Genomic DNA, 288,358 nt, shown 5'->3' on the forward strand with positions numbered 1-288,358 from the left:
TGTTTTGTTTGTTTTTTCTTTTTTCTTTGGGGGATGGTTTAAGATAAAACAACCCAGAAATTTGAGTCAATGTAACCCAAAAATTGGGTTGCCCCGCCCCAACATAATTAGGGTATATTTAACCCAAGAGTTTTTAGAGTGAAAAACAGTTGGGCCAAAAATAACTCAATCATTGGTCGTATATCAATATTTAGGTCAATTTGACTCCCTTTTCTGGTTTTGTATATAACCCAATTTTGAGATTAATCATCGGTCAGTAAAGGACTGACAATATTTAAGTCATATTGACTCAATTTTCTAGTTTGTACAGTATATAACCCAGTTTTGAGGAGTTATGGAGTTATTTTTGACCCAATGGTTTCTAACAATGGAATCACTTTGACACGATACATATTTGAGTAGTCAAAAACAACAACAAAAAAACGTATTGTGTGAAATGTTTAACTCGTTATTTGTGTTATTTTGTTAGTTATTCTTTTGGCCTGTCTTCTTGTCTTAAAAAAAAATAACCCAAAATGTTGTCAGATTGGGTCCCTTTTTGACCCATAACTGAGATATATTTGACTCCACCCCTTTTGGAATGACACCTTGCTGTGTTCACCGCTGATGACGTCGAGGCATCATGAGTCTCCATCTAGACGATTGGCAGTTTATGCACAGTGTTTTTTTTCAAGGATGTTTCCCCGGCAACAGATTGTATGCAATGCCAAACTGTCACTGCGGGTAATGATGAGCTGTTCTTGCCCCGCACGGTGACACACATAAACACACAGATTTATTTATCCTGTGATATTGTTTGTATTGAATAATTCAATGATTTTATCATGCGCAACCACAACAAATGACTTAATTATGCTAATATGAGCCGGAAACGCCAAGGGAGAGCGAGTGTGTATGTGTGTGTGTGTATGTGTGTGTCAGCAGGATTGACAGGGGCCTACGGGCTTCAGCACTGAAACGCTGATCTGGAATTTCACATCCTTATCCCCAAAGCCTCAGGACCCACACACGTGCATGAAGGTTTCTAGACTAACACACACACACACACACCTTAGACTGACTTGTGTTGATTTCCTGGAGACACTAAAACTCTAATGAAATGTACATAACTCTGATGTAATAATTTAAAGTCATGTGTTATGCATTACTGGTCATAATAGTTTAGAAATTGATATGCATACATTTTCAAAGACCTTTTCAGCATGTTTTTTCTAAGTTTATAAAAGCGAATGGTGAGCAAATTTACCAGTTAGCATCAAATTAACTGTTAATTTACAGATTGATTCAGAAAGTAGCTTATTTTAAAAGCAATTATTACATTGAGTAGATGGCAACAACCCTGCTTGATGTCTTTAGGAGTGAATGAGTTTCAGATAATTGCATTTTCAGGCTATAAAACAAGTGAACGAAGAAACTTCCAAAATGATCCATTGCATTTTAAAACGGCCACGTGTAAGATGCACTTAAAACGAGTACTATTAGTCTATACATATTAATACGCAATGATCCCAAAGAGCCTCTGTTTAACATACAAACTTTCCATAAAGTATTTGATTATAAAGTCAGGTTGGAACACACATCAGTGGGTTACACACAAAACCATCCAAATATTTACTGAGAAAACAGTTGCTCAAATGTCACTAGCACCCAATTTGTTTTCAACATAAGAGATTCTCGTTAGTAAGGCAGCGAATGCTAAGAGTTCTGGCAACTGCAAAAGTTCAGTTTTTCAAACTCTGACTAAACTTTTAATGAGACAACCAGCCAGCCCAAATTTGAACTTAACAAGCCAAAATATTTTTTTTGACAAAACAAACCCACCTATTAAATACCAGAGAACTTCTCTCTGTGTGATAAGTTTTGTTTACAAGTTAAACTTTGACGAGGATGAGCAGTACTGGTTGGGCAATCCGTTTGAAAAGTCTACTGGATACATTATTAGAATAGCAACTTGGGAAGTGAAGGCAGGGCAAAGTAAAAGTGTTTAAAAAAAAAAAAAACTTGATCACCCCGCTGACATATGAAACACTTTTTTTTCCCTCCTTCCTCCCTTCTTCCCTCTCCTGTTGTGCCAACTAACGAGGCTAAAAAGCAGCGAGTCAAAATCCACGGTCAGATGCTGAAAGTCTCCAAAGTTCATTCCAAAAAGTAGCATTGGGATGAGCCTCTCAAATATTAAAAAATGGTTTCGGCAGCTCTCTGTAACTGGAATCAAATTTCAGGTTTTGGGGGGGCAAATTTCGGAAACTCAACTTTCAAACTTCATGAGGTGAGGCAAGATGCAGACTGTGAGGCTACCACGGCATGCTAGCTTGTTAGCGCTAAGCCGCTAGCAAGTGCACTAAATTTAAATTTGTTTATACCTTGACGTTTAACATTTATGGTTACAGAAATTTTTACGCTTACCTTAAACATTTTATGGTCCTAACAGAACATTTTTGTGGTTAACTTGAATTATTTCATTAAAATGATCCATGAATCAAACACCTTAAAAGTAAGCGATGTAGACTGGGAGACTAGCTTGGTGTGCTAGCGCTAAGTATAATAGCTAGCGGCATCACGCAAGGTCACAAAGCGTAAATTGGTGTTCAGTCCTCAACATTTATGGTTAGCATACTTTTTATACTTGTATTAAATAGTTTTATTTTTTAAATGCTGCTTGAAACGACCACTTTAAAGGTGAGAGACGATGTAGCCTGTGAGGCCAACTTGGCATGCTAGTGCTAAGTATCTAGCGAGGTCAACTGATGTTTAGAATACTTTTTACATTTATATCATTGTTTTATGGTTCTAACATTACATTGATGTGGTTCACTGGAATATGTTCATTAAAATTCTGCTTGAAGATGCTGTAAAGATATCGAAGGGATTTATTTCAGTAAAAATGTGCTAACTAGTTAGCAAGTTAGTAATAATTTGGCTCTTTATATCACCACTGCAGGCAGCTTGTTCTAAGTAAAGCTAAATAAGTGAAATTTTATGGCGAGTAAGTAATTTTAAAAGTGACTAAATAAACAAAAAAAGTCAACCAACATCAGACTTTGCAAGTTCCCCTTTACTGTGCACACTTTAAATTTCTGTAATAAAACGTGGTACCTTTAAAATAAAACTCATATTTGCCGTCATCAGATAATGATTCAATTCCAAGTTCTGTTTAGCTCATAAAATGGATTATAGGGGAAAAAAAGCCACCCCGTGTTGATTAAAACACTCCCTGTCTGTTTGTATTGTTCCCTCGGTGCCCTCATTAGTATTTACAGAGTATACACCACCAGCAAAGCCCAGACAGACACTCTATTTGATGGAGGCCATGAACATTTTTATGGAAAACAGCTGTATTGAATCTGTTCCAGGCCTTTTTTCTACCTCATGAATGCAATTTCCCATGCTGCACCGCTCCAGGCTCCTGGCACATCTTGGAGCTAGCACGCTCCCTTTCTCTCTTTGTGTCTTTCTTTATTGCCTTCACACACCTTATTGCCATTCGCCAATTACCGACACACATTTTGGCAACAAACGCACCATTAATTGAAACATTTAATTAGCATTAAAACCAGCAGTAATTAACAGCCTTTCTGCTGTGCTCTCTGAGCCGGGGCTCAAATTCTATTAGGCGGCTCCCGACTTTGTCCGCTTAACACAGAATTTTCGCAGAATCCACAGATGTGAGTGTGGTTTTTTTTTGTGTGTGTTCATGCACACTCAAGGCCTCAGGTAAGGAGCCTCCGTGAGGAGTCAAGCACCAAGGCCAGGCCTGCTGGGTGCCCAGGGGAGAAGAAGAAAGACGTTTGAGAGATGTGAAGATGCGGGAGGGGGAGGAGGGGGGGGGGGGCTTGAAAGTGGGAGAATAAGGTGGGAGGCAAAGGATGGCCGAGAAGGGAGGAAAGAAAGTGACAGAAGGATTAAAAGCAAATGCAAAAGAAGAGGTGGTGCGCGTCAATGAAGACACACACACAGCTTGACAATGAACAGCGGTATATCCAGTGTGTGTTTGCGCAAGCTCGTAACGTGTGTGTGTGTGTATGATTGTGTGAGGCCTACTTGGAGCAGAAGCAGGGGCCTGGATTAGCGGCGTTTGCCAGGGCTGGGGGGCAGGATTAGCAGGCTGAGCTGCTGTCTGATGCCGCTCTGCCACCACTAATGGCATTATTAATAGGCAGCTAAAAAATTCATTAAAAAATCCATTAAAAATAAATGTGTTTTACATAAGACTTTGCCCCAGGTACAAGAGAGGAGGGGGTGAGGCAGGAGAGAGAGAAAAAGGGGACAGTAGACGTGGAAGGGGGAGATTGTTAGCTTTGAGGTCAGCCGAATATCAGATATGACGGATGCTGTAAATACACAAACACTGGTCTTGCGAACTTTGCTGTCTTGGTGAGACAAAATGGACACGAATAAATATTACAACACAATAATAAACAAAATACACATGTATTCAGGGGTGTTCAGTACTTTTTTTTTTGGCAAATACCAATAATCAAGTACACTTTTGATACACACATTTTCCCTTAAAAGGAATAATGTGTAATTTTTCGCATGTGCCTGTGGGAGATTTAGGGGCATTACGGTAAATGCAGCACCTCCTGCTGTATGTAGCTATAACAGACGTGGCAACCCTCGGAGGGGTGGCACCCCCCCATGAAATAAAATTTGATGACAACTAGACCCACGATTATGTTTAAAGCATACTGTTGGTCATCAAGAACACATTTATTCGCAAGTTTTTTAAATTTATAATTCAAATTATTCCTTTTTAATGAAAAAGGGTCTAAATCTTACACATTGTCATTTTAAAAAAGATAATTTTATAGAGAGACCTACCCATTGGAAAGTAGCCTTTTCTTTAAAAAAATATTTTTATAATAATTTGTAATTTCTCACCTCAAAAAATTGAGGCAAGTACCACAGTAGGTAACAGATTAAATTACAGTTTACCTACCTTCTCTTTCTTCTTCTCTGTATTTGAAAGGAAATCTGAATGCCTTATGGTCCCACGCTGCCCCTCACAGGTCAGTCTTGGTACTATGACAGACATCGTAGAGTTTACTTCATTACGGATGGGGTTTCTCAAAGATCTGGAGTCAAAGGTAGGATAAAAGGTACAGGTGTGCATGATGTGCAAAACGATCAAGTCAAAAATCTGCCTCCAAACTTGAGCCGTGTAAAATGAGAAGCCAAACATTGGATTTTCATGACAGCACATTTGAATTGAATTTGAACTTCTCGTGTTATCATTCACCATGGAGTGCTTGTTAAGCGGGTGCGGAGGACTAACAATGTCAGCAATTGGAATCTGAATCCACGCTGGGGAAAAAAAATAAGTTATTTGTCAGATTTTGGGGGTGGGGTGGCGTGTTCGGGAAAAGGTGGGAAAAAGCAGCGCCCGCTGCGCAGAGAGACAGAACCACAAGTCAGCAACATTCACGCTCAATGCAAACATCAAACATCAGCCAAGGAGACACTTTGATCTCACCGGGCTCCGCAGGAAGCCAGCATCTTTGGAAAATCCTCCAAATGTAAATTAATTTACGCGAGAAAGAGCCCCCAAAGCGCTGGTGTGCATCCTAACAGCACGGAGGGTTGAACCCAAACTCTGCATCTTAGCCTACGGTGACACTTCAACCCTGGTAAGTCAATCTAAACTTAGCGTGCCATGCCCCATGTTCCCATACTTTCACTTTACTCCTGAGCGGATGAGCAAAAGCTCCTGCGTACTCAGCACTTCATCATTACTTGCAACTCTTTCAACTCACAGGCCACTTGGACGATGTCGGCATGGAATAAAATCCAGCGGAGGGGTTTGCGTGTACCAATAATCCTAGGTGCTAAATTGTCTGAGGCTTTATGCCCTCGGCAGGGTCACCTACGGCAAACGGGTCCTGAATGAGGGGCCAGACAAAGCACAGACCCTTAATGATGAATAGGAATTTTGGAGCTTGTGTTCTCTTGCCCGGAAGCAGGTCCCAGGAGCCCCCCTTCTGGAGTCAGGCCTGGGGGCGGGGCTCATTGGCGAGCACCTTGCGGCCTGCACATGTACAAACATTCAAGCCCATGAACCTATTTTTTAAAGTATTTTTAAAATGTTAGGCTAAAGAAGGGTCTAAAAAATGGAAGATACTCAATTAAGTATTTGATTACTTTAGGTAATTAATTGATAACATAAAGTAATCTAACTAAAGTAACTGATTCATTTATGTTCTATAATAATAAGTTTCTTCAGGTTTAGTTAATTTCATCACAAAAATGCTTAAAGTAATCAATTACTATAGGTTTTGAAGTACTAAAATAATTGGGTTGCACATAAAGTAATTGATTACTCAAGGAATTAAGGACAAAAGTAATTAATTCATTGCCAGACACTGGCAATAACAGTTTAATAATGATCCCCCCCCCCCAAAAAAAAAAAAAAAAAAAGACATGTTCTATGTACAAAACAGCTTTGTCTTGCAAGATGGCTAATTCGTGTATAATCCATCAAAAAGAAAAGCCCAAAGAGGAAGCCAAAATGAAATCAAGTTGTCCTAAAATATTGATAATTATTTTACAAAAAACATCTAAGGTCATTTGAAATTTGTAAATAAGCAATTAAAACCCAAAAGAGAAACTATAGTATGCTCAAACAAATCCAAACAAACAAAGTTATGTTGTCCGTAATAATGTAAAAAAAGAAAAAGTTTATCTCCAAAAGAACACCATACCTTGATTCAAAAATGATGGTTGTGGCATCATGATTTTTCTTCGCCTGGACCAGGGGCTAAAGAAATACGAGCTATTCCAAAAAAATGTCAGTGCTAACGCAAAACAGTCAAGTTAGCCAAGAAAGCAAACAAATGTCTAGAGAAGATCATTGTTATCACACTAAATGGTGGCAGGTGTGCAGCAACTTCTATTTAACTTGAATGTGATTGGTTGGTTCTGAACATAACCACACCCCCAGTTAGGGTCAGGTGTGCACAAGTATAATTCTGCAATAGCTCACTTGTTTGTGTTTTTTTCATTTCTAATGGTTTTCAAGAAAATATTTAACCTCACTTAAAGAGGGTGCAAATTAAAAAGTTTTCTTTATCATAATTTGCTCTATGTGCACCCCCAGTCTAAACATGACATTCTGATTAATATTGTGCAAGTAAAATATGATATAATCATCAAAATCCACCTTTTTCATCGATCTCAAGGGGCGGCCATTTTGCAACTTGTGCGCCACTGAAAATGACATCACAGTTTGGGTAACAACAATAGCTCACCTTTTTTCTTAGCTTTGTCATGTGACATTTGCAAGCTGAGCTGTAATTGGTTGTTTTGACGTCTATAGCCGTCATTGGCCGTAAATTAATTTGATGTTCTTCCACGGAATGACAGAATAAGTCACTTATGTACCGTAAGTGACGCATTTTTATTTTTCAGTGCATTTTAAATGAAATAGTCACAAGTAGAATTAACTCATTCACTGCCAGCCCAGTAAAAATGGATCTTTGACGTCTATAGCCGTCATTGGCAGTGAATGAATTAAATGTTCTTCCAGGAAATGTCAAAATAAGTCAATTATGTATGTACTGCAAATATTGCATTTTTACTCTCCGATTTATTTTCAGCGATGTCTAGCGACAAGTATAATTAACTCATTCACTGCCAGCCCAGTAAAAACGGATCTTTGACGTCTATAGCCATCATTGGCGGTGAATGAATTAAATGTTCTTCCAGGAAATGTCAAAATAAGTCAATTATTTACTGCAAATATTGTATTTTTACTCTCTGATATATTTTCAGCGATGTCTAGCGACAAATAGAACGAATTCATTCACTTCCAGCACAATAAAATTATATTTTTGACGTCCATAGCCGTCATTGGCAGTAAAAGAATTAAATGTTCTTCCACCATATGTCTGGCTAAGTCAGTTATGTACTACAAGTAATGCATTTTTATGTCCTGCGATATTTGTATTGACATATAGTCACAAGTAGTATGAACTCATTCACCGCCAGCCCAGCAGAAATGGCTATTTGACGTCTATAGCCGTCAATGGCAGCGAATGAGTTAAGGTAGTCATAAGAAAGTTTCTCATAATAGCGATCGTCCCCAAACCCCATGATGCAAACTGTAGTTTCGCTAACACTGCGAGGTAAAGTGCCGGAAAGACAACCTCGGGTCACATGACATACGGCAGCGGTTTCAAAACATCCTTGGGGTTACATCCCGCCACGTGCGCGTCCTCGGCCCGGTGACATGCTTGTCTTTGCCCTGTCAGCGTGGACCGCGAGGAATATATGAGAGCACCTCCCGTTCACGCGGCGAGACACGACGCGTCCGGCCCTCGAGGTCCTATAATCTTTTTACAATGTGTTGAAACAGAGCAATAAATCTGTTAGCTTACAATCTAATTTCCCTGGCCTTTTGCAGGAATCCTCATAAACTTTTGGCGCCCCCATTAACAGCCCTATTGAATCAGAGTGCTTAATCTGCTTCCAGGTGAGGGGTCAGAAAATGAATGCTTTGAGATCCATCAGAGTGACGGGAGCAGAGAAAACTGGGTGAGGGAGAGCGCCGCCGAAAAGGGCAGCGTCTCTTCCCCATAGGTCAATCGCAGCCAAGAGAGTCAGTCATCCACTTTTTTCCTCAGCGCGCCTCTCATTTTCCATTTAATATGGACATCCAATTAATGTGACCGCGTCTCAGGCAGCCCACATTCCCATGAATTATTGCCCATCATATGCTCCGTTATAGCCGGGTGGGGGGGGGTGAGGATGGGATGGAAGAAGGTGAAAATCGAAGGGTGTGCATGAATTTCGCAAGTTTCCAGTTCTCTTTTGGAAAACAAACATTAACGCAGACGATTACCATTTTTAAGTACAAAGAAAATAATGAAGTTGACTTTTTTCCTAACATGAATCTGTGGAGAGACCAACCCTGGTTGACCAATAATACGCACACATATAAATTTTATTCCATTGTGATTTTTGGGGACCGGGATGGGATTCAGAATGGCTTTTCGATTTAAAACGATTTTTGATTGAAAAGATTCGATGAAATTAAAAATGATTCAAATGACAGCTGCAAAAAAATCAGACGACTTCGGTCTGCTTTGCAAGACGGAATAACAAAATTGAAAGTCTTTTTTTGGTTAAGTTATGATTTGTAAGGAACTTGCCTTTATTCTTTGAAGCTAGCTGTGATTTGTAGCCTTTATATCATAAGATCAAACAGAAAATAAAGTACATCTACGTGTATAATAAAAAAGGTAGAACAAGATACATTGTCATTTCACAGGGAATGTGAAAAACTGTTTACTTTTCTCAGTACGTTTATGACAAACAAGATAAGAAAATCAACTTTTTCAAATGACGAGTTAAATGACGCATGAAACATGTGCCAGGTTGTCAGGTTGGCTTTCATGTGCTGCCTTTTAATAGCTGTGATTTTTATGCTATATTCACATGGCTGCAGCATTCTTCGACCCTTTGAAATTTTCCACAGGTGAACGAGTGGGAAAGTCCCACAAACAACCAGTGGGGTAAATTCATACAAGAGTCGTTTTTTAATCATTTGCAAAGCACTCGGGGGCGGAGCTAAGTATGTAGTGGCCAGGGGTGGACATGATCATCTCGATCACAAATTATGATGTCTGTAATTTTATTCTTAGACCCCTTGATACAAGTTTATCTTAGGTGCATGGTTAAAATAGAGCTTCTTAAATGCAATTACGATTATCCCTGAGGGTACATAAAGGCACATCATGGAGTATGTGATATAAACCCACAATAAAATTCAAATAAGTGAAAATCAATGTTCTTTTGCGTCAAATTCAAAATCTTTACGTTCCCTTTGCTCCTCTACAGATAGCGCTAAATCCTACACATTGCCTTATTAATGCTTTTTAATGCAGGGGCAAGAGCTTTTCAAATCAAGAGCAAATCAATTGGAACATGTAACATATTGCTAAATTCTGTTAGAGTGACTCGTGTTATGTCTTTATTTTTGTGCGCTGTTATTACTGACGGAATTTTCTGCTGTCTTGGTCCCACAGACACTTATAAACAAACATGCACAGCCAAAGAGTGGACACAATTACAGATTTGCATTTGAACTACAAAATTGCCAATTGCTGCCCGATTACATTTTTGGAGTAATACAACACCTGCGTGTTCCATGTCTTCTTGATATTGGAACACAAATATGTTCCCATTATTGTCTCATCTCCATCGGGACAGGAGACACCGTATTTGAAATAATTACATTTGAGGACAAATGCTTACCATGAGGTCACATGCCTGCTGTGCGCACTGTACGTTCATCCCTCCAAACTGTATTACGTTATGGCGGATATTAAAGCTGGACGGCAGCACCTTATTGTGGTCACAGCACTAGGGATTTGTCATTGTCATTTGTACCTCATTATCCAATTAACACCGTGTGGGCCCACAGCCAAACACACACACACACACACCCAATGGACCGATCCTGTGTGTGTTTGTGCATGTAGGATAAGCATTTTTACAGTCGGTTAGGTGCTGAGAGGTTTTGCTGGTGGCGACTTGCTTTCTCTCGCTCTGCAAGGAAGACGGATGTTTGAAGCGCTGTTTGATTGGGTGTTAAAAGGTACGTGTTAAAAGCAGACAAATAAACACGAGAACGCCCATTCGCCAAAATCAATTTAGGGGAAGATTATTGGATTTAAAAAAATGGTGCAGGGATTGCTTACATGTGAGACATTGACAAGTAAATATGACTACCATGCGTCCGCTTCATTTCAATAGGAATTAAATCCATTTATGAGGAAATTTAAAGGGAAGAAAAACATTGCCAATGATAGCAATTTTTTTAAAAAAGCTTGTATTAATCAGTTATATACACAGATAGAGTCCTAATATTCTGATAGAAAAGACTCTTGCAAAAAGGAAATAAAGTCATTAAAGTGAAACGTCAACCCAAAAGTTTTCTTTTCAATAAGTTCAATGCTTGCCCTCTAGTCTAAACATTCCTTCGATTAATATTGTGTTTGTGGAATATGACTTTGAAAAATCCACTAGTTTTTTTTCTTCTCAATCAAGGGAAGGCCATTTTGTCATATGGTGTCGCCTGAATATGACATCATAGCTCAAATAACGACCAATTACGGCTCACCTGTTTTCTGAGTCAGGTCATGTGATTTCATTGGTTGCTACCTGAGCTCTAAGTAACTGTGAACAGGGCGGCCATTTTGCCAACAGCAGGTGAGAAAATGGCCGCTCGATTCATAGTGACAACCAATCTTGGGTCATCTCGTGTACGTCACATGACCAAACTCAGAAAAAAAGTGAGCTATGATAGGTCAATACCTGAGTTTTGAACACCTATGATGTCAGAGGCAAAATAGACACACGTGAGAAATTAAAAGGGTGGATTTTGTTAATTTAATTATATTCCAATATTAATCAAATCAATGTTTGGACTAGTGCGAGTAAATAGAATATATTATTCCAAAAAAAATATTTGGATTGACGTCTCTTTTAAGTAATGAAATGGGGAAAGATTTGTCTCAAAATTATTCACACAAATTTATCTGTGATTGTCATGCATTTTGAGATCCACAAGTATATTCAGTTTTTAAGATTCACGGATACGTTTGAGATTTTTATTATGTACAAATTCATCATGACTTACCATTAGTAAATATTTAATTCGACCTATGAGTTCTAGAATTATTATTGCTGGATCTCAAAAAAATGTGAAAATCAGAAACATGCTTGTGAATAATTCTGAGATATTTTTTTTTTTAAAAATCCACGGTTATTTCACAGAAAAGCACAGGCTGGCAGCTCTGTAAAAGGGAGGGCTGCGGCGCCGTGGGTGTGGCCAGAGCCCTCTTCATCACTGCGCAATCACACGGAATCCAACTAGAAAATACATTTCGGATTAAAACGCGACAAAATGCGCAAAAATCCAAGGACGATTGAGACTTCATTTCTCACAAGGTCACGCCGGTCGCCTGCGCGTTTATTGTTGCAGCCGGACGACCTGTCTTTGTTGTGTAGCCACTGATCCTCAATAGATCCTTTTGTTGAAGGGGAATCGCTCGCGGACGTGCGGGTACTGAACTCTGCACCTGCGTCACGCAGCGTTCCACTCCACGGGTCACACTCAGCCCCGGGCTGGCTCTCTCTCTCTCTCTCGCTCTCTCTTTCTGCTCCAACCGGCGCGTCACGTGCTCTCTCATCATTAGTACATTGCGAGATAGCCACCGCGGGAGAAGATAGCCAACACAGAAGAAGGCCCCCAAGGCACAATTCCTTTCCCCCCTCGCGCACGTGCGAATGAGAGGCCTCTAGAACGCAGCCAATTATCTCGCTCGTATCCATCCTGCTGTGTGCGGCCCACATGCATGATGAAATAACGCTATCTGCCTTATTATTACCAGGATTGCTATTGTTTTGCTTAAAAGTGATATTGTTTGCAAAGAACACTTGAACGGCCCGTAATAACCTGTTTGCTCTCTGTTCTAACGTGGTAATGCAAGTCTTTACAAATAAAATATTAGTATTAAATCAGCACAATCGGCGATGAAGCGATTCCTCCTTGAGGTGTCAGAGATGTTTTTTTTTTCCTTCTTCTGTACTAACTATACTTTATAAAACTAACTATATTATGGTAGTGGTAGTCTCAAATGGGGGTTTGTGAAGTCGCTTCAGGTGATAGGAGAGATTTTAACAGGGTTTCTGCAGGTTTCTTGTCAAACTGGAAAAATACCATTTTCTTTTCAAATTAAGAGCAAATCAATTGGCATATTAACTTATTAATAAATGGGGTTATACTCAAAAAATGCTTTGCACTAGTTGGGGAAGAACTAGCCCGAAAAATAGCTTAGAGTTTAGATTACATTGTTTAAAAAATGTTGACAATTGAAAAGAAATAAATCATTTACATATTCAATGAGTGCATCCTCGGGTCAAGTGATGTCACATATGCATCAAGGAACATTTTCAGCACGTTACCTATAAATACATTTTGTATTTAATAGTTAAATATAGCCGGTAAAAAACGTATTATAACATGTATATAGGTAGATATTTATAAATACAGGCACAGGTCTACCATTTATGTTCAGTGAAATCCAAAACGATAATAATGGTGGCTTGTGTGTGTGTGTGTGTATTTTTATTTTTTTTTTAGATCTAATTTTAAATAAACATTTGGTCTTTTTTTTTTTATTTTATTTATTTACTGGCCCAGAAACAGGCGTTCAGAACATTCTACCATCTTATTAAGAATGATTCCATTATAAATCCCCCTCATTGAGTCAAAGCTCATTCTGTACCATTATGAATATTGTAATTTGCTTTCTATGTTTGCAGTGGCTCTCAAACGGGGGTACGAGTATCCCTGGGGGTAGGTGAAGACATTTTACGGGGCTACATGAGAGGGTTTCCGCAGGTATCAGCAAATCTAATTTAATGCTTTTTGATGCCCTGTATTTTGTTAAGTTTCATAAGGCTGGACATAGAAATTAGTGACGCAATTTGAAGACGCTTTCAGGGGTACGGGAGATTTTCTGCAGGTATCAGCAAATTTAGTTTAATGTATTTCCATGCCATGACCGAAACGGTACATTACTCTTTTCAAATTAAGAGCACATTAATTGCGACATGAAGCAGTTTGTGGCTAAAATGTGTTCAGTTGACTCATTTTGACAACATTGTGTGTTTATGTTGTTAGGTTTTATAAGGATGGACGTTATGAGTTATGCAATTTCAAGATATTTCAGGGATACAAGAGATTTTAGCGGGTTTTCTGCAGCTTTAATGTATTTTTATGCAATGACCGGAAGAGACTATTCTTTTTAAAATAAAAGCGACTTAATTGTGACGTCATGCAACTTGTGGATAAACATAATAATGACATTTGAAAAACATTGTGTACCTTTCTTTTTTTAGATTTTATACGGATGCACGTGGTAATTCGTGATGCAATTTTGAGACACTAAGGAGATTTTAACAGGTTTTCTGCAGCTATTAGAAAATTTAAAGTAATTTCATGCCATGGCAGGAAGAGTAAATTATTCTTTTCAAATTAAGAGCAACTGAACTCTTTTAGTGCGAAGCGTTATCGGAAATGGACATCGCTAGAAGGCCGACAAATTTAGCATTTTCACTCATCTTTCAAGACCGAAAGATTGTGTGCTATGTCTATGTAAATATGGGTGGGACCATATGAAAGATTGACTTCCATTCCTTAGTTGGAATTGCATGTCGGTAATATCTGTGTTGTATGTGTAGAAACGCTGCCATCCAATGGTCACAGTTATCACTACAGTTAAGCATTAGTCAAGGGTGTCTGCTACCCTCCATAACAAAACGTATTTGATGAGAATTACATTATTTATTACTGTTATTACTATTTTAAAAACGTGGGATTGAAATAGTTAATGGTAAGATGGAGCAACTTTTGGTTATAATGACTCATTTTAAAACAGTGTGCTCTTATTTTGTTAAGTTTTATTTTCATTAGTGCCAGCAAACGTTAGATGAACTATCTTCTAGTGTCGGATAAAATACACCTAGAAATACCACTACAAATGTCGTCCCAAAGTTGAAAAAGTGCCGTCGTTTTTTTTTTGTTTTTCATCCAAAAATGCTTAGCGATGGTTAGCGGGTACTTTCTGGAAAAAAAGATGATCCATGATTGAAAAGAGGTCGAGAAGCAGTGGTATATAAGGATACCTTTACGAGCGCGGCGTTTTCTCAGAGGAAGTGTGCCTGCAGCGTACCTCTTGTAATAAAACACATGTTTTATTATCAATGTGATAGAAATGAAAGCACAGGACAATTGAAAGCAAGTCTACCCATCATCAGCACCATGACAACAGCTGGAGAACAGAAAAACACTGGATGAGTCCTTACTTCCCCACCTACAAAGATCAAATCACAGATAAATAGGCCTACTCCAAAATAGCTGGCACCTATTTACAAAATCAACCATTTAAATTAATATAAATAATTATGTACACACATAAATTACCCCTCCCCCTCCCCCCAGTTAGCAGACAAATCTGTTTCACAGATAGCTCATCGCCCCTTTTCATACTCACACTGTTTTGTTGCGTGAAGACAAACACAAGCGCACACACAAAGTCCGTGTCAAAATGGATGGAACGTGGCGAGCGGCGTGTCCTCGGGGGCGTGAAAAAAAAGGTACCTCAGATGACTCTCAACTCCTTCCTCCCTTTTCCTTCCATCCGTCGGTCTCGATGGCGTAAAGTCACAACGTCTGCTTCATTTCCTCTGCTTTTCCTCTTTCTCGCCGCTTTTGTTGTCCCCGTGCCGGTTGGGGGGGTTGTTGAGGAACATCTTGTCCAGTCCTTTGAGGGCCTCGGTGAGGTAGTTTTGGAGGGCCGTGAGCGCGGCGCAGATGGCGGGAGATCCGAAGCCGTGCGTGATGAAGGAAAAGTGAGAGAGGCAGCTCTGGATGCCGGGTTCCAGGATTGGGGTGGGCCTGGAGTTCCCCAGGGGAGTCCTGTCCTGGGCCAGCAGGTCCGTGAACTCCTTGCACAGCTGTCTGGGGGGGGGGAGGAGCAAGAGCGTTACTCGGCATCGGTCCCACCTGGTGATGTTGGCGCCGACTACTGCAGAGTGCATCACCTTAGCATTTTAGCACCGCGCATTTTTTCTTAGCTCTGGAACGATTACAAAAAAAAAGGGACCGAGAAGAGAGGGGAAAAGGGGAGGAGGCAGAGGTGGAGCGGAGGAGCTGCCGAAGACGTTGCGTAGATGCGAATTTCCACAGATTAGATTTGATAGATGTGATAGTATTTCTCAAAACTTCTCAGATGCAAAGTAAACATGTATGCTAGCCAATAGATGTTAAGTCTTCTGGGTGTCAAACGTGTAAAGTATGATATAAACTGCATCACGAATTCCTGTTTATTTTAAGAGTAAAAACTTGATGTTTTCACATAAACCAAAAAACATAAAGGAGCCAGTGTTTTGAACGTCACTTTTTAGTGAACATTTCTTGAATGAACTTTAACTCTTGTGCACAAACTTTGCACACTATACACACTGCATTTTTTTCTTAATTTTGTAAATGCTTTTAAAGCTATTCACGAATATTTTTTTCCTTCTACCACCTAAATTGTTCAGTGGCATCAGTTCTATCCAGACATACGTAGGTTCAATTTATTAATACCCACATCCATACATAGATTTTTTTTTTCATCCAAAAGGCCCACCCATAGTCTAAAAATTCATCAGAGACAATAGCAACCAAACATACAAGAAAGGTTCATGAAATAATTTACATTTAATTTAACGTAGATTTAATAGCATAACAAGGATTCTAAAGATGATTTCCGCCCAAAAAGGGATTCATATCACAAAGTGAAGGGAATTTTTAAAAAGGCACTTTGTGAATTTCTAAAAGCCAGCAGATGATTTAAAAAATTTTAAAAAAAAGTGTAATCTGCCTTATTTGCACAGCTACATTATAGAATTTTCAACACTAATAACTGACATTATGGCAGGAATAGTTCACATTTATTTTTTCAATTTTAAGATGACACTGATTTGTTTAACAAAAACAAGACATGCTGAGCTTTCTTTCTCTCGTGCTGTTTTGTTAAAGTGACATGGAATATGCTTTTTTTTTCATGTGTAAATTTCGCAGTCGGCTTTGTACTTGAAGACATTTTGCAGATTCGCGTTTCCCGTTTTATCTGGTGAAATATTTCTCCTGAGAGCTTTTCAATTATAATCCAAGCACAGAAAAAGATTCTGTTCGAAACCTTGTGGGTTAGCTTTCATCTAAAAAAAAAAAAAAAAAAAAAGCAATGTTGTTTCAGTCATATTGAATGACAGCGGTGGTAGACATTGTTTATGAATGATCATTTTGTGTTTGAGTAATTAGGTCCTGTTATTGTAACGAACACTTGTCAGTTTTCACTTTTTATGTAAAGCGCATAATAGACATTGCACTTTTTTTATCACGTTAAAAATGTTTGTATAAATAGCTGATACAGAACAAAATTCTTATTTCTTGCTTCCATTTGTTTGCTTTTTTTTTTAAGAGCATTAAAAATGTAATCTGATTTTACTTAGGGGAGCTAAATTGTGTAGGTGATTGACTTGGTAAATTATCAATTAGAGGATGCCTGGTGGGATATAGTGTGACCAGGTCCAAAAAAGAATAATCATAAATGTTTAATTAATGCTAAGCATTTGATTGTTTCAATCATATACTAATTGCAGCGCATTTGTATATGAAATCAAATTTATTTAATTGGCTACTATATAGGTTCTTGGTGCAATGTCCCTAAATATCCAATTATAAAACAAATTCCAACAAATTACATCACAGTTTAACATTTGTGCACACTTTGCAAACTAAACACATTGCATTTTTTCCCTAATTTTGTAGATGCATTTAAAGGCGTAATAACGTTATTTATGATTTTTTTTTCATTCAACCATTCTGTTCAGTGGCATCTTCTATCCATGGATATGCAGGTTAAATTTATTAATACCCATAAAAAATGAAAAATGATATGGTCTGTCTTTGTAGCCTGTGAAGTGATGATGACACTTAACTGGTCTCTACTGCCATCTAGTGTCTTGAGGTGAAACACGAGTCAAATCATTTTTTGTTTGCTAACATAGTTTGACCACCGCTCAACGGAATGTTGCAAAAATCGCAGGGAAATCAGTCATAAAACCTATTAAAAAGCATCTCAAAAACTGCAATTAGAATGGTTTTATATGGTCCAAAATTTGGACAATGTTTATTTTTGTACAAAAAATCTTGCATGTCCAGGCTGCAATCACATAGAAATGTCAGAATTGCTGCATTTTGAAATGTTATATGTTTTAATCATCTGCTGCTATTTTACACTATACATATAACAATAAATCTCTTGAATTTTGAATTTGCAATCTTTTTTTAAATGCCTTAATATGATTTTGGACACCCTGATAAATTTAAACATTTCTTTTTATTAAGTTTTAGACCCAATTTATATTCTCTGTAGACCCCCCCTCACACACACTCACTCACTCACACACACACACACACACACACACACACACACACACACTATGGAGGCCTAAGGGCAGATCTGCAGCAAATGAGTGACAGGCGGTGCAGGCCGAGCCCAGCTGGGGTTAGTTGAGTAGAGAGAAGAAGTCTCCACCCCGGGCTACACTTTAGGCCCCTCGCTGTTGTTTTCTGATGACTTGAAACACTTCACTGATAAATAATGAATTTCCAAGAGGCACCACCGACACACTACACTGGAGCAGGTTCGCGTCTGAGCATCAAACATGCACCGGCGAACACGTACTCAGCACCAAGCGGACTAAATATTGCCGTGCAATTAGACCACAACCTGCTATTATTGTTTATTATTCATATTTTTTCATTACATTTTTGACCTTTTAGACGTTTAAAAGTCTGGAGGTTGACGAGTGTTGCAACCATTAATTACTAAATTAAATCATTCAATCCTAAAGACATTCATCAAATGAATGTGATCATCCTGAAGACATAATTTTATTTATTTTTATAAATCAATTTATTTAATCCCAGGTACTTAAGTAGGTATTTAAGTAATTGATTACTTTCAGGAACACTTGACAATTTATTTTATATATTGAATTGATTACTTTAGATACTAAATTGGTTATAAGTGCCTAAAGTAATTAAATACTTCAGTGCCTTAGTACAGATTATATATATATATATATATATAACATAAAATATGCCTTTGCTTTGGGACTGAATGAGTTCATTTTGAATTATTTTTCATATTTGATTAATCATGCTTTTAATTTGGAAAACAATGGTCAACATTTTTGCCAAATTCCAGACATTATGGACCAAACCACCAACCAAAACATTTAAAAAAAAAGTTTTCTACAATAACAATTTCAAAAAATGTTGTTTTTAATGTGATCTAACTGAAACACCATCCATTATCAGCCCTTATGTTCCACACATTTGCACTCAGTTCTATTGTAAAATAAACACAGTGTCTATCTATCTTTATTTTATACTTTTTTTTTTTTTCTTCCAGCAACACTATTAATATGTCTGATGCTAGTCCTGCTTATTTTCCCATGGCCATTACTCCTCAAATGCTTCAGGTACTAATACCCTAAATCCAGTTCCACTGTAAAACAGCCACACATTTGATTATTATAAGTAATTTAACATGGAAATGGATTTCATTTAAGATAAGAAGCAGGGGTCAAACTCTGAGTTATATTTTCAAATGTCAGTGAGCTCTCCTGGTCTCATCAAATCGTTCAATATCAAATAGCTGAAAGGTTTTGTGCAAATTAAACTTTTAAATACACTCAAATATATGTGTATAATTTCTCAGGCTGGCATTTGCCTCAAATAAAGTAGGTTAATTTTATAGCTGTATTCAAGTCGCCAATATGAGATTAAATGTTGAATCCCTGCATTAGCTGGTGATATTTTCTAACATCAAACATTATATTTTATTCCAGGTTAAAACCATATCAAACTATGAATAAAATCTCATATCCAAATGTCATTGCCATGCTCAGTGCGCCAGAATGGGCCAGGCGGGCAAATATATAGTGGAGCACAGCAGGCTTTGCTCCCTCAGGCCATCCTTTAAGAGGAGGACCAAAGAGGGCCCTGCAAAATGAAGGGAGGATTTAATTTCTCGCTAATTCCTTCAACCAGAATTTCACCCCCATTTGGAGGTGATGAATGCACCATTTTTCACCCCGATGTGTGCAGTTATGTCATGCAAATTAAACGGCAACAATATGCTTTCCCGAGCGAGAGGTACAAGTATATTTGCGTTAATTAGCGATTGCCTCGAAAAGAACAATAAATAAAAAATAAAAAAGAGAGAGAATCGAAGTTTGAAATTTGACAGGGTGAGAATGTGGCGCTATGTCCAAGGAAAACAGCAGCGGCCATCAAAGACAACGAGGGAGAATCTAATCAAATGCTCCATGAAACTCACTTGGTGGCCAGCAGCATGTTTTTCCGCGTGTGTAGCTCGTTGGGGTCGGCGTGCTGCCGGTTGAGGTACTCGCTCACGGCTTTGGTTGGGAATTCCGTCTCGCAGATGTAGCCGAAGTCTCGGGCGAGGTGTACGGCCTCGCCTGCACACAAAAGCGCCGGTCAACGTGGATGTGCACAGCGACAAACACACTGCCAACATTCAAATGCGGAAACGGGAAGCCGACTTCCGTGTTTGCTTCGCGTTTTCATAAATTGCGATCATTTCCAACGACGTGTGGACCGTTTACGTAGAAAATATATTAGCACAATTAATAACTATGATATTGTGCTTTTGTTTGTGGCAGGATTTGAATGAAAAAAAGATTATTTTTGGCTAGGTTGCAATAGGATGAAAAATTATACTTTTATGGTCATTTGATGTGCAAGCATGGATAGTAGTAACGATCAAAGCTAAAAATAAATACAAGTTGTCGTAAAAAATGTAATTACTAATATCATTTTATTGTTATTATTTTAAATAGTATTGTCAGTTTTATTAATTTTATCATCATTATTACTCTCAATGCCAACTTTATATTAAGCAACTTAAACCACGCCCATACACACACACATTTTATATATATATATATATATATATATATATATATATATATATATATATATATATATATACACACACATACACAGGTTTACATTTAAATGTTTCTAATAAACACCTTCAACTAGTGACGTCAGTAACGTGACATTTGCAGCCTTGCGTCTCCCAGCAGGTAAATTCAGTCCAATCTTCTCTAGTTTTTCCCTCAGGCATTTCCCACCGTTTTTGGACTTTGCTCTGTCAAAAACGGAGAGAAAGAAAAAAAATGTAAACATTAGGATAGCATGCGGTGGATTTCTTTTCGAGCATGCCACAAGGGGCGCTTAAAGTGATTTGTGAGCGTGTTACAAAGTGTCTCGAGAGATTTGCATAAAGGTGCAGAGGTGTGTGCGCGTAGTGTGCGCGTACCTTCGCAACACGCCCCCCAATAAGGATGCGTTGAGGCACTCGGGCGGGGAAAGTCTCCTTTGCACCTCCCCGACGGTCACTTTGTATTTGGAGGTGGAGCTGAGCAGGGACAGCCGACCCGGTACCGAACAGAACAGCTCGTTGATGTTGACGCTAACTCCACCGATCAGTCCGTCCTTGCCCAGCATCAACGAACCGATGTTCTTGGGTGGCATGGGTACTATAAAGGATGGAGATTTTTTGTATTATTATTATTATGATTATTATGATTATTATCAGTATAATCATTTTGGCATTAATGAAAGAAATATTTTCATAAATGACAGCGCTATGTTACATTTTGATAGTATACAATATAAAACGTCAATTTCTTTCATTTGATTTTGTTGGTGTGACAAAAAGTAGGTTCTTTGTGTGATTTTTTTGTCGAGTAAACAATACTTGATATTAATTGAACAAAATAATGACAAACGATAGAAAAAATACTCCCTCCTTATGATATATTGTAATTACTGCAAATAAGCCACGCACTGGAGGCGGCGATCAAATTTGAGCTTTGTCAATGCAAAATTTACCACCATATTTAAGTGAAATATATATTTACAGTAATTCTGTGACCATTGAGTGTATTCATTTTTTCGGCGCATGTTTGAAATTACTGTTAATATTTTCTCCATCCAACCAGGCGCGAAGCTCTACAGTTTCCCTTTTGTCGATTATTGATCCAATCGCAAAATCCCATGTTTTGCACGGCCATTTTAACTCCTATTAGGCGCTCTCTCATCTTGTTTGCACTCACGTTAACGCTCACACAAGGCGTTGAAAACGCCGTTGCAGCCAAGCAGGCGCAAGCGAGCATGCATGCATGTACAAGGCCAGTGTGATTATTTTTTTTGATAGCTCCACGGGGGATAATACAGCAGATTAGCTCTAAACGAGCTCACGAGATCTCCGTGAGCGGTGCCATTTATTACATCAGCGGCTTAAATGCCCCGCGGGGAGCTCAGTCACTCCACATCCCGCGACTGAATCATTGCACATCATCAGCGGCTCGCCTGTCAGCGGTGCTCTGCTGCAGGGGGGAGGAGGAGGAGGGGGGGTCGTTATCCCGCTTTACAGCCCCCCCATTCTGGAGCTACTGAGCAGGAACAACTGCTAGGTTTTACCACTGGAACTCCTATTTAATGCTATTGCCTGAATGAGTTTACCAATAATGAGGAAAAACGCAGCGCTCACATCATTAGGAACACTTGAAGCACAGTTACGGCTAGACGAAGTATTTATTTTAAAATTATAGCATTGCAAAGCTAATTATAGTCTATTAGAAATGCTAGAGGTGTTTTATAAGCTATATTATGCGTAAAAGAAAAAAAAAATCTGTGCAATTATGATCAAGTTCGATATTTGTTTTAAAATGGTGCAATTGTGCCGATATTATGCCCAGTGACTCAGACTTCTTGAAATAGATACACATTTTAAAAAGGCTATCCATCATTTCAATTATAATCGACATGCAGTTTACCTTTCTTAATAACAGATTGATCCAGTATGTTGGTTCCGTTGGTGTCGTCAATAGTCTGTGCAGTACCAAGACAGATTCAAACCATCGTTACTGACAGTTCACACGCCAACACTTAATCGTCACACGTAATTAAGCCTTGGGTGTTTGAAATTCAATTACGGTTATCACATCATGAACAAAAACAAAATGACTAATGTTTCCATGGCAATAAATTATAGATTAGCAATGAACATCCTCAAAGTGAAAATCGCTTCCTAAAAAAAATGGGAAAAATGAAAATGTTTCCACTAATTTATTCCTAATTGAAAGTAAATGCAATTCCCGAAAAGACTTTTTTAAACAAATCACCATTTAGATTGTGATCCGTTTTAGAGAGAACGGGTTTAAATAAAGAGCTAGTGGTTTATTTGAGACTCTGGCATGCCGTGGCCCCCGTTTTCAGCCCGAGGCCTTTTTGGGTCAGACCACAGCTGCATTATTTGAGGTCAAGCCTGAGGGGGCACCTCATTCACTGACCCCTTGCTCCCGCTCATAAATGAACAATTAATACAATACAGATTTCTTTTTCGGGGTTGATTTTTTTTTCTTGAAAAACAAAATGCGCTTCGGGGGGGGGAAAAAAAGCCCAGCGACTGACCTGCACGTCCTCCATGCCGTGCAGTCCGTGCAAGAGTCCGTCGCCCATGCCGGGCTCCAGTCCCGGGTGCGCGGCGTGCAGGAGCACGTCGGGCCGCCTCACCCCACCGTAGTCCCGCCGCGGGTCCAGCCCCGGCAGCTGCGGCAGCGACGCCCGGGGCTGGGCCAGCAAAGACGAGCCGTCCATGCGCTCCCCGGCGGCGTCCTGCCGCTGCCGCGCGCCCCACGCGCCCTGCTGGCTCTGGTGCAGAGAGTTCAGGGAATACGGGTCGCTGACGTGCGAATACGGGTCCTGGCTCTGGTAGTGGGCCAGCGGCTGGTAGGGCGGCGGAAAGTAGGGAGGCTGGAAGTCCGACGAGGGCGCGTGGGAGAGAGGCGGCGCGCTCGAGTAGGGCCCCGCGTGGGATACCGAACCCAGCTGGGACAGCCGCGAGCCGTGACTCGAGACGCCGTCATGGCGGTCCTGGAGGGAGTACGGAACATCAGAAAGAAAGAAAGGAAGCCCGGAGACATGGATTCGGCGCAAAACAGGAGCAGCGACTCACCGCGGTGCAGTAAGAATGAACTAGCATCTGGAGAACCGCTGTCAGCCTCACTACGACAACAAAACCGGCCGAACCACCAACTTTTTAGTCCAGAGGAGCCCGGGCATATGCTGCTCCAAACACCTCCAGGGGCTGACTTCTCTCTCTTTCTCTCTCTCTCATTCTCTTTCTCTCCCTCTCTCTCTCTCTCTTCAAGTGTGTGAGTTTCACGCCCCCCTCCCTCCCCTCCTCCGTGTAATTGTTATTCATGACTGAGATTTACACGAATACTGTATTAATGCGCGCCATTGGCGGCACATGGCCACGAGTCAAATATCTTGCGCCACCACGAGCAAGTATAGCCAAAATGTTCCGTTTTGGGGAATATAGAAAACCTCGTTGCTCGCGTAGGAACCCAAAATGAGAAAAAAATCGCGATGAAGAGAACGTTTCAAAACACTTACATACAAAAGCATTTTCTCTCGAAATATAAATCAATAAATCATATATATATATATATATATATATATATATATATATATATATATATATATATATATATATACAAAACGTTTTATATAATGCAATTAAGTAGGTGAATTGCAGCATATTTTACGCTTAAAAATGACCATATTTGGTCCCTGCCTAAACGGACTAATAAAAGTAAAAATGTATATTTGGAAGTGAGTGAGAGCGAATCCGCCCGTAAATTAACTGTATTATGTTTATATTTTTAGTCTTTTGTTTTTTACTCCTGTAGAACACATTTTTCTCTCAAAAAATAATAATTTGGTCTTAGTCTAAACGCTTAAAGTAAAATTTACACTCAGAAGAAAGCAGTAAGTAATACTGTAGTGCATCCACTAGTAAATTAATTTTCCTAATGTTTTGATTATTTTGTCGTTTCTGCTTTACAGTCACCCTTGTAGAGTACATTTTACAAAAACACACACACACGCACACACACTCTCACACACACAAAACTATTTGGTACGAGTCTAAACGAAGTAAACTCTAAAGTCAAAATGTACACTTTGAAGAGAGCAGCTATATTCCGAGTAAATCCCCGTGTAAATTCTAATCTGTACTGGGATGAACTAGTTTTTTTTTATAGTAAAATGTACTTTATAATTTTATGTATATAGGTGCTGTGATATTCCTATAGGTGGCAGTAATGCCTATATGGACCTCCTTCGTCCGCATACTTTCCGAATCGTATCCATGAGTTTTTATCTTTTCCTATACAAGCTACATAATATATATATATATATATATATATATATATATATATATATATATATATATATATATATATATATATATATATATATATATACATATTTACCATCAGCCAATCAAAGGTGTAGAGAAGGAAAATCCATCTAAAATGTAAATGTTGATTTATTTATTTTTTACACAATGACGTCTATTTAACATCAATTTTATGTTTTGTTTTGACTGTTAGCGAACGCCGAACCGCGATAAAGCGGGCTTTACAGAAAAGTGGAGTCGAATATACCAAAATAGACAGTTTTGTGTGACCCCCCACCACCACAAAAAAAAAGCTCACCAGATGAACACGAACCCCCCGTGATAAATTCCACAAACGAAGTCAGCCCAATCCAAAAGAAACTATCAATCCCTCCTCGGCGTGTGGGGGGCTCGTGTGAACCTTGTCACGAGTCAAAAGGCGCATTCAAGTTTACAATGCCCTCCGCGAGGGTTTGTTTAATGACATTAGGCGCTCCCTTAAACTCCGATGGCCGTGGGAGAGAGGCCATGTGCGGCACGAGACAAGGCTCTCCCACTGGGCTCGGCCGAGGGGTTCTTGCACCACCCCCCTTCCCAGTCTGCAGCAATTCAGCTATTTTCTTCCATTATAGTCCTTGGATGGAAGCCAAGATGATTTCCATACATCTCACGCCTGAACTAGCTTTTATGGTAACTTTTCACGTTGTATCAACTACATAATTGCCTTTGAATTGAAAATACAATGTTTGAAATGAATAACATTCCATGAGCGCCTTATTAATTGTGAAAAGTGTCTTTCCCATAAACATTCCTGATACCCCCCCTCCCCATTTCTCTTCCCATATGTTCCAAATAAATGATAAAACATGCATCTAATCCACAAGCATTACATCCAAAATAACAATTATCACCCTAGGAGGCTCCCATTCATGTTCACAACACAATTAGGGCCTATAAAGATTTGAGGCACCTGGAAAACACCTGGCGGACTAAGAACACAAGGATCCATTTTTAAAGCGCGCCTAATAATCCCACTTCAGACAAAATAGCAAGAAAGGCAACGTTACCTCATAAATATCTTCATACTTGACATTCTCAACTAGTTTCCACAGCATGGTCGCTGCTTCTTCGCTGTCTGCAAACTGAATGCCAGGGAGGAAGAGATGTCACATCCCTCAGACTCTTTCTCTCTCCTCCTCCCTCTCTCCCCTCTGCTCCCTCCTTCTCCTTATCTCACCCCCTTCCTTTTTCATAAAGACTGACTTTATGAACAGGGAAGCCCCGAAAAGACTCTAAATGGCCATTGCCGCAATGCAAAAACTATATATAGGTCCACAATAAAGATCAACTTTGCGCACACACACACACACATATACACACACATATATATATATATATATATATATATATATATATATATACACATATATATATATATATATATATATATATATATATAAATAAACAGCTTGTGTACATCTCTTATAAAAGACAATGTGACAGATAGGGTGTGATATGATTTGATTATAATATTTGATCATTTTTCTACCAGTAGTTGGCAATAGCGTTTCATATTGAACATTGGACTTTTCAAACTAAGAGTAAATTAATTACAACATGAAGCAGCTGTTTTCATTGCAAATTGAAAGTCCCCAGTATCCATAAATATAGAGTGTGTATTATTTTTTGTATTTTAGAACTACATTATTGTGACTCTTTAACACAATGTTTATTTTTATTTGTTAAGTTTTCTACTGATGCATATCATCATGAATGAGGTGGCAATGCTTCACAGACCAGTAGAGACTTGAATGGTAATTCTAATTTATACATTGGCTTCATTATATATTATATATAAATTATATCAAATACAATAAGGACATCTGCCGCATCATGATCAAAATTAGAAGAACAAAAACCCCTAGAGTTTATGGGAACGTATCACCTCTAACCACAAGCTCACAGGCGCTGCATCTGCATTCATCATTGCTGACGATCATTCATGCTCTGTGACTTCATTTTTCTAAAGATGTCCCCTTGTTGTCCCCTTGTAGGGACGTTATTATTGACATCACTGTGGCTGATTAACAGCTCACTATTTACCTCAAGGATAGTAACGTCCAAGTAGATTGATTCTTGAGATTTTGTTCGTTTAGTTTTCTTTCTTTTTTTTTTTTTAAGAGGAAACAAATGGCGCTTTTGTCTTTCTATCACAGATGGAGGCAGATGTCCTTGTCCACTTGAGGAATTACATCTTCCTGAGATCCACTCTATTCATTTCGTTTTTGGACTGTCTTTTAATACTCTTACGAACTACGCTACTAAGTCCTTGTGTGCTTTGTAGAGGACATCCTGACCTTTCCAATGATGTCTTTTGTTTTGCTGGGACACAATTCCCAAAATGGACACAACGGTGGACACAAAAGAACAGGCAGTGTCTCAGCAGGATGAGAAAATATTTGATCATGGCAAAATCACTTTATAATAAGTATTTGGTATCTTTCCTCACAGTCCAACGCTCGCCCATAGGATGTGTTAAGCACGTATAAAGTGCGCCATCTAGTGGCACAACAGTCGTCAGTGACAGGATAAAGTGATAATCTTTTTGTCCTTTAACCTTTGTTCAGTCCAGAGTTTATATCGTTTATTTTCCAGACTATTTTCAATATTTATATGTATTTTTTCATCATGGATGGTAAATTTATTTTTAATCTATTTTTAATTTCTAGAAATGAATTCCATTCATTTATTCAACCGTTAGCGATATTGTTTAACATGAATTACTTTAAAATTTTTGTCACGTTTCACGCGTTGTTTTTAATCATATCTACAAATGCTACGATCCACAAAACATTCAAAACAGTGAAACAATTAAACATGAAACTAAACAGAAAGGGAGAAAATATTAAAAAAATAATAATAAATACCATACCACGAATGTCTATTTTGAGATTTCACAAGACTAGATTAAATTGAAAACCCACGTGTTCACTGTTCAATTTGCAAATTATATTTGATCACAATTTTACTTACCAACTTCTCTGTCCGGTATTTGTAGATGTGTTTATTTTGCATACGCTTTGGGTGACACATGAGACGGTAAATGTCCTTTTTTTCTTGTTGATGTTTGCTTCTTGAGTTTAGTTCCACCTGCATCGTCTTTTTAAAAGTTCAGGTAGCAGCTGTGCGGAATTTGTACTTCCGGTTTGACGCTTCAGCCATTTTTGTAGTTCTTTTGACATGACTTCTTAAACAGCAGTTTGGTTTCGCAAAAAAAAAAAAAAAGTTACGCTATTAAACCACAACGTCACAAACATTTGGAGGTGAACTGATTAACTTTACTGCCATCTAGTGGAGCATTAAATACACTTCGATATTCTTTATGTTTATGCGGTTTCTTTAAATGTTCAGCTGTTTGGCTCAGGTCACAAATTAGCTTTTGATATTGCATCGCAGAAAAAAAAAGAAGAGGGCATGAATGTTTTAGAAGCACGGCTGTTGCCATCGTCTCGGAAGTGCCAAAGGTTCATCCATCTTTGGATGTCTTTCTATCAGGCTTACACACAAAGGATGGGCGTAGTGTATGACTGTTAGCAATGACAGATGTCCTGACAGTCTGGAGGTCTGGAGGCATGTTTGTGGTGCTACCCTGAAGGGCTTTGACACACGATCCAACAGCATACATTACATCACACATGTCACGAAAACGCAACTTGGGACTTTTTGTTGCAGTCATACCCATTCGCCACATTTTTTTTTACCCTCAACTGGAAATAAGTTAGGTAGCTTTAGTTTGCACCTATTCTTGTCTTTTGCTTTTTAACCGTATGTAATTTTGATCGTTTTCAAACCGCCGTTCGATAAAGTGCAGCTGAAGCGGGTCTCATGCAGTTCATCATTTGGCCGTTAGGTGGCAATAGAACACCGCGTGAGACAACCGCTCGGAGGGCTCTCGATAATAGTGCATTGGTTTGCCTGAGTTATCATTGTATATTATGTCTTAAACAACAATAACAAACGATAGGAGTAAAACAAAAACGGCGTCACGTCCTAAATTGCCGCAATCCATATCATACATTTATTTATACCGATGTAAAACATTCAATAAAACTTTTTTCTTAAGAGTGTCTATTTGCGGAATTTCAGAGAGAATGCTTTTGATTTGTGCCCTCATTTGAGCTCATTTTGATAAGCTTTTTATGAATCTAATGCCAGCTGGCAAAATTTACTCTTCGAAGATTGCTTGTGGTTCACACACAATAGCAACAAACATCTTTTTACTTAGTGTATTGCATGCAGCATTTGTTTGTATGCGTGTGTAAATGTGTGTGTGTGTGTGTGTGTGTGGGGGGGGGGGGGGGGGGGTATACTGTCCGCATCTTATTATTTGTGTTTTAAAGTATTTTTTCTTCTCTCTTGTGGACCGCCACCGTTGCTTTACTTTATATGCTGTCACTCCATGCCAATACAGCTTATCTTGAGACTGAAACTGTGCCTGTTTATTGTGGTATTGTAACACAAACGGTGCAGCAACACCACTAGACATGCACTATAACAATACTGGGTATAATGTAGATTCTTTATCTTCTGCAATTTTATACCAATAACACGGTGCTGAGAATCACAAACTCCCTATCAGCATATTCATATTTTTTTTTCATGAAGTCCACAGGTGGCATACATGCCAGAATGAGAACTGTTTTGTTTTTTTCCCAGTAAATTCCCGTAAATTACGTTGTTGCAACTGTAGCCATATTATTCCTACATTTTACCATGAAAGGCTGTGAAAAAAATACACATTTTGACTGGCTGGGCAAGGAGCACTGCATTAAAAGACGTTTTTTTTTTTTTTTCAAAAGAATATACCGTGAACAAGGTGATCTAATGAGGAAAACCCCCGCAAGCTATGAAGAAGAGTTCTTCTGTTCCTCCCTGTTAACGCCAAACAACAACAAAGAAAACAAACAGAAAGGTGAACAAACATGTGCTCATTACTGAGTCTACAACAAGATGATTGAATGCTAAACATGCTTGCATTTTTAAAAATCTTTTTCATCAAATATTTACTTCATCATCTTGTCAGAAATGTCAATGAAATGTTAACTTGGCTCTATATACACATTTATACATGCCGTAAGTTTCGGGATACAAGCCGTTACTTTTTTCTCATGCTTTGAACCCTGCAGTTGATAGTCCAGTGCAGCATATCTGCAGTTTTTTTTACTAGCCACTAGGGGCAATCTCCACCGGATTATGTGAAAGTAGCCATTAAGAATACAAACTCAATTCTAGCTGTGATTTCTGAAGGCAGAAAAAATAAATCAATAAATGCACACACTGGACATCAGCGTGAACCGATCAGGCGTGTTACTGTTGTGTTGGTGCAGTCTTCTGGCAATCCTCGTGCGTCGATATTATGTTAAAGTCCTATTGAAAATATATCGGTGCTGCTTATAATTCTAAAAATGCAGGCATGTGTTGAAGTCATGACGTCATTTGGAAAATCTGATATTCCAATATATATGTATATTAGGGTATTATCAATTGTATATTGATATTTCTGTAGAATTCTACTTATTGCTTAAAAGTGAGTTGTTGTTTTCCATATAATCCTTCCTGCCACATCTATACAAGTGTGAAATCTAACAATAGCGGCAAACCTGTAGAATATGTCAATCGTACACCCACGGCACACCTTTCCTTCACATATCACTGTCTTCGCCGATAGATCACTTTCCCACCCGAAGCTTCCCGATATTGAGTGAATGTGACAAAGCGGTGCAGGTGCCTCGGCGAACGTGACGGATTTTGTATTTTAATGCCACATAGTGAGCGTGACCTCCTTTTTAAATGACTGGAATATTAACAAGTATACACAATCTACAGAAGCGGGATCCAGATGCCAGCAGGCATCTGCACCGCTCTCCGTTTTATCACCTGTTTTTTCTTTATATTCATTTAAGCAGTTAAGTTGACAAAAGTCACTCAGGCTGAAAGCAAACAAAAAAGCTTTTTGAACGTAGGTAGCGCCTCGCTTCACATCTTTGAGAAGAAAGCTTTTAGATTGTAATGTTAGCATTGTCAATTAGCATGAATGAGTTGAACTTGTTTACTTTGAACTTTGGTCTTTAATTTATATATCCACGGTGCTTGTTAGTGTGTATGCGTTTGAATGTAACACACATTGAGGCCCGAGTAAATAATAGAACACATAGCAACTTGTATTTATTGAACACCAGCATTTTTAAAATGTAGCGGTTTAACATATATGTAGTCCAAATCCTACAAGAAAAGTCATTTAAATATTTATATATATCTTTACAAATGTTCATGAGCTTGTGTCGGCTAAACCTGTGATTTTTGGAGTGTACAAAGATAGACACGGACATGCACAGGAAATAGTACTTGCTGAGTCACTGTTACAAAATGGCTGACTTGGACCCGTTGTGATTTTACCACCCTAACCCCAGCCGAATCCCGATTCGTAAAACAGTCATTTTCACACACGCGTCTCGAATGATGGGCCGTTCACATGGTAAACACATAAAGTTGCTGTGGCACTGATTGTGAAATTCAGACGTATCAAATTCTGACGGCTTTGTGGGGTGGCGGCGTCGCAAAACAAACAAACATAAAATCAAGGAGGCTCACTTGTGCTTTTAGAAAAGGTTGGGATAGTTTTTTTTCAAAGAGTTGATTCATATTGCAATATTTTAGATCAGGGGTCACCAAAATGGCGCTCTGCAGTATTGTTCGATGCGTGTATACAAATATATACCAAATACAATATGGAATCTTTTCAAATTGATCTTTTAAACTGTCAACACCGGCTGGGGTTTATAGAAAGAAATTCTGGTATAATATATTTATTTGATTAAAATAGAGGCAGTAACTAAGGATTATTTTCATAACAGATTTTTTTTTGTGGTTGATTATTTGGTTTCAGAGAATCAGATTAAAAAAAAAGTCATTTCCATCCTTTCATTCAGAAACAGGACATGACTTCAAACTGACTGTGCTATAATGTTGATTTTTCTCCAGATTAAAAGCAATTGTTTGCAAATATGTCATGGATTCAAGACCAAGATAATTTGTTTACATGAAGAACTTGCAAATTGGAGAATATTCACTGGCGAGAACCTAAAATTCAGAGTATTAATCGCAAAACAAAGATAATCATCAATTAATTTGATACTTGTTTAGTTATAATACCCGATTAATTTAGTGGTGTTCAAACCCCGCCCCCAAGGGCCGTTATCCTGCTTGTTTTAGATGTTTCCGTTCTCCAACACACCCGATTCAAATGCTCAGCTCATCAGCAGAAGCCCGATAATGATCCTGATCAATTGAAATCGTCAAAAAAAAACTCAGACCTCGAGGGGCTTTTATAAATGTTATAAGTATTTTCTTCACATAGATGACTGTCATTAATTATTAATAATAAAATGAGCAACATGAGGATGTTTGTTATTTTCAAAGTGTTCACCCAACTGGTAGCCCTTTACAATCATCAACAAAGGTTGGTGACCCCCGTAATTCGCCAACCGGCGCAAAATAAATCCGATTTTTGTGGTTTTCTATTGTTTCAGCACATTCAAACGGCCTGAAAGCCTTGCTTGCCTTTGCCCATGGCACAATGACGGTGGAATGTCCAATTTCATAAATAAATAAATAATTAAATAAATAGATAAATACACACACACACATACACACACATACACGCAGCTCCAAGGCACAAGCGAGCAGGCGGGTGGGGACTACTCAGTCTTTTCGGTTTTTCCGTCTTTGCTCTGCGGCTCGGCTGCTTTGCGGAGCTGCGACTTTTCCGAGCTGCCGTTAATCTGTTGGTCGGCCGCTCCGCTGGTTTTGCCGCTCGAGTTTTTGTCCAGGTAGTTGAGCATCTCGCTCAGGACCGTTTGGAAAGTGCTGAGAGCCGCGCAAACGGCCGGCGTGCCGAAACCGTGAGTGATTAGGCTGTTGGAAAGAAGGGAACACAAACTTCAAAATGCTTTCCGGGTCCTTTGTCATGTTAGCTAACGGAGTTTTGATAAAACTATGTCTTGAGGGTGACGTGACATCACTCGTGACCTTTCTTCTAACAGGCCGACGGGCTCCCTCCTCCTTTACTTTAGTTCAGTGGTTCTCAAATAGGGGTACAGGGGGTACTTGAAGGCACTTTGAGGGGGGAGGGGGGGAGATTTGAACAGGCTTTCTGCAGGCATACAGTTTTTTTTCATCCATATTGTTTTCAATACAACTTTTAACATGTAACGGCAACAGTACATTTCTTTTTTCAAATTAAGAGCAAATTAATTGGAAACTGAAGCAAAATCAGCAACATCAGCACATATTTCCCTAAAAAAAAGTACATATATATATATATATATATATATATATATATATATATATATATATATATATATATATATATATATATATATATATATATATATATATATATATATATATAAATTATTTGTTGTCAGACATGTTGGTTACCTGAAATGTGTAAGGTGTCTCTGGATGTCCAGGTCTAAAATGGGTGTCGGTCTCGAGGAGCCCAAAGGAGAACGATCTTGACTCAACAAGTCCTGGAACTCCTTGCAGATTTGCCTGATGGAAATGAATGAAATAGCTTAAATGTTAGCATCCCAAAAGATGTGATTGCATTTTTTTAAGTGATCACAATGTGTTTTATTGAGGAAAGCGTTATTTATAGTATAGGAGTGCAATACTATCTAGAGGACAATGTCGATTATTTTTTTGTTTCTCGGGGCAAAAGTGTATTTTTTAAACAAATAAAGACAAAGTTGCAATCCAATCAGTGGTTCAGATTTATGATCAGATTGGAACTGCGCACCACTAGTATAATAATAATCCAAAATGATCATAGAAAATTGCCATTGCCAGGAAAACCTTTAAAATGACTCCCAAAGTCCCAATAGTATCGGTCTTTGGTATCGGTATCAGTGACTACTAAAGGGCTGATTACTCATACTGGTATTGGTCTGAAAAAATCGAAGCGCACAACCGAGCATTGAGTTGATTCCTGTTCCAAATCCTTTGCTCTTAATTTGAAAACTTCCGTCGCGGGATTAAAAGTTTGAGTGACTGTTTTTGTATGCGCGTATCGTGCGCGCTTCTCACTTTGTAGCCAGAACCATTTTCTTTCGCGCGCTGGTCTCTTTTGACTCGTTGTGCTGGCGGGCCAAATGTTCTCCCACCGCCTTGCTGGGAAATTCTGTCTCACAGGTGTAGCCAAAGTCTCTTGCCAGGTGGAGCGCTTCTCCTGCATGCACACATCAGAGACTGATGAGAGGGATGCGGAGCAAAAAAGGGAAGGGAAAAAAAAAAAGGCATTTCTAAAATGAAAACATCAAAAGCAACTCACCCTCCACCAGGGAGGTGAGCAGTGTGACATTGGCAGCTTTCCTCCGTCCCGCCGGCAGGTTGAGGCCGAGACGGTCCAATTTCTCCCGAAGACACCGGCCGCCGTTCTTTGACTTGGCTCTGCGGAAGTCAGCAAATTTCACGTCACGTCTTGCATATTTTTAGCGGGTTTGGAGCTTCTGTTTCTTGGGAATTGTTCCAAAATACGCGCGGTATCGACAAAGGGATATATAGACGAGATTTCATTCTATTATTATGACAACGCCATTATAGGAAATGAAAGTCGGAATAAATTAAAACGTGTCACCTTGCGTGTAACCGTCACTTCTTTAATCAAACGCATTTGCATATTTAATGCGCTTTCAGGGTGTAATTCCCCTCGAGTTTCTTTGCGGCTGTCGTTTATCTTTGGTTGAATACATGCTATTTTAGATCCCTGTCATTTTCATTTTACGTCCGATTCGGAAACGTGACAATATACGTTGCCGACGTCTCGTTCGACTTATGTTGAGACGCAACTCGGTGAGCGTTTGGGGTTTTATTGAGTTTCATCAAACTGTGCTAATTTGCAAACAAAGCTTTGTCTTATATAATGACACATGCAAGCCAAAAAAAAAAAAAAAAAAAGGATAATTATCTGCTTTTGAGATACAGCCTATTCAATTGTGTCCACTGTAGTGGACATTTGTTTTTTGTCTTTATCTTTCGCTCATTTAATCTACCAATAATGTCTCAAATGTTTAGGATGGAATTAACTGTCTTTCTGAGACAAAATGGACACAAATCAATAGGCCGTAGGAAAAAGAAAAGTTGCACCCTTTTAAACATTAATAACAACAAAAAAAGCAAGATAAATAAACTTTCAAGATATGTTAACTTTTAATAGGGGGGCCCGCTCCACTATTTGAGACGGGCTGCTTGTAAATGAACAAATCTTGTGATTTCTTGTTATCTCCCCCTGAAAAACAGCATTGATATTCCTGGGTCATTTTGATCTGAGTTGTTGTTATTTATCAAAAAAAAAAAGTTTCAAAATATGATTTTCCAAGCAATCCAAAAAATGACATTCCACATAGTCAAGGTAGAAAAGTGCTTTATAAGTGAAAGTCCATTTACTATTTTACAATTTCCTGCCTCTTCTAACCATTTCACTACTGATTTTTTTTTTTTTTTTTGGGGGGGGGGGGTTTATGGCATATATTACTTGTTTATAAATCTAAGAAAATTTGCTAAAAAAATATTCCACTTCCATAGATAAGGTTCCAGGCCTTGGGATTTATTGTCCCAACCATGTTTTATAATAATACTACTACTACTAATAATAATAATAATCATCATCATCATCATAATAATAAAGCATTTTTTAATCAATTAACAGCCACAATATCATTTTCGGTCATTTCAAACCGAATTTATTCCAACTCAACGCCATTTCACACTGGTAAATAATATATTAGACTGAGAAAAGCAGAGGCTTTTGCCTTGGAAACATGCGGGAAACATTACCCCCTGGTGGTAGGATGACAAAGTGCTTGATTTGACTTGTGCTTGCCTTTTTCATTGTTAATATCACCAAGGATGACCTTAATTAATTATGGCATACTTACGTATCATACCTACACTATACTATACTATACTATACTATACTATACTATACTATACTATACTATACTATACTATACTATACTATGAATTTACTGTATGTTTAATACCCTTGTTGTGGTTTTTCTTTCGGGTGCATCAGTCACCTCATTTGACCACGTTTCTAAGTCCTTCTCCCCAGCCCATCAATAATACAGCCAACCCTCTGGTTCCTCTAATCCTTGCCTGGTTTGGCTCCGGCTCACCAATAGCTACTCTAGCAGCATATCCTCCCTTTTATCTGAGCTCTACAAAGAATCATGTAGCGGCTCTTCAATGTTCATTAGATAGATTAACGTTTAAAAAGTGCTCTGCCATCTCCAGCGATTACTGCCGCCCCTCCAACGCAAGATCACTGAAGTAGACGGCCAATCGATGCGTGACCTTCTTCAAAACGATTTCATATGGGATCGTCAGCGCAGGCGTACCTAAGCGGCGTCTCGAGTCCCCTCCACCCGAAAAGTCATCTGGGCTGTCACATTTGTGTCATTCTTGCACGAACCTGCGCAGTATTCCACCCAGTAGAGAGGCGTTGAGGCACTCCGGCGGTGACAGTCTTCTTTTCACCTCCGCGATGGTGACTTTGTACTTAGAGGTGGAGCTGAGTAGTGACAGTCGACCTGGTACCGAGCAGAATAGATCTGTCGGATTCACCACGCAAGTTCCCCCTGCGCGGAAATCAGAGATGATTTTGTTACAACAAAAATACCACAACAACAACTTTTTTTTTTTTTTTTTTTGGGGGGGGGACTGTGACACAAGTTGTGATAGAGCAAATCTAGTCTACTTATCCAAAACCAAGTATGGCGAGAACATTTGAGTAATGATAATAATGCAATTAATTCAATTAGTGCAGAATTATAATATACTCTAAGTCAATTTGCCCTAAAAAGTAAGATACTGGGCTTTGGTAAAGTGACAAATAGAATTGCAAATGAAATATTCAAAAATCAAAATTAAATGAAAAGAAAGCATGCAATGTTGTTATCTTTTTGGTTACACCTAAAAATAAATATATGCAACCATATATGAAATGTTTAAAATGTTTATATATTGAATAGTTTCTGAACCAAACTTCTAATCCAGTTATATCCCATTTATTTATTGATGTATTTGTTTATGTTTTGGTTTTTTGTTTGTCTTTTTTTTTTAATATTATGACAGACACTATTGCCTCAAAATATTTGTTTGATTGCCCTTGAGACTCTAAGAACAGCTTGGTCAAAAAAAAACCCAAATGGGTAAAATAAAAAATACAAAACACATTTTAGAGATTATTTATGTTTTTTTTAAACCCGACTTGGATTATTTTTGACCCAACTATTTCTGGAGTAAGGCCCTTCATTTGACCCTTTTTCAAAGATTGCATTTATAACCTTGAGATTCAACTCAAAACGAGGTTATTTTTAATTCTTCACTTTTTAGAGTATATTGCAAATATCCTTCCTTATCCCATGCAGTCCATGGCTAACTTTTCACAACGTAAATATATGTAGATGTAGTTGTATGTGCGGGCGTGCTTGGAAGTAATATTTGTACTTGGGATCTGTCTGCTTCAATCCAAACAAAAGCCTTATTTTATCCACCACCGAGTTGACTAAGTTGTGCTCGCTAAAACGTGAATAAATCATCGGAGCGAAGGCTCTTACGCATTATTAACTGCATCTGAATGAGTCTCGCCGCTTTCCTCCTGGATAATATTGACTGCTCTCGCTGAGGAGCCCTATTATTAATCAACTTTCACTTAAACTAACGTGCCAAGCAGCTGAAACGCAAGGTTGCCGCTGTCTGATGTACTGTGGGCTATATTCTATTATTCATCCGCCTCATTATCAAATCTAACAGCGGGGTGTGTCGCTTTGTTATCAGGCCACGATGTGATGGAAATGGAGGAACGGATGCCATTTAGGCCAAGGCTGCAGGCGGAGGAGCCCACGCCAGTCTTTTTTTTGTGGGGGGTGCAACCGTGGACATATTTGGCCACCAACTAAGGCTTTCTAACCTACATTTTGGCTCTCGGAATGTATTATTTACCATGAGCACAAATGGAGCGGCCTGTTTTCCTTTCCTGGCCACGGGGAGTCAGCTGAACATACAAGAAGCTTTAGCGGCATTTGATTTCAGAACCTGGACAGCGACCCGGCGGACAGAGCACCCAGATTGGCACTGCGCATGCGCGGGTCCGGTTCCGTACCAATATGTGACCTGTCTGTCAGATTCGCGCGCCCTGACAGGGGGGCGCGCGCGCCTCTGCAAGTTCACATCGTATTAATTCCCCTAAAAATGTTTTGATACAAAGTAGTTTGTATTTTATGTTGCCAAGGGCAATCGAAACGAGCTATTGCTGCTAGTGCAGCGAGTGGAGCGTGCGGGCCCAGAGGCGATAACGGTATTTAAGCAACGGAGAGTAGCCTCGGGCTGCGGCGCGAGCGGCGGGCGGGATCACACGCGGAATCAAGCGCCTGTTTTAAAACCAGTTTGCCGAAAATTAAAGAAAAAGAACACGGGCCAAATGTCATTCTTCTCATAGTCGAACAACAATGTTTACAGCTTCTTACAAGCGCGCGCGATTTGCTCGCAGTCAGCGCGTGCACGCGGTGACGTAACGCTCCAAACCGGAAGTGAGGCGATTAAAAGCGCAGACGGCTATTAAGTATAGCGAGCGCGTTTCTTGACTGATTTTCTTCTGATGGGGGTGAAAAAAAACGTGAATATTCATGCCTGCAAAGCCGCAGTCAGAAAGAACAACATTAATATGATCTCGGCTGAATCCGGGGCCCCGCTCCTCATTAGCATATCAAAGCGTGCGCCCGAGGCGAGAGAAGCTATCGATACGGGAGTGCGAGCTAAAGCAAAGATTATTGGTTGTGATGGTTGCGGCGGCTGAGCTCAGGGCCAAATACTGCGCACCATTAACCGAATGTGATAGCGGAGGGATTCCCGCGTCAATCCGAGAGAAAAGCCCCAACACCGAAGAAGGCCGGATGAAAAATTAAACTGGAGACACGCGGCTTTACACTCCGTATGGAAAAGCATAACGGGATGACTATTTCCCCAACAAATACACACAAGCGCGCGCACGCACGCTTGGAAAAAAAAAGACAAACCGGAGTCTTCATTTTTAAACAACGTTTCTACAACAAATGCGAGTCCTCTTAAAATAAAACTCGACCTACGGTGTATTTTCTTCGGATTAAACAAGAACAACCAAACTAGATTGGCTCGTATTGTATTCTGATCAAATACAGTTACATCAAATTGAATCCAAGCGTTGGGAAATTCTGTTTTTAACAAAATATCAGGGTGAAATTAATTAATCATATTTTTTCAAAACATACACAAAATATATCGCATGCAATCACACACGCTGAAACGAATTAAAACCTGATACAAATGTAGGTTAGGCAATTCAAAATGTTTAACATTTTGCTCACGTGTTGTTCCAACTTAAATTACTGTTTGATTTGAACCACCCCCAAAATATGTTGTTGTGCTGCATTTTTAAATAACCCCAATTAAAATGAATATTACTGTTGTTGAAAAATGTGACATTTTTGTTTCTTATTAGATTAAAAATTATTATGCAGATGGCCAGAATACTGTGGATACATGGTATTTTTATCTGCATTCTAAAATAGTTTTAATTGCACCACAACTTTTAAATATCACCAGTAACATTCGTTTACATATAAAGAAAGACGTGTGTGACAACCTGCGAATGCATTCAAATTAGCATGCTACAAAAAACAAACAAACAAACAAAAACTCATCTCAACGTGTCTGTTAAATATTTTCAGACCGGAAATAGGAAGCAAGTGACGTGTGTAACATGCTGTCAGCACACGAGTGGGGTGTTCCGGCGTGTTTGTCTGGTTGCTCTTTGTCTTGTTTTATCATGTCAGATCGAGAGTGTTCACGGCCTGGGGTATATACAATAACGCAAGGCATCAGACGAGAGGAGAAGCGGAAGTGGTTCTTACCTCTCCGGATGACGCCCCCTTGGCCGTTGAGCACCAGCCCACACTGCGCTTCCATGGAGCCCTGTGGAGACACGCGCTCGTTATAGCAACGGATCAAAATGGTTGTTGATAGGTGGAGACAACAGGTGGAGCGCATCTGCACTTTGCAAATAAAATATATGTATCGCGTGTCCGTAAAAGAAGTGAATCTTCTAACGGTTAGCCAAATGTTTTCATGCATAATATCGCAATGACTTGTCAAAGAAATAAAATATTAAAGAGTAGCCTATAACATTGCAAATGTTGCCGGATGTTTGTATGTTTTTACTTTATGCAAGGGCCTAAATTTGATAGCGTTAAATTAGTACAGAAAATTGAACTATTATTGGGTAGTTTACACTCAAGCTAATGTATCACAGCCAATCATTCTCAAGAGGAAATTACTCGAAAACCAGGTTCTAAAAAACGTGATATTTTAATAGGGCTTCTGGAGGCATCAACAAACCAGAATGCTTTTAATGCCCTGAAAGGAACAGTAATTTTCTTTACAAATTAAGAGCAAATTAATTAGAACATAAGGCGACATATAAATTCTGTTATGACTTCTTTGCAAAAAATGTTGATGGCCTTTTTTTTTTTGAAAATTTAGCTTTTCATGATATGAAAGAAATAAAACAGATAATGTTACACGGTTTATCTATGGACTTGCAAAATGAAATACAGTCAAAAAAATGCTGTTCTAAAGTTCAATAAATCAGATATGGATGGCACAGCACAGTTTTGTCTTTTTTGAATATTGAGAACCACTGCTATCAAGTAAAACATGCATCAAATAAATGATGAAAAATGATTACTAATTGCTATTTTGTGAGTATTTTGTATGTGTTACACTGCATCATTAAAATAGCATAATCATACAATATAAAATTGCACAGCAGTTTATGATAGCAATATTAATGCAAAATATTATTTTCATTATACACAATAAACAATCAACCATTTTAAAAGTGGACAAGGAAGGTTAAGAAGCCATGTCAGTTTATAAGTAAAAATATGTAGACTACACACATCCAACCTGTTGTGGATTTACTGGCCTATGTGCAAATGTTGAGAGCGCCGCCATTTTGGTCCAGATCAGCACTATCAACAATGTCATCAAGAAAGAAGAACAAGCTCTTTTCATTCAGAAACACTTAATCCCCCGTGCGAGCCTCGAGGCCTGCACCCACGCAGAAACCCCCCGATTATATTCACGTGGGGAAAAGCGAGCTTGTTGTAGTTCGTCTTTTGGGGTGGCTATGCAGGCTATACATAAAAACCAGCTCCGCTTCTGTTTCTTTTTATTCCATTGCGAAGCTAAAGTGATTATAAAATCAATATACAAAACGCAGAGGTCTTGCATGAATTAGCTTAGTGACGGGGGAAAGGTGTGGCAGTTGCTTTTGTTCGGCATGAAAATCTCTTTAAGGCGCTCAAAAGATGACAGTGGGCTCCACGGAACCATAGGCGCATCTGTTCCGTTCACGCCTTGTGCCAGCTCAGGTTCACGGATCCTTTGCTTTCTTTCTTTCTTTCTTTCTTTTGCCCCGATAAAGGCCTGAAACTGTGCTGCACGTTTAAGATTTCCCTTAATGTAAATTATATATATATATATATATATATATATATATATATATATATATATATATATATATATATATATATATATATATATATATATATATATATATATATATATATATATATATATATATAAACACACAAACACACACACACACACACACACACACACACAATTTCCTATGGTACATTGCATTAATGAAGCAAAGGTCCTTGGTTAACGCGGCCGAAACGATTTGGCGTCGTGTTTAACTGGAAGCTTGTTTAAATGAGCTCAGATGTCGCCGCATAAGTAACAAAGTTGATTGACGTTAAGTCGGTAATTGGATAAACTACGGTGCTTTATGGTGCTCGAGCAGGCTATTGTGTCCTCGAGGCCGATCCGTTAATCCGCCCTTGACCGCAAGAATAGAGAAACTCGCCGCTTTTCTTTGCCGAACACACGCGCGCACGCGCGCGCGCACGCAGGCGGAGTTTTCATCTCGACTACTTCTTTACATCCTAAAGAATTATGTAAAAATCCGGGTCACGTGTTCGCGTGGAAAAAGAAAGGGCGGATTTGACGAGGATTGTATAGACTGCCAGTCAATTAACCTTTAGAAAAAAGACGGCTGGTTTTCAGAGGCGCGGCCCCGTGCAGACTTGACATTTACTCGTTGTACGGTCACGTTGGTTTGGGCTTCCCCTCCTTACTTGCTGGCAAGCAAATGATCTCGAGATGATATGCAGCGTTCGACCTCCTCGCAATAGCAGGGCCCAGCGCAGTCAGCAGACTGGCAGACATCTGGCGCTCGCCTTCCCACTCATATTTTTGGAATTATGGTTGTGTATGTGTGTGTGTGTGGGGGGGGGGGGGGGGGGGGGGGTCAATAGTAGGCCAGTGGGACATGGGATCTGGAGGGGGCGGTCACCATTCTAGACTGCACTGCAGACAAGACTAGTCTACACTAATTGATTATAGTGACAGTAGGAGTATATTTCCAGACCAATTGGACCAATTTAACTGGTCTTTTTAATTGGGCTATATCAAGTAAATTAGTAAACATACCTTATAAGGTGGTTCTCAAATGGGGGTATGTGATTTTTTTTAAAAATTATTTCTGCAGGTGTCAGCAATTGTAATTGAATGCTTTTTAAGGGTGTGACAGGAACAGTACAATTTTATTTTCAAATTAAGAGCAAATGAATTGAAACATAAAGCAAATTATTGATAAATTGTGTTGAAGTGACTCTTTTGTGAAACATAGCATTCCTTTATGTTGTTAAATTTTAAAGTTAGACATTACCATTTGTGATGTAATTTTCCGGCAGAAATAAAGCAGATGATGTTACGCAATCTGTATTCTAAAGTTGATGAATAAAATACACCTGCCCTAAAAAATGTAAAGTTTGATATATATAAGACATGGACAACACGTCACAGTTTTTTTTTTCTTCATCCCAAATTATTTTGCACTGGTTGGGGGTACTTGACTGAAAAAAAATATTTAACTGGGGGTACATCATTGAAAATGACTATTAAATGCCATTTAATAACAGTCGATATACCACGCTGCAATACAGAACCACATCATACAAAGACTATGCTAAATAGCACTTATTAGACTTCAACACATTAAATTATCAATGACACTGGAGTGCATTTGACGATATGTAAAATAAGACAAGATTGTACAATATTGTACTGTGCTTACAAGTATAGACTCTATGCTACACGTCGTGACTGAAAGTTTTAAAACGTGTTATTGTAATTTTTACGTATTCAAACAGCACCACTGTCGACTATAGTATTCCTGTCTTTATAATGTCTTTAATTGAAAAAGAGGGTTTGAATTCAGGCGGTTGTTAGACGATATTGATGTTAAAGGTCGCGAAGAGAATTTCGTTGATCTTTTGGTTTTTACAATTACATCGCAAGGAATGTATGTTGCTCCATTTATGGGCATGCATTGCGATTATTTGATTTTCGAAAGCAGTAAGCCTGGAAAACCGCGGAAGACTAGACGATCGCGTATCATTTTGCTGTAAAAGTGAATTTTCTTGGTTATGCACAAAGTGGGAGGCGCGCCGGTACCTGCAGGTCGTCGGCGGCCGCCGGGAGGCCCAAGCCGGCAGCAGGTAGCAATCTCTGGTCCGGATGGTGCATCCCGACGCCGTAGGCCTGCGAGCCGTGTGACGTCATGAGCGACAGGTCGTGTCGCCGGTACGCGTCGAGGCAGCCCAGCTCTCGCCGTTGCTGCTCGTCTAGACACGACGACTTGAGCGCCGAGCGCGCGTTGTGCAGGTTGATGAAGTCCGCCGGTTCGCCGTGATGGATCTGCTGGTAGTACTGACCCGAGTGCAGCGAATTGAGCCCGTAGGCCTCCGGGGCCACGGCCGGGTGCGAGTGCTGGAACTCATAGTGGAAGGACTGATGGTGCAGGGGAGTGTACTGATGGTTGGCCGAGAAATAAGGAGACGCGAACTCCGTGCCCGCCGGCGCCGGGTAGGTGAGCGGGGACGAGGAGGAGTAGGCGACCGAGGAGTTGGCCACGGATTCTAGGCAACCGAGCTGCATGAGCCGGTAGCTGTTTGATCCGTCGTGACGTATCTGCGGGATAAGAAAGACAAGCTGGCTGCATGTGGGAACCGTGTCATTTAGCATCAGCCGCTGGCTCCTCGCGAAAAAAAAAAAAAAAAAAAACATTCCGAAAAAACAAAACTCACACTCTCCCCCCTCGCTTTTAAACCACCTGAAGGAGATGTCACCTCCAAACGCCCGGGAGGGAAACTCCGCAACAGGAGCATTATTTTCTTTTTCTTCTTTCTTTTTTTTTTGCCGTAAAATAGGCACGCTTTTCTATTGTTATTTATCATTATTTCATGCTGCACCCATTGCTCACAATGTGTAGTAATCACATCGCCCTCTACATACTAATAAAAAACCTCACCACACTATTTTTCTGCCTCGTTAATTTCCGTTAAATGCCGCAATGCAAATTCACAAATTTAAAGATCGAAATATCGCAACGACAACAAAAAAACCCGGCACGTTTAGTTCCATTTTAAAACACACAAACAAGCGTTTACCTCTGCGTCGTGGACAAGTCCAGGGAAGGTCGCTGACATTGTGTTTTTCTCCCAAAGTAACCCGTTGTTTTTCTCTCCTCTCCGAAAAAAATATGCGTTAAAATCCCCAAAATGTGCGATAAATAGAAAAGTCTCCCTTCGCGAGCGGTGTGTGGGAAATAAGGGCTGGAAAAGGCTGGTGCAAGGCGAGCGTCTCCCCTCTGCACGGACGGGGCTGGCTCACGGATTTTGTACTTGCAGGGTATTTCTCGGCTGATGTCGTAGGTCCCTTGGTAATATAGAAGTTTGGAAAATTAAGCATCAGCACTGAGGAATGGGAGGACAATAGACGGAGCGGGGCATCCCAGGAGACCAGGAATAAATATTGTATCTTCGTCTTGATAAGGAAGCACGTGCTGCTTTCAACATTTTTCCTCGTTTTTTTTTTTTTTTTTTTGCGGACATTTTCCTTTTTGACCCGTTCGTGCGTGGTCCTCTGCTCGCGTTCACCGCGCGATTAATCTTTTTTTTCTTTACTAACTAAGCCTTTTTTCATTTTTATTTTTACACACGCGTGCGGATTTTCGACCGAAAATGTAAGTTTACTTTCGAGTATTATGACGAATATTTCTGGAGGAAATAAAAACGAATTCTGATTGTTAAAACAATAGAAGTCTATCTGCTTGGATGGAACATTTCAAAGGAGGAGGATTTTATATTGTTTTTGCATGTGAAGCAATATATTTTTGGTGTTTTCTTCCAAACAAAACGATTTGCTTTTTATGCAACTTTCGTTGATTTTACGCAAAAACAATCGATTGGAAAAGCACTTTCGACATTTTTTTCTATGCTACGGTTAATGTTTTTATTTTCAACATTGCACCACTGTCTTCTTTTAAATTTATATTTGAAGCAAGCAGCATTTTAACTGCATGCACTGCTCGAATCAATAATTTTTTTCTTTAAATATTGTTTGTTTTAGTGGCTTTGGAAAATCGACTGTGTTTTTGTAATCGAGAAAAACAAGACCAATGCCCCCCAGCCCTCAAAACATTTCAGTTGAAAGAAATTCTTGTTTTCTGAGTGAATATTTTTGTTTTCTTTTTTCGACAAATTCTGGGACCCTTTATTGTCCTCGTGATTTTACTCACCTGTGCACACGCCCGTAAGCTTGCCGTGCGGCTCTTGCAAGGATATGATGCTGTTTTTTCTTCTCTTTGCATTCGTTTCATTGATTTTTATCTTGTAAATTAAGATTTGTTTTTTTTATCTTGTGTATACTTGAATGAAGGGGATACGTTACCGATGCAACCGTGTGATATCTGCAGCCTGTTTAAGGAGAAGAAAGAGCACCTATAGCTATAGTCGTTGCCCTTGGGCAGCCTAGGAAGAAACAGCAATACAAAACGTGAAGGCGAGAAGCTAAAGCTCGCGGCCACAGCCTGGAGAGGAGCAAAAGCAACTGTGGAGGAGATGGGAGGGGAGAAACGTGCACCGTCTGACTAACTGTCACATTCTTTCCCATTCAGCTAATGGACAGTGAGCAGAGTGGAGATAAGCCCCAATCAGTCTGGTTTGGTTTTGTTTTCATTGCTCGTCAGCTGTAACCAAAGCCACTCTTCGTGTGATACTATTAAAAGTGCAGACTGCTGACGCCCAGACGCCACCATTGACTCTGCACTTTAATTAAGCAACTATTTAACCCTCCCATCTGTTCCTGCATACACGCCTGTCCTCACCGTTGTCATAATAACAACAATAATATTAATGGCTTAACGTGCATTCAATCTCGGTTTTTTTCATTTCTTTGTACTGTTGTAAAATGTCCTGTTACGTCACTACACTGGACCCTATTCTTCGTCTGAATCAGCAAGACTTTCACATAACACGCCTCCAATAGCCCCATTACAAATATACATTTTTAAGTTCTCAAGGATAGTTCTCTTGAATATTGAAATGAATCATTCGAGGTTGTTTTTTGTTTTTTTTATGTGCCCTCCAGGCTCAGCGTCAAAACCTCAGCTCCACGAAGGCCGGTTGTCGCATTCCGGCCAGGTAAGGAGTTGGAGGGGGCAAGATGAGGATGAATGAAAAACAGAGGTGGGGAGGGGGCAGACAAAATGCGCTGATCATTCTGTCGGATCGTTGCTTTCCTAATTTTATTGGCTGTGCAGAAATGAAACTTGAACGTATCAGTTAAGATTTAATTTGACAGCGAAAATGTGTTTAATGAAATCTTTTCAATTCCAAAATGAAGCTATGCAACAGTTGCACGATCGACTATCTGGGTCCTAACTGGGCTTTATAGTGGCCCTGCTGTATGTACCGGGGGCTGGAAGCTGCACTTGCAGCAGATGCGCACTGATCTCCGGACATGGAGCCAGTCCATCTGCCGCCTGACGAGGCAAGGAAAGGCCCAAAACGCGGTGAAAGCCCACGGGCGAGAATTTTGATCAGCCCATTGCTTTTCTGCAGGGAGCTTCGGGGTTCGTTGGTATATTTTTAGAGCAAGTCAGAAAACAATACAGAGAGGATTACATGCATGTTAATGTGTGAATTTGCAGTGTATATGGTGATTTGACAATCAAAGCAACAAACAGCAGGAACTTTGACTGAAAATGAATTTTTAAAATCGATATTGCTAATAGTCATCAGGAAGAGAGCAAATTTAACTTCCTTTAATAGTTGCTTTTATGATTTATGACTATTTTATGACAGAATTGATGACAATAACGAAATTGTGTATATTTTATGAAACATCTTATCAGAGACTTTGAATTGTTTTTGATGAGCCTGTAATCACAACTCATTTCTTTATCCTACTTCCTCCTACATACGAACTGCAGAAATAGACTTACCCGAACGAAGAAAATAACGCTCAGATTTGCTTAAAAATTAGATATTGATTTAGGTTTACGATGAGTTATATGGCATCGTTTCAAAATACTAAACACATGATGCAATACGGACATCCCTGTGGAAAACAAAATAAAATAAGTTGAGCAATTAATCTAAACTATTTTAAGTTTTGCTGATGTTAAAACTGGCGCTTCAACATTTTTAATACAGAAATCAACATTTTCTTTGTCCCAAACTGTTTAGGAGCAAACAACAATCTAGCTTTGCTGTGCTATTGCCGATATAACGGTTTCAACGAGTAATTTTAGCCCCCCCTAAAATGTTTTTACAGTCGACTCAAATATATATTGAAACTAACGCTCAAACACTTTTGTGCAAATGAAAAAAAAGAAGTGTTGTGTTAATTTATGAATGCTAGAATTAATAAAGAGCAAATTGGAGTTGTCTATTCTCTCTGTGCGCATGCGTGGGACTTGTTTTCGAGTCTGTTTTCAATTTAATCACTCAACCAAGGGCGTCCGTTATGTCGGTCCTGCAAGAGTTGTGTGCATGCGGTTCCAACTTATTCAGGCAAATAACGACTGCAAGGCGTGCATCATAAACAAACGGCCCAGAAAATGTTTGTCCTTAAAAAAAAAGTAATTAAGAAAACTGGTGTCTGACCCAGATAAAGGATGCGCCACCGACGGGAAGGGCAGGTTAATATGCTAATATGGATCTGCTAATTGTGGGGATTTACTTGTCAGTTTGCTGGGGGGAGGGGGAGGGGGCGAGGGGAGTAATGTGGCCGGGCGTCAGCGCCTTGTTTTTGCAGCAAATTAATTTCTGCCCATGCATGCAGTGCGTGAGGTGAGGAAACAGGAAACAGGTGGTCGCTGACAAATGGACAGTCAGGGAGAAACAGATTGACTAATAGACAGACAATAAATCTTTATTGACCCTTTTTAAAACTTCAATTTTCTCCCCGTTTGTATTGAAAAAGACTGGCGAGTAAAATTGACATCAATTTTAGCCACAGGCTAACTTCATGGATCGCTACTTAAAGAAAAAAAAACGTTAAAAACAAAACAACGAGGAATTCAACAAGACATGGGCGTTGGGGTATCATTGCTGGTTTGTGTTGCCAATTAGTGCGTTTAATTGTTGTTCTTTGTGTGCGTAATTAGTTCTGAAAGTCAATTGAGATGTTCATTGAGGGCAGACACGTGTCAGCTGCTGCTCAAATAGTCCAGTAAAGGCCAATCTGCCACTAACGGACAGCCGCTCACCACTCAACTTATTGGGGATACATAATCCTTTATAATAATAATAATAATAATAATAATAATAATAATAATAATAATATTGCCACCCCCCCCCCCCCCCCAAATGTCCCCATCCAAGCAATTAATCAACGCGGTCACTGATGATTTTTTTTTTTTTTTAATAAAAGTCCACAGCCACCAAGCAGCAAGCGATGCTATAAAATTGATCTTAAAACTTAACTTCAGCAGCTGTTGGCTCAGTGGGCCTGGTGCGCGTGCGTCTGTTCATGCGTGTTTGCGCGTGGATCGATGCTCATTAACTTCTATTTGGCATGAGTTCTCGCAAGCGTTGCCCAAGATCACACGGAAGCCAAAGGTCTCATCTCCTTTTATTTTGAAATGAACCGCAAAGAAAGCACTATCGTTTTCATTTGATTTTTCTCCTCAAATGTAATTCATTTGTAAAATGTATAAAATCTAATCAGGCATGAACTCAAACTAGGAATTCAAATGTTACACTGCTTTGATGAGGCAATTCACTATTTTTAAATGACAAACATGAGTAATACCTTACCCAAATTGCGCATGATTTCTCTTAAACATTTGTTTTGAGTTTTTCATTGCCAATAAAGTGCGTGACCACTCTTTCCCTTTTTTCAGCTGTTCATGTCCCAGCCAGCAGAGTGCGCCACTTTGGCACTGCAGCCTGGGGGGAGATTAACCCGCCGCGCTCTCCAAGCAGAAGACAAAACCCTCACCCACAAACACACACAGAAACACACACTAATTTTACACAGCAAGTGTGCTCTGAGCAGGTTCAAGAGATTCAATTGCGTAATTCCTGTGTAATCTCTATAATCTTTTAACGCAGAGCTGTTTGCATGTTGTACATTGTGTGCTTTGAAGACTAATCATTTAAATAGAACGGATAATATAAATGTATATATTGCTACAATTATAGAAACATGATTATAGGTAACATGCACTGATAACACCCAAGTATTAACATAATCTTAAATACTGTGCTTTTGTACCTTTTATAATGAAATAGACACTAAATGAGCTAAAATTTCACTGCTGTCAACAAGAATGGAAAAATGTACATCATATTTTATCCAAAGTATACTGTATATCAAAAGTTGCCTCAAAACTTCTGGTCCAACGGTTGTCATGTGTGATATCATGTTAGACGTTGTCTTACTTCACCTCACTACAGCTCCCTTCAAAGCATCAAAGCATTACCGTTGCATGTGTTGCTACCTTCTTGGCTTTTTTTTTGTTGCAACACTTGGATCAGGGATGTTGGTGTTCAAAGAAGTAAATGAGAAGAGGAAGCCCAGAAAATATATTACTCAAACCTATAAAAAAATCAAATGAAACATTGGGAAAAAATACTTGGCACATGAGGAAAAGAGATTTTGGATCATAAAGGACACAGAAGTAGAACGTCTTCATGAGCGAAATTCCAACGTTGCCACAGCGAGAATTGTAAACTAGACTCGGAAACTAGACTTAGAGAACTAGACCTGAAACGTCAATGATGGTTTAACATGACAACTTGAGCGTTTGTAATCTTGAGGTTCTGACATGTCATTGAAAACCGAGTTACGGTCAGACATGAATCATATTTGACATAATAAAGCAAATTGAAAAAAAAAAATCAACCAGTAATCGCATAGCAACTGATACACAGAACAAACCAGTCATATCCGTAAATACTGAATCGCAGGTAAACACATAAAAATGACCAAAGCAACAAACACGACTATTATGACAACGTTTGCAAAGTAACCGAAGTCACCGCATAGCAACTGATTTCACAACCATGACAACGTAAAACTAACAATTCAAACAAAGTTTAAACAAAATCAAAACTAATAAAACATCCATAAATATTCTGTAGAGGATTCACCTGCCACCAACTGTGAGAAACTGAAAACTAAAACACACACTTTTCTGGTTATTAGTCATGCATAACAATCCATTAACAACCTTTGGGCTGAATCTAACTTTCGACCATATAAAATGCTGCAGTGCTTGTTAAAGTGGACTCTAAGGACTCCTAGGAGGTCCTTAAGTGGCCTCAGTGGGTACGTTCAGCTCAGTAGAGCTTAACTAAAAAGGTGCAAGCCCAAAAAGAATCAGGCCGCCAAGTTCCTTTAAATGTAAACCCCAATTTCAGGGGTTACTCATTTATTAACCCATATTGATAGTTTTAGAGAAAAAAAAGACAACTATTTAGGTTCACCTAACACAATTTTTAAGGTGAAATGAATAACCCAAAAGTTTGGGTCAATTAGACCCAACCTTTTGACTCATTATTAGGTCATTATTGTCATTTTCTGTTTTTTTGCATTTAACAGAAGTGTTAGGCCAAATGAATATCAAACTCTCTGAAAACCCAACACGGTTAAAAAATAAACCAACGATGGGTCAAAAAAGGATCGGACGCCCAAATAACCCAAAATGTTGGGTCAAATGATTCTTTGTTTTGTACAAAAAATATTTTAGGTTGTTTTAGGGGTTATTAATTTCATGTGAAATTTAAGCAGAAATTAATAACCCAGACAGTCGGGTCATGTTGAGCTAAATAACATATGGTGCTTTTTAGGTGATTTATTGTTATTATTGTCCCATCATTTTTGACTGTAGACTATTTGATGACCCAGCATTGTCCATAAGTAAATATGTGAGTCCACTTGAATACCGCCCCCCCCCCCCCCCCCCCCCCCCAAAAAAACAAAAAAAACAGAGAAAATGTTTTTTACAAACACATTTAAATCAATTAACAGTCAAAAATGCATTTTCGGTCATTTCAAACCGAATTTACTTACTGATTCATTAGGAATCAGGTGAGAAGCTCAATGCCATTTCACATGGGTAAATAATCCATTAAGGTGATAAAAGCAGAGGCTTTTGTCATGCAAACATGTGGGAAACACTGCCACCTGGTGGTAGGATGACAAAGTGCTTGATTTGACATGTAGTGTAGATGTTACTATCACCGAAAATCAGCTTCATTAATTGTAGCAGCCAATATCATGATTAAAATTTGATTAATTATGCAGCCCTAGGTCAAACTGACCCAAAAATTGTGTCGTCCCTTTTTTTTTTACCCATTGTCAGGTTATTTTTAACTCAACTGTTTTTATAGTGTGGAAAAGCTCTAAAAGGCGTACCATTTTTTTTTCTAACCCAAATTATATCCAACCCCCCCCCCATTTTTTTATTCATATGACCCAACTCCATGCTCCTGTTCAATTTTGTCGCTGCCGTTTTGATTTATTTGCTTTGCCGAAGCCATACCGCCGTCAAATAAACCTGTTTACAAGCTCAGCGGATACCTAGCTAGCGCGTGCACAGGCTCACCCGAGATCACACATCTGCTGCTTCATGGCAAGACAAACAGCCACATTACAACCCGACACGCCACAATACAAGGCAACACGCGTGTGAGAAGGTGGCTGTTTAGCGGAGAAACTCTTCATTGTTGTGTGTGCACTTTACTTGCCGGTTCCCGTGTAATTACCTGGGAAGTCTCCTCATGTGGAACCTTTGTCGTTCTCACAATGAACCCATTTACTGCTGCAAACCATCAAACACCTGCCAAACACACACTGACGGTTTGCATACAGGATTGAGTACACACACATACACACACACACACACACACACACACACACTAGCACAGGCCTGGAGTTAGTATACCCACACATACACACAAACCATTTCAAACGGATGCAGGGAAATAAACAGAGACGAGAGCACACAACCCCTTCAACCCGCTGGGAATTTTACTATTCTGCGCTTCTCTCATCCCCCTTCACACTCACACACTCGCACACACTCTTTTTCTCTCTCTCTTCATCTCTTCCTCTGCTCCTTTGTCTCCCTGATTATGCAGTCGATCCCGGGGTGCCCTACTCACTGAGATCATCCACCTGTCAATCTAAAGCACACATTCCACACACATCTACTTTTTTTTTTTTTTTTTTGCACACGTTCTTCCAACCACTGATATTGATACAGAGGAAATATTAATGACTTCACTCACCTGCAATACACTGTTGTGTCTTGCATTTCCAAACAGAGCTATATGCAATTCATCAAGGCGCTGTTGGAGAAAAAAAAAGAAATCAACCTGGTGAAATAACGGCGAATGTTATGATATGTCAAAGGGCGTCACATCAAGTGATAGGAATACAAGATGGCGGGGAAATTTGGCACATTTTTACGAGGTGTTTTGCTGATTTATTTTTTTTTAAGCGGCCTACCGTGCGTATGTTGCAATTCCATATTTGATTTTTTCAACACATGAGAAGCCACGGCAACCGAGATAGAAAAGGATACAGCTATGCACAGTGTATAAATATATAAAGCTCTCCTTGGTCATAGCTTTTGATATGCATGCATATTGGATAATACATGCATAATTAAATCAATGTATATTTTAACATGTCTTTGCTTAAACTACAGAAAGCAACAGCATGTTGGCCTACATATGTCAAAAAATTGATACGTTAAAAAAAAAAAAAACACACATTTTAGCAGAATTGCTGTGTTTGCATTATAAAACGAGCTTAAATGACCTGCAAATGGACTTTATTGCTCGGTTAAATCTGTATAAATTGACAGGTTGTTTTCTTTTGAACTGGTAAGATGATAATATTCACTACAAAACGCAACCACAGGAGTTGTGCAAGCCATGAAAGAAATTCATTCAACTATAATATTGTGTACGTACATGACAGCACATCATAAAAAAAAGAGCACGAAAGGCATGATGTCATTATTGTGGAGGACAACATTTCTGAAATAGCAAGTGGCTTGCAAGTGTCGATAAGTTTCTAGTTTACCTTCAAAGTGAATCAAAAAGATGAATAAAAGAACTGAATATAGAGCAGGGGGGTCCAAATGTTTTAGTTTGAGAAGAATTTTTTCAAGATTTATTTTTGAATTACTAATAGTAGTGGTAACTATTTTTCAACTTATCATTCTGCCCACCCCCAACTTGGGCTGAATTTCAAAGTCATAACATCGTCAAATATAAATATATATTTTGACTTTCAACCCCTCAAAATGTTCAGCGGCATCAGTCCTATCTATACATATGTATATTTCATATATATATTCCACGGCTGTTTCGTTTTGGAGAATTTTCATTTTGTGAGGAATATAAAAGTTAACAGCTTGTAAATGCTGCATATTTTGCAGACAGTAATATGCAGCTAATTTATGCGTTGCATGAAATAAAACACTTCATTCAGCAAAGTAAAAGCTTACATTTAGTTCTTTGATCGAAGCCTTTTGTCTACAAGTCCCACAATGCATAGAAAGAACTTTGCATTATGGGAGTCAGGCTAAGCCACTCAATGAAGTCATTGAAAGGCTCGCAAATGTCATAAGTTGTCAACTAGAGTCCCCTTAGTGGTTTTGGGGTGTCAACACAAATATTTTTACAGCGCCAAGTTAGCGAGTTGCCATCGAAAGGATTAATGCAAAAATCGGGGAAAAGGCATGAAAAACAATGGGTTTTTAACATGTCCAAAGATTGACAATATTCCCAATTTTGAATGGCAGTAAATGAGCCCAACATGGGCCAAATTTGACATCTGCAGGGTGTAACTCGAGACCTGCCATTTGTAAACATTTAGAAGGGTCGGTAAGACGGCATTTTGAAAGTCAACATAATTTTTAAAATCTATGCAATATTTTAGCCTCCTCGTGTTTTTTTTGTATGCTTTTCCTTTGATATCACACATCAAAAACATCAAGGTCAAAATTTGCCCCAGGGGTTAATGTAGCAGTGGAGACAGATTAAAATGTCAATTTTAGTAGTTTTGTCACCGGCAAAAAATGCATAACTGAAAGAAAGACACAGCTTTGTAAAGACAGTGTGAGTTGCACAATTTACATGTACTAATAATACAAGTGCATTCACTAATTAAAGTCGATTACGAAATATATACATGACAGGTGGGTTGATTTTTTTTTTTTTTTCCCCTTAATGACTGATGGATGGAACTGAAATGGAGCTCATTTCATTTCTCATGCGGCCTCACTCCATCACTCTCCGAGATCACTGGCCTGAGCCTCATGCGCTCTGATGGTAGAGGTTACCATGGCAACGGTGCGGTCTTGTGGCCCTGGATGTGCCCGCACACACAAGCTCTTCCCCTCTCCCTCGATCTCTTCCCGCCGCTTCATGCATACATATTCGGAGCTACAGGTGCCCCCAAAAGTATCCTCTCCGAGTTTGATTGACACGCTCAAGGGGCAGCGGATCACAATTAGTGATGTGGCTAATTTCCCACAATGCCCTGCAGCCACTGGGCAACCGCTGCGCCCAGTGCCAGCTCATCAATATTTATGAGCGATTTGATGAATATTCAGAGAATAAAGTGGCTGTATGCAGGTGAAGAAGGAGGATCCAATCAGAGGTTGCCGTACGTCCACGGTGGGAGGGGCAGTAGAAGTCCACTTTATTCATATAACTAGTGTAGCTTATTATTATTAGCACGTCCTTATTCAAATCAAAAGTAGCATCACAGCATGCTACCTAGCATGTTGTCCTGTGTGGTCGTTTTTATTTTTTTCCTGGCTTCTTATGTGAAGTTTGGATACGCTCCATGAAAGTCCATCGCATTTTGAAACAAATAGATCCTCCGTAGATCAGTTTTTTTTTTATTTGTGTCCATTGTAGTGGACATTTGTTTTTGGTGACTATCTATTAGAGCGGCGCTACTAAGTCCTAGTGTGCTCATTCAAGGAAATAAGAACCCTTCCAGTCATGTCTCGTGTTTGGGTAGGTTGTGATTTTATTTGCTGTTGGCTGAGACAAATTGGACACAACAGTGGACAGAAATTTTAGGCTTGATCTCAAAAGGACACCCAGGATCTTTGTTTAAAATTATTCGTCTTTTTGGGGGAACTTTTGTGCATCAGAAGTACTGCACGTATGGGTTCTTGGTATCGGTGATCAGAATGGTATAGATCTGAAAAAAGTAGTATCGAACGCCACATTTTAACGTCTTGTTTGTCGAAATCAACCAGCGTCTCAATGTTGTGAATTGCCCGACAACAGCCTGTGTTTTGTTATTACACTTTCACATGAAAGTCAACTTTGTTGTGTATATGTAATCACGTATGCGCACACACACACGAATACACGCACGCACACACACACACACATTGGGAGCTGGGAGGAAAAACCAAAGCGGACAGATCAGAGCAGAGATATAATCAAGCCTGAGTTCTGAGGGAAAAGCATTTCGCTCCTTCCTTCCAATTCTTCTCACCTCCTCTCATCTCCATAGCATCTCACCAGCGCACCCCCACTTTCACAACTCGTGCGCCAATGTGTGTGCGTGGAACCCGGCGTCTGGCGGCACCGGTACAAACGGTCCGGGCTTGACGGAGACAAACCGACAGCCGGTGCTGTGGGTCCGGCGCTCGGACTCACACGGCGGTCGCGCTGCAGTGCAGAGTTCAGCGAAAACCAGAAGGTTTACTGCTAGGTGTGTGTGTGTGTGTTTGTGTGCGTGTAGGTGTGTGTGTAGAGGTGTTATTGAGAAGCGCAGCTTTCCCTAGAGAGATTCTCCATTAATTGTGAAGTGAAGGAGCCTGAGGGCGACACCAGGGACCTCCATTAAACACAGACAGCCAACTGACAACCTCACTCTCTCGCCCTCTCTCCCCACTTTCTTTCCCCCTCCCCTCATTTATCCTCTAAAATTCAAATTCACATTCAAATTTAAACAAGGTTCATTGGCATGAAAGGAGCAAGCTAATAATGGCAAAGTAAACGCGCCGCACACAAAAGAAAAGAAGTTGTGTTGATTCTGGAAGGCTGCAAACAAAGAAAGAAAGAGGCTCCTAAATGCAGCGCGCTTTCAGATCTGAACGCGACTGTTTAAACATCTTTGGTGCGAATTCAAGTTTGGCACTTTTGACTTTTTTTTACATTTCTTCCGCCGAACACACCGAAGACTTTGCAACTTCCCCAATTAGGCTTTAGAAACATCTCACGACACCCCGTCTTCCTTTTTATCGCTCACATTTGTTTCACACTGTGAATGATGAGCCTCATTATATATACACTTGAGCTCCAATGAGGCAAGTTGGGACTTACTAATGGTGTCACTCGTGTCCTTGGAGGCGAACGAGCGGTATAGGTTTTGCTGCAATTATCACACCAGGTTGATTCAGATTGTGCCTCTGGATGCTTCATTCCCAACAGAAGGCTCTGCATAATCTCGTAGCCAGATTATCAACCAGGGATCTGGCCCTTACTGTGTAAATTGCATGTTCATATTCGCAGTGCGGCGTTATCATGGAACTAAATTAATTACTGTTCCGTCATTAGCGCTTTCATATTTAGATTATGCATCTGCTGTTTGCTCAAACACTACCGGAAAGAATTTACAGTAGAAAGCCCTTTACAATCAAATCATGTTTGCAGCCAGAGATTTTTACACAGCAGGGGACTTTTCGCTATAGCAAATCTATGTTTTGGACAAAAAGTCGATGTTTCGGAGAAAAAAAGTGTTGTATGATCTACAATCTAACTGCAGTTGGAGACCACTGAGAACTACCGTGACCTAAATACAGTAAACAACTCCTAGCGCGAACCAAGTTGGAGGGAGATTAGGAGTTAAAAAAAAACGCTTGGAAGAATTTAGATCGTTTGAATCTACTGAGATTCTCTACCTCTGTTTTACAGTCGTGTTGTTTGTATGCTGTAGCGTTCATTTACTGCCACCCAGCCTATGGGAGAATATCATCTGACTATAAAGTAGAGGAGTTTTACTGTATATTAGAGATGCAGCAAATTTTTGAAAATAATAAAATAAGGCATTTTTGTCTTTCCGATGAAGGCAATTAAAACCAAAACAAAACGTCCGAAAAAAGGGGGTTAAATAACCCGCGTGTCGTTCTTGAATTTCACATACTCACACAGGGACGGTAGGAAGAGCGTCACTTGGTAGGCAAATACAGTAAAGCATTACAACGGGTTTAGAAAAGAGAGCACCACTCAACTTCTTTCCTGGGAAAAAAAAATATAAACTGACCAAGTTCTCACACACACCAACTTTAACATAAAAAACAGCAATGACGACAATGCGTTAGCACAAGCACACTTGTACTTGTTGCAACCCAACAACAAAAGTTTTCAAAACCATTTCAAAACATATTTTCTTCACACAAATTTGAACAAACGTGAGAAGAAATATTATAATATTTGTGCTGTGATTATGAGCTACGTTGGATTTGTTATATAAATAAAGAGAAATTAGTTGTCTTATTTGAGCCTGATGTTTATTAGATGTTGCACAGACCAACGAATACAACTGTAAATGCATAGAGTACACATGTTATTACTATTATTATTATTATATGGATTACATTACAGTTATTAAGTTTCATGCATTTATTTTTGTTTAGCATGTGTGTATGTCTAAAAGTGGATTGTAAACGATTATAAAGACTTTGGAAGAGACCCCAGGAAGACTAGTTCCCGAGCTGGATCAGTACCAAGTGATGTTCTCAATAAACCAAACTAAATGTGTGTATGTACACGTGCTACGCTGTATGAGAACGTGAATGAGCGAAAGTAATGATCCCCGGCCGCTAGAGGGAGCACTAGTAGTATGGTCGGCTCATTCAGTCCTCAATTAAGTCTGCCTCAACACCGCACCCCAACACACACACACACACACACACACACACACACACACACACACACACACACACACACACACACGCAGTACAGTGTATAGCAGACTACTACCAGTGAACTTAATAGAGTCCACCTTAACTGATTATCAATGAGTTTGCAGTGAGAAAGCCAGACACACACACACACACACACACATTCACACACATCCTTACACATACGCTATAGCAGATGTTAAGGATTAGTGTGTGTGTATGTGTGTATGGATGTGTGTGTGCCTAGCCTCGGGCAATGTTCAACAATGCATTATTCCTGAGTGCACCAGTTAAGAGGGGCACTCCATCGCCATGGTAACCACCCGAGCTCGGATGTAAACATGGGGGTAGTTAAATCAGCGGCCACTATAAAGTGTTACCCCTCATAAGATCACATGGATAAGAATGTGTGTGAATTGGATGCATGTGTAGGCCGAAGGTTAAGAAGACACGTCCAAATATCGCTTTATTGATTAGTCGACGGATCGGCCTTCTTAGCTTGACGTCTGTAGTCGTCACTGGCAGTGAACGAGTTCTTTAAAACTTTATTCTCCGGCGAAGGTCACAAATTACACAAGCAAAAACAAGCTAACTAAGGAGTTGAATAGGCAGAGATGAATCTGCATGGGCCGACCTTCACGCCTGACCAGATCCTTCTGCACCATTTCAGCAATCATTTTTACTCCATCTAACCTGACTCCTGTTTCCATTTATTGTCTCGAAAAAAAGAAAAAAAATCTCAAGGTGAGATAACGCGACATCACTTGATGACTGGGACCAACCAATAAAGTGTTTTGAATTTGTGAAATATAATGAAACCGATCATATTTGAACATATGAGTAACAATATGTAGGGTTATGTAAATGTCCAGTTTCATTTAAGTGATCCAAAAAAAAATCATTATTTTTTACAATGTATATTAATTTTCTATTAATGGCAAAGACTGCGACAAATTATTGCTGTTCTATTGGATGGAAATTAACTCATTTTTTATGACTTTTTTTTATCTTTTAATATTATATTGTTTTTTTTTGTTTAAATAAAAAAAGTCCATAAACTGTTTTGAAATCAATAAATGTTTTAAGTTTTTTGGTCGCAATTCCATGAAAAAAACAAACAAAAAAATGAGTATATATTTTATTGAACCATAATTATGCTCTTTAAAACTCTTGATTCGTCTTGGCGTCGATTTAAACAGCCTTTTAACGTAATCGAGAGTTTTTTTCCATTCTTCAGATAGTACTTTCCACATATTAAATTTATTCTTAATTTCCGATTGTCTGTTATTAAGTTTGACTGACATATCTGCTTGTTTTGTTGGCATTCCCTTTAGCGCAGCTCCATCTAGTGGATGCACAACACAACCCCAGCCACTACTGTAGCTTCTATTCTATGCTCCTCATAATGTGTTGTGAATTATATATGAAAACGGTTTTAAAATAGGCCATTTTTTGAAGGTGCGCCTTATAACCATGTAGTGCGGAAAATATGCAGTATCCACTTTTTTCAAACCCTCCCTTCTCTATTTGTTTTTTCACTAACCTATTCATTTTTAATTCAGGCCGCTGAAAACTGGAGGGTAGGCCACAAACAGCCCCCGGGCCGTAGTTTGGATATCCCTGCCCTATACTATGTCGCGTCAGCTGCCATATGAGGTTCGAATACATTGCGCTTTCAATAAATCAAGTTTTAATTGTCTTTATTAAGTGAAACCGAAAGCACTGTAAAAAGTTAAGCAACAGCCACATGTCATGTCCACCACTTCATCCAGGCAGAGGAATTACTGTCTGCGAGCCACACAAGCAGAAAAGTAAGGGCGACGGGGGTTATAATGCTCATGAGTGTGTTTAGAAGTGAGCGTGTGTGTGCGTGTGTGTGTGTGTGGATCCTAAACTCTCTCACCATTGGAATGGGTTCTTGTGTGTTTGACAGCTCAGATGAGGACTGGCTGCAGGCAGCTGCTTTGCTCGAGGCCACATTCAGTTCCGTCGCGCTGCATTAGTCCCCAACCAACCTGTCACCCCTAGCAAGAGAGTGATAGCACGCGGCGCGCGCTCACACACACACACACACACACACACACTCTCGACACGTTTACGCACCTTCATTACCTCTACCTCGCGTACGCGCCGCCACAAAGCAACAGACATGTCGAGCGAGACGAGCGCTTGACGCCGTCTGATGTTGTCACTCTCCCGTCCACACCAAAGCGCGCGCGTGTGTGTTTATCGGCCGAGAGGCTTGTTTAATCACGCTTGTATTTGCGGAAACGTGTGTATTTGCGCAATCCGTCAGTGTTGATATGCTAGCGAGAGGGACTAACCGGAGTTGAGTGGAGTCTTTTGTAGCGCAGGCGAGGCCCTCAGGCACAGCCCCAGACCTAGACCCCCCTCCCCAAACACTCACACACACAACACATGCATATGCTCTCGGCCGCCGCGCCGTAGATGTGATGTGACAAGTACGGCGGGGCGGACTTTCCCACGTCGCCCTGCGCCGGAACGGGATTTGCCCGTGATTTAGTTGAGCCTTTTCGTAATGAAGCGTGGACAGCTGGGACAGATGTTGAGATTGCCACATGGAAATGGCAGTTCATTAGGAAGAGTAGATTTCTCGTCTCCATCGCCATCGCCGCCTTCCGCTCCGCTTCTGCCCCCGCCATGATTTCCGATGCCCCCAGCCAGCGACAAAGGCTCTGGTTGCGGCGGTGCATCTCTGATTAACTTTTAATGACTTGGCTATCACCGCCAGTCATAAAGAGACCGATGCAGGCGGGAGGTTCACGCTAGTGAGGGAATGAATTAACCTTGGCGGTCAGGAATAATCCTGTTTTGGGTTCTCCGGGGCTCCCCCTACAGTCCCGAGGAGTAATTTACTCCTGACTGTGCGGTAATTTATTTCGCTACATGTCCTGAAGTCAACTCGGATCATATTGGGCTCATTATGTTCAATTTCTATGAATTGTATTGTATTTGTGTTCGGTGACTAGACTGGAACCAATTCAAAGATCGCAGCGGGGAAAAGTGCTGTAAAAGAGTGGTTTGAAACTTTTTTTTTTTTTCAATGACGTACCCCCAATAACATATTCTTTTCAGCCACATACAACCTAACCACCGCAAAGCATTTTCGATTAAAAATAAGATTCAGCATGCAATGCTGACATTTGTTTTTATTTTAGGTGCTCTGATGTATTTCAAATGATTGTTTTTCTCTTTTAGGCTAACTTTTAACCGGTAAAAAGCAAAGTTATCAATTGTTGACCATTGGTTAGGCTTTGGGCTAGTTATACATTTTCTATTGATGGTGAGTGGGGACATAAACTGTTTTCTCTTTCCTGGAGGGGCTTTGCAAATTATAATTGGGAAGCATTGTGATAGTTCAAGCTAATCAATTGGGAAAAAGAAGGGTGACTCAGGTCACATATCTAAGCCAGTGGTTCTAAATTTTCCTAACTTTTCTCATGGTGTTTTATTCAAAAAACCCAGAAAACAGATTGTGTAATGTCCTCTGGTTTGTTTCTGGCTCGTCTGCTGGAAAATATTGGAACTAATAACTATGCATCTGTAAAACACTTAACAAAATAAAAAAAAAAAAAACATTTGCCAAACACAGTCACGATAAACACAGCTTAGCATTACGTTGCTGAGTGTTTCAATTGATTTGCTCTCAATTTGAAAAGAAAAATTACCATCTCCTGTCACGACACTATGCCTTTATTTTTAATCGTGTAAATAAATAGATAAAACATGATCTAAAAACGTCTTACATTTGTTTTGGGGACAATAATGGGTTTAAATAGCACAAATTAAAACGAGCAGTAAGTGTAGACTAGGAGCGCATAAGGCAAATGTGGTGGGACAGCAGACAGGAGTGAGAATGGGGGGGTGGGGATGGTTTTGCTACATCACCACAAAACCTGCCAAGTGCTTCAGCAAACTGACAAATGGATGTCGAAAACCAACCACTTGTGGTTCACAGTGACCCACTTCCTGCCCGCTCGTTTAGAGACACTTTTCTCACTGTTCGCGTTGTGCCCAAGTTTAAATCATGTTTTATTTATCAATGTATGATTCATACATTTAAAAGGTACTGTGTTTTCAGAGAAGGAAGAGTCATTAATTCTCCAAAGACAAATTTGTTGTTTCAGCACAAATCCCCGAAATACGATTTCGGAGCAGATATTCAGCATTTTGAACAATATTGGCGTTAAACTTTAAAAAAAAAAAAATCTGAGGGCCAGTTAAAGATCCGTTTAAAACTTTGTTATTTTGTTAGCATTTTAGTTATTTTAAAATGTTGGAAAAAATTACTTACTGTACAATACAGTCGAACCTCTATATAGTGAACCTCTACAAAGTGAATCTCTCTTCATAGTGAACGAATCTTTACGGTCCCTTGCAAAACAGCTATATTTGACGTGTATGTAAAACCTCCTCATAGTGAAACTCCACATAGTGAATAATCTCTTCATAGTGATGCTATTAGTCAGTCCCTTGACAGCATCTACCTCTATATTGTGAATATCTGAACTTATCGAAAATTGTGAAGTTGTAAAATTGGGCGCACTGTCGGGATTTCCTCCCTGCCTAGCCACTCTCGCGCGCCGCGACTTTCTCTTGCATTTTCACTTCGTCCGCCGTCCACTGCGCACGCGTTTCTCCGCTGGTCATCCCTCCGAAAATTCTAAGATGTAGGAATCTGCCGTGAAAAGTATGGATGCTAGATCTAGAAGTCGGAAGCGAAAGCCTTTGTCGTTGGAGGAGAAGTGCGACATAATTCGGAAGTGTGCGAGTGGAGGCATACCGTGCAACCTCGTATTGACAGTTACTTTCTCCGCGCTGATGACATGCACTGATCATGTTTTATTATGATCATATACTGTATTCATTAACTATTGTTGAATAATAATAAAGAGTTTTGTTCAATGTAAAATGTTTTTACATTAGTTTTACCGCATTAGATTTTAGTGTTTAAACAACTTAAGTTGTTTAATGTACATTTATTTACATATTTATTTTTAAAAAAACGTATATAAAATTATTTACATATTTATTAAAAAATTATTCACATATTTCATCAATGAATTCTGAACATTTTAGGAAAACCTCTATAAAGTGAATCTCTCTTCATAGTGAACTTCTCTCCTCGGACCCTTGAAGTTCACTATGTAGAGGTTCGACTGTATTTGTTTAATTTCACCCCTATCGTTCTACTTGATATTTTTGTGCATCCGTTTTCGGAATCATTGTTTCAGTTTTCTCTTTGACCAAATACCAAATATGCATTTTTTCTGTGCAATCCCCTGCATTAATAGGAGGACGATGTTCCAGATACCTGATACATAGCTGACAACTTTTAACTTTAAACTGACTTTTTTTTAACTGCTCTATCAGCACTTTATTTGTCCTTGGACACAAAAACCACAAAGCATTCAAAAGGCTTTGACGTGAAGGAACATATTGCACAGCACGCTTTTCTCTAAACAAGTCAAATACGTCAATGCTTGCTCTTGTTATTAGCAAAGATGATCATGTGTAACCGCGCGCACACATACGCACACACTCAAGCAGTCTGCCTCCTTCAAGGCCAACCCAAACACACCGCTTGCGTGTCCTTGCATTAGCATTTGCCACGGTGAAAACCGCTGCGATGACATCTTTTTTTAATGACTTTATCTGAAAAATAGTTAAGTGTAGTGTGACAGTTTGGCAGCCTACTTCAAGGACCGCCGTCTTGTGATTATTAGTCGGAATAAAAACACGAGAGAAAAAAAAAGTACAACTATCGAGGGATGATTTTTTTTTGTTTGTTTTTGAAGGCTGAAACTACGGCGCAGAAGAATCAAATTGTTTGGTCGAGGCGAAAAGCCCAAGCTTTCAAAGCACGGAACATAACTTACTTTGTATTCATGTGGGGTGTCCGCAGCCTTGTGTTGTGTCCGAGTGTGTGTGTGTGTGTGTGTGTATGGTTGAGTGCAATGCGATGTTGCATCTTCCCTGGGTGGAGATGGAAGGCGACATGGCGGCCTGCTCTCTGTCAAAGGGAGGCTGAGTGTTAATATTTAACAGAGGAAGGCTCTATTTAGAGCCTGCCGCCTCTCCTTCTCCCCCGTGGGCCTCACAACGCTGATCCCGCCCGGCGCCGTTATGGAGGAAAGCTGTAGAAAGCAGCCGCACGTCACTAAGTCTCCCTGACAGAATCAGTTTGCAGATGAGCTTTAAAACGCGCTGTGTTGTTTGCCGCGCGCGCGTGTGTGAGACTCCTGCCTGACAATCTCTAATTTAACTTTCTCCTCGGAGAGACTTCCTCGGCATCCCAACATGCTTTGCATCTTAATTCACAGACACTGTAGGCCGTATGGGTGCAGCGGTGCTGAAGGAAAGCACGAGTTTCATCGGAACAGAAGATTTCCTCATTTCCGACCGAATGAAATTTCAACTTTTTTCAACGTGACTGATAAAAACAGACGCTTTTTCCGATCCAGTAATTAAAGTTTTGTGGGATAAAAATTAATACCCTCCAAATGTTGACGTGACAAAAACAACAAAATTGTGGTTGTGATGGTCCTAAAAAACATAGCAACCTCCAAAAGGCTGTAAAAATAATATTGCCCCCCCCCCCCCCCCCCCCACACACAACACACTCGACACACGGACTATAAATATGCTTATTATCTATTATTTTATAAATATACCTAAAACTCTATCCTTTGACATTAACAAAAGGAAAAAGCAATATAAATCAACTTTCAGCAACTGCTAATTATTTTTACAGCATTTATACGCTTTAAAGCTTAGTCTAACAAAGACAAAAATAACAAAGCGCATCAAAGTACCTGAAACAAAAAAAAAACAAAACAAATGATGAACATTTCTAATTTTATTTCAATTACACTTCATATTACAGAAACAAAGTCTTTTCCTTGGGGTCATCCGCGTAATAAATCAATAAATAAAGTAAATAAATAAAGTAATAAATGAATTGAGTACTTTAAGTACTAAAGTTATCAATTACTTTTAACGCCTTTAGCACTTCAGTACCTATGTTAAGTAATTACTTTCGGACTGAAGCTTTAGATTATGATAGTTACCTAATAATTGAATACATTAGTACCTTAGATGATCGAGAAAAAATATGGGAAACAATATGGGAAAAAATTATTTTAATGTCTGTAATCGATTACTTTTTTAGTGCCTAAAGTAATCGATTATTTTGTACTTCAGTAATGCAATAATGTAGTGCTTAAGTACATAAAGTAAACCATTTAGTTAACTAATTAAATTAAATGATACTTTAGAACTTGTTCATTTTGTATCATCACTTTCAAAATCTTAAGATAATCAATTGGTTCAAACAGAACATTAATTCCTATCTTACCCTTGTAACACGTTTCATATTGTAAACCTTCTGCTTTATTATTTATTTATTTAAAGCACATAAGGTAAAGCATTTAGTTGCTTAATTAAATTAAATGCTACTTTAGAACTTGTTCATTTCGTATCATCACTTTCAAAATCTTAAGATAAGATAATCAATTGGTTCAAACAGAACATCTTACCCTTGTAACACGTTTCATATTGTAAACCTTCTGCTTTATTGATGTCCCGGACCAATAATTCAACAGGAATGTGGTCAAACTGGGACAATGGGTGAAGATAGGAAGTGACCTCTATTAACCTTTCACCTTGAGGGTGAGGCTTTTTGTTAAGAAACCATTCAAAAGCAGGGAACCCCAGTAATGACGTCGGAAGGGTGCATTGCCCTTCGCACCCCGTTATTCTTCATGTCACCCATTTTGCCAATATTAAAAACGTCTCCAAAAGCAAGCAACGAATTAGTCATAAGCCCTGCTGAAATTCTCTACTATTGAAATCTATTTTAGCAAATCTAATGTGGGCATCCAAATAAAATACCTCAATGCACGTATGCGTGTGTGCGAGGGGGAAATCAATAGTCATTTGGCAGGCCGAGTTGGCAGCTGCTGAGAGAAGGAAACAGGTGCGCACATGGCAACTTGACGTACACCGCCACTGACTTGACATCAAACCACTTGACCCCCTGAAGAAGCAATTATTGACATGAAATAGTGAAAATTAAAACAGTTCAACCGCGGCACGGCGGTCAGGAATCCGAGGCAACTCTCTCGAAAAATATTTCCGCATCCGGATCGAGGATACTTGGAAAATTTGTTTCCCACTTCCATAGATTGGGTTACAGGCCCTGGGATTTTTTGGTCACAATGGTATGTTATATTAATAATATAAATGTGCCAGAGAAGTGTAAGGTTCTAGAATCTGTAAATAGGTGTGTAATGAATTGTCGGGACGCCATTTCACGTCATTGCTACGATTCCTATACGATATATGCAATTTTTTGAAAAACTGTGGGATGCACTGTCCAAACGGATGAAAGGGTTAAAAATGATAATAAAATAGCATATTTTTTCATAGCAACACAATCCAACAGATGTCAATTATATGCTTATTTTATACGCTTATTGCTTAATTTCTTGCACTATGGATTTTATTATTATTATTTTAAACAAACTGACATTGTTTTTGGTCAACGTATGATTCAATTGGTTGGGCCCTATTATTATTACTACTTTAGAGAAAAAAAAAGGATTTTTCTATGGAGCATTCGGAATTCAATTGATGGATTTGTAGTTATGTCACATAACTTAAAGTGCTTTTCATTAGAAAAAAGAAAGAAAAAAGTGGCAATTCACAATGTCAATCAGCTGCTAGCGTCTTGAGGAGGGGTTAAAGAGTTTAAGGTGCAGGTATCAGGTGGCTCCCTATTTCCGAGCGCCGAGCTCAAACGTGGAAAGCTGCCCTAATTGAGTGCCCCTCCCACGGCCAGCGTGGTCCTGGTGTCCCTCTCTGGAGGCCCGTGTGCTCGTCTGGGGGGGGTGTGACCCCAAAACCCTGCCTTAGGCACTGACTGCCACCAGCCTGAACCCTCAGCGACCCCCCCGCAACTGGTGCTGTCCCCTCTCGGCTGGTTTTCTCTGATGCTCTGGACCTCTCTGCCCAGTTGTCTCAGAGCTACAGACTTCTTTTGTCTGTCCTCATTAGAATACTGATCCCACACACGCACGCACACACACACACACACACACACACGCACACACACACAGTAATTGCAGTATCATTAGTCCATCCATCGCAATCCAGATGGTAAAACAAAAGAGAATGAAAATTAAACCAACATGGTGCTATCAAGACAATAAACAATTTGCTTGCATGCACGCTGCTTATATATATATATATATATATATATATATATATATATATATATATATATATATATATATATATACACACACGTGTGTGTGTGTACTAAATAGCAAGAAAATCCACAAAATACCGAGGTAAATAATAACTTATTTATTACCTTTGTCAAAGTGTCGTGCATTTCCTGGTTGTAATCAGTTTATTTGATGTATCTATTTCCATGTCATTTCTTTGGTTGCTATTATGTCGTATATAATTGATGTTTGACAGCGTTTAAGCTCTATTTAAGATCTTCTCAATGATCCATTGCCTGATCATCAATCCAAGACAAGCTGTCATGTCAAACTCTCTTTGAGTCTAGTTTCCGAGTCTAGTTTTCTAGTCTTAAAGTTAAAAATGTGTAAGTTGTTGCACTTGTGAATCAAGGTGCCACCCTATCTCATACGAGAAGTAAAAACTGTGTCTCTCACACACACACACACACATTGTGCAAACATGCTGCATCAGTCACTCTCTTCAAAACGCTCTCCTCCATCCAGTATCCACCTGCAGCTGTCCGTCATTTTGACTGACAGCTCAGAAGAGGACTCTGATGGCTGATGAGAGCGAGGAGCCGACGCGTGCCTCAGAGGCAACAGCGGCAGTCCTGTGTTCTCCTGCCCACCTCCTTCCGCTCCCCTGCCCGCCTCCCGTCATGGCCTCCTGCTGGCCCTCCCCTCTTCCGGGCCCGCAGCCAATTAAGAGTGTCCAAAGTCTCTTCAAGGACATGTAAAGGGGACAAACCGGTGGTCTGTTTGCTGTATGGAGGCACAAGAAAGCCCGTCGTACATAAACATGCCACGGAGGACCAAGCATTTAGGAGCTTCTCCGTGACGTCTGCGGAGTTCAGACGAACTTCACCATCCAAGCTTGCTTCTTTCTTCAACTCCGCAACAGCATCTCAATCTCAAGGACAACCTTTATCTTTTTGTTCCAGACCCTCACCTCGCTCTTCAACCCAACGTGCTCCGCGGGACCACCTTGGGCTTCTTTCGTGACCCCCCCCCGGGTCAGCCGGACGGACGCGTTGCCACGCTCGGCTTCGTCCGAAACCTAGAACATTCTTTCCACAAACGCCCCCTCGTTCTTAAGAATCCCCGTGACCAGTGGGCGGACTGGCTGCCCCTGCAGGCCACGCTTGCCTCCTCAGGCCCTTGCCGGTCTCCAGGCTTTTCATGCCCACAGCTATGCTTGTTTGATGTTGGTCTCCTGACAGGCAACACAGGGCTTGTTGGATGCGATGAGCTGAAAGAGTCTCTTTGGTGTGTGAGTGTGTGTCTTCATATAGGTGTGTGAATGTGGTCTGTTCTCATTCGCGCGCGCGCCGCAAAAAAAAAAAAAAAGGTAGACTTGAAAAAGACTGAATGATGAACGACTGACAGCAGCTCCAGTAGTTCAGCCTGGAAATGGCCACAAGTGGGCGGGCCTTAGATTGATGACTGACACGTGTCCCTAGCAACACAATTGAGTCGAATTAAAAGGTATCAAATTGTAGGTCCACCTCAAGATGTGGTGACATGGATAAATGGATAATTAATATTGCGCAATACTGTACATGGATATGGGTCACTAGAATGGGACCACTTGGTGAAGTGTCGTCTTTTTTTTTTTAGCTCCAGGGCCACAAGGAGGAAAATCTATTCTCAAGTGGGCTGAACAGCCAAAATCATGGTATATAACTTTAATATAATTGGAGTCAATTATATGTACATTTTTATTATGCACGGAGGCCTATTCCCAATTCCCTGCAAATAGTGGAGGTCAACACTAAATATATTGTTGAAAATTAAAAAAAATATAGAATTAAAAAAATAAAAAACTTCTTTTCGCGTCTCCTGAAATTCCAATTTTATGTTCCTTAAATTGCATTATATCAATGTTTAAAAAAAAAATTCTTTTTTTCCATTTGTTCATAAAATACATATGTTGCATAGAACGCAAAATAACATACACTAAAGAATAAAAATGTAATTAATACAATGAAACACAATGAAAGGATGGACTCTGACGTTGATACAGTCTGCTCGCTTCTTAAACAGATTGATTTTTCAGGGCAGATAGTGAAGGATGTTGATAACCGATATTTACTGATGGCATGTTTTCAGTTTTTTTGTTTTAAACACAAAATTGTTTTGCACTGGTTAAGGGGTACTTGGCTGAAAACATATTTCACAGGGGGCGCTTCACTCAAAAAATGTTGAAAACCACTTATATTAAAATGCACATTTGTGCACCAAAACTTGGCTTATGTGGCCGATGAATGAATGGTGTCGAATAAAAAAAAAAGCTGCCATTCATAGGACGCACCCTTACTTTTGGCCTTCATTTTGGGGAAAAAAAACAAAAACGTCTTATATTCGGGGAATTACGGTAACAGAATATACTCGACTGTCTTTCTAGCCACGCGCTAGTCGACTGTGACCTTAATTAAAGAGGTGTCAATGTCAATTGTGTTATTTACTTCTTCAAAGAGTTTAAACGGGAACAATTACGTGTCGCGCCTCTGGTGTCTTGTGAGAGACACATCAATACTTTAAAGAAACATTTTTGCTCCAGTTACAGTTACTTAGCGCAAAGTCTATTTTTTTTTCTGACTAGAACTATAGAAATCGCTCACCTGTCCCTCAAGGGGTACGACTTAAATGTCATTTTCGTCAAGCGGATGGTGACAAACTTTTGACTCCTTATTAAAGACGACTTGTCACAGCCCATCAGAATTGTTGTGGGGAGCGGCATTAGAGGCGCTGTAGTGATTACATGCGGTTTTGATTTGAAAGGAGGCACCATCAAAGCGGGATTCTCGTACTTTAGCTGCGGGTTGTAGATGGATGTACGGCCTATGGCTGGCAGGCTGCTGCTAGCGCTCTGCCAGGCAGATGAGAGCCGGGTTAATGTTGGGATTTGTTCCCTAAAGCTCCCGCACAAAAGAAATACTGATCAGCTTTGCCGTCAGCCTCGGGACCCGCTAATCGCTAATCAGCGCTTACGCTGCTTCCGTCTCGCTGGCGCGCACGAGCTGAGCTATGACACCGCGCGCATCACTCTGCTTCATAGCGCGGCTTCAACTTTTTAAGTGCGTACTTTCTTAGCTTGGGCGTTTTGTCTTTTGTGTCGTCAACAAATATGACACTTGGAAAAAAAAATCTGAGCACGTCAAACTACACTCATAAATGCAAAAATAATATGAATTTGCAGACACTACAAACAAGGGTAAATTGGACTATAATTGAGAGACTTTACTATTACTTGGACTAGATAAGGGCGACAGGTCCTAACCTTTATTTGTCTTTTGTAAAATAATACATTAATGGCAAAACAGATGGTATAACATAAGGAAAATAAGAACAAAATAATAAAACAGAAAAAAATAAACAGTGTTCCAAGTCTACTTTCCGAGTCTACTTTTCCTGGTTTGGTTTTCATTCAATTTTGAATATGGACTGGAGAATGAGAAATTCTTAAAGCACATTTAAAATCAATCTGATGAAGTGACTAAAGTTGAATTAAAGTCAAAATGTTTCCTATCATTAGTGCTTTTTAATCCTTTGTGTGTCTATTGTGAAGTTTTTCTCTTAATCTCTGTTGTAAATCTAATGTTCTGAGTCTAGTTTTCTTGGTTTAGTTTTTCTTCAATTTCTTACAGTATATGAGCTACTGAGTTCCAGCTCCAACTCCAAGAAGAGATCATGCCACTCGGACAACCTTTTTTTTTCAACCCGCAAGGGATTGCAGATAGAAAGGAGGCAAGTTTGTTCATACATTAAATTACGAATGAAATGCTGACACTTCCTGTGTTTATGTTGAATTTTTGTGAATAAAACTTCCAATTTTTTCACTAATATCCTCTGCTTCTGCTTCTAGTTTCATAATCTACCGTATTCTGTTCCTTTTGTGAAATTAAAATAGTAAACATGTTCTAAAAAATTCAAGTTTAAAATCTGAACGACAAGGTACACAAATACTGAATTTAAAGTTTTAAGTTAACAATTTTCAAATACATCAGAATTATAGTCAACTTTATCAATTTTTTAGCAGTAAGAAGTTAATGTGTATTTGTTTACTTTGATTCAGAAAACGAGATCAGCTGCTGAAGGCTCAGGTAATGACCAACCTCAGCTCAGATGGGAAAGTCACATGACCCAACAGGTGATCTGCGATTGGTCCTTGGCCGAGGCGTTGAGAACAGGCGGTGTGAAAACTGTTTTTAAAAGTATTAATTGTGCTTAAAAACAAATAAAATTGATTATATACATGTTTTTACTGCTAAAAATGGCACCACCACCAGCACAGAATAATCGGCCACATTTCACATTCATAATGAACATTTGCTCGCATTCATGCGTACTTGTTGAATTACTTCCTAATTATATGAGGCTTGAAAACGTGGAACTGACTCAATCCGAAGAAAAAAAAAAACCCTCGAATCTTCCACATGGGGAAATGTCAGGCTTCAAACTGCCATTTATGACAAAAAAAAGAAATCAATCTATGCCGCCAACTTCACGCCATTATCCCAACACCTCCCCCTCGGCCACTTAGCATAGCGGTACCCGATACCTCCGCCTTAGCCTAAATTTCACCCAAATGCCCAAAAAAGGGAGCGCTGGCATTGTTCGGGGCTGGGCCGGCCTCTCTGCAGGAATGCCGGATTCCGTTTGAAGTCGGAATCCAGCACGGCCGACTCACCTGCAAGATCAATACGCCCGGTTCAAAGTGGCCGGCTTCACAGAGAACACACTCTTATTAATTTATAGAAACTTCGAGAAACTTTGTCTGAAGGGGAAAAACCTCCAACTCTGCGCGGCGGAGAGACAGGGGGAATTTTTAATATACCTGCGGAGAACGCCGGAGTCGGCCATCTTCTAACACCTCATATGAATATTTAAATGATCTGGCGTTTGATGCCGGTTGATCATACAAAAGCCGGCGTTGCTGCGTTGCGTGTGTCGGCGCCAGGCAGACGGATAAGGAAGTTGCTTAAAAGACTCTCCAGATCAAGCGCATGTGTAAGCGCGTGGGCGTGAGCGCGCCTACGCCTGTGTGTTTAACTCATTAAGGCAGTCCATTTGAGTTTTCCTTTGTTGTCAGATTTGATGATTTGGGGGAAATTTCCAGCCCAGGATTCAAAGCATTCCCGTTTGGCGCTCCGGGCCCGTGGCGTCGGGAATGAAACGCTCTGCATCTATATTTCATGATATCAATTTATCAACAGGAACAATCTCAGGATGTTGGCTCAGATACCAGACCATGTTCCTCTGTTTTACCTGAGGGACACACGCGCGCATTTTCTTATCTTTTCCTCTCACGTTTACGCCACGATATTCACGCTTTGGTGCTCCACACGCTTGCCTTTTAAGGATTTTTTTATGAGATGATGCAAAATAAAACAATGGCATTCGATATCAAGGGCGTTCCAAAAACGACAGGGCGCCTCCAAACGTGCGGCTTTATTAAACAGAAACACCACAAGTGGTTTACTCCGCTGGCTTGCGTCTAATCAGCGTGGGTTCGATTCCCACTCTGGGACAGTGGGAATGGATTTCTGTTTTCTTTCCTGTTTTAATTTGACTAAAGTTTTACATGCGAAGCAAAGCTTGAAAACTCGACTGCATACGCAAGCAGATGTGGAAGTTGATTTATTAACTGGTGCATCGGCGATTTTGCCTGTCAGAGGCGTAAAATTAGCTGTGCATTAAATTTGAGAGATGTGTACATGAATTCTTAGGCTTTTTTCAATGATTATTTTTTTCAGTTTTTTTTTTTTTTTAATTCTACAAATCCAGAAGATAGTGTAAATTCACGGCTTATTTTTTTGCTCGTATAAAGAAAAATTGTGTCACAATGGCAATGCACACCCATATAAAAAGAGAAAAAATATAAAAAGAGGAACAATATTTCGAAAAGTAGAGTAACATAATTTAGCTTAGTTGTTTCATGTTCCTATTCCTTTGCTCTCAATTTGAAAAGAAAAATGTACTGTTCCTGTTAATTAAAAACTTTAAATTAAGATTTAATGATACTTCTAGAAAGTTTGTTAAAATCTCAAGTGTCTTTACATTCCTCCAAATGAGAATCTTTCTGCAAAAGCAATCAAAACTTTTGGAAACACCTACTAATTATGTTAATCGAATGTTAGACAGCTAATGAACTATATATTATAAATGATTGATTCATGTGGGTACCTTTGCAAAAAAAAAAAAAAAAAAGTTAATGAAAACAGAATGTTTCTTCAAAATAGGCCTCCTTCGTCCTGGTAACAGCTTTGCACGTTTTTAAGTCAGCTTTATGATGTGGCTAATGCTTTATGACCTGGAATGCCTTTCACTTCACAGCTCTTCACTTTCGAGTGCTAATAGCTTGAATTTTTGGACTTTTTAATATGTTTGAAATTATTTGAATTCGAAGGTGTTTTTCAAACTTTTGACTGGTACTGTATATGCAAATATTTAGATTAAGCACGCAAAATGTGATTTCTAAACATCTGATTGAATGATGTGTCCGAAAAGCAAGTGTAATATTAAATAGTGTATTGCTCCTCTGAAGCTAATCCAAAAATATTTGTGAGCAATATACTCTCACAGATAATATATTGTGTCTGCGTGTGTGTAAGCCACGTGTTCAAGTTTGTCACCGTGAACTTCATAAAATCTAATCTACAGCCAGTTCATAGAGAGTAAGGGAATATCTGTTTTTTTTGTTGTTTTTTTTTAAGAGTAAAGTAGAGCTCTACTGGACACCACATACACAAACACACAAACACGTGTATGCAGTGTCAATAAAAAAAAAGCCCATGTTCACACAGCGATGTACTAAACACACACATCGGAAGTGGCACATTCACACAAAGTACAACGACAGAAGTGGACACCAAATCATGCACATGGGATATGCTCCACTCTTTGCACATGTGCAAAGAGTCTCACAGACTTTCTCCCGCACGCGTTCTCTTGTGTGTGTCTCAGTAGTTCCTCAGTGTTTCATCTGACAGCTTATTCCCGGTGCGGCTCCACTCTGTATTCACCCCGGTAACCCCACAGCACAGACACCTTGTGAACGCCGTCCCAGGTGGATGTACTCTATGAGTGTGTGTTGACTGCATTCTAGAACCCAAATCACCCTTGATGACACTGTCTTCAAGTTCCAATCCCAGAAGAGCCCGACCATGAGAATGTACGGTGTCTTTTAGAGCCTGCACACAATTTCCAGCCACTTTATTAGGTATATATGTACAATCTAACAAGATACTGTACAGAGAGAGAAATAAAATGATAGCTATAGCTATACATTGGAATTAATCCGTAATCGGTTTTGATCAGCTATTAGTCCTAAAAGTGTCCAAATCCGCAGAATTTGAGCCTTGACAGTTTCAGATTTCTTTAATCCTTCATGAAACAGACCAATATTTCATAATGAAATATTTATTTATGTATTTATGAAACAATGATCTAGCATTTATGCCCGTTTTATGACATATTAAAAAGATAAGTCATTGCCTTGTTAAAAAAAGATTTCAGCACAAAATCTGCATTCTGCAACAAACAATTTATACTGTTTGTCCTTATTGGGGTCAAAGTTGAGCTGAAACCAACAAACTGTTTGCCTGCCATTAATAAGTCACATAGACAAACTCCCAAAAACTTTATGTACCGTATTTTCCGCACTATAAGGCGCACCTAAAAGTCTTTTTTTTTTTTTTTTTTTTAAACTGATGGTACGCCTTATAATCAGGTGTGCCTTATATGTGGATGAATATTGAGTTGGGATTTGTAGATGGGGAATGAACTCATAAAGTAAGCTTTACCTGTTTCTTTTGTGTGTTTACAGTTGAACAAGGTTGCTCATATTGACATTGAATTAATATGATATTAAGAGATATTATTGTTATTACTTTGAGTATTACTGTATTGTGATTGAGGGTGTGCCTTATAATCCGGTGCGCCTTATACATGGAAAAAAGTTTTAAAATATGTAATTAATTGAAGGTGTGCCTTATAATGTGGTACTCCTTATAGTGCGGGAAATACGGCAATTAAAAATATTTTTAGAAAACAGAGAACCACTCTGCAAAAATACGGCAAGTAGACTACTAATGTGTTGGCATTGCGATAATAGTGGACAACTCGACACTTAGTGCTCAAAAAAGAGAAAATATCTGGTATTTAAAATCTCTGTTGTCTCAGCACTAACGATTCAATCTGTGCATGCGTAGGTTTCCCCTGCAGCACTTTCCAAAGAAATCCAGCGTCAGGCAAACCGCCGTTTGCATCCTTGGAGAATGGGTGACACTCACAACCTGTATGAGTGTATACACACATACCACACACAATATGAATGTGTGCATGATCGTGTATGCATGAGAGTGAGCGCTGTGGCTAGCCCTAAACCATTAGCCTAGCGGCACTACAGTAATAACCACACGACGGAGCCACTACCACGGGCATTTGGGAATGTGCTTGTGTATGCCCGCTTGCTGTGTTTTCTACCAAAACTGACATTGATTGATATGAATATAACACTACAGTCGCATTAGCTACAATATAGGGATTATAATTTTCTCAGGATGATAAAAAAAAAAGTGGTTTCTCTCTCCTGCCATCTTTCTGGCTTTCTCGCTTCTCTCTCCACTGGCTGCAGGCTTGATTGGAGGTTTTGTCACGCCTGCTTTGACAGGCCGGGCAGAGCTCAGGTCCCAATGGTTTGGCAATTATCCTCTAACCCAGCAAGCCTACCGCTGCACCAACTCCAGCTCCCGCACACGTACACACACCTACAGGATATCCATGGCATGCATGTCAATACGTCAGCGATGGAGTATGGGGGGCTGTCTGTGTTTTCCGTCTTCTTCCCTTCTCTCGCTCACTCATTAGGCAGGTGCGCGTTAGAGGGGAGCAAGGTACGAAACTGCATTCTACTTTAATACACGGGCAGTATTAAGGAAGCCAGGGCTTGAACTTGCACACACGTGCACACCTATACTGTAATCCCGGGAGATCAGGCGGGCTCGTCTTTCTCTTGATAAGTAGCGTTGGACTCGCTGACAGACTCACTAACTTCCAGTGTGGAGCAGCTTGTCAAGTACAGGAAGTAGTTTGAATTGAACTTGAACAGGTATACTGTTAGGCCTGCCGGGGAATTTGGAACCACCATCCGAACCAGACGTTCATTGAGGGAAACCGATAAAGTGCAAATCTCATGTCTCCAACATGTCCAACATGTCCAACATGTCCGTGCGAAATCAGGTCCAATAGGTGCAGCGCAAGTGCAGTAGATGTGACATTAACGTCAGTGGACAATTCAGTCTCCATTTATGGCAAAAATAAACACTATTTAAAAAGGGGGCCAGGAGTATGAGGATCGGGGCTAATTTTGTCTCAATTAAAACCAACATAGATACTTTTCAGTGAGTGGACATGGTAGACAATCCTAAACATGCAAAATCATGTCCAATAGATGCAGCGCAAGTGCAGTAGATGTGACATTAACGTCTATGGACAATTCAGTCTCCATTTATGGCAAAAATAAACACTTTTTAAAAAAGGGGCCAAGAGTATGAGGAACGGGGCTAATTTTGTCGCAATTAAAACCAACATGGATACTTTTCGGTGAGTGGACTTTTGGATTCGCTCCTAATTTTAATTTCATCAGTCGACTCATTCTAGCTCTCTCTCTCTATTTTACAACATGTGCATCATCATCTGTGTTTTTGCTGAGTGCCCTGGGCGGCATAATCGTCAAATCCATCAACACACACACACTCGGCATCAGATCAGCACGGCGCTCTTTGAAGGCGATGGACGTCGTGGCTTTATCAAACAGACAAAGCAAAGATCGCTTCCGGCGTCAAACAACTACTTTCAGTCCCCCTTTCAGCAGCGCAAGTAGCTGGAGTAACACTAGTAGATGGATGTAATTGTATGTGTGTGTGTTGTGAGTATGCATGTGTGTGTGTAAGCGGACCTTGCCTCAAGCTAAAGTCATTGAACAGTTAAGGAGTTCCTGCTACACTCCAGGCAAAAGCTGAAAGGCAACCACCAGGCCATGCGTGAAATTACCAGCCCTTTTCATGAGTCCGCAAACACACTTGTCTTCTCGCTCGCAAAATCCTAATTGGACATTTCTATGCACAACATGTTGGTATGCTGCGATAGACGCACGTTGCAGAATGTCCTGTCTGATTTATTTATTTTTTTGAGGTAGCATGTAAAATAGAGTTGCGACTAATTATTATTTCAATAATAGATCTTGTTTTAGTATTTTGTCAATGGAATTTTAAAACATGTTTTAATTTCCATTCTATTTGTTCAAAAACATCATATTTTAAATTGACAAATGAATTATGATTCAGTTAGTGGTTTGGTCTGTAGCGTCAGAGTTGTAGTTGTTTTCGTTTTTTGTGTGCTTTGATGGAGGACTACAGAAATTGGGTCACATTTACTGTTGAGAAGTTGAAAATCTGAGCATTTGGACAATTTAAAGTAGAAAAAGCAAACTATTGTCAGAAATAATAATTTGTTGTCGATTAATTGTGTTTTGCTTTTTATTTAGCCGCTGTGCAACAAAGATGTAAATGTGACAGATGTAGTGCTTCAACTATCGATTCTCTTAATAAATCAAGAGATTAACTGAAAAATTGGAATTCGAAAAGCATGTTTTCATTTTTGTCGCTTAATTAAATCAACAGGACAGGTCCTACAAATTACCATTCAAATGTTTTTTAATATATTTAACCAGGATGGTCCCTAACTTTTTAGAAAAGAGGCTAAAATATAGAATTTTTTTTTTAAGTAAAATGTTATCAATCAACAATCACACTACTTTCATACAGGACTAAATAAATCAGACAATATTTAGACCAAAAACTCAAATTCAGAGGATTTGGACAATTTAAGGCCTCTAAACCATAAATCGGTGATCAAAAACAATTTTTGATTAATTGATTAGCACCTAGTTGTCAGATAATCAATCAGTCGTACACCTTCTACCAGATATCCCAAACTTGATGAAGCTGTCCATCATTTTGTTGCTTTTACGTAGCTCATCACACCTAGAGCCGGTGAGCATAACCTCTAAGTTGTCTATAGGATTTCAATTAGATCCGATGCAAACTGATTTGGAGCGTTCAATAACACTCAAGACTGTCAAGCGACGCTAAAAACAGCTCTGCTTGCTTGGGCTGAAAACTCGATTACACTCGAGCTCCCCTCGCGCGAACTGTTTATCTGTCAATCAATCTATTAATGTGGGTGAGGTGTCACTCGCTCGCTGTCACATACACATGTGCGTGCACACACACACACACACTTTCGTAGCAACGGAGTGTCAGTTGATAGTGGGGTAACACCGACGCAAGCTTTTCAGAAGGCACTGTGTCACAGCACATTAGAGCGATTTTACATCACAGGAAGAGTCATTTAGACACACACACACACACACACACAGTATATGCTGCTTATACACACACATGCACTGAGACATCTCTTCACTCGTCAGCTAGATTTGGTTCTTTTGAAGCAGAGCAGAATTGTGGTAATGTCACAGCCTTGGGCGACAGGCACCCGTATTACCCCCCCCCCCCCCCCTTCGCTTCCCCTCCAGCTCATGCCGGCCCGCCCCTTAACGGCCGAGGCACACACTAACCACAAGAGCGCCCTCGCATTTTACAGCTCATGAAGACTGTCATTCAATATTTTGCCCCATACTTTTAGATCACCTCAAATAATGTCACAGGTAAATGATCCTCTTCTACTTTTTATGTTAGAAAAGGCCTCACTCCTGAACAAGATACTTTAATTGTGGCAGGATCTCATCTAGGACCCGGAGAAGGCACTCTACTCTTTCCTCTTTTTCTGCAGATCTCAATCGACATAGTCAGAGATGTTTAAAAATAATCATCAGTTGCAGCCTTACTCGTATCTTAAGGCATTTAATCATCTGTCCTGAGACTAGCAGCAATTCCAGTTGCTGAAAGGGATTTCACAATCAAATATACTCACGGAGGTCTGGACATGACAACTCAACATCTCAACTCAATATTTCATCGCTTCCAATGACCCTGCCCAGTTCATTTTCCTCACTTCCCACTCAGTGTTCACACCTGGGAAACGAACGACGCGGGAAAACGTTTGGGATGAATACGAAAGCTTGCGTGTGTTTTCACCTGTGTCGGGGTTCCTTTTTATTGCGTGTGGCCAGCTGAAGTGTGTGTTGCCGCTTCCGACTTTTGTGTGATAGAATCCTGCGTGTGTGTGCGCGCGTGTGTGAGAGAGACAGACCATGGCCCGAGGTCATATCTGCGTCAAGCGGCTGCTAGAGCTCAGTGGCGGAGCATGATCCCCTACGCTTTTAATTAGACACATTAACATACACACAGACACACACTTTAACCACACACAGACACACTTTTCAGTTTCACTTTATCCTCTCTCTCTCTTTCCCTCCCACAATAGGCCTGTTGCATGACCCGAGGCTATGTCGGCCGTACCACATTAAAACCTGGACTTATCAGCCTCACGCTCTCATGGACACACACTCACACAAGAAGCCCACCCGCAAGTCACACACAAAAGCTCGGTAATAATTATCCAAACAAAATCACCCCCCGCCTCCCAAAAAAAAAAAGGTGATTTTGTGATGCTTACATAAACCGTCAGTAAATAAAAACAGGACTGACTTCTCTTGGGAATAATGATAATGATGGAGGAGGTTTCCTTAAAGATTTTCAAATTTGCATTGCAGCGTTGCTGAGGAAAATATATCCGTCTTTTCGCCTGTAGTCAAACGGACTCACCCGCTGAGTAAATGTATAATCGTGGACTTATAAGAAGTCCACATCAATCAAATGAGAATTTTTTTTTTTTTCATATCGAAGTAAATCAGGAAAAAAAAGATCATGTTTTCGCAGTGTCAACTGAAAAAAGTACTGTTTGGAATAAAGGAATGGAAATCGAAACTATTATTCAAAATAAAGTTCATCGATTAAAAGACAAGCAACTAAAAAAAAAAAACTTATGTGCAGCCCTAAATGATACAGAAATGTGTATATATATATATATAAAACTGTGTCAATAACAACACAGAAGAAAGACTAAGGATAACACAAAGTCAAGAGGGTGCCACAAAAGGGATTATAAATTCTTGATAAACTTACACTTTACAAGGATGAGCTTGTGTTCTGTTTTCAGATAAGAACAGTAACTGAGTTTAACTTTTGTATCTTGACTATTTTGGGGTCATTTTTTTCAATATCATTCTCGCAGAATTTAGCCAAGTGAAGGACCTCTGCTGGTAACTAGGTGGTTTGTCACCATCTGGGTGAAATTTCAGCTCCCTACTGTCTTCTTTCAATGCTTTTCTTTTGATGGAAAGATCAAAGGATAGGACAAAAAGTGTTGAGCAAAATGTTGCGCAAACATTACACAGCTTAATGCAGAATTTGGTTCTTCCAAGCATGCTGACCCCATTTGGATACACATGCATTACATGTCCATTATTGTATTTATTTTGTGTTTTTTGTTGCTTTGTAATAAATTGAGCCTAACTGTATCATTTCTGACTGTGCATCTCTTTGACTTACCTTTCACTCTTTCATGAGGTTATCAGTACCATGTGACTCTTGGCAAATAAAGAAACAATCAGTAGCCTGCGGAGTCCTTTATCAAATAAGCACTCTTTGTTGCAAATCAGTAGCTTTCCAGCGGCTAGTTTACTGAGGTTTGGACGTAACAGTAGCCTCGGGGTGCGGAGCCAGGGAGCCTTCAGGCTGCCACGAGGAAGTATTGTGAGTAATAGAGGCATGCGCGGGCCGCTAACCTGCTGTTAAATACCACCCAGATGCATGTGCACTATGCGGAGCAAGCTCACTGTTGAAAGCAATCTGACAACAGTATATTGACGAAATTGTTCATCCACATCACACCTCTCCATCAAATCAAATTAGATAATGTGGCAATGAAGATGTCATGCACTTTGTATGTAATCTTGATGGGAACTTCATCGTTTGCCTCAATCAAGCTATTATGACTAAAGTCTGAAAGATAGACTCAGAAACTAAACTCTGGAAGAAAGTAGGATGTCAGCTTGACATGACAGTTTGAGGACATGACATTCTGAATATGTGGCAGTGAGAACCCAGGGCCTAGAATTTCTCGATACACACAAATCCAACATAACCACAGTTAGGATTGGATACTAGACCTGGAAATCCGCTCGGAAAATAGACTCAGAAACTAGACTCAGAAAGAAATAGACAGCTTGAATGCTGATGTGTAAGCTAGAGCTTAAAAACTGTTACACACCAATCCGATATGGCAAAACAAAGCAAAGGTCAGAAGCAACTGCATTGTAACGTATAAATACCTAAAAATGACAAAAGTTGAGAAATGCATCAGCATTATGACAAAGGTAACAAACACATGGCCATAGCAACCGCTAGGACAATAGTTTGCGTAAAACCAGAAATAAAGCGACAAGAGGACTTGTAGCCCCTTGTATAAATAAATAGACAGCACGGGCATAAAAGCGCACGGATGAAATGATCGGCGGAGCCATGGGCAATCGGACATGAGGGGCAGAAAAAGCTCAATGCTTTACGCTCTGAGCACCTCTCACCTGGAAAACTAATGATTATTGACTTCCCTCCAGCGAGCATTGGGGACGCTCGCCTCAGGCCCTCAATGCACACCTAACACACACGCGCGCATATGCACACGGCAGCTACAAAACTACAGTTGACACCAGACACATGCAGCCTCAGAGGCAGAAAGCTTCAGCCATTTAGCATCTTTCTGACAGAAGCCATGCACACGCGTTTAACACTGACGGGGCGGGGTTTGCCAGGAAAGGTGCGTGGGGGTGGAGTGGGGGACTCAAAGAGTGGTGATGGCTGAGGGGGGGGATAGTCTACATTTTTTTTTTTAAACCCCAGTAACTGCATTTTAGCCCGAGGGGCTTCAGATCTGCCACTCCCATCCAGAGTAGAGGCCCTGTCACAATGTGTCTATGTCACGGTGTGTGGATGTGCGTTACCGTCCCCGTGTGTTTTTGTGCATTTGGCCAGCGTACGCGTGCAATTGCGTCCGCTTTTCCATCCCTGCGTCGGTGTGTAAAAGTGTGTGTCAGCCCGGCTCTGTGTCAGATGCTTAAAGCTGCCAGGCCGCATTGTGTCCTCTCGCTCTGCAGCAGGTTTCCGCTCTCCCTCGCTTGGCTCCGATTGGCCAGTTCTGCCGTTTCCACTGGCGACTGAGGCATGAATAAACTGAGAAGGAAGCGAAGGCTGCCGCCGAGCAATTAGATGACTTACTTTTTTGCTACTTTTAAGTACGTTTCATCGGCGGTGCTGATCTGCTGGCATCAAAAAAATGTTCGGATATTAAAATACAAGCAAGGCAATGAGATTGACCAGCAGTTTGTCAAAATACCATAAGAAAACTTCCATCTAAAACACTGGAGATTCCATTCTAGAGTGACTCTTAACCATCCATTCATTTTCTATGGTGCATCTCCTCATTTGGGATGAGCTGCAGCCAATCCCGACTAACTTTGAGTAAGAGGCGATGTATGGCCACAGCCTAAAAATATTTGAGCTAAAAATAAGGTCAAAAAAGGAAGGGCCCAATATTTGGGTTAGTTTGATCCATAAAAAACAAATTCTTTTGTGCAAAACAAACCAGATATGACCAAAGTATGAGGTTGTTCAATTTTTAACCCATATTTGCACTATTTTTAACCCAAATAATATTAGGGTGGAAGACCAACCAATCACATTCTATTCACTCATTTACAGTGCTGCAGCAATTATTCGATAAGTTAATTAAAACTCTACATACAAGCAAATTAAATATTAATCCATATGTTTTTATTCAGGGCTTTGATCAGATTTTTGAGTCAGAAGGAAAGTATTGGCCTAAAAATTAAATTATTTTGTCATATCCTGTCAACTGAACATGACATTGCACTTACTCAGGGTGAAGGTAATGACCAATCACGGCTCACCTGTTATTTATTTATTTATTATTATTTTTTTTAGGTTTTGGTCACTTTACATTCGCAAGCTGACCAAATGCTGGGAACATATTAATGTAACGAAATTCCTAAAACCATGCAGTAATCAACTATGTTGTAAATTCCAGTAAATTCCACATCATCAGAGTGACAGATACTGGCCTGTTTTCATCATTACAATCAAGCGCCATTTGACTGATGTGAGGTTGCGCTTATGCGTCTGCAGCCGTCAGTCTCGGATGTCTGACTGGATTCCGAAACATGCGACGGGCACGGGGAGGTTTCCCGCAACTGACAGATGAGTAACAGGCGAATGGACCCCCGAAACCCGGCCTTGTCAACCTTCAGCGCGCCACTGTCAGATTCCCGGTGACGAATTTTACAGGTGAAATGTTTCTTTTGAGGAAAAAAAAAAATGCTTTCTTAATCATTCAAATGTTTGGCTGTCATTTGGATATTGCACAAAACTTTTGTTCTTTGACAGAATAACAATCAATGGACTTCAAATAGATGAATTTCATCAGCAGGGCGAAATAGTAGGACATCTGTTGTCTGACAATTCTGAGGTTCGAAGGTTTAAATCCTTGTTCGGGACTAGCAGTTGCTATGCTTCAAGTAGTATTCACATTCCTTATATAGAGTCCTGTAATTTGTTCCTCGATGAAGGTATTAATTAATATTTCAAGGTATGACTACTCATAACAGTAGCAGATACTCTCTTGTGGCCGTTTTATGATTGGGAATTAAAATTATACATGTCTGGCAGATGCCCATTAAGCTGTATTTTCTGTAAATATATCTATATAAAGAAAAAAACTAGAAAATGGTAAAAGAAAATGCTAAAATTAGATATATATCATTTGGTATCAGTAATTGCACGCTAAAAAAATGGTGGGTTGAAAATACACCCAATGATTGGGTCAAAAAAAAAAAGGACCAACCCAATATTTGGGTCTATTTGCAGAAAACAACCAGAAAAATGCATAGTTTTGTACAAAACAATATAAAAATTTAGTTGTTGAATATAATAATGCATTTAATATTTAGAAAAGGGTGAGTATATGTTTCATTAAAAACGATTCATGCTTTTCTCATGTTAGTTATTGATTCAGATATTGACTGCACAGCTTGCGACCGGAATTGTCCTTGGGTGTGAATTTGTGTGCCCTGCGACTTATTTTTAACCATCCCCGCCTCTTACACCAAACACAAAGCACACTTCCAAAGAAGATAAGTACAAGTACATGCTATAAAATAAACGTTGTGATTTCCATCCCATTTGGCATACTGAAAAGCATAGATGTGTGAAATGTAAGCTTATGTGGAGTAAAAAGTCTCACTTTTAACCCTTTTAATTCTGCTGGAAGAATCTGGTTTACCCTTAAGTGTTTCACCCCAAGGGCATATATGAAAACTTAATCAGCGCCACTTGGGACAGACCACTCTATTACAATGGCGACTGCTCTGTGTCTGTACATGTGCGCATGTGTGAGTATGAGTGCACGCGTACGCAATGAGCAAAAAGTCATGGTCACTGAGGTGTGCGATGTTATGTCTAATTGATGAATGGCTTGCAGTGAGTGGGCGGAGTTTAAATTGTGGTAGAAGCATCCCAAAAAAGAAGAGTGAAAATATGCAAGAAAATCAACCAAGGTCCATATGGACACATTCAGATGGTTAGCATGCCTGAGGGCATGAAAGCTTTAATCTCAATGTGACAATTTCGAACTGCCAATGCGGCGCTAAACGAACAAAATTCATTCTGGGTGCTTAGTCTTTCATATGTACAGCATGTTGGTAACTTTCAGCATAGGCATTTGTATTTTGAAAAACACTTGGCAGTGTTTCTTTTAGGATTTTTGTCATTAACATTAACATTAACATGATTTTCGTCAATCTCGGCGACAATAGCCGGGAAAACAGTGAGAAGTCCAGCTTCAAAACAAACGTTACTTTATCAAATATTATGGATACGAATGGCTTGATCGCTTTAATGTCGATGTTTCCTGCAGCGTGTCGTGGTGTAACAACTTGAAAGGCTTTCTATTACAACTTTCTCCCAACTTCCCATTCAAAAAAAGCACCACATTGTTCTGAAATCATGTTCCATGGTAATTCAGGCCGCAAACAAATGATCTAATTACACTGACATACAGCATCTGTTGCCAGTATTTAGTGGCTCAAGCTCCATTAGCTGCGTCTATCATAAATTATCCGCTAACTAGCAATGATCAAGTGCTCCATATAGGCTGGCATGATCGACGTAAATGATTGTGCAGACTTTGATGCTCGCAACCTTATAGTTACCATTCCTACTGATCACCCTCGTAAGCCTGCCGCCCTAGTAAAGAACATGCGGCTACATTAAATGAATGGATGGATAAAGTGTCTTGGTGAGACAGTGAATTAGGGGGGCAACTAATTAGTCAACCTTAAAATCTACATGAAAGGAGATTTAGACAGCAATACTACTCCAATTTCACACAGTTTCAGTATTTCAAGTGGGGTCAATTGTCAATAATGTAGGTGTGATGGCTGTGATAAAGCAGTGCTAGAATACATTATTAAAAGAAATAAGTGTGTGTGTGTATGCGTGTGTATGTTTCATCAGCACATTTGCTTGTCAATGAAAATCGACGTATTCTGTGTCCAGCACTGGGCTACTCATCGACAGCATTGATCATCCCGTACAGTATGTATTGTGTATGGTAATTCTAGGAAGCTAATGAGGGACGCACACACATGCAGTTCAACCCACCTGAGAGGTAGTTGCTTTCCCTTGCAAAGAGGCACCAGAACAAAACATTCATTTATTATTCAGACTTATTTTATTCATCTATTCAATTAGCTGCTTTGCTCCCTCAGCAAACCAAACCAATCAATGTGGCCGGTAGATGTAAAATGCATAGTCGCTCGTCTCCGGCACGCACACATCCCAACATGCAGTCAGTCATCTGAAACACAAACACTCACTCAAACACACACACACACACACACGCATACACACACACACGCACACACACACACACACACGCACACACGCGCACACACACACACACACACACACCGTGGCCAAAATTTGTTCCACATTCTCACCGATGTCAGAATTTAACACTATAAAGACTAATAGCTCTATAACATGCTAAAAGCAGTTGGGTTAAACGTAACCGTTTTGGTTAACAAAAAAAAAATCTGAATATTTTAGTTGATATGACCTAACTTTGAGTTGTTTTGCACAAAAAAAAAACACGTCATTTGTGGAAGTCAACTTCATAAATTTTGTTGTTTAGTACAAAACAACCCCAGAAAGTTGGTTCAAATTGACCCATAGAGTTATTTTTGCTCAACTATCTATAAAAGTGAACGAAGCTAGAGTCTATAATGTGTCATTAAAATGCAACAGTTGATTTGATGAGAACCAAAAGATTACGCCCATCAATGTAGAAAATAATGTTCTTTTCAGCTTAGAAAACTACAAATCAACAAAATATTGTGTAACATTGAACACAAATAAACCACCTCTGTGCTATTAAAAAATAAAAGGTAGAGCTGTAACTAATGAATATTTAAATAACTGACGAAAGCCGCTTTTATTTTTTCGATTACTCGATTAATTTAAAAAATATATTTCGTTGACATTCCTGTCATCAAAACAGGACGTTCCGTCCAACAGACAAGACAGAAAATACACAAACAAATTAATCATCAAATCAGTTGATGGTTTGGTCTGTAACGCCAGAAAAAAAAAGGCATAAAATCGATTATTTTCCACAGTAAGACTAAATTATATTTTGAATGACAGAATAGCAAGAGATTGTAATATACAGTATTTGATTTCGAAACGCTATGATTCATATATTGATAGACTACCCCGGCACTTACACAATTAAAACAAAAAACTTTTGATAGAGACGTAGAGGCATTTTTGCGTCCCTCCTTGGAGGGGTTGATTATCTTTTGCATATTCATATATGCAAAGATGACATGAATAATTTCCCTCCCCTTCTTCCCCATCCACTCTCCAAAGGTTAGCTCATTAATTACGGCCCCACAATTAGCAGGAAATATTTTTATAATGAATTTCTTTGTTAGCAGCATGTGTGCATAACTTGCAGCAGGGTCACAGCCCAGGACAGCTGTTGAAAGTGTCTACGGCGAACGTTGTGCTCATGCTAATTTAGTGTGTGTGTATTTACTGTGTGTGTTAAGTGAGGGAATGGATATTTAAAAAAAAAAACGGATTGGTTTATGCATCATCAAGGCGGAAATCACCGCACGTCAAGATAAAAAATATGCTCATATACGCAGACCAAACACCCTTGTCCAATTTCTCTCTCACACACCGACAGACACACACACACGCGCACACCCAAACACACAGGGATGTGTTGCTTGTTGCCTGTGGGCCTACAGTCTTTGAACTGCCTTGCAGACTCCAGTCTGTCCAAATTCACTATGAGAGATCCACCTCTGCCTGCCTAAACTACTACAATTCACACACACAGACACACACATACACAAAACACCGACACAAGACATACACACTCGAACAAGCATACTTTTGCACACCTTCTCGCATCCACACACACACAAGCTGCATTTCACTGCACTGTCACGTCTTAAAAAGTTCACAAAAAGTCTTTTTTGTTTCCTATATAGTCTTATACACTAAAAAATGAATACACGCTCTACCTGAAATCCTTGGTGAGGAAAGCATTTGATCAATAATGTGGTAGATTTAGCATTTGCCTTTGCTGTTTGAAAGATGTTGCATCATTCACTTTGTCTTTTATTAAAATAGTAGAGCAGTATATTATGGCAAAGAAATCTTCAAGACATTTTTTACGTTTTTCAAGAGTCCAGATTCAAACCCAGATACTTCTTTATACTGTGCGATTTTTTTTTCCAAATGTTTAGCTCAAGGAGTGTCAAAAAATGTATGAAATGCCATAAGCACTAAAGTAATCTAATACTTAAAGTGCCTAATTTTCTGCATTATAAAGCGCACCCTAAGGCTTCCATTTTCTCAAAAATTGACAGTGCGCCTTAAAATCCGGTGCACGTTTTACAGTGCATATACCGCAAGTTTAAAAAAAAAAAAAAAACTCAATCGCCATGTATCAGAAGAGTTATATGAATCTCTGTCCAAATTTCAAACCCCTTTTGTCATTGCCTGTGTTTGGTCCACGATAGTACATTCTACAATAAAGTAACGAAGAAATTGTATTTCCTTGCGAGCTAGAAGTTAGTATCGCATGCAAATATATAATCACAGAGTTACTTATTTTCAACTCCACCTGATGCAACAAGTTACTGTTATTTCCATTAACGCTGTATTGAATCAACAAGTGATAAAAGCTGCATTATTTCCCCACGCGGCTTTTAATGCAAAGTGAGCAACGCACCAAGATTATTTATAACAAATTCCTTTGGTCAACAATACCAAAGGCTGCGTGCCTTTACTGTCACAATATTACGCACCAAACTACTTCTTTTCTTTTGTGCTAAGGGATGACATTTTTGTCTTGAATGCAGTTTTCAGTGCAAAGACCTCGCTCTGTGTAAGTTCTTCCTTTTAAGATGGATGTTTCAGCACCCCGCAATCTGTCCTACTCGTTTCTCCTGAAGACTAATTTAACCCGCGACGCCTCTCATGTAGGTGCCACTCTTCCGCCGCAGCAAAACAGTTGTTGACTTCAACAGAGGCAGGTTGCGCTCATCAGTTCGCACGTACGCGCAAAGGCGAGAAATAGAGACGAAGATGACACGCGGCTGTTTGAAGAGTGAAAGGAAACATTCTCCGCTCTCTCCTCCCATTTAATATATTTGTACATTTCATCGCCAATAAAAATAGCAAATCAATCTCATCCAGGACTCTTCAGAGAGCCCTTTGATGCCTTCTTAGTAAACGACCTCCCACTTTCTCCATCAACCTCAACCTCACGCTAAAATAAAAAATAAAAGACTGGTGCAATATTTATCTCACTTCACAAAAAAAATGTCTTTCCTTTTTTTTGGGGGGAAAAAAAAAATCCTTGAAATTTTCATCAAAAGCACTTTAATCAGGCACTTCTCAGGTCAGCTAATGAGCTAGCAGAAGTGGGGCCCTCGCTGGGCTAGTCTCTTCAAAGAGCTAGCTCATTAGCGTTAGCAGCTCTGATTATGATACTTTCACATGCTCCCCTGCATGCACTTATTCGCTGGTTGTCTGACACCGTGTCTTTCCCTCCCTCTCTCTCTCTCTCTCTCTCACACACACACACACCTACACTGAAACACACACGGAGAGGGAACGCTGTCATTAGACCAACTAGCATCATTAGCGAATAGTAGCCAAGGTCAGCGTTTGAAGGCGCAATCCCGCTTAAACTAAACTCTTACAGTGTCACTTTTAGCTTCTTCGACAGCCACTAAGTTAAAACAGAGACAGAGGACATGTAGAGGGGAGGAAACCAAAGACAGGCAAAGACAAAACGTGACGACGTAGCATAAAGAAATTCATATTTACAATGTGCCCTTCGATTCTTTGTAGGATTCCTTTGAATCAACTTTGCTATGTTTCTTTTCCATTGAGAGGAGGAAAGTTACATGTGATTTGAGACAATTGGAAATGAATTTTCCCCAGGATTATTTATATTCACCCCCGTCAGAACGTCACATCGCGTAAGTGTTGTTCATGTTTACTGACATCATCTGTTAAACCTTAATTAATGAGATATATTTTCAGCTTCTATTACGTTCATATAAAATAGCACAGGTTCGTTAAGATGGGTCCTTATAAATAAGCCTGCTCAAATAAGCTAGCAGTTAGCCTAGCTTGCATAGAATCTTTTTTTGTCTTAATGTATTTTCCGCAAAATAAGGTGCACCGTATTATTAGGCGTAGTCTTGATTATGGGGTCTATTTCCATACTTAACCCACAGGGCCCACCATATTAAAAGGCGCATGCTTGTGTGATAGTACCTCAATCGGATGCGAAGGGTAGAGCTCACAACGTGGTGACCGTTATGAAATGCAATCACGTCTCTGAATGATTGTGCACCGTGTGAGAGAATACTTCAAGTCATATGGGACACACCTGAGGAAGACACAAGATATACGTTGAAACATGAAATGTCAACGACAACTAATTAGTCAAAATCATTTAACCCATATTGCAAAATATGACCTAGTAGAAAAAAAACTTCCAACCAACAATTTTTATTACATAACTCAGAAAAGTGCCATTTGAATCGTTCGACACAATACCCAGGTGGTTACCCAAAATTCAAAACAGTCATTTGTGTTCACACCCATTACGGCGCAACACAAATTCACCCAGACCTTGCTTTACACTAGCCTTACACAGTGCAAAAAAATTTAGCTCAGAGTGCTTTGTTTTTGCTATAGCTTGAATGTAGCCGTAGTCAAAACACATTTGATTTCCTGTTTATGAAACACTCAAATATTTCCTAGAATTTCTTTGTACAGTCTAATAATGTCATATTATGGTGACTGATGCTTCAACAATTTGTTTTTTGGCATTATTTACGACCAAAAACGTTTGAAAATGGAATACACGATTTTACAATTAGAAATGTGTTTACCAATTCTGATCATAGATAAAGCTGTGCTAAACTATCGATGTTCAAAAAGGTAATTCATCCATTCATATCATTTGTGGTGCATTCATTGCACATAATCATGACTGACTTTGAATGTCTGTTGTAAAAACTTTGCAAGCTGCAATTGTGTTCACTCCATGTGCGTGCGTGTACTTCCGTGGAGAACCTATTGAAAAAAATAAATAAAAAACTATCCAGTCCGATTAGCTCCATTAGTGGATTAGCCGGATTAGCGAGTTAATTGCTGTCTGTTGCTGCGTTGGTTCAAGCAGGCTAATGATGGCTAACGCTAGTTAATCTCACAACACAGCCGCGTAAGCCAGCTACTGTCACGTCTGGCAACATGGCGCGCACATCGAGAAGCTTCCCATGAGGATTAGGAGCAAGAGTTGTTTGCCGCACACATCGGGAGCTAATCTCGGATTAATCATCGCGGGTTTATCTTTCTTTTATTGACCGCTGTGGCGTGTGAATTTTGTTTGACACGACATGTTTTTACCTTGTTTTATTGTCTCTCCCAATAAAAGGTCCATGTCCAAACTAATGTGAGTTTACTTTCTAAAACAGATAATACTTTATTCTAACACACACACACACTTGACTTGCTTGCTAAAAAGATAATAAAGGTAAACAACATTTTGCAAAGAAAGAGTCTCTATCATTCAAATGATCAATAAATTGCTTCCTGTTCCAATCAATATGCTCTTAATCTGAAAAGAAAAAGATTTTCTTCCTGTCACAGCGTTAAAAGTATTAAAATTGCTTGTCCAATTAATATGGCCCATTTAAAAATACACCTTTCTTCTTTCTCTTGTAACTGTGATTGGTTGTTACCTGAACTTTCAGCATGTGATGTCATTTTCTGTGAAAAAATGTGTTTTAAAAAGTACTTTGTACATATAATTTAGTTATTAAGTGATTAAATCCCCAAAACATAATTTTATATTTTTACGAGACCAGATATCAAATCCCAGGTACTTATTTACATTTCTTTTTCAAATATTTTCAACTGTTAGGCTAAAGAAATGTCTAAACAAAAGGCAGGTAATAAAAGCGTTATAGACAAATTATTAACTTTTTACAGCTGAAAATGGGCTATCCCTTTAAATGCCACAATTCAGTAGTTTAGTACCTTATTGTAAACCACCCAACCAACTTTGTGCCACTCTTGCAAAATCCCAATGGCACAATTTAGGTTTTCAAATATTAGATTTTTCAAAAGATGAATGAATTGAATTAATTTGATTAACTGTCCAGCCCTGACTTCTATTTGGCCCCCAACCTGACTTTTTCTTTCACTTCTTGATGACGCTAACCAAAACAAGCTAGCCCCCAACCGCCACAGTAAAAATGAACATTTCCCAAAAAATAAATAAACAAACACTGGAAGCCTTGAAAAATGATATGCTGGCGGTAGGTTGTGGTATTGGAAGGTGAGCGAGAGCGCAATTTTTGACGCGCTAGCCAAATGAGGTCTGACATATGGCTTCAGGACAGGAAACGCCAGGGGTTATGGGTAAAACGGGTGTTAGCGAGAAAACCAAAAGCGTGCCCAACCTTATGCATGCCGTTTGCACGCCACAATATTTGTAGACACCGGGTGGGCAGCTTGGACGGACAAACACACACATACACACACAAGTATAGTGTGTGGGCACCTCAAGCTCATTAAGGGGATGTGAAGGGCTCCCTGCTCATCTTTTAAAGATAAAACAAAGTGCTGTGATGTCATACCTCATCAGCCTTGGCCAAGTAGACGAGAAGCACTTTAGCAGAAAGAGCATAGTGTGTGATCGCCTGAACGCGCAGACCTCCCTCTGACTCTCTGTTGTGCTATTTCACTCGCTCTCACACACATACGCAGACAGACACACAATCGTTGCGGCGGTGGATGGTGGATGAGGGATGCATGTTGGTTTGGGGCTAAACATGATATCTCCTTTCCCCAGGGCCAGCCAATCAGAACAGCCTGCCAGGGAAAAACAGCAAAAGCACTCAAGACAAGGACAGGAGAAAAACACACACACACACACGTAAACACAAGACACATCACTAACAGGCACGTAAAGCTGCCAAACACACTTTCCCCAAACTTCGCCGAGCAGCAAAAGTCCCTCCGAGCAAACGATCCGTCATAGCAAAGAAATGCTTGAAAATACCAGTTGAATGATTCTACATATTACGCAACTTCTTCATCATCATTATTTGCGCTCATCAAATGTGGAAATCGGAACACACATACATGGGGAAATACATGTGAACAAGCGAGTACAAAGCCAAGTCTCGTCCTTGCACCAGTGCCTCCAGGGCTGTGCTAGCTTAAGGTGAGTGCTGACGGGTGTGGGGCACAGGAAGTGAGTACCTGGGGGGCAACAGTGAAGGGAAGTGCCTAGAGGTCCAGAGTCACCGCTGTGGGCTCTGTTTAAGGGGGAACAATCGGGGCAAAGTGTTTCAAGAGGAAGCGAAATAGTGGCAAAACAGACGGCTTTAAAGATGGAACCATCAACATCAAGTCGGTGCTGAGATGAAGAAAATAAATCAGTCGATTCAAAAATGAGGAAACAACTTGGCCAGGGGAGGTTTCTGTGTTGGATTAGCATCATTAAAATACCAAAGAAATTCAAGTGAAATGCTTTGCACTTCCTGTTTTAATCATCAGTGACATTTTTAGATAGAAAGTTTGGAAAGTGTAGCACAGAAGACCCACAAACAAAGAAAACGACATATATGTGTTTATTAGTGCTGCCAAGCACTTGAAAATATTTCACTGATTTAATCACAACATTTTCCGGGACTAAGTGCCAATAATCGCATTTTTAAACAAATATTTTTTATGAAGCTTCTAACAAATACACGACTTTAATAGACTTGACTTCAGCTTTGAGTTTAGCTGCTACAGGAAGTAAATAGGGCACACAAACTGGAATAACGATAACGAATACAAATGCTTTTCCTACTGATGTGTTGATTAATTTTGTAATAAAAGTTTATGTTATTTTTTGGTGTGTATGATTTGAGCTTTGCAACTCGGAGCAGCATGTTTGTTTTTGTTCTTATTTTTAAAATTGCCTCTTCATATTGTGTTGGAACAGAAATGATTTTTTTTTTGTGCGTTTGAGCCTTTCGTTCTGCTAGAATCAAATGCGCCTGGTTTCCGACTCTAATTAATAGGAGTTAAGACGAAATTTTCTTGATTGACAAGTAAAACATTTTGTATTTACTTTTTCTTTTCAGTAGATGCCAATAAGCGCTGACAAGTGCTCATGCTCAAGTTGGTGAAAAATCGAATTTAAAAGGAATGAAGCGTTAACCGTTTGCTTGATTTATTGCATCATTCAGTTATTTTTCTACATGTTCAAGTTTTGCATCTATACCAGAATACCAATTACGGTGGTGATGTTTTTCAAAATAAGCACAGTCGTAAGAACATCAAGCACTATCTGGTCTTTTAACATTTCTTTTGTTTCTTTCTGTTCTGCATTTGGTATGATTACCTTTGATGCAACCGATGTATTATAACTCATCAGCATTACCGCAGTCGAAACTTAAATTGTGCTAGTGTATGTACCATGAAACAAAAATACTATTTTTTAGCTTTAGCTGAGCTCACTTTGCCTTCCTTAATCACATTGAAATACCAAAACAGCAGTGGCCCAAGACATCATGGCGGGTGAGGAATAAAGTGAAACTGTGTTTGTCGATGGTGGGGTCATTATGTGTTGTAGAAGCGCGTGGATGAAGGGGCATTGGGGCAGGGGGGGAGGGGGGGTGGACATGGAAGGCAATGGTTGAGGGGATTTGCACGGGGTGAAGGTGGGTAGGGGCTTGGGGGGGTGGGGGGGGGGGGTGAGCAGCGGGGGTGAGGGAGGACGGTTGGCGCTGGTGGTGGTGGTGGGTTGGGGTGGGGTATCAGTGGGGAATGGTGTCAGCTGCGGAGGCAGCAGGGAAAGCCGACATCTTAATAAAACAGCCTCGGGCTAAATCCCATTAAAGGCCTCAGAGCCTGTTACCACTGCTGGCCAGGTAGCGCACACACACACACACACACGTAACACACATAACGCATTCCTCACATACACACACATCGGATTTGGGCCCGCGCGTGCACACACACGAATATATTATATATGGACCCATGTGTCCGTCTCTCTGTCTGTTCCAGTCTGTCCATGTGTGTGGGTGTGGGGGTGATTTTTCTTTGTGTTCATTTTTATATGAATACGTGCGGTTTCGCCATCTGACCGTCACGCTAGCCTCCAAACGCACATGCTCTCGCCTTTTATTGTTTCGAGGTCAACGGTCAGGTGATTTGACTCTTGACGCGTGCGCGAGTTCAAATGCTGAAGAGGGAAATGACCAAAAATGCGAGTGATACTTTTGGTTTGAATGATAAGGGGAGGTAATGCAAGCTTATGTGCAGAAAAGTTGACTGTATCAATCCATATTGGAAAGTAAACTTCCTCAAATTGATCCATATTTTCATCCATTGTCAATTTGGCCCAAAGTGTCCCAATACTTTTGTTCCATTAAGCACCTTGTCCTGACATTGAACAACAGTTAGTTTGGCATTGATTTGAATAGGTTCTCGATTGCCTTATACTAAATAGGGTTGAATATATGAAATAAAAAGTTGAATTTAAATGACAAAGTATATTCAGTACTAGGTCTGTGTAATATTTGACAGATCAAAAGGTCTTTCAGAGATTTGTTTCCATTGTTCCTGTCTCCGAGTGAAATTTCAAAAACAGTTGCTCAAAGTTAACCTCATTGGGTCAAAAAAGGTGGAGAAAAAGGACAAACTGCCACATGAGGTCAATTTGACGCAAGTATTAGAATTATTGACCCCTTCCACAATAAAATGCGAAAGCCCAAAGTTTTAATCAATTTGCCCCAACGTGTCATCTGTCTCTTTTTGACCTTTAATTGGGTTATTTTATTCTAAAACCGTTTGGTTTTTATGCCTTTTATTCTTGAACCTTCTCCGCAGTCCAATGCCCTGAAAAAAAATAAATAAATAAAAAGTGCCAAATTGGAGAAGAGTCAAGCGGTGTGAGGGATTATGGAAAGCATCCTGAAAACTGCCTACTTTTAAGGTCTCACTTAATAATTTCTTGATTTGACCATGCCCCTCCTACCTGCACTACAACCCCCCCTAGTGGGCTCAGGCAAACATGTCTATGAGGACAGGGTTAGTGTTAGTGCCTGGAATTGAATGTCTGGAATATGTAAAATACCTAAAAATATGGAATATGGTTTAAGATTCAGTCACAGCTATTTTCAGTCCCTTCTTTACATTATTATTAAAAAAAATAAGCAAATACATACATAAATATTGTAAATAAGTACATGAGATTGAATTTCTAGACTATATATAAGTGTTTCAATATGTTTTTGGGATGAATGGAATTTAAGATTCAAGGTCAGTTATTGTCAGAACGTTCTTTACTCCAATATCGAATGTCTGGACTATGTAAAAACGTAAAAATACGTCTTTGGCATTTCTCGGATCCACGTTGAAAAGGTAAACGCTGTGCACCAGCAACTTTACCTGTACCTTGTCAGCTATTCTGTGTTAAAGGCCTCGACGGTACGATTCAGAGGGGGGATACCGTATAGGGAAGACGCGACTATTTATTGCCTTTATATACGGTTCACAAGGGCAAGCGGAAGCAAGTCACCAGCCGGCGTCTGACTTCTACACACAGCTATCCCCATCCTCTCATGAGCCATATTTCTAAAAGAAGCGCTTTCTTTCATGCACACAGAAGTGCGACTGTGCGCCCGAGCAGCTCAGGAAGCGATTTTTGTCAGCCATAGCAATTTCTCCGCGGAGTACTACAGAGGTTCTTATGCTGAGCAGCATCTAAACTGTCCTCGGAGTTTTTATGCACACATACATTCTGAGATTGTCGCCCCGGAACGTCTCTCTCAATCTATGCGTCCACGTGTATGGGGTGCAACATGCGCTCACGGTTTGCAAAGTCGGAGCGGGGGGGAAGGGTGGAAGGAGGAGATCAATTTGCAAAGCGATTTCTATACATCCCAAAGTTGAAGTTGAGCCTCGGTGTGACAGAACACACAAGTTCCTGTTGTAGTAAACTATTGTTTTGACAGGATGTCACTTCAGTTCTGCCGAGTGTGTGTGAGAGCGCCGAGCGTCGCGCGCCTCCTCTTTATCTCAGGCCTAAGGCTACTGTCACTGAGCCGGGGGGAGAGTGGGAGACCGAGGCAGACAGACTGAGGGGAAGCGAGAGAGAGAGAGAGAGAGGGAGAGAGAGAGAGAGGGAGGGAAAAGAGAGGAAAATGGGGGAGATAATTTACTTGTCAGCTGCCTGATGAAATGCCGTTTTAACTGAAGCTGCTAATGGGAGCATTACAGGGGTTCAGTAAAGCCACAGACAACTTGCTGAGTGTGTGTGTGTTGTGCTTGTGCAAGAGTGTAAGACCAATAACTTTTTCCAGTGCTAATTTGCGACCAAATTCGATCAAAAATAGGACTGGTCTAATAACGCCAATTTGACCTTACTTTTTTAATGTTAAAGCAGTCTGAAAAATGTGGTCACAATTAGGCACAAAACCATGCATTAAATATATGTTGTGTTTATTTGCAGTGTATTTGACGCTCTAAACACAGTTAGGTAAAAAGTAAATGAACCTCACTTAGGTCAATTTGATTGGTGTGTTCATTTAAGATAAAAAGTGAGGTGAAATGAATACAAAAGAACCCAACTATATCAATTGTTTTATAGTCTATTCATTTTAGACAACTTTTTGGGAGGAATATATAACCCAGCGGTTATTGGGGAGATGGATAACCCAGAAAGTTGACTCAAATGAACCAGTCCAGTTCTGATGCATAATTGGGTCATTTTGGCCCACAATGTTTTTTCGAGTGCGATCGAAAAATCATCCACCTTTTGGAAAAATTATCCAACTGTAAAAATAATCCAGAAAGTAGGGCCAGTCCATTTTTTTATCTATAATTAGCTTACCTTTAACCCAAAATGTTCATAGCGAGGGAAGGGTATAAATAAATAAATAATCGTTTTAATAAATATAACTGTCTAAACCTTTTGTCATATTTAGGCATCAAACAGTGTAAAACAACCCAGAAAATGTGGTAAAATTGGCCTAGGTAGTAAACCAGTCCTTTCTCGATCCAGATTGGGTTATTTTTGACATAACTGTTTTTGGAGTGTGTATAAAGTCAAATCATTTAAGATGGTACAACTTGATATAAATGACAACAATATTAGGCAACACATTTGCGCCAAAATAATTCCATGAGTTCTTTTTATTTATGTATTGTAGTTGGGGGTCAAAGATAATTATATTTTTTAACTTATTTGTTGAAGAAAATGTGAGAAGGCGAATTTATATTATATTTTAATGAATATTTTGTAAATATTTTGTTGAATTTGCCCAAGTTAGAAACTTTATAAGGGTTTGTTGTCTTAAAATTTGGAGTTCACCTAACTTTTTTTGTGTAGTTGCATTTCACACAAATTTTTAATTCAGCTTGTCAAGGGATTTCTCTGACAAACTTCCCCAAAAAGTCATAATGTAAAATACTGTAAAAATGTTGAATTTCCAGTAACTTCACAATTTCCTATGAATTATTATTTTTAGGATTTAAGTATCGCTTTTAAAAAATTACACTAGGTTATTTCAAGCTTTTTTTTTCTTTGTTTCCATTGTGCTCATGTGAAGATGTTCCCAAAATCTCTATGTTAGATTAAAACTTTAGAGGGATAACTGCAAAAACACTTCTCATCGTGGTATACTTAAACATCTCTGCAACACGCCTAAAAATAATAATTATAGCTCATTTGTAGGAGTACCAAATGAAAGATTTGTTAAAAGTAAATATTATTTTAGTCCAGATTCGGCTTTGGATTTCCCGCGGATACATAACTGGCTGATATGCAGCATCATCACAGTAAATACTAGCAGTGTCCACCATCATTAGTGTTTTAAAAGTAACATCTAAGAGACACACAAACTCACTCACACAGAGGAAGGGTTAAGAGAGCCCTGAGGCCAAGTGATTTACGCAAGAATGGGCTGAATACTCGCTGTCGCCTTCTGCATGGGTGTGTGTGTGTGCGTGCGCGCGCGCATGTGTAGCCAAAGGCTGCAATACACATTTCCATACATTTATATAATAGATTCAAATCTTTTACTCATATATTTTTAATTGACCACTTTTATCTAGATGAATGTAAAGTACAACGCACAAACATAGGTATTATCATCGGTTTGAACGTATTTGAAAGGGAATGCAAATTTTTCACGAGCCAACTTTCAATCATTAATAAACTAAACAATAATATAAACCACTGTCAAAAATAGTTAGCCTATCCACGTCACTTTAGTTTCCATAAAATGTTTATTAAACTACGACACTCTCTACCACAGTGGGTGGTATTTTTTTTAATATTATTTATATTTATCTCAATTTGTGATAAGCGAATTCACACAACTTAACGATCGTGTACATAAAACTCATTTGCTTTTTGCTGAGTCTGAATGCCATCTAGTGGCTAAAACTAGACTCCTTCGCCATTAAACTTGTGGCAGCATTCATGACCAAAGGTCACGTCTGGAGCTACTTCCATGTACACAGCACCCCCTGCAGGCCAAATCTTGAATTGATGATTCAGGTCTCCATTCTGTACTAATACGAGCATTGTTAATAGATGGTTGAGTTGGCTGAAGTATTTATATTAAATATATATTTTCGTGAAAACATAAGAAAAAAAAACACCTTAATGGTCTCTTTAAAAAAGAAAAATAGTGCTTGCTTATGTAAGTTAGGGAGATTTGGGGAGAATTTGAAGAATAGTACCAAGCTATAAACTATCACGGCTTCACCAAAAAAGTCACAAAATAAAGTAGAATATAAAGTTTTGCAAGGAAGTCGCGGCAACAGAATAAAACAAGAAAGATTAAACAGCAATTTACTACAATTCATAGTTAATGTAAAATGTTGCAAATTGATGATATAAAAACTAAAAAAAAAAAAAAAAGGAATTTAATTGCACAATACATCACAAGTCACCAGAGTTAGGGCAAGCTGCTAACTACGTGGTGCATTCAAATGTGGTCGAACATTTCCCGAAAATTTCAATGGAATCGTTAGATTCCCACGACAGACAGACAGACAGACAGACAGACAGACAGATTTCTTGCAGGTACTTGTGACTATTTATCTTTACGATAAACAAAATAGTCGGGAGCACGTGCTTCCTGCTGAAATCAATTTTCTCTTAATTTGAAAAGAAAACAACAATGTTCTTGTCTCAAATATTGAACAAATGCATATGCACTTAGATGTGGGCATTAAATTTAATTTTAATCAGTATTAAACACAGCATAAACCTTTGTGTAGTATTTTGTCCAATGCTTTGATCTTTACATCAAAGGCATTTCACCTTGAAGGTAAAACAATAAAAGGAGACACCAGGAGCTGAAATTTCACCCAGATGATGATAACATGTCACCATCAACATGGCACAACAATTTTTAACACACTACCATGACTGTGCCATCCAAAAATGGTCAAAATAGCACACAAGGGTTAAATTTTCTTTTGCCAGCAGAAACCTTGTTAAAAATCTCATGTACCCCTGAAGTGTCTTCACATAAGCTCATTTGAGAACCGATGACTTATAACGCTCATTTTACCCATAGGGGTTCATGTACATATACATAGAAATATTCATTTTGTGCCGCTTTATAAAAAGGTTGGCTTCATCGAAAAAAGATTTAATAAATTATTTCAATTAAAGGTACTGTGACTGCAGTAGCATCCTCCTCCCCCCTCCCTTTTCAATCAATACGTACAATATACAGTGCAGGGTGAATAAAGAAAATTGCTGGACTGCAATGCTGCAGTACCTCCAACCATATTCATGTCCCAGCGGCCATCAGTATTCAGCTAGTGAAGAGAAAACAGTGACACCGGATGGGCTCCTGAGTGCGGAGGAGTAGAGGCCTATGGAGATAGACATAATATGCGCACACACACACCTGCGTGCACCCTGTGTGGCACCTAGATCTCCTAATTTAGCCTCTAGAGAGCCGAGACGTCGGGATGTCAATCTCACAGTGCAGCTCTTTTCCCCACTTAACTTTTTAACAGAGTTTTCTCCTCATCACTACCCTCTGTATTTATAGCTGCCAAGCCTGGAGCAGCCACGGATTTCTCCCACTGTATGCGTGTGTGTGTGTGTGTGTATTTAGAAACTGTTTATTCTTTTTGCTGCGTGTGTAGAGCCGCACAGCTGTTGATATTGTGGGGTTACGGGGTTTGGTATTTCAGTCAATTTCCACCGAGACGAAGATGAAGCGGCAGGCAAGAGACAGAAGAGGAAGAGTGTGAATCGCTGGAGGAGAGAAAAATGAGAGGGCTGAGGAAGAAAGAGATGGCGGGTAAAGGGATGGGGGGGGGGGGGGGGGGGGGGGGTTGATGGAGGGGTTTTGAAAGGGGATAGAGGGATGGACGGAGGGATGAGGCAGACTTCTGACCGAGCGAGCTGCTCTGAGACTAATTAAGGTGAGGGCAGTGGCAGGGAGGAGGTAATGATGAAGAAAAGGATTTACTCTTTCCATCCCTGCATCTAAAACGCACACCACCACCTCTCTAGACATCACTCGGCACCCCCTTCGTCCAGCCCCCCCCCCCCCCCCCCCCCCCCCCACATCACCTGCTTTCGCCCTTCATCCCCACTTCTTCTGGTTTTCGACTTAGCCTTCCTTCGATACTCATTTTGTTCTTCCAAACAGCATTTTATACAACAACAGAGGCTTGTAGTTAGTGTTAAGGGGCGACAAAAAGTGCAACTAAGCACTGTTTACAACAGCTTGTGAAGTAAGTCGAGCAGAGGAATTTTCAAACTTTTGGAGTCAAGGTAGCACTTACAGTAAAATGTAGGGGTAATTTTTTATTTCATAAGCATAAATTTTCAAGCTGCAACTTATTATTTTAAGCTTATTTTAATGTCTGGAATGAATCTGCTGAAAGTTCAGCAGATATAAACTTTCCTGACTTTTTGCGTCATTTTCAAAACACATTCATTTTACTTTTTAGGTCAATTTCAATTTGTTTTTTATTTTTTTACCTTGTCCTTTCTGCAGCAAGCATTCTTGAAGGAGGCAACATTCCAGAGAATATCCACTGATCAGATCCTGATTCAGCAATCCTTAAAAACGTGCATCACTGCAACAGACATTTGAATTTTTATTCTTCTTATTCTTTTATTCTTCTAATCAACAGATCAAATTTAACAGTAGCAAAAACTGTTTATAACATCCTTCCACTAATTTCCAAAACTGTTTGAGCTGGAAGTTGATGGAACAACTCGAATTCTCACAAATAAACAATTTACAACCATATGTTGTTTGGAGGATGTTTTTTGTGTGTGTGTGGGGGGGGAGCCACTTAACTCATGTACCGTCAATAAATAACCTCATATCAATACATCATTGATACCCACTGTCATGCATAATCATTTCAAAATGTATAATTGATCCCAAACATCAATATGCAAAACTTATTTCAAAATGCATAATTGATGTTAAAGACACGTTCAACTCACTTCTAATGCAAAAGCATGAGTCGTTTTAGCAAACACGGCTTTTTTGTGAACGATTTGGACATCTGCAGTACTTTTGAATGGAAAATAATAAAATTCTAAAAATGATTGGAAACATACTTACTGAGTTGCAAGTGCTTAAACGAGCACCTGAAAGCGTTTTCGAGATCATTTACAATTAGCCGTGTAGCAAAAAAAAAAAAAAAAAAAAAAAAAAGACGTAAAAAATCCAGCTGCTTCCGGGTGGTCGATCAGAGGCCATTGTTTTTAGTTTTTAGTGTTGTTTGTTTGTTTGTTTTTAACCGCGTAATTTTTTTTAACAGTGGCATTATACTTATCATAACTGTAACGAATTTTTAGTAGCGATGCAAAATTCCAATGTAAATAAAAATGCTACTCACGAAATGCGGGCCCAATGTCGCTTAATGTGACGTCACGTGGCCATAAATGCGTTCTTTCAAATCAGAATAAATACTAAAATATTCAAAAACAATATTGATCTTTATTTTGAGTCTCTTAAATTTGTAAATAACAGGTAAAAGAAAATGATTCCGGACATATACTCTTATATGTTTAAAGGAAGTCATTTTTTTTCTTTCATTCCCTATAGGCTGAGAAACCACTTTATCACCAAGCCATGCAGCCCCATTTTAATATATTTTCAGTGCACCAGCTTTTGTTTTTGAACCAAGAGCATCATCTAGAGGAGCAAAAAAAATGTCACAAGCGGCTCATGAGGCTTCGTTTTCCCATTAATAGCTAGGTACAGACATATATGCAGTATATATAATACAAACCATTGATTTGATTTTCACCAAATCTTGAGAAGTGTAACCTTTGACCCTTTTAGTGTTCAGCTCTCACAATGTGGGGCGTAAAGCACATTGAATGTCCTCATTGGACATGGGACATTTTGACCTTGTGGGAGCGTGCTGTAGCAGGGAGCAGGTGAGAGGCAGCAGGATGACCTGTGTGTGTGTGTGCGTATGTGTGTGTGTGTGTGTGTGCATGCACGTGAAATCATATAGTAAAGTAGCAGCATGTCAGTGTGTGCTGTGTCAAGAGTGCTGTCAGTCACTCATCCATCCAGCTGGCTAATTGGCTCCTTACCCTCTCTCTCTCTCTTCCTCTCTCTCATCCTCCCTCTCTCTCTATTTTACTCTCGACCTCCCTCTCTCACTCCCTCCATCAGCCATTGCTCCTAACTGCGCGCCGGAGGCCAAAATGCAGATGAGGACTGCCTCGCGTCAGGGGGAGCTTCTCCTGCTTAATTATCCAAGCGCGCGTGTGTGTGAATGTGTGTGAGCAAGACGGCGCTAGCTTATCGGTTTAGTGGCCCACACACACACGCACACGGGCAGAGTTTTCATGGCTGCTGTTGCTTCTATGCTAAACAGCAAAGCATCCTGGGAATTGCAGTGACAGCTCATTTTGGTTTCCTTGCAGTCGAGGAATGAAAGCTAGAGAGAGACAACCTGTCCCTTACCCCTTGCCCCCCCTCATATAACACACACCGCACACCTTCACATACACACACACATACTTCTCTCTCTGCAGTGCTCATGGGAACAGGTCCGGGGCCTGTCACCAACCTCCCCCACTTTCCTCCCCCTCCCTCCCCCCTCGCCACCACGGCGGTGACAGGGCTTGTTGACAAACGCCAGCAGTCATCAGGGCACCATGGGAAATCTTCTGCCACCATTTTGTCAGCAGAATGACAGAAGTTGTTAATGTCTTGCCTCTCGCCCTGACACGAGACGCGGCGGCTGACAGACTCTGACACATGCCATACACACAACACAAACAACGCACAAACATTAACGCGCACACACCGTCGTGCGCGGCCAGCTCCGACGCCGCACGTGCAACGTACAAAACCAATATGCCGCACAAACACCCTTTATGACCCCTTATCCTTCTCGCATTGTGTTAGCAAAGTGGCTGCCAAACTAGTGTGATATTTAGTGTGAGTGTATGAGAAGGGACGCTTAATGGGGAGGTGTGTATGTCTCCTAATGACTGGAGTGTGTGCGCGAGCAGTGGCTCCAGCCAACACAGATCAATAACATTTACAATCCCGACAGGGAATCGGGCCCGGCCAACAAGCCTAACTGCCCGTTATGAGAACATGATGAACTCCAGACACTGGCAACACATACACACACACACATGGACACCACTGGACAGCTTCTCTGGACAGCCAATTACCGGTCCTCATAAGCTGGAGGTTCTAGCTCCACTCCGAGCTGCAGAATGCACTTGTCGACAATATGCTTAACATTCTACCAACTAATGCAAGAGTGTATTTGTGTGTTTGATGCAGAGAATAACCAAAGTCCCAGGAAAAAGCTACAAAGTTAGGAAGGTTGATTGCCAGTTTTGTGTCTTCAGACTTTAGGGAGACCTATATGCTGAGGATGTGTGGAGGTATACTTCAAAGCGTGCATTATGATCCACTCGAAGTATTTTAGGGCCCAGAAAATAAAAAAAAAAAAACATGAATGGGACCTTCTTGCCAAAGGTAGTACTGCAGTCAGTGCAGAAGAGGAAGCCTCGAAAGGACAATGTGGACTCAATTACACAAGCGCGTGAAAAAAATGGGGGTAATATTTACTCTCACTCAGCTATACAGGGATATTTAGGGAAAATGTACTTATTAAAATGGAAAATAAAAAGTTTGTGTTATTTTTTTTAAATGTGATTTGAATGAATGAATCACATGCACGTAGTTGAGCAAAGAAGTCTGGGGTGAGGTTCCGCAGGCAAGTAGGTGACGGAATTCAAGCAACCGATGGACATTTCAGTGACAATTTCACTCTGAGTGGCTCTTATCCAGGACATGCAAGATAGAAGTTTTAACATTTTTCCTCAAAAGGGCATTATATAGAAATCAAGCTCAGCAAAACCCTGATATTTACTTGTGACAGATGATATGTGCTCACATGTAAAGTTTGTTTTGAGAAAACGTTTCTGTAAATAGCCTGCGAAAGAATGACTCCAGAGGTTGAAAGCGGTCCAAAATACAAAGCCCTCTGGTGGATGTAGTTGCTTATTGCAGTCTAGTGCTAGGTGAACACATTGGTGTGTGGATTTAGTGTGTTTTGTCGTGAGCTTGTCTACCTTATTAGAATGATTGAGGCATAGCAAAGATTCTTGCAAGTGTCTTCATTTTGCTTTATCTTCTAAACATGCCTGGGATTATTCATTTATCCATCCATTATCTTCCGCTTATCCTGGGTCGGGTCGCAGGGGAAGTGGCCTCAGCAGGGAAGCCTGGACTTCCCTCTCCCCTGCAACTTGGTCCAGCTTCTCATTTAATGTTTTGATTAAAAGGTCTCGCAAAAGTCCAACCAAAGTGGAGATTTGCCAAATTCTCCAGAGCGGCGTTTGCATGTAGCAATCATAAACCGGAGTTTTACTCATCACTCTACTCCATTTCCCGGCAAAGGAAAAAAAAAAAAGGTAAACAACCCAGCACAAAAATGTAAAACGCCCACTTCTGCTAAACACAATTTGCGGACAGCGAGAAACTATTTTCCGCCCCGGCCTATGCTTTTATGCGCGTGCTTGAGGCAGTGTCACGCTCAGAGCAGGTGTGCACGTTATTACCCTTCACACGAGCAGGTGTGCGCGTGCGCCGGAGAGGAAAACATGAAAGCGCCCCCCCTCACGTCCCACTCGTCGACGCGCGTCCCGCAACAGCCCCGCATCCTCCCGGAGCTCGACGCGTAGATTTGTAGTGACAGCAGCGGGTGCCTCCGCCAGTCATCCCCCATAAAAGGTTGCGGGTGATCAAAGCCCCACTGAGGCATGGAGGCGGCCCGCCATGTCGACGCGTGTCTGCGTGTCTTCGGCGTCTCGCAGGGTTGAGGCACTTTTTTTTTTTTTTGAAGCTTTAAAAACACAAAATCCTCGCCTGTCTCCCCGCTATTTACATTTGAGCGGCGTTTTGCCTTGGCGGTAAAACATTGCTGCGGATGGTGACAGCCCCGGCTGCATAATCGACTCTCGAGCGGGGCTTCAACTGCTAGAATTAAATCTTTAAATACATTTTAAACGGCGGTGTCTGACTGAAGTTATGTTAACAAGGCTCCTCCGATCCAAGGCTCCCTGGCGGGTGGGGTAAAAAGACAGGAAATGTTGATATAAATGCAGCCATCCGAGGTGAATTAGACAAACATTCGAAGCTCCGTTTCCCCACCCAAATATATATGTAAAGTCAACTTTTTAAGTCACCTGCCATTCATATCCTCGGCTTTCCATATTCATGTTGTTTAAACATCAGCAAAAAGGCGCATCTATTTCCCCCCGCCTCATTAACATCAGTCATGTAGTCAAGAGGCAGACAGCAATATCACTATCAATTAATTTTGCCTTCCTGACATATCTTGGCGCAGGGGCCTGCATGCAAATGCCCCCCCAAAAAGAGGCCGATGCATATTCCGGATTCTGACTATGAATAAACACCCCCAAATTATGTTTGCTCCCTTATGTTGATTTTCTTTCATTTGCTATAGTTTTGTGATGAATAAAACATGACCGTCATCATTAGCTGGAAGAAGATGAAATGAGAAGCATGTATGTGTGCTCAATATTGCAGTTAGAAAATTGGCATTATCCATTTTTGATCATTAAGAATGTACTTAACCGCACGTTCCAGCCAAATGAAAAATGGATCATTTTTAGGTCGATAGCTGCCTAATCAGCTTGCTGGGTTGATTGAAATAAAGCAAACAAGAAAGTGAAATTTGTCAATCGAATGAGGAAAAAAAAAAAACATTCAAATTGTTTGAGTCAGACCAGTCAAAAATATATACAAATTTAATTCATTAAAAAAACAAAAACAAAAAATCAATCTCTACTACAGCGTTGTCCAAAGAATGCAAGGAGCACCTTGAAATTGTTTGAATTTACGTTAAAATAAAGCAATCCATTTATTGTTTACATTTTGAATGAGGAAACAAAACAACAAAACAAACAAAAAAAATTCCTACCAAGAATCAGTCCAAAGATTATTTTGTTCCAATCGGCTTTTATTTTTGAATGCAACTATTCATTTCAACTTTTATATTCCTTTTTTTTTTTGCTCAGACAAAACAATAAGTAGGATTGTTAGAAAATGTAAAAAATGCCTCAAGGATTTTAAGAAACATTTTCATCTTGTTATGCTAATTATGTGGTTATTGCAACTCTGTCCTTAACATACAGAAGAGTTGCCCACATTTCTGAACATTTCTCCGCATCGATGATTTTAAAATCATTGTACAGCAAAAGCGCAGCAAAAAAACGAATACGGATTCTGTCATCACCTCCTTTAATTCCAACACTTAATAAGAAAACACCAATAACATCCTACCAAGTATAAACATCATAATCTTATCTCTTCCGAAGGCTTTGTAATGATACGCCAAAGTGCTGACATGATCCTCTGCCATTCCCTAAAACCAAAAGGCGACATTCCTCGACATATTACTGCGATAAATTAACAGCCATTTTACACAATGGCACCAACTCCTGTCTATCAAGGCAAAGTGGTGCGAATATATACATTTGGGCTGCAAATAATATGTGGATGAGTGTGTGTTGTTTTTTGTAACGATGTTTGTTAGTGATGGTCATTTACATTTTACTGGGGGTAGGCTTCGATCACCATGCCGTGGCCCTGAAAAATATATCGCGTGTCAGTCGCAAAAGGATAGAAACGCGAAGTTGAGGAAATGGTCGCGAGGCGGTCCACTCACTTGTCCTCCTGCGGCACATGCTGCCACAAGTCCATATTGTCCTCCTTCTTTCTGCAGTCGGTGTGCGACCGTGGTGACCAGTCTGCAACCGGTGGCACCGAATGGATGACCCAAGGACAGAGAGCCTCCCCAGTTATTGAATTTCTCCATGGGGGGAGTACCGACCTTTACGGAATGTTATGTAGGTTGTAAGTAACAGAATGAAGATTGACAGATATTAAAAAAAACAAAAAAAAAACAGGGTGGTTACCTTTGATTTTCTACCCATGTATGTCTGGGCAAACCAATCAGAGTCCATAGCCTTCAGGTTTGCCATTATCTGACCCTGAAAAATAGAGGTAGAGATTATGAATGATGCAATATCATTGGTGTCACATTATAAATGCATTGAGACCTGTGGTTAGAATTCTACATGTATGCGGCAAGTGTTAACGTTTCAGTCACAAAGGCCCTGACAGAAACTACAATATGGCCCACGGTAAAAATGGGTTCGATACCCTTGTCTTAAACTGTAGGGTGGTCGTATTATTTATTTATTGCTAAGATCTTGAAACATGCTAACCAATGCATTTTTTTTATACTTTCACCCCACAAAATGTTCGGTTCTTATTTATGGATATGTTCTTATCCATAAATCCATAAATGGGTCAGTCCAGAATTGGAGGACAAATTACATCCTACCCATCACATTTTAAACAATCCACATACAACATACTAAAAAAAATGCTGTTTGAGTAAATTTACCTTTTCTAGAACCAATCTAAAAAAACTAAGAGAAAAAAAAGCTTAAAAATAGCTTTAAAAATAAAAAAATAAGTCGAGAGTACTCCTTAAATTATTATTTATTGTCCCACGCCCTGTGATAACCAAATTGAATGTCAAATGAAACAGTTGAAATAGAATTCAAATTCTATATTTTGGTATTATTTGTTTAAGTGCTCTCCCTTGCAACTTGTTTGAATAACCATAACATTTCAAAAACAGTTTTTATTAAGCTATGTAAGCTCAACTAATCAAAACTTATGAATGTTGATTACCAATTATTGATGAATATAGCATAAAATTAGAAAAATGAAGATTTATTTATAACAATTTTGAAGCCCAAAAGTCCTCCAATTCCGTGAAGACCCATGAAATTATTTCTCCTCCCCACGGCAGTAAAAGTTAAAAAAATGTACAAATACCGCAAATGGGTTTGAAGTTGATGCAAAGTAGGCAAATGCCTTTCAGTTATATTTTACGGCGTGGCAAACATAATAGACAGGCCACAAAACTCTCACATAACTTTTCCCCAAAGTTTCGCGATAACTTACTGCGAATGCCTCGTGGAACTCGAACACATCAATATCATTCATGGTCAAGCCAGCACGTTCCAAGACTTTGGGTGTGGCGTACGTTGGCCTGAAAAGGTCAGATAAAATAATTGCCATCTGAAATCATTAATAACCATCAGCAGTGCAAAAACCAGGTGAGACTCACCCCAGGAGCAGCTGATCTTTTGGGTCTTGAGACACAAAGACAAAGTCTCTGTCATGAGGAATAGGGAGGAAAAAAAATGTTATTTGGGGTGAAATTGAGGAACTAAACAAACAGGAGGCGCTGTTACCTCAAGTAGGCTTTCGGCTTGTAGCCCATTGCCAGAGCTTTCTCTTCAGACATGATGAGCACAGCAGAGGCACCATCAGTCTGAAAGGATGAGCAAGTAACATGATCAAGTAGAAAATTGGAAAAGTAAACAGTTTCTAGTGCGCTTTACTAGCTGTGCACGCCTTACCAAAAAGGAGGAGTTGGCGGCGGTGACGGTGCCGTGAGGTTTGACAAAGGCTGGTTTCAGTTTGGCCATTTGCTCCTTGGAGGACGGACGGATGCCGTTGTCCTTGGAAACAATATCACGGCCTAAAAAGACAAAAATGAATCATCATGTGGGGTACGGGAAGGCACTTCAGGGGGTATGTGAGATTTTAACAGGGTTGCTGCCAATATCATCAAATCTAATTTAATATATTTGAATGCCGTGAGAGGAATGCTATAGTTTCCAAATTAAGAGCAAAATAATTGGAACATGAAGTAACTTAGCCCTAAGATACATTTTAGTGACGTTTTTGTAAAATGTTGCATGCCTTTATTTCATTATGATTTAGAGAGTTGTTACAAAAAGGGAGCTATTTTTTGGGATTACATACTCATAGTTTGACACCCAAGGACTCATTGCAAATTTTTTCACCCCATTATTTTTAAAAAGGTATTTTTTTTGTTTTTCCTCAGGTTTTTTTTGAAGTGGTGGTTGTCAAAAATTTCCACGGAAAATGTATATTACTGTATTCAATATTTTTTTTGGGTGTGTTTTGAAAAAAATAGTTTGGCCTCAAGGAAATTACTGACAACATAATGGAAGTCGTGAAGCAATGTATTGTGACCCACTTGATATAATATACAGTAATACTTCTTTGATCCTGCCACTTATCTCCGATTGGTCAGGGCTTTTACTGCCCTCTTGTGGCTTCTTAGGGTGTTACAACCAGCACACAAACTATGTGAATAGGTTAGTTTTTCAGCTGAGGTTTGATTCCAAATGGGGAAAAAAAAGTGAATTTGTGAAAAAACTGCAAATGCATTGTTCACTGTATATCAATCTTTCATAACAGGTGAGGTTCACTAAATAATACTGTACATAAATAATGAAATATTCACCTGGCACTTTAAAAGAGATGACATCCTGCAGTAAACCTGCATCCTGGGCTTTTTTGGCAAAAGTGTGTGATCGCAGAGCAAACTCATCCTGCTCCACTCTGGAAACTCCAAACGCGGCGGCCAGGCGGTCAGCACTGTGGCCCATTGTTTCCGCCGTGGAGAACTCGGCAACAGCGGGCAGCTTCGGGCACATAAAAGTTGCTGCGTTATAAAACGGACGGTGGTTCAGCCCGTTCGCTTTTTTTTATTGGAAATAATGCCAAAACAACCCCAGCTAACACGAGCTGCTGTTAGTCTCTGCAATTCCATCATATGTGACTTATATCCAAGTAAGAAAAAGGCTTGGGGTTGAGTTGAAAAACAAGTCCATTGTCCACATGAACTTTTATGACCCCCAAAAAACTATATATGAATTACAGAATGTACATAGCCTTCAAAAAAAATGCAGAAAATTACCGTATTTTCTGCACTATAAGGCGCACTTAAAAGCCTTATTTTTTTTTAAAAAAAAAGCTGATGGTGCGCCTTATAATCTGGTGCGCCTTATATATGGATCAATATTGAGATTGGACTGATAAAGTAAGCTTTACCCGTTTCTTTTGTGTGTTTACAGTTGAACAAGGTTACTCATATTGACATTGAGTTATTATGCCATTGAGAGTTTAGAGTTATTATTTGAGCTATTATTGTTAATACTTTGAGCATTACTATATTGTGATTGAAAAGGTTTAAAAATATGTCATTAATTAAGGGTGCGCCTTATAATCCGGTGCGCCTAATAGTGTGGAAAATACGGTAATTTTTTTTTTTTTAAAGTCTTTAGAGAGTCTTTCAGTACTGGTTTTCACATTTTCAGTTTGTCGCAACATTTGAGCGCATCCCTATTGACAAAAAATAGTGTGACCACATACCTCTGGTGATAAGTGAGACAGACGGATGCTGCCAATCAAACTGAGCCTCTGGCCGAGGGTCTTTGCCTTGTTGAGCGACAGCATCATCTTCCTCATCTTGCGGCTGTGACGGATGGGAACGTCGGACATGAACTCCACTCCACCTGCCACTACCGTATCACACTGCCCGGCTGCAATTAAGCCAACAGCTATAAAAAAGGGGAAAAGAAACAAAAAGAAGTCAGGCAATCAACCGAAAGCAAAAGTGTTTGTTTGTCAATGACGGCTGGTTGCTAATGGAAACATGGTACCTGAGGTCATGGCCTGGTTGGAGGAGATGCATGCCATTGTGACAGTATGAGCGGGGATCTTGTCGGAGAAGCCAGCACCCAACGCTGCCTGAGAACACAGCCGAGCATGATGCTCCTCACCAATCCATGCGCATCCCATGATACATATTTCTATGTAATGTGTGTTTTAATACCTCTCTTGCAACATTGCTCGTCTTGACCTCCTGAATGACTGTTCCATAAATTATGTAGTCCACAGCATCTTTGGGCAGGCCTGTTTTGTGCAGAAGACCCCTACAAAAAAAAAAAAAAAAAAACAACATATATACTGTATATATATTTTAAAATACTTTATATTGTAACAAATAGCAGCTATCATAATGGACTTACTGTAGAGCTGCTCTTGCCAAGTCGTGAGGCATCAGGTCAGCATAGCTATAAACAAAGCAGAGCTACTGAGGTTATTTGGTTTAAACATGGTTCTGGCAGAGCTTTGAGACGGGTATTTTTAGTCCAGCTATTTTTAAAGGTAAACCTGACTTGGTCGACTTTTTTCCCAAATCTAGTGTACAGATAAACAGGAATGTCAACAAATAAAAGACTTACGTAGTTCCAGACATTAGGAAGGGGGTTCGTACTCCTTCGACTAGTACTATGTTCTTCACGCCAGGACGAGCCAGGGTCTTCTTGCTTTTTGTCTGAGCTGGGAAACAAACAACTACAAGTAAGCACACTGATAGTCATTAGCCTCTTCTGGTGTTAATGGAAAGAGTGGGAATTTGAACCTTGAGCCTGTAGCTGACTCGTCGTGCTAAGGGACCTTGCGGCTGAAACACAAAGACATTCCTCATAATCAGCAGTTATCAATGAAACATTTTGAGTCAAAAGGTTTTCGGCAAAACAGCAAATTGGGTGTCAACCCGTGTTGTATTGGGACATTTTAAGCATTTATGTGACTTGGTGATGGCTTACCATACTGCAAAGCCCAAGATGGGCTTACAGGGGAGCTCCGCATTGACTTGAAGAGCATGGAAGCCATGACGTTCTGGAAAGGAAAATACCGGAAAAGGTAAAGCAAAGGGTAGCACATCTTGAAAAAAATAATAAGGTACATTTGATAGTTTAGAACTATTACACTGGGTGCAATGAACATATAGTTTGGTGTACATATCCTTTAGCGATAAAGCCTATTCATTTGTGTCCACTGTTGTGTCCATTTTGTCACAGAATGACTGCAAAGTTAATTGCATTCCACCCAAACACATGACAAATCATTGGAAAAGCCACACTGTCCTCTACTGGGTGTAGTAGAATTTAGGAGAGTTGCTCAAATTAATAAAAAGCTATAGACTAAACTAATATCAACAACATTAGACAGAAATTAATAAGATGGGTCTCAGTAGGATATACTGTAATAAAGTTAAATCAGTAACAGGTTAGTCTGGAGCCCAGAGGGTGTTTTACTTGTACTTTAGCATTAAATGGCACAATGTTTGTTAAAGTTGTAACTTACTAGGAGAAAATGGATCTTAGTTACTGAAAATAAAATATAATGATAGTGCATAGTTTCAAAACTAAAGCATAGCTTCCTACTCCGAATACATGAACGATCTGTGATATCATCTTTGAAAAATAGTGGTTGGGGAACTAACTCAGGTGACGTGCAGGTGACAACATTGAGTCATTCCTCAGTCCGTTATACCCGTGGAAATTGAGCAAGTGATGAATCGAATATATTTTAACGTGGACATTTGCAATATGACAATCTTTATGTATGTTAAGATGACATTTCATTGACGGTCACCCAGTTAGCCCAACTCGCCTCACCCCGTCTATGACCCTTCACCTAGATTTGCGATCTTGAGAACGTCAAGACCAAAAACGGGGTCAAAACTATTTCGAGCTTAATTGTGCATTTACCAGTATTTATACGAGAAGCAATGCGAATGTCTTCTGAATAAACATTTGAAAAAATACAATTTGCAATACAGTGTAGTGTTGAGAAGGAATTGTTAGCTTGTTGGCAGCGCTGCGTTCTTTCATTGCCAAGTTTCCTACACATTTTTCAACGTAATTTTAGGGGGAAATTATAGCATACTTTAAATAAATTATAAATTCTATAACTGCAACTATGATATGGCTGATTTTTTACCTGTACAGTACTTCAAATAGGTGTTCGATTCCCAGTGAAAGGCTTGGCCGTGCACAGCGCAGACGAACTACAAGCCCGCTATCGGTCTCTAGGACCCAAGCCTGTATGAGCTGACTAAAAATATGCCAGAACATGGCACTTCTTTGTAATTAGAAAGATAATCTAATATTTCTTATTTTCGGAATCTACGATGAGTAAAAAAACATTATATTTTCAAAACAACGTTATTTCTCTAGCATATATATGAAGTTTTTTGATTGAATAATATTTATGTTATGGCGTATTTTGGGGTACTCTTGGTCCTTATGTTAACGCGACTCTCCTAAATCTCTTGCGCCCTCTTCAGTTCGAATGTCAGTCTCCACTTTCAGTTAGTCATGGCTGCTACACTTTTTGCCAGCTGTCTGTCTAGGTTTCCTACCAGAAAATATCTTCTCTTGTCAGGTACGTGACACAAACACGCATAGTAATTTTGTGATTTAAAACGCAGACATCCCCGAATTTCCCGGAATGCTTTGAATCACAGTTTCATTGAAAGAGCCGAGGTGAACCTTCACCTAGATCAGAGCAACAATAATTTAAGGTTACGCATGATGGTGCTATAGTGACTAAAATCTATCGTTTGTATGTGCTTTGATTTGACGATTTGTTTCCCACTGAAAAAGTGTTAAAAATTAAAAGCAGGGAAACATGACTAGAGTCAGTTTGCGCTGTCAGATGAACTCATTTGTGCAAAAGTATAAGAACAGGATTTGCCAATGTCTGAATGAAGATAGTTCATAATTTTTCCTCTTGCTTCATAGGCCATGCAAGACGGTGCTTTTCTGTGTCCTCATCGCTGGCAGGTACCAATCCAGTTGATGGTCCAACACGGACATTTTGTACTTCTTTTGTTCCAAAAATAGACATAATTCAGAACATTTGTGATGCTTGCATTCTCGTGGGACGGGTTTTAAAGTTGGAGATAGTAACAAATGCAAATTGCATCGCCAAATGTCTGAAAATTTCCTTTTTTACTGTTTCTCCATCAAGCACGGACACATGTCAGCTACGAGCTCAAGGATGATGTTGCCGTTATCAGACTCAATGATCCAGCATCCAAGGTGATGCCATGTTTATGAATGAGACACACCGCAGGGATGTTGACAGTATTGTTTTCCCCAACTTAGTCTCTCAGTGACACACCGTATATCACATGATCATTCATGTGTTTGTGCAGGTGAACACACTATCTGTGCAAATGCAGTCTGAGCTGACGGAAGTAATGAGTGAGATCTGGTCCAACGGAGCTGTGAAAAGTGCTGTCCTTATTTCCAGCAAGCCTGGCTGCTTTATTGCCGGGGCGGACATTAAGTAAGATACACATGCTAATTACTAGATGTGTGCCAAAAAATTGAGTCCCGTAAGAATCGGGATTCTCATTTATTACGATTTAGATTGATATAAAATGTCACTATATCGATATTGAAATGAAAATCGAATCACTTCCTGTCCACTTCTGTACTTTTCCACTCTCCCCTTTATTTTCTTCTTAGTATGATTCAGGCGTGTAAGAGTAGCGAGGAAGTTACCCGTCTCTCTCAGGAAGGTCAGAAGATGTTTGAGAAAATTGAGAAATCTCCAATTCCCATAGTTGCGGCCATCAATGGCTCGTGTTTAGGTGGAGGACTTGAGGTGCGCGCATCTAAAATAGCCCAAATAATCTGTTTAGGGTGAACCCGCTGATTTGAATCCACCTTTTTGTGTAGTTTGCCATATCCTGCCAATATCGGATTGCTACCAAAAGTCGGAAAACAATACTGGGCACACCGGAGGTCATGCTGGGACTCCTGCCTGGAGCGGGTGGCACCCAGAGACTACCACAAATGGTATAAAAACACTCATGCTACATTGTTGGGCTGGTGCTGATTTGTTTACACTCGGGTATTTTAAGGTCAAGCTTCTCAAGGGGCACATTAGTTGACAATATATAAAATGTGTGTGTTTGTGTTGGAGGTGGGTCTCCCTGGAGCATTTGACATGATGCTGACAGGCAGGAATATCCGTGCTGGTAAAGCTAAGAAGATGGGCCTAGTGCACCAGCTTGTGGACCCTCTGGGTATGTGCTCCGCATGATATTTTTAAACTTGTACATTTAATTGGAAATGGTGCTTGCATTAATAATATCATAAATCTCAACCAGATCTGTGAAAGCTTGTATTTCCATCAAGATTATTTATGGGTCTCTCTTATTCTATTCATAATGTACCCCTGTGAAATATCTTTTCTGCCAAGTACCCCTTAACCACTGCAAAGGGTTTTGGGCTAAAAAAAAAAAAGACCTAAAATATGCCATCAATGTCGATTTGTTAAACTTTAGACCCTTTCAAAATTCATTTGTATTGGTCCACAAAAAAATAATCAACCTAAAGTGTCCTCTTTAGGCTCATAGGAGAAATCTGTTGTCAAAAAGAAATAACTTAATTGTTAATCAATATTTTTCCACAAAAAATAATCAATTTGAAGACCTTTTCCAAAAAAACAACAACAAAAAAATCATGGATTAATATTTGTCCACAGAAAAATATTGAACCTAAAACGTCCTGTTTTGGGGTTACAGTAGAGATCTGTTCGCGAAAATAAATCATTAACTTAATTATTAATAAATATTTGTCCACAAAAATAATCCGCATTAAATTCAGACCTGTTCTCAAAAGGAAATAATAATAATAATATTCGTCCACTGAAATATATTCAACATAAAGCGTCCTGTTTTGGGATTACAGTAGAAATGATCTCTTCACGAAAATAAATATTAACTTAATGATTAATAAATATTTTTCCCCCAAAATAATCAACATAAAGTGTCAGGCAGTATTTCTGTTTGTCTTGTTTTGTGTTTTTGTTGTTGTTTTTTTTTCTTCATCGTATTGATGTAATGACTCTGGTGTTTCCAACCCCTCCAGGTCCTGGTTTGAAGCCACCAGAGGAAAGAACGATCGACTACTTGGAAGAAGTGGCGGTACGCGTGGCCAAAGGTATCGCCAATAAGACTGTTCCCCTTTCAAAGAAGAAAAGTGTCATGCAGAGTAAGCAAATATATGATGATGATCCAAATGTCTCAAAAAGTTATTTAGCTAGCTAGTTACGAACGAAGAATTCATATGGATATCCATCCTCACAAGTATAAACGTGTGTGTAGAGCTACAGGACACAGTGATGAATCTTGGCCCTGTGAAGAATAAAATCTACAAGACTGTCAGCGAGAAGGTTCAGAAACAAACTAAAGGACTCTACCCCGCTCCTGTCAAAATCATAGAGGTAATCAATGCTCAATACGGCAGCAGTGTAAATAAAACACAGGATGCAACGACTGTACGTGTGTGTGTGTGTGTTTACATACGAGTAGTCAGTCAAGACCGGAGTGGAGCAGGGAAGAAAAGCAGGCTATCTGGCTGAAGCTGAGGTATGTTTATTTTCATTATTATTTCACAAATTAAAATTCGGGATACAGTAATGACGTTAGATATAACGTGAAATAATATAGCACATACCTGCAATATTCGGAGAGCAGAAGAAAAAGTCAAATAGTAGGGATAAGAAAAGTTGTATTGTTGAAGTATGTCTAAAAGGCATGGATGGAAAGAAAGGAGCTTATTGCGTCATGGGACATCCCTGAGCAGTCTAGGCCCATAACAGTCAGTCCTAAATATAAATGTATCAAAAAGGCAAGTCCTCTTAAATATAAAGTGAGTGTCTGCCTCCCTCGGGAGAGAGATTCACAATGTTTCCACTGGAGAGAAGCCAAGTTTCTGAAAACACACCATAAAGAGCTTGAGAACCTCTTCAGATTGTATTCTTAACTCCTACTCATGTCTACCTTTGGCTCTTGCGCAGAACTTCGGTAAACTGGCCATGACATCCGAGTCCAAAGCTTTGATTGGCCTTTACCACGGTCAAGTGGCTTGTAAGAAGAACCCATATGGAAACCCAGTAAAGGAAGTCAAGTAAGAAACCTCCATTATGCTCACCACCTCATTCAAATATTTTGCCTTGACCAGTGGTTCTCAATTTTTATCTATTATTTTCCCTCCTGATCTAAAACAATTTTTTCAACCAGGTTCCCTCTACTAGCGCAAAGCATTTTTGTATTGAAAATTCGCAGAATATGTAACAGCTATTTTACTTAATTTGCTTAAAAATAATCGATTTATAGTGTGTTGGATTTCATGAGATTTTCTTTGCTTTTTGATGCACTAAAACAGTACTGCTACCAATTTGCTCTGTCCGTCAGGACTCTTGCAATTCTGGGTGCAGGACTCATGGGTGCAGGTATTGCTCAGGTATCCATAGACAAACGACTGAAAACCATACTGAAGGATACCACAGTTGAGGGCATCACCAGAGGAGAAGATCAGATCTACCAAGGGTAATAATTGCACACATTTGACATTTTTGAACTAATCTACAGCAAAGGACCGAATCATCTGAGTATGATTTTATTGGTAGTCTCAACACGAAGGTGAAGAAGAAAGCACTGTCCTCTTTCGAGCGCGACGCTACGCTTTCCCACCTATCAGCCCAGCTAGACTTCACTGGCTTCTCGTCTACCGATATGGTGATTGAGGCCGTGTTTGAGGATATCAACGTTAAGCATAAAGTGCTCAAGGAGATAGAAGCAGTAAGTAGATTCCGCACACCCCAAAATTCTTCGATATTCGTCCCTGTTGATTTATCACATCTGTGCGTAGGTGATCCCTCCTCACTGCGTATTTGCCTCCAACACTTCAGCACTTCCCATCAAGGATATTGCTGCTGCAAGCAAACGGCCTGAAAAGGTAAGAATACGAAGGGTGTCAGATTAATAGTTTCACTGCGTTCAATTGCAGTCATAATTAAATCATGATCTTTTTTTAATCATGTGAATCTAAGTCTTTGATAATGTATTCTTTATAAAGATGAGCTTGCTTAGCACAAAAGCGGTTCCAGTTTAGCTTACCACATCAATGCAAAGCACCCGGCTGCGACCGAAGCCTGAGCTAGCAACAAAGATGCTGGCGCGGCGAGCCGCTCTTTGCCAAACAGAATGATCTTAATAAAAAACTGCTAATGTTGCACAGGTGGTTGGCATGCACTACTTCTCACCAGTAGACAAGATGCAACTATTGGAGATCATCACCACTGATAAAACGTCCAAAGACACGCTGGCCTCAGCTGTGAGCGTAGGCCTCAAACAGGGCAAAATTGTCATTGTCGTCGGGGTAAGAGCCGCTCTTTTCCAAACCAGAATACTCGTGTTTCCACTGTGTGGTTCAAGAATGTAAATAGCAATTTTCAAACTTTGAGTTTAATTGTGTTTGTGTGTGTGACTTGGAATCCAGGATGGTCCTGGTTTTTACACCACTCGCTGCTTGGCTCCCATGCTGGCTGAAGCTGTTAGAGTGCTTCAGGTGATTCCAGATTTTCTTCACATCGGGGAACCACAAAAATAACATGCACAAACAACGCTTTTTCTCTTTATATAGTAAACTAGCCAGTTGTCAGAGATGTTTTTTGTATTAAATACAGGAGGGTGTAGGTCCAAAGACGCTTGACAACTTGACAACCAGCTTTGGCTTCCCCGTTGGCGCAGCAACGCTTGCTGATGAAGTTGGCATTGACGTGGCAGCCCATGTGGCCGAGGTAACAGCATCTGTCATGATTTTAATCTCGTGGAAATCCACATTTACTAACATTCAGAATATTGGTATTATATTGTAAAATTGTGTGTATATAGCATGTATTTGATTGTAGGATCTTGGCAAAGCTTTTGGTTCTCGCTTCGGTGGTGGAAATGTGGAGGTTCTTAAGACCATGGTCGAGAGAGGCTTTAAAGGTGACATTTTCATCCATACATTTTTGCCTTTATCCTCAATAGGGAAAAAAAAATCGCTAATCCTGAGTTGCATTATTATAATGCGTATCAGCTTCCACAGCAAGTACTGATAAGTACTTGAAAAGAAGGTGAAGCATAGGCCGGATATCAATTTTTGATATCAGTACTTGCCTTTTAACGTGAATGAGTTCAAATGAAGGCTTAAAAAACAGACAATATGACAATGCAATGCGTTATCGCTACATTTTTTTGTGCTTACAGTGTATTGACCTTCTTTCATAGGTCGCAAATCAGGAAAAGGCTGTTTCATCTACGGCAAAGGAAAAAAAGATAAGCGTGTAAATTCTGAGGCTGAAGCAATTCTCAAGCAGTATAAACTCACCGCCCCTCCCACCGTGTAAGAAGGCAACCTGTGGTTTGTTTTGACTATGCAGTCGCTCTCTAGGCTAAAAATCCCTAAAAGTCACCTTTTTGCCGCAGTTCGTCAGATTCGGACATCCAGTACCGGCTTGTGTCTCGCTTTGTGAACGAGGCCGTGTTGTGCCTTCAGGAGGGAATCCTGAAGAATCCAGTAGAGGGAGACATTGGAGCTGTTTTTGGACTTGGCTTTCCTCCCTGTCTAGGTGGTAAGTCTTCCAAACGCACTTTGATTTCATTACCCAGAGGAATTCATTTGTATGATCTGTTAGAATGTTTAATACTAGGAGATTGGGGCAGCTCCTCTACACGTGACCAGATTGCTAATGTTTTTTTTCTTCTTGTGCGCGTTGAAGGTCCCTTCAGATTCGTGGACTCATTCGGCGCCGAACGTCTCGTCAACACCATGAGGCGTTTCGAGGAAGCGTACGGAAATCAGTTCACACCGTGCCAGCTTTTATTGGACCACGCTAAAGACGTCAGCAAGAAGTTTCACAAATGATACCGCCATTCTTCATGAATGTGGGTAAGGGTCAATTAGCATTTCTTGGATTTGAATCCACGTAATTGGTGTAAGATAGAAATTAACGGTAACTTAAAGCTAGGTTTTTCCTCATTTTTCCTAAATAACAATTGATTTTGTTGCAAAATTCACAATTCTACCCTGAACACAAAACATTGTTGGGAGAGTTCTGTTGTGTATCATTCATCCAGTTTGATAATTAACATTTTGCCAAGTCAGACTGGGACGACTATGCTCCCAAAAGACTTTTTAAAGGTCACTGCGCAATTATTATTCTTTTTTAATTTAATTTTGGTCTATGTCTTGGAAACACAACCATTTAAAATGCAATTTTAATGCTTTTTTTTTTTTTTTATATTGTCGACCACTTTTTGATAAATGAGCAAATTCCGGGTCAAAATGACCCATGAATATTATTTCTGTTTCTGAGGGGGGAAAAGGAATCACAAGATTTGTTAATTAGTAGGATTACACACAAAAAAGATTCTGAAACTTTTGGATAATTACACGCGACCCCGGGTCAAATTGATCCAGGCTATTACTATTACTAGGAACAAACATAACACACAGGTATAAATTAGGTATTGCCTTTGTTACGTTGTGAGTAGGTTTATAATTAAAAAAATAAATAAAATCGTTTTTGACACTTTTGGATTAATACGCACTCCTCTGGGTCATAATGACCCGGATATATTATTGCTGTTCTTGACATAAGTCATTGGTTAAAACAAAAATATTGCATTTGCATTTTTACACTTTTCTGACTAAGTTTGGTTGACTATATACGACCCGGGTCAATCTGACCCAGGGACATTAATGCTATTCCTTGCAAACAAACATGAGGATTAAGAAAGTCTTAGGAACAATTTTGACATTGAACGAATACAGAAATATCCCTGACGTGAATGCATTCATTTCATTTAAAAAAAAAAAAAAAATTCAGTTTAATTAGTTTCAAACTTATTCCACTCACCTGAAAACACTTTGATATTTTGCCCCTCTCATGTAGGTCATCAATTTTTGTGTAAATGTCTATGAACATTATAAAAAACAGAAATGTTCAGAGCAATTGTATTGCGTTACATTCTGTGCAAGGTCATTTAAATGCTGCAACTTTTTTTCCTGCCCCAATTATTAACTAGCTTCCTTTGCAGTTTTGTAACAGAACTGCATAACCACTCAAATGTGAAACTGAATGTGATTATAATGGAGTGATTTTTTTTTCTTCTGTGTACTTATTTAAATGTATCCAACTCAATAATGAGATTTTGGGTATCCATCCGCATATTTTGTGGAGCTCTCGTCCTCATCCGGGTGTGAAATGGAACTTGGACGTGAAGAAATTCCCATGCATATATAAGCCACCGCCTTTGGACATATGACTTCAATTTTGAAGTCAGCGTTGTCTCGATGTAAAAATATTCTGATCAAAGATAAAGGTTGAATAACTTTGAATTATGTATGGGCATATTTGAGATGTCTGCTTTGTTTTTTAGTACAAATGATTGAATTATCCATTTAACAGGACATAGCCCAAATAGAAGAGATTTTTTTTGAAAATCATGCTTTTATAACGGGTCATCATCATGTATTATGTTATTGGTTAGTAGTTTGTACTGAAATAACAAAAACAGGTACTAAAATAAATAACTTGGTCAATTGTTTCTTCTTGTACATGCAGTATTTGTACACTCTTCCCATTGAAAATGAGCCGTGACTTTAATTAGTTTAAAAAAGATGGAAGAATTGTATTTAAAACCGTAAACACAAAAATCAACTGCATTACTACCACACAATTCTCAATAATCTTAAAGCAACATGTATTCAATGCCAAAAACATTGTTCAAAATTTCATTGCATTCACTGAAGAAATGAAACCAGAATGTGAACATGTAGTAAAATCGAGCCTAATTGAACTGAATTATTTAAGCTTGGCCTAAAAATTAAGCAATTCAGTCGACTGAGGTACATTTTAAAACTACATTTTTGAGGCAGTCAGCGTTCATGCGGCTACAAATTGGCGGGGAAAAAGCCATCCAAATAGGGAATGTTTAAAAAAACAAAAAAAGCAATTGTTGTCTCCCATAAAAAAAAATATTACTCATGACACTTGTGCAAATTGATTTATGATTACAAATGCCTCCAAATTATATTTCAGTGGAAAGTTTGTTGTGGAGGTTTGAGGTTTCTAATTGCGAGGTTGTAAATTGCGCTTTGCCTCTTAAATCATCGTAATCCTCTAATGTGGTCAAAATACTTCCATTTGTTACCAGCATTATATCCTCCATGGACCTAGCACATATATAATACGTACATTGGAAGCACCCGATATGTTGTGTAGCATAAAATATTCTTTTGCGCAAATCCTGTGGCCGCTTTGCATATCTAAACGAAAACTGTGCCAGAGACACAATGCATGTCGTGCTGTTTGTTAGTAAACCAGTTCCAGTCTCGAGATTCGCTCGTGACAGCGGATGACGTGTCTGATGCAGATCGGCGGGATGGGTTTCGTTCAAGGCACGTTTAGGATGGCGAAAAAGTCACACACTCGCTCTGCTCCCAGCAAGTCATAGTTTGGTTCAGGTTGATATGCAATTTGCGTGGAAAAACAAAGACGTTTGTCAAAGTGCGCGTTAGATCTTGGGCCTCCATCCTTGTATGAACTGCGTGATCTTGGTGACGTGGAGTCGGCTCAGGTGAAAGTCATGTGACAGGATGTCCTCGGTCAGCTGAACCAAGAGGCTGCCGTCGATTCGCTCCCTCTGGAACACGGACACGGCGGCCTCCGACAGGCCGATGAAGCGCAGGCAGGCCGACACTTCCTCCAGCGACAGGGCGGACAAGTCGGCGGGGGGGCGCCAGGCGGAGTCGGCGGGCGCCGCCGAGCCTTCGGCCGCCCCTGCGCTCGTCCCGCCTCCCTCCGCCCCGTGAGAGAATTCGGGACTCTCCGCCGGTTCGGGGGACGGGCAAGGGGACTGGCGGTTGAAAGGGTTCAAAGCACCGAAAGGCGCAAATCGGCTTTGCGTGGGCGGGGCTCTAAGTCGAGGCCCCGCCGTGAAGCAGTCCGCCCACGGTTCGGCCCAGGTGGCTTGTGCCGTCTGAGGGTTGGCCGCGGTGTCGGACGCCGCGGTCGAGACCGCCTCAGGATTGCCGGGGTTGGGGGCTTGACAGTCTGCCCAGGAACATGGATAGCAGTAGAGGGAAGTATCTGGAGAGGGCGAGCAGCTGGAATCCATCACACAAACAGAACATCTATTTTATTTTGGGCTTTTTTGGCCCTTATCCCCATATATATTGCTTCAAAATTGGAGCATATATAGCATATCAAATTTTCAAACAGGGTGTTAAAAAAAAAAAAAGTAAACTAAAATGCAGAGGTAAATTTACATGGCGATTGTTATTTTTTTCGTCCCCCCCAAAATGATAACTCACGATCTATGCGATGTATAAGGCACACCGGATTATAAGGCGCAGCTTTTGAGAAAATTTGAGACTTTTAGGTGCACCTTACAGTGCAGAAAATATGGTAATTGCTTCCAAAAAGCTTATTTTCCTCTGCATTTTTTTTTTAATCAGAAACATGGCTGGCTGTACCTGTCTTGCAGTCCTGAGGAGTAGAAAGAAAGATTAGGCCTGGGCGAGGTGGAGGCCTTAGCGAAGCGAGGGGGGACAGGAGGGCTGGGGGCCGGGCTGGAGATGGAGCCCAGTTTAGAGCCGCGAGGAGGCACTGGCGGAGCAATCAAGTAGCGGCACTCCTCTCTCACCTACAAGCACAGAAAAATGAGAAGCCTGGAAGGCTTAGTGTGTGTGTGTGTGTGTGTGTGTGTACTGTTGCCTTGTGTCCCGGTTTGTAAATGTCAAACTTGGCTGACCTTTACACTTCCGGCAAATTTCTTAACAACTATGCTCTTTCCACACACACACAAAGTTTGGCAGGCTAAATCTCAGGGAATGAGTCAGGCTATGCCATTTGAAAGTATGCAATATAATTTAAAACAAAACAAAACTGCAATTTAGTTAGTAAGTGGTGTGCGTTACAGTTATAGTAAACTGCTTTTAAAAAGTAACAAACTACAAATCTAACTATTGATCTTAAAAGTAACTGTAAAGCAAAAATGACTTTACATTTATCTTTTATTTTAACAAATCTCACACTCGAAGCACTCCATTTATTAAAACAAGGAAAACTAATACTAAAAGTAAACTACAAAATATGAAAAAATACAAATTAATAAATGTAAGTGACTTGCTAGTTGATAACCAATGGTGATTTTAATATCAATCAATCCGTCAATATTTCGTCAATTAATCTGATTTTAAAAACACGGAGGACTAAATTAATTGGAAAATATGTACTGTTGCGATACTGAAATTCTGAGAATGTGGACCATTTTTGTTACATGATAGATTAATCGATTATTACAAATAATAGAATTAATTCATCATTATTAATTTGATGATCAACTGTTTGTCAATCAATTAGTTGTTGGCCGTCTGTTAAAAACTAAACAAAACAAGCTGTATAAAAAAAAAAAATCACAAAATGAAATAAAACTAATGAAAAATACAAAGCTATTAAAAACCAGTATGCATAAAGAAACAGCATGTATTTCTAGTTGTGCTCATAAATGTGCTTATGGTTGTAAACATTTATGAGCACAACTGTATTTACCCTATGGTTATGTACAATTATGAGCATAACTATATATCTTCCAATTGGTAGTGAATGGTGATATACACAATTGTGTTACCATACTGCTAAGGTTTGTAAACTTATGAGCACAACTGTATCAGCAAGTGGATACTGCCTTTTAAAAGGCACCACGTGTTTGCGGGGTTAGGGGACTCACAGCATCAGATTTCGGAGGTACGGGTGGCGGCGCGGTCACCGTCGTCAGCACGGTGCCCAGTGATCCATCCAATGAAGAGGACGAATGGAAGGAAATGAGGTTCGGTTCCTTTCCTAGGCCGTCCGTATTCTGATTGGTCCAAAGCTCCTCATAAGGTATCTCCTCAGCGGTCCTCGTTTCCGCCTCGGTCCACTCAGGCGTCACATATTCCCTTTCCTCGGCCGGTCCCTCCCCGAGCTGGACCCCGAGAGAGTCCCTGCAGCGCTGCGATAGGCTGTCCGAGACCACGCCCCCGTAGCTGCAAATGGACAGCTGTTGCAGGGCCGGCGCTAGCGAGTCCTGCGCCGGCACGCAGACGCGGGAGCGTCGCGGGCTCGCGCAATCCTCCGTCATACACTCCAACTCGGGCCGCGTTTCCCTCACAGCTCGGGAGTAGGCGTCGGGGTCGAAGGCGTATCGCAAAAGAAGGCTCTCCAGGGCCGCCGCGTGCACCGACGCGTCGGCCACGTTGAACCGTGGCATGCAGCGTAGCAACAGGAAGTGGGAGGGCGACACTTCCTGTCGGCGAAGCACCATGCAGAGTACCACCGTCTTGCTGACGATGTTGAGCAGCTTGAAGCGGTGGCCTTCTCGTACCGCGTGGCGGTCGTAAGGGTTTCGCGGCGGGCGCGACGGCACCGACACGTTGACGGGGAGGCGGACCCTCTCGATGATGCTTCTCACCGTGTGCTCTCCTCCCAGCATGCCTTGCTCCAAAGGGGAGCGTGTGCAAAAATGTCCACGGCAGGCAAAAGGCAAGCTGACGCTCTGATTGGTGCGATGGTTCATACACACCAGGCAGGGTGTTTTACCTAGACAATGAAAAAAAAAACAAAACAGATGCAATCTGCAACATTAACTTTAGAATCCAAACACCCCAACGGCATTTCTGAGAAAGCTCATATGCCTTGTTTGGAAAGAGTTTGCTTTCCGCAGAAATTGCTCAACTTTAGCTTACCGCATCAATGCAAAGCACTCAGCTGTGACTACAGCCACAGCTAATGATGGCAAGAAAGAAGCTAAGATGTTTTGTAACAATCAACTCTCTAAAATTCTGATTCCTGGAGAGGGAAAGCTATTGAAAACATTTCTAAGTCTTACATCAACGCACGCAGTCTTGTGTGACTTACTTCTGGGAGTCTTTCCCAGGCGTCTCAACAGCGCACTGAGGCCCGTCTTTTCCTTGGTTGGCGTGGCGCATAGAAGCTCGGCCTTTCCCATGAGTGACAGCTCATCTCCAGCCTGCAGAGTGAAGCTGTAGGGCTCACTATCCTCACTGAACTCTCCTGAAACCACCTGCGCAACACACACATGCATGACATATGTAATATGTAAAAATAATCCAATTATGGTCAAAAATATTTGGATCAATTTGACCCAATGTTCTAGGTTGTTTGACAAAAAACAACCATTTTTTTGTTTTTTAGGTTGTCCCTTATTGAAGGACACGTTTATTGGGGTTCTTTTGTGCAAAGCAACTTTAGAAGGTTGGGTCAAATTCACCCAATTATTGGGTGTCATTTTAGACCCATAATTGCAGTAAAATTTGGAGCTGCTGTTGAGAGAACAGTTGCTGTGCAGTTTGCTATGGTCCTTTGCTCATTTCTGTCATATAGGATTGATGTCTGACAATTTCAACTCACTATGCAGTGGTTACAGTCCTGTTTTTGCTAACTTTTTATGTATTTATCACCTTTCCTAAATAGGGAGCTGTATTTATTGTGTGACCGATGCATTCTTTGACATATCAGTTGTTATGCAGTTGCCAGTTTGCTCTATCGTAACATATGTGACTGATGTCTGAAAGAATTTCAGATCGAGGTTCTCAGTGATGCATTGTCAAAACATCAAGCTTCCATTCACAGCTTCTTTTTTTCAGCTTCTAGTTCTCCAGGTGTTTTTTTCTCTTTAATTTGGTGTCTAAAGACTTTTAGCGCTCCACTTCTGTGTACCGACTTCGTCCGGGTCCAAATTTGACTCCTCATGTGACGGCTGATCCAGTTTATAATTGCTCACTTTGGCAGAGGTTTGCGCTCCACTGAACGCCATTCTAACGAAGCCAAAACATTTAACAGCTCTGTGAGCATGCGTACCAAATGTTTTGGTCGGTGACTGTACATAATGCCCAAAGTGTCTGCACATTCCTAAAGAGAAGCAACGGGGCATGAACCTTGACGCTGAAAGCGATTGTTTCCATGACAAAGACTCGGTCGGGGAAGACTCCAGCAACCTCTTCCACGCTGGAGAAATACTGGACGGGATCCCTGATGTCTCTGTCTTCATCCAACAACTTGAACTTTCCTGTGAAGGGACATAAGAGGGGGAAAGGGCGTTGAGACGATTTCCGTGCAGGTACTATTGACATACAAGATTGAAGATATAAAAGGTACGATAGAGTTGGATTTAAAAAGAAGGTGAGAAGTGTTTTGCGTCCCCTTTGACTGCCAACATGATTCTTCTTTCAAAAACACATCTGCTGCACAGTTTTGGATGACAGCAGCACAAAGACACCTCGCCGACCTCTGACCTGGCACCAGCTCTCAAGCCAATCGACAGTCGACGGGGTCGTCATAGCAACTGGTAAAGGACCCCCATTCTCACGCAGAGCAGACACACATCACCATGGAGACGCTTACACACAGGCACCCACCTACACACACAAACACACACCCTCTGCCTTTCTTTCACTTCCTCATCCCCTCCTTGCTCTGCAAATTTTTCTCACTCGGTGATGGGAAGCGGGGCAGCGTTGCAGACTAGTCCCGCTGTTTGTTTTTGTTTGATCGCTGCTACTTTTTGAGTTCACTTCAAGTGGCCACAATTGATCCACAAAGAACATTTGAAGATGCTGTTGCCTTTTCACTCGTTCCCGTTGGGGTTAATCTGAATGCTGTGCGGATGTTGTACTGAATCCAGTGAACCCCCGAAGGTTCTTCTTCTTTCTCGTGTGAGTGAGAGATACGATTTTTTTTTTTGTCTGAGAGGCAGAGCAGAATACCAAACTTCAGCATCTTATTTACCAGCAAGGCCCTCCTTCGTTCTTCCCCCAAACTCGCCCGCTTTCATACCGAACAGCTCCCAGGACAAGACAAGACAACAATGCCAGAAAATGGCGCTTCCCAACACCCCCACACTGGATGAAAAGTAAAGGACTGACTGAACATGTGGTCCGAGCGACAACAGGGAATTCCGCAAGTCCAAAAAACGTTACAAGAAGGAAAACTGTAAATTGTACAAGACAACCTCAAATATTGGTTTGTATAAAACAATCCAAAAAACAACATCAAATTGACGCAAATATTTGGTCAGTCCTCTTTTGATTCATAATAGGGTCAATTTTGACCATTGGGAGTGTGTGTATTTCAGCCTCTCGTCAGTAAATCTTCTCCTAATTCTCTAGTCCTCCATGTAGGAATGCTTGCTGCCTTTGTGTTGAATCAAAATAAACACAAGCAAATATTTACTTTTACTTTGGGAAACATTGACGTTTCTGTCCTTTTTTCCTGACATTTAGGACTAAACAAGTAACCGAATCTTGACATCACAAGACATATTGTCTTATAGCTGTTATAACTGTTACATGCTAGCTAGTATTCTGCTAATACTAACAGCAAATATGGTAAATATTGCATTTGAGTGCTTGCTATGAACAACATGAACCGATGCACATTATACATAATGTAAGATTTGTTCTGTAATTGCTCCAGTCCTGCGAATCCATTTTTTTCAACCGCAAAAAGCATTAAGGACACGAATGACTCAGGCGCCACTTACGCTCAAAGACCCATTCATGACATGGGATCATTCAGCTTTTCTGTCCTCCTCACCTCAGTCATCATTTGAGTAGGAAGGCAAAGAGAGAGAGAGAGAAAGAGAGAGGGGGGGGAAGCATCCTGTTGAGTATCCCCAACGGGGAACCTATATTGCTCTCCTCCACAGCATATTTGGACTTCCTGAATGAAGTCATCACATAGACATGAGCTCATTACTGCCAGTGGCTCGTGATTCAGGCCGCTTTTTACCTGCCATATTTGGAAGTTAGTTCAAATCACAATGCGAAATTGCACATTGTGACAAAATACTGTAGTTATATATTGACCAAGATGCGGATGGCAGGTGGCAAAACAATCTGAAAAAGGTAAAAGCAAGTGCCTACAGAAAGACGCTATTTTTGCCAACAATTTCAGTGTTCCGAAGTTAACGTCTCATATGAAGAGACAGACATAAAATGACAGAATTAGATGAGCATTTCCAAAGGAAAAAAACAGTTTCAAGTTGGTGGTTCTCAAACAGTTGAGCAAGAAGGCAATTTGGGCAGTACGTGAGATTTTAACAGGGTTTCTGCAGGTCTCCTAAAATCGAGTTTAATGCTTTTCAATGCCGTAACAGGATCAGGACATCTTTTCAAATTAAGAGCAAAATAATTGGAAAATGAAGCAACTTCTTTCTAAATCCTGTTAAAGTGGAGTTGCTGAATTAAACACACTTGGAAATGTCACAGCAATTGTAGTTCCAAAGTTTTATGAATCAGATGCGGATGGCACAGCTTACTCAGGGGCGGAACTACGTGGTGGCTGTGTGATTTCTTTTTTCTATCTTTGAATTTCTGCCATTTTTGCATGTATGCAGCATTATTAAACAAATAGGACGCCTGGCAGGTATAATGTATATGAACCTGGTATTTACATTTAGCTTTATGTGATAAGATAAAATGAATTAGCACATTAATTATTGGTATGCCCCCAAGCTCACCGTTTTGTCTTTGTGTTTTCATCTAAAAATGCCTTGCGCTGGTTAGGGAGTCCTCCATTTTATTTCAATTTGGTCTCATTGGTTTTACGGGAAAAAAAAAACATCTTAGAAACAAGGAAATCTCAATTGCGCAACACTGTTTTCTAGGCTTGTCCATTTATCGGTCACTAAACCTAATCATGTGCTTATCTCAGAGTACGACTATCTTCCTTCACTTGACCTCAAATGTTCTCCCAATCTTGCAAAAAGGAGCCGGGGAGGCGGGAGTAGACCGTGTGACATCAGCGCTCCATCAGTAGAGGAAACAATGAAGAGGAGGCATAAAGCTCCAGTTACACAGTGAATAATACGACTGGTCCTGCAGTGAGAAGAATGAGGATTGTGGGCATGAGCTCCGGTGAGGTCATACTGAGCAGACACATCAAGCATTGCAGTCAATGAACTGGAGTGAGGGAACTACCGGTCTTGATTTGTCAATCATTAAAGTCAAAACCGCTAGCAACAAACGCCCCAAAGTGAAAGCGCGTAATGGTTGTGTGGAGTTAGCCTTTTTTTCCTCCCTGGTGTCATGTGACTCATTAGTGGAATGGAAGTTCAAAATGGTCACAACTTACTGCATAAACAGTTTGGATAATAGATGGAGCCATCCATTTCGTGGCTCAATTTAATCCACTTTTTCTGTTGTTTTGTACAAAGCAACCGGATTTTGGATTTATCTCATTCAAAACAAACAAAATTTCAGGGATATTTTGTACAAAAATTAGCTAGAAAGTCCATTTTGGACACATACTCGAGCCAAAATAACCCAATTATGGATAAAAAATAAATAAATAAATAACTGACCCAATATTTGAGTTTGACACAACTTTCTGGGTTGTTAAACAACAAAACACCCCAATTTAGGTGGTTTTGTACAAAACAAACCAATTTTGTGCAAAACAAACCAAAATGTTGGGTCAAAGGGATCAAAATGCTGGGTTATTCCTTTTTGACAAACATTTAGGTACCCACATAGCAAGCCTGTCCTTTTTGGACTCAGATTATGTTATTCATTTGACCCAACTTTTTGCAATAAATATAGTACCCAAAAGTCGTTTGATCCCCTTTTCACCCCATTGATCATGATCCAGTCAAAAATAACCCAATTGTGTCAAAATTGACCAACTTTTGGCTCGTATATATTTAACCCCAATTTTCTTTTGTGGGCATGTGCGTGTACAATATTTTTTCACCTTGGTATTGTAGAGGGATGTCGATCTTGGGCCCGATGACGTAATGGCCTTCTTCTAAGCTATGTGCGGTCACAGTGGTCCACTGACGACAGGAGTGGAGCAGAACCACATCCTCCTCAGACAGGCCCTCAACACATTCACCTGAGAAACAGATGCATGTTTTCATAAAAAAAAAAAAAAAAAACAGATCTGGAATCATTAATGGATTAGCCACAAAAAAAGTGTTGCCTCCAGGCTAAATCCATTTTTGAAGCCTCAATAGGTTGTTAAGCAATATAAAATACTCTAAAGCCATCGGAGAATCATTTGACCTCCAAATGTTGAAAACACGTGCAGCTGTTCCAATGTTTTGGCAATTTATGTATTTTCTAACAGGGAGGTAATTGTATATTATACAATAGTCACAGTAGGTGTTTGATCCATTAAAATGGTGCTTTACTTATTTAGCCATTTCAGCTGTTATTATTCTAATTAATTTGATAGCTAAATTTAGTGAACAATAAAACCTTTAAAAAAATTTTTTTATATTTTTCCCACTAGCTGCTGACTGAAATCAAAAGCGCTCAAGGCTCAGATAACGACCAATCATTGCTCACCTGTTTTCTGGGTTTGGTCATGTGACCTTCACAAGCTGCGCTGATTGGTTGTTACCTGAGCCTTGCTTCAGGTGATGTCATGTTTTAGTGGACAGCGAGTAGCGAAATGTGTTGTTAAATTGCACGTGAATATAACGTTGTTATCAAAGATAAATATTAACGATAAAATGGATGCTAAGTTAAGTAACCAGAGATCTCTGTGAGGTTAACCGAAGTATCGCGAGAGCACGCACAGCAACTGCAAGGTGCTTAGTGGTACATTTCAACTGAGCGTGACTCACTTTTCTCGGCGGCGCAAAGCAGGATGGAGACTTTCCCCTCGCGGTCCTTTTAGTATTCAGCGCATCCACCGACACGTTGCATCATTAACATATGAAAAGAATGGAGCAGCACAACAGACACTTTGTGGCTTTTCCGGGCAGCTCTGGACCAGAACAACTTGGACAGAACACCCACTCCGCTCGTTCCCAAAGTCAAGCCCCCCGATGTGCAGGCGATATATTGATTTTGAAAACGAGAGACATAATCACGAGAAAGTTACAGGCGACTTTTACATTTCTCAACAAGTTGCTCGTTTAAGATCAACTCGGAGAAGCAAAGAACTCTTTGTCACCGCGTCAACGTCGCAAAAGTGAATGATGCGAAAAAGCCATCCTTTTACCATACGTATTTACATGGATCTTACATAAAGTATTAAATCCTATAACAAAACACAATAAGAGAAATTTAAACTACCGCGCTATACAAATATACGTGGAATAATATTTTATTTTGTAGATCTTTACCGGAAACCTGAAACATGTTCGCTCGCTGTCTTAATTAAAAATCCTATAATTAAAACTTTAAACCTAACCTGTGTAATTTTTCAAAGTCGTCATCACATTTAGACAATTTTATCGTTTACTTTTCGAGTCTTGTTTGATTTTCCAAACTTATTTAGTTACTTTCTGACACCCGAGCGTCGAGCTGGGTCAGCCAACTGTCAAAAAGACGCAACTGAGAACGTAAAAGTGATGTTGAGCAGCTGCGTCCAACGACGACGCACCTGCGAGGCGATGAGCTTCTTCTTACCGTGGGCCAGGCGGACCAGAGTGGGCAGACGGAACTTGCTGACCACCGCGTCCAACGGCAGCGCGAGCGGGCTCCATGAGATCTCCGACAGGCTCGCCGACAACTTGTCCATCCTCCCGGGTCATCACTGTGCCGGAGATGTGGAGGAGGGTGAAGATGGCGGCGGTTGTTTGGATGAAGGTGAGGAGGATGGAGGTGAAGCTGGCGGAGTGCTCGTAAAGACTTTCGCCATGTTTGAATGTGGGAGTAAAAGGAGCTGCGGATAAATGAGTGGGAGCTGAGGGAGGGCGCAAGAGACCTTTTACCACCCCCACCCCCCCTCAACGTCTTTTCGGTAGAAAACCTTCATTTCAAAATCAAGAGAAATTTTGAAAAGCTTCCACTCTGAGTGGGGCAAATTCATTTCCACAAAACGCCAGAAGTAGATGAAATCCTAAAACATAACTGACAAATGTGTAGCAGAGTTTAAAAAAAAAAGTACTGCTCGAACTGTACCTAAAGGGGAAGTCAAGTCAAATTATTTTACCATTATCTGTCCACTGAAAATGAGTTTAAACGACCAATCATGGCTCAGTTTGCAAATGTCTTACGGCGGGTGAACTGTGATTGGTTGTTCTCTGCCCTGAGCATCTGTGATGTCATTTTCAATCGACGGCAAAGGATAAAAACAGGTGGATTTGCTGCGCTTTTCATCTAAGTAATGAATGGGGAATATCTTGCATCTCCAAATTTGCATCATCATAACTGATGAATATGTTGAATCGTTGAATACCAACGATACATATTTACGTCATCCCCCGACATTCTGCTGGGTACTTACTGATACATATATTTTTTTAAGTGAATGGCTTAAAGTGGGTCCAAAAATTGGGTTACCAAATGAATTAAGTACTAAATGATTGGTAAATCAATTTTCAAGTAATTGATTACTTTTTGGTGTTTTAATGTAATATTGTTGTAATAATCACTGTTGGCACTTGAGTACTAAAGCAATTGGCACAAAATAAAACAACTAAAAGTAAATGGTTAAATACTTATCACCATTGTTGATTTTATTGATTTTAGTATCTCAAGCAAGAGTGTACCAACCCAATTCAGGAGTGCTGCTATCATGCATGTTTTTGATGTTTCGTTCCACTATCTTGAACAAATCATGCTTATAAAAAAAAGCGTAAAGAGCGGTTTTAAGTCCAAGGGATCCTGTCAAACGTGTTTCACATGGGATCTATTTAGTACAATGAAACTCATGGTTTCTCAGCTTCAAATTGGACATGGTGGCACCCCCATAAAAGACATTAGTAAAGTATCCAACGTAAAAATTGCTTGATGAAGATTATACATTTAGTGTGACTGCTTACAACACCTTAATGTAGTTAATGGCCCCATTAGAATAATAGCCATCAGCAGAGGGGAAAATATCACTCATGGAAACAAAAACCTTTGTTGGTTCACTGATAATTTTATTGGTTCCATATAAACAAGATGTCTAATGTGAATGGGAGCAATTTTACAGCAGGAGGGGTTGGCCAGAAGGTTCTCAAAAACTTAATGAGATGGCTCTGCAAAAAGAAAAAAAAAAACATGTAGGACAACTTTATTTAGGAAACAAAAGAACACCAGAAACTTAAGATACACTAGCTTTTGTGACAGTGACATCTAGAGGTGAATAGATGTAATTGCATACTAATTGACATGGTAGGTAAAATATTCCATTGTCTTTTTATAAAACTAATATTAAAATAATTTTACAAGTGTGGATTAGACCCACAGGACAAAAGCTGAAATAAACAACAACAATAATTTATAAGTATGAAATTGCAAGTCAGCATACTCACTGTCCTTCACTGCTTTCTTGCCTAAAAAGAAAGTGAGGAAAAAATACATGACTGACTCACACTATATGCAACATGATCAGATACTTCTGTTTGAAAATTATCTATGTGATGATTGTATGGCACATTTAGATATATATTACATTTCTGCTCTCCCTCTGAGTATTATTTAAAAAATATTTTCCAGCCCTTAAATATAGTGCAAGTACAATTGCATTTAGGATGCACGGTCAGCTACATTCTTCCAAGCCGAGTTTGAAATAATAATTCGTCCCCAACAACATAACTTTAACTTACCTCCATATGAGACTTTGTAGTAGAGATACGTCATGATTCCAACACCCACCCACATCTCTTGATAGGCTTTAGTGTAGTATGGGCTCATTTTGGCCCACCAATTTGCAAACATGCGTCCAGCCATCTGCAGGAGAGAGCATCAACGCAACCATGAATGCAATATTTACACACTTTTATACCAGCTTTTCATTGTGTCCTAGCGTGAAAATTAAAGAGGTAAATGCCAAACACTTTCTCAAAATGTATTAACTGTTGTGTGTAGAAGTTTGATATCTTTTGTCGTTTTTTCCTGCCATTCTAGTGACGGCGTTTTGCTGCAAGATTATGACACGGCAAGCAGCTCTTGTAAAGATAATTTTACATACTTTATCTCAAAACAACGTTTCACAAACTGATCTGTTCTCTGCACTATGGCTAAAGCTAAGCTAGCCAAACTAGCTTCAGGCTAACAAGGCAAGCTAACTGAGCACGCAAACGAATGTAACATGCATTGTATCATACGACTTTTACTTCATAGTGATTATTAAGCTCAAGCGAAATGAATTATTTTCGAGTAAAACTGTACAGGCATTACCCTTCTGTTTGTCACGGGACTGAAGGAAGGTCAAGCTAACCAGTGGACTGACGTCAAAGTCGTGGTGGTAAGGCTTCTTCTACTCTAAATTACAAAGGTTACCGCTTGGGTTTGCATGCGGCGCGCCATCTACTGGACAAATCACAAATGACGCATCTGTCGTATCAAGACTTTAGAACCCGTCTATCCACGAATTATGTTTTTCTAAAATAGGCGTAATTTCTTTATAATTAAAAGCACGAATATTTTTTTTTACTTTGTTTTAAAATTCACAATAATTACTTGTGAAACAATAAGTAAATTATTTTTTGTAGGGGTGTAAAGATTTTTTTTATTTTTATTTTTTAATCAGCAACAACTTATTCCTTTTCCAACAAAAAGCTATTTGGACTCTGGACTCTTCTGACTGACTGACCTGGCCTCCAAATCACTCCCCATCATGTTCTCCAAACAATTCCATGGTGTCTGTACATCAACAATTTCAACAAGCTTCTTCATAAAATATCAACATTAACGTTGCATTTAGAAATGCGCCCACACACACTCCAAAACTTACAGATTTTGTAGAAGTCTTCCCAATATGATAATGCTTTCCTCTTGGTAATTATCCAAGTAAGACAGGTGTTGAAGTACCTTTTTGTCCATTTTGTTTATATTCGAGTTAAAACGTCCACATAGTCAGACTATGACTCATTCAAAAGCACACCTGCTCCACCCAAAGTCCATGTATGAGAGAATTTTCTGAAGATATTTTTCGGAAAATTTCCACTTCACTTGCTTGTCATTTGCCATCATAGCATGATACTTTTAAAGTAGATACTCGATATGTACTTGTCTCGACTTGTAATTGACATGAACATGCAGCATAGGGTTCAAAAATACATTTAAAAACATTTAAACAATTTCCTGCAATTCAATCTCTGGACTTAAAAAAACATACAAATATGTTTGGGATTGAATGATTTAAGTGGCTTGAAAACAGCAAATTAGAATGTTTTAAAAAATAATGCATTGAGAGATAACAACAATTGCTGTCTTTAAATCGTGTCTTAACCTAATTTAAACTCCCATTTTACCAGTCATGTTTTCACAAATGGTCATGGAATTCAGCTGGAAAGGATGAGATTAAAAGAGAGAGCAGCATGGCAAGTTTTACCCGTTTCCCAAAGTTGTGTTTTTTGCTGGGCTACTAAAAGTCTGTGGTTGTAAATGTGCGTCTGCGCGTGCCCAAAACTCTATGTCAACATGCTCGCGCCTGCATGTGTGTTGTTACAGGCTGCAAAGAGTGTGCGAAGATTTTGGAACAATTTTTGCATGCTGCCGTGCTCGACGCAAGGAGGACGTGAAAGAGAAAACAGGTGCAAAGTTTTTTTTTTTTTTTGCAACCTCACATTTACTAAGTCGACATCATGGGAAAGCATGGAAAATAGTAGAGACACAAAGCGCTGTAAGTAAAGGAGGCGTCTGGCGAGCTCGACCAGTGTGTCACATGTAGGTGTGTTCACAATTCACACTCATCTGTGGTTTCTATTCTCCCTGATTTGTTTTCACTTGCTCACTAAGGAGTGCCCATTGCACATTTAGGATTAGGCCAGATTTGCCACGCAGGTGTGTTTAGTAACCACACACAGTGTGGTGTATTCCAGCGTTGTTCATCTGTACTGATATTTGGAAGATCAAATCATAATTCCAGGAGCTGAGATTTGAATTGCAAATCATGTGAGCCAGCACGTGGTGGAGGGAGATGACCTGAAACAGGAAATTCAAGACTCCAATCAGAAAACAAAGCAGCGGTGCAAGGCGGCTCTGCAATCGTTCCAACCTTGTCTCAGGTTAGTAAGCTGATATGGACGGATAACAGAAACTTGAATGGCAATCAATGCTATCCAGACCTCTGCCAAGGCCAACTGGCTTTGATCAGGATGACCTCCAAAATGTTTTAAGACATTATGTCAGAATTGTAACGTTATGTATCCTGTCAGGTAGACAATTTTGTTTTCTCTACGCCCAAAGCTCTAACTTTCGAGGAGCTCTGGACATTTTCCCACATTTCACAAACATGAATGCAGTATTATTTTTACTGATAAGGCCATCAATTCATAAATTATGCTTGTGAAACCTTGTGAAATTACCCTGTGAAACATTACCAGAGTGACCCCCCCTAAACAGAACTTTTGCAGCTGGGAACCACTAATTTATAAAATGAAAAGTATAATGTGAAAAGATAATCTGGCCCACAAAAAATTCTGGCCCTGTATGTGTGTGTGTGTTATTCTTCAATGTTTTGAAAAAATCTGTTACGTAGGTGGGTGAAAGCTCACCATTGAAAGTGTCTTCACGTACACCCAGGGCTACTCGTACCTCCATTTGAGAACACCTGCTCAAAAATATGCTAGTTATCAAATGCTAATACTTATTCTGTGCCACTGTCATTTCCCTTTTTATATGGTAGTGCTTTTTTCAGTCTACTTTGAATAGCTACTGAAATTTGGAAACCTAACCCAACATTGGATTTATATTACCTACTGATTGGTTAGCACACTAGTGATCTGTAATTGCATTAAAAATGAGTGACATTTTTTTTTTTATTATTGTTTCAGACTCTTTGAAGCGCTTGGTTATTTTTTTTCTGTTTTATCTGTAACCCGTGTAAACGCTGTAAATAAAAAGTTAACAACGGCTGGATTGGATTTATATTGCTATTTTTCTTGTGTTAGTGTTGAAAAGGATAGAGCTATTCAGGTATCTATAAATAATTGTTACGGCTAATAGTCATATTTATTGTTGGCGGAGGGAGGGTTTGCAAAATAAAATAGAAAAGTATTGCATTACCATATCTCAAGCTCCTCACAGAGAAGAGAAACGAACGAAATCTGGGTGCTGCTAGTGATGAATAATGGGGTTACACAGTGATTGTGGCTTGGTGTGGTTTACATTTCCACAGGGTGTGTGGTCTTTCTTGATAAATTTAACATGGAGGATTTTGGCCAGTTGCTGCAAAACAGCTGCTATTAACTGACTTTCCTGCAGTAAAGGGTGTCAGAAAGCTCCAGCCACATCAAGATCATACAGGTGATGTCCATCAAACTGCTAGTTTGTAATGTTTAGGACCTTAACCGTCGTATTCATATGTACTGCTCAGAAGTCATTCTTTCTTTGCAGCAGTCTTTGCAAAAAGTAACTCACACACAAAAAGCAATAATACAATCAGCAGCGACTTTAGGACACTTGGAAGCAAGTCTGAGCTTCACCAGGAAGTAGGTCCACTACAAAACCACAAGATGGCGCTGGATGTTAATGTACAGTTTATGCAGCACGATTAATGAAGACATACAATGCAAGTAGGGGGCAGGCACGCGTCTTATGTTTGCTGCTTCAAAACTTATGCCGCGAACAACTTCACTATATTCCAGTTTTTATTTTTTTTAAAATAAATATTCAAGTCAGAATAAGCAGTTAAAAAAAACAAAAAAAAAGAACGATTCTCGTACCCTCATTCATGGAACATATTGTAAAGAACATTTCTGTTTAAAGGACATAGTTGGATTTCCTGAATCAATGCTTATCTCAGTTTTTTTTTTAATCTCTTGCGTTCTGTCTGTAGACACGGGTCTATTTTGTCAACGAGAGAAACAGAACTATCATGACAACATGACTGATGGGGTGAAGCAGGTCTTCAGCCAGCTGCAATTTGGGAGCCAAACAGTTCAAGCAGAACCAGCCCAGGTAATAGGACAAAAAAATAGAAGCAATTTCATCCCGATTTGATGTAATGTGGTTCAACAAAAACAAGAATCATCCATTATTGACCATGAACAAAAACATAAAATATTTATCTTATTCAGTGCCAGCCCAGTAAAAATGGATCTTTGACATCTTTAGCCGTCATTGGCAGTGAATGAGTTAAGAGCAAATGAATTGGGACACAAATCAATTTATCGCTTTGTTAAGTTTTATACAGACACACATTGTTATTAGTGACACAATTTTTCTTCAGACGAGAAATAAACGAAACAGATGACTTTAAACGACCTATCGTCTGGAGTTTCTGAACAAAATACGACAAGAAATATCACTATAAATATAGTTGCGGAGTTTAATAATTCAGACATGGGTGGCATAGTACTCTGTCTTAAGTAATTAAATACTTAAAAAAAAAACACTACTTCTTAAGGTTGTAATTTGTTGCTTTTCTTCAATTTTATAGGCTTCAAACATGAACCAAGGTCCAAGAGAAGCGGGCTCAAAAGTTGTGCCAGGCACAGCCGACAACAACACGGAACTCAAACCCACCTTCATCTCAGGCAGCATTATATCAAAACATCACGACTCCACAGATCCCGCTATGCGCACTTTGGACGCTCTGAACACCCAAGAAGCTCGCAATTCAGACCTCCAACAAGCCAAAGGATGTACTTCACTTACTTTCATGTCAACACCCAGCAAAGAAGTATTTCGTCCATCACAGTTCCCATGTCCTGATATTTCCCAATCTAAAAGCACAACCCAATCACCAGAGTTAAAAGAGAGCAATATGTTGCAGTCTCTTGGGTCAACATTTCCGCATGCCAAACAAGGAGAGATTACAGATTACAGTCACCCTGGGGGGCAAACAGTCCGAAATAAATATTTGATCCCCGAAAGATGGGACGGTTGTTCCACGGCTGGAGTGGAAAGTGACTTGCAGTTATCCTTGGAAGCCAAACAGATGGCAGAAGTAAGTTTTCTATTTGTTTCTTTCTCATCTTGTGTGATCTCTTTTAAAAAAAAAAAAACATCATTGTGTCCAAATATTGTCATTTGTTTTCTTGGCCTAGATGCAACAGTTTTTAATAGTCTGACAGTATGGAAATGCATCTTGTAGAAGCCAAATTTTGCATGAATAGCACCTTGGCATTGTTCATGAATATAAGTGCGTGTAAGTAATGTAAAAAAAAAAAAAATGTCTCCTTTAGGTTTATCCACTACAGGGTTCTTCAACATAACTAGAATCTACCGTTTCTTCTGCTTTCCACCCGGCGAAGATCTAAAAGCCAATCAATTCCTGAAATGTTTTCAAAACTTAGACTAGAGAGTTTAAATGTACTGTGCAGTTTTTTTGTTGTTGTTGTTGTTGTTGTTGTTTTTTTTTAATACACAGCTCTTGTATTGAAATAATCATCAGTTTGGTGCATGTTCATTCTACCTACTCATTTTATCGACGTGGTCTATACTTAAGTTCGTAATAGTTCTCCAGCCCTGAGGCACACCGTTCCATGTTTTGCAAAGTCTTGTGTTCACTATACGGACTTGCCTGCCCACTGTCAACAAAGTAACATTAACAGGATGCACTGTTATTATCTGCGCCCAAACAGGAACAGAATGATTTTTTTTTCCGACACTGCCCATGCTTTTATGTGTATTGTTTAGGCCGGGGAAGAGATGTCGTCCCTCGATCAAGAGAGTGTTTGTGAGTCACCTGGACAGGCCTCATACAAACACGGCTCCACCATGCAGGACCTTTTTTCTCAGATCCAGGGTATGGTGGAAAGAAACAACATTATACATGTGAGTATTTGCTGTTTTATAAACATTTTCTCAGTTTCTCTCCTATGTTTGTTTAAATCTGAGATTGTTGTGGTACTCAGATGATCATAGTGTAACTATACATATCGGGAACATGATGTACGATAAGAAAAGTTTTGGTGGTTGTTTATTCTCTTTCTGCCTCTTTTGAGAAGATGCAGTGATTTTCCCGGCGCTTCCCATGAGTCAACAAGTGGGCATTCGTCGCTTCATTATAGCAGAACCCGAAAATCTTTGTTCATCGTTTGTTCATATTTCAAAATAATTTAAGCTTTTTTGATAATATAAATTAGTTTCAAGATCACACTGTCACCAAGTAATGTACAACTATTCAGAATTTTTCAAAGTAACCTTTAACTTATGGTTAGACTTAAAAAAATAATATTTAAACCCTTTGTTAAATACCAATAAAATAAAACACCCAATTTTCTCAAATGACCCTTATGCGAATATTTATGCGAATTATGTTCCTCATATGTTTGACATTTTGACATTCTTAACCGTCACGAGCATGTGAAAATAAGTTTTCACGGAAGCTGAAAACAATTCAACGCTTCAACTTAATTTTGACAGCAAAAGTGATGACACATGGCGACTGGATTCTTATAACTTTGAATGTGCATCTGCTTACTCCTAGCCTACAGTCTGTTAATACTCAGCACCATTTGACTTAAGTTCCTACTGTTTTTTCATAAAAATATAAACATGAATAAATGATAGCAAATTACTTATTTAATTGTTAAACAGGCAAAAACTACTATAGCTAATTTTAGACATCTCATTTTTATCGTTGCTTTTTTTTTTTTACTCCTTTACTGTCATTGTTTCATTATGTTTTGTTACATTTTTGATAACTATGTTACACACAATGTTATGTTCAATTTATGTCATAGAGGACAATGCACATGGATTTAAACTGGTACCTTCAGTCTTCACCCAGTGAAGCAGAGATCAGACTGATTAGAGCTGTCCAAAATGTGTTGGCATGTCGATATCTGCCTGCACAGCTGGATGTTGCTGCTATGACCAAACAACTAGAGAAGGCAGAGGTATGTAGTAGTAATTATATGTCTACGTATGTTACGTGCACGGATGACATTTTTTTCTTTATTGGCTGCCGAACACAAAAAATAAAGTCTGTTCATTCTGGGTTTCGTTCCAGGTTTATAATCATTGCGTGCTGGACCAAGTTGCTATGATGAAAAGTATTAGTTCTTCTCAACTTTGTGGCGCAAACGTCTTGAAAAGACTTGAAGCCCAGTGGAGTACAGCGTTGCTAGATGCCTCAGCCACGGTGCAAGTTAAAACGGCCCAGCTCGGTGAAGTCAAACAGTATCACAAACAGCTTGAGAAAATCAAGATTTTTCTGGATCAAGTAGATGCTGAGAAGAAAAGTATCAACTTGTGAGTAACTTCTAGGTTGGAATATCATCCAAAGATCTCAGTAAGATCCCATTACGGGATGTCCAGCATGGGATTTTTGTTTTCTCTTGCAATTGTTTGACTAACTGTACAGTATATGGGTGTGTGTTTCCTTTTTTTAGATATGCTTTGGGAAGCAGTGCTCTACAAGCTGAAAAGCTTCACTCCTTACAACAAACTTTAAAACAAAGCAGAGAAATGTGGCAAGAGCTCCGCACATTGAGTAGCCAGTTGGCCGTCCACTTGAGCGATTCAGAAAGCTCAGGTGCTCTCCTTGCTCAGCTTGGAGATGTGCAAGATGAGTGGCGACTTTTGAGTGGAAGTATCAAGAGAGCCCTATTTCAGGCAGTTAACTCTTCCTGTCAATCATCCGTCCTCATGAAAGAGGCTCGACGGCTTAAAGACAAGATTGAAGCTATCCAGGTGTCCATGGAGTTGCGCGAGAAATGTCATGACACCAAAAGCACTTTGGAACTGTTTTGTTTGAGTGAAGACCTAAAAATGTGCAACCAGCTGCTCGCGCATCTGCAGTCTCTCTCAGACTCTCTTTTCCAGTCCTGTGTAGGCCCAAAAGAAAAGGGCAGCATTAAACATGAACTGGAAGAATTGAGGACCTTACTGGGAACTACAAAAAACAAATCCGATGCCTCCAGATGTGGCGCTGATGCTCTTAAGCCGTTCCAAGAATGGATCACATGGGCAAAACAGGTGGAATACCAGATTATCATTGGCACTAAATTGTCACTTTTCCCAGACGAAGCTCGTATTCAGATTGTTAAAATGAGGAAATATCAGACAGATATGATCAAAAGGTCTAAAATGAAACAAGTGCAAATACCGGCTATGGACAATGAGGACTTCGCCCAGGGATTAAAAGTAGTAGAAGTCCTGTATCAAACTATGATTGAAAGTTTGGTAAGCATTCTTGACACAATGAAGAAGAACCTACAAGAACGAGAGAAACTGTTAAACCACCTTGATAGCATCGATACGTGGCTAGTAGAAACAAATGCTAACAGAGACCCCTGCGCTTATGTCGAGAACGTTTCAAGAGTTGACATTAGCTCACTTCAGAACAAGCTAAAACATCACCAGGAAGTCGCTGCTGATATAGAAAGCCATCTAAGTCTGGTAGATGATTTAGAGAAAAGATGCGAGGAAGTAGCAGAAAGCCTGATCCCCGGAGAGAGCCGTTATCTCGTCAATAGACTCTCGGCCATCCGGACGGAATTTGACGGTTTGCTGGCGCAAGAGAGCGCAACCAGCTGGCATCTGGAGGAGCTGATTCACGAGCGGACCTCTTCTAGCGAGGAGCTGTCGACCATCGAGGGCAGCCTCAAGAAGATATCCTCTTGTTTGGACCAACATCATTTCCCCATAACACAGGAGACTATTTTAACTATTGTAGTTCTTGAGCACATGCTGATGGAACATCAGTGTCAAGTACAAGAGATTCAACACTGCCAGGAGAACGAGCGGAGCTCTTTGCTGTGCGCCATCGGGGAGCTGCAAGACAGGTGCAAAGTTCTTGGTTTTCATGCTTTTGAGCAAGACAAATATCTGCTACTGAAGAAGCAAATGGAAGATTCGAAGGACGTTTCCGAAGAGCAAATCCAGAAGGCTAAAGATCGCTCGTTAACTTTGGGCGAGAGGTTCAAACTTTGCCAGACGCTCTTAGTGGACCTCCCACTAATGAAGACACAGTGTCAAGAAGCGGCGGACCAACTGGAGGTGATTGCTCCAGAGCTGCACCCAACGGAGATTAATTTAGAAAGACAGAGCATTCGACGTACTGTGGAGATGTTTGTTACTTGTGAGCAAATTGCCAAGGTTGAGATCAAACATTTAGAGGCCAAGCTTCTCCTGAGCTTACGTTTTTCCTCTGAGCTTCCCACAATGACAGAGTTCTTCCGAAGGGCAGCGCAAGAGCTGCAGTGTATAGAACCAGTCAGTCCAGATGAAAGAGCGATAGATGTTGCACTGCAAAGAAGATGGGTTATGTGGAGAAACATGGAGTCCGGGATGCGAGTGTTGCGCGCTTTGGCTTGGAAAGAGAAAACTAACTTCAAGAGTTACAGTGATCTACACTCACTTCGAGATTCTGCAATGAAGGAATGTCATATACAAATGGTAAGTCCCTAAGTCCCTTAAAGGTCTAAAGCACAGGTGTTGAACTCCAGTCCTCGAGGGCCGGTATCCTGCATGTTTTCAAACCCTCTCTCTTTCTAACACACCTGATTCAAATGATTAGGATCACTTCCAAGTAGAGCTTGCTAGCAAGAAGGCACTGAATTACTTAATTTAGGATATTAACTTTTCATTGCCAAAAAATGGCCAAATAAATAACGATCCTTTAAACCCTACTGAACTCTGAGGTCTTATGAGGTTCACCGACGTCTCATGTGAGGTCATGCATAACGGCGTTTTGACCTTGTAAATCGTTTCAAAACATAGTTTCTCTCCAGAAAGCGATCAAATTCCGATTGGTGTGACCTCAAGGGTGTTTCCACAGCTTTCAAATTTCTGAGTGAGTTGTGTGAGTTTCACCAGATTGTTGTTGAATTTGTGTTCAACAGGAATGTTTATCCAAGACTCGAGAATCCTTGAAAGATTACCAGTGGGCTGCTCAGGGAGCTATTAACTTCCTTCACAATGCTGAAATAACATTTTTATCAGCTCCTGGTGGCTTTCTTGACTGTACCGAGGAGCAAACTCAGACCCAGCAGGCTATCAAAGCTCTGGAAGAAGGATTTGCTGCCCATATCCAGCACCTTGTTGAACTGGTGCCTCAGCAAGTCTGCCTTTCCTGCTCAAAGACTCAAGATCTGCACATTGGCATCCTGAGCCAGCTGTTAGTGGGACGAGCCCTCCTGGAGGCTCAGGCTCAGCTCAGACTTGAGTCCTTGCAGAGGTATTGCTTCTCTTATTACGCTTTGTGTTCTTGTTTGTATGCGTGCCTTTCTTTAAGATAACATAACCGGTGTTTCAGATGTGAACTTCGACAACAAAGCCACGGTGTTTGTCACAAAGTCGTACAAGAGCGTCTCACTGAATTCGAAGCAAAGCTTTCAGAATGTACTGCACAAGAAGTGACGTCCTATGATACAAGTGCTGCACAACACAAAGAATCTGAGGTAGGCACAAGAAGCCATTATTATACTTCATTTGTACATGATCTTTGACCCTGGAGGTTATGCTAGAAATAATAACAAAAACAAAAACTTTAATGGCATTTATCAAGATACTCAAATTGTTCCCTCCATCAAAGTACTTGATGGAGGGTGTCTGCAGCCTCGCTAGGAAAATTGAAGAACTTCGAGAAAAATGCCCCATGCAGGGATGTGGCATCGGAAAGGACGGGGAACTTGGCGCCCTCTGGAGGCGCTGGGTCTCACTGAGACGTGGTGTTGGTCTGCTGATGGCACAAGCAGAGCAAAGAATAGAAGAATGGAAGGATATCGCATCTAGTGTAAATTTGAGCTTACACACACACCTATCATACAAATTAGCATCCAAAACATAGATGATGTTTGCCAAGGATAACGCACAGCCAAATAACCATAAAAGATCGGATCCTACTTTGGTTAATTTTGTATTGATATGACTGTTTTTAGAGTATATATTTTAGCAGCAGTATTTAAAGGGATAGTCTACAAGTATTTCCTCTATAAAGTAATTCATTTGATAACTAAATTACTGTCACGTGCAATTGATGCATTTTTCCACATTTTTCCTGTTGCTGTCATCTGAAAATGACATCACATGCTCAAGGCTCAGGTAATGACCAATCATGGCTCACGAGTGGGTCATGTGACATTCCCAAGCTGTGGTGTGATTGGTAATAGCATGAGCCTTCAGCACATGTGATGTCATTTTCAGTTGACAGGACATGGCAAAATGTATTTTTAGAAGAATTCATTATACATCATTTAGTCATCAAATTATAACCAAAAATCTAACTTTGCTGAAAATGGCTACATAAACGGACCATTGTTTCATTAATTGCATAAAACCAGAGCGAAATAAAAACATACTCAAGACCTTAAGTGTTTAAAAAGTCAACCCCAATCACATGGATGTCCATTTGCAGGTGGAACAGTGCTCCACCTCATTGTCCCACCTCCAGGCGAAGATTCCTGACTCCTCCGCTCTCATCTTCACAAAAGATGAGCTCCAGAACATTCTGGACCAAGCAGAGATACAGCAGATTGGTTTGGAACAAGAGCGACAAACTTTAGCCTCCATAGAACACCAACTGGAGCATGTCTTGAGCTTGACTACTTCCAAAGATCCCAGCGGTCTGCCTGGGCCTTTTGGTGGAACACTTGTGAAGATTCAAGAAACTATAACCCGGTTAGTTACATTCAAAACATATTTATGTTAACGTATTCAGCAGATATACTGAAAAAATACTGTTTTCTGCAGTTTGAAAGAAAGAAATCTCCAGGTGATGGCTCTTGGCCAGAACGAGCAGAGGAACAGACAGCCATTTGAAGATAGCATAGCCCAGCTGGAGAAGAGTCTGTGTGCTATTCTAAACTTGCTGGACAACAACATGAATTCAGAACAACACCAGGTGAACTCAATACATATTTCGTGCATTAAAAGTTATGTATAACTATGTCTATTTTTTCTAAATCCCAATTTTTGCTCCGGAATTCATAAGTTTGCCCGAGTCCATAATGATGGGTCTTTTTTTGACCTAACACAGAATCATTCTCTTACACTATTAGATAAAAAGTGCTTGCAGGAATTCAATTTGGACTGCTATCTTTTCATTTTTTTTTTCCTCACCTCCCTTTTCTCTTTATCTTCAATTTGAAAGGAGCTAAAAAAAGATCTGTCCAATCAGAGGGTTAAACTAAAGGCTATCCTGGACAGTGTGCACAAGCAATATGCTGAGATTCCGTCTGATATTGGCCAGAGAATGCAAACTCTTCAAGAATCTCTGGAGGAAGTGGAAAAGAAGGTAGTGGATGATCATCAAGATCATTCTCAGTCATTTTTTTTTCTAACCAAACTTTTAACAGCATTTATCTAATATTTATTTGGCCTTTATAGCTCATAGACCAGAATGTGGCTCGTCAAGTGACAGAGTTGATTTCCGGCCTGGAGCAAGTGAAATTATCTCTGGAGCAAAAAAGGTCTTCTTTCACCGAAGCACAGCATGCTCTCAAGGTAAATAAATGAGTGAGCTGTGAATAGATCTAATACCAATGCAAGGAACTTGGGGTATCAATCAAATGTTCTTTTGTTTTCCAGCACGCGTGGGACAAGTTGGACTCGTGTCACAGCCGTTTGATGCTGCTGGAGAGTGAGGTGCAGGATCTGGTGGAGGAACAGTCAGACCAAGCTCATCTATTCATGGATCAGTTGACGCTTCCGCTGCAGTTTTACCAAGATGCCGTGCAGATGGCTGAGCATCGGACCGCTTTCCTGAGCAAGGTCAGGCGCGAATCATTTTTCATGTTCTTCCAAAGGGCCTCGACCTCATACCTTTATGGACATTTGAATTATCTTGCAATTTAGAAATAGTTGGGTCAAAAAGAGACCAGCACATCTTTTTGGCCTAAAAGTGGGTCAAATCTTTTTGGCCTAAAAGTGGGTCAAATAAGTAACTCTGTTCTGGGGGATACTCTTTTCTTTTGAGTTAAAAGGAATAATCCATGAACCAACTCAATTCTGTGTTTGAACTGGCGTGTTATTTAATTTCTTTATGTAGCGATACTCTAAAAATGGAGTCAAAAGTAACCCAAATTGAATCAACAGGATGCTCACACAATAAAAGGGTACACTCAATATTATTTTGTTTTATGTGTCATTCATTTTAACCAAAGATATTATCCTTATTGAAGAATTGAGATCTTTTGTACAAAATAACCCTAAAACTGTTTGCCTTTAGTTTATTGATGACCCAACTTTTTGGGTTAAAATGCCAACCCCAAAATTTGAGTTGCTCCATTTTTTGACCCAATTTGGAGTATTTTTAACCCCTTTTTTGACTTCATTTTTGACCATATTACGTCAACTGTAATGTTGTAAAATCATCTTTAAAATGTTAATGCTAAAATGAAAATATTTGACTGGCCCAAATTTATTTAGAAGATAGAAAATACTAAATGATACACTAAAAATGGATTCACACTGTTGATCCAGCTGTTTTTAGAGTGCACAACTAAAACATAACTTTTGTATTGAAAAAAAACTGAACAGATCTCTACTTGTTCCAAGTGTGCGTGTCAGTACTTGAAATATTTTCGCTTCATGTGTGTTCTAGATCCCCGCCTCTCTTCAGGAGTTCGAAGACCTCCTATGCTGTGCCAGCTGTTGGTTGGACGAGGCTCAAGCATGGCTCAGTAGTCCTTGCTCCTTCCCGACATCCAAAGGTCTTCAGAATCACGCAAAGTCTCTCCAGGTTACAAGCTTTATAATATCTCAAAAATGTCTCTGCTTGCTAGCCCCCTGAATACAAAAAGACTGCATTCACTATTGGAAGCCTTTTCCGTTTGATCGAACACAATGACTTTCCGTCCTCGTCTCCAGTTGGTCCTGGATGACTCTGCAAGAATCAGAAGCGCAATGAAGGATTTCCGAGCGGTCTTAGCTGAGATTTCCGCTGTGTGTGATCTCGGTGCACAGCAGGAGAGGATGGACAACACGGACCAACAGGTTCAAAAGATGCAAAAGAACATCCTGGAGTCAATGGAGCAGCTCAAGCAGGCTGTTGAGGTACTGAATTTTTTTTTAAACATTACACGTTGTAAATGTCATTTTTTTTGGGTGGTGACAATTCATGTTGCAGATTAATAGGGATATAATTATTAGTAGTTAATCTGAAAAGATTGTTACCCAGTGTACAGTCAGTTCGTGACATGAAAGCCAGACCACGTGTGAAACCTGATGTAACCTTTTCCAGGTAGTGGAGGCCCTGGAAGATGAGCTGAAGACCTTAGAGGAAAATGTCCCAAAAATCAGAACTATTTTATCTTCCATTGACAATTCTAGCATCACACTAAAGGAGCATCTTCAAAATCAGCAGGTGAAGTCAGGCTTATATTATTAGTATTTTGTAGCCCAGATATGACATGCATTTTTTCCCCACTTTTTACGTTGACTGTAAAGGTTATCCTGGACAATGTCCGCTCAATGCAAAAGACATTAGAGGACATGGACAGGTACAGAGGAGATTTACAGCTCCCAGAGGAAACAAAGGAGACTCTCGTGGTGTTCTCTGGAATAAAAGATCTCCTGCAGATGCTGAAAGAATTGGAACAGCTCATCCAGCAACAAGCCGTTTTTCTGGACGTAAGTCATGTATGTAGGAGCGCAACTACTGGGGGTATGGACACACTTTTTCACTTTCTGGCCACCCCCATGGGAAACATTTTAAAAGTAGGCCATTGTTTTGAATGCTGATTTATTTATTTATTTTTTTGATCAAAAGGGTAAGATTTTGGAAGAAACATCGATTAAGGGTCAGGATAGTGACTTCAGCTCACACCTGGATGGAGCTCAACAGAGACACTTAGTCCAGGTAATCCTAAACGAAGGAGAATTTTCCCAGAAATACCGGCAAAACTCAACCGCATGTGCACGTCGTTTTATGTCTTTGAGGTGAATTTCAACTATTTCTTGTATGTATCGTGGATTAATTGGTGTTCACCTAAACCAGGAGACTGTTGAGGAGTCTAGTTCAGAAGACGATGAAGACGAGAGCTGTTACTCGTCATCCTCTGACACACTAACATGCAGTATTCCTGAGGTAAACCTGTAACAGATTTTATTTGGGTTTCATTCCAAAATATCTCTAAATTAATCCTATTGCTCACAAGCTGAATGTGTTCATTTTAATGCATTTTGGAATGAAATTCAATATTTTTTTTTCCTAATAAAGCTTTCTAAATAAATCTGTATATCTCTTTGGTGAATTCAGCGACAGTCCATGTTGACATCAAGCTATGTGAGAAATAGTCGAGTTTCTGTATGGCACTGTCACAAACGGCTGTTTTAAACGGGTCGCTTCCTAGTAACCAAATACTCGTGCGCACACACATATGAGACATAAATAATGAGCCGGATCTGAATGTCTTACATGTTCCTAGACCATTGATATGGTTTGTGTGTTAGGACCCAGAGGACGACACAGCGTTTGCTTCAGGGGTGCAAAGTGATGACATTATCAATATGGAGGCACGGGCTGATGCTGAGGTACATTTATTTTGTAATTGACAAGTCGATGTTTATTATGTCATACCATACAGAGTTGTTTTATTGCCAAATGTAATACCGCAATTGTTTTCTTTTATAATGAATGCAGTTGCCTCCCACACTAATTTTTTCAAACTAATTGCTAATTTTTTCAAACTTGTTCAAAGTGCAGTCATTTTACATGTTGAAAAACAGTCACTTTAATTAAATAGCATGGTGAATTATAAAAACACGGTACCTGCCGTTGCCATGGTGACTCCAGATCTCCTACTTTAATTTTCTATGATGGTGGCTCTCAAATGTGAAAGCTCATGTTTTTTTGTCGTTGTTTATTTTTATGTGTATTTTAGCAGGCATTCTGCAGGTATCAATAAATCTAATGTAATGCTGGGGCAGGAGAATTTTTATTTTCAAATTAAGGGCAAATTAAATTGAACATTAAGCAACTTATTTCCAAATTGTGTTGTAGTGACTCCTATTTTTTTTTTTTTTCTTTTCCCCAGGCCTTGGCCAGTGTGCCTGCCCAATTTTCCGGACCAGTTTCTAAAGTGGAGACAAGATCAAGTACTACTGAATCTCCCGGGCTTGATTCCAAGACATTTGAACAAGGAAATGTTCAAAGTCGATTAATAACATCAGAAACAAGACTAGACCCTGAAGCTGACTGTGACAAAGTACTTGGGTTCAAAATTTTGGCTCCTGAGTCTTTAATCACTTCCGTCCCTTCTGCCAATGAAGACCGCTCAACTACTCTAACTACAGGAGAGCATTCTATGCTCCCAGATGTTGACATGCTGTCCAATCAAACAGCAGCTACAAGGAACTCCGCACCTACACATTCAAGTCAAGTAAGATGTTGATTTTTTTGTTTTTTTATTGACTAGCATCATCCTAAATAGCGATGCATTAGTGTTCACTTCTAAGTTTTATTTCATTTTTTTGAATTATAGGAGCAAAGCAGACTCATCATCAGTGATGCAATACAGAGAAAAGATCAATGGAATGTTAAGCCCTCAGCAGCGTCTATCATGTAAAATCTCCTTTTACTTTTATAAACAAGAGTGCAAAGCACAATAAAGGTTGCCATCAACAATAATCTATCATGTTTATAAGATCGACTGGGTCCAGCAATGACGACACAACACAACTAGAGTGGAGCCTTCTTCATATTCAAATCTCACAGAAACTGGAAGCCCTCCAAAAACTTGAGGAGCATCAGAGAGTTAGCGATGACAAGGTTGCGCTGGTGAGAAAAACACGTTACTGAATCGTTTTACAATAAAATGTCAGTAATCAATATTCTAGTATTTCTGTTTAGGATCTGGATGGAAAACCGCCGCCAACTGGGTCAGCTTCAGATGTTCTCCAGCACGCAAGTGAATCCATGGTTGTGCTGAGTAAAATAGTATGTCCTCCTGATAGGTGTTTGGTTGCAACCGTAAATGATATCAGAATGGGATTTATTTATGTGTTTGTCAAGAGTGATGATGAGTTATTTTTTTTAGGTGAGTTCTGCAGATGATCCAGACTTGAAGGAGAAGTTATACTTGGCTACACGGCGAGTTCTTCTGTGCCTTGATGCTTTGACGGACCTTCTGTTGACTCCTGAAGGTCTTGGGAATGAAGAGACCCAGCTAAGGATATTACAGCATGAAGTGAATAACATAATCAATCAAAAATGATTTTGTGGCTTCACACTCACGGTTTCCACCTTGAATTTTTGTGTAGTGTGTGTCAATGGAGCTGGTGAGTCTGGCTGGTCTGCTACATGATGTGGAGTCCAAAAAGCGTGCTGTTCTTCACAGTGATGAACCAGATGCTCTGAGCTGTTTAACATCGCTGCGGAAATGTCTGAAAACGGCGCAATTAGTCATCACCCCTTTCGGTGAACCCTCCTTTGACAGTCTGGGTTTTAAAAGCCAACATCAGGTACTAAATGCTCCTCAGGACTTAATGTGTTTGGACGTGTTTTAAATACGCGTGAGCATTAACGGGTAATTACCAACTGTGTGGTCCCCAAAGGACATGTTTTTTTTTTGTTTTTAAAGCTCTACTACATTATTGTTATAATGAAATGTCAAATGAGTTTAGATTGACATTTGAAGGGATTGTTGAATTACTTTTACTGTATTAAGTTTTCATTTGAGTCACGAAATGAAAGTCAGTGAAATACTGTACTTAAATTCAAAATGTTAGTGGTTTCGTTTTATTACTTCATTATATTTACTCATATACTGCTTGCAATGGTCGGCAAATGATATAGTTTATGCATTATGCAAAATAAGCACACATATTTCACTCAGGGGCTTGTCTGCAACGAGTTATGTTTTATGGAGGAGATTCAGCAGGGTCATCATGAAATATTCCCAAGTCTGAAAGAAACGCCCCTTCTGGAGGTAATGTTTTGGAGATTAGCTTTTTTTTTTTTTTTTTGCTGTGTCTGTTACCTCATATCAGCTCGTTTCGGTGTACCTTTTCAAAATAAAAGAAACCATTCTTTGTCTTTACAGTGCGTCCTCGGCAGGCACGTGAAAGAGAGTTCGGAAGAAAAGACCATGAGGCAGAAAGCGACCCGGTCTTTACTTCATGGGATAAGTAGTCTACTTGATGATGGTGAAAAATGCTTGGCCGAGCTGCGGATGAGACCTGCTCAAAATATTAGCCGACTGCACATTATTCTCCATAGAGACCAGGTCCTTGTCTCCTTTATTACATATATTTAATTGTGTCGCGGCTGACTAATTTTTTTTCCGTTTTATTTAATCTAGAGGTTGCAGCAGGCTCTTGGGGCTCAGCTGGCTTTTCTGCAACATCTATTCCATGGAAAACCAAAAGCACAAGAGGATGAGCAAGCGCAGTTGGAAGTTCGGGGCAAAGCTTTGTTACAGCAGTTGCTACAAGAAGAAGTGGCATCTCAGTGGAGGCTGCGGGTTTGTTATTCCCAAAGGATATACTGTACACCGATCCATTGCAGATCTTTTTTTTTTTTTAAAAAAGTCAAAGAAAAAAAACAACGGCATGAAATGTTTTGCAAAAGATGCACTTTAACACACTTTAGCAGTACAGTATGTGGTTTCATTTTCCAATGAATTTGCTCTTATTTCGAAAGGAAAAATGTACTGTTTGTCACAGAAAGCCTGGTAAAATCCCATGAACCCCCAAAGTGACTTCACAGACCCCCATTTAACTCTTTTAGTAATTTTGTGCAATCAGAAATACAAACCGAGTTCAGTGTTCAAGTCCAAGTATGTAGTTGAATTTATTTTGAATATCAGTCTTTTTTTCCACCTCTGTCAGTTTCCATCTTAATTTAATGTATGTTAGCCTGTGAAGTTTTGAAATAATTGTTAATGGTTGGCCTTGGCACAGGAGTGGAAGCGCTGGGAGGATAATTGTGGTCGACTGGAACGACTGTTAGACAAGCTCGAAGTTTGCATCAGCAGTGCGGAGGGAAAAGCAGAGGATGATGAGGAGTCCCATATTCAACATCGTCTACATGTTTGTCAGGTAATTGGACAGTGGGCCTCTGTTTTTGATGTAGTGGGCTCAGGACTGTCAGGTTCTGGGACACAAGAGTGAAAAGCTTCCTCATAAAAGTTGGTGTTGTCCAAAATGTCTTAAGGTGACGAATTAAGAAGCAAAAGAAAATTTAAGGCGTCACAAATGCCAACCAATTATGTTCTTGAAGTATTTTGACCGCTGATTGGTTTTCTCTGTAACTTTTTTTTTCTAAAGTTTTACAGTTCCATTTGGTAATTACAATTTATTTCCACTGCTGCTCAGTTGTCCTGCTGTTTTATGATCACATAACCACGTTAACAGTTGGCTTTATTATCGATCTGAGCGCTGGGATGGAAGCTACTGGCGAAGAACATTGTTGATTCTCCTTTTCACGCAGCAAACTTTGGTCCAATTGGAAGCAAACAGAGGTGCCCTGGGACAGCTCCTGGATCAAAGACGTGAGCTGCAAACCGATCCTGCATTTGCATCCTCAGTCAGACAGACAGGGGGTGCTCTGGAGCTGCGATGGCGGAGCATGTGCAGCCGCATGGAACAGGAGCTCCAGTGCTGCACTCGCATCTGGGACGGATGGGTCAGGTAGGCTGGCTCGCGTTAGATACCTGCCCTGCCCTGCTGCAGTTTTTGAAATGGGTTTTTACCATGGCCAGGCCGGTTAATTCGGCCGATTATGGCCTTTCAAACACCTGCCAAAAATAATCGGCCAAATGGCCAATATTTGCAGATTTGAACCATTTACAGCAGTTGTACAAAAGTTAAACTGGTATAAATCTATATCATAACCTTGTATTCTTAATAATATTTAATGAAATGTGTTGAAAAAGTTAACTCTACTGACATGTTCAAAACATAGCAAATTGTAAGTTTTACTAGCAATGCAAGGAATTGACCTGGATGTCACTGCTTTACTACACAAAACCAAGTCAGCAATTTGTTTAAAAATAATAAAATTCGAACATAGGGTAACAAAGCAAACATAACTTAAATATGATACACATTCATATATATATATATATATATATATATATATATATATATATATATATATATATATATATATATATATGGATATCCGGATATCTATTATACATCAAATTATCCTTGCTATTCGCAAATGTTGAAAATATGCGTATAATTGTTGTAATAGGGGCAAACAAAGGCTTTTTTTTCAAATTATGTATTTTTTTTCTGCCAAAAATGGAGAAACCCTCATTTTCATCTAATAATACTAGGATTTCAACAGAATTTACTTTTTACTTTTGCTTTTCTCTATTGTTTACCAGTCTTAGACTTTTATCTAGAGGGTTTATCTGGAGCCAATGGAGAATTAAAAGAAAGTCCTGTTATCAGTATTGGAGCGAAGCCCCCGTCCTCTCCTCCCACAGGAGAGAGAAGAGTCGTGTTCTGCTTCACCAACTGAGCTGTCTATGTTGTTTCCTTTGTCCTCCCCACAGATTCCAGACAGACTTTGCCTCTGTCAGTAAATGGCTCCTTGATGCCAACAAACACCTCATGATTTGCTCAGATCTCACTGATACCGCTCATGTGAGCCAAGATAGTGTTTGCAGCGGTCTGATCCGGCTGTTGGTAAGACTGATCGCCGTTGAATACATCATCCGAGATCTAACTAGTCACAAGTAAATCTGATAATCCATCATTTGTGAATATATTTTGTTTTACTCAATAAATAGCAGTTTGAGAGAAAATGCGGATTTCTAATGAGTGAATGTCAAAAATCCCAAATAGCATTGAGTCCATATGTTCTACACCCATACCAAAATAAATGTGTATTTAAAGCCACTTAAATGAGTGTTTTCTGTGTTAAATTCATCCGCAGGATTTCTCTGTAGAGATGGAGGCCATGTCTGCTCAAAAAGAATCTGCCACCAGAGAAGCTGCTCGACTTCTCCGCCTGAGAGAAATGGAATGCCCTGGCTTGAGAGGGCGCCTCGCAAAGCTGGAGATTACCTGGTGCAAGCTCACCTCTGACCTGACAAATGCACAAGAGCAGCTGCAACAGGTGCAAATGCCTGCATGGGAACGTGACGCTAATATTTCTTGACAAGAAAGGAACTAGACATAGATTCGTTTTCAACTCGCAAGTCCATTCTTTTGGACCAAGAAGAAGAAACCTCAGTCTCTCATTGAAATAAAAATTTAGGGCGGCAGTCTATCAAAAATAATGAGGATTTTGGTGATCTCGTCCAGCCCAGGGAGTGAAAATGTCTTCAGTCATGCCGTGATAGAGAGTAAAGTCCAAACAAGTGGGGGAGCACCTTTTAATTTTTAAGCTACCATTTATCACCAGTGACACTTCGAGTAACTTTTCAAAACGCGTTGATGATTCCGTTTTAACACTTAAATTTGGGCTGCTTATGCGATTAGAAGCTGCTCTTGACGTGGCCATCGATGAAGTTGCTGTCTGACCTGGAGAATTGGCGCAAGAAGCTGGACGTCCAACTGGAGGAGGAAAGAGAAAAAGTCCGCACGGCCACAGACGCTGCTCAGATCAGGAGCGCTCTCCATCGCTATCAGGTTCACGTCACACCTCAAACATCTAGATCTAATTCAGAATTAAATCACTGAGCTATCATTTTGTGAGTAAGCCTTCAAGAATCGCATATCTCCATCTTTAGAAGATACTATTGTGTGCAGTGGGCAGTGTGATGCCATGTTTAATGTTGACCTGTTGGTACAATCTGGGTGAAATTTCAGTTCCATATCTTCATTTATTCATTTTTTACAATAAAGTTGACTACCTTGAAATTTCTCTTCATGGAAATGCTACATGGGAGACACTGACGTTTTTATCTATAGGCGTTAAAGACGTCTTTGGTCAACGGGCAGCCACTTCTGGAATTCCTTTCCCAAACTCGTCGTCATGTGATGGGAGTGGACACCCTGGCTCATTTTCCTGAGCAAACAATTTACGGGGAGCAACTTGGTGCCCTCAGGCAGCGGTGGCTTGACCTGCAGGGGGCGCTGGAGACCCAGGTCGCGTGTTTGCTGTATTTTTTGAAGTTGTGGTTTAATATTGGTTATATTGGTCATTGCAATGTTTCGCATACTTGATTTCTTGTGCAGATTAATGGAGATCAAGAGCTCTATTATTTTTGTGCGGCCAGAGAAAAACTGTTGCAGCATCTTCGCCGGTCGGTTGAAAAGCAGAGGAAACAGCTGAATCAATGGAAAAATCTAACTTGTCAAACACAAATGCAAAAGTGTCTGAATGAGTGGGAGGTATGCAAATAGCATGGATGTTAGTTGTGCTGCGTTCTTCTGCCTTTTTAATCTAATCTTGATCTGATATTCATTTTTTTTTCACCTCTAGGCTGCTGTTGGAAGTATAAAGGAGTTGGCTGCAACTTTGCAGGGGGTAAAATCTACACGTGCGCTTGGTGAAAAGGAACATCCGTGTGATGTCGCTTTTTGTGACCAGGCTGAGGCTGTCAGTCTCGCTTGTGAGGATCTCAGTCAGCAGGTAGAAAATGGAAGATAGATAATAATGATGAATTTTCAGGTTCTTAGTAGGACACAGAATGAGAAGTAATGCTTTAGAGTATATATGACCAAAAGATAATTAACAAGAACAAGAAAAATCAACTTGCTTTACAACCATTTAGGTGGAGGATTTGGATGAAATCATAAAATCAGTTATAAACATACTGCAATAAAGTCAGAAGGCTAATATGACCAGACAACCCTTTCCACAGACAAGAAAAAAAAAAAAACTATAATCAAATAACTACTTGATTCATATTTATGTTGTGCTGTTGGCCCTATTTTACAACAATGTAATTATTGCATCAAAGGCCCAGAAATACAACAAATTTAGTGAAATTAATATATGCTTTTTGTGCTGATTCTCAGATCAAAGCTTTGGAACCAATTTTACAGCAAACTGTCAAGGAATGGGATTGTTTAGATAGAAACCTGCGGGAGATTTCTCTGCACACCAGCAGGGTGCACTGTACTATGCAGCTATACGGAGCGTTTTTGTTTTCATCCAAGCAGACACAAGCTTATCTGGAGCTTCTACAGGTGAGCATCAACGCACCTTATGTGAGAAAATGTAATGATTGTTTTGATGTATAAAATTGAATATTTAGCATTGTGTTTTTGGACAGCAACTCCAGGAGATGTGCTATCAAGGGAAGAAGCTTTGGGTAGACATCAACAAATCCTTTCAGGTTCTCATGAAGACTCTTGATGGTGGAACTATCCGGTCGTTGAACGATCGAATAGAACAAGAGCGAAAGCGGTCAGTTAACATGGGCTGGACTCATGGGTTCATAATAACCCCGTCCACCAATCTGTCCTTCAGGCAATCCATCTGTTCTTATATCATCCCCCCATCCATCATCTTCCTTTCTTCTTCCTTCCTTTCTTGCATCCATCCATCTGTCTCTCCTTCCTTCCTTAATATTGAAAATGGCTGAAAATTAAGAAAATAAGGTGGATGGATGGAAGGAAGAAAGGATGGATGATGGAAGGAAGGAATCTTCTTTCCTTCTATCCTTTACACTTTCTTTCATTCATCATCTTCTATCCATCCTTCTATCATCTTCTATGATCCTTCCATCATATTCTAGCATCCTTCCATCCATCCATCTGTCTCTCCTTCCTTCCTTAATATTGAAAATGGCTGAAAATTAAGAAAATAAGGTGGATGGATGGAAGGAAGAAAGGATGGATGATGGAAGGAAGGAATCTTCTCTCCTATCCTTTACACTTTCTTTCATCATCTTCTATCCATCCTTCTATCATCTTCTATGATCCTTCCATCATATTCTGGCATCCATCCATCCATCCATCCATCCATCATCCATCAAACAACCTGTTTTTCATGAGTAAATTTTCAGTATTAATTTAGTAATTTTTAAGTAATTTTAAGACCACCATTTTTTTTCTGTTTTTAAGAGCAGAGTATTCTTTTTCTCGCATGTCCAAGACATACGTGCGTACGATAAGTTATAAATCCAAACTGACTTTGTTTCATTGCAGGTGGGAGGACATCTTAGACAAGTTAAAGGAGGAACAGCAGAAGACTGACGAGAGCCTTACCCTGTGGCAGCAGTATAATCATGCCTTTGATTACGGCTCCCTTCAGCTGGAACACCTTAGGTGCCAGTTCTCCTCCTTTTCGCCCCAACAGCAACCACAGGTCACAGTCCACTCAGCGCAGGTTAGTTCATATTTAATGTCAAATTAATCGTAGGATATTGGGGCGGGGATTTTCAACCCAGAGATTTCAACGCGATAAACAGATATTTCCATTACCGAACAGGTGTATGGACATAGAGTGCAATCTATTTATTTTAATTATTAGAACCATTTTTTTTCCCTTCTCTTTTTATTTAGTTCAAAAGTAAGATTGAATAACCTGCTTGACTCATCCGGTACTTAGGCTGATTCAGAGGATGAACTCATGGCTGTTATTCCTGGTTATTGCTGTGCTACATTGCTTCACCTCATTTTCTACAGTCCACATGCTGCATTAGAGGTTGTTTTGAAAAACAAGCTGGAGGCACACGCGCTCCCGAATTTTCACAATTTCCACATCCCTCCTCAAACACTGGACTTTTGTCTCATCCATTCATGCTGCAATGCGGGGATGGATTAAGACACATACGAGCATTTATTTTTGAGAATTATTTTACTAAAGATAATCTAATCCAGAGTGCCCGGTCGCTGGTGTCCCCAAGCTTTTCGATTATTTCCCCAAACTCCTCTTTCCATAACTTGTGATAACATCCGTGTACCTTGCTTCCTCAATGCAAAGAAATTACTGAACCTTGCTGAGGACCTCCAAAAGAGTGTGACAGATGTGGTGACATTGTCAAAGCCTCTCATTGGACGCCTCAAACCACCGCTACAAAATGTGGTCCAATCAGAGAGCATGGGGCTGTCACTTGAGGTCCTCCGCCTGAACCTGACGATGGCAGACATAAAGAAGAATCTTCAGGTATTTCCAGGTCAATCGTATGTTAACTAATGTAGAAAAGTTGGTTAAATGACATTTTTGCGGGAATAGACTTTGCGTCTCACGTCCATGTTCAACCCACACGCGCCCTAGCTGAAATGTGAATGCCGAACCTCTTGAGTGTGAAACAGATGCGCTAACTCTGTCCCATTTCTTTCCACAGGAAGATTTAGACAACTACAAACTATTTCACACACAGCTGGAAGCCCTTGAGCAGCAGACACAAAACATACTGCATGGAGAGAAATCCAATATGACTGACAAAGACATTGTGAAGGTTGGTTTGAGCGTTTGGCAGCAGACGAGGGCCGTACTTGCTTGTTAAAGTTCTCCTTGACAAGATTTTTTTTCATCATCAGCTCTTAAAACCTTGTTTTGTTTCTTGGCTGAACAGCAGGAGCTGTTGAAACTTATCGAACTGCTTCCATCGCTGGTTGATGTCAACGAATTGAGCGCTTGCGTGACCCTCAATAAGCAGGAAAAAGACACACTGCGCACACTCAGCAAAAAATGGACCCATGGTGTGAATCATATGCGTTTTTTGTACAGGTGAGAACGTTTATTTAGTGTGAGATCAAAATGAGATATTACGCTTGTGGAGAATAGACCAGAGCAGGAGGATAAAGAATATAATTCCAAAGTAGCTTTTGGCACAAAAGTGTGTTCCTTTTGAAATGATATGAATGCCGTTTTGTCAGAACTCTGCAACGTGAACATCAGCAGTCCCAAGACTTTCATCAGAAGTGTCAGGAACTAACATTTATCCTGGAGGAGCTGGAGTCGGAACTTCCAAGTGGCTTCAACCTCCAAGAAATACTTGCTGTGCATCAGGTACAATGTTACTGGAAGATTGCCTTCTTTTAGATGGACTGTCTCAATGGTCCATGAGAGGACATTTTTGAGTGCAGCGCAAACGAAGCAAAAAAACAAAAAAACAAGTAATCATACGAGAACATGTAAGGTGAACTTTATAGATGTAATCTCCTACATTTGGAAACTGAAGATGAGTCCTAATTCTCGAAATAAAATTGTTATGCAGCACACAATGCCGTATCCGAATGAGGTTTTGTAGTTTGCCCTTTACATAATGATGTACTGTAATAACTTTCATGATTGTGTTGACTCTCACCTATGAAGAGGCGTCAGATTGAAACGATTACCGGACAGGAGCTTCTCCAAAGTCTTCTCTGTCATGCAATCAAGTCCATGGAACAGCAAAAACAGTCGCAAAAGTAAGTGATAGAACAATTAAGTGTTTTTTTGAAGGAAAAAAAAAATGCAGGGGTTGAGGAACTGTCAGTTTAGTGGATGGCTTTTCTATCGCTTGAAACACTTTAAAATCTTTTATTTTAATAAACATGTAAACAATTACTCAAAACTCATTGTAGAATTTACTTAAATTCCTCAATGAAAAAAAACATTCGTTTTTTTTTTTTCTTTTATCAAGTAAATATTACCCCCATTTTGTTCCGTCTAGCCCACCATGAAAACAGGCTGATTATCTCCATTATGAAAAAAACAACTTGACTGTTTCCTGGCGTGTTCTGAAGCAAATCTGTAATTAAAGCATAGTGTTTATGCATTTTCTGCCCCGTCAATTTGAAATAGCCGAGTGTTTTTAAATAAAAGTAGGGAAGTAAAACCTTTTTTTATCTGATACAATAATATGTGTTCTTATTATTAGCCTCACCACATTATGGACCATACAATACCATATCATTGTATACATCCGATACCATCACCAATAAAATGAGTGATCTTCCCAGCTGCATTTGATTTTTCGCTTGTTGGGTATAAGACACTGGATACGCACCAATGCGACAAAATGTAGTAATTTGCAGATGTTTCCGGTCTTGGAAGAGCTAAATGTCCCTCTCCTTGATCCTTCTATAAATCCTGTTTGTGGTCTCTTGATACTTGGACAGCCCAAGGATTATCAGTGAGGTCTAAAGGAAAGTTTGTTTTTTTTCTCCTCTGCATGCTGGACTTGCCAAAAGCTGTTAACGGTCGTAAAATCCTACTGGTTTTATGCTGATTTGGCAATTGGTTGAAGGAACCGTGACTGACATCCATGTTGTTTTGGTCCTGTTTTATTAGTATTTTTATGTGTTCATTTTTTAACAAGGAAAGTCATAATGTTGGACTATTGATTGTAAAACCTTGATATCTGTATTTTGAAGTCATACAACTCCACAATCTGAACATATCGGGTTAATGTACCGTACATGGCAGACTTTGAGCAGCCTCTTCTTATTTTGGGTGCTCCGAACCAAATGAAACTGTTGTTTTTTTCCACAGATCTGAGCTCCTGACGCAAGCGGTACGTTTGCGAGAGAGATGGTTCAGGTCTTTGTTGCTGGCTGGCCAACAACAGGCCACAACTAAAGAACAAATCTACAAGTGGAGAATCTATAAACGTGGCATGAAGCTTCTACGGAAGACGCTGAGAACCGTCGAAAGCCACCTGTCATCTGCTCGGCCTTCACTCGATGTTTTGCCTGTCACGTCACAGCAGCTTGCAGATGGCTGCCAGGTTTGTTTGTTGAGAAGTGTGACTTAATGTATTCACTGCTAGCTCAGTTAAAATGGATCCCTTACAGCTGTCAATGGCAGTCAACGGGTTACCAGCACTGCGCAGATCTAATAAAACTCTTTTCGTCCGTGATTTATAAAGTCAACATTCAATATCTCTCTCTAAATATACTCCAGTGTCTTAATGAAGTGCTGGAGCGTCACTCATCCGTACTGAGAGAGACTTTGGAGAATGGCAGATTTTTGCGTGACACGACGTCAGACTTAGACAGTCGGAATGAACTGGAGGTGGATATACAGGCCATAGAGGAGGCCTGGAAACAAACCAGCTCACTAGTCCAAAAAAGGAGAGACCTGCTCAGCGCTACTGTTCAGGTAATTGCGATTAGTGACTCGGTCCTTCATTGGTTTTATTTACATTCAGTTCAGCATTTCCTGTTGTGTTTCGGGAGCTCTGTCACGTTCCTGCAGGCGGGAACAGATGAAAGAAAGCGGTGGCAATGCAAGGGCACACAGGCATGATAATCATCCTTTTATTAAAAATAGATACAAGCTTTGGACTGACAGAATCCACATAGTGTAACGAGCAAGGGTTACAGTGTTAATGTGGGAGGAGGGGGTGGGGTCAGCTTTTCATGACCCACATCCAAGCCCTGATCCCGCCATAAACACACACACGCACTCGCTCTGGCATGGCGTGAGCCTTAGCACAAAGCTTCTGCCAAGAGGGCTCACAGTACAGCTCAAATCTATCTGTGATCCACATCCAGAGACGGCTGCCTACAACCTACCGTCTTTTCGTTCCACCACAGTAGCTGCAGAATGTGTCGAGCGATTCAAAATGTATATGAACGTAAGTTTAGTTAATCATATGAATGTTTTATTATGCACGTTTCGCATAACAGAACTGGTCACGGTGTCAGGATGAGATTAAAATCAGAAGATGCCAACTGGATGAGCTGAGAACGCAGTTGTGGAGGCCACTGCCTGTGAAGATAGTGGAGTCTGAGGAAGAGGATCTCATTCAGGTGAACTGTTTATTGTACATTTATCTCATTTGCACTTTGAGCGCTATTGACATGAAAAGACATCGGTGGGAACATGACCAGAGAAACACCTTTTTTTTTTATGTAAATGGACAGAGCAAAAGTTTGTGCAGCTCGGGTTCGAATATTAAGCTGGGAGAGGAAAAAAACAACAACTGTGGTCAGACAAAATACTCTAAACTGGCAGGTTCTCATTGTTTTTTTTGCTTTTTTTAAATGGCTAGCATTAAGAGTTTGTGTGTATTTTTAAAAACACTTCACACATAATGACGCAGAACTAAGTGCGGCGCATGTTGTCTAGACAAAAAGTTTCCGCAAGCTATTGTAAGCTTTCCCTTGCTACGACCAGTGTAGTCAAAAGCACATTTGTGTGCAGATCCTTTGGAGTGCCACAGGTGTTCTTTAAAGTTTGAGTTAATGACTGGTTAGGATAATAAAGAAAACCCAAATTCTGCAAGTACGATTAAAAATGATACTAATAATCATTCAGCGGTGCTATCCAAATGCAATCACACGTAAATTGTTTACTAAACGTCGAAAGGTTTTTCCCTCGGTCCTCAACCTCCCTCCAATTAAACCGCCCGTTCCACCAGACTACTTTTGAGTTTACCCCCCTTTCCCTTATTAAATGCCCTCATGGCTTTGCACCCCTCCCCCTTTTAGCCCTCGACCCCCTTTACCCTCCCCCTGTCCCATCCACAGCCCTTTTTAATCTGGCCGGCCAGAGCGAACAGGAGCAAGAAAGTGTGTACATACGGCATATTTATGGCCGCGTGACCTTTTTCTGTATGTGCGTCTGTGTGTGCACTGTATGTGGCGTCGGTCCGATGCAGAAGACGGACCTTTCCCTGTGCCATCTAGCCGGTGGATTGAAAGACCTGGCCTCCTTGAAGACTGACCTGTCCCAGCACATGGCGGCGACGGATTCTGCTCTGCTGGAACAGCAGCTGGAACAACTTCACATCCAGTGGGAAGAACTGTGCGCCAAGGTGAGGACAGATGACACACAGCAACAGTAAACAGGAAGGAGTATTATCGTGTTGCTGCAGGTGGAGTGAGAGGAGGAGGGGAAAGTAGCGGTCTGAAGTAGCACAATGCATGACACATTTGTGTGGAAGTGCGACGTTTGAAGGGAGAACAACTTGGTTCTTTTCAGCTTCTCGTGTTCAAAATTAGAGAAAAAAAATGTTTTTTAGACTGCACTGCACTTTTTAATGCAAATGGCTAGTCTCAGGAACTGGTTCTCAAATGGGGGTAAAATGAAGGCACTCCAGAGGCTTTGTGAGATCTCAAAATATATATTAAATATATTTTAAAATATATATAAGTCTTCCACATTATTGTATTGAAAAAATAAAAACAGCCTTCCGAATGGTTCTACCTAAACTGTCACTTGAAAATTTCATTTCAAATGAATGATTTCTTCTTGAACAGATCTCTGCAATGATACCACAAATTGGTCATTTTTATGTGCGCAAATCTTTTTAGAACGTTTTTTGTTTGTTTTGTTTGTTAAGAAATCAGGGGGTACTTCACTGGAAACAAGTTGAGAACCTCTGGCCTAAGGTAGTCCAAAACAACAAAAGTTAATACTTTGAAGAGTTCCCTGGTCCAATCAAACAAATGATATTAAGTTAGCCAATAGTTTTTAACCTAAAACTTTGGACATTCACAGTTTTCAACATTAACACCTTGTCCTATTTGTTCCCCCTTCAATATCAAGTCCAACCTTTTTGCGGTTCCGTTTATATGTTTTCAAAAGTTGCCTGGCAATTTGATCTATTCCCTGGTCAGCATAAATGTTTATGTTTTTTTTGTTTTGTTTGTTTTTTGTTTTTCACGTTTCTAAAATGGTTGCTGGGAAACTTTCAACAATAAAAAGGCTGACTGTTTGATATGGTTACGACAGCTTTCAGCATTTAACAAGCTCAACCTGCTTGCCGACTAACCACACGGAACGTAATTTTGCGCATGCAATCTTAGTATGTACACAGGGTCAAATTCCGACATTTAAGTCTTTTGGCTCCAGCACAAACACACTCTTGTTCGTGAAAAACCAACCGTTATGTCATCCCATCAGTGAACAAAGATCTCTGCACGATAATTTACACTGGTACTAATTGGGTCTCCACTTGAAAATGGATGCTGTCACCTGCTCCACCTTGGCAGCAGTTTATGGGACTCGAATGCAACAACAGCAAGAGCGGGACGATGTCCAATTATCTGGTTTTGTTTCACTAAATTGCTGCTCTCCAGGCAGCACTTGTAGGACCATAAATGTTGGAGTGGCCATCTAGGTTTGCCTTCGGAAGATCTGAAGGACTTGCTATTTATTTCTGCAGTTAAATACTACTACATGGGCTGCGTGGACTCTAATAAAAATACATTTTGGTAGTTTTAATGAGTTTGGGGTTACTGCTACTTTGAAGATATTGAGATTAAGTCAATCTTATTACATTTCTGCGTGTGGAATTGAATTTTTACAGTACAGTGGGTCTGCAATTAGAGTTTGTAAAGGCACCTCAGAGAGTATGCAAAATTTTAAAAGAAGATGAGAATACTACAATTTGAATAACAACAATAATATCATAACAAAGAAAAAAGTACAGCAGCAACCTGACAAAAAGTTTTCCACACTTTGAAAACAGGTAGGTCAAAAATAAGCCAATTATGGGTCATAAAGACTGTGCCAATATTTAGGTCGGTTTGAACCAACTTTCCGTGTTGTTTAGCACAAAATGACCCAATAAGTTGGATCAAATTGACCCAAATATTGAGTCAGTCCTTATTAGTCCTTATTCCTCACCAGTTTTAAAATAATTGTAAATATTTCAGTCAAATAATGTTTATATTAAAATACTTTTTTATTCAGTAGGCTTTTCAACATGATTGTCCTTAAAAAAAAAAAGACTTCCTCAAAAATTGGGTTGTTTTACATAATATAAGCAAATTGACCCAAATATCTGGTCAGTCAATTTTTGACCCATAATTGGTTTATTTTTGACCCAACTTTTTGGAGTGCATGTTCAAAATGGATTAAGAAGTTAGACTTTTTTTCCTAATTTATAAATATATTATTCATCTTAATGAAATAATACTTAAGGGATAATATTTAAAAGATAATACTTAAAAGATAATATTGGTATTGGTAGTAATGTCTATGAACGACTATGTAGTGATCGTCTAAATATGTATACACTGAGATATCATTACAAAACATACACGATTACACACAGTCAAATCTGCATCATTTTTATGAATTACCTTTGATTTACTAGTATCAGCAAATACAACTTTTTAGCTATGCAGCAATAGGAACAGCACTTTTTTTCAAATTGAGAGCAAAATAATTGGAACATTACACAATTTATTGCTATGTTGTGCTATGGTGATTCATTTTCAAACTGTTTTTTTTTTTTATTACACTGATGCACAAAAAAGTTACACAATCTTCTGGAGTTGCTGAATAAAATAAACTTAGAGATACCATGAAAAATGTAGTTCCAAAGTTTAATAAATTAGGCACGGATTGCACAGCAATCTCAAGTCATTCTCATCCAAAATTGCTTTGTGCTGATTAGCGAGCCGCTGGGAGACTTGTCATCTCCTAGAAGCTTGGTTTTGAGCCATGCTATTCGCTGCCATATAGTTAACAGGTTGCATGTTTTGGGGGAAGCCATTGGAATGGCTCTGACAACCAGATGGCCTGGCTGAGCTAAAGTGATTCAGAGGGCAGCGGCCATTGTTTTCTCAGGGGGGAGGCACAAACAGAATGCCCCCTTAATTCTCAAGGGTCCAGGAGAGCCACAAATTGTGCATTAAAACAAAAACTAGGGCTCGTTTGAATCGAATAAACGCCACGAAACTGTGAAATATAGCTCCTTCAAACAAACTACTTTTGACCTAACAAAAGATCATCACCGTCTCTGCTGTGCGATGTGATGTTTTTATGCCCTTAAGCTGTCATTATGAAAATGGACCTTGTTAATCAGCCAGACCCTATTGAAGAATCCCCCCCCCCACCCGATCCCCCTTAGCTGATTACTGAGAGCTTAAATGATTAGTATAGCAAAAGAGAAACATACTCTATGTTCCGTTTGTCACACCTTAGACCATATTTGTGGCATTTTCTGCAATTTAGCATAAAATTAAGTGGGGTAAAGAAGGCAAGAGATCGCAAAAGAATTTCAAGGAACTTATAAAGGATACATTTCATTTAGTTAACTTTGCACCAATTGTGCTAAAACTGTTATCCAGAAACTGGTGTTTATTGTTCATCTTTTTTTAAATATATATAACTCCTTCACTACAGTCTAAATTAAAATTGTTCTTTTTTTTATTTTTTACTTATATGCTGTCATTGGCAGAGAATGAGAACTTCATTGCCAACCCAGTAAAAAAATGGATGTTAGTGAATGACATAATTGACCAAAATTCTATCAATGTTCATAATAGAAAGAGGTGCCTAGTGTGCAAACATATCAAACACAATTAACACAAAAGCAATGATGCAGTGATGATGTCATGGCATCGCCCCAAAACACAAACTTCAATCACTCTACTATGATGTCATCCAGATTCCATTCAACGGGCATAATTTCACAGTATGCTGGGATTGATGTAATACGATTAGCGTTATTTATAGTCCTCAAGTTATTGGTCTGACATTTTGGTTCGATGACATCATCGCTCATCATTCACACAGTTGAGTTACTGTTATGTTTATGCCCTATAATCAATTTCAGAGTCCAATACATGCTGAGGCAATTTAAAACTGCCTATGCCATTTCAACACTGCATAACTTTAGACGCCGCTACATGCGTCATTGTGAAATTGACGTCTTTTAAAATGAAATTTGACAGAAAAGAACGTTCTCAGTATGCACGCTGTGCGCTTGACATTATCACATTTCATTCTTAGGTGTCCTTGCGCAAGCAGGAAATTGCCGACCGCCTCAACGCCTGGACAATATTTAATGACAAAAACAAAGAGTTCTGCGATTGGCTCTCCCAGATTGAGAACAAGGTGTGCCATAGTGCGGAGCTCAGCATTGAAGAAATGGTGGAAAAGCTGAAAAAGGTAAGTGAGGGGTATTTCTATTTGTTTGTGGAAAACCACAACAGGCCTCTTTTTAGAGCTTTCTGTGCCGTCTTTATGAACTGCTTTAATTGTGCCATAGAATGCACACAAAAGCAATTAAATGTGCTCCCATTTTAAATAAGGCTATGCACATTGCTGGCATAGCGTTTATTAAGATCCATATATAGGCAACATGGTCAATGCTTATTGTAGCAGATGGCGCCCTGGAATGGAATGGCTTTGTTCATACACAACAGTTGTCCTTTGAGTGGTTTGGAGTTTTTTTGTTTGTTTTTTTTGGACCTTTCAGTTGACAAAATAGTTCTGCTGAAAAGTGAAGATCTGCCGATTTGTGTATCGCGAGAGAGGGAAATTAGCAGCGTGTTTTTCCTGAGGTATCAATCTTTAAGTGTCTGATTTTATGCGTATTTTTTCTGTAGGATTGCATGGAGGAAATCAATTTATTCAGTGAGAATAAAAGCCACTTGAAGCACCTGGGAGAGCAGCTGCTGTTAGCTAGCGACGAAGCTAAGCAGACTCAAGTGCGCGGCACCCTGGAAGAGGTTAATCAGAGATGGCGCAAACTTTTCAGTCATATCGAGGCCAGGTGAGTACGCAAGCTGAATGTCCGTTTCCAAGAGTCAACGTAGGTTGATGCCAATTGGCAGAAATGGACAGGGAGAGTCGGCGGCAGCACTGATTAGTGGTCAAGAAAGCCAAGAATTGATCATTTGGAGCTAATATTTGATTTCAATTTGCATAGAAAAAACCTACAACTCTTTGAAATGTCTTCGAATTGCAAAATCATTCATTTATTTTGTTATTACACACATTTATTTTGAAATGGTAACAATCAGTTCAAGGAGCTCATAACATCATTAGCGTGGGTTAAAAAGTCAAATTAAAACTAAATAAACAGGTACTAAATTGATCCCTAAATTAAAAAATGTTTTGCGCCGGTTCAGATCAACTGAAAAGTTAAAGTTTCACTCATTGATTTGATTTTGAACAAAAACAATAAGTGGAAAGTGTTCCCATGGTCAGCAAAGTCTTTCGTAAAGTAGTTTCAGAAGTCTTGGATGCCGCCATTTGACACTAATAATTGGCCTATTTGATACACAACAATTTATTGTTCAAATCAAAAATATATCAGATGTTAAAATTTTCCTTTTTTTAAACAATAATCATCATGGTAATGACTCTATTCGCCATCGGCTCGACACTAATTGGGGGCGGGAACTAGTATCTCATTTCTGAGTCTGAACCGCCCCTCAAAACGGGCTAATTTCAACAAAGCTACCAAAAGAAGAAATATACTTAACAATTCTCCTTGAAAAAGCACAATAGATTTAATGCGAGTCTGTCTATCCACCTGCTGTTGCTCCCTCTGCTCTGCAGCTGTCAGAAACACATGACCTGCGATGTTTGCAAAGCAGGTTAAGCCCCTCCCCCAATCCAGGAGACCCCCGCAAGACATTGTGTGCAGGAGCAGCTGCTTAAATCTCCTGATGGCGCTGCATACTCGTCCCAGCCACCGCAACAAGAAAAAAAAAAACTTCAGGATCTCAGACAGGACCATATGTCCCACTGCCCATATAGACTACACCCGCCATGTCTATCTGTCAGGGGAGGGGGGGGCGGCAGGAGAAGGGGAGTGGTCTGTCGGCATCAATTATATCAGCGATCCTGAAAGCTCGATTCAAAAAGAGCATTCTAGGGGGACACCCTCGGCAAAATATGGACGGCAACAACAATGTGGCATTGTTTGCAGTTTGCTCACAAAAGATCACATATTTATCCAAAACATTCCCTGAAGTCATCATAGCCAAAGTATAAGTACAACCTCATTGGCTAGGAGACAAAGAACCACTGACCATAAATTCTACTAATCGCTTTTTAAGATGCTGGACGTCCGTTTGCTCCACGTTGTTAAACTGCTGTCTTTTGTTACAAGAAGCAGAGCGTTATCGGTGCTTTGACTTGGTAAACAGTGACTCATCCGACGGAATACACTGGCCAAGTAGTGGCAACAATGTCATTAAATTTAGCCTCATCGATTTATACCTTTTTATAAAATGGTGTACATTGAAAACAAATGGGAGTGACCGGATTAGCCAAGGCCAGTTTTACCAAAGAAATCCTCATTCAAATGTATTGCGATTTTCTGTGTGTATAGTTGTCCACCTAGCAAATCTCCCCACAGATCCTGCAGCTTTTCCCTTCACCCATTCTGCTCTTGTCCTTCTCAGAATGGACCCCTGACCGGGTTTTTGTGTCTTTGTTCGGCCTCTGCTTCTGGCTTTTGTTGAGCTGTCTAAGGTTAGATAAGGCCAATGAGCGCTAGAAGATATTTAGTAGAAGGGGAATTTACACTCACTATACTTAGTGTCTTTATTTCACCACCATTAAATTTGAAATGTTAGGAGCATTACAAGGATTCGGAGTTGTTTTTAGTGTTCATTATTTGGGCTGAGAGCATCTCCATCTCCAAAAAGCCTCGATGGTCCTCAACAGGAGAGAAAGGGATCAAATGGGGGAATTAACTCAAACGCCCGAATGGGGCACACTTCAAGCTTTTTAAGTTTCGACGGAGAGCTTCTATTGTCCCAAGCGTTACTATGGCACCAGTCAGGGGTCTGTTGCCACAGAGACTGCGGGGGGTCCAATGGAAGACACCTGAGGATTCAAATGGAAGCCCTTTTAACATCTTCCCCCTCCCCTTGTTAAATGTTTTATCTTCTTGTCGGGGTTCACAGCCAAAAATACTTAAAGGGATAGTACACTAACTTGGCCGTTTTAAGCAGTAAAAAGTAAACATTTAATAATTAGGACTTTTAAAAATACTTTTTTTTTACTTGCTTTTGACTAAATTAACTTGTTGTTTTGGGTTTAGTCATGTGAGGTTCACAAGCTGAGCTGCCATTGGTTGTTACCCGAGCCTTGAGCATATGTAATGTCATGTTGAAAGCAAGTGACAAAAAGTGTTTTTAAAGTGTTTATTATGTATTTATTTATTCATCTATCAAGTTGCATGCTAAAAGAGGGTCAGAAAATGGATGAGTTGATATAAAATAACCCCTTACACCTGAAAATTGTTTAATAACTGGACTATATCTCTGTAAAATATTTTTTTTCTGTGAGCAATGTTTAAAGACAAGGAAAATAATGTGTATGCGTCTTTTAAAAAGATCTAAATGCACAATTCCAAAACTCATTCAAATTCCAAATCTACTTTCTTCATATCAGCTTGAGCTCTTTGTTTCCTTTTTTTCCTGGATCTATTTTCTCACAGGTAAATCAGAATTACGACATTTGATTTTGACAGAGCTTGATTGGTTTGGTAGGATAGGGAAAAAATGATAATTTGTTTATTTCAGTCAAATTGCTCTACCACCCCTGTGAAGCGCATACTTTAAAAACCTCTTCTTGCATTTCAAAGAAATAGAAGAACTTGAAGTTTGTTGTGTTTGTGTTAAGAGTGTCAAAGTTGAAGGAGACCTTGATGAGAGTTCAGCAACTGGATAAAAACATGAGTAATCTCCGATCCTGGCTTTCACGTGTGGAGGCTGAACTATCCAGGCCCATTACCTACAGTGTGTGTCATCACCAGGAGATACAAAAAAAGCTGAATGAGCAGCAGGTAGAACACATACACATTCACACTTTTTTTTTTTGTCTATTTGTTGCTGTTTAGTTGACACTCCTTTTTGTTTCGATTAATAATTAACTGCGATGGCGCCATTGTTTAATTTTGGGAGCGGTTGGCTCATGCAGCTGCGCAGGTTTTTCCTCTTCCTTGTGTTTGTGGACTTGAAGCAATGTCCGCCGCCCATGTGTTTGTTCAGGAACTTCAACGGGACATAGAGGAGCATACGGAAGGCGTAACGTCTGTCCTGAACTTGTGCGACATTTTGCTGAGGGATGAAGATGCCGTTGGCGCCTACGAGGTGGAAAGCGACTCCCTGCAGGAAACCAGTCGAAGCCTTGACCAGCGCTGGAGGACCATCTGTGCCATGGCTCTAGACAGGCGACTCAGGTAGGACCTCAAATCTATCATCTTAGAATGTTCCGTGCGTAGTGATTTTGACACACCGGAAGCCTCAAACCTTCAACAGGGGGTGTGAACAAAATGTGAAACAGCCGTGAAAGCCTTCTGCAAATAGTTTGCGTGATGCCCCAGCTCTGGAAGTACCCAAAGACGTGAAGGCGCATGATTCAAACCACCAGACAGACCCGGAATTGTATTTATCACTGTGTAATGACAGTTATGCTTTGAAAAGGGTTCTAGAAGTTTCAAAGACTTTTCAACTTCCACCACGGGAATAAAAAGCTTCTTTTATTAAAAGCGTCTGATACACCGCTTTCACAAAATGACTCCCGGAATTTCTGTCTCATGACTTCTTGTAGGATTGAGGAAACATGGAGACTGTGGCGCAAGTTCCTCGAGGACTATTCGCAGTTTGAGGACTGGCTTAAGATGGCTGAGAAGACTGCTGCTAACCCTAACTCCGGAGATGTTCTTTACGCAGTTGCCAAGGAGGAGCTGAAGAAATTTGAGGCAAGTGGAGAGGACTGACGTTTGATACGTTTCGTATAGTGTAATTAGTATATGCAGATATACTTGAATATTTAAAAACTGGAGTTGGACTCTCACACAACAATGAAATAAATCACGGCCGCTCTCGATTAGGTCTTTAATTTAAATGCATAATTATTCCCATGTCCCTTTTAGAGTTTCCAAAGGCAAGTGCATGAGCGACTGACCCAGTTAGAACTCATCAACAACCAGTACTGCCGCCTGGCTCGGGAGAACCGTACGGACCGCGCCAGCCAGCTCAAAGCTATGGTCCACGAGGGCAATCGGCGTTGGGAGATTCTGCACCGACGAGCCTCTGCTATCCTCCGCAGACTCAAGGTACTCATTTTTTTCCCAAATTAACTGCATTCCACACCACACCATGGAGAAAAGAAGTCCAAAATCCTTCCCTCCATCTTTACTTTTCTTCCAGCATTTTACCAGTCAGAGAGAAGAATTCGAAGGCACTCGGGAGAGCATGCTGGTATGGCTGACAGAACTGGACCTGCAGCTTACAAACGTTGAGCACTTTTCAGAGAGTGACGTCCATCAGAAGATACAGCAGCTTAGTGTGAGTACATGGACTACGCTGTTCAAAGTAACTGCTCCTTGAATAACCCCCCAAATACTATATGAGTTAGTTTGTGGGTTATTCCTTTTGACTCAAAGCAAATAAGTAACCCACAAACAACCCAATGTTTTTGTTATGTGCGTTGTTTTACCCGTTGTTGGACCCAGCTGGTTCTAAAGTATGACGTGACGGCTAAGATGAGAGACGACAGGACCCTGTTCCCAAGACTTGACTCCTTCCGTTATCTTTCTTTGTGCAGAGTTTCCAGAAGGAGATCATCTTCAACACTGAGCGAATCGATGGGCTAATCGTGTTCGGGGAAAGTCTCATCCAGAAGAGTTCACCGCAGGATGCCGCATTGATCGAGGAGGAACTGGAGGAGCTTCACACCTACTGCCAGGAGGTTTTCAGCCGACTGGTTCGCTTCCATCAACGTCTCAGCCAGCCCCCGGTGAGGTCAAATTTTATTATTTGTGAAATATCTATATGTTTTTACAGTATATTTTGATTAATTCATCTTAGGTTGTCAGATTATATACTAAGGCCTTCATACGTACGTTGTTCTGCAGATGATCACAGAAGAACCAGAATGCTCTGGCACCAGCTATTCTTTGGAGTCAAGCTTGGAGCTGATTGGACGGCCCTGGCTCGGGCGGAGCCAAGGAAGCCTCCCGACCACACCCTTGCACCTGCTGGCTTTTCCGCTGGAGCATTCAGGGCGGGAGACGCCCGTCAGCGTGGATTCGCTTCCGTTAGAATGGGACCACACCGGGGATGTCGGAGGGTCGTCATCCCATGAGGATGACGACGATGACGAAGGGAATGACGAAGAGGGAATTTACTTCAGTGCCTTGTCAGGTAGGAATAACAATTACTGAACGCTTCGAAGGAACACAAGGAATGCCAGGAACGAGTGCCTTAAATCATTCACTGCAAGTGACAGCTATATATGTTAAATGGAAAAACATGTAAAATTGCAAAAGGCTACGATTTTGACATTTCTAGGTGATTGCAGTTGAACGTTCGAGATTTTGTGTACAAAGATAATTATTGTCCAAATTTTGGACCATATAAAACCATTATAATTACAATTTCTGAGATGCATTTTAATGCAATTTATTGCATGGTTTTTCCTGATATTTGCAACATTATGTTGAGCGGCGTTCAAACAGAAAATTCTTTGTTGACTTGTGTTTCACCTAAAGACCATAGGTGGCGATAGAGACCAGTTGATAGCTTCTTCTTAAAGCATCATCATCAGGGCACAGACAACAGACAGACCATACCATTTTTACCATTTTTTTGTGGGTGTTAATAAATTTAACCTACATGTGAGGGTAGAACTGATGCCACTGAACAATTTGAGTGGTTAGAGGAAAAAATATTTTTAAAAAAACCTCTTTATTATAAAAGTATTTACAAAATTAGGGGAAAAATGCAATGTGTATAGTTTGCAAAGCGTGTGCACAAGGGTTAACATGTATTCATGTACCCACTTTTGTAAACAAAGTGTAAATTACAAAAAAGGTCAGTTGTTGCATTTTTTAAAAGGACGTCATTGTGTACATAATACTGCCATAAAATACACTTCTTGACCTTGATTCTGTTATTGAATTTGTTTTCCCAAAGGGAGGCACATTTTTTTTCTTCTATGATCAAGATCATTTGCTTCATTTATGAATTTTCAGGCATTCAAAAATGTTTCCATAGCGATATTTGATTGGATGCTGCAAAGGAGATTAAAAACAGAATTAGATTAGAATTGAGGATTCTGCACATCTGCTGCCGGCTGCTTTCCCAAAGATGTTGCTGGTTTATTGGGCCGTTCATGTGTGGATCAATCTTTTTTTTTTTTTTTTTTCCCCCTCCAAGACGAAAATCTTTCAGCATTTTCTGGCTCACTTGAGTCTCCCGTCCCTTTGCTTCACTTACATCGCTGCTCTTCGGAAAAGCATGCGAAGCCAAGCGAAATTTTCATTTTTCTTTCCATTGACACATTCCTGATTGAAAAAGCTACACAGACTGGGTCAGCGCGATGCTTTCAGATCCGTTCACTACAAGCTTGACCTTACTATTTCCTCAAGATCTCCTCTTCATGTTTCTCCACAAAGCCTCCAAAATTAATGATTTTTTTTCTCCTCCTCTCTCTTCCCTGCCAATACTCGTGAGCTTTTACACACGAAACTTCTATTAAACAACATAATGATGTCATTAAACAGCATTAGCTTCCATTTACTGTCCCCTTCTGCTGACTTTTACCACATTCTAATGCGTCCACTTAGGTTTTACAAATGCCTCTGAAGTCATCTGCCCGTTTTACGCTCATTTTAATGTTTCCAGCTGTAGCTTGACAGGACACATTTGTTTCACCAATATTCGGTCCAATCAGATAAGCACGGGAATAAAAAATGCTAATGAGGTTTGTTTGACTTAAAGGTGACGATACGTTTAAAGTCGTACGAGTGTCAGGCTGTACTTTTGTATTTTTCCCTAAATGTGGTAGCCACACCTGGGCACCATGTAGCTCCGCCCCCTCAAGGAAATAAAATGAAATAAAAAATAAGCAAATTATTTATTAAAAAAAAAAAGAATTGATACCAGTTTGGTCAGTTTGACCCAATTTTGGGGGTTAATCATTTAACTCAAAAAGCCAGGTTAAATCAGTTACGTTATTTTTATTTAATATATTCGAGCTTTATTAAAAAAAAAAAACTTGCCTTTTTATTTCACATAACTGCACATTTTAGACTAATTTATTCATTCCCCACAACATTTTGGGGAGAATTCAGAATTTGAATTGTTTTGTGCAAAACAATCCGGAAAGAAAGTATTGGAATAGTTTTTTCAACCCAGATTGGGTTACAATCGACGCAACTGTTTTTGGAGTGTTTTTAATTTTAAAATGATTATTTCCTGTGTGTTCACTCTAAATTATTGTTTTTTCAGTATCAGGCAGGTCAATGGATATCTATAAATCTCCGATATGGCAAGCATCAGGAGATCAAGAAACGGATGCAGATGTATGCAACATCGAAGCTGCACCCACCAAAACCAGCACCCCTGTAAAGCAGATCTATGTAAGTTTCACAATGATTACAATTAACGGAGGCTTATCAATAGAAACAAATTCTGCTGTTTCTAGAGGCAGGTCAACCCCAACACAAAAAAATGAAAACGAGTATTATTTTCTCTCCAGTTGAATCAACTGTCCCAGTGCAGTGACAACATCGAAGATATCAAAAGAGTTTCTCTGATTCTGAATGACCAGGAGCAGCCAGAAATCGGTTTCACCAATTTGGATTCCTCAGATAAACAGTCGGGTGAGCAGTGCCTCCAAAGAACAACGAAATCTTCGATTTTTGATCGTGTTGGAAATGTGTTTTTCTGAGAGGCTCCCTCGACTGATTTGCGTGTTCTCCCAGGGGTGATTGAACGCTGGGAGCTTCTCCAGGCTCAGTCAAGGAATGAGGAAGACGCTGAGCGGCAGGATCCACAAAATGTCACATCTGACCTCCATGATGTCATTTCCTGGTTGGACAACATTCGTCCGGAAATCGACCGCCTCCAGCAGTCGTGCTCAAGCAACAGGATTGTTGACATGGCAACCACAGCTAAGGAAATGAAGGTAGGGAACAAAAATTACCCAATTACTGGGCAGATAGAAAATTAGGTTTAGTCCCAAATCCCCCAAAATGGGCCGGATTGTGTGTTATTCATTTGACTCCAGTGTGATTTGATGCCTTTTTGAGCCATAATTGGGTTACTTTTTACCCAGTTGCTTTTATGGTGTCACACAGAAGAGTTGAGTCGAGAAAAGTTGGGTCGAAAAGGGACTGGCCTATTTTTGGCGGGGGGGGGGGGTTTCATTTGACCCTAAAATTTGGGTTGGTCCCTCAATATTTTGTTGTGCAAAATCCCCCAAAGGTTTCGTACAGGTTATTTTTAACCGATGTTTCAAAAATTACTTTATTGTGTCAAAAAAGAAAAAAAACTGACCGGCCCAATATTTGAGCCAGTTTGACCCAACTTCTGGTTTGTTTTCTACAAAATGACCTATTTTTAATGTTGCCATTTTTAACCCATAACTGGGTTATTTTCAACCCATAATTGGGTTATTTTTATCCCTCCTGTTTTTGGTAGCTGTTTGTAGACTGTTGATTGCAACAAAAAGACTTTTTTGTAGTCCCACAAAAAGCAGAGATTTTACATTTGCAATGATGCAAGGGGTTGTCATTTCTGTTTTTGACTTATCTTGCTAACAAAGACGACTGCAATCAAAACAATTTAGGGGACAACGCTTTCATACTTAGCGAATGTATTCATCATGAGCGCTGCTGATTGAAAATGATTTTGCATGCACTTTTTTTTTTTTTTTTTTAAAGGGGTAGTGGGTAAGCTTTAGGCCGTTTTTCATTGCGGACAGCAGGGGGCGCTGCAGGTGCTGTGTTTACCTTTGTCCATAGCTATAACAAACATGGCCTCCTCCAGAGAAGTTCCACCCGCCATGTAATATAATTTCATGAATTCAAACTAGACCTATGAGGATTTTTGAAACATACTGTTGGTCTTTAAGAACACATTCATTTTCAAGATTTTGAAAGTTACACTCATTTAATTTATTCCTTTTTAATGAAAATCTTACACACTGTCCCTTTAAGGAAATTCAGAAGATGTTTTCACACTACAAGCCTGTCATGCTGTCCGTCAACCTGCGTGCTCTGCAAGTCCCGGAGCAGCGGGAGAGGCTGCTTGATTTGAACCAAGCCTGGAGCCGAGCTTCTACGCTTCTTCACCGGTGGGAGGCCGGTTTGAGAAGGACCCTGATGCGCTGCCAGGTTGGAAGAAGTGTAAATTATTGTTACATTAATCGGTTGCGTTCAGAAATTAGCCGCAGACAAACTGGTGGGTCTTCTCAACGATTCAGATGTGTGTGAAGTGTTTACCGCAAAAAGTATATTTATTAACAATGCCACTTTTAACACTATTATTTATTGGACATTTAAGTGGGTCCAAGATATTATGCAATCCAGCAGAAGGAAAAACAAACCAACAGATGTGTGAGAACACACCCTCCTTGGAGGCACTCATCTAAAGTCATCCATCATACAGGAGTTTCATGAGAGGCTCCGCTCTCTGCTGCTGTGGCTGGCCCACGCTGAGAACAGACGCTACGCAGTGGACATCAGGGATCCGGAGACACCTGTCCAAATTCTTAAACAGCACCATCATTCCCTCACGGTAAGCACATTTGTTAGTCTCTGGAAAGTGGACGTACTGCCTTGCCAATCAAGACAATTTTATGATGTGCGGTTTTCACAACACAATTGCCGCTAGACAACATAAAGCCGGTCACGCAATCGGAAGAAGCTCATGATGAGCTCTTGGTTCGTTTGGGAGAACAGAAAACGAGAAGCGTTCGAGATGAATGCTAAGTCTTACATTATAAAAACACCTCAACAACATTCTTGATAAAGAGATGCATTTTTATGAAAAGGGCTTGCGTACTACAGAGGGAGCTCAAGTTTAGCCTACTACATCAATGCAAAGCACCCAGATCTGGCTGGCAACAAAAGTCCAAAAGTGAGTCGCTGGATGAATGATGTTTTAGTTAACTGTTATTTTACAACCGTCTCAAATACAACAGAAGATAAAAGCTTGCAACTGCATCTGTTAAAGAAAGTAAATGACTGATGACTAATGACTTTTTTGTTGTTTTCTACATCAATTGGCTGATCTCTTCACAGCACTGGATGTTCTATGGACTTTATGTCGCACTATCAGCAAAACTGAGCATTTTTTAAATCTTACGTGTAACGCCCCATACAGCTCTTGTTTCATCTCATTTGATGGAGCGGGTGGTCACATTGCTGTGGCATGAGCTGATTTGGAATTGAATCTAATCCTGATAAATATTGCCCATCATTGCTGGGAAGACTTCCCTGGGTTATTGAAATCATGCTCCTCTATTTCATAAACCAAACTATTGGACCCTCCTCCAGGACACAAAATTGTGAAATTGGGTCGAGAACTGTTAGAGTGGAATCTCGCATTCTACCAACATAGAGTAGATTGCTTGTTCTGCTTTGGACCATAATGTGAACTTTGGGGCCGGTTGTTGGCAGGATTGTCCAAGTGCCCTTGAAGGAACCTCAACACATGTAATATCAAAAGACAGTACAAGAAAGGGATGCATCTTACTTATGTTGCTGAACAATTGTGCCTTTCAGGCCCTGCTGGAGGAGCTACATGAGAGGCAGACCCAGCAGGCTTCGCTCCAGACTATGTGGTCTCAACTGCAGCCGGAAGACGGTGACGAGGGCAGCAAAGAGGCTCAGGAGAAGCTCCATGTGACCAGCACCAAATTGAAGTTGCTCCTGAAGGACGTGACGGAGGACCTGAGCATCCTACAGCAACGTCTGGTAAACATCTCACATTAATCTTCTGAGATTTGAAATATAGTTCGGAAGAAGAAAAAAAAAATCCCTCAACTGAACGTAATCTTGTTTAAATGCAGGAGTGTGACTTTTACAGAGACCAAAATTCTTCTCAGGACGCCGCGCAAACGAAGACGTCGCCTTCCACTAAAAGGTAAACACTAAACACTAAAAGAGTATGCACTCCAAAAGGAGAAAAAAAAAGGAAACAAATTCACCGTGGGGCTGATTGAAAGGAAGTGACTTCAACAAGGCGTTGTGTGTGCCACCCAGGAGGAGGAGAAACTCATCGCCACCTCGCTCCTTCTTCAGCCGGGTCCTGCGAGCTGCTTTTCCCTTTCACGTCTTCCTGCTCTTTCTGCTGCTCCTCCCATGTTTGGTCCCCCAGTCAGAGAGAGACTCCAGCTGCACCGTGGCCAACAACTTTGCTCGATCTTTTCATCCCATGTTACACTACACAAACGGACCCCCGCCCACCTGATTGCCAGATGAGACTTTGGACAGTTTAGAAGGAACAAATGGCGCATGGATTTTTTTAACGGGCATCATAGTGATGAAGTAGTAGTTTTGCAAACGAAAATATCCAAAGTCTACATATTTTTATGTATTTATTGAAAAAAAAACATGGATTAATTACTGTACGTGCTTGTACACATTAGGAACAAGTCTAGCACCATGTAGTCAGCAGCATCATTTACATTAAAAGCAGCTCATGAGGCCCTAATTATATTTTAAAAATAGTCAACATTTCATATTGTCATCATTTAATTGAAATAGACTAGGAAACACTTTACTGTAGCACAATTCGTATGTGCAGAAATAATATAATTATTTATAAACATTCTTGATAGAGATTGGTCTTGCATTTCTATTAACTATTTGCTGTGTAGTTTGGTCTATTAACTCATTCAATGCCAGGGACGTATTTTCACGTTTTTTTTTTTAAGAGTCCAGACATTAAATCCCATTTAAGTACATTAAGGACGTTAATTTCCAGATACTCAAATATTAAACCGATACTTATTATCTCTGGTTGAATGGCTGGCCTCTTCGAAACATTAAAATACGTCCCTGGCATTGAATGAGTTAAGAAGCTTTAATAGCTGTAATTTAAAAAAAGAAAATGATGCTTGGTTTTGATTGCTCAAAAGTATTGGAAATACATATTGAATACTGTTAAACAATATATCTAGAATCACAATTTATTAATAAATGAACTCACACTGGCGGTCAAGTTCAAATAGATTTTTGATTCGTATCTGTCCAATTCAAATTGATCTTTGATGATTATAGTCGCAGGCAAGTCTAATTCGGTCTTAATTTGGTCTCACACAGTGCAGGGGTGCCTAATGTTGATTCGGCATGTCGTCATGACAACCGTTTTCCCACATAAAGAAGCAAACACATTTAGAGGTTTCCACCATGTTTTGCCATTGACACAATCATTTATTATCTAAGTGTACTATGTGCGTTCAGAAGCATACATGTGCACATTTATGAACATTGATAGGGCTTGACTATATTTTGTGTGACTTTAATGACAGAAAAAAGCCAATCGTAGCGAAAACAACAACTCTTGTTGCAACTTCCAGATATTAGTACTGTACATGATGAGTGTGTTTGCGAGATGATTTATAATTACCACATTGCCCAGCGGTCAAGTACATGAACACAAGATATGAAGCAGTGATAATTCAGGTTAAAGTAGCACAAAGCGGACAGACTGAACCGGTACGTATGCTCAACCTTACTTTTTTTGTTTTTTGTTTTGTTTTTTTCCGCAAAACATTCAGTGAACATTTCACTATTTCAACAATGCGTACAACAGCGATAGCGATGAGAAGATACAAAAATAGTTGGGGTTTTTTTTGTTTTACTTCATCAAAATTCCAACAGGTAAGTGCAATTTTTGTCAGAAGTACAGTAGTGGTTACAAACTTTGCAAAAAAAGGAGCCACATTTGAAAGAAATTTGGCTGTGAGATGCGCTCAATGCTAAATGGTGGCACACGTTTCATGTTGTCAAATGAATAGAAGGACAAGCTGGCAAAAATATGTTCAAATTTGAAGTTTTGGTGAGACTTCCTGGTGGTTTTTTTGTCGCGTAAAAACACTAAATGATGGTTGAAGGCCTCCGCTGTCTGCCACCATTCACAAGTTGGCACGTGATTGAAAGCTGTTGGCATCTTTTTACAATCTTATTCTGCAAAATGGCAGATTCGGTTGCAAGCGATGTATTTTTGTTCGATAAAGTGACGAGTAGAATTATTTTACCACTCAAATCCAGCCCAGCAAAAATGGACCTTTTGACGTCCATGTCCGTCACTGGTATCGAATGAGTCAAAAGCAATTGTCCGCTAACGTTCAATTATTGTGAAATTGGACTGTAATTTGGAATGTTGCCCTCTGCTGGCCATTAGGACAATCACGACAGGTTTAAGGCACTTTTCGTATGGGCTTGGGTTGTGACGCTACATCTCCAGTTTTTGGACACTCCCAAAGAAGAAACGATGTTGTTCTTACGTTTGTTAATTCTACCCGTTGTTTCTATTTGTTCCGTTTTCAACCACAACTGAATTGAAGTCGCTCAAGCACATTTTCTGGGTTCTGTGTACAGGCAATAAAAAAATGACAATTTCCTCTTGTATCTCTGGTCCCGACTTTTTTTTTTTCCCCCCCTCATCCTCATAGAAATGGATCATCAGCTTTGTAAGCTACTCTTGATTTTTCAATTAAGGCAAACGCTGGGAGTCATTTAGTGTCTTTTTATTCCATTTATCTGAAAAGCAGGATTTAAGGCACTACTTTCAGGTTAAGTTCTCAAGAGGGTCCTATTCGTATGCTCTTGACCGGTAAACAAAAGATGAATCAGACCAAGGCTAAGAGGATCTCCAAGACCAGCGCGGACCAATTTGGCACACATTTAAATGTGAGTTAAGTAAACAGTACGTTGTTTTTGTCACAATTTTCCTTTTTTCACCGTCTGCATGTCATTACTGACATTTGAATATATTTTTTACAACAGAACCATCGAAGAACAAGTGGTACTTATGGCCCAGTATGTGGTAAGGCAATAAATACAGTACTGCATGAATGATGTTTCGGTTGATGTGAAACCTTTGTGCAAAGAAAATCATAATCGTCTACATTCAAATGACTGAATTTTATAAACATTTCATCAGTCTTTTTTTGTTGTTGTTTTAACTTTTAGGCAAAGTGATAGAAATGATTGCATGTTGGCTACTGGGCGTCGGCTCCGTTGTCGGTAGTGCAGCTAGCGAGGGAGGTGCTAGTGGAGCCCTCGTGTTTGGCGGGAACCACCTTTTCCTCCGAGGCCTCTTGCTGAGGCGCCCTAGTGGGCAGCCGAGAGCTGTGCATGATGTGGGCGTCCAACATCTCCAGCAGCAGGTCGTACAAAGGCACCATGTTCTTCATTTTCATGCAGTGGAGATGATCCATGCCCTTGTTGCTGCGCATTGAAGAGGTGAGACGCATATTATAATATTGGAGTAACCACACTCGAGAAAAATTGATTTGTCAGCCACATAAATTGTGTTTTAATAATAATTACCGTAACGGGACGAGCTAAAGGGCGGATTTCAGGTGGCTGTTAGCAGCAAGCGCCTGTTGCAGCTAACAGCAGCTTATGTTGTTACAGTGTTATTTTCAATAGAAGAGGCGAGCAGACCGAACCACCGTCCGAGTCCCATCTTTGTTTACGCACAAGAATATTACTTACAGGGAGAGTATCATGTAAAGGGTTATGTCTCCAGCTGAGTTAATGAAGAGTGACAAGGTTTGGGGCAGTGTGCGCCGGTTAAATAACGTGGAATTGAATTCCATTTGATTCATTTATTAATTGCGGTCTTTTGGCACATACTCACAATCATTACTTTGCGCAACTTTGGGTATTTATGGCAAAAAAGAACTCGAGTTGCATCGCGAGAAGAAGGAAAAACAACTGCTTGGGATGCATTCAACATTACACTGGTGCCGTGTTCACTGACCGCTCATAATGTGGGAAATCTGTGAACACACTTAATCCGCAACAAATATATAAAGATTTTACAAAGATGAAATTCATTGTCATCAAACTGTTGGTGCGTCCTGTACTCGGTAACATAGAAAATGCCAGAATTTGACCCAAAAATTAAGGGTGTGTCCTATAGGCAGGTGCATCCTATATTTGGGACAAATTTAGGTCCTTGCGTTGTATAATTTTTATGGTTATAGGTGATAGCATGATAAGTTATTTTGAGAATCTCTCACGCTTAAGAGCTGTTTTTCAAATTGTAGTGTGCCTCACAGTGGACATTCATGGAAGCGCAGCGCATTTCGTCATCACTCTGTTCTGTCCATTTTGAGCGTTTTGCTTTATATATTAGCATTAAGCTAGCAGACTTATTTTTTTTTTGTTTGATTGGTCCGATCCCTCACCTGACATGGCGGATATGTGAGAGCAGCATGAGCAGGTGGGCCAGGCGGGTGTACTGCTGGCGGAACGTGAGGCCGGTTTTGGCGATGGCCCACACGAGGGCGTCGGTCACGGCGTCGAGAAGACGCAGTAGCTTGGAGCGACTCTGCAGCTCATCGCTGCCCTCGGATGAGGCCAGGCACATGTCTGGAAACAAAAAACGCGCGTGAGGGGGAAGATCTTTTGAATGGGATGCTTTCTCCATGTGCGAGATCATTCCGAAAGGTACGACGCATCTATTGGCCGAAATCCCGTTGTTGGATCGGCACAGGTGACTCTCGAGTCCGCTATAACAATATTGATAAGATATGAGGATTGCTAGTTATAGTGTGAGGTTTGTTTTTTCCAAACAGTCATTGCTTCAAAAATAAAAATGCATGAAATATATTGATGCTATGAATTACTGACTTACTAAAGGCCCTATCGCAATTCTCTCAATGATTACACTTTGAAACGTATTTGCCAGAAAAAACTAAAATATTTTATGGTGGAGGTTTCTTGAAAAAAAACAAAAAAACAAAAAAAAGCCACCACGCAACATAAATAAAAAGAACACTACAAACCTTATTTGTTGGATCTGATATTGAAAGCAAAAAAAAAAATACAGTCCATTTTAGACCCTCCTCCACACAAAACGAAAACAATTTATAAATACTGTATTTAACCTGGTATTAAATGTCCGGTCCCTAGGAGTTTTTGTTGTGCGTTATGTTGTGCGTTTTTTTTTTTCTTTTAAACCGCCACCCCCCCCCCCCCCCCCCCCCCAAAAAAAAAAAGAAATGCATTACAATCAGTGATGTTATGAATTATTGACATAATTATAATTATATATATATATATGTGTATATATATATATATATATATATATATATATATATATATGTGTGTGTGTGTGTGTGTGTGTGTGTGTGTGTGTGTGTGTGTTTTTTAATTGAACGAAAAAAGTGGTTCACTAAACATACAAAGCACATTATTACAAACTTTATTAGACCTGATATTATTGAAAATAATAAATGTATTTCGGAAGCAGATAATAACAAACTCCATTCATTGTTTAAACTACTTTCATAATGTTTTCTTTTGTTATTTTTATTTTATTTTTTTACAGTGAACCCCCCCCCTCCAAAAAAAACCATCAGTGATATTATGACCTAATACAATTTTCTCAATAATACGTTGACTTTTGGGGAGGATTATACATATTTTGTGTTTATGCCTTGAAAAAGCAGGTTATTCTAAAAAATAAAACAGCATTAAAAAAAAAAGACCACAAAAATGACAATCTTTATAGTTACGCCGTAGCTCCTTACAGATCCGTTGTGTTGAAAGTACAAAAATATATAATCGTATATTTTTTTCTACACATTTATTCAACCGCAACCATTTATGGTCCTTAATTGTTCAAACGTTCACCAACTGTTAAGGCGCTTCAAGAGTTAAATACAGAGCCCTGAAAAGGGAAATGGACTGTCCGACCTTGATCACTCCAGTGCTGATAAGTAACAAGTACTAATGTGAACTTTTAACAGCGACACCCGCAGCCTTTTTGTGCTGGATATCATTTAGCCTCAAAAAAAGCTCGTGAGGAAGAATGAGTAAAAATCGTTTTTGCGTTTTTCACCTGATTTGAACCAGGATAGCAAAAGTTAAATGATCGTCTCTCTGCAGGTTCGAATCACGTCTTATTTTTATGTCCGCGCGGAGATTGTTTTAAGGCCAACATCTGTTTTTGGTCTCTATCGAGTCCAGGGGGAACACTTGCGTCCTTTCAGCAGCTAAATACATCAGAGGGTCTTCGCTAACTCAATGGCTGTCTATGCTCTCCATAGCTCCAAATATTAAAATCAACTTTTTCAGCACATTTTATCAAAGATCATTTTATGATCGTTCACATCCTGTAGGGAAGCGGAGATCTTTTTTTTTTTTTCTTCCTCTTCTTCAAGTACTCCACACTAGCAGCACTCAAACACATTAAACAGTAACTGCAAAGTGAAAACGGTCCGTTTAATGACTTCTCTGGGCCTGTAAAATAAAATGTTGAAACCGCGTATCTAATAAAATGTGACTTTTGATATATTGCTTTCCATTAAAAAAAAAAAAGTCTTCACAGAAAACTCTTTTTCATTCAGAACTTCTATAAATGTCTCCGTTTTCAAGAGCTGCTTTGCATATGATAAAAAAAATTGCATTTTTATTGTTTGTATATGGATGGTTGGCTTTCGGGCGTGCCAGGCGAGTCATCGGGGGTAAAATTAAACAAGTATATAAATCTTTAACGTGCCAGTTTCTGAAAATGTGTGTGAGTTGTTCGGCTACTATTTTGCACCTCAAATACTAATTTACATAATAAACAATCCAAGTTTCCTCTCCACGTGACATGATTAGCTAGGTAAGGCAAAGATCCAAAGCCACTTTCAAGCAACTAACAGAAGAGACAATACAATGCAGAATAAGTTGTGTTGGAAAAGGCTGACTAGCTAAACCCTCAATGCCTTCACTCATATACTTATTATTATTCAACAACTCATTCGTACCCCCCAAAATTCCCATTTTCAAGTAGAAAAAACGACGATTTGTATAAAGTACACGTTCACCTCTATTTTTTCATTGATTCGCATGATTCAATATTCAGCATAGTCCAAAAATTCATGCTATTCAGAGCTATTATTTCACTCATTCCAAACATTCAAAATGTTGAGAAAATTCTCAAAATTCCCAACAAAAATTCATATTTCCCAGGGAAACATTCAAATCAACAGATTAGTTCCTATTTGAATAATATTTCAACATTCCAAAAACTCTTACTTCCCCCCAATTTATTGTTTTTACCATTAAAATACCCACAAAAAGAATTAAAAGTGTACATTTTTGGAGGATTGATAATACAATTTTAAATGTTTTTTAAATGATACAAATAAATATTTTTAAATTCCTTTCCTTCTGCGTCCCTTATTCCATGATGTGCTTTTCTTTTTAAATACTAACTAAATGAGACTGAACATATATTCAGTGTTAAGGCCCATGATGGTTTGATTATGATAATTTTGGTACAAAATTATCCCAAAGCGTACACAGTAGCAAATAGGATCAAAACCATAAGAATGCTGCATTAACAAATTAAAAGATGGTCTTTTTTTTTCTTAAATCAACTCAATATTAAATGTGAGCCAGCACATCCTCAATTAAAATATTGTTTATTACAAAAGAATCTAACAAAAAAAACTGCAACAAAATGCATAAAAACATTCAAAATTGACAAAAACTTAAGTTGAATTGCACAGTTTATTATTTCCAACCCGAGGCCCGTGGGCCAGATGCGGCCCGCCACAGTTTTTCTGTGGCCCTGCTTGTTGCCTTGCAAAACACAAACAACAAACTATTTTTACTTTTGTTCCGGTTGCACACTTTTTTTTTTTTTTTAATGAATTGAACTTTTTCGGAAATAACTATCCAATTAATTTGCGACAATATGAATGGATTAAAAAATTCCCTGTACCTCACAGTGATAACGCTCCCCAAAAATTAATTTGACGGCCCTGGTTTAGATGAACGATACTCGTTCAACGTGCGTATGCGAAAAAAATGTGTTCTTTAGGAGGTTTTTGAGCACATTTTGATGGTATTCATAGAACTTAAGACCTAAGCTTTTTTGCCTATAGTTGCCCATGAAATAAATAAGGGCCCTGTAATAATCTTATAACCCTTTCAAACAAGGTTTCTTTTGATCTCAATAGCTTATCCGTCTTCAGTGTGAACATTTTAAGTCCAAACTTTTTATTTTTTTCCATCGGCTCCAAGAAGACCCGCATTGTTCGTTTTCTCGGCTGAATTCTCCGAGAGCTCTCTCAAAAGGGGCAACGGGAAGAGCCATTCAAATTGGCCCAGATATATTCATTAAATCATATTTTTGGGATAGTGCTCGGCGGTAAGACGAGTTCATTTTATTTTCTGACTCACGGCTATTACACAAATGATGAGACATGATGAAAGCTGCGCCGGAGGAGACGGCGCAAAAACACGAAGCCCGTTCAGCTTTGTTAGCTCGCCGGCTCTGCCCGCTTCGCTCTCATCCGCGGACACCGACCGACGCGTCGCGCGTCCTGTTGGAAGTAGACGCACCGACATCGCGGCGGACGCGCATGTAGCGGCGGCAATGTGCGCGCGCGTGTGTGTGTGTGTGTGTGTGTGTGTGTGTGTGTGTGTGTTGACTCACTGGAGTTGAGGAGGATCATGGCCTTGAGGCAGACATACTCCTCCCTCTGTAGCTTGAGTTCTCTCACCCTTGATGTGGCGGCTACGAGCATGTCAAAGATCTCCACGAAGCCCTGGACGCAGCTGCCCTCTTCTCTGCCGCGACAAACGCAAAACGCCGTTTAGTCCTCGTGAAAAGGATGCAAAAATAACACGGTTGGGTGGATCTAGATCTATATAATATAATACTGTATAATATAATACTGTATAATATAATATAATATAATATAATATAATATAATATAATGCCCTTGCACATCCTTTGAAGCAGTGGTTCTAAAATGGGGGTACTAGTACCCCTGAAGGTACTTGAGATTTTAAATAAAACATGCAAAAAGCCTTTAAAAATAATTATTGAATTGTTTCTGGAAAATATAAGTTCATAAAACAAATGTTACGTGCAGTAGGTTATTCAATTTCATTGTTGTAAAATAAATAAATAAATAAATGGGGAAAAAATGCACATTCTCCCTCATACAAGAATGGACCCAACTTGTCATGTGCCACCGCTCGTTACCTGTCAAGTTAATGTTTTATTTTGTGAACACAGCTCTGCTAGGATCCCAAAAGAGGAGACTTTATATTGAATATTTTTCCATGGAAAAATATTTATTTATAATCATTTCTTATTGAGAACAGTTCTGACGCTTGATTATTTTTGGTGGATGATTATTTATTAATAGTTAAGTTAATGATTTATTTTGTGAACAGATCTTTAATGTGACAACAAAAGGGCATTTTGTGTTTAATATTTAGACAAATATTTATCATTATTTTTGAGAACAGGTCTGACACTTTATATTGATTCTTTTTTGTGAAAATTATTTACTAATAATTCAAATATTTCTTTTGATAACAGATTTCTTCTATGATCCAAAAGAGGACACTTTAACGTTATTATTTTTTTGTGGACCAACATAAATGATGTTTGACAGGAGTTAAATTTAATAATTCAGACAGTGATGGCATGTTTTAAGTTTTTTGGGGTTTTTTTTGCACTGGTTGGGGTACTTGGCTGAAAAGATATTTCCCAGGGGGCACATCACTGAAAAAAGGTTGTGAACCTCTGACCTATTATTGAACAGAAGATGATATGAGAGCAATATTGCTTTTCCGCCCACAATCTTCTGAATGATCAAATCTGGAACGTGAAGCCATTCTTTTGAATGGAAAACGACAAGGAGTTCAAGTCGTAATAAGAGAAGGACTACCTGCTCAGACTCAGGTCAGGTGAGAAGATGAGTTTCCCTGGGTGGTTGACCGACCTCCACATCAGTCCGATCATTAGCACCTCCAGCCAGCAGCACTCCAACAGGTGCACCTGGTCCAGAAGACTCAGCTCCACAAACCCTGAAGAGGTCACAGGCTGACATGTCAAACATCTTATATAGGCAACTTTTTTTTTTCTTAACCTGCACTTTTTGCCAGCTGTCAGGCAAAGTAATAGTGGATCTTCTCCCTTTTTATCTTTGATGCTCAGAGGCCAAGATTTCGTGAAATCATTTCAATATTTTTCTCCCACCGTTAATATAAGCTTCTGAAGAATTGCCGAGAACGGGTGACCATATCAATGAAGGATCGGAGGTCACGGGCGTCCAATATTGGTTTTGCGGCCTTGCCGTTTATGTGCAGACATTGCTCCAGACTCTCCGAACCTTTTGATGATTAACCTGATTAACCTGTACGACTCAGTCTAAAAACTAAAAAATACATTTGTGATTTAGGTAGATGTTTATTTTTTCCTTCTTCCCTCGGTTGAGTTTGACAGGTTATAGGTCGCATCGCTGGAGGAAAAAGTTTTAAATTGAGCTATCAGGAGCTCATCTTTCTACATCAAAAAAATCCTGACATTTGAACCGGATTGTGTCATGACTTTTAACTCATTCAATCTCAGACATTTGGCTTTTTTTTTTTTTTTTGGAGACATTCAGTCCCAGGTACACACACATATAAATATATCACAAAATATACATATTTGTCTCCATATGGTTCTAAAAATTGTTCTAAATTGAGTAACTCGTGATTACTTTACATAATATTAGCGTAATTAATTTGGTTTAGTAAGTATTAACTAAAGTAATCGATTACTGACATTCTATCGCGGATACCCGTTTATTCATTGATTTTCAAGTGTTTTGCTTGTAAAAATATATATGGGCAGCAGGCAACAGTTCCTACAAGGTCTAAAAATGATTTTTACTAAAGTAATCAATTGCTTTATTTTTGATCATTTAACTAAAATTAGTAATCTATAATTAGGTAATCTAGTAATCAATTGATTACTTTAGTACTTGATTCACGTCACCTGCCTCTTTGAAATGGAGTTGTTAAGCTAATTGCATTTTATCCAAAAAGTTACTTAAGTAAATTTTATAGTAGGTATATCATGTTAGTACCCAAATCTGCAGTCACTACAATTCAAATGTATTTATATATTGAATTATTATATATTTATTTAGGCCATGTAGAACGTCCCCACCCCTGCTTGAAGTAGACCAATTAAAAGATATATTTTTGACACACCTACCTGGGATCTTCTTGGCCCAGCTGATCATGTGAACCAGTTCCTTATCAGCGAGATTGGTCAGAGACATCATGACGTTTGCTTCGGTAAACGGTCTCCTCATATCCTTCATCAGGTAGATCTCTGGTGGCTCCGCCTCCATTATTCTCTGTATTAGCTGTTCCGGGGTTAACGCCGGCGGGTGGAGCTCGGAAACCACCGCCGGTTCAGTTAGCATCTTTGCTCCGTGGGATTTGCTATGTGAGGACAAGCTCACTCGTCGCCTCTGCTGGCTCCTGTAGCTTCCGCGCTCCTTGCGCATGCCTTAGCCGGGGAACACAAGATGAAAAAATGAATACGAAGAAAATAGGAGTGCTTAGTTTGTACATGTGGTGGTGTGCTATCGTCTACTACGTCTACACTAGCCTATGCTAATGCACTAGCAAAGTCATAGCATGTGCGTTGTTTACAGTCTAACGTGGAGTCTGAACCAATCTAACAGCTTGTTAATACTCGGCCTTGTTTAGCCGCATATAAAGGCACTTTTTCTAAATATAAAACTTCTGTTTGCCATTCTACATCGACAAGACGTTTAGGAATTTTGGTAAAATTTGGATAACTTGCTGCCCAGACCAGTAAACATGTAAATAAATATGAAGATAAAGGACTTGGCTTACCACATTTGGTCATGCCAGCTTCATAGCACTTGCGAAGACGGCACGCCTGACAGCTCTTCCGACGGTTCTTGTCTATGGTGCACTGATTGGTTGCTGGGCAGATGTAGTCATTGTGGCCTGAATCAAAGATGACAGACGGATGAAGGTCGAGATAAAGATAAGATAAATTCAAACTGACAATATCTTTGCAAAATCTCTATCCAGCTAAACAGTAAAAACACAAAAAATTCTTATGCAAATTCACCAAAAGGTAGATATTTAGAGAAGAAGCAATGTTTGCCTCACCTTGAATGCTCCTTTTGAAGAAGGCCTTACAGCCTTCACAAGACCAGACACCATAATGGTAGCCAGAGGCGTAGTCTTGACAAACAGCACAGAAGTGGAGGTCTGCTTTTCCACCTGATGACACCACGACTTCCTCGCCCTCCTGGGAACGTCTGCGCTTGCTAACAAGCATGTGTGTCAGTAAGGATTTATAATGCAGTATTGCAGACTTGTACATGTGTGCTCAATTTACCAAAAAAAAAAGCCTAGTTATCGATTTGACCTTTGACCATACTGTAGCTCTCTGGAGCAACTTCAATCGGACTCCATTGAAAATCGATAACTTGCTCAGATGTGATGCAATGACGCGAAACAAACAGCGGAGTTGACCATGAACGATTTTGGACCTGCGAACCTAGATGCCGCAAGCATCCTAGACTGTCTATACTGTAGTTCAAAATCAATACGTTTTCAATTGTTACTTGATTATTCCCGATGCGAAGTGTGACCCTACCGGTGTCGAGCTTCTTTAAATGGATTCCATTTCAAATCACTCGAGATCTTGCTCTTTTGAAAATAGATTGAACATCGTGATGGTTTATAAGCCTGACAAAGTGCATCCTGTTTGCAGATTGGACTTTGGACGCCGGCTATCTCAAACACTTTAGAATTGATACTACCCTATTATCAAATCATTGATCAAAAGTCAAAATTATTGCTGTTGCCAAAGCAACAGTAACCTGGTCTGGGCAGCAAGCTATCCAATTTCACTCAACTAATCCTAAAATGGTGTTTACCTGCTACAAATAACGTGTCTTTGTTGCTCTAGTCAGTGTATCTATAGTAATGCCACATAATGAGAGAACAACATAAAGGTCAAGAAACACAGCAGCAAAGGGTAATAGTCCAACAAGTGATTGAAAGTTCTACCTGGCAGTCAACTCGCAGGCCCCTGGTGACAGTTCCATCCATGGACTCTGGACAGGCTGGCTCTGTTGTGGGCGTGCCTGGGAGGGGTGCACCGATCCAGGCGGGCCCATGTGCCCGTGGTTGGGCCAGAATAAAGAAGGCCTTAGGGACTGGTGCACAGGTGAGCAGTCTGAAAGTCCCGGCCCGGCGTAGAAGATAGTTGGACTGTAGAAAGGGATGGTGGTAAAGTCATGGCTGAGGTCGGTGTAAGGAGAGGGGATACAGATGGGCTGGCTGGATTCGAGGGACAGACCCGGGGAGGAGACGTTGTGGATGGGGGAGAGGACACGACAGCCCGCTCGACTGGAGTCCACCTCCTGGAGCTGCAGGAGGTGCTGATCCTTGTCTGTGGCCATCGCAAATAAAAGGATGTTTCTCTGAGGCTGGAAAACCTACATCATCCATGTAGGAGAACTGGTCTAGGATACGATACTGCTTTTCTGCTGCTTAAGCGTAAATCCCCTTAAACGGTTACCACTTAATCTACAGACAACGTGAAGTCTATAATATAGAATTATCCTGTGACCTGATTTGTCTCAACTATATTCACTGTGAACTTCCTGGAATAGGATGCATCCTATACATCATGAAGATGATGAGAGGTTGATCAGTCCAGATTATCCCAGAATTAAGAGATGTATCTGGTTTATGCCAAAGAAGACACAATGTTCAGTGCTTAGACCGGCCATGAAGAATCACTGAGCTGACTGGGCATCCCTGCAAGACAAACAAATGGAGTTGTTACAAAAAAAAAAAAAAACAAGAAGACGCCTTGAGGCAGAACATGATGATGTCACAGCAGAGATGACCTTTTTTGGATATGTCCTAAATGGACAACCCAAGAACGTATACACCGTCATGTAACAAGAATATTTGCTCATAATTTCTCATTGCTTTACATATCGTAAACAATATTTGCGCATGCCGTCAAATATGAACCCTTGAAAACTAAGCGCAGTTTAAGTCCACTCCAGCTCTAAGTTTTCATTTGTACATAAAGGTACTACTTAGTTAAATCTTTCTCTTGGCTTTATGTGAGAAGGAACTAAAGTGTAACCACTTTTGTTTTTTTGTTATTTTTTTACAGTGAAAAAGACAGTAAACCACCGTTCCATTTTCCATTAAATACACTAACAGTGAATTCTCTCAATGAAAAAAGATACAGTCTCCAGACCAAATTTAATGGGGTCCTCCTTGGCTTTCTTTACAACTTCACTTGTTTTTCCAAACACACCATACATGCAAACCAAAGACAAAAACTACTTCGCCGGTGCTTTGTGCAGAGTGCACTCCAAAATTCTTGGGTCAAACGTAGTCCAACATGGATCAAATAGAGACCAACCCATGCTTTTGCGGTTATTTATATAACTCTGAACGTTGGGTTAGAAGAATGTCCGATAAAAGAAGAACTAAATTCTGTGAGGGTTTTTTAAAAATTTCAATTCAGTCTTTGAGGTTATTTTTGCCCAAAAACAACTCCATTTTGAGGGGAGTTTTGTGAGCGGCCTATACTTTATCGATATCTATATCTTGCAACAGGTCCAGATATCCACCTAACACCTCACAACTTTGTACCCACCCCTTTCCTCGTCATAAGTAAGCCAACGTTGGACCAATACATCTTTTCGTCCAAATGTTAGCTTGAAGAAGTGTCCCATAACAGTTAAAACTGTAATTATCCACACTCGTGGAACCTCCTCTCTGTGTATGCAAATCAGAAAAATCCATTTCATATCTACATCCAAGCTCAGAAAAGTTATTGTAGTTAAAGGTCAAAAATCATCTAGGCCACCCTCTGGGCCATTTCGCCACTGAAAAGCTCCAATTTGCTTGTTATTTTGCATATTTTACCTGCGCCATTTGCCAGAACATGAAATATGATTAATAACGTACTTTAGACGTTCACAAGTAAGATCAATACGCAACACACACACGGCAGCCCCCGGGAAAGTAAAGGACATGTCCGTTTGCTTTTACAACATCTGATACAGCATACCCAGCAGAGTTAATCATTCCTGGGTGGCAGCTGTCTCATCTTCACTCCCAGTTGGAGAACATTCTTTGCTGCTTTTTGGCATCGCTTTCATTTATTGTCAGCTTACTTCGACACGTGCGAAGGTTAACCATGTACAAAGGAGTGATCTATCTGTTCGAACTTCACACCGTGTCGGTAATACCATTCGGTGAAATGTTCGGATCTATTATACATTGACGTTGGAATGAAACAAGAGAACGTTCCCAGAACACGGCGACCCTGTGAAGTGATCACTGATTAGTAGTAAGGAACACTTTATTCAAAGTTGTAACAAGTAAACATAACAATGGGAAATACGGGGTTTGGGGCTTTAGTCCACCAATGTTTTGACAATCTACTTCCTTGCCATTTCTTGACCGATTCAAACCGTTCTAACTTCAGCATGTTCATAAAATTCACGCTTCTCAAGCTATTACTTTTCTCATTCCTAACTTTCACAATTTTCCCACAATTCAACTCTTTCAACTCAAAAATACTCATGCATTCCTAATAGTAAATTCAAAATAGTGTTCCTATTGTGAATTGGAAATGTTCAGCTCAGTCACTTCATCTTATCAATTTTTCCATACTTTTTAACCAATATTAGCTTAACATATTTCATTCATCATTCAGAAAATTATTTTCTCAATATTCTACATTTTATACCCACAAAAATTACCATTTATTTCCAATGACACATTCAACTATCAACTCATCTCTAACATTTTTTTTCAAAATTTCATCAGTCAAAATTTTAATCTCTAGTTAATTAATTAAAATCTTTTGTTATAGATGTTTCAACAAAGTTCAACATTTTTTTTCCTATGTTATTATTTTTCACTTCAGTGTTCTCCCTTCTGTTTCTACCCTGCTATGAAGCTGTTTACCTGCATTTTACACTTGTATCCTGTACATACATGTAAATAGAGTGATATCTGATATGAGTCACGTAATAATCCCCAAAGGAGAGCCAACAAAAGGTTACAAGCAGGCCACATGGTAATCACACAGGCTTAACGCTCGCACGCTACACACAGGTAAAACCTCATAACCATTGATTTTTTTTCATTTTATTTCCTTGACGACTGCGGAATGATCCGCTCAAAATGGCAGTGGGCCCTGTTAATATGGACGGTTATAAACTTTACATAACTATTCCCACAATAATCTGTAATTATTATTAGTTTTATTATTACTATAAAAGGCCCATTTCGACCAAGATTGGGTGCAGTTTGCATTGCTAATAAAGTCAATGTTGGAATTTACATATTCCAAAAATGTATGCATTATGCAAAATCTTCAATGTATTTTTGACTTATTTTTACAATCCAACAGTTTTATATCGCAATAAACCTAATTTCCATTAGTCAGTCATTTTAACCGTCTCAGGCTCAAATTTTACTTTGTTGTCCTTTTTTTAATATCTGAGTTAAAAAATGGCTAATAAAATAAAAATATGAAGAAACTAGGGATTCTCATTTTATTGTTTTAAGTCTGCCTAGAAAGGGTAAAAAAATCGAACATTTGCTAAATTGCAAAAACAAGGTTATGATGCTGGATGAGTGGTTTACAAAATGCTTTTACAATAGTTAATAATGAGGTTGGCTGAGTACTAGGCCTGCACAATGAAACAAATTTAAAGTTGTACAGTAAATGTACTAAAGTACATGTCAAATCAAGCACTTTCAGTCATCCTGCCACCAGGGGGCAAACGCGAGGTTAAGACTTCAAGCTTAAGAAAAAGCAAGCGAGCAAATCCTGCAGCAGCGGCGAGCAAGTCAGAAGCCTCAAAATCCTGATTTACAAATCTTTGATTTTTAAAAATAACAATGAAAAGAAATGAGTTGGATTTATCGCCCTGCCCTACTTTGAAAACGATCCAATTATGACAGACAGACATGAGTCCGATCCACTTTGATGGCGGCGGGGGTCACCTCAGAGTTTATCAAGTCTCGGCAGGCTTCTAAAATCACCAAACACCACAAAGTTCAAGACACGGGGATACACGCTCGGTTTGAACTTTAATGACACTGACTAACAGCTCACGGGTTTAACCAATGCGGGTATAATTCAACAACGATTACTGTAATTCAACACCGAGACTTTCCGCTCTGATTGACTACTATACTGTGCACAAACAATAAGTACACAAAAACGACACTGTCTTCTTCCATTAGGTTTCCAATAAACTTAAGTCTCTTTCCAACTAAGTGACTACTAAATCAGATGAGTCACACGAGGAGAACAACTAAATTAAAAAAAAAAAAAAAAAAACATGGCGGGACTGTGCTTCTAAAATTGCCATTTGGGGGTAAACGCAGATGTGAAGGGAAGTTTTGACCTTGACTTAAAAGCTGCCTCCCTTCTTGTCAAACATGCATTGTGAGCATGTGTGTGAGGGCGAGTGGGCTGTTTGTATTACAGTGTTTAGTGGCGCTAAATATTCAAAGGAAAAGTAGCTAAAGTGGCAAGTTTGGTCTACCGCTCTTCGCCACGCAAAGCACTATGTACTACCAAAGAAATATTAAACCTAAAAAAAAAAAAAATCAAGCTTGAACACCTGGATGCTACGTTACATTTGCAAATATTTGACACATACTCCCAACATGTGCGCGGAAGGTCAGCGCTGAATAAAGTTAAACTATAAATGACACAACTTTTCCCAGCCATTAAAAACGAGCGCGTTCTTTGAACACAAAAGCTCAAGGCCGCCGCCGTTTCCCATCCATCCCTCCCAAATAAAAGCTCCCCGCCCCCTTAATATCGCGGATATGAAACGGCTGTGCACCTTCCTCACTTTAAGGAGTGTGTGTGGTGATCCGTGCCAGCCAGTGGGAGTCAATGGTGGGGAATTTTAATCAGGAAAATAAGTGTTGATAACCCAGACAGAAAGAAAAGGCGAGCGTGATCAATTGTTACCTTAACTCTGCATTATTTCTAGGTAAAATGACTATTTCATTATCTTTATTTTTATTTATTATTTATTTGCAGTAGTAGTGTTTTTTTTTCATATTTTTTGTATTATTTTACCACTATAATTATTACATTTTTTATTATTATTTTACTAGTATTATATTTAGGTACTTTTTATGTTTACAAAAAAAAAATCCCTTTACATTTTTTGTCTTAGATCTGAAGGTACCGCTAAGTAAATATACATTGGTTTAAAACAACAACTCGATCAAAAGTTAGAAAACTAAGCTAATGAATACACTGTGTGTGCTAACCAAACAAGCAAACTTGCCACGGCACACTTTGTACAAAGTGCACATATCTCATGTGTCATGGCACTGTCAAAAATGCTTTATTACAAGTTATCAACACGATTTTATTTTGAAGTCTATCTCTCAGCGATGGTTGCTTTCAAGATGATGACGTTGCACTCTCGGGAGTACTACTAATGCAATAAATAGCGGTGATGATGATAATAAGCAAATGTAAGATTTGAGCTCCATATAGAAATCTTGTTTTAAATTAAAACATCCTCATTTACATGACATCCCAGTAAAACAAAAAACAATTGATGACAAAGTATAAATAAACGAATCAGTTTTCCGACAGCCAAACCAAAAAATAGAAATCATTGAATTACAAAGCTGCATCACTCCACTTCCAACTCGGAGAGTTTACAAACAAACAAACAAAGAGGATAATTATCTTCCTGGCGTGCTTGAGTGATAGCAGACTGCTGTTTACACATAGCGATAAGTGCTTTCTTGCTGAAATGTTCTCATAAGGCTCGTTTAAATTCAATGACCCACACACTCTTTCCGAACGTCCTTCTTACACACTATGAGAAAGGCGTGCAGTAAAAGAACCTTGCAAACGTGAATATCAGGCACTCCTTGTGCACAGAGTGCAGCGCTATTAAGGTTATAAAGAATAAAGCGCACCATAAACTATTATTACTGTTAAGTCACGCTGGTGATCTCTTGCAGGAATATTATCTATCTGTCACCTGTTTAATCGACCAGCGAATTCGGTGGCGTTCAAGTGTAATCGGATTCAGTACGCACGCAGCTCCGGGCCTTCCACTTGTTGCTTGAGCAGTAAATATTTGACATGCAGCGGATTCTCGGGACTTTAACCGAACCTTCTCCTCCTGCGTGGAGTTCGTGTGGTCAGAGACATTACATTAAAAAAAAAAAAAAAAAACTCACCTACGTTGTCAAATGTGGCAGTCGGCACGAAGTTGTCGTTGCTCTTTGTGAACACGACAAGTCACTTTGCGAGGTCTTGACACGCTCAAATGTGGGATAAATTCGCAACTGGACGGGGTCCGCAGAAAGATTGCGTTCAAAACGAGCAACTGGTGGGTCCAGCTCCGAACCAGGGGGAGCCTACTGGAGCAGTGTCAACGCGCCAAAGTCGATTGCGCAAGATCCGGTTAGTCCCTCCAAAACAAAACGATTCCGTCGCTTATGTTATTGTTTATTTTTTTTCCTTCCCGAGACCGCAACTTACTTCAAAGAAAGAAACAGTAACAAAAATCTATCCACGTCAAAATAATAATCACAAACATTCAGGGTAATTCAAAACCCAGACAAACAGTAAACCAACGTAAATGAACGAAATGATCCCAAAACTGTCAAGCTACCCAGCGCAAGATTCATTTTTATCTCCACAAATTAAAAGTCACTCCTCTCGATAGCTTGTACTTTTCCCCGTTTGAATGTCCAAAAAATTAAATTGATTCTTTGTTTTGAACATCTTGTCAGGACATTTTTTACTCCAAGTTGATTTTCACCCTCACAGTTTTGAGGTTCTGGGTTTGAATCTCAGTCTCTGTGTTTGTGTGTTAGTGTGATTGACCTTTTTTTTTTGTTGTTTTTTACAATATCAGCTGGGATGGGCTCCAGCTCACCCATGACCCTAACGAGAACAACTACAGAGAATGGATGCTTGGATATTTACATAATAATACAAAATCTGTGTACTTGCCACGTGACTGTGTGTGCTGTAAACACGGTCCTCCTTGCACTTGCGAGTCTACAGAGTGCATGAAAAGTGCCTGAAAAGCCCAAAATTATTATATTGTTAAACAGAATTATGACTCTTTGCACAGCAGAAGTCCGCATAAAGACTGGAGAAAAACATTTGAAATCATTTCAAAACAAAGCACGGTGGAGTAGTGGTTATTGCGCCTGCCATCCACTTTCGGGGTTCTTTGTTCCTATGTGGCGTTTGCAAATTCTGTCCTGTGCTTGCGTGGGTTGTCCCGGATGCGGATGCTTCCCCCGCGCGTTCCCCAAAATAGAAAAAAAAATGCATGGTTAAGTGGATTTAATTCTAAACTACCGAAATGTGTCAAAGTGAGCGAGTGGTGGTTTGTCTGTATATTCCTTCCAAATGATAGGCAAGCAGTCCAGGGCAAAGAAAAATCCCAATTTTTGCACAATGATCAGGTCGAGGTCATTAAATCTCAAATTCGCAGTCCCTGTGATTCTTTAAAATGTCAAAATGTGCAAAACAAATGTTAGCTCTGCCATCTTCTTGAAAACTGCTGAGTTGTCTCAAGCAAGGCCTCAAAATCATTCATAAGTTCCTTATATTTGCATTGTATTTATCTTTTTTTTTCTGGTATTACGCCTCGATTCCTTTGGTCGATTTTTCATTGAAATGATGATCCCTCTATTCACATGCAATGTTGGATGGATTCACACATTATTCCTCAGCTGAATGAACAAACTCACTCCGCACAAGTGTGAACGTGATTTTCCTCTCAGTTCATTAGTTGGTTGTGCAGAACGGAAATTGCAGACTATCCGGGCGCCAAGACTGCAAGAAAACAATGCGGCATAAGGCATCACTGTACAAGAAGGGAGGTGCATTCATAGTGGAAGCACAAATCCATGCACCAATAATTATATGTACAGTACACAGTGAACAAATCAAAGTGACAATATGTAAGATTTAGGCCGTTTTTAATGTAAAAGGAATCAATTAAATGATTATGAATGTCAAAAACTTGTAAATAAATGTGTTCTTGATGACCAACAGTATATTTGGAAAATAATTATATTACAAGGGAGATGGCACTCCTCGGAGGTTGAATTGCTGTATTTACCGTAATGCCCCTAAAGCTCCCACGGGCGTATGCAAAAAATTACGCATACTCCCTTTAAGTAGATGTGTATATACTATAAAAAATTATTTGGCTTCATATGCAAAGAAACTGAGTGAATATGTGAATATATATACAGTATATATATATATATATATATATATATATATATATATATATATATATATATATATATATATATATATATATATATATATAATTATATTAGCTGTCAAGTGATTAAAATCTTAGAATTAAAAACTAATGAATCGCAAAATTTTCCCTGATTAATTGTTTTTAATCCCATTTTTCAACAACTGTTTTCTACAAAGCATTGGTAACTTTAGTCAAATCTTTTTTTCGAGCATTATTTTTTTTTCTGAGACACTGAGCCGCTTTAAAGTAAAAAAACACACAAACATCCCCTTCCTGCACATCTACCAATCTCTCATTTTTTTATACATTTTGATTACAATTTGAAAATGGGCATCTCTGTCAAATTTGATATTTTTGCCAAAAACTAATCACTGTGACTCTCTATTTTGATTAATTAAGGAAAATGTAATTAGTTATATCCTTAACTTTTTCCCTGCTACTTCAAAGTTATTTTAATCAGTCACTGTTTAAATGATACTGCTGCTCCAGTCGGATGAGTAGCTTTGAAACAGCCAATTGGATCAGTCAGCAATCTCGTGATTTTTTTTTTCCCTCAAACGAAAGAAGAAGAAAAAAAAAAATCAAATAACAATAATTTCCGAGGTAGACAAAATGGATCATTCATAAGGTGTCGTAGTACTCGCTCTCCCGCTTGGGTTCCCTTCCCCACGCTCGCTCACCGGCAAGAGTCATGTGTGTCTTAAATGAGCATTTTCATCCGTGTAATTTTCCCGCCGAACACGGACCAGCACCTCACCTGCGAAGATAATCTTTCCAAATGACGATGCACTCATTTCTGGCCTCTCAAAAGGCAATTTTGGTGATTACGTTTTGTGCCGGCGCAGTCTGTCACTGCTTGTGAAGCTGGTTTGACGCGGACGGGTAATGGACTCCCTCCCGTCTTTACGTTTGGAGCCCTTCCCCCCGAAATTTTTCTTCCGTCATGTGATTCGCAGGAGTCTGATGGGTAATTTCCGTCTAAAGTTGAGATTTTAACAATTGCCTTTGCTTTATGATCCAAAACTTGGGAGGTCGAAGTTTGAGCCGTTTTTGTAACTATGCGCTTACTTTGTTTTATTTACAAATTCCCTGACTCGCTCTTTTTTTAATGTGCTGAGTGCGATACACTGGAAGCAACATTTTATGGCGGTAATAAGGATGACCGGAGATAATGTATCTTCCTTTTGCATCGTTATAAAAAATAATTGCGACATAATGATTACAGGCAATAATTCCGTCCACAATGTCCATAATACCTTTATAGGCTTCCTATTGTTAGGAATAAAGGTTCAAACGAGGATTATTTTTTTTTAAGAGCATTATTATGTATGATTTGCTAATAGATTGTATTTTTTGTTGACATGTCATTTGTCGGCTTTTTCTACAAATTTTCATTTACAAATCAACTGCGAAAGTGAGCGGGGATTGTTGTTTGTCTGTATAGACGGACGGTGCTTTGTGATTGGCTGGCAACTATTTAAGGATAGGGGTTCGGCTCGGCCAAAAATGTGGACTGGAATGGACCATTTGTGGCCCCCGGGCCACGTTTTCTTCATTTATCAATGCTTTCGTCAAATAGCAGAGCTGCAAAAATGAATCGATATTTGGTCGAATCATTAATAACAATATTATTGTTTATGTTTCATTATTAGTCTATTTTTCTATTTATTTATTATTCAAACACGGAATGTAGTCTGCCACTCGGGGAGTGAACCGAAAATGATTTTCATTCTGCGGTACAATAATACTATACGTGTGACAATGAAAACTCTTGAAGCTTGATTGTTATAAGGTAATCGTTTTTAACAGCCCTACTTAATAGTTTGTCTAATAAAAACTGTGACTATCCATTTTTTCCTGCTCGGACTTAAAAAAAATACATTTATATAAAGTATTATTTGTTTTGATATTACTTAAAAGCACAATAATTTCTCCGATTACTATTAATTGCTATTATTATACTGCAATCATAGGGTTAGGGTTAGGGTTAGGGTTACAGCCTTGTTTTGAATAGTTATTTATCACATTGTTTTGGTGTGTTTTTCTTTTGGGGCGGAAACAGCTGGCAGAGAGAAAGGAGAAGTCATATGTGCCCATGCAGAGATATGAAGCCATCAGTAAGAGGAACACAGATCATTATGGATTCCTTTCAAATTTACTATCCCAAAGAATCGTCCTCCACCGCAATTGAATCACAGTAGTAGCGTTTACAGTTGCGGGAAAATCTTACGTTCTATCTGGGTATTTGCATCTCGCTGTAAGGTTTCAAAAAGCTGAAAAGCAGGGATCAAAACCGCTTGACCCCAAGGCTGGCAAGGTCAGGCCAAGGTCAGAGGTTCAAGCTGACCCTTGAGGCATGGCATCACATGCCGCCAGCTTTGTAGAAGTGAGAGTGGGAAGTTATTGCTCATATTTTGGTGAGGTGGCACACGAGGTGACGCTGAGGGCACCGTTTTGCTTTTTCGGCTGGCTCAACTCACATTTTGACCTCTGTGGGAAAACCTTCATTTGTCATCCTGGAAATATACTGATTGGCAAGAATGTGCCATAAGAAATCATCCATGTTTTGTCTATTAAAAATTAAAAAAAAAAAAAAAAAAAAAAAAAAAAAATATATATATATATATATATATATATATATATATATATATATATATATATATATATATATATATATATATATATATATATATATATATATATATATATGTGGATGTGTTTTTTGGGTTATACAAGTTCACTTATGCGGTTGCAGTAATTCACGTAGCAGCTGCTAAGATCTTTTGGCCAACTTAATTTTCTCTGAAGTGTAGGTTCTATTTAAAAGATATTTTGTTTCAACTGCTTTGTAAAAAGAAATAAAAGTGCAATTTAAAAGAGCAAATTGGGGATTTTCTTTGAAATTTCCACAATTCCTCAAGGTATTATTGACTATTTAATGATTTGTGCAGTTTTTGCAAAACCCAACCAGGACAACCACAAGGCACATATGGACAATACAAGCATTCATAAATTTAGACTTAAGGACATTTTAGTCTTCATTGGATCTGACATGCATATTTTTGGATTGCGGGATGAAGCCAAAGCGCCCGAAAACAAGTTCGATACAGGACAACCAAAGCCAAAACCGCAGGAGTGTGAAGCAGATGTGCTGTTGATAAATCAATTCAGTATGCATGTAAAATGCATATTAGAGTGTGAAAATGATACGAAATTGCGTTTTTGTGAATAATAAAAGGCCGTAAAACGAATATAAATATACAAAAGGTGTTTCACCCTGCCCCCACCCAAAAAAAACATATAGTAATTTAATGTAGTTTAGTAAAGTTGAAAAAACATGCTGGAATGCATCCAGTTCACCTTCTCCAGTACATTACCACAAGTCTAAAAACGCAGTAGTCTAGTGCGAAAACTAAAGAAAAAACGACACAGGGGAAGAATTCTTTTGATCACACGAGTCAAGGCCAGACCAGACTGCAATCGGGTGATTTATGTCGCTGCATTTAGACGGCTGGATCATGACTATTATCAATCATCTTTTTTGCGCTATAAATGTGCCCTTTTGCACATAAGGAGAAAAACAATGTATCTTTAAAGTGTTTATTTTTTCAATTTCTCCTTTCTTGTGCTGTTTGGATGTGATTTCTATTCTATAACACATTTACAGGACGGCAATTGTAAGGTTTATCATATGTACGTAAAATGATAATTGAGTGCGTCCTTGCTAAAGAAGGACAATAAGTTAGTCACATCTGTCAATTTCTTTAATGTGATTAGCATAGCCGGACAATAAAATTAGACATCTGGTGTTATTGGCATGTGCGTTTCCTTTGGACAGTACAAGTCGCAGGTGGTCACATGATTTGGTTAACAGATAAGCCCTGTAAAAGAGATTTGTGGAGACTCGATAAAATTTGGGTCAAAAATAACCCAATTGGCTAGAAAAATAGGGACCAATTCAACTGTTGGGTTTATGTATTTTAACCATAAAATTTGGGTCGGATGAGTAAAATGTTACTAAAAATATATATATATATTCAGTTGTCAACCCAATTTTGAGTTTCATATAGCCATAAAAACGACCATGTATCGTGAACTTGTAAGGTATTTGCGAAAAAACTACCATGAATATTAAAGGCTTGATTTGAATAAAAACAACCAGGTATAATAAGCAAGTACGTTTAGTAGGTATGTATGTAGTGAGTTGTCTTTTTTGCAAAAAAATATATACTGTATAAATAAAAAAAGAGATCTAGTAAGGCATTTTTGATGCAAGGCTTTTTTTCTTGCAATTTATTGACTTTTAATAAAAAAAAATTCACGATGGTAAGGTTTTATTTGAAAAAAATAATGGCCATGTATGGTAAGGTTTTTTGGGCTTGGAGTAACCATGTGTAGTACTTTTTTTTCTAACAAGAAGACCAGAAAGTATTTTATTTGCTCTCTTTTTTTGTTTCTTTGTTTGTGCGAAAGAAAAAAAAAAAGCAACTATGCCACAGTAAGGCCTTTTTCTTGCAAAACATTGACCATGTATTGTTAGGCTGTAGTTTTTTTGCAAACAAAAAAAAGATCATGCATGAGTATTTTTGGGAAAAAAAAAAAAGTCCATATAAAGAAAGTCTTTTTTAATGTAAAATTTCAATTTTAGTGCCATTTTATATCAATTGTGATTCGCAATAAATGAGTGTTGATTCTTTAATCCATTTTTTGGCACACCTCTAACTATAAATGACAACGATTTTGCCTTTAAAAGTAATGCTGTAATGCTAAGCTAGCATTAGCACTCCAAATAAGATAAGATTCGGCCTGCAAATCAGCGCGAATGAAATGTGTATGTCGTCAGAAGTCCAGTTTAGAAAATTTCAGTTTGAGATCTCAGTGTCCAATTTTAATGTTCCAAGCTTTTAACAATTGGCCAGAATTCTGATCTTAAAGACGGAAAAGTTCACAGAGTGTGTGGGAGAAGTCGATTGTGTGTGTGTGAGCGAGACTGCATGGCTTTTTTCTTTTTTTTTTTTTTTTTGCTGCTGGTTTCCTGCAATAGACTGAAGAGGTTATTTACTGCCGCAGAGCGGCGTGCCTCACATACTCGTTTGGTACACGTTGTGATGTGGGAGTAACGCAGCTCCACTGAAAAGCAATTAAAACCATCTAGACTATTAAAAAAAACAAAACAGAAAAAAAAAACCAGCATAGAAGCGCGCATCCCACACAATTACTCCGCGTTCGGTTTTGGAGAAATGATATTCAGCTCTCTCATTTCACAGGTTGAAGACTTTTTTATTTATTTTTGTTACTGGGTTTACAGTTTTATGGCGCTTTCGTAAAATGAGGCCAATGAGAATAAATCAAATCCATCGATTCCACAGAAAACACACATTCCTCCCCATCTGTCATTCATCACAAATTTCCCCTTGGGGAATCGTTTTGGCGCTTCTTATATGAGGTAGACACTCTAAACATTTAAAATGTTTGCTTTGTACTGGATTATTTATATTTAGGTTTTGTTTAGAATTGTTTTGAACAAATTTCAACTTTCGCTTCGATTGGCTGGGATTTGTTGCGTGGTTGCTCAGGTAGCGGCCAATCACAGCTCATCTTTTTTTTCTCAGTTTGGTCATGTGACATTTTTAAGATGAAATGTGATTGGTCGTTAATTGAGCCCTGAGTAATCGTGAGGTCATTTTTAGTTGACAGCAAGTTGTGTTTGCCATGTTTTATTGTAAAGGTTTTTTGACCCTTGACTTACTTTTTAAGACTTTTTTAAAACAGTGGGGTTATTATTTCTACAAAATCGTAATGCCTTACCAGCACAAAAAAACTGACTATAAATGAAATTATCATTTAGGAAAATTGTATGAGTATACCTAGACGGTATCCTTTTTAACATTAACAAAAGAAAAAAGCAACATAAATCAACTGTCAACAACTCTTAATTATATTTTACAGTGTTTAGACGGGTTACAGCTTAGTCTAAAACAGAAAAAAAAAAATCAAAGTACCTGAAACTAAAAAAGAATAAAATGATGAAAATTCTTATTGTATTGCAAAAACACATGACAAAAAACAAAGCCTTTTCCCTAGGGTCATTCTCGACCCCCCTCGCACCCCCCCCCCCCTCCTCCCAGGGGCGCACGCCCCACTACTTGTCCCTTAATTTTTTTGAAATTTCCAAAAGTTATTTTATTATCGTATTCATATTATTGATCATACAATACCACTACAACTACAATAATAATAATAATAATAATAATAATAATAATAATAATAATAAACACTTTTTGCATAGTCACCTAATTATTTAGGATGTTCCGATACATGTTATATATATATATATATATATATATATATATATATATATATATATATATATATATATATATATATATATATATATATATATATATATATGTTGATTATATTTTTTTCCCTGAATCAGTTACTTTAAGTAATTAAGAAGTAATTAAGAAGAGTAATTAATAACTAAAGTTATTATCACTTTATCCAGTACATTAATCAATTACTGTAAGTAAACTTTTATTCAAGGTAACTTAATGAACTTTAGCACTTATTACCAAAATTTGTTGATCACTTTAGTACTGTAATGCCTAAAGTAAGCAATGACAGAATCATTTACTTCAGCGCTTAATCAATTAGTTAGTAGAACATTACAAAAAAGGGCCTAGAATTGTATGTCTAGATAAAATAAAATAATAATAATAATACGTCTTTGGCATTGAATGAGTTAAATGGCTCAACGTACACCAATCCAGTTCTATACAAGTCAACTATTATTGACTTCATGTCAAATGTACATGCATCTTTCTTTGACTTGGAGAAAGGAGGCATTCATGGAGATTTTCAAAATAAAATAGCTGGAAACGACAACAAACGAGCATCTTACTTCCCTTAATGGCCGCAGACGTTTACAGCCCGGGTCAAAGAGAGCAGACAAGGACGATGTGCAGATGTAGCCGAGCGAAGCCAAACACCATACTTTTATATTTTACCCCTTCTGAGGAATAACAATGACTCTATTGATGGATTAAGGCGCAATGCCACGCAATGTCAGTTTTATGTTGTTTGCTTAAAAGAAATCTCCTCACTATTGTTGTCAAGGTATTTTTGGAAGCATCTGGAACTGGTACATGGATGGAGAAAATCTTTTGGAAAGTATCTCCCGAAAAGGACATTGAAATACAATCAAAAGGAAAAGACAACGGATAATGTTCCTCGGCCCCACAAAATTCAGCTGATTTTCTGCATGAGGAATTCATAACATTTTTGTGATTATATTTCTTCCTGACCAAAGTTAAAAGCCATTTAATGACTTGGCGGAGCGCGTTTGCGAATGAATCGACTCGCGACGGTTTTACGAGGTTTTGTTTTGACGCGGGCTGACAGATTTAAAGGATGTCGGTCACAGTTCAGTTTCAGACGCAGATTAACGCGAGACTATGAGTCACTAATAAACGCGCAAGTATATGCGAGTCAAGAAAAATTTGAATGATCCAAGAAAAAAAATGCCAAACCGGCTTCCAGGCTGTGAAGTTTCAATGGTTTTAATGTTCTCACCCTAGTGGGAACCAGCTTTGGGCGAGAATGCTTTCATCTTTTTTTTTTCTAACAAATTTGTCTTAAATCAGAAGCAGCATGGGAACAATTGGTGATAAAAGACATTTATGAAATGATGGTGATTTATTTTGAAGTCGTGATCTATGGCTGGGCAGCACATGGCCTATAGTCTCAGTTTGATGAGGTTTGGGCCTTGGGAATGTTCTCGTGCTTCTTTTGGGTTTCCCCCAATTATGTTACTTTAAAAAAAACATGAATGCTAGGTTCATTGGGTTTGGGATTTACCCTACCGTTCGCCCCAAGTCAGCTAGTATAGCCCACAGCTCATCCACATGATTTATAAGGACACATATTTCAAAAAAGTTCTTGTATTGACTATCGTTTTGTGTCTTGGTGAGCAAATGTCACATCAGAATGAATAAAGAAACGGATTATTTGCAGTATCATTTATGATTTCTTATAACTACACTGGGGCTTTATAAAAATAACACTGGACAAAAAATATAATTCCTTAAGACGATTCAACCCTGACGTCCCGTGGTGTGCTACCATAAAAAAGCCACTCGGTGCTGGTGTTGATCAGCGAAGCTTTTCATCATTTTTCCTGGGTTGAGGGTTGAATGGAAAAAGAAAGCACGATTAGTGTTACACTGCCCTCTGTTGGTAGATTTTCTTAACTACACCAACATGGCAACGCAACTAATGCTAGATTTGTCACATCAATAAACTGCAAAATCACCGTATTAGAAACCCATTCAATTTAATGTGCAGTTTTGATGGAGATTTTCAAAGGGGTACCAGTTTAAAAGTACATTTATGACAATTATTGAAGCTTGCAGTGGAATACAACTTGACTACTGTATCAATATGATGCGTTTGTGGGGATTCGGTAAGGTCTATTTCTACGGTAGTGATCCCCGTTATCTTTATTGAGCTCTGGTATTTATTATTTTTTTTTTTAATACACCAAATTGACACACAAAATGGAAACACAAGTTTAGTATGTTTCTTGCGCCACCTAGTGGAAAACCGTTGACTTGTTCTGGTTGCAGACAGTCAAGTTCACTTTATACCGTACATTTCAATCATAAAACATCTGCAAATATGAACACGTTTAGCAATAAAGGCATTTAAATATTACACGACATGATGAATACATGTCTTAAACTGAGACTCGTTAGTCTAGCCTAATATAAAGTCACATTCTGGACTAAGGAGATTTCTTTTGTTTGTACATGATACACAACATTAGCGATGATGTTGAATTGCTAATAAAACATGAGCGGTGTACTGATTAGATGTGAATATTTTGAAGCTGATCTTTTAGAGTCAAACTACTGCGAATTATTACTATAGCCCTACTGTTATGTTGTGGGTCAATTTGACCCGTTTGGAGAATATAGGAAGTAAAAATCCGGGTCGTACTTGCATGTCACGCTTCAAAAATGTTTGTTTTTAAAGTTATATTTAGGATTATTTTTAATGCAGGCAATGCATTTTAATTAAAAATAATTTTACTCGTTGTATTTTTCTTTTCACATAAGCAACGTTTTAATGTTGAAACTGGGCATTATTGTTGCAATATTATTCCATATTTGAGGGAATAAAAACGTCTTTTGTTTTTGATGCATTTGGACTCAATAATTTGGCATAGTGGTACTTGGAGAGCTAAGACTTTTTTTTTAAATACAAAACAATGAGAACTAGTAAATGAAATTTTATATTGTTGCGAATGCCATTCAAAATGACTGATTATGATTCAAATGCAAGAAATTGATAACACCTCAAATTAAATAAGACATCAAAATATTTATTCATTAGTGTGCTCCTCATTATATTTTCAATCACAAAACAAGCACGGTTGTGTACACACACACACACACACACACACACACACACACACACACACACACAGACAAACAGACAAACCCTGAGGAGATGTTGATACAAAGGGAGGAGTTCAGTGAACTGTAAGACACTAATGGGATCTCTGACAATATAATTAACTAACGAGGCTGATGGAAAGGACAGCGCTCCCTCAGCAGACACCCACCACACTCCCCTTCCCCAAATTGAGCCCTCTCCCCCTTCCCCCTTCCACCCCAATCGCTGCATTGCTCTCCCATCTGCTGCTGTTTGTCTCCATTTTAGTCCTTATGTGCACCTTCATTATTTTATGGATCACTTACAGCCTCTGTGTTTTGTTTCCGCACTTATTAGCTCCAATAAGTGGAGGTCAGCCGCTTTCAGTCGGAAGTTAATCAATTGCCATACTAGCTGTGTTTTTTTTTCTATGACCTACATTTCAAGATTTCATTGTAATATTTATCCTATAAAATGGAATTATTTGTATCCCTGATATTCTCTTTATTGTAGTGAATTTCCTTCAGATGTGCTGCTTCCAGTTAGCAATTGTGTTGTGGTTCTCAACATTTTATTTTTCAGTGATGTACCCCCCTGTGAAATACCTTTTAAGCCAAGTACCCCTTAAACACTGCAAAGCATTTTTGGGGACAAAAAAAAAAAAAAAAAACTTAAAAAATGCCATCAGTGTCTGATTTATTAAACCTTACACTATTTCAAACTTCATTTGTATTAGTCCACAAAACATAGATAGATAAATCAACCCAAAGTGCCTTTTTTTGGCTCACAGAAGAAATCTGTTAGAAAATAAAGAACTAACTTAATTATTAATAAATATTTTTTTACAAAAACTTATTAATATAAAGTGTCAGACCTGTTCACAAAAATATTTACCACTATTTATTAATAATCAAGTCAATGTTTTATTTTTCTGAACAGATCTCTACTGTAACCCCAAAAGAGGACGATATATATATATATATATATATATATATATATATATATATATATATATATATATATATATATATATATATATATATATATATATATGTATGTTCACAAAAATAAACAATTAATTATGAGTAAATATTTTGGGGTTTATATTAGAGATCTGTTCACATGAATAAATCATTAACTTGATTATTAATAAATCTTTGTCCACAAAAATAATGAACAGTGTCAGACCTGTTCTCAAAAAGAAATAATTATAAATAAATAGTTGTCCGCAGAAACATATTCAACTTTTGGGATCATGGTAGAGATGTGTTCATCAAAATAAATCATTAACTTGACAGGTGACGAGAGGCACGTGACAAATTGGGTTGAACCATTCTAGTATGGGGGAGAATCTGTCTTTTTACAAAAATGAAATTGAATAATCTACTGAACATAAAATTTGTTTTATGAACTATTGTATTTGCGAACCACTACTTTAAACAATCAGCTTTCCAGTTCCGTCTTCTGATTGGTTGATCGGAACAAAACTTGTTAGCGCTAACCTTAGCTAAGAAAACATGCTAAAGCCATCCCTGCAAATGAATACGTCCGTCCATTCATTTTCTAGAGCCGCTTATTCTCACACGGGTCGCAGGCTTGCTGGCGCCTATCTCAGCTGGCTTCGGGCAGTAGGCGGGGGACATCCTCAACTGGTTGCCAGCCAACACAAATGAGCATAAATTTTTGGAAGCTTGATCATATAAATCCACAGTGGGCTGTCTTTACATTAAGTGACTTTTTTTAAATTTTATTTTACTCAGTGCACCCCCCTGAATTTTAACTTTGCCACGGGCCACAATCTGTTACGATTTATTGTTTGCCTTCATTGAGAGAGCTGTGTGTGTTGCTTCGCAGTGTGAGCCTGACACCAGCTGGGCCATAAATCCTCCTGTGTGATGTGTGCGACGACGTTCAGCTTTTACCACCTGCCCGTTGTGATTACAACTTACGCTCAGTGGGATGACACATTTGGCCTCAAGACAGGCCTGCTGTGACCGCGTATTTTTGTCAGCTTCCCAGTCTTAACTACAGGCAGACAAGTTGATTATTTAGTTAAGGAACAAAATAAGATTCACGCTCTCAGAGGTTTTCTTTTCTTTTTTTTTCACGACTCCAAACAAGCTAACACGAATGCTAGTTAACGGTTAACCTGCCGTCATGCTTAATTAGCCTGTTAACGCCGCAGGGTACCCTAGAAGGTTCTGCACTCAGGAGGCCACCAATGTGTGATGCAAGCCCGACACCAATGTCACCAGTTTGACGATTTATAGCCGAGCACAAAAAAAAAAGGATCCCTTTGTGCCTGGAATAAAAGCCTGGAATGTTGAACACTCCGCTGATCGGGTAATGTGTCTTTCTTTATTGCTAATCATTAAGCCATCCTGCAGCTGCCATTATATGCAATTATTTTAATGAGTCTGCTTAATGTGAGTGCTGAATATACATTAGAACAAACAGGTAGATGTAATTGTCCTCCATTTGGATTTTTTTTTCCATTTTCACTTTCTCCCCCAATCCTCCGCTCAAATGTTTTGACCTCTGAACCCGTCTCTGTACACGTTAGTGCTATATTTCAACAGTAGGGGGCAGTGTTATCAAGTGTAGCGCAGAGCAAGTTGTATGGTTTCTGAAACGTAACAAATCAGTTCTAAATGCTCAAATTAGCACATAATTCAATAAGGAGAAAATATTTTAAAATTTTCTCAAACTATTGGTTCAACCCACTAACCGAGAATCATGCACGTGACAGCTACATGTTGAATCTATAGTCGTAACATCGTTTATAAAGATGCAAGATATTAATAGAATCATAACTTTTTCTATTGCGCGTTTACGTCGCCATTTACTTGCATATGTTCTTCATTTTAAGTTTATTTATTTAAAAAAAATCAATCCTTTCAACGTGACAATATCTACTGCATGTTTACCTCACTCTTTTTCTTGACATTTTTAGTTGGCCCAGACGAAAAACACTTGATTGTATTTGTTTAACGAAACACATTTAAAAATAAATAAATAAAAAAGTTCACTCACTACTTCGTGTACTGCGGGTATTTTTGGGAATGCAACCCTGTGATGAATGATAAACACTTTTACCCCTGTTTGCTGTAGTTTGTTGCAGATCTAAATCCCATTTGTTTGGCTTTAACAGTGCCCTGCATTTTACTCTGTGTTTGTTTGTTGTTCACCTTTTTCAAGTGCAAATTGTGTCGTTTTAATCACATTTTCACAATTGGCTGAAATTGAAAACCATCCAGCCAAATTCTGTTGTGGTGACTAAAACGCCAAATGGATCTATTAATACATTTTTTTTTTTCTTTTCTTCATTTCTATTTCCCACTGGAGGCATGAGAGAAAAATTCCCGACCTGACACATCATTAAAATGAAGTCAGAAGGGAGCTAATGCTAAACAGCAAATGGGCCTACAAATTAGCTAGGATTGGCTAGCTCTAGTTTCCCAACTCTATCTTTCCTAATGAGCACAATGAATAGATGATTTGAGTTATCATGGAAAGTTAGCAAGGCCGACACAAGAGTCCCGTCCGTCTCACTCAAACATCTTAGCTCCATCTCGTACTACGCACAGAGCCTGGTAGCCACAATGGCTTCTCTTTTGTTAGAGGAATTTTCTATTGTCTTTTTATGTCCCAATGGAGCTATTCCTCACACAATGCGAATGCCAAGTCATCTGACTTGTGTGATCCTCAATCTCTCAGAAAGCGCTTGCTAGTAATTAATTATTATACACAAGATATGACCAAAGGGAAAAAAAACGGATTCACAATTTGTTCTTTTTCTGTTGTTTGGAGAGGAATTTATTTACTTATTTCAATCACAATGGTACCTTTGACCTCAAAACTGTAATACACACACATATGCCAACACGGTTAAAAGTCCTGAGTTGAATTCCAACTCGCTTCAGCCTTCCTGTATGGAGTTTCCATGCTCTCCCCATGCCCATATGTGTATTATACAAATATATATGTATACATATACATATATGTCATAGCCCCTGCTCAGGGGTGGGAAATTTAGAAAAATTACTGATACTTTTTGCACACTAAAGCTGAACACACTATTGTGAACAATGTAGTCCATAGGTGTCAAACTCCAGTCCTCGAGGGCCGGAATCCTGTATGTTTTTGATGTTTTGCTCTCAAACACACCTGATTCAAATGATTAGGATGATTTTCAAGCTCCTGCTTATCTTGCAGATGAGCTAATCATCTGCGGAGAGACACTTGGAAAACATGCAGTATACCGGCCTGCGAGGACTGGAATTTGACGCCTGTGATGTAGACCATGTAGACGCAATCATCTACGTTGTACTGTCATAATTTTGCATTGTGACTTTGGACATAGGATGATGGGCCACAATATTAATTTTACGTCAGAAGCTGCGGGTCAGTAGATTTTTGAACACAGGCAACTTTTGGCCTAGGACACGCATGCATCCGCACGCAAGCTAGCCGACGGACACAGGAAGTCTGTGATAGGCCGAGTCTCTGCTTTCCACACATGCCTTCCACCTCTCAGCACACTCAGCCCTGGCTGTGAACGCACCGCCGTGGATTTATCTTTGGCTCCACGCCTGCATGGTGTCCATGCTGCGTTCAAGTCCCTTTATCAGGTGTCAGCTGCGGGTTCGGTGTCACCCAAGTGCTGTTTGTTTCCGTTCACACCTTACTTTTTTAAGGGAGGCAAACGGAGGCGTGCGCAACACTTTCGACTAAGCTCGGGAGAAGTGTGAAGAATATGGCGTAGAAAATGAAAATATCCCCAATGCTATCCTTTCATTTGAATCCGCTTTGTTTATAAAGTGATAAAATATTGACTCGTGTCATTATGTCTAACATCATTGCGCTACACAATAATAATAGGAATTAATAATTGTTTATAATGCAGGACTCAGGTCATCTGTGAGGACATGAACTCATCACTTTCATTTGGAATGTGGAAAACAATACGCTTACATTTTTTTAATATCATAACATAACATGCTGGCTCCTATCCAATAGCGTTTCCGATCATTCGTCCGCAGCGCGAATTTTCATTCTTAGTGCTTGTCTACTTTAGTCAACAATGCACAAGTCGGACCTGTCTGCGCTGTTAGGAAAGTCCCACGGCCGGCCGTGGGAATAAAAGAACATAAAAGGACGAGTGAATTGCAATGTTGTCTCGTCTACATTATTGCGTTTAGCGGCTGATCAGTCGGCAGGAAAGACAGCAGACGGTGTGGGAATGCATCAACGGAGTTTAGACACCACAGTCGTCTCACAACGTCTTAATATGACACGACACAGATGTAAAGTTGTCCCAAACTATTCGTCCTCGAGGTGCTGCAGAAATGTATTTTAAAACGCAGGACTAAAAACAAGTCGTCAGTAAACATGACTATAGAATTTTTTTAATTGAAGCGCCTCCTGATGTAGCCTATTCATTTGTGTCCACTGTTGTGTCCGATTTGTCTCAGTGAGACAGAAAACGTAATTGCTTCCCACCCATACACACGAAACATAATTGAAAATGTCCAAATGTCCTCTCCCGAGCACTCTATAATTCAGTAGGGTTGCTCAAATTAAACAAAAGATATGGAGTTAGACCGGAATTAATTGTCCGCTACATGTGGACACAAATTAGTTTGCTCGTACTCAGGAGGATATTACCATATTCTTCAGACCATAAGCTGAACTGAATTATACATCGCTGTCTCAATGAAACGGTCTATTTTTGGAAATTTACATTTTCTCCAGTGACCCAGCCTATTCATTTGTATCCACTTGAGTGGACATTTTGTCCCAAGTTTAATTGTATCCCATTCAAACACGAGACACCGTTGAATATTCCTCAAATGAGCATACTAGGATTTAGTAGAGAAGCTCAAATGAGTCAAAAGATATTTCGAAATTTTCTCCTGAGACCCAGCCTATTCATTTTCGTCCACTGGAGTGGACATTTTGTCTCAGTAAGACAGCAATGTTAATCGCATCCCACACAAACACATGAGACATCATTGGAAAGGCCAGGATGTCCTCTAGTCAGCGCACTAGGATCTAGTCGGTTATCTTGAATGAATCCAAAGAAATAGACCAAAAACAAATGTCCACCACAGTGGACGCAGATAAAAAGTCTGGGTCTCAGCGGGATGTGTAAATTTGAAGCCTATCTGTCTAAAAACAGATACTGTGACGTTCTAATTTTAGCAAGTGTATTGGCCACAACCAATTTTAATCTACGTGCTGTCCATTGCTTCATAGTTCACTTCGAAATGGTCCAAAAAAATGTCCTTTTAAATTGGAATTGAAGGGGGCACCGTGCAACTCTCAGTTCAGCAACACCGCGCTAAAGCTAACGTACGTGCACTCGCATCTAGTAAAGAGCAAGCATACATCAGCTTAATTCGGACGGGGAATCTTGATCTGGGGCTGGAATTTTCTCCCTCCTTTTGATGTTTCTCCAAAGGGGAACTATTTATACAGTCCAGTCACCACTTGTGTGGAAAGCGCCAGGCCGTGTTGCCGCGCAGGCCCTCACTGTACGCTCGCATGTAAACACAGCGGCGCTCAGAATGCTGCCCTCTTATCAACAGGAACCTAAAGTTCCTCCAGTGGAAATGTCTTTGTTCCCCCTCGACCGCCACACAATGAGCGCGACTCTCTGGAGTCGTCTGAAGGCAGAGCACCGCAAGACTTTGCTCATTCCGCGCATAGCACAGTCGAGGCAGGGCTGACCTTGGCGAGAAGCTATTAAGATTTTTTCCAGTGGAACGCAAACACATGCGGGCGTTTTGGTACACAACATCTGTGCAGAAAACCCATGAAAAAATATCTGGAATATAATTGTTCCGAGGGATGAATCCGTGGATCATGTAACGCCATTTTCTTTATTTGTGGTTCTTCTTTGCACAAATTTGCTTCAATGACAACATGCGAAACCTCACAAAATAATATCGTACAATATTTAGCAAAAGAATCATTATGACACAATTGGGTGGTAAGTTGCTTCATGTTCTAATTAATTTGCTCTTATTTTGAAAAGAAACCTACCTATCCCATTCCTGTCAAAGAAGTGAAAGGCAATGAATTAGATATGCTGACACTTGCAGAAACCCTATTAAAATCTTACGTACCCCTTAAAGTTACTCCACATATCCCCATTTGAGAACTTTTTAATGGATAGCGTAGAAATGGGAATTTTTGACTCCCTCACAATTTTATTTGATTCTGATTTTTGAGTCTACAACACGTTTCAGGACCGATTTTCAATTCAAAACCATTTTTGAGATGGCCTTTTTTTGTAGTCTGAAATGTCCCGTTGCATTTGAATGCACCACGTTATTAACAGCTCACGCTAAAGTAGGAATTTTGTGCCGTATCGTACGATAACAGCGTAATTGAGTTTCTTACTGTCGTTGGGTTAATGTGTGAAGGAACGTGATGTGATGGCAGTAAAAATGGAGACTTGAGGAGGAGTAAAACTGGCTTCTAGCAACCGCCACTGCGAAGGCCAACTTCAAAATAAAAGTGTTGTATCGCAATTGTGTTAATGACTTTTTTTTGGTGTGCTCATTTTTACATGAGCATACACAGCGTGCTGTTGTTTAATTTTTACTCACTTATAAAATTGATTTGGGGGAATTTTATATCGATTCGGGATCATAGTAAATGTGAATCTTGGGTCAGCCGGTCCACGCTCAGGTGTCTCCAGTCGGTCCAAAATGCTGCTGCTTCCTAACTACATTATCATCAATGAGACATGCAAACGTAAACCCTCATGAGACCCACATGCAAACACAACAGCGCGGATTTCCCCGTAATGACCGGCCTCACGGCAGTAGTCAGTCGGAGCTCCGCGGAGAAAAAAAAATGCTCATGATTCATTTAACCGCATTACATTCCCTCTCTAAAGTCCAGATCCAATTTCCCTGTCAGACGAGGCTGCTCTGTGACGAGGCCGTCTGCCTTAATGTCGTCAAAAGAAAGTGTTTTCAACCCTCCGAATCTCCAGCCGGCGTTCTTTTGTGGCCGGATGGGAACAGGAACTTGGTTGGACGCTCGGGTTTAGGAGGGGGATGCACTGGATCTAATCTTATCAGTCTTTGTTGATTTAGTGGGTTTATGGAAAACGGTTTGGCAAGCTGGAACCGAACTATAACAATAACAGTGGAAATAATAATCAAATGACCATACAATCATTTTGTTGCAGTAATTATTCAAACTTGATGACTGACTGGGGGGGGGGACAGCAGTCCGTTTTATATTGTTTTATGTTTTCACCCATAAACTGATTGCTATAAACACATTAGCAACGTGTGTTAGCAAATGTAGTGTTGTTACTATCAAATCTCTTTGGGATAAATGATCATATTAATGATTTCATCGAATAATTGAGTACATAATTCCCCAAATATAAGACGCAGCTGTGTATGAGACGCACCCTTAATTTTGGGGTCAAATTTTGGTCAACTTTTTTTTCCCCAGCCCTAAAGGAAGGTTTTTTTAAGATAGAATTCCAGAAGGTCTAGAAGGGTGCCTTGTGGAGCCCCATGTGATAGATGTTACCTGGAAAAAAAATCCATTGCTCATGAAATTTACAAGATAGAAAGAGTAATAGTTGCAATTCGGCTTTGCCGCTTTTATAATTAAAACCCATGAAAAGTGAGTTTGAGCACTGCCCTACATCCCTTCGAAACGTTTGAGCAAAGATGAAATTCGGAACCTTGTAAAAGTCATAAATTGTTATTACACCTCCACCTTTTTCAAATGAGGAACTTATAAGCTCATATTAGTTACACATTATATCTCTAGATCCACTACTGTATCTGAGTCAACTGACAAAAACAAAATATGATGGGTTCAATCAAGTGGTAGTGCCCCTCCCTCTTCAATCCATAAAGCAGATGGTTTACCAAGGTGTAAGGATATTGACAAAAGCAGGATAAAAAGATGTTTTGTTTTTTTTTTACTTTTATATTAATTCATTTGTCACATTTGGCTCCTTACTAGAACATTACTTCTCATGATTGCACATTAGCCTTCAGGGCTTTTGCGTTGCCCTCTGATTAGATCATGGAGCCTCCTTTTAAAGAAACAGTACACTTATTTAACAAAATTCAACGGCACAAATATTAGTTTGTGTATAGCTAGCATTTTTTCATGAACACTTGAAAACAATAACGAATGGTAATTAATTACGCCTTGAGCACATGTGCGTGTCATTTTCAGTCGACTCCGTGTCGTAATATGTTTTTGAAGATAGTAACTGTACATGAAAAGAATTGTTGTCAAATTAATAACAAACTACCATAATAACTTTTCACTGCTTTTTTTACTACCTCTTTAATTGTAGAGCAAATCTTAACATTGCACTGATCAAAATTTCTAAATAAGAATCCATTAAGTAGTAAAATCCACCCATTTTTATTTCTTTATTTATCTTACGGGGCAGACATTTCGTTGCTTGCCTTTGGCTGAAAATGACGCTTGCGTGTAAATGGGGCCTGAGCAAGTGTGATGTCATTTTTAGGGGACAGCAAGTAAAAAAAATGGCCGTCTCCTTGAGATGTATAAAAACAATTGGATTTCGCTGTATTCCAAAAACACAATATTATTCAATAAATGTATTTTTACTTGGCTTCCTTTTAAAGTAGCCTTGTGCACACGTGATATCGTTTTTAGTTGACAGGAAGTGGTGAAATGCGTTTTTTTAGGTTATTAATTGTACATGAAAAATAGTTGTCAAATTACTAATGAATGACTTTTTACTGCCGAAATTGGCTAAATAAGTGCAGTCAAAACCTGCCTCTCATAAATCTGCCTCTCAAGGTTATACATCTGACCTCAGAATGGGCAACATTGACGAATGCTATCAATCACCTTAATGGCGCTCCATCTCGGTGATTTTCCATCATCCACTACCTTCATTTGCTGTAATTCGAATTGAGAGGACACAGATGGAGTCGACCCCCAATCAGTTTTGGAAGGTCAATCCTGTCAAGTGTCAAGTTGGGCCAATTGATTAAAGGATCAAATGGGATTCTGATTTATTAGCGTGTTTGTTTCCTTCCCCACTAGTATCACCACTTTAATTGTAATACAGATAGGAGAAATATCTCCAAAATTATGTGCAAACTTATGTTAGTTTTCTGTTTCTTATAAACTATTTTTATAAGAAACTCACTTTAGTAAGTAATTATTAAAGTAATGCAGTATCTAATCAAATATTTACCTATAAATATTTACTTATCGTAATTGATTACTCTAGTACTTATTACCAAAAGTAAAAGTAAAAGTAAATAATCTAAAGTAATTTGTTACTATATATATATATATATATATATATATATATATATATATATATATATAAATTTTTTGTATGCATATTTTTTTACAATGCTTTTTGCAATGCTTCTTTTTTTATAGATATTTTTGCAACTTTTTTTAATAAAAGCAAAACTCGGGCAAAAATAACCCAATAATTTGTTGACGTGGGAAAAAAATTGAATCACAAGATTGGTTAGTCAGCAAGATTACGCACACAAAAAATCCACATGACCCCGGGTCAAATTGACCTTTTATTCCAGAGAAATCAACTGAACACACATACAAAAATGAAGCATTGCCTTTATTACTTTGTAAAAAAAGTAAAAATAAGTGTATGACTTTACTTAAGGTGAATCATATATTGCTATTAGTACTTTAGGAATCCAGGGTGAAACTACAGAATACTCGAAAGTAATGAGCCAAAAGAGAAATAAATTGAGGTTGAGCTGTTCTGGCTTTTTGTATGGTGTGGCATACCGCTGTGTTATTAAATACAAATAAGCTCTGCAATTAAAATATCACACTGAGCAATCCCCAATTCTTACCCTCTTGTTGTGACAACACTAATCTTAAATCGAGGGTAAAAGTGTTGCCTGAGGATACAACTTTTTGTCCCACCCTTGGGAAAAGCGGCGTGAAGCATTAGTGTGGCTTATTTGCTGATTGTGAGTCAAACATATCGTAATTGCTCACAACATATTTTTGTGACATGCCCCAACCGACACAGGAATGTGTAATGTTGCAAAACCATTCCTCTTTTATTCCATACCTCACAATGGACGCAGTGAGTGAAAGCGTGCTTTCACGCAGGGGTGAGGTGAGCGTGTGGGTGGCTCTTTTTATTCTCTAGACATGACAGATGTTTACGTAAAAGTATTTATTTACTAGCGGTGCTAAAGCTATAGATATACAGTATTCTGTAAGCTAAGTTAGCTAGCAGAAGTCTGCTTTGTCTGAATACAGGAAGCGCCGTGCTAACTTTGTGAATGTCTCTAACTTAACAGCATTTTTGGTAGATATTACAGTGGACCCCTGTGTTACAGCGTCCCTGGCTTATGTTTTTTTTAATGTTGCGATGTGGAATACTTAGTTTTTTCATCCCCTCTTTATGGTATTTTCCCGGTTTCGCGACAAAAACAACTGTCATGACCCTCGGGGCTTGGCTGTATTTTTGTTGTTTTGTCTCTTCCTGTAGGCGTTTTTAGGTAATTGCACTTATTTTCTGTTGCGGTCTAATGGCCTCCATGCAACGCGTCATTACAATGCTGGTCTGCTATTGGTCGTTTCAAAGTGGCGGAACGGTAAAGCTTTGTTCTATCGCAAGTGGTTACAAAACCATATTTATAGTGCTTTTTACTGCTTAATTAAAAGTTGAAAGGGTTAGCCAGGGGTCTCAAGATTTCTAATGAAATTAAAGAGAGAAGTAGGAAGATGATTTATATGGAAATGAGGCTGGAGATAATCAAGAAATACGAAGCTAGCCTAGCCGAGGCTACCCTTACACAAATGGAAATAAATCCTTTTTATATATTTTATTTATGATGTTTTCTGATTGTATACATGTATATTATATATACGTAGCACTTACTATACTATTTTGGTCCCAATTTTTAATATGTATGTAAAATGTTGATGTTTTTGCCTGGGTTTCTAAACGCGTTAGCTATTTAACATAGCAAGTATACTTGTGATTATTATTTATGCAGTGTTGGGGTTTGCTTGCCAATCTGGATTTGGTTACACGCACTTTGTGCACTGGCACAAATACCAAGTGTAAAGTCCCAATAAAAACAGTACAGTATGTCCTTACTTTAATTAATGTTCTGAATCCCCGCCTGATAGATTTCTTTTGGATCCATGACAGAGGGTCATGTTTTCTGTTATGTAACTATATACATGTCAAATTAGAGATGACATTTCACTTTAGTTGTCTGGAAAGAATATTTTGTTTTGATTTTAATATTGTCGAAGTTTAAAATATGGATTTGAGTACTTAGTCATCTTAAATGATTACAGCATGTCTTGGCCTTTATTTTTCAGGGCGATCCCACTCTTGGCAAACGATACCAAGCGCTGATACAACAAGCACAAAATTTCCCTCCAACAAAGATAAATACTTTTAAAGAAAGACCTATATATTCCAATATCTCACTTTTCCTTAAAATGTAATAAAATTAGGGGCAATTTTCTAGTCTATTAACGACCATCATGAATTACTGATACCATCCATTTTTCTCCAGCCGCTTATCCTTACAAAGGTCGCAGGCTTGCTTATGCCTGTCCCAGCTGACTTCAGGCTTTAGGCAGGAGACACCCTGAACTGTTGCCAGCCAATTGCAGGCCACACAGAGACAAACAACCATTCATGCACCCAATCATAACAAAGGACAAATTAGTGTGTCCAATACACCTTCCCTGCAGTGTGGGAGGAAGCCAGAATGCCCTGAGGGAACCCACGCAGGCTAGGGGAGAACATGCAAACTCCACACAGGACGGCTGGAGCCAGCTGGATTTGAACTCGTGTCCCTGAACTGAGAGACGGACGTGCTCACAGAATGGACATGGATTAAGTTAAAGTGGAAAAAAATGAGTTAGTGAATATACATTTTGGTAAAAAACAAACAAACAATGCATGCCATGCATTAATATGTCTCTTATAAACATAAATAGTACGTTATTTAATGTACGTAGACCTGTATTTAGTACAGTATGTAGTGTCTTGGAGACTACTTGTCTCCTTTAAACTCCTGATAGCATTTTACACTCTGTAATGTCAGTCAAACTGAGGAGGCGCAAATTGACCTTGCGCATAACACCGAACGGGGCTTCGGGTTGCACTCCACACTGACATTTGAGTAAGCACAAACAGACATGCACGGAGTACGTAGCAACAAACTCTGGGCGGACAAACGTGTCAGAGTATAAATACGCGCTATAGTTTTTGTAGACCAAAATTGTTCCATTAGGTATTCAAATGAGCAGCGTGTGTGTGTGTGTGTTTGTGTGTGTGTGTGGACGTGGACTGCGGAGGGTTAGAAAGTGGTTGCAAATTCACAGTTTGTTTACCCTCTTTTGCCCTTTGGCCCTTTTGCTGTCAGGGCAGCAAAATCTGACATCCGAGCATGAAATGACTCCCATGGCTGATGTACGAGTGACCCGGTCGCACCAAAAACGATTTATTAAATGTACTGGAGATTTTATTAGGTCAACTCGCACAAGCGTCATGTTCCACACAAGAGGTGTATTAAAAATGGGTACATTTGTAAAGCTAGATTTTTTTTTGTTGTCGTTGGAGTTTGCAGTGAAAAAGTGACTCACTGCCTCATTTAACACGTGTTCCGCTGTACTGTCGTTGTCCATATGGAAGCAAAGTGTAGCTAGCTTGCAGCGCTCACAGAGTCCTCGGCTACCTTGCGAGTCTGCTGGTGTCGGTTTACTGATGCAGTCTGGGATCATTGCGGGCTATTGATGCACACAGGATGTACAGGAGTACAGGAGTTAGGACTACTTTGTGCCAGGAAATGACAGTAAATAAAATGCTTTGATGCTTCATGCTTGCTCAAGCACCCATATATATATATATATAACAAAAAAATATTATATATATATATATATATATATATATATATATATATATATATATATATATATATATATATATATATATATATATATAATATTTTTTTTTTACAAAAACTGCTTTACTACACAAGGTCTTTTCTTGTGTTTTTTTGTTTGTTTTTTGTGGATAAAATGCTTTAATATACATGGCCGTTTTTAGAAATCTTAATAATCTTAATAATCTTACTATAACTTTTTTTTCTAAAAAATGATTTACATGATCAGGGATTTTTTCGTGGAAAAAAAATATACCATTGTCATTTTCAGGAAAAAAAACGACTTACATATATATATATATATATATATATATATATATATATATATATATATATATATATATATATATATATATATATATATATATATATATATACACACACACACACACACACACACGCACACACGCACACACTAAGGCCTATATATTACTCATGAAACATTCAGATTTTAATGTGACCAGGAACATCACGCCAGCCTTCCCATTGGCGCAGCCCAGATGGGCCCAGAACAGGAGATGAGGTTCTATTGGTGTACGAAGAGCGCTGGAGAGGCTGCTGAGCAATTTTGGATCGATTAATCCAGCCCAGTCAGCCCACACAGATGTGGGCAAGGATAAATACAGAGATGGGCAACTTTTCTTATATGCAGAATCAAAAACAGTAAAACAAACAGCAACACATAATTGAGATAAGTCTTTTTATTTTTCTAATGGCTACATTTACAAAGGAAAAATGAATTATATGATGTGCACTTTTTTTTTCTAAAAAAAGCCTTATTGTTGTTTTTGTTTCCAAATCTAAAAAAAAAAACCCTAACCAATTATATGTGGTCGGTTTTTTTGCTTTACTATACATGGTCGGAATTTTGCAAAAAAGACTTATTCTACATTTTTATTTTTTCAGAAATTAAAAGCCTTACTATACACAGTCATTTTTTTGGAAAAAAAATACTAATTTTCCATACTAATTAAGGTAGTTTTTTGGTAAAAAAAAAACTAACAAAAAAACTTACCTTATAGATCATATTCTAACCCCAAAAAAAAAAAAAAATCATTACGATATATGGTCGTTTTTCCGCAAAAAAAAAAAAAAAGCCCTACCTTATAGGTCATATTTTCACCCCCCAAAAAAAACAAAAAACAACCCTAATTTAACATGGTGTTTTTTCTTTCTTCCAAATGGTGATAGACTACATGGTCACTTTTTCACCGTTAAAATAAAACAAAAAAGCCTTACTACAAATGGTCTCGTTAGTTTTGTGAATGTTGTTTCAAAAACATCCTTACTATATACATATTTTTTTTCATATATATATTTTATACACATTTATTTTTTAAAAATAAAAAAGCCTGTATGCATTTTTGGGGGAGCAAAAAGCCTTACTAAACATGATCATTTATTTCACGAAAAAAAAAAAAGATATGTAATCTTTTTTTTGCAGTTTAAAAAAAAAAAAGACTGACTACACATGGTCTTTATATATATATATAATTTTGGCATAAAAGCACGAGTCAACATGGGTGTTTTTACATCCATGTTTTTTGTGAAAATTTTGTGAAAAATCCATATTATATGTACCTTATTTTTTTGTGGAAAAATGTCTTACTACATCTAGTTATATAGAGAATAACGTTTTTATTTGGTTTTAAAAAATGCATCTGTGACTAAATAGTCATTTTTGTTGATTTTTAGTCCGCGCAGAAAAGCAAATTTTCCAAACGTGATCAAAACATGTCAACACAGCTTTAATAACTGCTCATGAAACAGTCACTAAAAGAATGAAAACCTTTTTCTTTGTACAAAACAATCCGGAAAAAAACAAAACAATATGAAAAATATCCATATTCATTTTTTTTTTCTTTTTTACACCAGCAGTGCTGCCGTTTTAATTCTTTATTTTTGCTGTGTCCCATTAACATAAAGCATGACGGTTTTACATGATATGAAAAATGGGTTAAACTTTGATTTGAGCCATTTTTTGGACTGAGTTGGTAACTGAAACAAACAAACTAGCAAGGTAACATCTGCAAACATTGTTCCCTTCATTAAAGCCTTGAAACCAAACAAGAAGATAACGCGTTTTGTCCACGTCCAAAATTCAGCACGTGATGCTTGGACAGGCCTTTTTTTTTTTTTTTTTTTTCCCTTTGTTTCGCCGCCTTCCTTTTCAATTCTCCGTCGTTAGCCAGAAATCTCCACGAAAGCAAAGTGAGACGAGGAAAGCACTTTACAAAGGCCAATAAAACACGGCACGATACAACACGCAATGTTTCAAAAAGAGTTAAACATGTGAAAACAAAACAAAAACATAAAATGATGACAACGGATTACACAAATAACGCATCACTTAATACAATAAGGCACCTGAAACAAAAAGGGTTTATGATGGGCTTAGAAATGGTTCGCGTTGCACTTTAAGGCTATGATGGGCCAAATCCTGAACAAACAAACTTTTAACCCATTCATTCCCAAAGACGTATTTTTTCGTTTTTGTATTTAAAGAACCCAGGCGTTCAATTTGAGGTATTTTTTTCACGCGTTTGGCTAATGGAGAATGTCAGATAGTAAATGAATTAAGTACTGAAGTAATTGATTACTTAGTGGTGGAGTAATCAATTACTTTATAACTTAAGAATCCACAGCAATTAAATATTTTAGTACTTCATTACCTAATCAATTCCTTTGGTACTTCATTACCTAAAGCAACAAATGACTTTAGTACTTCATTACCTGAGGTAATCGATTACAATAGTACTTCACTACAAAGTAATTGATTACCTTAGTACTTAATTATCAAAGTAATTGATAACTTTAGTGGCTGCTTTTTTTTTTTTTTTTACAGTGATGGGAAAATGAAGCTTTCTAAAGCACTTGTGATCATTTTTAATTCCTCTAGGTGGCGCATTTTCAAAGCGGCATATAGAGAAAAAACAAAAAAAATCTAATTTTCCTGTCACTACATTCAAATCATAAATAAATACTTAGGCTTGCATTTCTGGTCTTGTAAGAAAAAAAAAAACAACTAAAATATGTCTTTAGGGACTGAATGATCATGGTGAGTTGCAATAAATTAACATTTGTAATTTGACCTAGCAAAATACATCACAAACAAGCTGCAAATATTTGGCCTGATATAAAAAAAAGTAGTCCAAAGAAAAGTTCCTTGCAACAAACCATTTTTAAACCCTTCAAAGTCCTTCATCGGCGGTACCTCAATTGTAAAGGTTCTTTACTGTGAGACTCTGGATATGACATATTATAAAACCTGCCTATTTTTGACTGGCATAAATAAAAGGAATGGCGTTGTAAAAAAAAAAAAAAACAAAAGAAAAAATAATATTAATCATTATAACAATAATAATAATAAAAATGTGTGACTTAAGTTACTTATTTCAAATATACACAGCGACTCCTTTTTTTTTGTATTTACACATATGTACAGAGTAATCATTTCTGTTTGGATCAAATACCTTGGATGGCGTTGCTGTGAAATGGAACTCTTTAAATGCACACGTAGACATTTGAGATTTGGAAACAAGGAGGTCAAAAATGGGCAGCGCGACTCGGAGCCTCCGACGGGGCTCGTAGAAAGGCACTTGCTACCAACTCAAATACTGCAAAAGAAATCCTTTCAGCCAAGACAATTAGGAGACAGGACAAAATTAGTCAAGGCCACATAAAGTAGCCATGGGAAAACGAAGCTTCATGAAGCCCCCTGTGGTATGTATATATTTTTTTTATCTCTAGATGGTGCTCTTGGGTTAAAGATAAACACCAGTGCAGTGGAAATGTAAGAATTTTGCTCTCTCTGAACCAAGAGCGCTATCGAGAGTCCGAAAAATACCACAAGTGCATCACGAAGCTTCGTTTGTCCATCGCTACACATAAGTAGGCACTGGGGTTTCTGTCCCCGCCCCCTCCCCTCCCGCCGTTTTTTTTTTGTTGTTTTTTGGTAAGGCTGGCATGTGACGGACCTCAGGCGGACTCGAGGGTAAAACCGAAGGATGGTTTTTGACACCCTACCCCATCATAGACGCCCGCTGACTATTCAGAGCCATTTTTATTTTTTGACTTCCCAGATTCTTTGTAAATTATTTGAAACAAACAAAAATCGCAGCAGGCTTCTTCCACCTCCTGAAGTGTTTACATTTCAGCTCAGCAGATCATGAAAAAGAAAAAACGGAAGCCAACCAAAAAAAAAAGTCCACTGTGCTGCCTGAAATTAAAACAATGTCAAACGACTGACAAATATGACGACCACAAAAGCAAATAACGGCCTCTTGAAACATAAAGCCTTTTTCTTCCAAAAAAAAAAAAAAAAAAAAGCTGCCTCGCAGCTTCTCGTCTTCCGCTTAACGAGTCTCTAGCTGAAATGTCTTATACACAATGGTCTCTGACGTCTTTCTGTCCGGTCATGACGGCGCTGACGTTTTTCCAGCGGTTGTCTTTGGGGCTGTAGCCTGGGGTCCGGTGGGGCGCTTTGAGGGGCGAAGCGGAAGTGCGGCTGGTGCAGATCAGCCCCCCGCCGGACTGCAGCGCAGTCTTTGAGTACGTGCAAACCGGCTGCTTTCCCGCCCGGGCTCCGCACAACTCTTCCTCCGGCTCGCCTTCCGTCTCCTCCTCTTCCTCCTCCTCGCCTTCGTCACACGTCCGATAGGAAGGCCCCATGAGCTTTTTGCGCTCCTGCTCGGCCTCCCTGTTGCTCTCCTTGGGCGCGTGCTGCTCCTGCCGTCCGGCCACCGGCCGAAGGGGCCGCAAGTGGTTGTTGATGCTGTCGTCGGCCGGCAGGCGCACGTTCCTTTCGCGCTCTTTTCTCCGTTTGCGAGTCCACCAGACGCAAACGATGATGCAGAAGAGGCAGAGCACAGCGAAGGTGACGCACAGCAGGGGCACCAGGTAGTCTGTTGGCGGAAAGGAAGCACCGAGGTAAGGCTGGGAGCGCCAAAAAAAAAAAAAAAAGCGGGTTCCCGGTTGGCGCTTACCCATGGAACGGGCCGTGAGCTGCGTTTCCACTTTGACCTCGGTGACGGCCAACATGATGCTGCTGCTGTTCCTTTTGGACAAGGTGCCCACGATAGTGTTGGCCGCCTCCTGGATCAAACTGTGATCCGACAGATCCTCGGGCTGGAAAGACTGACAAGCGGGTGGGGGAAGACTTGTGAGTGCGCGGCTAACATTCGCCGTCACCGTGCTTGCTTCATCACAGCACTTATAACATAACATATTAAGCTGCATAAAGCATATAAACATCTTTCCTGTTGATAGTCATCGTCATCGTAATACATACATGGACACACACACGTGAACTTTATTCACGTTTATGCGCATATTCGCATAAATGAATCGATACATACACATGTAGTATATACATGTAATCTATGTCTTTATATGTATATGTAAATCTCTACCTGTATATACAGTATGTATCTAACTACATCTCTCTCTCTCATATATATATATATATATATATATATATATATATATATATATATATATATATATATATATATATATATACACACACACATCCATCTATCTATCTATCTATCTATCTATCTATCTATCTATCTATCTATCTATCCATCAGGGTTGTATGCATCTATCATCTATATCATATACATGTATAGAAATATTGATATACTTACATATAAATATATACCCATCTATCATATACATATCTATGTAACTGTATATACACCTCTCTTTCTCTCTCTCTCGCTCGCTCTCTCTCTCTCTAGAGAAAGAGCTATCTGTCTTTGAAAGAAATTGTGTATTTATGTGCTCAAATTCTTAGGAACATTGTCAAATTATTTCAAATTGTGAAAACAAATATCTAATTCTTTCCTTGCGGTTGCAAGCTTTAGAATCCTTTTTAACTGGGCTGTCAACTAATAATTAATTTGCTATGGAATCTAATCAAGGAAACGAAAGGATGAAAGGACACAAGTGTTGGAATCATGTTGAAAATGACATTTTAGCGATAGAACACAGTGAGATAAAGAAGACAAAAAGCCTTTACGTGGTTGTCAGTAATTGGCATTCATTGACTTACTATGGCCACTTCCACAGCGTCCGGACTGGAATGAGACAGGTCACACAGCAGGAGGAGCGTGTGGTCTTTCGCCAAACTTCGCGTGTCTGGAAGATACCTCAGCTCAAAGCAGATGTTCTCCACTGTTGTCCCCTAAGAGTAAACAGTAAATCACATTGTAATGTGAACAATTTCAAATGAAAAAGAAAAACTGAGTAGGTGGGACTCACCGGTGGGACTTTGTCTTTGTTGAAAACCAGCGTGATGCGGCCGCAGTTGTTGTCCAGGTGCCCGCTGTTTGGCTGGCATTTGGTGCTTATTTGTGTGAGGGCTTGGGAGCAAACCCCCCACTGATGGCAAGGAGCTGAAAAACATGTGAGGTATCTGTGTGCTTCGCATTCACGCCCGGCGGGGCAGGACCGACTGCCCGGGTCCTGGTTTGATCCCTGGAGGCGGCAGGGCCGTTGACCGCAATGAACCTGCGGGCGACAAAAAAAGATCACCGTGAGACATAGTGTGAGCGAAATCAAGCCATCTGGTGGTGAATGGTGATATTACAACGTAAAAGTAGAGCATTACGAAAGAAATTGAGCGTGAAGCCTGAAAAGCTGAATGAGAAATGTGGAATAATATGCAATGATTTATAATGACTGGTAAGGAGCTAGAGAAATGTAGAAATTACAGGAGAACCTTTTTGTGCGGTATTTAAATAGAAGCTCTATTAATTACCGTATTTTTCGCACTATAAGGCGCACCCTCAACTAATGACATATTTTAAAACTTTTTCCCTATTGAAGGCGCACCGGATTATAAGGCTCACCCTCAATTAATGACATATTGTAAAACTTTTTCAATCACAATATGTATTTGTACTCAAATAATAACTCTAAACTCTCAATAGTATAATAACAATGCCAATATGAGCAACCTTGTTAAAGTGTAAACACACAAAAGAAACAGGGAAAGCTTACCTCAGTTCAGTTCATTCCCCATCTACGAATCACAATCTCAATATTGATCCATATATAAGGCACACCTGATTATAAGACGCACCATCAGCTTTAAAAAAAAATAAGGCTTTTAGGTGCGCCTTATAGTGTGGAAAATACGGTATGCAAGTACAGCTTCACCTGCAGTTCATATGATGTCATAAATAGTATTGTAGCATTAATAAATCCCATCTCATTTCTATGAGAACCGACAGCAAATATTTTTCCATGGAAGTGGAGAATTTGAGGACATGAATCCACTGCAATGTACTTGAACTATATGTTACATTTTAATGATTTAGATGGAATAATCGTCTTTTTTTTTTTTTTTTAACCAAACCAAATGGACAGCTGTTGAATATTCTGAAAGCAGTTACACCCGAATAAATTCTACCTTTGTGCAGTCTACTTTTCCGTTGCCACAGTAGCAGTTGTTGCACTCCTCCTCCCATCGGCTCCCGTGCGGAAACTGAAGCCCGGCGTAGTGACACGACTTCCCGATACCTATGACTTTACACACACCATATAGGAAAGAGACACGTTGGACTTCCTGTACGCATGCAAACAGTCTAAATGAATGGATGAAAGAAAAAAAAAAGTTACATTCTTGACATCGGATTCCGGTTCTGCCGAGTGGACAAATGCAGCGAAAACCGTTGATCTCATCCACACAAGTTGCGCCGTAGGCACACGGTGAAGATTGACACTCATTGATATCTGAGGGACAAAAAAATGACATCAATTCGATAGGGTGTGCGCAGTTTTGCAACTACATGTTTCACAATAAGTTGCCATTGTTTTGGTAACATTAAAAAAAGGGATTTAAAAACGAAAAAAAAAAAGGTATTCGAATGGGCGTGCAGACAACTTTTATATCCTCTTCAAGCACAACAAATTATGACATAATGTGATGAAATGTGATAGAGCGATAAAAGCGTCCGAACGTATTAAGTGTGATTTCCCGGTTAAACTCTTTGCTGCCAAATGTGCAATCTGGATGCCATCCAGATGAAAATGATTTGACAATTGACACTGCAAATAGGACAAGATTGGACAGAAATATGAGTCATGAACATTTTTGTCCATTATAAAAAAGATGTGTGGCATATACAGTGCTCATTTTACTCGGGACTCAAACAGAGATGTTTGGAGTCCCAAAAAATTGTGCGGTAAAAGGGAAAAAGGTTCAAACTGCATTTACAGGACGTGAGCAAAAACCAACAACAGATATAGACAAATGTCATTGTAAAATTTATCAAAATAATAAAATGAACTTTCATGGGGTAACCAACTAATATAACAAAGCCCATTTTGGTAGTTTTACTTTGAGTGTTCATTTGTTTAAACATGTCTGTTTTGTTCTTCTTCTCGAGCTTCCAAAGCATTTTGTTTTCACTTTTCACTTTCTGGCTCAATGTTACCTAATATTTGTCACTGATACAAAAAAGACAAAAAAAAAATGCAGAGTTCATGTTGTTTCGGGCCTAAAGGCACTTTAAGGAGGCTTTTTTTCACTCCATAACAAGAACCTGCAGAAATCTCGCGACGAGACCTTGGGTAAAAACGAGACGTGACCTCTGAGATCAAAACGAACATGGCGGACGAACTTGTAAAAAACGTTCGTAAGTGATCATGTTTTTCTGAATAAAAGATTAACTGGATAATGAGTAATATTTCAATATCACGTGGGAATCTTTGACTTGACGATTCAATTCAGAATCGATTTTCCATCCAAAAACGTTTGATTCAAAACGATTCGATCCAATCGAAAAACGATTTCTGCTTCTCTCTATAGATGTGCAAATAATCGTACTGATAATCAACTTCAGCCTGCTTTGCGAACCAGAATAACAAAGACGCTTACGCAGTTTGGATTTGTAAGGATCAAGCCTTTTTCCCAAAAAAATAACATGCAGAAGACAACTGCTACTCTTTGAAACTAGCTATAAACTGTATAGCTTTTATAGGATAAAATAAGATGACATTTAAAAAGGTAGCAGAAGATACAGTACATACAAAGGAATTTGCAGTAGCATATATATATATATATATATATATATATATATATATATATGTGCGTGTGTGTGTGCATACATATTTTCCCGCAGTGGCTCCCATGCTCACTAAGAACGCGGGCCTTTGTCATTTAAGTTTCACACAAACAGTCGGAATGAGAAATCTCAAATTTAAGCCAGGACAGAAAAGGTGGACACAAAAAGAAGAAGAATTTCAGGGTCACTGGTTAATTTGTCTTATGTGGGCATTCGTGTGACTGTGTGAGTATAGAGGAGGGGTGACCTCTGACCCTCGGAGGCATTTCAGGACAAAGAAAAAGCCGAGAGGGCGCCATCCGGGGCTTGGATTTTGCTGTTGATGTGACCCACAATAGTCAAAGGATTTTTGTTTGAACCGCGCCGATGACCGTGCTTTATTATGAAATAAACCCCCTGTCGGCACTTACTGATTCTGCAGTCGGGGCCGGCGAACCCGGGGGCGCACTCGCATCGAAACCAGTTGACTCCGTCCACGCAGATACCGCCGTTGTAACTAGGAGAGGGCAGACATAAATGACGATTAGATGAGAGTGTACAAGATCTCCATCCTTTCCTCTGGCGACAAAGCTCATTGTGTGTATGTGTGTGTGTGTTTGGCAGGGGGTTACAAAGCTCAATTCAACTCATCAATACAAGCTTCCACCTTTCAGATGCTAATAGGCGTGTCCACTCCCTCCCCTCCTTTCCTCTCATCATGCCACTCTTCCATTCCGCCTCAAAGCCCGGCCCGGCCCAGCCGCCCCCCCCTCCAGGTCGCACAGAAAGACAAGGGACATGTGCACCACCTCCTCCTCTGCCTTTCCACCCCCCACCTGCATTCACCATAGGCTAGTTGGTATTACTCCACCACTCCCTGTCCTATTCAATTCCCCAAAGCTCTCTGCTTGCTGAGATGGGCCTTTGAGGCTTGATTTGAGGACACCTTCTATTGCTTTAAGGGAGTTCCCCGCACCCCTTGGTGCCTTGCGAAGAAGTGTAGAGAGGAGGGAGGCTAGGATAAATGGAGGGGAGGATGGGCGGGGGAGCTTTGACGACGCCGCGGGAGCGTGTGAGGCAGGAAGCGATACGTACCACGGATGAGGGTTGCAGTCGTTTATATCTGTGGAAGGAGCACAAAAGACATTTAGGAAGTTGTTTTTTTGTTTTTTTTTTTTTTACATCCATGCCAGCAAAGTTGATTTTCTTACAATATTTTATTACAAAGATGGTGAGACCTGACACATTTTTCAAACACAAATGAGAGAAAAAAAAAACCCTTACTTTGGCTGCAGGTGGGTCCTTCCCAGCCTTCTTTGCAGATGCAAGTAAAGGTGTCAACTCCTCCAACGCAGGTTCCGCCATTAAAGCAAGGATTGGAGGCACAAGTGCTGTTCTTGGCTGTCAAAGATTCAGATTAAAAATAGCTTATTAAAAAGTAAAAGGTGGAGCCTTTTGTTTAGAAAAGGTGTCTGCTTCTGCTGACTTCAGAAATCTTTCTTTTTAACAAGTAATAAAAAAAAAAAAAACCATCTATCAGAGGTTCTCAAATGTGTGGTACCCCTGGGGATACATGAAGGCACTTCAGGGGGGTACGGGAGATTTTAACAGGATTTGTGAAGGTAATCAGCAAATCGAATGTTTTTTTATGGCATGACGGGAAAGGTACATGTTTCTTTTCAAATTAAAAGCAAATTAATTGGAACATTGATGAACTTAAATTGTGTCATCGTGACTCCTTCGCAAAATGTTGTACGCTTTTATATTGTTTAAGTTTTAAACAGATATACGTTGTCATATTATTGACACAATTTTTTGGCAAACAAAGACCAAATCTTCAAATCTACAAATGCGAATCCAAAGATAATTAAATCAGACATACACACTGCACCGATCTATACTCTACAAATATTGCATCTTGGTATTAAGAAAAACATGTAAAAAAAAAAAGTCCCTCAAAGTAAAAAAACCCTTGCATATTTGCTATTAGTCTTTAAATTAAGCTTAATTCTCTGTATAGTTTTTATTTATCCATCATCAGACCACAGATCTGCTAAAACTGCAGTAATTGCAAACCATTAACTTTATTTACGCAAGCAGCGTCAATTAAAAATGTTGACTGAGACGAGCCTCTTCAGCGTTGACTGTTAAAAGCCTTGCACCCACAGGCAATGTGTGCGCAAGCTAAATTAAAGACAAGCTCAGTCTACTTATTAGGTCGGGTTAATTAGCAAGCGATGTCAACTTGAAACAAACGGTAAACACTAGTGGTCTTTAGCAACAACATGCAAGCCAAAACTTTGAAAACGGTTTCCCATTCATTAGCACTACAACAAGGTTTCCTTAGGTATGTTGAAAAAAAAAAAAAAAAGAAACCCAGATTGTTTGCCATCTAGAGCAATTAACAAACACCTCAAATTGAAACATGAAGATTGGAGCTTTTGAAAGCCAACACATTCCTCGCCTGTGAAAAAAGAGGAAAAAGTTGACCAAGTCTGGTCTGTCGACAAAAAAAAAAAAAAAAAAAAACAATATTTGAACCACCGTTTTTTTTCATGGATTTGTCTTGCAGATGTACGCAATGTTAAAACGGCAGCAAAAAAAAAAAAAAAACTGGATATCACAAATAAGGGAACATTGACCTCAAACTAGCAGACAGCACCACTCAGTGTCATTTTGTCAAAACATTGTATATAAGTGACTTTAAGGGCAGCATTACCTGTGTAACGTACATATGTGTAAACTAAATGGTCGTTTGATTGTTAGCCTTAAATAGTAATCGCTAGCACGCTAATGCTAATCGCGATTGCTAACCAGTTAACAAGCATTTAAGGGCAGCATTACCTGTGTAACGTACATATGTGTAAACTAAATGGTCGTTTGTTTGTTAGCCTTAAATAGTAATCGCTAGCACGCTAATGCTAATCGCGATTGCTAACCAGTTAGCATAGGTACATTTTGTTGATGCATATAAATATTGAAGAGCTATATCTGCTAACTTCAACTCATCCTTAACCATAATAGCTTTTCTGGAATAATCGAGATGACAATGGATTTTTAGAAAGATTCGACGGTGACGGCTCTTACCTGTGTTGCACGTGTTTCCTCCCCAACCAGGCGGACAGGCACAGCGGAAGGTGTCCCCATGGTCATAGCACGTGCCTCCATTACTGCACGTGGTCGCGTCACACTGACTCTCGCCTGTTCCGGATCAAAAACACACATTTGTCAAACAACGGCGACATGGATGTAATGTATAAAGATGAGCAGCATGAGACTCATTACTCACGCGAATGGCAGGTCTTGCCCTTCCAGTTGTCGGCGCACTCGCAGTAGAAATCGTTCACGAGGTCGAGGCAGCGGCCGCCATTCTTGCACGGGTTGTGCCTGCACTCGTTAACATCTGACATATTTGACACATTTGCGCCATTTTAGTCCACTATGACCATTGAAGCAATTCGATTAGTTTACCGTAAGTGAACACGCAAAATTCGCCACATCCTGAAGTCAAAAAGTTAAGTGCACGCTGGGAACTTACTGAGATCGCACAGTTGTCCCTCCCAGCCGTCAGGACAGAAGCATTGAAACGAATTGATGCCGTCGATGCACGTTCCCCCGTTTCGACATGGGCTTTTGAGGCAGTCGTTTATGTCTGGAACATGAACATGGGCCAAGTAATGTTTTAGGAGACCCCAACAACTTCAACAATTACAAGCAATGCATTTTCAACACTTTAAATTGCTCAATGATTTGACAAGAAAAAAAACTCACACTGAATTATAGCAAACATTTATGAACGAAAAATAAGGACAAAAAGTAATTAACCAAAATATGACATTAAGCTTTGGCCTGATTCCAGTGGACAAAGTTACCAACATTTACTTTTAAATTCTAAGTAATAATAAAAAACAAAACAAAAAGGGGTAGTCCATGAAGAAGAAGACGAAAAAGAAGAAGAACAGGAAGTTATTGACCTCATAGAAGCTAACCAACAGCTCCACTTTTAAGATTACTGGTGGAATATTGTTGATTGTGACTTTAAGAATACATATACCATTAAGTATGTGTGAACTAATGGGTGGTTTGTGTTTGTTAATATTAAATGGTTATTGCTAGTGTGCTAATGCTAATCGCGATTGCTAACATGTTAGCATAGGGAATTTTTTTTAGTCGAAAAATTCATGTACAAAAGATACTAAATGTTGAGTAGTTATATCTAGTCCAACTCACGTTATAATTGCTAGCATGCTAATGCTAATCTCGACTGCCAATAGGTTAGAGTAGGCAAAATATATGGGACAAAAAAAAATGTATAAAATATAAGAAATAGAGTAGTTATCACTACTCCTTCTCAAGTTCAATATTAGAAGATTATTTAAAAAAAAAAAAAAAAAAAACTCGCTGTCAACTTTAGTAGATACCTACTTTCATGACAGTAGATACCGCTGAAGCCCGGATCACAAATGCAGGTGAAGTTGCCAGTCAGTCCGCTCACACAGCGGCCGTGAGTTCCGCAGACGTTAGACGAGATGTGGCGCACTTCTGTGGAGTCGTTGGTCGCTATGGCAACAGTGCAGCTGTCGATAACTGCGAGCAAATAAAGAATAAAACGGCAGTTACTTCCTCTATTTGGCCGTTTTCTATAGCACAGTTTATACAAGATAGCGGATGGCAATTTTGTGACCTGTCATCTTATTTTATTGTGAGATTAATGTCACCTTGACAAGGGGTGCTTTTGCAGTCCACCTTGGGTTGCTCACAGGTTTTCCCCTCGAAGCCCTCGGGACATGCGCAGTAGAAGTCCTGGACCATACTGTGGCACTTGGCCTGGTTCTGACACGGGTTTGGCTCGCATGCATCCGAAGGGGACCAGATCTGGATCTTTTTGGAACGAAAGAAGTGGGAGAAGAAGTCAAACCAAAGAAAAATGCTCCAATATGCTTATGAAGATAAAAAAATTAGGAGTAAAGCTTACCAAATCTCATTGAAAACGTTTTTGAAGGAACATCACTAGCATGGTAAATGACTTGAGGGCAAAAGTTTGAAGGGGACGGTGCTAGCAGACACATTTGGTGATGTATTGACAGGGCGGTTGAACAAAGTCTAGATAAATGACCAGAAGTGCCACCCAGCGGCATGTTTGTCTTTTTTTTCTTTTTTTAACACACTTCAGTGCAGTTGGAGGGAAAATGTCCAGGTTTTTGTAAACATCACTACTGTGCATAAACGCTTGGGCTGCACCCGTTGCCATTTAAGGTGCTGAGCAGGAGAGTTAAAGCGGGTCAGCGGAGTGGGTGAAGTCTGCGGTCACACGTAGTTTATTTTAACCCAAGTGTCATGCGCACATACCAATTTTCTTTACTATTTGGATGTGTGTGGTCAAAGCCAGGAACACTAAATCATTACATTTGAGTGGTTTCCGGAGCATTGACTTACATCGGGGACGTCATTTTGGAGGGCATTATAGACTTCTCCGTATTTTCTTTTCAATCAGATGCGGTACTGGTATTGTAACATGATTATGACAGCCATGTATTTTATTTAGGCAGGGTTGTTTTGCACAATAATGCACTCTAAAATAACTCAGATTACGCCAAAAAGCGACTGACCCAACTTTTCGGGTTAAACGAATAACCCATAAAACAAAGCTAAAATTTTAGTTTCGTGGGGTTATTTATGCCAGTCAAATTTGGGGGTAAATGGATGTACCAAAAATGAGGTAAGTCACTTTTTTTGCTATTATAATGTTAAGCATGTATGACAATAAAAAATAAAATAAAAAAATAAATAAATTCCACAGTATTTACTTCCTGTGGCAGCTAACCTATGCTACCTTGGCAACCAAACTTAGCGAATTGTCACAGACCGACAAAGATGGGCATTTATGTATATTTACATTATAAACTGTATGATTATCATTATAATTATTTTAAAAATTGAACGAAAGATGATTTTCACTCAAGCAACCTTATTACAAGGTAAGTTGAAAATAGTTCTTGAAAGATTAGACTAATCATGAAATTAACCATGGTAAAAAATAATAAATAAATCAAAATTCATCAGCACTAATATATATATATATATATATATATATATATATATATATATATATATATATGTTTCTCTACGTGTTGACGAGCACATTTAAGTCTGTTATCGGCACATTCCTAGTAAGAACAGCGACTGTGTCAGGCTGTCAATGTTTCTTTTCAAATCAAGAGCAAATTCATTGGAAGTTGGAGCAATGTATTGGTAAATTGTGTCATATGGACTTTGCAAAGTGTGCTATGCTTTCAATTTATTAAGGTTTATACGGGTGCACAGTCATTACTGACACCAGAGGGCTGAAAAAAATATTCCACAGGAGGTAGATAATTTAAAAAGGGCTACTAACCACTGCTCTGTCTATGCATAAGACAAAGAAAGTAACACTTGGGTTTGCTAACTTTACAACACCCATAAATAACAGTTATCAGCCCCACAATGGTAAATTTGCATTACTTCAAGGGTTAAAGGTAACGCTAAAACAAAGTCATGGTAGCAGTATTTTCATGACCATCATCATCTAAATATATGGCTTATAAAGCCATTTTTTAAATTTTTTTTTAGCAGGTGTGTAGACAACACCACGGCAGAAATGAGTGTTTAGTAGTAAGCGGGCAGCAACCCAGCGTCACCTCATTCAGCAAGGCTGGTGTATATAGTGGAGAAGCTAAATCAGGATTGGCTCCTGACCAGCAATGTCCTCCATTCAGGCCCCAAGAGAAGCAGAACAGAATCAGTTTCCTCACAGCTAACCTACATTGGCTTCAAACGCAAAACTAAATATAAGAGATTACTGCGGGGAGACAGAGACATCATGTGATAGCCGCTACAACAGGGACAGGTGCTGGACTGTACACGTCTCTTGTTTTGCTCATCGTGTATGTGCAGTGATTATGAAAACTCATCTTGCATATCCTGGTTTATTAGTAGAGACAGAAAGAATGAGTGGCTGACAGCTGAGCTGCTCTATACCAAAATATTTGGTCTTTAGGGTTGACAATGTTAACTAACTACATGAATCTGACACGAATTCAAAGTCTATTATATCCAAAGGGAGGTGTAGTTTAGAAATACGAACTGATTGGAGGTTGTCCTAAATTTTACAACTCCTCTTGCACAGATTCCTAGTAAATTTATGCAAAGATACAATTCTCAATCAATATTTCTATGGTTCTCAAATGGGTGGACATGAAGGCATATAACACACGATTTCTGCAGGTATCATGCTGTGGCAGGACCAGTACATGTTTTCTTTTCAAACTAAGAGCAAATTAATTGGAACAAGAAGGTTATTACTTGCAGTGTGGGCATCTTACATTTTCGTCAGTTGTCAGTGAGCCCCCCCATCCATCATCATCAGGTCGCCATTTTTTTTCCACACAGAAGATCGTCAAACAACGGCTGCTCCGTCACTCATGTTAATGCCCGCCTCTGACCCGTTCATACAACGTTGTACGCGTTTGTTTACTTTTATACGGATGACCGTCATCAGTGACGCCATTTTCCCACGGATGAGCCAGAAATAAAACGGCTGACTTTAAGCAATTAGAGTACGTCGTTAAATAAAAATCCTCGAGGCATGTCAGGGAAAAATAGTAACAGTAGCAATTGTTGACCACCAATTGTTGTTGACCACTGCTGAATGTGCCTTAATTTCCTGTTGCTTCCAGCCAGAACTATAAAAAAAAAAAAAAAAAAATGCGTACCTCACACAGTTGTCCTGCAAACTCCTTTGGGCACTGGCACACGAAGCCACCCAACACAGTGTGGCATTGGCCTCCATTCTGACAGGGTCTGCTGTCACACTTATTCCTTTGGATTTCACAGTGAGAACCCACAAAGCCTGGTGGGCACTGGCAGTGATAACCGCGTGGGCCGTTCTAATGGAGACAAAAAGAAAACCAAAAAAATGGTGTCAACCTTCCGAGTGGAATAACGTGAAGATTTTTGGACCGGAAAGCGACCAACCTTGCAAGTAGCTCCGTTCTGGCATTGGCCGCGGCAGCTGCTCATGGCTGCGATCAAAATCCAGACGTTAGCGCACATTGTAAAATCGGTGGCATGATTTTTAACCCTCGTGTAGTATTTTCACCATTTTTGGGTCATTTAGTCAAGGGGCAGTCAGATAACTAAGCGGTCGTGCCATGTTGAACTTTTGACACGTTATCACCATGTGGGTGAAATTTCAGCTCCCTTGTGCCTTCTTTTAACGTTTTCCCTTTGATGTGAAATGCCTTCATCAAAGGATTGGACAAAATACCACACACGGGTTGAAATCAAGGCCAAAAATGTGAAAAAAAGAGAAGATACTAGTAAAGCTGAGGATCTGTTCATGCACTGAATCCATGCAACTGCTTTCATGAGGGCAAACAGGAGCGCTTGATCGCCAAGACAAGAGAGGAACAAGTTACCGCATGTGACTGAATGAGTGAGCCTGATCTACACCTATGTTGTGAGTCCAGAAGGTGAGTGAAGGCGTTTAAAAAATGTAAACAATGATTTATTTATTTATTTCGGGAAGAGGAGCAGCTCAAAGAAGAAGCTGCCGATCGAGAGGTCGGAGGGACAAACATTTCAAAAGGAGCGACTAAGATGTAAGGAAATACTGACTGATGTCACAGTTTTGTCCGGACCATCCCCGAAAACAGTCGCAGTGATATCCACCAATCAAATTTTTGCAAGAATTAGCGTTCGCACACGGCTTTCTTGCACACTCATTAGCATCTGTGAAAGCAGGAAGTAAAAGGAGACTACGTCTATGAATGGGGACATAGCAAAGAAAGTACAAGCAAAAGAGTAGCAGAACATTTTTTTTTTTTAACTATCCTTTTTTTTTATCTATTCGCATCAAATGCATTCCAGTCTGGAGACAACATTTCATGCACAATAACAAAATCTAGATATGAAACCGCTTTTGAACACAAATGTTATGAAACGTCAGCTTCATTTAAGCTTTAAAAAAAAAAAAAAAAAAAAAAGATGGATTTTGCTTTTTGGGTGAAGTTTAAAGTGCCAAAAATGATCCGATTCAATCGGTTGAACGATTTATCAGTTGGGCCCAAGCTTTTTATTACAACGGACTGCTTGAAATTCTTATTGTGGACTGGTGGACATCCTTCCTCACTACAAAATGCAATATCAACAGAGGCCAGAGGTGGCGCCAAAAAAACAAAGTTAAAACCAAAGAAAGCACAAATTAATGAACTAAATCAGTTCCAAAACGGCCTGGTACCAGTTGATCCACGGTACCGGCTGCGGATTAGCGGACCTCTGTTATAGAACATTATTATTATTATTTTAAAGACATTTCTGGACCAGACGTCATTTTAAAAGATCAACTCTCCAAGAGTATTCTGCTCTTCTGTATTCTTTTTTCATGTTTTTTGGGGGATTTTTTTTGGAACATTCATTCATAGATTTTTTTTTTTTTGTGACAATGCTTGACACTATATCCAATATTTTTGGGATTGAATTACATTAATAGGTATGATAGTGTCTCCAAAATCCTTTAAAAAAAAACATTAAACACAGGCGTTTAGATGGGAAAAAAAAAAGGCTGAAATGAGATGCAAATAACAAACGCCCACCTCCTCCACAGACATCTAAAGTGTTACAACAAAGCACTGCTGCTCAAATATCTAAAGGCATGGTGAAGTGGGGGTGGGCAGTCTGCAGGGGGCCCTTCTGTACTCATGCACACACACACACACAAACACCTGTCTTCCCACTGAAACCCTACACTTAACACACACATGCACACACTCAACGGCAGGTAAGACTGGGAGCTGATTGCTGCTTGTAAACTGAGATCTAAAGCCGGTAAATTGAGACGGGCTCTTGGGATCGTTTTTCCGGCCGCCCCTCCCTCCCCCTACACACCCGGCTTTATTTACCAGTTGTAAATTTCCTGGCCTCAAGCCTGTCATGACCGCTCGAAACCCACCGCTCACTCCAAAACTAAAGGATCCCGAACAGCGAGTAACTCTAGCGGCATCCGAGACGATGTGGATTTATAATAATTTTTTTCACAAACGATTCCCTTGAGGAAGAACGGATGCGTCACACGAGAAAAGTGTCAAGTCGGTCGCGAAAACAATGATGCTCACCAATCTGGCAGGTCTTTCCTTCCCACTCTGGCGGGCACACACACTCGAAGCCATCTTCACGGTCGATGCAGGTTCCTCCGCGGGCGCATGGATTGGAAGCGCAGTCGTCGAAACCTGCATACATAAAATATAGCGAGACAGTTTTGGACAGTATTGGAGATCGGAGATGCAGCTCTAGTGGGGAAAAAAAAAGTCTGTAACATCCGGTTAGCAATCACGATTAGCCTTAGCGCACTAGTGATTACTATTCAAGTGCAACAAACACTATCATTTGGCTCACACTTACATAATGTTACACATGTAACAAGGTGAATAACTTCTTCATTGTCACCTTCTTCTTGACAGCCTCCTACTGGTCAAAACTTTAACTTTTCTACAATCGAGCCACTATTAACTGTTTGTAGTGACAGGTTATCTTTTTGGGAAGTTCTTTCCTTGATTTTCGAAAGCTCAATGAGCTAATGTGGTCTTGAGTGAAAATTCACAATTACATTACTGTTTTTACCAGAAATGTATGTCAAGACGGTCTTTGCATGTCTTTTTTCGACCAAAGTACTGCTATGGTATGCTTATTTCACTTTGCAAGAATTTAACAATATTATTGTCATTTTTTTCCCCAATTTGAAAAGATTCCAAACAGGTGATGTCCCATTTTTGGCTGAGTCTTTCTCCCTTGCCGCCATTTTAACACCGCTTTCACGAAAAGTTCAGCGTAAAAAACGGTGGCGCAAGGTGGATATTTATGGTCCAAGTTGACATACCCGACTTGGTCAACTTCCCCCCCCCCAGCCCAAATGTAAGGCATGTAAGCTCACTGTTGTCACAGGTTGGACCTTCCCAGCCTGGTGGACACTGGCACTCAAAGCCTGCAGGACCCTCTTGACACGTCCCGCCGTTTGCACAAGGATTGGAAACGCAGGCGTGCTCGGCTGACGGAAGCGCCCCAAAAATAAAAACATTATTACTTAGGTTGAAAAAGGGGAACTGTCACAAATTGACAACTTTTCCTCCAGATTAAGTTCGGTCCAGCGGCCATGCTTGTCGAACACAAACACTCACCTATCTCACAATCCTTGCCCGAGTAGCCTTGTGGGCACACGCAGTTGTACTCGTCAGGCTCGGTGTTCATGCATGTACCCCCGTTGATGCATGGCTGGTGGCGACCGCAATAGTTCAGATCTGGAGGAAACATACTTGTTATAATGCACAATAAAATACAATACAACAATAAAATATTCCTACTTCCTTAAACATGCTGTGAATGCAACATCCAATAATGCCCGTGATTGTACAATAGCATTTAATGAGCGTATCACTGCCGGGGGCCACCCCAGATAACCTACCTTAGCGCTCGGTAATCATGGCTATATATAGAATACTGTACATATAATCGGAGCGGCCAGGACACCTCTCATCTTACATTTTAATGTTTTTTTGAAACTCAAGACGTTACAATGCCAACACGTGGAAGAATCCAGCACGCATTCTCATTTCGGTTATTGAAATACACAAAGTACTTTTCTGAAGGGATGCAAACGCGCGTGTGTGGGGGGGGATGAGAAAGTGGGCGAAAATGACAAGCTCTTGGAAGCAATATCGCTTTCCACCGCATCCTCAACTTTGCTAATTGGCTGCCAACATTCATCCGCTCGGTGCCAGGACTTCCCTGGAAGCATGTCGGAGTCGTCGCTCAGTATAGAGCACCAGCTGTCAGTTTGACGGGAAGCGCTGAGTGTTTCCTCAACCGCTCTGCCGCCCGCCGCCGTGAGAGTGGCCTTACGCTGTTTACAGGATGTGCCGGAGGAGTTGGAATCCTTTCATTATTAATCAGCCGCGGAAAAGCTCGTTATTTTCAAAAAATACGCAGTCTTAGCTTGGCTCGTTTGAGACTATTCCACCCCCTTCCACTAAGCCCGTTTGATCCTTGAGAAGCGGTCTTAGCCCAAAGGACGGGTCACACTAAATAAATGAACGGGGATGAGTCTCCACTGGGGATCTTAGGACCCACTCTCATCCCCCAAAGTGCACTCAAGTGATCAAGAGGATGCGCGGGGATCGAGTGTCCTCGCCGCTGCTCAAATCACATGAGCAGTAAAACTATACAGCTGCCGTTTTCCAGTCAGAGAATGGGGAAACGCGTGTGTGACCTGACGCACAAATACGAACGTCTAGGCGACACGTTCACACGTTTACACGGTTCGCCAATTATTATATGATTTAGAAGAATATTTTCCCGCGTTTTTTTGAGTGAAAAAGGCATCACAGGCTCGACGTTTTGATTGGCTGATACCGCGGCACATGTGATGAAGGTATTAATTAGCGTTGCAACTAATACAATTTTAAGATTCGATAACTCCTGTAAGAAAATGAGTTTTTTCCCCCCAAATAGTCCAGAAAACAAACTGATATTTCTTTACGATTCGGTTACTGGTTTGATCCGTAACATCGCAGAAAGTAGGCAAAAATGTTGATCAATATTTTCCAAAATAAAAGCGGGTGTTTCGTCTTCAGAATCATTTGTGTTTCAAAGACAAAAGAGATCTGATATTAACTCATTCAATCCCAAACACATACAGTGCTTATACAACTTTACTAGATCTGTCACTCGAATATGTTTAGAATGGATTATTCTACCGATTATTTCACCGAATAGTGGAAAAACATTTAATTTGTATTAAGAGTGTAAATCAGGGTTTACTTTTTACTGAGTAATTACATCTTTTATTTAGTATTGTTTAGAAGTAAAAACAACCAAACAAATAAATTACACACTACTACAATACTGATTTATTGATTAATTTTTTGATAAATTTTTTAAATATTAGGATAAAAGGATGGTGTGAAAATAGCTGGCACTGAATGAGTCAACTGCTAAGTGATTGAAATTAAAAACAAGATGGGAATTTTTAGCTAATCATCAAAGATAAATAGCAATTAATTCATTCAAGCCAGAAATAGTTTTTTTGTTTGTTTGGTTTTCGAACGAGTCCGCACATTTATTCCCAGCTATTTATACATAAAAAATAAAAAAATCTTTGAAGTGATTGGTTGAAGGAGGATCTAAAAATGGCTGGTACTAAATAAGTAGGTACTTGACTACTTAAAACTACCTCAAGTACTAATCAATTATTTACTACCTCAGGTACTCTGGTAATCACTTTCCTACCTCAAGTAATAAATTATCTTAACACAAAGTAAATATTATACTTCAGACCTTAAGTACCTAAAATAATTGATTATTTTTGCACCGTATTACCTAAGTACTTGAGTACTACTTGAGTACTTGAGTACTCTAGTACTTGAGTACTAGAGTATTTAACGATCTAAAGCAAATGATTACTTTAATGCTCGATTCATTTTGTACCAATCATTTTAGACACTCCTTTAGCCAAACACTTGGGGGAAAAAAAAGCCTAGTATTGAGTTTCTGGACTTTAAAAATAATAATAATAATGAATAAATAAATAAACAATACATCAAAATTGGACTTTTGTACATGAAAACGACTTTTGTACGACAATTGTACATGAAAAACTAGTAATAAAATTAGACCCACAAGTAACTTTTCACTGATTTCGTTTCACTCATTTAGTTTCTCTTTGAGACTGCTCGACAAGTCGCAGACCTTCAAGGCAAAAGCTAATCGTAGAGCAAGAGGAACACACGAATATGCTGCGATGATATATCCCGAAGAAAAAAAAAGAAACCCATAGCTTGAGGGTACCTGCATGAGGAGCGTGCGCCAATGAGGTAAGCGTGGGAGGCGATGACGCCAAAGCTTTTGCATACCTTTATCGCACAACAGGCCACCCCAGTTGCGCTCGCAGTTGCACTGCCAGGGGCTGTTGCAAGTGCCGTGGACGCATCCGGGGAAGACGAAACATTCGTCGCAGAACTGACCCTTCCAGCCGTAGTTACACCTACGAGCACGCAAAAACATACAGTGTGTGTCATCCATTTTATTTTAGATTCTGCATTAACCAAAACCGGAATTTACCACCAAAAAAGGAAGTTATAGTCCGACATTTCCGAAATATATAACGATGGAATCCTTGTTTGGACGAAAGAAATAGCTCAAGCCCGTACCCTGTTCAAATGCGCAAGTCAACCGTGACAAAATAAACCCTTGCTTAGGATTTTTGTGTTGAGAAATACGAGCATGTCAGCGCTTGAAAGCAGCCTGGTGACAGTCGAATGAAAATGTGGATTTTTTTTTTTTTTTTTAAGCTAGCCCAAGATGATGCTGACATATGACGCGGACACTTTGCCAGTCTGGCACCATAAATTTACAACAAGCATTGGCATGAACACAGTATTCACATGCTCTTTAGTTTATTGAGGATATTCTCTCTCCATGTATTTTATTTCTGGCTCGTTTGGTGAAAAATTCTATCATCAATGGTAATGCACAACAAAATAAAGGCATCCAACGTTTTACAAAGCAGTTACTACCACAATTTAGCAGTAAGGTGTTTCATTATACAATTAATTTGCTCTTAATTGGAAAAGAAAACTTCTTCTCATGGCATGACTAATGCTGACAGTTGGACAAAGTTGCCGTTCCTACTGATCACTAACAACATGTCGCCTGTTGATGATGAAAAAATGATCAACGTTTGTCATTCATAATGAAACAGAAATATATACATTTTTTTTGTCAGTCCATGAGGTTATTATTCACGAAGGTGGAGGATATTTTCTTAATATCGTCAAGCAGGAATACCTTTTGCTCGACTAAATAGATGATTTCTATGAAGGTTTATAATGATTTAAAAAGGAAACTTCAATTTTATTTTTTTACAGTACATTTTGTTAATCTGATACATGAAAAATAAGACTTAAATTTATTATAGGGAAAATATTAAAATTTTATTGCTGAAAATAGCTAAATCCACCCATTTTTATCGCACTCAGAGGCGGCCATTTTGCTGCTTGCTGTCAACTGAAAACAACATCACAGTTACAGGGTTCAAACAACAACCAATCACAGCTCAGTTTGCTCATATTCCATAAACTTGATATTAAATGAATATTTTATTTGTTCATCCATGTTCAGTAGTTAATATTTTAAATACAATTAATTTGATAATCATTTTTCATATACAATTACTGTATTTTTCAGACTATAAGTTGCAACTTTTTACTCATGATTTGACCCCTGTGGCTTATAGTCCAGTGTCACTTACCAGTACAAGAGTATGAAAATTATGGATACATTTGCAAAACATGCAGGTATGTTCAGTCTTTTAAACATAGCATGTTGCTATAAGCAGGCAATTTAAAAAAAATTATGGGTGCCTCAAACAAGAGTGATATCGTTTCACCTCAATGAAAAGTGGCAAAAACGCACAAATGGGGATGCACAGAACATACTGTGAACAACATTTTTGACTTCCACTCTAACCCATAAACATAAGAGCAACTATGATCCCAAAATGCTTTAATAGCATTTTAAAGACTTCTAAACGTTAAACTAGCGCCTCTCGTGTCAAGCCATCCCAAGGACTCCTACTGACTAATCTTAGAGGTGGGTGACATTCCAGGGCAGGAGGGGTTAAGAATACATCCAGCAGGCTCCCGTCTGGAAAGCGGGGGGCGGGGGTTCCCGAGGCCTATGATGACAGTGGCGCGGCGGCTTCTGAGGGCGTCTGGAGACGGCCGTGTGTTTACAGAGGCTGCGCACGCGCCTGCCGCTTCATGACAACACCCGGCTATTCCGAGGCTGCGGTGTCGTCGAGCCAGCTGTCTTGTCAATTGGCTTCTATTTTGGGCCGGTACTCCTGCAGACGGCACCGCTGCCAATGCGAGAGACGGGGTCTTTGAACGTCTCTTGGTTGGGGGGGGGGACTAAGAATACTTGACATGCTTTGCTGCACTCTATTTGATCGGCTTCGTGGGTCTAACAGTAATGTAAGAATAACTTTACGGCAAGGGGACAGTCACGCTTGTACATAGCTTGAGCTACCTTGACTTACAAGCGCCCCAACTTGTGAATTTGTGAAGTTACAAGATGGTGATTTTTTTTCTTTTTTTGTTTGTCTGTAACGTAGGCTCACTCACAGGATGCACGCATGCACCTTACAAATCCTGCACAGTGCAGGAAAGCTGCTAAATACATAATATTTTGCACTACATGATATTTCGCACTATTATCCTTATATCGATACAGTTTCTTCTTCTATTCCATATACTCCGTAAGGTGCTCAGAATGTAAGTCCATTTATTAGTGGTTCATTGTTACTGCCCTTATTGCTCTATGACTGTTTTTTCTTTTGTTTGTTTTATTGCCTACTTTATTATTTGCTCGATGGTAGAGTGTAGTGAAGTATTACAATGCATATGACAATAAAACTCTTGGATTTTGAGTCCAAACATGATGCCATGATGTGCCAACAGGATTGGTTGACTCATTGATTTTTGATAGTGAATGAGTTAACCTAGTAACTGTTTGAGCAGTTAAAATAGATCTGTGCGTAACTTAGTCAAATTATCAGTGTTTTTCCAATGAGTGCGATTTTTCTTCATTTTTATGGAGGATTAGACGCCTGATTGGAGATATTAATGATTTAAACTATGCATCAACTGAGTCATGAAACAAATGAAGGTCCAAAATTAAGGTAGCACAGTAATTAGATGATGTGCCACCATCTGGTGTGATGCATAACTAGCGTACTTCCCGGCCAGCAACAATTGTTTTCAACATAACAGCCGGGAATTTAGTCAAATGTTATGGCTTTGATACTTCCTCCTCCGGAGGAACATTACAAGATTGATTTAGTCCAGCATTCCACACCAGTGCTGTACAGAACAGCAACACTGGGAAAAAAAAAAAAAAAAAGGCAAAAATAGGCCAGCTTTTACAGGCGGCGCAAACGTGGTTTATGGCTGTAGGTCTCAACAGGCTTCCACGAATCAAATCTAGGATGTGCTAGAAGCACCGTTACTCATCCGCAAGTAGGCGTGGGTCGGATTCCAAAATCATGGCGGTGGCACATGTCAAAGGTGACGAAAAACAGGCACCACCAACGCCAGGCCGTCGACAAGATACCCAATGTGCGCCTCTATACTACAGCCGCACATGAAGCACCCACCGAAGCCTCTGGCGAAACGGGGCAACGTAAAGCCCACAAAACGGATGAAATAAAGAGAACGAAAGGGCACCGAGAGATCACAAGGGATTTATTGCCTGCTTTGTTACCCGAGGCTTCATTAAATTCATGCCAGAGCAAGAAGAATCTTTACTGCTGCTCCTCCACTCATATCACTTTTCCTGTCTGCCGGGACCTGACATTTCAGAAGAAGAAGATGCCTCGCTCCCTTTTCTGCCTGCTAACTGAAGATAGTCAGGTCAAGCCTTCTTGTAATAATGATTTCATCTAATAATAACGGACTGCTGCAATACGTTACAATTTGTTTGGCCCTTGCCCTTACCTAAAAAAGAGAAGCGCATTGCAGATGAAGAGGGGGATATGGTGATTCGCAGCACGTTTACAGCGCTCACACTCACAACCCCCGTCTTGGGCTCGAGTGGTAAAGAAAAAAAAAAAAAACCGAGGAGATGCTTGGTATTCTGTGTGGGATTTGGGCTGCCTAAAAATATAATGTCAGGCAAAGGCACTGCCTGCGCTAAACTGAGACGCCTGAGTGGAAGCAAGGGGAAAAAGAAAGGAAGGCAAGTCTGAGGGTGACTGTTCAGAATTAGGTTTATGTATTCTTGTTTGTTTTGATGAGGGCACGCAACTTTGTTAAGACTTAAAAGCAAAATGCTTTCAAACAATCAAAAACATATCCTAGTGCATTTTTTTTATAGTCTACTAAGGTTGAACATGATTGAAGTAAGTTCATATAACTATTCATTATTGATTATGTCATCTATAGATCAACAAAATTCGCCGATGCTAACTCGTTAGCATTCGCGATTAGCATTAGCGCGAGAGTGATGACCGTTTATTTCACACCTACATCTTGTTATATGTACAATACACGTGTAATCGTGTCCCAAAAATCACTTAAAATGTTTCAAAAATATTCTATTAGTAAACTTAAACATGGAGGTCATGAACTTCCTGTTCTTCTTCTTCATCTAATGTAAGGTTGAACGCGAGTCAATGCGAACCAGTAAGCAAACATGTTTAGCATTACTGTGTTAGAAATTAACCCTTTAAATTCTACAATTCAATTAACACCTAGATATTGGTATATGTAGATTGCACACGCACAAGTAATTGTGTGCCGGTGCTGCCTGTTTGTTTCCTGTTAACTTATCCGTTAACTTCCTGTTCTTCGTCTTCTGGGCTGTTTTGGTTAAAATTTGAACACCTACTGTAAAACCGAGCCACTATAGATTTGAAGGTGTAGTTTATTCTTTGATAATAGAGCCTGAGTGCTTTTTGGGAATTCTTTCCTTAATTTTGGAAAGCTACATGCGTTAAGATTGTCGTTAATGGAAGCCCGCAAACTAGGAAGTCAGTAAGTGTTTCTGATTGAAGTAAGCTCTTATAACTACTCATTATTGATTATATTCTATATATGCATTTTTAGATCAACAAAATTTGCTTATGCTAACTGATTAGCATTAGTGCCCATTGTCGTTAATGGAAGCCCGCTAACTACGAAGTCAGTAAGTGTTTCAAGCAAAATTGACTTTTTTTTTATCCATCTTCCAACTGAAAATGACATCACAGTTGCGCAGAGCTCAACTCTTAATTCTTATTCCACAAATGCGTTAAAAATCACAATGCTATATTATGTCTATTTTCCTGTCGAGAAAACATTTTGTGTGGACCTCCTCTTCAGGAAGTAATACGAGTTTGATTTTATACTACATACATCAAAAACAATGTATAACATTCCGGCGCTCACAAAATGTGTTGACAAATTCAAATCTGAAGACTTTCATTACAGTAAGTGAATATGCTAGTCTTACTTGCATTCTCCTGGAACGGAGCAACCACCATGTAGCAAATTACAACCTTGCTTGCAGATCGCTAGAAGGAGAAAACGAAAAAAAAGACGAGAAATCAAACGCTTGCAAATACGCACATTAAATGTTTATTATTCAGTGAGCGGACGTAAGAAAACACGAAGGGAATCCTTGACAAGGGCAAACGGGCAGGCGCAGGTTTGTTAGTTTGGAACAAGTGCAACAGGACATCGTGATTCATGCTTCCTTGAGCCGAGTTAGAGGTTAAGAGGGCCACGACTTTATAGCCTGCCTGTACAACAATAACCCAACTGAAAAACAAACGGCGCCATCTACATTAACACCTACTTAAGCATTGTTGATTTTAAGGTGGCACGGCAAATAAATTCCAAAGCAAGTCGAATTGTAATACCTCACTTGCAAGGTCCACTGCTAAGCTCAGTTTAACATTTGAAAAACGCTAGAATTAATAAATTAACTCATTCAATCCCAAAGACCCATTGTTCCAGTTTTTAAGTATCCATTCAATTCATTACTTCAGTATGAATTGAGTAATTAAGAGTAGAGTATTTACTAGAGTATTTAAGTACTTTGGTACTTAACTGGCTAAAGTAGTTCATTACTTTAGTACTTTTATAAAAAAAGTCATCAAATACTTTAGTACCCAATCATTAATTGCTTAATGCTTAATATAATGCTTGTACAGACAGCCAAACACTTAAAAAAAAAAAAAAAAGTAATCGAATGTCTGAACTGAGGGGGGAAAGCATTCTGTGAATTAAAAGAAAAAAGTGTTTGCTTTTTTTTTTAAAATAATTTATTTACTGTTGAGCCCTGCTATTCACAAGAAATAGGTGCCAGGCCATGAAAATCCAAGTATAATTGACACCTATTGAAATGCGATGGGAGGAAAAAAAAATATAATTCATTATTATTATAGTAAACATACATACAAGTACACATGTTCACATTTTTTTTAATTAATCACCCGATTAATCTGAAATAGTTTTTGGTTTTCCCCAAAAGATCAATAGTCCTGATAAGTTGCTTTTATGTTCCAATTAATTTGCTCTTAATTTGAAAAGAAACCCATACTATTCCTGTCACGGCATTAAAAAGCATTCACGGAGTTTTTCTGATACCTGCAGAAAGTCACATGCTAGGTTATGATGCAATCTTTTACCGCTGTGTGAATGAGTTAATTACATGCCAGTTGTAAACGCAAACTCTTGCATTTGTCATGCTTCCTGGGGGTTAGCTCACCTGTCTTGCAATCGGGGCCCATCCAGCCCTCCAGGCAAACTTGGGCGCCAGACTGCTCACAGCGATAGTGGCCAAAGTAGTCGTCACGGGGAACGCAGAGTTTATTGCACTTGTTGCTGTAGTAATTGTCGTCGCAGCGCACCCGGATACGGTAAATGATGCGCGCCACAGGCCCATCATAGTGGATGGTCTTCCAGGGGTCACCGGGGTTTGCCATACCGGTGTGAGCGCTGCGCTCAATCAGGTGCTCGTCATCATCTGAAATCAATACAATTGGTTACCTCTTACTAGAAACGTGCCCATAAAAGACATTTGAACCAAAAAGTGATTATAATGACCAAAATCACATTAGGAAAGAAGTTAATCTTTTGCTAATGTTAAACTATATGTGCAGACCAGATATGTAAAGTGTGATGACCAAATTTACATTTTTTGGGGGGGGTTATTCTTGTTATTTGGCACTGTTGCCTGTTCTTCCAATTTCCCATGACACAGAAGTCATCTCAGCAGCAACATCAAGTGCAGAAGATGCTAACAATTAAAGAGGTACTTTACTTATCTAGCCATTTTCAGAATAAAAAGTTAGTATTTCGCCTATAATTAATCGGATAAGATCTCTCCTTTTCATGCATGTTTAAATTTTCTGAAAACAATAATACTGTAACAGGCACAGTCAGGGTTTCATGAAATAAAATCATTTAAATAATATTACCTATTACAATGTATAATAATAGAAGCTCCGCCCCTGTCTGAGCCCTGAGCGCATGTCATTTTCAGTAGTAGACAGTAAGAGGCATAACATTTTACAGTTATTAATTGTACATATGTTATAAAGTTGTCAAATTAAAGACAGATTATACCTATAGAAAGACTGATATAAAAAAAAAGAAATAATAAAACTGGGCTGATGATTGGCGCCCTTAAACCGCAATTCGAAAAATATCGTCATCGCCTTTGTTTTTTAAACTCTGATGACCAATAATAAATCAATTTAAAAGTGTCTTAACTTCAAGGAGCTCTTTTTTTTTTTAATTTTGGATGCCAAGCTTTTATTGGCCCCAAATATCAGTTATTGACCTCCTTGACTATTATTAATGGGTATCAGCAAACATTTTTTTACAGATAAGATTCTGTCAATAGAGCAATCAGATTTAACTTTATTTGGCATGAAACTATGAAAAATTCGTTTTTCACGATTACAGTTTATTTACCAATTATTGGCGTTCCTTTGTTATTGTTTATGTTGATCGTGGTTACTGCTTCGGTCATAAATTTCAAAGTAAAAGCAAATATTTTCAAATCTATTTTAGTCAAACATAAAAGATAATTTGGTGTGTTTTCATGAAGGATGACAAAAAAAAAATTGTTGGGAAGCCGAAATCAGATTGAACAATTTTACGGCTCTAACGATAAATCAATTAAATTAGCTGTCGATGAATTTGACAGTCGATTAATTCTGACAGCTCCACTAAATAAGCTGTTTCTCACAGCGGCTCTCACAAAAGCGTCCGCAAAAAAAAAAAAGTAATTAATCGGCGCGGGATTGCGGTCGGTCAACAATCTGAGTGGAAGCGGAGGGCCTGCGATTTCCTTTCCTGCGTCGCTCCGAGACGCGCTGCACTTGAAGTCACATTTGAAGTGAGCGAGCGCTCACACACACTCCCATACACACATTTTCCTCTGCCGGGGTCTGACACAATGTCAGACAGAATTAAGCAACAATAACAAATAGAACCCCCGGCAGTTGCCAGATAGAGAACAATGGGCTCCGGGCCCAAGCGGGCTCGGCTACCTCGGTGTCTAAACACCCAGCCCGGCCGCCCGGTCCGCTCCGCTTCCTGCTCGATAAACACAAGGAAAACAGCCCGCTGCCTTTCCTGAGGACGCGAGGGGGGCGGGGGGTGGGAGCGGGAGGGACGGAGGATGTGATGCTGGAGGAGAGGAATCTCACTGACATACTGGCGGGCTCTTACGTAGGACAAGACAGGAGGCGGATGCTGACTCAGGCCAAGATTCTATTCTGATGGCTCACTAATAGAAATATGTCCACGCATGCATGATGTACCGCTACTTTCCGTCAGGTCCATTCAAATACGTCTGCACGGGTGACATCGCTTTAAAAAGTCACGGCGCATATCAACAGGTGGCACTGTAACCCAAAGGGACGGGGGAGTCACGTTTATTTGTAACTTATCCATTTTTAGCAGTAAGAAAGTTATTATTTTGTCTATAATGACTGCCAACCAAATTATGGCTCAAGAAATATCTTGAATTAGACATTTTGCCACTTGCCGTCAACTGTAAACCGGTGGTCCCCAACCACCGGTCTGCGGCCCGGTACAGGCCCGTGGATCAACTAGTCCCGGGCCGCACCCAAAATAATGTTTTGAAACTGATTCAGTTCAACAGTTCATTCATTTGTGCTTTGTTTGGCTTGATCTTTGTTTTTGGCGCCGCCTCTGGCCGCTGTTGAAATTACATTTTGAAGTGAGAAGGATCGTGTGATTTTAAGAGTTGGTGACTCACTCATTTTGTCTCAATCAAAACTGGCCCACGACTGTCTATAAGTTGTACGTTCTTTGTAAGAATGCTGATTTTTGATCATATGCCCAAACTTGGCTCCGCTAGCTAATGCTAGCTAATATTAGTTCTTATCGTCATCATGTTATATAGCGCTACCCTGTAATGTAGATGGAACATTATGTTTGTGTCAACTAAATGGTCGTCAACGTTTGTTGACTTTATATGCTAATCACTGGCGCGCTGATGCTAATTGCGATTATTAACCGGTTCGCATTGTCAAATTTTTGGGGTGTCTAAAAATTCCCATGCATTTATTATGTATTTCTCTGTGTGCAAGTCGAGGTGTTTTTTTTTTTCCCCTCATTTTCAACCCCCATATTGGGGTGGGTGTCAATTTATAAATTAAAACTAACCAATTTTTTCCACATATCTGTATTTGAATAACATTAATTTGAATGATAAATAAGTAATTTACAAGGCTTATACACAGAGAAATACGGTAGTTATATCCACTAACTATATCCACAAACTCTAGAATATTAAAACAGAGAAAAAATGTTATTTTAGAAAAATTATTGGGGGGGGCGGGGGAAGGAAATAACGGATGGAATAATCAATTTTGAAAAAGATTCGATAGTGACGGCCCTCCAGCCTGAATCAGACTAGACAGAAAAATAAAAATATATGCACAAAATACGACGGAATGATCCCACCTGAACAAACATTAATTGCCACTGACGGCTACAGATGGCGGGAATATGACTCCCGCGGCCCCTCCAAAAGTTTCAAAAAATTATTTCGTTCCTTAATTGTGATTACTATGACAAACGAACGGCCAAAAGAAAACCCTATTTACATTTCTCATGTTGTATAAATAGCCCCCGAATGACTAGCAATGTCCGCTTTACGTGTGACCTCCTCCAAAGAAAGCGGAAACCGCATTGGGCGAGAAGCTAATCACAGCCATGATGTCAATTTCTATTTCGTCTCCATTGTCTGCATTCCCAAGCGCGTTTGATGTGACAGCCTAAACAGGATGCGATGCCTTTTTACAAATAAAGCAGACAAGCGGACAAAAGAGAACGGCGCGGTATGGAAAAGCATCCATATACACGCGCGCACAAGGATATTTGAAACTGGCGAAAAACGCCAAGGGATCAAGGGTGCGCGAAACATTTATAGTCCTCAAACGATTCCTCCCAGACCGGGCTACCGCTCGGACGGGAAAAAGGGGATGTACGGGAGTCGGGCCGACGGACATTTCCGAATGAAAACAGGACACAGCTGGTCAAGCGCTGACCGCCGACATGGCCGCTTGTATTGTATACAGGCTGTCTTGAGAGACCAATATATCCAACGCCACATATTTTCGACTGAAAAACGTCACAATAAGGAATTAAAAAATTTCTCGTCTTGCCAAAACACCTGCGGCGTGTCATCGCTTCACTTACTGTTCCGGGTGGTGTTGTCCCAGTCCCAGGCCTCAACAATTAAGGTGTACGTCCGCTGAGAAAAGAAGACAAAAGAAGACGTCAATGCAGTTAGTTGATGCCACGTTTATTACAGAATTATTATTATTATTATTATTACAGAATGCGTTTTGTAGCTTAAAAAAATAGTTTTCCAGTATTACTCATATATTTATAAGCATGAATAGACTTTAAATCGCTCACATCCTGTCAGCGTCTGAAAACGATTTTGTAACAATACATATGGTGGTCATGACGCCATTTCAATATGTGTATCCCGTGTCTTCTATTGTGTACAAAGAGGAAGTGGTTTTTTTTTCCCCCCAGAGAAGCTCAGGTTCTCAATAAGCACACAATATGTTGCCAGGAGGGACGGCAATTTGAGTACATTTTCTTGAGTGATTGCCGGGGCAAAAAACAAAAAAAAAAACATAAAAACAAAACAAAACAAAGATCCATTAAAATTCCAAAGTGAAAACAATAAGGGCCTCAAATAAATTTGGAACATGGACAGAAGAATTGTTAAGCCTGTCAAATTTTAATTAGAAACTAGAAAAAGCAATTTCTCAAAAAATTGCGTCTGAGTTCTCAACGATCAATGAAAACTTATGAAAACAAGTTGGAATATTGTGCTGTGAAATCTTGAAAGTTGGAATAAAGGCAAGTTTGCTAGCCTTTCTTCCTATAGGGGTCAATCTGTTGACCAGATCAAAACATTGCCACAAATGAGTCACTAGAACACAATTTATCAATAAGATGCTTCATGTTCCAAATCATTAGCTCTTAATTTGAAAACTTACTTTTTCCCGTCACAGCCTTTAAGCAAAGCATCATGTTAGATTTGCTGATACCTGCAGAAACTCTTAAAATCTCATGAACCCTACACAAACCCTCATTTGAAGACCAACAGCCTAAATAAAATTGCCTGGTTCTATATCTCATCAAAAAAATGGATGCATCCTACGAGAGTATTACAATGCAATATAAAAATAATGTACGATGTCATGAGCATTTGCGAGTCCAAAAGTCAGCGTGCTGCAATATCAAATGGTTTAAAGCAACAGGGTTAAAAAAGAAAAGACTTTTACCACGCATGTTTTTAGGGGAAACTAACTCCCACCAAAGATGAGGTCCATTAACAAGGTCACTTTGCCAATATTAGCTACAGTATGAGCGCTCAATTCACACTGGCTTTGTCCTTGCTTGTCAGACACTGAGGTACAGTAAATAAGCAGCTAATGGGATTATCTTGTTTCAGTTTTGCTTGGCTCCGAACACATCATGCAACGGATTAATATAAACACTGCCTGCATATTTGTAGTGTAATATGAACAGATGAAAGGAGATCCCAATTAAGTCAGTATGAAAAAAGATTCTGTGTAGTGTTTTGTCTCAAAAAAGATTTGAAAGAAAACTTGAATATTTACATGAAGTGTACAGTACAACAAATATCTCAATTCAGTCAAACAGAAACGGAGGAGGATAAAATGTTGTCATGCACGTCAACAGAAAGTGTCAGCTGTCCAATTAAACATTCAGCAGGGGAAAAGCACCATGGGCCTGGGTTGGCAAGTTTGTTTGGTAATTGCTGCTTGCCTGCAGTGCATTAAACAATAGGTGAGCGCATCTCATGTTACTTGAGGTGTGTTCACACCTGATAGCAAACTGTGACTTTGAGCAGAAGGCGGGGTGTACCATGGACTAGAAATCCTAAAACCCTATTAACTTACTGACTACCACTCAGAGCTTTCGACATCAAAGATTCATTATAAATGGACTTGCAGTGAATGAGTAAATTAAGCGTAGCTCTGACTGCATATCATATTCTATGGGGGAAAAGTCAACCAAGTCGGGTAAGTCATCGTTAAAAATAGGGCAATTAACATCTGCCTTGAAGCTTAGGTGGAACATGTTTGTGCTGCCGGTTTCTGAATGGACCTTTCTTGCAATTGAGTGCTGCAATGGCGGAAAGGGAGAAGGGCTAGCCTAAAAAACAGGATATCACAACTTTGAGGTCATTTCCAATTAAAAACGGTATGACGTGTGATGAAGTAATATTCAATTATTTGAGTGGCAAACGAGGTTAGAAAAAGAAAGACACATATGCAAAGACCATCTTGACATACGGTTCCATAGCCTAATTGCAAACTTACTGATATCGTTAAAAACAATATTAGGACATGGAGCTTCTGAAAACAAAGTGATAGAACTTCCCAAAAAACACTAGGGTTGTTTTATGCGAGAACATAACTCGTCATTACAAACAATCTAGTGCATAGTAGCTTGGTTTAGGTGTTTGGTGTTTTAACCAGCAGCAGGCATTCAAACATGAAACCGCCCAGTCTGCTCGTCAAGAACAGGAAGTGACCGCATTGAAGCTAATCAGTAGCTCCATTCTCACTCTTGTGGACCTTAAATGGTGATCACAAGCACACGAATGCTAATCGCAATTGCTAATTGGCTAGCATCGGCAAATTCAGCTGGTGTCTAGAAGATCATAAATAATGAGTAGATATATCCACACAGTTCATCTCATGTTCTAACTTATGGATACATCAAACGTTTGTTAGGATTGTTTGCTCACAAACATTTCCAGCAAATTTCCGTCTGGGTGCAACAGAGAAACCTCTGGTGTGTAGTTTTTTGACTTGCAACTTTATACATATGATTTTCTTACTGGTCAAACTTTGGTCCAATTTAACGACGCCAGAAGGACTTCAAGTGATCCAGGACCAAATGTGTGATGCAAAACGCACCGTGTAATATTTTCTGCTTTGGTCTGGACCAGGAAACAAAATTTATATCATGTGAACACGCCCTTAGATGCTTATAAATTCTTTTTTCAGAAGGGAGAAACACTTCGCTTGCATCGCGGCTGATAAAGTTGAAAATAGCGATAACCCCTCCAAAACTTGTGCTTATTTTGTTACTTTCAGTACTATGTTGACATGAAGGGGTTGCTAAGCAACTATGTTTTTAGCGACAGAGGAAAATCCAGAAAATTCTGCCTGCTGTCAATGGTGCGTGCCGGCGCGGGCACATGCACACTCCGTAAGCGTAATTTAGCCGGTGTGCTGCAGGGCACACTGCTAGGCAACCAGCTGACCTAAATAGCAATCATTGCGTCACCATCGGAGACAGTTGTAGTAGCCACAATGTGACCTCTACTGTAATGTCACGGATGGGACACTGGACCCGGGAAGACTTTGGCGAGGGGGGCGGGGGGTAGTTGAAGTATTAGAACTCGCCGTCGCTCAAGTGAAGCGGGAAAGAGAAATTGCGGGGAGGAGGTGTGCGATCCGTCAAAAGTGTGCGTTGTTGATCTGGGGGACCAACAAGCCGGTCGGCCGCTCGCTGCTGGGCTGCGGGATTAAGTTGGCTTGTCTGGCAATGGCTGCTGGCGGGAGGAAGGGGAGGGGAGTGTTATTGTGGAGAGCCTCCATTTTTTGATAGCGCTTCAAGCCCGAACGGAAGCGGCGATATCTTGCCGATCGTCCGCCTCGCGAGAACCACTCCGAGCGGGGGATCGGACGCGCAACAGATGCGGCCCGATTGATGGATTATTCGACATGAACGTGGATCATCCCGCGACATGTAGCTCGGCTTCTGACCTTTCCACCTACTCCTCGCCAGACCCCTCCCCCGCCTCGATGGAGTGGGCTAGTCGGAGCACGCGGGTGGGTGGGCGGGTGGGTGCGTATGCCAATGCATAGAAGAGGTACAAAAACACTTCCGTCCCCGACGTCCACCGATGAAGGGGTGTCCGGAGCGTACCTACGCATCTTCTGCCAGAGTCCCACGCTGGCTTCATGCGCGGCCCGTGCGCGCTGGGCTTGCGCAAAGCCGCGGACTTGTCTGGTTTCCCACAGACCATCCCAGTCTGTGATTAGCTGGATTAAGTGACAGCTGCCCAATGGTCAGAACAAGATAGATGATGGGCAGGGAGTGGGGGAGGAGAGGCGCTACTGAACAAAGACCCTTGTCCCAACACCGTAACTCACCCCCCCCCATCCCAATCAAAACCATTGTCCACCATGAGACACGGTCATCTTGAGGACAATTAGCAATCAGCATTCGCACCAGCCAACCGGGCGAGATGAGTAAAAAGGAGTCAAAAAGACAAGCAACTGCTTGTGCTGCGGGCAAACATATTAAATGGTCTGTTCAAGAGATTTCAAAATAAAATTGGAAGTTTGGGAACTTCTAAGGAACATTTTCCCCGGTTTGGATCTTCGAGCGGCCGCGTAAAATACTTAGTCTGAGAGAATGAAGAAGCTGTCAGTCAAATCTCCAAAAACCCGGCCCTGCCCTACTCCTAATGGATTAGAGGATTTACTCGGAGAAATCCTAGTTTTCAACTGAAGAAGGGGGGGGATTTTTTAACCAAAAAAAAACTCACATATTTTAGGTGTTACTGCATTATGCATCAGGTGAAACTGCATATAATTCCATATAATCTCATAAAATTGTTCTCAACATTTGTTGTGAAATCACAAGGTGTGTTTTATTCACCAACTCCAGAATGTAGATTGTGTAAGATCGTGTTTTAACTCTGCCTCACCTACCAGAAATTGTGTCATTAATGACAATTCTCATCCGTTAAAAAAAATAAATAAATCACAATAAAGACAAACAACATGACACAATTTAGTGAGAATAAATGAGATTAATTTGATGATGACACGAGTTGTAATTCCCAATGACCAAAATGGGCTACAGTCCACATTGCTTCACGTTCCAATAAATTTGCTCTTAGTTTGAAAAGAAAAAGTACGTTATCCTCACAAGCGTCGGAGGCTTGCTGGTGCCTATCCCAGCTGGCTTCGGGCAGCAGGGCACACAGAGACAAACAACCATTCACGCACCCGATCACACCTAAGGAAAATTTGGTGTGTCCAATCAACTGCCATGCATGTTTCTGGAGTGTGGGAGGAAGCCGGATTGCCCCGAGAGAACCCACGGGGGCACGGGGAGAACATGCAAACTCCACACAGGAATGCCCCGGCCGGCTGGATTCGAATTTGGGTTTTAGATCGTAAAATAAAACCTCAAAAGTAAAAACCCTCTTTCACGAATCATAATCCAATTGTGGAAGTGCTCGATACAACATATGTCCACAGGCGTAGATTTTCTCGCCAGATGAGTTGTGGACGTCTTGACGGGTGGGCGTTTCCCCTGCTGCAGAGTCATTTTATGCCTTGTATAAAAAAGAAAGAAAAAAAAAAAGGGCCGGGAAACAGAGGCAGGCGGCAGTGGGAAGTGGAAGCTGGGGCAGGTTGGGGTCACTAAGCATGGGGATCTGCACGCTTTTTTTTCTAAAGAGGGGTCAGCGCTCCGCATGTGGGGCGATGTGCGTGTTTGCATTCGAAGAATACTAAGAATGCGAGATCCAGGCCTGGTGTGTAATCCCATGCAAAATCCCAGTCGGCCAACGGTCCGCTGTCAGTGGGAGCGTCTGCCATGAGGATCAGCAATGATTGACTCATTTGTGCCTCCTGGCTAAATTTTGCGTCTCGGATTTTGCTTTCGGGATCGCGCCGATTCCCATTGACGACGGAAGCAGAGATCGCTATATAAAAAAAAAAAGATCCTTTAACTTATCTGATTTTGTTACAAGGTGACCCGAATGGTCAACGCTCAGGCTCATCCACGCAGTGTCACTGACATCTCCTGATTTATTGCCTTCTGATGGGACATGAGGTCATCATGATTCATCCCGTGGCCAGTAATCGCCGCATGTAATCTTCATTAATCTGTGATGTCAATCCCAGCTTTTAGTTTTACTAGGGCTGAGGGGCAACGCGCCATGCCATCTCTGCTGGATCGAAACGCCGGGACGGTTTCTTTTTTTTGCCGTACCACGTCGACGCATCTCTGGCTCGCTCCAAATGGGGATGAATAACCGCAGTTCTCATGCATAATTGAAACGGGTGCTGTCTGAAAATGGGGGGGGATCAGTCCTGTGATGTTCCGTTAATGGATTGCGGTGCAGACGGATTTTACAATTAGTCTAAGATTTAACTGATGGCAACTATATTTGGTACAATAGTAACAATTTGCAAATGGCAGCACATTATTTAGTATTCATAATTTTGGCACTTGCTAAAAACAACATCAGTAAAAATAAGTTTCGTTTTTGGGATGCATCCTTACCTATTACCCCTTTCTAACGCACTTCAATAGTTCAGCATATACCACAAACTAATAAAAAAAGCCACTAAATAAAACCAAAAATGGGAGCGCCGTCTTAAGAATTCCCTTCCTTTACATAATTGGAGAAAATGAATGGTATTTGTGGTCACAGGTTGTTTGCAAGAGTGCCAAGAGCGGTTTACAGTCAAGGCAAAGCATTTGGCTGGCTAGTATACACCGGCTGTGCACGCACAAGTACGCGCCACACACACACACATCAACACAGAAGGACGCACGGCCCATTGAGCAGGCTGCTATGATGCCAACAGGGTCATTAGCCTTCAACACACTCTGGTTCTAATTAACCAGCACGATCCAGGCAGGACTAAGCATCGTGAAGAAAAAAAATCACACAAACGCATCCCTTTCAACTTTACACTGTATTCGTTTTACTATGACCACCTTGACTTTTAAACATAGGCTGATAGTCCAGATTTTTGACTATGCAGAGTTCCAGTTTGATATGTTAGCAAGTTGCGCTATAAATTGCACAAATCCAACCCCGTGAGAAAACTAACAACCAAACAATTAATGGTGGTAATATATTATTGACACATGTTACATGTTAGCTTAGCACGAAAACGACCAGAACGTTCCACGACTGGATATGTTTACGATTCTTTTACTTTGTAGCACTTAATTAAATATTTAATAAGGTATATATGTAAATAAACTAGGCCCCTCCCCCCAGCGCCAAAAATGGAGTCATTGGGCCGGATTTCATGTGAGAGATCCAGAGTAAGTTCATAAAACTAAAATGTTTCATTTTCATTTTTAACTGGCATTCAAACTTATTAACTTTGGATATTATTTAAAAATTTACAAAGGGTAAAAAAACCCCAAAGCAAAACAATGTATTTCATTCCTGTGGGTAGTGAATTCTTTTAACTTTGCAACCAAATTTAGAAAAGAGTAACAGGCACAAACAAAAATGGATATTTGCATTGTTTTACTTTGAAAAGTTGCTTGCCGGCTAAAAATAAATAAATAAATGAATAGATAAAGTGCACACATCGCAAAGCTAAGTCCAAAAACGTTATTAGCTGTAAATCTCAGGGCAAAATATGAAGTCTATATACATATAAATATTAGGTCTGTGAATCTGTCTCACAATTTGATCAGATTCCGATTCTGGGGTCTATGATTTGATTTAGAGTCATTTTCATTTCAAAACGCTTTCCAATTCAAAACAATTCAATTAAATACGATTTCCACATCAATCTACAGCTGTGCGATAAATCGTCGTTTATTTATCTGTTGATGTTTTTGAATGATTCTGCAAAAGTAAATAAAACGACGGTAACACATTAGCTTTGCGCGAGCCAAAGCGCATGTGTTCTGGGCTACTGGTCCATTACTCCTTGAAGGCGGCTCATTTGGCCCGAAGACATTGAAGAGTTGCCACAGCAATGGGCATGCTCCGCAAACATTAGCGATCCAAAGTAAGAAGGGGGTCCGAGCACAATGCGGCACCGACTCCCAATCGGGGCCCATTAGCATTTCAAACAGGTTCAGCAGCGGTGCGAGGGGTTAACTGCCCATGTAATGACATGCGTTAATTACCGCCACAAGGAGCCCGTTGCACCTGCACATCTGTTAAGAGGAATTGGATGAAAATGAAACTGAATTACAGGCTGCGGGGCGTTCAGACGACAGAAGCGGGAGCCCGCGGGATTTCGCAGATCTCAAACCTCGCAGCATCTTTCCCCGTGTCGTCACAACATTGCTTTCATAGCTCTATCAAAGGCATCCGGCGGCCTCACAAAAAGCGTCGTCGACTTGCCCCGGCCGGTAAGCCCCACCCACTCAGCTTAGGAAGTTTATTTCTGTTGTACAAGTTTCCATGACAGCTCATAACCACTTTGAATGGCGGTTTACACATTCAAAACGAAGCCGACTCCGGTGGCGGTCGGGCATCGACCTGGGCAGCTTGGATTTCCATACGAGGACGCTACCGGATATTTAAAAAGCATTTGATTGTTTGAGTAACTGCTGGATGGCATGTAGACGCGGGGTGGGCACTTCCATGAATTGATATATAATTAGATGCTGACATTTAATGAATAGCCTCAGCAGGTGATTGATGGAATAGCAACAATTGATATTATTATACGCTACACAATCGGAGTTGAAATAGCAAATTCATGTGAAGTGTTTCAATTGATATGAAAACACCAGCTTCGAAATCATAACACAATACAAAATAATGAAAATAAACAGGTTGTACACTCTAGTTACACGACTGTTTCTCCTTGTGAATCTTCTCGTTTTGTATTTGAATGTCTCGCTCAATAAACGGCTGAAAGCGGCCCCGGTAACGGATGTTTTCTTTTCCGCAAGTCACTCAGCGTATCTGAGGCTTGTCAATGGTTATTGCTACAACTAATGTTAGCATTTCAGCTTAGCATGAAGCTAAATGAATTTGTAAATGAAATGAAGCCACGTGGTTGTTTTAAATCCAAAATGTGTAATTTCCTTTTATTTTAATTCACTATCCAAAATGTTGCTCGGTGTAAAATAAGTCACGTTAAATCCGACCGTACAGTGCTCGGAACTCAAGTTTACGCTTGTCGAAGCTAAGCTTGAATAAAAAGCAGTAACTTGAACGAAGAGGTTACAAACTAGATAATTACGAGCTCAATTCAAGGCCGTGGTGGCGCGCAGGTGAGTAGCTTTGCAAACAACAATCTTCGGACCAAAAACGGAGGATGGGGGAAGGCGAGCACCGCGGCGAGCAAAGATAATTGTTTACCAAAGGCCTATGCGGCCGTCTCCTAGCAACAGCTTTTGAGAAGCGGCGTATCAGGTGTGGCTGAACCACGGCCGCCTCCGCGCGGCCTCAGTCGGCGTGTTCAGCTCCGCGCTTACAGTAATAGGCCAGCGCCGATGAAAGCGGTGACTTACTGTACAAGTCCTGACTCAAAATGATGAAACGGAACACTTACTGCGGCTTCCGTCCAAATTCTTTGTAATGTTTAAAACACCACGTGGTGTATCACGCTGGCCCAATTTCCAGAGGAAGCTTTTTGGCTCATATAGGTCACCAATACAACCGTGACGACAAAACTTTTTGCCTCTTAAAATAATTCCTCAAATTCTACAAAAAAAATTCAACTGCAGGCTTTTACAGTTCATAAAATCAAAAATGAAATGCTAAGCTAGCTTCCTGCTATATTGATTTCTGAGACTTTTGATTTGCTAATTAATTCATTGATCGAGCATTCTGCTGTTTGTGTGGAATTATTGTTGTGCAGTGCAATTCTGGGCTGCTGCCAGTAGAGGCGCTAAAGATATTTAAACAGAAACAACATGACATCCTTCCGCTATGGTACAACTCAAGGTAGCATTTGTTTCTTTAAAAGAACAGAGGCATCTACACCCACTTTTAATCATCAATTAACGTCAAGTATTGCACTGATTAATCGATTAAATCGACATAAAAAAATTATTTCCGGGCCTTTATTCAAAAACATGACATTAATTCAACCACATCTTGATACTCAAATTCTAATCATTATTTTTGATCCTTTAGAGAACCTGATTTGCAAATGTCAGACTCTCAAGACATTTTATTTTATTTTTTTAATAATCCAGACATTCAATGGGACTTATCTTTTTTAATTATCTTTTTTAAAAGGGGGGTCTAAAAATGGCTGGTCAATTAAGAATTAATTACAAGCACCAAAGTGCTAAAGTCATCTATTAAGTAATCAAACACTACTAGAACATTTTAAGTACTAATGTAATCTATTACTTTGGGTACTGAATTAAAGTAATCAATTATATTAGGTACTAAAGTACCTAAAGTGATCGATTAATGTACTAAATAATGAAGAACTTTCGTACTGAATTTCTTTTGGTAACTGATTACTTCAATACTTAATTCATTTAGTATCAGACTTTTTCCAATATTCCTTTGGCCAAATTATTGAAAAAAAAATTGAGACCTATATAAATTAGAATTTGGGATTGATTGTCGGATCTCTTTGACCAAAAATAATAATTTCAATTAAATGTTATATCATCCTTCATGAAATCGACTGATTGTCATTGAGTAGAATCAAAATGAATCATTTACAAACATTTGCTTTTATTTTGAAAAAAAAAAATCAACAATCTTGCCTATTTTTAGACTTTTAGGAGCAAACCAGTAACCGATCGGAAAAAAAAAGTGTCGACATTTAAACTTTTTATTTTTTTGATGGTAAATCGATTAATATATAATAAATTTCAAAGATTAATTATTAAAATAATCGTTCGATCCTTCAAAAAAAAAAAAAAAAATCATGGCCACTAATGGCCAAAGACAATTTTTTTTAAGCGTCGTCTAACTTTGAAGGTAGTATTCCAAAGTTTACTTGGTGTGTTCCACAGATCCCGCTTGAAAAACCACACGCATGGTTGGCTGCACTTGACTGCATCTGCTTGAAAGTGCACGCCGCGTGCATTTGACGGACACGTGGCTGGAGGAGGGAGCCAAACCCATTCAAATAGTTTGGGTTCTCTCCAGTAAAGGCAGTCTCACACAGGTCTGTGCACATTAGCACATGGTTCTAATACAAGTCGGCACTTCCTCTTTTGATACGGTCACGTCCGCCAATCAAAGTCTTCATCAATGAGAAAATGTAAGCAGGATCTATCTCACTTGCGATCTCTTCACACCCAAAAATTTGACAAGGTGAGGACTGCCCAAAGGAGGAATTAACGTCCTGTTGGCCGGATCCTTCTTTGACGTTAATCCACACAGAGGCGCAAAATCCATAGCGCGTCTAAAAGCTTTAATGTAGCTTCCTTGAGTACTACTTTCCGATAGCAAGCGGCGCAATAAATCAATGTGATGGAAAGCCTTGAGTGACTGGAAGTCAATTCATTGTGCAAGAACTAGCAGCGCTTCTCTGTCATGACATTTTTTGTCGGTTGAGCGATCAAAGTGATACAGGAAATGTACACATGACATACTAACTGAATATTTGGAATGACGAGTGAAAATATTCCGTAAATCAGAGGTCCCCAATCTGCCCGGTACCAGTCCGTGGATCAACTGGTACCAAGCTGCAAATAATGATGTTTTGGAACAGATTTAGTTGTGGTTCATTCATTTATACTTTGGCTTGATCTTTGTTTTTGGCGTCGCTTGTGGCTACCGGTGATATTACATTTTGTAGTGAGGAAGGACGGTGTGGCTTCACTTGAGAGCACACACATTGTACAATCGTACATTAGCCAAAGAACCGTTAGTACAAGCCACACCAATTGGGTTGACTGAAAGACAACCAAGGGCTCAAAAGTCAAACACCAAGTAAATAAATAAAAATTATTGCCTTGAAAATCAAGCAATTGTTAATAATATTGACAAATCAACCACAGCTTTGTATTAAATCTGAAAAACATTTGAAACAAGTCCGTTATTCCTTTAAATTCCACAGGCTTTGAAGGCCTCAATCACATGTCTCTTTAGTGGCAATAAAATAAAACTGGACAAGTACTGGAGACATTTCAAACATTACGCAATCCGAGTCCAATCAGATATTAGCCAAAGCGTCACGCTGGTCTGGTCAGTACACCGAAACGAAGCTCTGATATCTTGTCACGGAACAAGCAGCTCTTACTAGAAATGCAGGAGGAAAGATGAGAGGCACTACTGCAGGCTGACGTTAACGGATATTCACTCGTGTCAGCAACATTTTCTATACGCTGTACAGCAACGTCAAGTCATTTAGCTCTTTCACTACCAGCCCTGTAAAAATGGATCTTTGACGTCTATAGCCGTCGACGGCAGTGAACGAGTTAATTACTTAAAAAAAAGACATGGGAAATAAAGTTAATTTTATGTAAAAACAAAGTAATTGTACTGTCTGGCCACCCATTGGGTATTAAACAACCAAGTAAATGGAGCTAATTTTCATCATTTCTAGCCTGAAACAGAAGCCATGCAGTTACGCTTACAACCTGAATCTAAAATGCAGGCTAAGTGAAGCCACGACATCCAGTCACATGATTGGCCAAAAGGCATTTCTTAAACAATTCGAAAAGTCCACTGCACATTCCCATTTCTTGTTTTTAGGAGAGTGAGACAAAGCTAGCCACCGCCAAGTCATATGCAGGCCAGTACTCGTATGCATTACGGGTTACAACAATACTTAACAATATTTACAACCTTTAGCGGCTAATTTATGCTAGGTGCAGCTATAATGGAGCCTGAGCCACGCTAGCAACAGGTACCGCACAGCAACGTTAGCGTAAAGTTGTTTGCTAGCATTCTGAATTGGTGTTTGAATGTAATTTTGGAACAATGTAATGTGTTTGTATTGGTAGTCGGGCGCAACACTTGGAGTAGACGAGCCAAGCTGCCGAAAACAGCTTCATAATAAAAGTGTAACAATGTATTCATATCCATATATTATTTGGTTTATTTTGAAGTTAGCCTCCTCACTGTGCTTCTGGTGTGTTCTACTGTCACGCAGGGTATGAACAAATGTTATTGCAATTTGCTTGACATATTTTTTATGGCTGTACACAAGTGGGTATCCTCGGCAAGAAAAAAAATGCCTCGAGCGTTTTTTTTTTTTTGAACAGAGGTAATGGAATTACTCAAGGACTCGTTTCAGTCTTAGATATGGTTAAGTATTGTTGTAAAACGCAATTTATGCGTATGTGCTGTATATCATGTATTTTAATGTTTTGGCAGGGGCCAGCAGCCGCTCAGTGGCTTAAACCCGGAAATGTTTTTTTGACGGGCTGTAATTTGTGACATCGCAATGCCATTCCAAACAGAATTTCAGACACTGAAGGAGTCACGAGACAGAATGTTTGACATGGGTAAAACACAAAAACAAAAAAAGTAGCATGCGTGAGCTCAACTGTAAGACGGCACCACTCGAAGGAAAATATCGTTGCGGCCAGCTAAGCAAACTAACAGAAGATGTGACCCGTTTCGGCGGCTTCTGATGTCACGGCGGAGAAGCCGGGTGTCAAATGTGTAAAATGGGCTGTTAGCCAGATGACACCGGCAATGGTACACTGCATCTTTGTTTCCTCGGCGTGACAACGCCGCGCAAGCGAGTGACCCCCGCGGGCTCGTTGTGACATCCGCCACTGGAATAGTGCAGTGCTATCCGCCAGGACCACTTGACAGATCGCACCAAGAATAAACCTCTTCGCCTCCGACTTGAGGCGGCAGGCGCGAACTCAACTGAACAGAAACCTTCCAAGTTGAACCTTTGTTCAATGTGAAAACTATCCACTACATAGCGTGTGTTTAGACCGATTTTTTTGCCACTTAGTTTGCAATCAAATCAATCACTTCATTGCTTGATTGATCGTCACTAAAAAGCTTGAAAAATGAACTCTTTCAGTTTTTTTCAACACCCAATAGAATACCGCAATTAAATAGCAGTTCAAACTCATAATCAATACTTCCATTGCGTCTTCTTCCGTCCCCTTTTGTCTAATGTTGTTTTATTTTAGCGAATATAATACATTACAAATGCAGAAATTCATACATGCAACGTTATCTACATATACGATCATATACGTAATAAATCCTCCTCACAAACTTTTCTAAAAGCTATTTTTCAATACTATATTTCTAAAACTCTTTTGGGCACAGTCAAAGTTGTTCCAAGTAAAAAAGTTGTAGCTTATAGTCTGAAAAACATGGAACGTATTTTCAAACCTCTTGAGGTTAATTATTTTCGAGGTTGCCTTTTCCAAAAAAGGTTGGCACTGAAAGAGTTAATACTGCACATTGTGCACATGCAAAATAAAAATCCTAACATGCGCATATAGCCATGAAGATTACTAGATGTCTAGGAGCTACAAAAAGTAGGCAAGTCAAAGTAGGACAATTACAGCGTGCACACCAAATTTGCCGGCCTAAATCATTATCAACCTTCAAGAGTGGGACAAGCTTAATTGCCTTGGAGGGGCCACCTGGCACCCGCAGCAGGGGAGGAAGCGGCGGGATGCATAAGGGGGAACTCCAAACCGAGGCCCACTCACAACATATTATCATCTCCAGTCAACATGAAAGCGTCGAGGCCAGAAGACCGCACCAGACTCCGGCAGGAAGTTGCTCAAGACGCCGACTCCAAACGCGTGGGCTTTGACGACGGGCGTATGACGCCGGCTAGCCTACGATTCTTTGTGAAAAAATACGTCGAGCCATCAGAAAAGTTGCTTCGAACCAAAGTATCTTTCGAATTACATTGAACGTCTTTGCAGAATGTCAGTACAGCGAACCCCCGGGTTACAGCGTACCCGGCTTACGTTTTTTTTCATGTTGCGATGTGGAATACTGAGTTTTTTCCTCCCAACTTTACGGTATTTTCCCCCGCTTTGCCACAAAAACTGTCATGACCCTAGGGGGTTGGCTGTATTTGTGTTGTTTTGTCGTTTTTAGGAAATTGCACTGCTTTTCTGTAGCCCGTCAAACTGCCTCTATGCAACGCGTCACTACAATGCTGGTCTGCTATTGTTTGGCGTCTCTTCACGGAGATGCTGGTCTGCTATTGGTCATTTCAAAATGGCGGAACGGTAAAGCTTTGTTCTATCGCGAGTGGTTACAAAACCGTATTTATAGTGCATTTAACTGCTTACTTCAACCTTGAATGGGTTAGACATGGGTCCCAAGATTGCTAGTGATGTAAAAGAGAAGTAAGAAGATGATTTATATGGAAACAAAACTGAAGATAATCCAGAAATCCAAAGCTAGCCTAGCCTAGGCTACGCTTACTAGGCAATATGGGCAGAACAAACGCCACTCAAAGGTAAATAAATCCTTTTCATTTGTGATGTTTTCTGATTGTATGCATGTATATTATATATACATAGCACTTACTATACTATTTCGGGACCAATTTTTAACACGTATGTACAATTTTTATGTTTTTTTTTATGGGTTCTAAACCCATTAGCTATTTAACATAGGTTTGGATTGCTTACGAGACCAACCGCGGAACGGATTAATCTCGTAACACGGGGGCCCACTGTACTTCAAACAGAGCGCTTAAGTGTCGTCTGGGCGGAAACGGCAACGCGGATCCACTTCAGAATGTGCATATGAAAGCGTGTCCCTCTGTCCAATTAGCCTGTGGTGGCCTTGACAGGTGCTTAGTGGCGCACTGGAACAAAGCCAAACCTCATATATATCTGGCCCACTCTCAAAGAGACGACCCAGGTGACATTACGATCTTTAATGCAATCTTTAAGTTATACTCAAAGTCATTGGGCGGGGTAGCATCTGAAGGTCACAAAAAAAGTCATGTAGAAGGTGGGTTCCACTCACGCACCTAAATTGAACACATTTATTCGCTTTCCAACAAAGTCCGCAAGGTTGTTTGAATCAGCAAGTGCGATGTTTCATTTCAATCGGGTGTTTTGGGGAGAGAAACCCGGAAAACATGCGGGATACCGGCCCTCGAGGATCTCGAGTTTGACACCTGAAGAATGGATTTTGAATCCCATTGATGGGAAAATGACATTCATTAGTTCTAGGTATGAAGCGTACCATTGCAAAGCCAGTTTTCTTCAATGACACATTAACTATTAACTTTCATCTTCGTAATTGCTGCTGTAGCGGTGCGAAAGAATGCTGGCGCGCTTACAGTACATATTCAAGGACATGAACTTGAAGCATTGCATATTGTGAATCATCTTTGCAGACAGGAAGTAGACATGTTAACCTGCAGGCGTAATAGGAGGGAAAAAAATAAATAAAATAAAACTTACCGGCCAGGCAAATTGGAAGGGAATCACAATCTTGCCAGCGTCGTCGATTTTGTTCTTTGCGTTCTGAAAATTCAACATATTTCCACCAAGAACTTGCGTAGATCCAGCTCCGAAGTTGCAGGTGCCCCCAGTGGTGATGTCCACCTGATACTCCTTGAGGCACACCTTGAAGTAAGTGTCACATTGGTCCTCCACGCAGCGCAGGTCCTCAAGGGAGCTCCTGGAGCCGTCGCAGCACTCCCCGCTCGCCAACTCGCCGTTCGCATTCTCGACTGAGATCAGCTGCAGCTCGAAATAGCCTGTTGACTGGGACGCCTGGAAACAACGTTTTGGAAAGGCCCGCAATTACATGAGAGCAAACACTAGATGGTCTGCCCTCTCGACAATAACGCTTGCTTTTCAGTTGCTTTATCGCGTTCGGAGTTTGCAAGTGGCGTAAAACTGGAGGCGGCTATACTGAAGGCTGATTCCAGTATTTTGATTTTTTTTAAGGTGGCTTCGAACTGAGTGGCTCAAGTGATAGAATTCGAAGCATAAACGGGGAAAAAAATCTGACATCTCCACATGTAAACACTACGTTTCCCATATATGCTATTAGTGTAGCATGTCAATGCAAACCTATCATCGTCTAAATACAAAAAATGTCTGCCGTTCAACAAATATTTTGAAAACAAACTTAAAACATGCCGTCAATGTCTGATTGATTGAACTTTAGACCCCTGCAAACTTCATTTGTATTGGTCCACAAAAAGTAATCAACCTAAAGTTAATTATCATTTTTTAAACATAAAGTTTCAGGCCTGTTCTCAAAAAGAAAAAGAAAATATTCAACTTTTGGGATTATAGTAGAGATGTGTTTACAAAAATAAATCATTCACTCGACAGGTGACGAGAGGCGGAACATGACAAATTGGGTCGAACCATTCTAGTATGGGGGAGAATCCGGCTTTGTATAATAATGAAATTGAAAAACCTACTGAACATAAAATGAATTCAACCCGCATTATTTTGATTATTTTCAAGTCTTTTTCTTCCGCATTCTTGCAGTATTTTAGCCAAGGGATGGGACACTTCTGGCAGTGTAAGAACTAAGTGGTCTGCCATGTTGAACTTTGATAAGCTGTCACCATATGGGTGAAATTTCAGCTTCTGAGTGTCTTCTTTCAATGCTTTCCAATGATGCAAAAAAATACTGCACAAGGGCTTATTTTGTTTTTTTGCATCAAAAATTTCACAAGGGTAGAGTGATTCATTCACATCAATGTAGGAAGCTAGATCATTCATATTTTCAAGGGCTATTAACTCTTTCCTTGCCAGCGACAAGAATTTTCGTCATGTAAAATACTTGTCTGCTTACAGTATATACTTATTTAATGAATAACATTTTGTGTGGAAAACAATCTGCTATTACTACATATACAGTGCCCCTTCGCTTATCACAGAGGTTACGGTCCCACAAATACACACAAGGATTGATTTTATTTATTTGTTTCTTTGTTTAAAAAAAACAAACAAAATCATTTTTGTGTCTGGTCTGATTTAGAAAGAAAAATTAAGAGAAATTGCAAGCTAAACCTGAAGTAACCTTATGGTCATAAATGAAAATCCAAGAAAAATTGTATTTTTCTCCTTTTGTTAGATTTTTTTATTTGTTTATTTCGTTAAAAAATAAATACACACAACTGAAATGTGTTATGCTTGGCCTGACTTAACAGGTGGAAAATCGGCAATATGCTAAGTAAACAATAGAAAAAGTTACTGTCATTAATGAAAATCCACGACTGAGTGAAGCTGCGAAAAGCGAAACAGCGAGGGAGCACTGTACAATTTTAGCACATTCAGCCATATTTTTAATATTTCTATCCGACAGCGAGCAGCCACAACATGACGATTACAGATGACTGTCATGATATTGTGCAAGTATGTCTGGTTCCTTGTGCATCCTCCACGATGAGGCATCGCAAAATATAACAAAGTAGAACGTGCACGTTTTTGGGCTCCCTGGTGCAAATTGGCAAGCTGCAGCAGACAATTGGCGCAATTTACAACTCGCGTGGGCCCCCAAAATATGAATAAAAGCAACCCCGGGTGTTAATTGATAGCAATAAAAGGTCGGGGAGGGGTTAAGGCGAACACTCATTAATCCTTGTGAGTCTCGTCAAGGTGGCGTGATCTCATGCTCCCCTAATGACGTCTACGTAATTGAATTATCGATTAATGTAATGCAAAGAAGGTCCAAATCTGTCCGTGCCTGGCAACTTTTCAGACTGGCTTGATTAAAAAAATAAAAATAAAAAAATCCTTGATTTGACGCGTGCGTCGGTGTGTGCGGCGTTGCTCAATTGATTTTTTTTTTTTTTTATTGTTCAAAACGCAAATAAATAAATAAATAAAAGAGGAGCGTCTTACCTTGGCCCATAACGTCAACAGCAGGCACACTATTAGGAAGCGATGTCTAATCCTGGTGCGAGTCCACATGCCTCCGATTAATTAGAGTCCCATAGGAGGAGGGAGGGGGCTCGGTGAGCGCAGACAAACAGCCGCAGAGCCGGCGAACAGCAGCTCCGAGCCTTCTGACATGCAACAACAACAATAACAAAAACAAGCCCCTTAAAAAATAGATATTAAAAAAAAAAAAGAAAAAAAAATCACACGCGTGTCTCGGTGTGACCGCGCCAGGCGGAAAAGGCGTGCGCACGGGGCGGGCAGGCTGCGGCGCGCCGCTGATGGTCCACGCACAACATTCACGCGAGTCGCCTCTTGTCGGCTCCGTCCGAGCTGTCTCCACACGGCGAAGTGACTGAAACGTCTCCGGGAGCCACAAGCCCGAGGAGAGGACGTTGCCTTTGATTGACAGCTGCGCCAACCTCTCAGCGCTTGGCCACGGGGCAGGCTGACAGCCAACCGGATTAAGGGGCGGACATTAGAGGGGAATAACCCCCCCTCCCACCCTCAACCCCCCCAACCCCACCTCGCCACACCAACCACCCACCAATCCGACTCTTCCTCCCCCCTAAAAGTTGATTTTGAAGGGCTTCATATTAAGCACAAAAAGCGGTGTTTTTTTCCAATGTTTTATCGTTGGATTCAGTTAGTCTTTAAGAGATGCATCAAATCTTATACTGAAAAAAAAATCAGTACCACCAATACATTTAAGTATGATCATCACACTTTTACCCAGGCTTGAAATTAGTAGCCAGTAAACTGTTCAAAAGGGGCGATTAGGAATAAAAAAAATGCTTTAAAAGTTGAAGATAACTGGCAAATTTGGTATTTTAACCAGAAATCATAATTTGCAGGCCACATAAAATGATGTAGCGGGTCAGATTCGGCCCACACGCCTTGAGTTTGAGTTTCTTATAGTGTATACTCAAAAAATAAACCTGTCATCCTAAATATATGTATATTGTACTCAAGAGTTTATTTCAATATTATTTTGCTTGAAAAGCTATGTTGTATTAATGTATTGATTTTACCATTACAAATCTCCAATAATAGCATATGTGCATTAACTGCGTTTTTAACTCAATGCCAAGGACGAATTTCAATTTTATTTTTTTTAAAGAGTACAGAAATTCAATAACAGAAACTTATGTATAAATTTAATGCGTAAATATATGGAAATTCATGTCCTTAATGTACTTAAGTATCGATTTCACACTTAAGTTTGGGGGATTAAATGTCCAGACTCTCAAAAAACGTGGAAAAATGTCACTGGCATTGAATGAGCCAACAAAAAGAAACTTTTTTTTTTACTTTAACTTATTAACACAATAAAAATCAAGCATGTATAAGCAAATTACACGTTGGCTACATAATGCAGCATATTTTCCTCTTTTCTCTTTTTTCCTTCAGTTGACTGGCATCATTATTTTTCTACATGTGAACGCATGTATGAATACAACTTTTAAGGAAAAGTCAACTCCAAATTATTCTTTAAAACTACATTTTCTCTGCGCCTCATATACCGCATAGAGAGCTCATATACCGACCAATCACAGCTCAGCTTGCAAAAGTCACGTGATCAAACTTTGTAAACAGGTGAGCCTTGTTTGTTCATTACCAATTTTGGGTTATTTTCAGTCAACAGCAAAACGGCCGCCACCTGAGCTAGCTAAAAATGGGCAGTTTTTGTCACTTAATCTATATTCCATGAACACATTCATTAGAATTAGACTGTTGAGGGTACATAGAAGTTAATATAGAACATTTTTTTTACTTTTACTCAGCGTTTCATAGAAAAGTGAAGATGCATTTGAATTAGCTATATTGCTACTTGCACTTACATATGCACACTCAGATTTATCCATGGCTTTATTTACCCGCCTCTTGTGACAGCTTATAATTACTTTTAATTCTGTTTGACTCTTTAATCCAAATTGTGAATGTTTCGGCATGAATCTGTGTATACGTTGTGAAAATGCACACTGTTTGTTGCTCCTTTTTGAAATCTGTTTAATAATAAAACAAACATTTATAGCGTTTACAATTTTTGGATTCCACCATTTTCTTTGAACACAACACTGCAGCACCTTTAGAAAGAACGACGTTTTAAATGTTTTTATTTTTGTATACTTTGCTTGTTTGGTGAATTCAAATTGTATTGCTTTGAAATGGAAAAACAAAACAAATTTGCCCAGCACACTTTATAATAATAATTGTTATTTGTGCGGCAAATAATCGCCAGTTGTTCGGCTCGTTGACAATCATATTTTTCTGATTTGTGACTTTATTTGGGTTTCAAAAGTGCAGCAGCCCCACTTTACTCTTGTACACTTCAATTGTATCGGTTTAGAGCGCCCTCTACTGTTTGTAGTAAATCGTGCTCAAACTGAATGCGATTTGAAGTAGCAGCACACATTTGGGTTACATCCTCTCCTCTTATGCCAAATTCGCATTTGCTACTGTAATTTTCAACACGTTAAAATGGACTTACTGTTTTTATACTACCTGTGTGTTGCATTTCATCAGCGATAACCAGCGTGAACGCGTTTATTTATTTTCTCACTTGGTTGAGAATCACCTTGTACCAAGTGCAAAAATAAACACAACTATTCATCTCCGAACTGTAAATACACAGCGAGAAAATTATCATTATTATTATTATTATTATTATTATTATTTTGCACGTTTGCATTCCCTTGACGACACAGCCAGGTAAGCCGACCAACAATGACAGATGGCAAATTTGAAAGGGAGTGTCCTCTCTCGCAAATTTGCATGGATTGAGCTCCCATGTAGATTTAAATCAAAGAGCTATATATGTATCTTGTTTCCCGTATTTCCGTGTGATTGTGTGTGTGTGTGTGTGTGTGTGTGTGTGTGTGGGGTCTGCAAAATAGAGAAATAGTTTCACACCTCCCACATACTGTGATCCTATTTTAAACAGACGTGTTAGAAGTATTTAAATTAGAGGTGAAGTGTGCTTGTTTCAAGCTAAATTTTCATCATTTCAAAATGAAGTTTACTGAAAAACACAATGTATGGATGAACACCAAAATTCATGTAAAGTCTGATAGCTTAATGCTAAACTCTATAGATGAGCTAGAAGTCTAAATTCTGACTTGATTAATAAAAAAAAAAATCACTCAAAACGCCATGAATAGAAAACACTGAACCGCATGATCTCATTCACTGTGAAAATGGATCTTTGACGTCTGTAGCCGTCAATGGCAGTGAATGAGTTATAGCATGGGAACATTGCAGCGACAAGGCACAGCATTTGTTAGATGATCTCCTGTTAGGCTGAAAAGCTGCCAATCAAATTGTATGCCATCTTTTTTTCCCCACTGTGTATCCCATGTGAAGTAATTTTTTCAGATAAGTAAGCACTAACGAAATTGTATCATAGAAAATGTGCTTGGATATAATAAAAAATAAAGGCATATGTTTATCAAAGGGTTCACTATCCACAATTCAGTAAAAAGTGGCTTCATGTTCCAGTTGATTTGTTCTTAACTTGAAAATCAAAACGTACTGCACCCGTCACAGCATTGAAAAGCATTATATAAGATTTGCTGATACCTGTAGAAACTCTGTTTTCAAATCTGACGTACCCCCATTTGAGACTCAAAACCACAGGTGTCAAACTCAAGGCCCGGGGGCCAGATCCGGCCCGCGACATCATTTTATGAGGTCGACTAAAGCAAATCATGTCAAACGTGTCAACTTTTATGACTCTTGCTAAACTCACTTCCAAACGTTTAAACTGTCATGTGTGATAAATAATAATGTTGGGATTTTGCGAGATATTTTGGTTCGTATCCTTTACTTGTGATTTCAAAACTGCTAAGTTGACTGGAACATTTCACACCTAGCAACAAGTGCATGTGAGTGCCTTCCGAAGGTGTCACACCTGGCTTGGAGTACTGAAGGAACAATGTGGGTGTGCCTTTCGTGGCTCCCACTGAAATATGTCGGCGACGGATCGGTTTTCGATAATTTGCTGTACAGGCATTCATCCAGTGGTGAAAGGTCAGCGTCAGCGAAGCCTTTATAAACTACTGATTGTTTCAATAATGCTTGCAGGAGTGGATTCAATGACTAAATTACCAGATCGTTTCGCTTCCAGTTCTGATTTACTTTTACAGAATTAGATACTTGAAAGTGCATTTTCTAACCGGCAAATAATTTGTCTGGTAAGATCACGTTTTGAAACATACAATGAGTGATTGTATTAGGGCACAACAATGGCGCTAACGCGGACGCTAATGCTAATACAAACGGAAAGATATGCTGGCTGGTCCACGAATATCACATAGGCCATTAAAGTAAGCAATATGGTGCTTTCACGGGATATTTACAAGCTGGCCTACAATTTAGGGTTCACTAAGTTCATCGTATAGGCTGGAAGTCATGAATAGTGGTTCACGATCACTGTTACAGCAATTTGAAACCCATCATGCCAAGTAGACAATGCTCTTATCGCTTCATAAAAATACGATCGGGGACCATGGGAAAATGCATGACCATGAAGTTATTACAGTACCATCCCTTAGATGAGGGAGGGTCAAAACTCATTTTTATCGTGGACCACGTTGTAGTTTCTGTCGGTATGACTGAAATCAAAACAATTTGTGTGAAGCTGGTAAAAACTGTTTAAAAACATTTGTTTTTTCTTTCCAAGTTTTGAAAAGTTGAAGACAACTCGCAAATTTGTTAAATTTGTTAAATTTGCATTTCGCGGGCCACATACAAGAATGCAGCAGGCCGAATCTGGCCCACGGGCTTTGAGTTTGACGCCTGTGCCTTAGCTAGAATACTATGAAAATGATGTAGCAAAAAATGACCCCAAAATGGCCAAAATCCCGCACAAGGGTTAAACACACACTTGTACGCCATAAACAAGATCATTCAAATCCTTAAATCTTGCGGTAACTGAAAGCGCCTTCTTTTGCCGCGTGATGACATATTCGTATGCCGCTGCTAAAACTAGATGACTGCGTACTGTTTGTAACCTCAAAATGGCAAATGCCAGTAACGCCTCAAATATCTTTCCGACAGAGCGTCATTTTGACGCGAAGACTATTTACAGTGAGCAGCATTCAACAAAAAGATAAAACAGGCAAAAAAGAGGCCACGTCATTTTGCTGCAAATTTACAAAAAAATGCGCACACAGTAATATTTATTGGTCTTTTTTTTACCGTATGACTCACTTTGGCATTCGAGGCATCCCCCCCTTGCAGGAAACTCATCGGCACATGCTTCCGACATCCTTTGCGAAGCTGCAAGTAGCCTGCTAGCAAACATACAGATAGTCAAGCAAACACAAGACAAAAACAATTTGTTTTGTCACATTTTCCAAGCTTACGGCCATGACAGGAGACGTAAGATTCTCCCGCTTTTATTGTACATCAAAGACAAAAATCACTCCCCATGCAAATGTGTTCCCATAGCATGTGAACTAAATAAATAACGCCAATCTATTGTCTCATTGTTGCTAATGCTTCCTGATTCAAATTCATGTCATTCATTCCATGCCGCTGCCTGCCTTTTTTTTTTTTCCCCCACCAGATCGCAAGCAAACCAGATTCTAAACCACACTTCAACTTGATTTTTTTTCTCATGCAAGTCTACAGTTTAAAAAAAAAAGTCACAGGCCACTGTGAACAAAGCAATGAGTAGAAAGTCATGTATTATTAGTCAAATGTTAAATAAACAGTATAGAGCAAGTAGAGAAACATGTACTTGGAAAAGTACAGTCGTGTGGTGTCCAAACTATGGCCCGGGGGCCATTTGAGGCCCTCAATGTATTTTTAAGTGGCCTGCAGAATATTCTAAAAATACACATTGCTACTATGTTTGTTTTACGTGCTCTCAAGCTTTTCTAAATATGCAGAGCTACAAATTTTACTTTATTACACTGTTGCGATTAAAGATAGCGAAATAGTTTCACCCACTTTTGGCTTTGTGTCAACAAACAAAGTGTACAAATTTGACATAAGTGATTTCAAATAAACCTCTTGAAAAAATAGTGACCATACAACAGACTGTCCCTGTTTTGGTTCTGTATATTCATTTGGTTGTTTTTTAATGCAGGGCCTGAAATGTTCTTGTCTTCGATAACCCCAAAATCATTTAAAATTTCAAACTATTTGCATTTTGAAAAGATACAGTCGTCCCTCACCACTTTGCGCTTCACCTTCCCAAAAGTCGGTCGCTTTACAGTGACGCCTACCCGATGTACTGCAATGACACTCCCCCACTCAGTCCTAACGTGGAGTCTGAAGCAGTCTAACATCCTGTTAATACTCGATCCTTTAAGCTCCAAATGAAGGCATTTTTGCTTGAAACTAAAGCGCTGCTCATCATTATACATCAGTGAGTCATGGAATTATATAAGGGCATTTTGGCAACAACTCTTCATGACTTTGGTGCGCTTGTGGCTGTGAGTGAGAGAGCGTTGCGGAGATGTACATGTGGGGGAGGGGGTGGGGCATGAGCAGATGTGTCAGGAAATGCCAACACAGTTTCATTGCCGGACTTCAAGCCGTTAGCTAGACTTTTTGTATCCTACAATAACGGCATTATTTTAAGTTGATTTAACTTTTTATTTTTTTTTAGTACCAGAACTATTGAATGAGTATGAGTATTACAAAGCACAAGAGAGAAATGCAGCAAGAGATGGTACTGTGGGCACATTTGGACAAAATTGCTGTGGTTTTACAGAGTATAGGACTTAAAATATAGTAAGTTACCACTGTGAACTGGCTACAACAAACTCTTTTTTTTTTGAGGGCCATCTTATTTTCTGCTTCACTTTTTCAAAACTCACGTGCTCCACTTCCAGAATCAACTTGACAGGTATGTCATTCATTGCTGTTTTTTGTTTTTTTTTCCCCCCTTTTGGAGGGTTTCTGTTGTAAAGGGTCAAGCAGCTGTTGGTTTAAAGTTCAGCCTTGTCTGTTTACTTTAGTGGAGGACTACCTCAGGAAGATGGAGGTTTGTTTTGTAGGAAGCAATGGAAATAACGATGGTTTAATTTTTTCTTTTTTTTATGGGGGCGACGGAAGTGAAGATGAGAGAGGCGATTATAGTTTGGGCACGATAAACTGTAAATGACGGACCAGGAAACAAATTGAAAATATTCACACAAACATGTAAATTCCGAACCTATGAAACAAAATTTTGTAGTGTAATCATATGACGATAAGACTTATGGAAGCGTGGCGTACACCTTTAGTCTTTCCATCTGTTTCCACACTGTGTGTGTGTGTGTGTCTTTGTGCGCAGGAGGAGAAGAGATGATAAGTGGGTGCGCCGTGGGGGGTTTGCCAGCCTCCAAGGGGGAGGTGAAGTGGATTTCTTCTCTCATCCATTTTTCATGGCTTGCCTCTTTTCAGATCTCAGCGTGTCTACGTATACGAGTGACGGGGCCCGTTCTCTTTTATCCATCTTTTGGGGACTCGCCTGTGTGTGTGTGTGTGTGTGTGTGCATGTTGTGTATGTTTGGTGGCATCATGGTCTTAACCATGTGATAATGATAAGCGGCTCTGGAGTTCATGCTAATGTACTCATGTCTCAGCAGGGTAATTGCGGTAATAATTCGGCGGAACAAAATCTAGTTGATAATTTGGGGTTGGGAGAAAAGACAAAAAAATGACCTTAACGCCACTCACTACTTGGACTTTAAAGCAGTTTATCCTCCCTGTGGGTGAATTCAACTTTGAATAATAAATGGCCTTGAGTGGTGACCTCAGGGTTGTAGGTTTCAGCATCATTGATATATGTTTCCTGGCTAACACCGCCCTTCCCCTCTTTAGTACAATAGCATGTACGACAAAATTGTGGTGTGAAAGAATGAAATAATAGAGCGGCTTTGTTTTGTAATTTGATGTTTTTCCCCTCCTTTCCTTCCGCTTCACTACAGTGTTATATTGTTTCTTCTGCACTTATTATTTTGTGAGGCGATTACCACTTGACAATAAGGGGACGCTTATGATAAACAGATAAAGTCTTTCAACTTCAACTTCTGTTTAGAGTCAGAGACAACATTTTTATCTTTCTAAGATAAAAATATTTCAATGTAGATGGATAGCTGTCTGTAGAAGTTTATTACTCTAATTTTTAACCTTCTACTGTTTATCTTCTTACATTCCCACAGTTTTATAGAGCTGTAGAAAAAAAGGAATCTAAATTAAGTGAAGCTGTTGCATTAACTTCTCCAACTATTTTGGGTATCCCACAAGTGTCAACTCCAGGTACCCTATACGTTTCATTGATTCAGATGTATATGCACGTCCGCCTGACAGTCCGCCTCCGAGTTCAAATCCACCTCGCTCCGCCCAACCTGTAAGGAGTTTGCATGTTCTCCCCAAGCCCGAGTGGGTTTTCTCCGGGGACTCTGGCTCCCTCCCACACCCCAAAAACATATACGGCAGGTGAATTGGACATACTAAATTGTCCTTAGGTGTGATTGGGTGCGTGAATGGTTGTTTGTCTCTTTGGGGGACACCCTGAACTGGCTAGCAACCAGTTCAAGGTGTCTCCCGCCTACTACCCAATCCAGCTGGAATTGGCACCAGCAAGCCTCTGACCCTTGGGAGGATAAGCCGCTCTAGAAAATAGATAAATGGATGGTTTTATATATATCTGATAGCGTAATGCTAACATACAGTATAAAGCAAAACTCCGTAGACGAGCTAAGAGAAGTTAAGGCTCACAAGTCAAAATTTGCCTGTGTACTGTAAAAAAAAAAAGGGTGTCAGATTAACAGATTACCATTGATAAATTAGTTACAGACCTAACTAAATCGTTATTTTTTATATTGTGTAATCTAGGATTTTTTATTCTAGGTGTCAGAATCGCCAATTAGCGAGTTTCAATACTGATCACCAATCTGATCACAAAATGGGGCAATACACCTACTTAAATTATTTATTTATTTAGAATATACATATACAGTACTGTGTATCCAGTATCAACACAAATGTATGTATTATTTATAAAACAAAGTATTTTTAAAACGTTTGTACAATTTTGCCACGCACGGGTCAAAATCGATGACCTCAAGAAGGTATTCGAGAACTGTCCAGACATAAAGCGAAAGTTGCGTCAAAAAAAACAAAATAACATGATGACATCACTATTTAATGCCTTTGTTGCTAATGTATCGATCTTAGCATTGCTGCACGTGAAGAACGCAGTATGTCAACGAGCAAGTTTACTGCCCTTTTGGTTCCCATGGTTGACTGAGCTATCAAGTGTGTGGAAACGGCAGTTCCGCTGAGATAAGCGGAGACACGGAGTCACCATTGACACACAGTGGTATCTTTTTCATACCCTTATGTTCTGCTCCACTGGTGGTACTGTATGCATTTGTTTGCCGTCACGCAGAAATCTCAGGTTTCGTCCGGCGTACAGCAGCCAGACAGTCAGCTAGCCGGCTTGCGTGAAATGTTGCTATTCAAAGAGGAAGACTTTCCCAAACAAACGGGAAATGCATATTTGCATGCTATTAACTTTGCGGCCCTACCCACAGACAAACATGTTAGCCAGTTAAGCAAGTAGATGACAATAATGCCATTCAAAATATCTTGCGTGATGCATTGGAACGGATTTCTCTTACGAGATGGAGGACTACAGCAGGTACCGTTCTCATGAGGCTATATTAGAACATTAGAACAAACAGTGAATTGCTTACTGTGTGCAATATGTGTGATGTTTTTGCTTTTAACATAGCTCGAAAAGATCAGCGTGGTCAAACGCAATTTATTCCAGAGGGCCGGTCAACATCCAAAGGTCCTAATCCCACTCGAGGGCAAACGTTGGCGAATGTCGGCAAGCCAAGGGGCAGTTAATCTTAAAATGTTTTCAAATTGTTTTTATACAAAATTAACCCTTGTCGAAATTTGGACCCAACTCAGGCTTTTTGATATTTTGATAGGAAAATCAGACCAAAAACTATTGCAGAGATTGTCAAAATATAGCGACTTTCAATATGCCATTCTGCTGTCCAGTCTAAATGCTTGCAAATGGGAGGTCGAGAGGGACACCCTTTGGGTGTCAAATTTAGCCCATGTCAGGCTCATTTACTGCCATTAAAAATTGGGAATCCTGTCGATTTTGGACAAATTGAAAACCTAATGTTTTATCAAGAATTTCCCCTGCCTCAATGGCAACTGGCGAACGGGGCACAATAGAAAGTTTTGTGTTGACACCCCAGAAACACCAGGTGGCGCTGGCAGCCAATTTATGACATTTGTAATCCTTTTA

At 39.6% G+C, this 288,358-nt stretch overlaps 9 protein-coding genes and 1 long non-coding RNA gene across 24 annotated transcripts; 3 read left to right on the forward strand and 7 right to left on the reverse strand.

Annotated features, from left to right (window-relative positions):
* Positions 1–14,739: 14,739 nt before the first annotated feature.
* On the reverse strand, positions 14,740–26,116 carry tfap2b (transcription factor AP-2 beta). Of its 3 annotated transcripts, XM_088403883.1 has the most exons (8): positions 25,973–26,038; positions 23,676–23,725; positions 23,132–23,593; positions 22,495–22,549; positions 20,973–21,192; positions 20,683–20,801; positions 19,965–20,106; positions 14,740–15,526 (listed from the first exon to the last, which is right to left on the reverse strand). In XM_088403883.1, exons 2-8 carry the CDS (start codon positions 23,700–23,702, stop codon positions 15,244–15,246), a joined length of 1,308 nt encoding a protein of 435 aa, XP_088260009.1. In that variant the 5' UTR covers positions 23,703–23,725; positions 25,973–26,038; the 3' UTR covers positions 14,740–15,243. The 3 variants fall into 3 exon arrangements, with proteins under 3 accessions (XP_088260009.1, XP_088260007.1, XP_088260008.1); XM_088403881.1 differs by lacking the exon at positions 23,676–23,725 and having other exon boundaries at positions 25,973–26,116; XM_088403882.1 differs by lacking the exon at positions 25,973–26,038 and having other exon boundaries at positions 23,676–24,110.
* Positions 26,117–31,101: 4,985 nt separating this feature from the next.
* Positions 31,102–102,479, reverse strand: tfap2d (transcription factor AP-2 delta (activating enhancer binding protein 2 delta)). 5 transcript variants are annotated; one of them, XM_088404155.1, is made up of 11 exons: positions 102,381–102,479; positions 90,617–90,731; positions 52,721–52,780; positions 52,196–52,269; positions 43,590–44,105; positions 39,917–39,977; positions 36,439–36,604; positions 34,297–34,415; positions 34,053–34,194; positions 33,405–33,518; positions 31,102–32,879 (listed from the first exon to the last, which is right to left on the reverse strand). In XM_088404155.1, the coding sequence occupies exons 5-11, from the start codon at positions 44,070–44,072 to the stop codon at positions 32,663–32,665; spliced, it is 1,302 nt and encodes a 433-aa protein (XP_088260281.1). In that variant the 5' UTR covers positions 44,073–44,105; positions 52,196–52,269; positions 52,721–52,780; positions 90,617–90,731; positions 102,381–102,479; the 3' UTR covers positions 31,102–32,662. The 5 variants fall into 5 exon arrangements, with proteins under 5 accessions (XP_088260281.1, XP_088260282.1, XP_088260283.1 ...); XM_088404156.1 differs by lacking the exon at positions 52,196–52,269; XM_088404157.1 differs by lacking the exons at positions 90,617–90,731; positions 102,381–102,479 and adding an exon at positions 60,281–60,438.
* On the forward strand, positions 44,814–49,614 carry LOC148407109 (uncharacterized). Its single transcript, XR_015863891.1, has 3 exons — positions 44,814–45,159; positions 46,566–46,618; positions 49,327–49,614. It is a non-coding gene; the product is annotated as an uncharacterized LOC148407109 (long non-coding RNA).
* Positions 102,480–108,451: 5,972 nt separating the features above from the next.
* hadhb (hydroxyacyl-CoA dehydrogenase trifunctional multienzyme complex subunit beta) lies at positions 108,452–114,711 on the reverse strand. The gene is made up of 16 exons (XM_088402670.1): positions 114,619–114,711; positions 113,439–113,511; positions 113,252–113,293; positions 113,073–113,169; positions 112,857–112,901; positions 112,661–112,760; positions 112,488–112,575; positions 112,198–112,385; positions 111,287–111,467; positions 110,370–110,491; positions 110,202–110,281; positions 110,075–110,122; positions 109,909–109,996; positions 108,846–108,920; positions 108,596–108,760; positions 108,452–108,516 (listed from the first exon to the last, which is right to left on the reverse strand). Exons 2-16 carry the CDS (start codon positions 113,503–113,505, stop codon positions 108,481–108,483), a joined length of 1,422 nt encoding a protein of 473 aa, XP_088258796.1. The 5' UTR covers positions 113,506–113,511; positions 114,619–114,711; the 3' UTR covers positions 108,452–108,480.
* A 246-nt stretch (positions 114,712–114,957) lies between these two features.
* hadhaa (hydroxyacyl-CoA dehydrogenase trifunctional multienzyme complex subunit alpha a) lies at positions 114,958–131,582 on the forward strand. 3 transcript variants are annotated; one of them, XM_088403406.1, is made up of 22 exons: positions 114,958–115,062; positions 115,422–115,463; positions 115,651–115,721; positions 115,838–115,971; positions 116,154–116,292; positions 116,367–116,486; positions 116,614–116,716; positions 117,564–117,686; positions 117,800–117,918; positions 118,007–118,063; positions 118,495–118,604; positions 118,892–119,026; positions 119,107–119,278; positions 119,349–119,435; positions 119,718–119,858; positions 119,979–120,047; positions 120,166–120,279; positions 120,391–120,472; positions 120,755–120,869; positions 120,953–121,098; positions 121,246–121,415; positions 131,303–131,582. In XM_088403406.1, the coding sequence occupies exons 1-21, from the start codon at positions 114,996–114,998 to the stop codon at positions 121,389–121,391; spliced, it is 2,292 nt and encodes a 763-aa protein (XP_088259532.1). In that variant the 5' UTR covers positions 114,958–114,995; the 3' UTR covers positions 121,392–121,415; positions 131,303–131,582. The 3 variants fall into 3 exon arrangements, with proteins under 3 accessions (XP_088259532.1, XP_088259531.1, XP_088259534.1); XM_088403405.1 differs by lacking the exon at positions 131,303–131,582 and having other exon boundaries at positions 121,246–123,076; XM_088403408.1 differs by lacking the exon at positions 131,303–131,582 and having other exon boundaries at positions 117,564–117,635; positions 121,246–123,076.
* On the reverse strand, positions 123,113–134,175 carry garem2 (GRB2 associated regulator of MAPK1 subtype 2). 3 transcript variants are annotated; one of them, XM_088403409.1, is made up of 7 exons: positions 133,953–134,175; positions 132,286–132,426; positions 128,472–128,602; positions 127,432–127,597; positions 126,263–127,113; positions 125,007–125,176; positions 123,113–124,637 (listed from the first exon to the last, which is right to left on the reverse strand). In XM_088403409.1, the coding sequence occupies exons 1-7, from the start codon at positions 134,062–134,064 to the stop codon at positions 124,046–124,048; spliced, it is 2,163 nt and encodes a 720-aa protein (XP_088259535.1). In that variant the 5' UTR covers positions 134,065–134,175; the 3' UTR covers positions 123,113–124,045. The 3 variants fall into 3 exon arrangements, with proteins under 3 accessions (XP_088259535.1, XP_088259536.1, XP_088259537.1); XM_088403410.1 differs by lacking the exon at positions 133,953–134,175 and adding an exon at positions 133,163–133,475; XM_088403411.1 differs by lacking the exon at positions 133,953–134,175 and adding an exon at positions 132,882–133,090.
* A 1,216-nt stretch (positions 134,176–135,391) lies between these two features.
* Positions 135,392–136,804, reverse strand: atp5mj (ATP synthase membrane subunit j). Its single transcript, XM_088403120.1, has 4 exons — positions 136,656–136,804; positions 136,082–136,205; positions 135,788–135,808; positions 135,392–135,511 (listed from the first exon to the last, which is right to left on the reverse strand). Exons 2-4 carry the CDS (start codon positions 136,203–136,205, stop codon positions 135,498–135,500), a joined length of 159 nt encoding a protein of 52 aa, XP_088259246.1. The 5' UTR covers positions 136,656–136,804; the 3' UTR covers positions 135,392–135,497.
* A 3,479-nt stretch (positions 136,805–140,283) lies between these two features.
* syne2a (spectrin repeat containing, nuclear envelope 2a) lies at positions 140,284–184,237 on the forward strand. Its single transcript, XM_088403941.1, has 66 exons — positions 140,284–140,381; positions 140,863–141,372; positions 142,065–142,202; positions 143,114–143,269; positions 143,383–143,624; positions 143,765–145,772; positions 146,219–146,553; positions 146,632–146,776; positions 146,911–147,111; positions 147,733–147,995; positions 148,068–148,218; positions 148,468–148,611; positions 148,704–148,820; positions 148,905–149,087; positions 149,920–150,057; positions 150,186–150,371; positions 150,559–150,681; positions 150,765–150,956; positions 151,117–151,176; positions 151,315–151,404; positions 151,770–151,850; positions 152,354–152,433; positions 152,964–153,096; positions 153,169–153,255; positions 153,356–153,505; positions 153,579–153,779; positions 154,154–154,246; positions 154,361–154,543; positions 154,619–154,780; positions 155,220–155,357; positions 155,749–155,948; positions 156,824–156,956; positions 157,207–157,389; positions 157,755–157,904; positions 158,187–158,363; positions 158,454–158,609; positions 158,701–158,850; positions 159,240–159,410; positions 159,497–159,630; positions 160,374–160,554; positions 161,152–161,334; positions 161,516–161,629; positions 161,747–161,901; positions 162,051–162,183; positions 162,490–162,584; positions 163,651–163,901; positions 164,075–164,259; positions 164,790–164,912; positions 165,764–165,919; positions 169,852–170,010; positions 170,451–170,617; positions 173,488–173,650; positions 173,856–174,046; positions 174,418–174,568; positions 174,743–174,925; positions 175,020–175,157; positions 175,417–175,608; positions 175,727–176,015; positions 178,110–178,234; positions 178,354–178,477; positions 178,580–178,782; positions 179,816–179,992; positions 180,267–180,395; positions 181,385–181,576; positions 181,672–181,745; positions 181,865–184,237. The coding sequence occupies exons 1-66, from the start codon at positions 140,307–140,309 to the stop codon at positions 182,070–182,072; spliced, it is 12,660 nt and encodes a 4,219-aa protein (XP_088260067.1). The 5' UTR covers positions 140,284–140,306; the 3' UTR covers positions 182,073–184,237.
* Positions 182,998–201,067, reverse strand: esr2a (estrogen receptor 2a). 4 transcript variants are annotated; one of them, XM_088403119.1, is made up of 10 exons: positions 200,903–201,063; positions 194,982–195,445; positions 194,690–194,893; positions 193,781–193,941; positions 193,496–193,612; positions 192,843–193,142; positions 191,527–191,665; positions 190,278–190,411; positions 186,028–186,211; positions 182,998–185,059 (listed from the first exon to the last, which is right to left on the reverse strand). In XM_088403119.1, the coding sequence occupies exons 2-10, from the start codon at positions 195,131–195,133 to the stop codon at positions 184,831–184,833; spliced, it is 1,620 nt and encodes a 539-aa protein (XP_088259245.1). In that variant the 5' UTR covers positions 195,134–195,445; positions 200,903–201,063; the 3' UTR covers positions 182,998–184,830. The 4 variants fall into 4 exon arrangements, with proteins under 4 accessions (XP_088259245.1, XP_088259244.1, XP_088259243.1 ...); XM_088403118.1 differs by having other exon boundaries at positions 193,781–193,932; positions 194,690–195,445; positions 200,903–201,067; XM_088403117.1 differs by having other exon boundaries at positions 194,690–195,445; positions 200,907–201,066.
* Positions 201,068–228,067: 27,000 nt separating this feature from the next.
* Positions 228,068–278,415, reverse strand: jag2b (jagged canonical Notch ligand 2b). Of its 2 annotated transcripts, XM_088403455.1 has the most exons (26): positions 278,053–278,415; positions 275,644–275,958; positions 259,705–259,759; positions 255,731–255,988; positions 254,471–254,531; positions 249,334–249,464; positions 246,604–246,723; positions 246,360–246,473; positions 245,545–245,658; positions 244,049–244,162; positions 243,407–243,453; positions 243,145–243,318; positions 240,112–240,274; positions 239,819–239,980; positions 238,932–239,045; positions 238,683–238,796; positions 238,481–238,594; positions 236,678–236,794; positions 236,489–236,516; positions 235,825–235,910; positions 233,967–234,080; positions 233,758–233,873; positions 232,605–232,853; positions 232,396–232,527; positions 231,326–231,476; positions 228,068–231,244 (listed from the first exon to the last, which is right to left on the reverse strand). In XM_088403455.1, exons 1-26 carry the CDS (start codon positions 278,119–278,121, stop codon positions 230,721–230,723), a joined length of 3,756 nt encoding a protein of 1,251 aa, XP_088259581.1. In that variant the 5' UTR covers positions 278,122–278,415; the 3' UTR covers positions 228,068–230,720. The 2 variants fall into 2 exon arrangements, with proteins under 2 accessions (XP_088259581.1, XP_088259580.1); XM_088403454.1 differs by lacking the exon at positions 244,049–244,162.
* Between the last annotated feature and the right edge of the window lie 9,943 nt (positions 278,416–288,358).

The sequence above is a fragment of the Hippichthys cyanospilos genome, chromosome 20, assembly GCF_059441005.1.
Source record: "Hippichthys cyanospilos isolate Australia breed blue-spotted pipefish chromosome 20, RoL_Hcya_1.0, whole genome shotgun sequence".
Lineage (NCBI taxonomy): Eukaryota > Metazoa > Chordata > Actinopteri > Syngnathiformes > Syngnathidae > Hippichthys > Hippichthys cyanospilos.

Coding starts and splice junctions, on each gene's coding strand:
- tfap2b (XM_088403881.1), bottom strand. CDS start 26,020: ATGCTGTGGAAACTAGTTGAGAATGTCAAGTATGAAGATATTTATGAG. Junction 23,594..25,972: donor AGTATGAAGATATTTATGAG/GTAACGTTGCCT, acceptor TACTCCCTCCAG/GACCGCCATGACGGCGTCTC. Junction 20,802..20,972: donor TTGGGGGGCGTGTTGCGAAG/GTACGCGCACAC, acceptor CGTTTTTGACAG/AGCAAAGTCCAAAAACGGTG.
- tfap2d (XM_088404153.1), bottom strand. CDS start 44,623: ATGTCAGCGACCTTCCCTGGACTTGTCCACGACGCAGAG. Junction 36,605..39,916: donor AGGGGGCGTCATCCGGAGAG/GTAAGAACCACT, acceptor ATTTCCGCGCAG/GGGGAACTTGCGTGGTGAAT. Junction 33,519..34,052: donor AAAATGGTTCTGGCTACAAA/GTGAGAAGCGCG, acceptor CATTTCCATCAG/GCAAATCTGCAAGGAGTTCC.
- hadhb (XM_088402670.1), bottom strand. CDS start 113,505: ATGGCTTCCATGCTCTTCAAGTCAATGCGGAGCTCCCCTGTAAGCCCA. Junction 112,761..112,856: donor TTGGCAAGAGCAGCTCTACA/GTAAGTCCATTA, acceptor TTTTTTTTGTAG/GGGTCTTCTGCACAAAACAG. Junction 112,386..112,487: donor CAACCAGGCCATGACCTCAG/GTACCATGTTTC, acceptor CCTTTTTTATAG/CTGTTGGCTTAATTGCAGCC.
- hadhaa (XM_088403406.1), top strand. CDS start 114,996: ATGGCTGCTACACTTTTTGCCAGCTGTCTGTCTAGGTTTCCTACCAGA. Junction 117,919..118,006: donor CTCCTGTCAAAATCATAGAG/GTAATCAATGCT, acceptor ACATACGAGTAG/TCAGTCAAGACCGGAGTGGA. Junction 120,473..120,754: donor GGTCGAGAGAGGCTTTAAAG/GTGACATTTTCA, acceptor CTTCTTTCATAG/GTCGCAAATCAGGAAAAGGC.
- garem2 (XM_088403409.1), bottom strand. CDS start 134,064: ATGGACAAGTTGTCGGCGAGCCTGTCGGAGATCTCATGGAGCCCGCTC. Junction 127,114..127,431: donor CCTGGGAAAGACTCCCAGAA/GTAAGTCACACA, acceptor TTCATTGTCTAG/GTAAAACACCCTGCCTGGTG. Junction 125,177..126,262: donor TACCTCCGAAATCTGATGCT/GTGAGTCCCCTA, acceptor CTGTGCTTGTAG/GTGAGAGAGGAGTGCCGCTA.
- atp5mj (XM_088403120.1), bottom strand. CDS start 136,205: ATGGCTGGACGCATGTTTGCAAATTGGTGGGCCAAAATGAGCCCATAC. Junction 135,809..136,081: donor CTACAAAGTCTCATATGGAG/GTAAGTTAAAGT, acceptor CTTTCTTTTTAG/GCAAGAAAGCAGTGAAGGAC.
- syne2a (XM_088403941.1), top strand. CDS start 140,307: ATGACTGATGGGGTGAAGCAGGTCTTCAGCCAGCTGCAATTTGGGAGC. Junction 152,434..152,963: donor AGTACTACTGAATCTCCCGG/GCTTGATTCCAA, acceptor CATGTTTATAAG/ATCGACTGGGTCCAGCAATG. Junction 164,260..164,789: donor TGCTCAGCGCTACTGTTCAG/GTAATTGCGATT, acceptor TTCGCATAACAG/AACTGGTCACGGTGTCAGGA.
- esr2a (XM_088403117.1), bottom strand. CDS start 195,084: ATGGCCACAGACAAGGATCAGCACCTCCTGCAGCTCCAGGAGGTGGAC. Junction 190,412..191,526: donor CCTGACCTGAGTCTGAGCAG/GTAGTCCTTCTC, acceptor TTGTCGCGGCAG/AGAAGAGGGCAGCTGCGTCC. Junction 186,212..190,277: donor CATGATCCTCCTCAACTCCA/GTGAGTCAACAC, acceptor TTTTGTTTCCAG/ACATGTGCCTGGCCTCATCC.
- jag2b (XM_088403455.1), bottom strand. CDS start 278,121: ATGTGGACTCGCACCAGGATTAGACATCGCTTCCTAATAGTGTGCCTG. Junction 245,659..246,359: donor AGGTCCAACCTGTGACAACA/GTGAGCTTACAT, acceptor TTATGTATGCAG/GTTTCGACGACTGCGCTTCC. Junction 231,477..232,395: donor ACGCTGTGGAAGTGGCCATA/GTAAGTCAATGA, acceptor CCCGCTTGTCAG/TCTTTCCAGCCCGAGGATCT.